The 288358-nt window shown below is 40.3% G+C and overlaps 1 protein-coding gene across 6 annotated transcripts; it reads left to right on the forward strand.

The window, feature by feature from the left end:
* The first annotated feature begins 1875 nt into the window (after positions 1 to 1875).
* On the forward strand, positions 1876 to 226213 carry LDB2 (LIM domain binding 2). Of its 6 annotated transcripts, none has more exons than XM_082315579.1 (9): positions 1876 to 2010; positions 2119 to 2194; positions 79718 to 79820; positions 171695 to 171867; positions 177030 to 177152; positions 178773 to 178856; positions 214552 to 214675; positions 215828 to 215979; positions 225015 to 226213. In XM_082315579.1, the coding sequence occupies exons 2-9, from the start codon at positions 2135 to 2137 to the stop codon at positions 225243 to 225245; spliced, it is 1050 nt and encodes a 349-aa protein (XP_082171705.1). In that variant the 5' UTR covers positions 1876 to 2010; positions 2119 to 2134; the 3' UTR covers positions 225246 to 226213. The 6 variants fall into 6 exon arrangements, with proteins under 6 accessions (XP_082171705.1, XP_082171706.1, XP_082171707.1 ...); XM_082315580.1 differs by adding an exon at positions 222159 to 222301 and having other exon boundaries at positions 1966 to 2194; positions 225015 to 225146; XM_082315581.1 differs by adding an exon at positions 222159 to 222301 and having other exon boundaries at positions 1966 to 2194; positions 215828 to 215973; positions 225015 to 225146.
* The last annotated feature ends 62145 nt before the right edge of the window (positions 226214 to 288358 follow it).

The raw sequence follows: 288358 nt of genomic DNA on the forward strand, positions 1-288358 counted from the left end.
GTCACTGTCATTGCAGCACTGTTCAGCCAAACGTTGTACATGGTATTTATTAAGCTCAGCGCCTCCTGTGATGGTACTGGAGCAACTGCGTAGCGTTGCTACATGGCCGGGGAGCATTAGATGAGAGAAGTGAAATACCCTACGTATTATCTGTTGGCTCTCTGTTTAGTGACAGAAGCTGTGGGAAGTCTATAAAACAGCTCAATACGTCACTTCTTACGGAAACTGTTATTCCACGAGAGCGTACAGAAATAGTTTTGCTAAACAGCGACTGGTACGTCAAAGATAAATTGTGATCCAGATCAGTGGTCACTAGGATAAAGCCATGAACTTTTGTATTTTATCCTGAAAAGAGAACTCAGATTTTGCAGATTTAACCAAATGCCAGTGAAAACTGGAATTTCTCAAATATATCGTAAAATATTCCTACATTCAGTTGGATTCGAATTAATTTTTTGGCAGTGGGTGAAGCCGTATCACGCTCAAGTATTTTTCGGGATTATTACATAAATGTAGAAAATGTAAGGGTGTGTGCCTTGATTTCCCCATCTGTGAAATGGGCGACCCTGCAGCGTTCCTGCGAAGCGCCCCGGCTGAGAACCGCTGTGACTGCAGCTGATTGTTATTCTCTTAATCATATTAGTTAACTAAATCTGTTCCTAGAGTGGTTCCATTTGCTTGAATGAATTTACATGAGAGATTAATTCAGCGCTGTTTATTCTTGTTTTTACATTTATTCAGTACTGTAAATAATGCCTGATACTTTACAGCTGTGTATAAAGACACACTGTGCTTCAAGGGCTTTTTTGTGCAGGTAATTTGAAGGCTCCCCTCTTAAACCTTGCACTTTCCCGTGGAGCGGATGAGCCCATTTTGTTTCCTCTATATTTTGAGGACTTTTCATTCACGTGGTGTCTGCTCCCAGCACTTTCCTGCCAGTATGATTCCCCAGATGAAGTTCATCCTTCACCTCCGAAGGGTGATTACCTCCCCTTTGCCTCGCCTAACCCCCTCGGATCCCCCCCCCCCCTCCCAGTTTTGGATATCTTTCATTTGCAATGTACTCTAACCGCTCCTGGGTTTGTGCACAGGAATGATCCTGAAAATAGGGACCAGTCTCCTACCTAGCGGCCGCCACCTTGAAGTCGGATAGCCGCTTTTAAACCGGCCCACGTTTGTTGGTGACCCCGCCGAAGGGGGCTGCCGGCAGGTTTGCGGGGGTCCGGCTCTCCCACCCGGCTCTTTGTGCTTTTCCGTTTCTCCGGGAGGTTTCTGGGGTTAGCGCTGGACTGCTCTCCATTGTGCCAAGCGGGCTCTGCGGGGTTACTGCTTCGTGCCGGCTCCCAGGCCGTCCCGCCGCCGGGGCGCCTGCAAGGCCGCCCTCCCTCTCGTCCCCCCAGACCGCTGGTGCGAGGTGCCCCCCCCGCCCCGCCAGCCACCGCCGGGCTGGCGAGGGCTGCGGCAGCCGGGCTAGCCCGGCACGAGCGCGGCGAGCGGGCAGAGCCGCGCGGAGGGGAAGCGGCTCGGCGCGGGTGAATCGCCAGCCGCCGGCGGCGGGGATGGTCGTGGCCTGTGTTTATGTATTTTGTAGTAATCACATTTCTGACATTACCCAAGCGTGCTCCTCGCCGAGGGTGATTGGCTCAGGCAGCTTTTAAACCACCTATATGCTAACAAGCCTTGCTGCCAGGTTCCTGAGGGGTCCTGGCTGGGAAAAATTAAACCCAAACCTTAGACCTCTGTCAGGCGGAGGGGAAAATTATATTTTTGAACTAGTCTGCGGCGCGGACAGGAAATGACCCCTCCAGAAACTGCTGCTTTAAAAGCGAGCGGTGGTGCCTGAAGCTATCCAGCCTCCCTCGCTCTCCGGAGCCTGTGCGCTCCCGCTCCCCCCGCCTCCCGCTGCCGAGGGCTCCCACAGCAGCTCCCAGCCAGTGCGTGCAGCCTGGATGTGTGTGTGTGTGCGCGCTGCTACTTTGTACTGTGAAGAACACACAGCCCATGTGCTCTGTATGGATGTTGATGATACTCTGTGTAGCTTGAATCTCTGCAAGCAGGCAAGATGTCCAGCACACCACATGACCCTTTCTATTCTTCTCCTTTTGGCCCATTTTATAGGAGACACACACCATACATGGTGCAACCAGAGTACCGAATATATGAAATGAACAAGAGGCTGCAGTCGCGGACGGAGGTAAGTCCCTCAGCCTTGTTTTCCTGTGCATGGACCGTGGTAGGTTTCAGCCCGAATTCCAGCTGAAGCGTCCCACTAGACAGTATAGTATATGCAGGCACAAACCCTAATTAATTTAGTAGTTTAATTGGGTAATCCCTCATTATGTTTCCACGCAGAGCAACTCTTTGAGGAGATACCAGCTTAGGCTGAAATCTTGAAATTACAGTACAGCACTTCAGGATTGATTATAATGCTGGTCTCAGGAAATTTCTTTGCCTTAGTGTGTTGTTTGCTCAGGATCTGTCCTGCTGGCATTTGCAGCTATAATATTGAAAGGTATCGCTTGAGCTTTTGCACAAAACTAATTCAGAAATGTTGCAGGTTGAGGGGGAGAGACGAACCTTTCGCTGGTTTGGTTTGGTAAACTCGTTAAAATTAAAAATGAATGATAACAGAAAACAGGAGCGGAGTTCTAAAAACTTATTCCTAGGCTGCACTTAAGGAACACATGTTCAGGACGACCGACAAGAGAAATTCATGTTTACATTGAGAATGCAGTTGCTTTTAGCGGGAGAGATGATCGGTTCATGACTTTATCATATAGCTGTCAAAAGTACCCAATTAATGTAAACTACATTCTGCTGGTTATGCTTTGTATAATCTGTTAGTGGTTTATACACCCTGGCTTCTACACCCAGATCAGCCACCACAAAGAATATGCTGAATGGGAAGGGGAAATACTTTTGTCACTTACAGACAAAAAATAGTGGAGGCTGCATCTTGTTATTTACGTCGTTAAATAAAGCACACTTTTTAGTCTGTTGAAGTGAAAACTGCGTGGACTGAATCAGGCTGCATTTCTGCCCATGTGTCTGTGTTTGTGCAGCAAACATTCTTGGTGCTGTAATGTTTCATAGTAGTTTACTAGTGGTGCCCTGAAAACACTTTTAAAAAGTATTCATCTTTTATAGCGAATGGCTTTATACAGAGGCAAATACCTGCCAAATTCGTGCCATGAAGCATGGTAAAGGATCTCGGATTGATCTGTTTGCTGTATTGTAATTCTTTAAGAGAACACGAGGTTATCATAAAATAAAACACACATGCCTGAATTGTCAGCTAAGCCACGGAGAATCTGTGACGTTTAATGTATGTGATACAGCTAACGAGATGTGACCTGCTTTCTGATTGGGTAGCCGCTACGGGGTAACTGCTTTTCTAACACTGTTATCACTGCTAGTCTTAAAACATTGCTGTGGAGTAATTGGTAAATACACTTCGTGCTGGCTAAAAACTCCAAGCAGCTCATTGCTCCCAAAATCATGGCAACTGTTTGTCAGTTTTGCCCCAAATTATTGGTTGCGGAGGGTCACTGCCGTTTAGATAGAATGAGGGGGCTTGGGGGCTTTATTTGCTAGTGTTTGCTGGTCAGTGTCTTGCAACTATGTTCCTTAAGTTCCTGTACGCATTAATGTAATAATTTCTAGAGTTTTTCAAGTGAAAAGAAGAAATATGTATCATTAAGTGATTGCTTCAGGGTTTTATATACAAGCTGTTCTGAAAAGCTGTCAGTGCTAATTTAGTCTTTTTACATATTATTTTAGTGGTACTTCTAATAATTGACCGCTTTCTGATTGCAGCTCCTTTACAAATGTTACACTAGAAAAGTTTTTGAGGGACTTGTGAAACAACTCCCCCCTCCTGCGTTGCTGAGGTGTGCTGAGTTAGACTTCAGCGCATTTAGTTGCAGTTTTTGCTGTGCACGTTCACATGGGTTGTTGTGGGCAAAAAGCGGTAGCCTACTCTGCCTGGCTAGTACTGCCATAGGTTTCAGCAGCATGTTACTTTGACAGACAGTGCTTGCTTAATGAAGGCCTTATGCTCCAGCATTTCTTTTATTTGCTCAGAGTAGAACTACTTTTGCCTTGTGATTGTTCAGTGTTTACATTCTGGTTCTCTGTTTTTTAATTTCTGAGCTCCGTGCTGTAAGCATTGCTGTTTGTTGAAATGCATTTTCTGGCTAGCTTCAGCTCATCTCATTCATCCTCCAATTAAAACTCCTTCCTTAATAAAAAAAACATTAAATTATTTTCCTGGGACACTTACAGTGACTAGGTGTGGACAGCCTGTAAAGAATCATGCTGGCTTCTGAGGCAGGTTGGGAGTGGAAGTTTCACATTAATTTTATGCACTTCCAAGCATGTTTGGGATTGGTAGCTGAAGGCTTCTGGAGCATGTATAACTAGCTCTGAATTTTTTGAATCCAGACCGATGGAGCCCTGTATGTCATGGAAGGAATGTGCTTGTGCTGTGGGTGATACAGGCTTACTGCATGAACGTTTCTCTTCAGGCAGTCTCTGGAATAATGTAGGCACTGGTCTCTGAAGGAGGCTGCTTGTACTCTGTGAGCCCCAGGGGGTAGGTGAGCACAAGCAAAGCAGCTTAAGGGGAAAGGAATTACAAAGAAACTCTCCAAAAGACTGGGGGTAGCAAGCTGGCAGATTCCGCTTGGACCCAACTTCTGGAGAGAGCCAGTGGCAAGTGAGGATGCGTTAAAAAATGGGAACCTACAGCTCTTATCCCAGATATATCCTTGGCAAGCCTTTGGGATTTTCCTGCTTTCCTACAAAATAAAAACGTTCTTAATAATCCTTTAGTCAGATTCTCTGCTGTCCCTTGCAGTGGTGGAAGTTCCAAGGCAGAGCAAAATGTACATAATTTGATAAAGTTGTACAGAGGATGGATAGAGAGCCTATGAAAGGAGTATCTGTATGTCATGTCTATCTGTTTTCTCCCCTCCATCTGTAGAGCCCACCTTTGTAGTGAATTCCTGTAGCTGCTCTCCAGAGCTTGCAGGTAGGTGAGAAGTTATTCCAAGAAAGCAGTGGGCTGGTAGAGACACCGTTAGGGAATCCACCGGTAAATGGCATTTCGACTCCTGCTCTCCCAGCAGCAGGGTCTACGGTATATTGGGGGAGGTGGAAGTGTCCTCAAAGTGGCTCTGCGCTTGGGGACCCTCCCTGAGAAATCCCCTGCTTCCACGCCGGTTTGTGTCGGCATCGGGTGGAAGGGAATAATAGTTGGTGTGAAGGATGTGCTCAGTGTATTAAGCAGACAAAGTACAGTGATAAATAAAGGTCATTTAGATGCAGCATGGCTATCTTTGTTGTTCTTGTTTTCTTTAGGAAGAAATGGTAGTCATGAAAGTGAAGAATTAGCAACTCTAGCCTGTGCAAACTTTTGCTCTCCAAACTTCTTACAACTTTATGGGCTCCTCAGGCAGAACCTGCAACTGCCTTTTTAAATTCAGGGTCAGTCTTAGGCGAAGAATTCCAATCACACCCAGGCAGGGGGTGGTTTTATGATGTAAGTACTGGCAAAAGTCCACCACCTAGCTAATTCTTACATGATCTAAAGTAAATTAGGGAGTCTGAGTTACTAACTAGTGTACAGGAACACCTTACCTTCCTTAAAAGTTGTTCAAAGAAATCTAATCTGGTAATACTTTTTTCTAAATGGAAATTAATATGTGCTTTCTTAATAATACTTTGGGAGGGTCTAGTGCCATTTTGTAATGCATCAACAATCCTGATTTAAAGAAGTCAAATGAATATTTAAATGTTTAATAATCTCTGGCAGATATAAAGATAAATCTTATTTACTTCTATCGTAGTTGATTAACTTTCTGGTTAACCAAAATGCAGCTGTTTCCTTGCTCTGTGTGTGGTTTTAAGGATTTCATTACCATTCACTCAAACTCAGTTTATCTTCATATTTTTGTATCTGTGTTAGTTTAACATTTCAAGAAAGCAATCCTGTTGTGGCATAATCAGCAGTTTCTTAAGTTCTAGGTAGCAATATACAACACAGATAAATTAGCTTAAATATTATTTTCTCTGTTTTTCATAAAACTCACTGTTTAAAAAAAAAAAAGGCCTCTTTTCCTCTTTGATGTTGTAAATCCTTTTCTGTTCTAATTTTTAATCATTTGAAATTGCTCACACTTAAAAGAAAAGGTGATTATATCTTGTATATAATTATTTTTCAGTAACATTACAGTGCGCTGTGGATAGATCACTTAAAGTTGCTGACAGTTTAAAGTTTGAGGCGCTGCTTTATTGGCAATAATCAAAGAAACGTATCAAGCCTCTCACTTGTTTATTTAGTCCCCTGTCTTGTTAAAACTTTTGCGTATCACAATATATTAAATTCACCTGTATCTCTCTCTATCACTACAAGAGGGTATGCTTTGCATCACCATTATATGCAAAACCCAGCTTTCCTTCTGGCTAAGAGAGCAGTGTTTTAAGGGTGACTAGAGAACTTGATTAGTAGCATATTTGTTTTAAAGACAATAAGCTTAATCAAATCATATTAAACTCCTATTAAACTGTATAGTGAATTTAACAAAAGTAGAGATTTCACGATGGAAGAAAATGTAAAGAAAATTAAAAGGAAAATAAAGGCGGATGTTATGATTATTTAAAAGCTACTAAATGGACTGGAAGCTTACACAGACATTCATATTCAACCAAATATTTAAAGCGAATCAAAGCAAAACAAAATTTCTGCAGTTTAATGGAAGTCTCTTCTTTTACTTCCTCACATTGCTATCTGATGAAATAATCTTTTCTTCTTCTTCCTGATGCATTTTTAATAGATTAGTCATAAAAATCTATGTTGTGACATCACATTTGTTCACATAGCAACTTAGTATCGCAAACAGATCTCTCATATTGTGTACATAAGTCTGAGTTTGTCCAATGAGTTTGTTTTGTTGAGGAGAAAACACATAAACTTCTGTCTCAAAGTATTTTTCAGGCAATATTCTTTCACCCGCAAATATACTAATACTTAGCAATTCTAGGAACACAAGTAAAGTATTTTAAGAGTACTTATAAACCATGCTTTGCTGAAACTAAAAAGTCAGTTTTAAAAGAAAACCCTTGAACTCCTTTAGGCAGACACTGACTTCAGAATGGATTCAAGGCTCTTTTTACTGATGATTGTCTTTTATTTCATATAGTTTTTTCATCCCTTTTAAAAATTTCAGTTGCAGCTGTTTTCAATTAAAATTGTTACAAACTAACAATTCTTATGAGGCTGGGGGAGAAAAAAAAAGACTCTACTTCCTTTCCATGCTGATCCTTAGCTTACAATCAGGGATGTCTTACTGCTTTTTTTTTTTCCCCTGAAGTTATAATATAGACTGTAAACTGCACGCGTAGGGAACAGGGGGCTTTTGGGGGCAGGGGCTGGTGAGGGGGGAGAGACAGTCAGTGTGAAAGTGTAAAAATGGATGTCCTCTGCAAATCACTCTGATGCTTACTAGATCATTTTCTATAAAGAAACCTTTTCAACCCTCCCTTTTCTCTTTTTCGTTCCTTACTCTTTAAACCATAAATCCACTTAGAAAAAACTTAAACTCGGTCTTTCCCTGATGTAAACAAGATTTACTATGCAGATCCAGTCTCAAAAATAGAAGCCTCTGGATGGTGAGAAGGAACAAAATAGAGATCATAGCAAGGCCCCAGTCCTGCGCTTTTACTTAAGCTGGAGTTTTGCCTGCAGTAGGATTGCAAGATCAGATAAAAAAAAATCATTTGTTTTTGGAATATATACTTTCTTTGTTTACAGAAAAAGGGTACGGGTAGAATGCTGAACTCATTGCAATATTTTTAGCTGGACTCCTCACTTCAAATGGTATTTTTTTGTATCTTTTTGCCAAAAGTTGCGTATCTGCTGTAAACAGGCATTCCAACCCTGCCGATACTTACTTTGGTTGCTTCCTCCCCAAGAAGAGCTTTCTTTCCTGCACTGTACTGTGTAAACAGGCCAGCATATATCCTCAGGGTTGCTGGGTGGTCTTTTCCAAAAGTTGTTTCTGGGCTACTTGAAGCCTCAGAGGGGTGATCCTGGCAGGGACAAGGTTGCCCCAAAGTGGCTGATGATTAGTCTCCAAAAAAGACTGTGGTAGGGCAGGGCCTGTTGGCCAGGTCTCAATGGTTGTATTTATTAGGCAAAAATAGTAGTGAAAGAAATGTCCCAGAACCCCTGGCTGAAATCTTCTCCCTAGGCTTGTGTCTTTCTTTTCCCCAGTACATTCTTTCTGTGTTTGGTTACTGTTAGAATTTCAGAAAGCACTTTATGATCAGAATGCCGTTTCCATTTCTGTTCCATTGTGGTGCGCAGCCATGCCCTTCTAAACTAAAGGCTGTAAATTACTGATCTAAGCTGAGTACACTTGGTACTCCTGAGGTAACTGGGGATCAACTAGAACCACCTGCGGACCATAAACCTCTGTATGGGAACAGTTGATGCTTCTGGAGACAACTCTGGCACTTTCGTGCCTGATGGGGCTAGTGAAAAATCACCGACCTGGAAAAACGGGACCTTTGCAGAGCTAAACATGAACTAGGACTTGGTGGCTTTCTAAGCCTATCACCTCTTCAGGACTCAAGAGTGTTGGTAGAGTCTTTGCAAAGGCCATAATTTTACAGGAGCAGGCTGTCCTCTCCGTGAGACTTAGGTTGCCTTGGCACCACCTTGCTGTTCATACGCCATTGTCAAAACGACATACTCATGATGGAGCTCCTGGCCAGGGTGGTGTTCCCGTCTGCATCATACAGGCTTGAAGTAGGAGACGTGAGCATGGCAGATTTCTTCTTTATTAATAAATCTGATAACTACAGCCAAATATAAGTATCAAACTAGAACTTCTCCCTAAGGTCTTTCTGTATTCTGACAATATTCATGTCCAGGTACTTGGCCAGGGCAGAGTCACAAACTTGTAACTGACACAGTAAAGCCATAACTTTACGTAGGTTTCTAAATGTACTTAAAATCTACTGCCTGGTTACCTGCAAACTAAATGGTTAGATCTTTACATCCTTCCAAGCAACTAATAAATTAGAACATTGCTGTATTATCTGTCACACGTGATCTGCAATACCTGCTGATATCCATCTTTCCTGATTCTAAGCCGCAGAGTCAACTTGCCAAGCCTAGTTAGCTGAGCAGAAACATTCAAATCTGTATGAAAAAGGGAAGGGGGAAATGTAATCTCTGGATATAGTTTTGCCATCAGATTACTTGTGTGCAGCAGATTCAATATCTGTCCAGATCCCGTCTGTTTTACACAACTGCTAACTGCAGACTAGAGCATCCTTCATGACCCAGAAGAATTGCACAGGCTAGTTGGATGACCCTATCCGTTGCATTCAGAGAGGAAATGAAACATTATGTGTATATAAAAGTGATCATATTTGGAAACCCCTGATTAAGGCAGACCCAAGAATAGACGTAATTATAGATCTGCTGGGCTCATTCTTCAAACACTAAATACCTGGAAAAAACAACTGTCCCTGCTTGAGTATTATTACGTGCAGTCTTACATCACCTGTGCAGTGGACTATTTTTACTTTTCTTTCGGACTTTTAAACATTTGTTTTTTCTAACTACATTTTTTATTAGGTTATTTTCTAAAGTAGTAAATTGAGAAAATTATGACTTCCAGTACATTGCACATTTAAAGTATTTCACGTACCTTATTTTGATTCTTGTTCCAGTTGTGTAGGTTTTGCCTCAGCCATTAGCAGAAGATTGTATCAGAGAAAGAGTTGCCATCTGGCCTAGAGCAGGTTACAAAGAGATTTCTGAAATATTAGCGACCGCATTATACAAAAAGAAATATTCTAAATCTTTAAATACAGTATTCACATGGAGCAAGGAAAATGCTCAGAAAACAAGAAAGTAAATAGAGTGAAACATTTAGTTTTATTATTGTTTAAGCTGAAGCATCCTCACCATACCCCATCCCTCAGGAAGGCAGTCAGCAGCACCAGCATTCCTAACCATCTCCTCTTCTACGGACTAGAGATCCTCCAGGGTGCGATTGGCAAGGCAGGCATGAAACCTGCTTTGCCGCTAGGTTTGCGACCAGGATAGTATTTTACAGTTGGAAAAAGGGAACATGAAATGCCTCGCACCTCTGTTTTCTTCATGCAGTTTACAGAAGTCTCACATGTGGGTTATGCGGCAGTGGAAGAAGGCCTACAACTCTCTGTTGTACCCCATCCCCCATATCCTGATAGTAACTTGCCTTTTCAGGTCAGTGTCACTGTCTTCCATAATTCTTGTATCCACTTTAAGTACCAGAAATGTTTCCATGTTACTCCATTTCGCATCACAAGAATGTTATTGTGACTACAAAGGAAAAGCTGCTGTAAAATAATTCCTTTAGAGCAAATGAAAATTCTTCGCGTTGAAGTTGTTCAACATCTTGCAGGAGGAACCTTCCTTCCTTTCGGTACTCGGCCAGCATTTCTCCACCTTTCTGCTTCGCCATAGCAAGATGTTAAAAACATTGACAGACTATAGATTCTATATGTGCATTTGCAACCATACCACTTGCTGTGGTGGATGAAGGCAATACAACAGCTCTATCACTTCTACCTAGACTTAATCACTGGAGTATCAGTTAACCCTTAGGGTAATTAGGTAATAATGTTGTTGATGTGATTTGAAGTATCATTTTAAGCAATTAGAAGTTCAGATATAATGTGCTGCAATTGTGCATTATATAGCGCATCTATCCATTTTACAGAGCAAAAAATTACCATATGTTTTGTGGGAAGCTTGGCATTTTGCGCTGACTGGAGTTCTGCTTGTATTTACGAACAGCATGCCTGTAAACTATGGTAATAACTCTTTGAAGGCCACACCTATGCACATTGCTGATCATGTTAAAAAGCATAGGCCCATTTTAATGAATGTGTTGGCATGAATAATGGGACATGAAAAGCCAACACACTGGGTAAAGGTTCATTACCTGAGTGCAACAAATACTACATGCAAAATTTCCATGACTATTCACTTGAGTTTAACAGTGAATTTGCTTTGGCTATGCTTGTGTTCTTTATGCGTTTCTGTGAATGTTTGATCAATGGAGTTTTATTCTTATAAATAATTGCAGAATGCAAATTTCAATTTGTTAAGCATTCCAGACAGAAGTTGCTTATTTTATACAGGCTGAGCTGAGAGGCAGCGTTTCCTGTTTTGAGTTTCCAAAACCTCCCAGATAGAACCATGATACTTAGAAATTAAATACACCAGAAAAGGATCTCTGACTGCTTTGCAGTGAGGACTGACTGGTGTAAAGCAAATTAATGGCAATGACTGGTGGCAATGGGAAAATTACAGGTCAGTAAATATGATGTAAGTGCATATTTTTTTCATGGGGCAGGGCATTGCTTACCATGCAGTTACTTTAGAAAAATGTAATAAGAAAGAATTGGTGAAAAAATTCAAAGCTTCATGGCATTTTAAGCTCTAGCTCCATCTGTGCTCTTCCAGCCCAGGATGCGAAACAGTAACACACGATATATGACCAATCACGGCATATAGTCTTAGCAGAACATTACGTGCTTACAGCACACTGCTTGTTTTGAAAAATGAGCAAGAATATGTCTTAAATTTGAATAATTAATGCATTCAAATAAATTGTTATTAATTCCTAGCGACTCTGAGTAGAACGAAGTAGAATTTATAAAATTTGTTATTTGATGTGAATTATTAGCTCATCTCTTTTCAGTACCTCTTAACACTCTGTCAGGTTTAATAACGCAAAGTAAAAAGATCAGTCAAGATGCCAGCGCACCGAGTACACCTCTCCTCTGACGGTGCTGTAAGATTATTTAACACCCACATCAAGAGCATCCTGAAGCAACCGAGTTACACCTTGACTGATTGTTTCATCCAAAGGGCTGCACTTCTAAATAGGCAGCCTAGCACAGGCTTCCTCGTACAGAGGTACAGAGCGGTGTTAGCACTGGTATGTAACCTGAAGCCACAACCCGCGTGTCTAGACTGACAAGAATCCTACCAGTTGAGCCACTGTGACACCTTGTGGCTTATGAAGCAACACAAGCATCTTTTAGAAAACTAACAGGTAAAAACCAGAGGTTAATGGGTGTTGATAAATGCCCTCTCATACGACCATCAACAGAAATCTCTTTGCTGGGTTACTTGATGTTTTTGAGGTACAGTTAAATTAAGCAGTAGTGGGCTTGTTTCTGTTCGGGGTCCTTACATTATGTATTTTACTGTGAAGTGTCATAAGATGGGGCATCATTTCGCTAAGTCTGACCTGCTGCTATTATCTCCAGTGCTCTGGTGTTTGCTCATCATTCAGGTTACATAAAGAAACACTGTTTTGGCTGCAGTACAGAGTAAATATTTTATTTGTTTGCAACCATTAATTTGGTTAACTGAAAGAACGCTTGAAGGGAGTAAAGTACTTTTTGGTGTTGAGTATGTTAAAACAGTAGCAGAGTTAAAAGTAACTAAGATATAGTAAGCATTTGGCAATGGGCACGCAACTCTGTAAACCCTTGAATTTGGGGTTAAATAGGTCAGTGTTTCAGTTGTGGATAAATCATTAACTACCATGCAGCTGTATTTTGCTGAGAAATTCTCAATAAACTTCAAATTGGGCCAGTAATGCATGGAGCTGAGAAGGAACTGTGCATCTGTAAAGGCTCGGGACCTTACAGGACCTGACACTAGTCTCTTGACTGTCACTCGTTACACCGTCAAACAAGCGCATCCATGTTTTCTTCTATGATGATCCTGAGCATTGGAGAGGCCTTTCCTGTAAACTCATGCATTATGTCCCGTAACACTTTCCTTGGCTCTGACGCTTTCAAAAACTTGGCAACAACTGGGCTGAAATGGTTGTCTTCTGTTGCCAAATACCGACTTACTGCTGAATACGTTCCCTTACAATGGAAGGGGTCTGCATCCCTCTCTTGTCCCTTATCTTCAGGTATGTCCACAGTGCTGTCACTTAAGCATTACACGTAGAAGTATGTGGCCAAACTTGCATTTAACTTTCTGGTGTGGGAAGCAGTGGCAGCCCAGGGCTCAGGGCATGCAATCTACCTTATTCCATGCATCGGTATTTTGATCCCTTGCTGAGCTTTATGGTCTTAAAGATAGGTGGCTACTGATGCTCATACACAACCCTGTCTTCATGATGTGTACCATTATATTTATTCTAAGATTCTTGGGGCTGGGACCACCTTCTCTGTTCTTGTACAGCACTAGCACACTGGAGTTCTGGTCTGTATCTGCAGTTTGTTCTTAATGCTGTGCTATGCATCGTAACTAACTAAAGGCTAAAAGTAGGTAGTAGCGTTTAAAATACTTTCAAAACCAAATCTAAATATAACACATACATTTTAATTTCACAAATCAAAATGTTTTAATTGATATTACATGTAGTTATGCACTACAGAGAATTATCTGACTAGAAAATACTATAATACTGTAGGTTCTTGGAAAACGACTGTTTAATGTTATTAACACATTTCGTTATTTCTCAAATAATTCAGCACACCCGTGCAAACCTACTGGCTGTGCCAAGAAAGTACAAATATATTTTAGGGCAGCGTTCTGCTGGTTGATTTGTACATCTGATATTGTTATTAAACCTATTACTTTTTTAGTGTGGTTCTTCAGTAGTTTCACGTCAATCAGAGAAGCTCATTCCAAGTCCATTTTCTCTTAACAGTGGAAAGACTATCTTATCTTAAATTCCACAGGAAAAGCATATTCTTCTCGATGGGAACTGGTGCTGTGGAATATGTATCTTATTTCATGAGGATTTGGGGAGGGAATATTGTAAAGTCTTGTAATAAATAAGTTCTTGTAATAAATAAGTAGAGATGAACCAGAGAGGTTTTTCTGGGGAAGAAGGGCAACACTTATTTTTTTTCTTTTATTGTTTGCACTCTACTGATTTAATTAGCCAGTGAGAACAGACCCACTTTGAATATTAAAAAGACAAAATCGGCTCCCCCCTCCCCCGTCCCCACATCTGTTGCCTTTTGGAGACTACTTACAGTACCAAAACTACCCCGTGTCTGATGGATTTTGCTTTTTAACAGACATTACCTGTATTTGCTTGCAAATAAATGAGGTAGTTATAAATATTTTATTCTGGTCGTGAGGGAAAGGCGCTGTTTAAATTGTCATTTTGAAAGAAACTGGGCTACCTTAAGCAAAACTAAAACATTTTTGGTGTTACACAAATGAAGGTAGTCACAGCCTTGATACATTTCTGAAAGGTGATCTAATAGCAATATCTTAATGATTACCATATTATAGAAACTTAAATCGTTCCTGAGACTGCTTGAAGTTGGAAGGAGTGGAGTCCTGCGCGGGGTTATACATTGGTCGGGAGCAGGAGAGCACAGATGGCTAAAACTACTGAAATGATCTCTGCTCTATTTCATTACGCTACTGCCTTCTGCAGTATCAATTAGATGGACTGAATTTCAATAAGGAAGGGAAGCAGTTCGCTGCACCTCTGCTGGGTGAGGCCCACCCCTGCACAGGAGCTAGACCTTTCTTTCTAATCGCAGTCTAGAATATGAATATTAATGCCTCATCCTGATCACAGTATTGCAGGACCAAGGGATCCTTGTCCTGCTCAGTGCCCATCCTATTTTGGGACCTTTCATCATCTGTGGACCCCAGAATTCCCTTAGCTTCATTTAACGCTGCGTCTAAAGACAGCATCAAAAAAGGGTGGATTTCTTCAATAGTTTTTTCTCACCATTTTTATAGGCATATACTATCTACTTTATTAAAATATTTTTCCTGTTGAGAGGAAAGAACTCTCCCAATTTTGCTGAAGGTGGCTTTTTAGAAACACAATTACCTGTATAATTTCCCAGATAATTATTAGGAAATATATGAAACTATTAGGACCATGGGAACTTGGATAAACCCACCTGGTGTGCAAATTTTGTTACCCGAATAGCTGCACTAAGCTTGAGAACACTGAGTGTGATTATAAGAGTCAACTGAGAAACATAAATTGAGAGCTCAGCCCAGCAGTCTTTCCCTTCCTTAGAGATTGATGGCACACAGATGCACGATTGCAAATAACATAGTTTGTGGGCCAATGGTGCTGTTGTGATTTAAAAAAAAAAAAAAAAAGAAAAAAATCTTTATCACAAGCTTCCTAGATTTGTTTCAGCCTGATCTTGTAACTGCAGCTCCTCATCCCATGCAAAGCTTTCCTCTTTACGTCAATGAAATGAGCATTCGGCCCTGTATACAAGGGTGTTAGAAGAAGGTGCAGAAGCTGGTTTGGCAAAAATTTGTTTTGTAGAACCTACCTATTCTAATGGCTTTAGCAATTTTAGGTGACTTAGTTCTTACAGATGAATTTGAGGCAACTTAAAAGGACTAGAAGGGCATATTCAGCTTTTAAGTGTTGTCCATAGTTGGCTATGTGATAAAACCATATGTTCAGGGGTTTAGATTATGTTTGCACTTATAATTTCACAAATGCCAAAGGTACACTAGAAAGCATGGTTAAGAACAAGCAGCACTTGCTATTAAGCAAGCAGCACGCTATTAAGGAATATTGTGTAGCAAAACAAATAACAGAAAGGGGGTGAAGTTTTTCTCCATCAGAAATTTAACTAGAGTGAAATGTATTGCCCATAAATTAGCAGAATAGTAGGTTGATCTGGCAGTCTGTATGAAGTACATCATTTAGCTGAGCTTATCCACACAACCCTTGAAAGTGGACTCTGAAGCCTACATTGTTAGCTGTATTAATAAATAATGAATTTTGTAAGATTTGTTAGGTTCATTCTTCATTTGTTTGATTTTAATACCAATCAAAACCAAATCCTGGACATTCATAGTTAATATTTTTCAATGTATTTCTCCAGCAGCTACTAGCCTCTACTGCTTTACCGGGAAGGGGAAAGGAGACGATTAAAATGAAATTCATAGCCTCTTAGTGTCTGCTCAGCCTGCGACTGGCAGCATGTGGGGTTTGTGGCTGCTGACCTGGCAGACTTACAGCATTTTTATGACGTCAGGTGCAGACATCATGGGTCTGTGCAAGCTAAATATGGGCTTCAAACCCCTCCTCCCTGGTTGCTTTCATTTAGGAGACTAAGGACTTCTCGCAGTAAAAATCAGAGCGAAAGAATCGAGCCGCTCATTACAGTTGCGAACTTGTGTGCTTGGCAGCATGGCCTTGGTTACTGGGCCCAGCAGCTTTTTTTTGTAGATGCGCTTTCTGTATAGTGCCTTATTTGTTTGGTATAGTAAATGGTAACTTGCTGCTGTAATAAGTGAAAAATGGGTGCAGCTAGCAAATCTGAGTTCTGCTGAAATAAATAGCAAATTCTTCATTAGCTTGAACAGCACCAGCACCATATATCTACCTTAAAGTATGGATTCCTTTAGTTTGTTATTTGTATGAACCTTTGGAGGTCTTTTGCTAAGAAAATGAGATTGAAATAATTTTCTCTGCAAGGTTTTATATATGTTGACAAAATGTTACTGTCTGTTTCACACTCAGTGGCATTTAAAACCTGTGGGTGCATTCCAGGCCATAAAATGTTTACAAAATAACAGCCACTTGCATTCATAGTTATCTCCCTTGCATCTCCTTAGTGATTTATTTATTTCTAGGAATTGCATTTGAAATTCCCAGACATCTAAACCTTTTTCAGCATCGAACTGACCACTCATCTTAAGAAATCATTTACATCAGCACCAACTCAATCATTGACAAGGGCTGGAGGAAATGAAACATCTGGGATCTATTAAGATTTTTATTTATGCTTTTAAATATTGAAATATGTATTGCTGCTTGCCTTTTACACTTTGAGCATGAATCCATTAAAGAAAGCTCTCACAACACAAACAGTTGCATGGTAAAGTGATTGGGGCTAGGAAGCTGGGACTCCACCATGTAATTGCAGAGGAATCGCAAGGAAAGCGATGACTCTGGTGAATGTTGGTTTATTTATTTATTGTGGCGATAGAAGGACTTTGGGAAGAACCTGGTAAAGATAACAGACTCTTCAATTCTCCTGTGGCTTCTCACAGAAAATGCTTCGCTGTTGCGTTTATCTGCTTTCTATGCACCGTGCCTTTGAGGTGCAACCTCGTTGGAGTCTTCAGTGAAAGTGTGATGGCCTGAAATTTTCTCACTACCACGCTTTCAAATAATCCCCTACTTGCACCCTCATCAAAGGGCATTGGTTTTTATTATTAGTTTGCCTTTATAATCAAGTAATATTTTTGGAGGGGGGAGGAGGCTGTTAGGCCAGTAGCCCAGGCCTGATCAGAAGTCGGCCGAGTTTCCACAAACTCTGCTAATTCTCTTCATCGCCCCTGGGCTCCTCCGGAGCCTGTGGAGGGAGCGGGGCGCGGGATGAGGGATTAAAGCCTCTGAGGTGCTCTGTCACCACAGTACCAGGCAGATTGTAAATATATTGTTACAGACGGACATTTGGGCACCAGGCAGTGCTGCTTCTGGGCTTTTTCAGAGCTCGGTTAAGGGAAGGTCTGAGCTCGAGTGCTGTCAGGTTTTCCGCAAGGCAGCCCCGCACCTAGAAGGGAACGGCCATGTCTGAATGAGGCAACTGTTGTGTTGGGGCCTAACTTTTCCAGACTGCAGGCTTGTGTTGTCGCTTTGTAAATACACTTCTCTGCCTTGCTCCTCTTTCAGCCAATACATTTAGTTTCTAAACTAAGGAATCACGTAGGCTGGTCTTTTTAATCAAGTACTTGCAGACGGCCCTTAGGGAAGGAGAAGACCCGGAGGGGTCCCTGCTGGAGGAGCCTCCAGCAGAGCGCGTGCAGTATGGCAGCGCTGCCGGCGCGCAGACGCCTGGGTCGGCAGCACACACAGCGCCTGGGATTCTCCGCATCAAAAGCAACAGCTGAAGGAGTGGCTCGAGTTAACTATCAGTAAGTAACAGTATCCTATTCTCACTGGGACCAGTCACTAGAGGGGGTGAGATCTCATATATTAACCTAGAGTATTACAGGTATTTTGGAGGAAGATTGTAAATCCTATTTATAGTGGCTGGTGGAAAGAGGAGCTCATTATCAGGTAGCAGTCCTTCAGCTGAGGCCGAGTCCCTTCCATCCCACAGAAACCCTCTTGTAAAATATATTTGGGATTTTGTCTATGGCTTGCTGATTTTACTGGAGACTCTGAACACAGTATCTGGAAAGAATTAATTGGAAACCATGTCATTTTGGGAGAAGAGGAAGGAAAAGGATTCACACTTGCAGATAATTGGTGCATTCAAGGTATGCTTCCCATAGTGAGTTTTACCAGAATTTTCCATTCTTTCCTTTTGGATTCAGGAAAGTAGGAGAATAGTACAGTAAATGGTGAAAGTTAGCTTTAGGAAGGGAAGGGTTTTCAGAAGCAACTTGCCAGCAAATATACCAGTCTGACTGACCATGAACAAAACAAATGTTTAAATACCATTTTTATAGACAGTTCTAACCCAAAGGGAACAGTAAAAGCAGAAGGGTTTGCTGGTGCAGCATACAGTGTCTTTAAAAGGGCATTTTGAAGTTTGTTGTGACCTGACATGAAAGTGCAAGATTGGATAATATCCTGTAGTGAAGACAGTTTCCTTAGTTAACTTCTAGTACCTTGATGAGCTCAGTGAAAAGCTAATATATTATTTATCAACAAATGTTCACTAGATTACAAAGATTTGAATATCCTTCGGGATTTCCCTTTGGGTGTTGCCACAATGTATACATGAAAATGTTAGACATGTCAGCATACAAACTTAAAGAATAGTGAAATAGTTGAAGTTTCACCCAGAACCTCCATTGCTGATACAGGGAACTGCAATGAATACAGATGCTTCCCCACTGATTATAATTCAAAATACCAATGCTGTGGGTTTTTCCTTTTAAGTGACATTGTAAGAGATATTTTTTTTTTTTTTTACAAGTTTAAATTGGCATTTCTTGTTCATTTAGAGAGGTGCACAATGTTGTAATAGCTGATGACCTAAACTTATGCTATGAATGAAAGAGCACATTTACAAAATCTTGGAACTAGATCGTAGTGTGGCAATTTTGTGAAAGACTGTTCGCTCAATGATTAGTTGCAGCACTCTTACTAAATGTGTTTCAATTCAGTTTTTATCACTGAGAAATAGAGAAATAGGTAGCTTATTAAAGGCGACCACATCCTTTTATGCAAATTTAATGCACTTGGCAGGTTTATCATGATAAATGGTGAGGATGAGATCGTTCATGATACATGTCTAATCTCTTCTGTGAAGATGTTCATGTCTTGCAGGAAGTAGCCCCTTGAGAGCTCAGACCTTTAGAAGTATGTGGCAGATGGTGATGTCTGCAGAGTCTCTCAGATTGCTTTGAAGTTCCTCCAAACGATGCCTTCAGTTACTGTGTCTGAGGTTTTGCAAGCTCTCTTGCTTCATCTCTCCTTGGGTGCCCTCTTCCCTCCTCCATCACGTTGTGTCCCCAAGTTGTTTCTCATACTGGGAAAACGCACCACATCCTTACAGAGTACATCTCAACTTGCTCCCCAGTCCTGTCATATCTTTGCCTGTAAAGTTGTGCTTCCATTAGGCATCTTGCATATTTTAAGTGCAGTGGTTCACAACAGGAAAACAATAAACCAGAACAAATGTCTTAGAGAAGCCTATCTATCATTCATGCTTTGTGTTCAGTGTTTGAGTAAATCTTTGGAGCCCACATCAGCACCAGTGTCATATTAACTAATTCATAAATTTTAATCAATTACCAATATTAATTAGGCCAACTTCTCTTTAGATTAGTAACAAGAAATGGTTACGTTTTAATGCTGCTGCAGGGAGTCTGAAGGAACCCACAAAATCAAAAAATGCTGCAAAGCTTTTTAAAATCAAAACCTAATTTACTGGAATACAGCTAATGAAATAGATACAATAGAAAAGCATAAAATAATACAGGTTGCAGATCTGAACAACTGTGTATTTTCAGAGCTGAATATTTTCACATTTTTTCAGTTGGCCTTGGTTGATCTCAGTTTGGATGGGCTTTTTTTCTGAAATCAAGTACCAAATTTCATGTAAATTTTTATACCTGTCATATTTGCTTTGTAAGTTCACATTTTGGAATCACTCTTCTTAAGTATTTCTGTTACCATCTTCACTATACATAATCTTTTGTGTAACAATTGGTAATATTTAGTTAGGTATACATAAATTTTTAGTGTCTAGGATTTTTTTGGCATTACTTCTCTCAAATGCAATTCCTACAACTTGATCACTTTTAAATATCTGTATTTGCAATGGTTTTTCAATCATGGCCTTCCGAGTCCACTAAAACCACAAAAAAATCACATATTAATATTTCCAGTAGTACTTTAATAATTATTGTGCTATTCCTTAGTCTGCTGTATGCTGTGTAACAAAGCTTAGCTTCTGTTAAGACTAAGACCTAAATATTTCTGTTTGCATTACACTTTTACTGTTTAAACCACCCTCGAAGTCTTTTTTTCTTCTTATATATGTAGGAGCCATGGCTAACTATGCTGTGATACCCAGTTGCTTTTAAAATGAAGAGGGCCAATGAGCTGTGTATTATTGAGATGTGATTTCAGGAAAATTCAGGGAAGTCATTAACTTCTGTGATTAGTCCAGTTTAAAAATTCTTGATTTTGAGGTTGTACTTGCAACTGTCAATCTATGAGATTAAGTAACCTCTCCTTGGACTGTTGGCGTTTTTTATGAGGTGTCAGTAATTAAATTTTGAAGGCACATTAGTACGTCTTCATCAAAATATGTTTTAGGTCCTTGTTACTATGATTTGCAAAACATTATAGTTTCATATCACAATGTAGTTGATTTAAAAAAAAAAAAAAAAAAAAAAAAAAAAAAAAAAAAAAGCCCTGAAAAAAAGTTCCACAGACCTGACTCAGCTGTCTGTGATCTAGAAAGGGGTATGAAAAAATTGTAAAATCTCCTTGTTAAAATTCTGCTTGTGAGTTAAGGAAAAGACCGTGGTGACTTTTCTGTCTCTGACATTCCCTTTGTTTCTGGTTATTGCTATAGCATGTCATCCCAAGGTGATTTATGGAATCACTTGGAATGATTCTAGATTTATAAGAATTCATTTGCAGAGCAAAGAGGGTTTTTTGCTTTTGGAATGGAAAAGAAAGTCCAAAATGATAGTTACGATCTTTAATTTTTTTATATATATATATACACACACACACACACACACACACACACACACACACATATATACACACGCATATATTCTCCTATCTAATTGGTACTTTACAGTCTAAGTCTACAAGGCCTATCAAAAGACTTCTTTCCCTTCCATAAATAATTCTTGCAGTTCTAATCCAGACCCAATGAACGCTTTAATAATGATGTATCTTGCACTATATTTTAAAAAATTAAGTGACTGAATGCAAAGTTACATTAACCCCCACTCAGAATACCTGGCTGAAATGTCGACCTTTGCATTTCTTCCCCCGTGTTGAACTGGCAAACCAGTTGTATATGCAAATGAAATAATAAATATTTATCTGCTTACTGCCCTTCCTGTGAATGCAGATTTTTCTGGAGGAATGTGGGACAGACCTGGCAGTTGATTCAGTCCATTCTGAAACCTTTGGCCCATGCCAGGGCGACTGAATCAGTACCTGTGACTTGCTGTGCTCTACCACAGATTATATTAAAGCTTAATGGACAAGACCGTTGGAGGCAATCTGGCCATGATCAGAAGATTCATTTGTTCAAATTTCACCTAGTTTTCTGATTCAGCTGTTAAAAATATGTCTGGGCCGTCTGTGTCCCTCTCAGTTGCTGTCCTTTTTGTATGAGCCATGCTGCTTGTCTTTCATTTGTTGAGCAGCATCCTTTCTTTCTCAGCCTGCTTTCAGGCCCAGAGCTAGACCTCCTCTGACCTAACTCTTCTTGTCCTCTGGCCCTGGAAAGATTGTTAATAATACAGTCCTACGTTTTTGCTAGTGAAGTTCAGTAATGAATATTGTACTTCTCTGGATCATTTCTTAGGCTTTCTGGAGCAGCACCCAAAAGACCAATATATTCACAATTCTGAATTTTCCAACTTTGATGTTAATTTAGTTGTAGATTTTTTTAATAATACCAAAATAAAGTATTTTCAGTATTATTCTGAAAATCATCATAATCATCATACATCCATGTTGCAGATGAATATGCTGTACAGTGGTATCAGTCAAGAACGTCCTGAATAGTACATACATTGCACACATTGTGAATCATAACCCGAATCTTTTATCTAGGGCATCTTTTGACTGTGCTTATGAGTGGATTGCTATCTGGCGATCTAGTGATCTTCAGAGAAGAAAAGCTGCTTAACTGGAGAGGGAAAAAAAACAGGAAAAGGGGGAAAAAAAAAAAGATAATGCCATCAAGACTAAATACTTCACCAATAGCTAATATCTGTGTCCACACAACTGATGCGACTTTTTAATCAATAATATGCACTGATAAGAAGGAGGTTATGTGTTCCAGTGTGGAAAACCCAAAATATTTACTCAACCGTCTGGTTGCTTTTATAATAGCTACCAATCTAGACAATTTTAATTGCAAACTGTGAACAAAGAGGAAACACTAAAATAGCTGTGAAGTTTCCTTTTTTCTTTTCTTTTTCTTTTTTTCTTTTTGGAAATCCTTTGCACAATTGTTGGTTTAGTAAATGAACACATTTTTAAACTTTAGACATCATACATGATAGCTGTATAAACTAGCCAGAATCATTTCACTTACAGGAATGCCAGCAAAGCTCTGAGAACTAAAGCAGACCCTAAAGCTAGCTTTAATTGTCCTGGCTGTGTGGGCACAAACATGGAGATACACTGCCATCTCTTCTGCATTGCTTGGCCAGCCTGCCTAGAAAGAGAGATCAGGAAAGGACAGACTGGCATAAACCCTCATGCTCGGTTCCTGGGAACACCATGAAAAAACAGATTCAAACTCAATAATGCTGTGGGCCAGCTAGCAGAGTGAGGAAAATATTGGCAAAGTAACAGCTTTGGTTTTAGAACAGCCCTGAGGCTTTTATTTTTGTTAGGCAGTAAGAGTAAAGATAGTTGATAGATGCTATTTAGATTAGTCAGCTTTGATGCTCTCTTTCTAATACTAAGGATTGCTTTAAGTAAATATTTTTATTTTTTATTTTTCCATAGAGGAACCTTCCTCAGGACTTAACAGATGGGTCAGGAAGGGTCACTTGGTGATGATCAAAAGAGTAACGCTTGTTTTGTCAGGAACATAATTTAGTGATGAGTGTGTACAATTGGCCTGTGTGACCATTGTGTTTATACAAAGGCCAAAACTGATACATGGCTTGAAATAGGTTACTTGACCATTTTCCATGAGCTCTAATACAGAGAGGAGAAGCTGAAGGACAAAATCTAGAAATATATCTGATATCTTATAGCTGTAAAAGGAGACGATATTGCAGGACTCCCCTCTGCCCCCCCAGTATATAAGAAAATAATATATGTATGAAAGAAGGCAAAACGTTGTAAGCTTCTAGGATGGTCTGCAGCCAAAAAGTGGCAATTCTACTTACTGAAATAGAATAGGCAGTGTGTTCTCAACAGGAGGATATTGCCAAAAGGAGCAACTGAATACATATTCTATAAAAAGTATGGGTTTCGGTCCTGTGAATTTCTCGTAGTTGAATCCAATATCACTTAGGAGAGTGCAGAGCCCTCGAAAATGCACAAAACCAAAAGCCTAGAAAATTCTGTTGTCGCTTTTCCATCCACACTCCCCACCTGATTTTGTCTAAGAATCATGTTTGAAATTTTAGTTAAAAATAATACTGCCAGCTATATAAAAATAAAAAAGCAAGAAACCAGAATTCCTTGACAGTAGCGCTATAAATAAAAGGATTTTTTTTTTTTTTTAAAAAAAAAAAGGTCTGATATACCTAGCACTGCTTATTATGTTGTGTTCAAATTTGCATAGTGTTTTCTACCTGGTAGTGAAAATATATTAATACTTTTTTTTTTAAATCTGATTGTGGTGGACTTCTGGGAGGGATTTTCTGGGACTGGTTGACCTGCAGGACTACTTCTAAGGACTTCGTAAAATGTTACTAGGAAGAGCAAACTCCCTGTTGGCAGCCTTTTATTTGCCTTACAGGGGTTGGCATATCTTATGTTTAAAATTTGGAGGTGTCTGCATATCAAAAAAAAAAAAAAAGAAAAATGGTGCATTGTTTGGTTTCATTGTCAAATTTTAAACACTAACTCCATTGTGCAGTGTCTGGATTACAAATAAACTGATTCATTGTCCTCTACTTCTGTCCTAATGTGCAGGCTCAGAGACCTCAACATCCACTGAAGTTCATTAGCTCTGACTGTAGCTTCCAAGTCTGTTTGCTAATTGATAAAAATACTAAACAAAGCCTTAAAAAGGTCATCATCACCCCCACCAAAAAAAACAAACAAAAAAAAAAAAAACAAAAAAAAAAGGAAAGAAAGAAAAGGAAAAAAGGCCTGGATGCCTGAGTTGAACTGCCAGACATTATCTGTTTAAATTCTCAAAGACAGCGAGATCTGCATGAAAACTCAGAAAGAGCATCTTTAGGCTGAACACATTCTCACATGTCAGTGCTCTCACAGGCTGGCATGTCAGAAGAGGCTTTGCAGTTTTGTTTTTTAGGGTGTCACAAGTTAGCACAAGCATGCAAGCCTTCTACATTGCATGAAATTTTAAGAAAAACTGATCTCCTCAGATAAAAGTATGAAGGAAGTGGGTAAACTGGTGTTTTCCTTCCATCTACCCTCCATCTTGCTCTCATTCAGAAGGTTACATTTATATGGAAAATTTAGACCTCAAACATTCTCTACTGCATAAAAATTTTTGAAAGATCAGTTTGGGATGGGGTTGCATCTTATGTTCTCGTAGACCTTCACCTATGAAGTGATCTACCATTGAGAAGCTCTGCACTCACATACAAGTCTCTTTTGGTGCCTGACTTAATTGTAAATCTGGGGCCTAAATGGGGTTTTTCAGCACAGGTTGCTGCAGCGAAGATAACGTTTGGTATAGTTTTTATTGTACTTGAGCTTTTAGATGCCTTTGCCTTTTCTGTGCCTCATGTTCACACAACAATTCATTGTTTCAGCTGCGATCAGCAAAAATAAGCATTAAGTTGGATGACTGGATGAATGGAAGGAGTGAAGCTTTCAAAGCTAGCAGTGAATCTTTAACATATGAATTACATGCTTCTTCCTTCAGCCTGTCCAACTATTGTGGTGCCCCTGACAAGAGCTCATTGATGGGTTGGCATATCTCTTACAGTGAAACAATTTTTGGAGAATGTCCTAATCTGCCTGTCTAGGATCTTGTATTAACACTCATTGCCATTGTATCTGAACACTTCCCAAGTGTCAGAACAACAATGATATCTCTCTCTTCCTTCCCCGCCAGGGATGGAAACAGTTAGTTTGTTCTTTCCTCGTAAGGGAACTTCAATGGGGTCAGAGAGCCAGGATGGTTAACAATATGGGTTTGTAACTCAGCTGGATGGGTGGATTTCATACCCATTGTTGCTTTCTTCCTGCTGTGTGGTGGCTGCAGACTCGCTTGCCAGCTTCCCTTCCTGGCCATTGGCACAACTCAAAAGAGGAAAGGAAGGCTCTAAGTGGCTGGTTGCAGAAGCGAGGCTGGGAAGAGGTGAGATGTTGCGTGAAGCCGACTGATAAGGAAGAGGCTTGATGACATGGTCAGATAGGGGAGCTTTAAAAGGCTAATGTCAGATCTGCTGAGAAGGATTTATTGCAGCACCAAGAGGTCATGTATTTTTCTCTTATGAAGCCCCATAGGAATGGGCTGTAGTGCAGAGAACTATGTGCAAAGCCTAATAGCAAGGAAGGGGAGTTAGTTTTCTCTCATAAACCAGTGGAGAGAGAGTCATACACTGAACTGTATGGGCAAATGTGCATGGTGGAGGTCATATAGCTGCGGGCAGGCCCCTGCTTTTGCTGCAGTTGGGTGCTGTCTAGTAACTTCTCCCAAAGGCAGCAACTTTAGCAGGGTCCTTCTGGTAGGCAGGTCATGCTGCCAGAAAGTGACTCTAAAAATATTTGCGGGGAAAGAAAATTTAAAAATCCACTGCTGAGAATTATGCCAAACGTTTTATTTATTTAGCTCAAAAACATTTTAGCAGTGTCCATGTACCCTTTGCATGAGAGCTCTGAGAGACTTCATCCTTTACTCCCCTGAGATGGGCTTGATGGCACAAGGGAAGTAGCAGAGGAAAGACAGGGTGGTGCTGAGAGACTCGGAGCTGGAGGAGTGCAGGGCGTGGGATGGATTTACCTCGCTAAGGCAGGATCCAACATTGGCTCGACCATGTCAGACGTGCTGGTCGCATGGTCAGATCGGAGGAACGCCACCCCCTCAAGCATTACGTTTTGTTAGGCTTTTCAGAGTGTGTGAAATGCAGGGGGCTTGCATTTCTTCTTTGAGAAGATAATATTTCCGTGCACTGTGTGTCCACCCCGACCCTCCATACAAACAGCAAGAGTGGCACGACTAAGCATAACAACGCAGCATTAGGCATGATGTTTCCACTGTGGTCAGTAATTCTGTAGGATTCTTAATGCAGTGAGTATTTACAGTATGAATTGCTGCCAGAACTACAGGCACGTTGTTGCTAGAACAGCAAACAGCAGAGCTAAAAATATCAAGGGCCAAAATTTACTATTGGGTTAAATCTGAGCGTTAGTGTTTGAGGGGCTCCCTCAGGCATAACCAAGTTAACCAGCATATGCTGCTTGATGTCTGGCCATATGAGCCCTTTGCTTTCCCAGTTTTTGCAGTAAAGGATTCCTCCAGATCTACCTTATTTGCCTGGCCTTTGAGACCTCTTTCTTTCCCTCTTGTTTCTCCATTTATTTTTTAATCCTTCCTTGGTTTGTCTCACCTTTGGTTCACAAAAGCTGATGTCCTTAGTAGCTGTCAATGCACAGGATGCCCTAGCGCTAGCTGGTGATTGATAGGTCCTTTACCGAACCCATGTTGCCTTTCTACATCCCCTTCCCTTTCCGTGTTTCATTTCCTTTCCCCTTGACTACATAGTGGTTTCTAAACTGGATGTCTTTGGCACTGCTTTGGCTTTAAAAATACTGCAAATTTACATGCTTTGGGAATTCTGGAAAGGAAAAGAGGATGGTTGAGGGCTTTTGTGTTCCTCTTATTTTCTGCTAGAGTTTGAATTTCCTTGAATTCCCGTGGGAAAGAGAACAACTTTCACAAGGAACATCCTTGCCAGACTGACCAGGAGTTAAATCCTGGGAACTTGCACAACTATTCACCTGTACTATGAATGCAGCAGTCAGAATATCTCCTATAATCTCTGTCATCTTGCAAGGCAGAGATTTTATTTCAGACTGCAAAAAATGTTTAGCTCAATATCAAAAGAAATGAGAAAATATAGGTATTCACTTCTTACTATGCTTCTAAAGCTGCCAGAGAATGAAAAGCCTTCCTTCTTGCAGCTGCCCATGCAGCGGTGTCATCTCTCACCTTTGCTGAGATTTGCGCTATTCTGGAGAGCTCTGCCCAGCGTGTATTAGAGTTATTTTTCTGTAGGTATCTTCTGTCTCAGTTTTGCTAGCTAGACTCAACTCCATTCTCCCATTTTTCTTTTGACTTTGGATTTGGTTCATATATTTGTTCTTCCATAAAGTGTACCCAGAATATCAGAGGCAATTCTTTCCACATCATTCCCTGTGATAGTCTCCCCCCAATGACTGTAACAGCCTGGTTGGCTGGCAAACCCCCTCATCTCACAATCATTTGCAATTGTTTAATTTATGTTGTTGCAACTCTCTAAACGGTTTCCACACACCCAAACTGGGTATATTTTCTACATTTTCTGTGGAACTCCGCACTGTTCAAACTTGAAAGTCCCTGATGCCAATGAGACACCCCTGCGAATGGAGAGTTTTTAAGCCAGCCCTTCTCCACCTCCGTAACTCTAAGTGATAGCATGAAAGAAACGGAAAGCTGATTTATACAGCTCGAGAATGATTTATCTTTGTATAGAAATCTGTGTGTGGCTGTGATATCAGCGAATTCTTACAGGAGTGTGAACTAACCTGTGCAGTATTTTGGGCAAAACGGCTGATGGCAGAGAGAAGTAGTGTCTCCTGAGCACTCTGTTTTCATGTGGTGGAAAACAACATTGGCCATTTCTTGTTGACTAAGGTGCTGCCTTGATCCTTTTGGCCTTGGAGACCAAGAATAGAAGTACCAAGAACTTAACATGACTCAGTTACAGGCAGTTACTTGCTACACTGAATAACACAATCTAGACAGTTTTTTCTTCCTATCTACTTATTAGCTTTGGCTTAATATAAGTTCAGGAGGATGATCCAGAAAATAACTCTCATGCTTTAGTAATTTCAGCAAATGTTTATTTATGTTCACAGAGTTGAGTGCAGACTGAAGCTCACTCAAATAATAAATATAATTCCTTCACACATGCATGCATGTTTTCTACAGTCATTGTATTTATTAGCATGTGTATTTAAAATAACACTACACAGAAATGCTAGTCTAAGCTTTTTTTCTTGGGCATAATCCAGCTTAACCCTTCTCGCTGTGGTGGGCTTTTCCTACAAACCGTTCCCACAGGACTTTCCTCTCTTGAGAGCTGTTGTAATCTCTGTAAATATTAGGGTAAACTAGCCCGATCGCTAATCATCACTCAGCATTTTCCAGGTGGAACAACACCTGTTCGTTTGGATGTGGGGAATACATGGCAAAACCATTCTCGCTAGCCTGTGACAATAAATAATGCTTTGTTGGTTTTAAAATTAGTCTTCTAAAACATACAAAGAACTGAGGAAAATTCTGGGTGTATGGCTATTAAACACGCTTGTCTTAGTCTGCATCAAAAGAGTTGATAAATGCTGATGCTATGCTTGTATGATTAAATAGGGAATACATAGCTGACCGATTGAAACAAGAAAAGGACCTGCCACACAGGAGCATTTTGAATTCCGCTTCCTCCTTTAGGACTGAATGGCAGTTTTAGCAGACAGAGCTTAGACAAGCTCACGACTAACCCTGCATACTCCTGACCTGCACAACATAGAATAAAATACATCGGCTTAAATGTTTTGTGTTAGCAGTTTCCCTAATGTGCCGTACCTTGAATTTGTGGTAGACTAACAGCACGCACCCAGTCAGTTATTGTCTGACTGATGTACAGACACACACTAGCTGGTGGTAACTGGTTGTCTGGGTCTGAACCCCAGGTAATGTAGCAAGAATGGCCTGTGTTTAGAGGACTGAGTTTGAAAACAGGGCTCCTTAAAGGTATTTCTTACAGGCACTTCTGCTGTAAGAGCCCTCTAAGATGAAGGTTCCCTAGCACTATGATGAACAGAGGTTAGTTGACAAAAAATAAGAAAACATCTTTACGAAGAGGTAACAATCCATTAGATAAAAAGCACTGCTTTGGAACCTGGAGAAAGAATAAATATACCTGATAACCCTTCTTGTTCTCATGGCCCTATTTTTCACTCTTAAGATTCAGTCTGAGATTTCCAGACCATAACTGATTTTTCCAAGTCTAACTAATATCTCCCCAAGTACATATCACATATGTTATATATAAATACATACAGTAAGAGCATATTTTATTCTAACTTTGTCTGATTTTGTTGTTACCCTCCCTTCAGATGCGAGAACATGGGGGAGATGACATAGCATCGCCTATGTAATCCTATCATGATCCTTCATTAAGCAATCCAGAATGCCAAAGAAAAAGCAGGAGGAAACTGTATTTTATAGAAATTTTATCCCAGTGGTCACTGTCAGACACCTCTACTTAAGTATGCAGCCTGTTGATGAGCGTTGGAGATCTGTTGCTCTACATGCCTCTTGGCTTCTGCTCTCCTCCTCTAGGCCACCTCTGGATCATGTTAATTGATTTTGTTAGTGTTCTGTTGTGTTTGGGTTTTTTTGTTTGTTTGTTTTTAATCAGGCTACTTTCATTTAAAGTGTCTAATTCAGATTTAGTAATGTAAGTATCAGCAGTCAGATTTAAATATCTTGGCCATAATGTTCATACTGCACTGAAATATTGAATCTGTTCTCACTAACAAGGCAGTTTTTCACACATTAAAAGAATATGTCGAATGTTGGATCTGTTATATTCTTGAAGTGTTGGATCTCTCCCCTACTCAGAGCAGCAGTCCTTGTCATATATTGCAATTCAACAGCGAAATATTGAAACACTATTGAATCACATGGATTCTTCCCATGCTTCGGTCCTATAAAACAAGAAACAGGCCCCTGGAGCCTGAGACAGTAATTCATCAACACTATTAAAAGAGAATGTGTCTTAAAGTGCTAACATAATTTTTTAGCTTTATATGTCCTCCACAAATAATTGAGTGGAAAAAAAAAACACCCCCACCCAAAATAAGTGTGTATAACACACAGTGCCTATTCCTTCCCTGTATCTTCTCAGGTTTAGTGCATGGCACCGTCTATGTCTCTGCTCAGAGCTTGCTCAAAACCAGTACGCCTATTAGGTTTCCGTAAACTCTGTTTATACAGTCTCCTGGATAAATACCTCAGCTCTTTTCTAGTTAAATGATAGAATTCTGTGCTTCAGTAACACTGAGGTAATAACATACATCTGGACTAAAAAGTGGAAGAGTTGGTACTTTCAGATACTATTGAGAAAAAATAAAACTATATAAAATAGAATTTCTAGTGAAATAGTAGGCAATGCTGTACCAGAAGTATCTTTTAAAAGAAACATTACTGGGTGATTAGACTTTGTTTTTTAGAGTTAACAGTACTGAGTTGCACGTGTATATTGATGCAGTTTTCAAAGTCAATAAATAGTGCATCGGCTCCTGTATGGAAAGAGGATGTTGCAGAAATAATTATGACATGATGCGATAACGCCTTCTTAAAAAAAATATTAAAAAAAGAAAGGAAAAAAGCAAAGCAGAACAATACTGTAGTGTTTGGCCATCAGGAAACCACGACAATGCTCCCACCTTTTTCCTGTGACTTACCCAGAGTTCCTTCCAGGCGACACAGATAACTGATAATGCTGTGGACTGGATCCTGTGCCAAATCAAAATAGAGTAATTTTTTTGTTAAATTTATATCTGATTAAAAATGGATCTTAACAACACCCTTTCCACGCAGCTTTACAGCTCTTCTAGATAAAATACTTCTTTGTAACCTTAAACACTGCAGTGGAGTTGTTTAAGTGCAAGTGTTACTTCAGCAGAGGACAAGCACAAAAAATTACTTTACTTTGTAAATTCATATCACAGAAGCTAACTGTGATTGAATAACAAGGTTGTTCATCACTGTTTCTACTGAAGAAAAAAAATCTTTGGGGTTAGATTTTATGATTCTCTGGGACTTCAGTACTCCTGAAAGAGCTAGATTTACCGATAATGCTTTTCAAAGTGCATGTGACTTTGGGAAACAATCCGATCTCATAGTATTTGAAATGCAGATGTAGTCCTCTACATGTGACCGTTTGGGGTTGTATACGTGTCTTTATGGGCACTCCCCTATTCTCCGTGCATCCGTGGATGTGTGTTTCACTGTCTCGCTCTGGGCACGGTGGAATCGGGGCAGCTCTCCAGCCGAGGCTGCAGCAGTGCATGGGTTTTAGCCTTAGAGGTCCTTGGTGCCTCACCCAAAATATGGCCACTGTTTTATCTGTTTAGGATGGTGTGTAGGTGAAATCCCCCCATCAATGCAGGGCTCTGGAAGCTTGTCTTCAGGGAGGGCAGCGTGGATTGGGAGTTGGCTGCGCCATCAAGGTGCAAAGAAACTCTTTGCCTCCTGCTTGCTGGGCGAGAAGGGGCCTCTCTGGTGCGGGTGAGTCATGCAGGGGTCCGTGGGGACTCGCTGTGGCTCCCATCAGCACACACCCACACTTATCTCATGCTCTCCTTACAGGTTGGGAACTCTTTATAGTCCCTTGTTTTTAGCTCTGCTCACTCAGTTAATTTCCTCAGGCATTTTGCAGGGTTATTTATGCTTCAGCCTGTACTTAGCAGCCAAGTTATTTTTTTCTGACTGGCTACTAATGAAGAATAAGTCAATTTATCCTCATCAGTTAAATTATAAATACAGAGAAAACAGAGTAAAAATGTCACCACATGGAGATGGCTTTGCTTTTTTCCATTCCCTAAATCCTCGTTTATGTAAACTGAGATAAATATTTATAAAAAATGCTGGGCACAGTAACCCTCTTTTTTAAACTATTTGGATAAGCTTGTGAGATGTAACTATTGATAACACAGTTTGGTACCTTTGTAAATAGATTTACTCTGTACAGCTATGTCTTCCACTAGGTTTTAAAACAAATGTTGTGTTTTATTTGAGCTGTGTAAGAAAGGAACTTGTGAACCACCAAAAAAATAGAAGATGTCAGAAGAAGGTTAATTTTCATAATCTACATTGTGATTAAAAAAAAAGAAAATGCCTTACTTAGAGGCCAAAACTTGGCCTCAGACCGAAGGGGATTAAAGGGGGACAGACAGGAGGGACTTCCATGGACTGTGTGGAGGTCTTCAGCGCACCCAAAACACCTGCAGGATGCAAACGGGCGTCAACGCAGGTGTGCCGGTCTCCCCGCTCCTCGGCACGTGGGGCTGTGGGGAATGAGGCAGCCGGCTGGCTCAGTCAGAGCCTTCCTCAGAGGGGCTGGTCCTGCGCCCGTTGAAATCAATGCCAGGGCTTCCCTGTATTTCAAAGGAACAGGGTTAAACCCCCTGTTACATGCCCTGGAGGTTGTCCTCTGGTGTGACGACCTTCTACCATCCCTACCACACAATTACTACTTCTGCTGTAATAAGCGTGCAAGCCAGAGGAGTGCGTATATTTTTTTTCCCCTAAAAAGTACAGTGAGGGATTTCGGCATTTTATGACTTTTTAATAATTAATTGTCAAAAAACAGAACAAAAATAGATGGAGCATTAAAGCAAATTTGCAAGCCATTGAAGTAAAGAGCTGCAAATAGAAGCAATGCCTGTATTCTACCTTCAGCTATCAGTATAAAACTCATCAAAGTAAACCAGTTTTATTTAGACATCTGGAAAATGTACTTTGACAAACATCCACTTGATGACTGTCAGTGTCTTATAAAGAGACTTTGATATCAAAGATCCTCAGAAACTGTCAGAATAAATCGTTTGGTGTTGGTGTTTTTTTTTTGTTTTTTTGTTTTTTTGTTTTTTTTTTTTAATGACAGAAGGATGTTTCCTAGCCAGGATTTGTATTGTCTGGTTGATATGTTTTTAGTATCTTAATAAAAAGGATTATTTTTACAAATGTTTTTATATCTACTTGTGCAAAATGATGTGACATTAAGAAGATATTTTCAGAAGTTAAGTAAACTAGAAAATCAGAATCTGTATTCTTGCTCCTTCCAGCATTCTTAATTGTTCTGTCCCCGAGGTTAATGGATAGCATCTTTAAGACTTTGTATTTTTGATAGAGTCACAGAGTTTAGGTAACCTATCAAAAATTCTTTTCAAGCAGATGAAGAGAATACGCTAATCATGTACTTCGAATGATATTGTTTCTGTGCATTTATGCTACTGAAATATATAGGAACAGGACAAAATACAGTTAATTCTGTTACACGTTTTAGCCTTTCTACAAATGGCTTTTCATCAGCCATATCCAGCATACCTCACCTTAGATACAAAGAAGATAATTAGGCACTGAACTGTTCGAGGCTGTAGGTACGACTGCAGATGTCCAAAAGCATTTTTTTCCTCTTGGCTTTTTTTTTTTTTTTTTAAATCCAGAAAGGAGGTGTTGCCTTGCAGTGTTACTGGAGATGCTGAATACATTAAAATAGGAAGATGAGAGGAATGCCTTGTGGGGACTTCTTGTAAACATGCAGCATGACTGCTTTTTACTGGAGAAGGCATTTCTGCAATGTTCTGTGCAGTGCTGTAGTGCCATAGATATGTTGAAAATGCTATGAAAGCCTTAACTATTTAATTCTTGTAATCCATCTGTGAGCACTAAGTGATTAGTTGCAGTTTATCCCAGTGTGGAAGCTGGTCTTGGTACTTGCATAAGCCTGCCCTGCAAGGTGCTGCTGGAGATGGCAATGCCCACGCCAAGTGTGGCTGGCAAAACTGCTTGAGGAGAGATGGCGAGGTGGTCCTGGGTAAACAGAAAACTCTGCAAGAGACGAGCAGTTTAAACTAGTTGGAGGAATAGCAGTATAGTGGCTTGATGGCTACAAGGGTGCTCATGCTGCTTAATTTTAAGCACCAAATTTAGGAGTATAGTTCCCTGTTTTGTCAATAGAAAACAGAGGTTCCTCACATAGGGGAATCAGAGCAAGAGAAAAACTAAATTTTAGGTTTATATATACATCTCTAGGCTCTCCTTTTCAGCCTCACTTGGATAGTCTGGTATTTGCTTAAATGTAGGTTTCTGCACGTACCTTTTTCTGGTACCAAAGAAATGCCATGGTGTATTTCAGTGTCCCTGCCTTGGGAGAGTACATTGTTTGCAGAAAGGCATTTTATAGGCAGATAAAAGAAATCCCAAGAATCTTGAAACAGTTTGTTTTAGGGAAGCAGGCTGCCTTGGGGTGGATATCCTGTATGGGGTCAGGAAGGTATAGGAGGCGACAGGAGATGCTGTGCTTGCAGTGGCTGTAGATCTGGAAATGGCTAACAAAGGGGCAGGGGGGAAGTTAGTTGTTCTCTCACTCTTTCTCTCTCACACATGGGCTATTTTTGCCTAACAAATATCAATTCATCAGCATTATAAAGCAGTCCTGCTAAGGAAATACCCTATTTTCAAGTTTTTGTTTGCTGCAGAGTTTCAGAAAGTTCAGCCAACTTATCTCAAAATGAAGTGACTGAATTATTTCATGATTTACCTTCAGGATAGCTAAACAAGGATTCAGTTCACTTGTAAAACACTATTTCAGAGCAATTGCTTGTGATACAGGTAATTGCATGATACAATTCCCTCATTTAAGGATGGCTGTTCAGGGAATCACAGGTATCAGCCTACTGGGACACAACTAGCTTTGGCTGCAGCCTGAACATTGGACTAAGCGAGTTAGAAGGGGGCTATTTCTACCGTTTGAAATCTGTTTGTCTTAGATAGTTTTTTGAGTGTCCTTCCATGTTTTGGGTCAAGATAAGATAGTGCTCCAGGAGAACCAACTTCAGCTCTCAGTCTGAACTGAAGGGCAGCTGGAGTCTGCTTTTTCCTGGAGGCTAAAAGATCATATGCTCCGTTGTCTCTGCTATTACTTAATGTATACAGACTGTTACAGGTGTGCACAATGCTTAGTCTAGAATTGCTTAAGGAAATGAAAAGGAATCATCAGTAACTTAAATTTAACTGGAACCAGGCAAAGCTCATTTAGGAAGGGGCTAGGAATCACTGGAAATAAGCGTATGCTGCTAAACTTCATCCTGCAAGGCAAGACTATGAGCTGTTTTGACTGGTAGAAAAGTTTTTAAAGCTGTAGGTAAGGTTCTGCAAAAATAGTTTGTATCTTTGTGATAGTTGTGTCCTGAATTATATTCCCCAGTTTCTTTCCATGACCATAAGTGTTCGAGATCACCACCTTGTATTTCTAGCAAGGAGCTCCTTTCAGCTGATTTGGGTAGGTTATTTTGCTTGACCTAGGGATGGTGTTCTTCCTCCCTACCTGCACAAGTCTTTCTTAAGGGAAGTGGCTTCCTCTGCTGGTGATTTTATTTTTTCTTCAAATATGGGAGACAGAGAACTAGTGTTGTCATTTCCTTTTTTTTTTTTTTTTTTTTGTCCCCAGAAATGATCGTCAGTTGTTTGTTTTGGCAAATGATTTCTGAGAAAGGATCCGTGAGAGCGATTGCTACTATTATATTAGCTTCCTCTAACTCATTTCTAGCCCCACCCCCAAGTCACCTCCTCTCCCTGCTTTTCCTCTTGACTATTCCCCCCCTGGTTTCCTTTGGGGTTGTTTTTGTTGCCTGTTCATATCTTTTTGTCGTCCTTTCCATTATGATTTTTCATCCATCAACTCACTTCTTTTCTAAGCCAAGCCAAGAAACTGCAATAGTTTGCACCTACACTCATCTAGCTACACAGAGATTTAAATCTTCAAGCTTCCGACTGTATTTTGTCAGCCAGTTCTCACCTTCCTTTCCCTCTGTATGAACAGCCTGTGTCTTTCCAAATTCCGATTTTGGGATACTGGTTTTTTTCCCCCTTATGTTTAATTCCTAGGAGGTAGGCTGAATTAGGCAGAATAAAATGCTGGCTCCACTGCATGCTCTTTGCTACAGAGCAGTGCCCACACTTTTCATCTCTGTGACTCATAACGTACAAAATTAGTGCCTGCGAAGCTCGAAGAGCAGGGAGAAGCTGCAGTTCCCAAGGAACACTGTTAGCAGGCATAAGCCACTGCTGTCACTGAAGATGGTGACTTTCTTCTTTGGGCTTATCCCTGTTGCCCACCCTGCCTTTCTTTCCTTATGCCAGAAGAAGCATTTGTGTAACTTTCCAGATCAGGGAAAGATTTCAGGTAAAGCAACTGGGGAAAATAGAAGGCTAATTTGATTTTTTTGTGTCAAACGCAAAGATTTTTTGAGTTGATTTCTTCCTCCTTTTTAAGGAATTTCCATTACTTGTTTTTCATTTTTCTTGTCATGGATTCTGTGATGATAGAGAATACTTAAATCCTGTGTTCACTCAGAGAAAATGTGCAAAATTTTGCATTATGAATCTGTCCAGGTTTTCCTGTGGTAGCCAGAGACCTGCGAAAACATATAGATTCCCTGGGAATTTCCCAGGCCTCCACTGAAATCTCACATCAGCTATAAATTTGTAAAAAAAGAAAAAAAAAAAAATTATTGCTTTTACCACACCATTTAAGAAACAAAAGTTACTATCCCAGAGAAGGATTCTCAATTGGAAACTATTTCAGTCTTAAGTGGAAGATGAGAAACTTGGTGTACTCAGAGGGTTATATCAGCAACTGTAGCTAACAATGTAGTTTTAAAAATATTTTAAAACAGAGAATAAAAGTTACCATGGTTGTTTACATCTAAATCCAAACTAGTCTCCTTATTTGAGTAAACTTTCAAAACTGTTATGCTTTCTAATAATGGTGTATCTGATATGAGTTTGTGCATTAAGTGTTTAATTGTCATCCAGAAAATTGAAGCTTTACACTTGGTACAACTAAAAATATTTAGGAGTCCAAAGAGTTAAATTTTCAGTTTTTGATTGAGCAATATATATACATATGCATGTATGTATATATATGTATATATGCATATGTATACACCCTTTCATAAATATAGCTAACAATATGTTTTTCTGCTAGATAAAAAAAAATAACAGTAGAGCAGAGTGTAAGTAGTCTGTAATAATCCAAAATAAATCATCCAAGAAAGCTGAGGCGACCATATTTCATTCAAAGCTGCATAATTCTGCCCATTTCAGAATTATGGCACAACAGAAATTTATATTTATCAGCACAGTTTTTTAATTCAAACGTATTTTTTAACATTTGAAACAGCACGTAATATTCTTCTCTGTTTAGGGATGCTTTCCTGAAAATTTAAGTCTGCTCCTAAATGCTAATGCAAGAGCTAGTTATAGTTCAGTTGAATTTTTACAAGTGTATGGATGGCACGTTTCTGTGAAATAAAAATTCAGTGTAACTTTCCAGGGTGCTTGCTCTGCCAAAAAGTATGTAATTTCCCATGCTAACTGTATGTAATCATTGGAGGATATCTTGTGGTTTCTAGTGGTAAAGATGGAAAAATATGCCAAAATTGGTCAGGCTAGGTAATGTTATTTTGAGCTCAATCCTACATAGCACTGAGCATCTCCATCACTCCTTCCTCCTTGCGGGAGACAGCTGGGAGGGAGGGCAGTGGTGCCCAGTTTTCTTCTGTCCCACTTGGGACTGGAGCTGCGGATCCAGAGCAAATGGATCACGCTTTAACCCCAGCTGGAGGTTATGCCCATTTAACTCTCTGTTTGCTCTCTAACCCCCCTCTGCGAAACCATTACCTCTTAAAAAAAGGACGGCTTTTGGTTTTAACTGGAATTGGTTCACAGAACTGGGTTAGAAAGTGGCCGGGCAAACAGTTCAGCCAGCTGTAATGGTTGTGCAGTGTCCCTGCAGTGCTGAGTGGGGAGAGAGGGGGGGATGCGAAGGGACGAGGGAGGGCTGAATGATGGTGCTGACTCGGGTCTGCTCCCAGCCAGGTTGTTTGGTCAATGGCCTCTTCAGCTGGTGGTTCTTGTCAAGCTGGTCTCCCTCCAGCCGCGCCCTCTCTTGTAGTTGCAAAGGCACATCTTTAACCCCTCCACAAATTGATTTGGCTTGCTAAAGAAACAGAAAGCTACCTCAGACAAACCAGGTGTTTTGCCAGGTGAATGATCTGACCTGGCCCACAGAGGAGTCAGATGAGCTAAAACACAGGAGGTGGAGGGCCTGCAGAGCCAGGAGAGGACAAGGTAGGATGGGAAGGAGGCCAAGAGGCTGCTCATTTTGACGCGAGGAGCTGTTGGACAGGCTCAGCTGTGCTGCTTAACCACACTCCCAAAACGGGATTTGCAGCAGCCAGAACACTCTGTAGGGAACCCACCAGCCCAGCCACCAGGTAATGCAGGAGAAAAAACAGGAGCTGTAAATCCTGCCTTCACTTTTGTCTGCAGGGAAGGACTAGCTTCTGTTTGGGACTTGCAGATCAACTCCTTCCTGGAGCAGCCACGTATCCCTTTCCAGCCCCAATTTACTCACTCATCTTTGCATAAGGTGCTGGTGATGAAGAGGTTCCTCAGCTCTCTTGTTTATGGTGGGCAAATGGGCCCAGAGAGTCATATCCGTGCTTACCAGGCAGGATAGGTTGGAGAAGGGACTTGAGACCACATGTTAGGGAATGGGTCACTCACTTGGAAGCAGGAAAATCTGGGATCCAGCCCTGCTCCCAGCACACTGGCCACAGTTCTGATTATGTGCAGAAGAGGAGACTTCTGCAAACATGAGGGATGGGATTCACCCGACCAAATGTGCATGGCTACCTCTGAGGCACATTTCTAGACTCCATTTATAATCACTGGAGAGAAACGTGTTTGCACAGGAAACAATTTGTCTCCTTCCAAGGTGGACATTTAAAATAGATCAGATGGATTGCAGCCTCAGAGCATCTCTCTCTCTCCACCGACTACAGGGAATTTAGAGAAGCAGCTCATATGTAGATGGCTACACTGAAGGAGCCTGGTGGAGATATATCTTACAAAAGGTAACTGAGGAATTCTGGGGTATTTTGAGAACAACACTTTACAGTTCTATTGCCTGAATTTTCCTATTGGCGTCTAAGTCATTTAGTGGATCTGGGTCACATTACCTTACAGGATAGGACCTTTGTTTCCCAGAGTATAATGATTTTCATGTCCAAAAGTGCACTTCATGTTGCACATTCTGATGGAATTTATAGCAAAAAGCCTAGCATGGAGGAGACATAAAACATCCGAGAATAATCGTGTACTGACTTAAACAGTGAGCAGAATTTGTTTTGCGCAACTCTGCCAACCTGAGCCTTTTTCATATCATTAAGATGCATACATTATTTAGATTGGGAAAAAAAAGGCATATTGAACAATAGTCTGGTAGCCACAAAGCTGGGAAAATATTTGCAACATTTATCAAGTAATTTCCTTTGAAATATTGCAGCTTGATCCTGCCAATCACAAACTGATTTTATTTCCAGGCTGGGAAGATAATGGCTGACTATAGTACACAAGCCTTTCCGCCAACAGAAAGGTGGCCATAGCACACTGGGAGCAAGTTCTTCTCCTCCAGGCTGATGTGTTACTGCATACTGGGTCATATACCTGTGTGCACAGAGCGAAAAAAAAAAACCAGAAGGAAAGAGAGAAAGAATAACTCCCAGCTGTCCAAAGGACTTCCCTGTATCTCTAAAAGTAAAGGTGTAGTGAAGCGACGTTATTGTGCCATTTTCTTAAATAGTATCTGAATTTACTTCTGGTTTTATTAGACCTCTTACGGAAATTATGAGAGAATTAGAATACTGAAAAAGTGAGCTTGGGAGAAAAAAGTAACATTGCTGATTGTAGCACAGCTCTGTTACCCTTATCTGGCTGTGCTGCTGCTCCCTTCCTGTATGGAAGCCACCAAATTTCAAACTGTAAGCATCAGGACACTTGTTTTTCTAAAATTTGTGAAGTGACATGACTCTTGAAAGTCTGTGAAGGTTTCTTTTCACTGGAACAGATCTAATAAATGCTAATTCGTCTGCAGAAAGAAATAAACATTTCCCTCTGTTAAAAACATATCCATATCCATATAACAGGTGTGGTCATGATCCAAAAGGGTTGGTGTCAGGGATTGTCGCATATGAATAAAGTCTACACAGGGCCAAACAGGACTGGCAAGTAAAGACCCCTCTCTCCTCCACAGATTATGCTCCATAGGCAGTGACATCTGCTGTGACACGTGGTGGCATTGCTGTGATATATTCCCATCAATGTCATTCTCAAATTCAGAATTTAGGTCTAAAATCAACATTTTTTATTTTTCATTGAAACAGTAATAGCTCAGTAAAAATGGGCTGGCAGTTTTAAGAAAGACAGATATCCATTATTACAAGCACCTGAATAAAATGAATTCATGAAGAACTAATCAAATTTCAGTATTCTGTATTTATATATCACAGTGTCATGGACTGCAGTCCCCTTCAATCAAAAGACAGTTGCGTTATAGTGACTACAGTATTAATCATAATGAAGCAACAGGTGGAAAACACAGTAATTTAATTAATTAAATCTCAAGCATTAATTTTCCCCGCATTTGAGTCATAGTTTTGGGAAAGAATAACAGAAAAGTTATGTTTGTTATTGGAAGTTGCTCCTGCATAGCAGCTTTGTTTTATCTATTTTTTTATTTTCTAAGCTTCACAGAGTGGTTTGATTCTGATTTAGTTAATGTTCAGCCTATTCAGAAGGGTAAAATTACTGGGGTGAGCTTTATTGCTGTAATGGAGGTCTTGAGAAATTTAAATTGAGAAGTGTTCTAATGCATCTCTGTAGAATATTATCTGCTTCGCTTCTGAATGCTTTGCTACCGTGTGCAGAACATGGCACATAAGTGGCTTTTGGGGCTCGATGCATTTATGCAAGTGTTTTTCCTTGCCGTCTCCTAGCACAACAAAAAGACACTTGAAGCCTCTTCTTGAGGCTTATTTTTATTGCTAACTTAAATGTAAAGAGACTAAAGTCCACCACAATGTGCTTGTAGGCTTTTTTCTCAAATGTAGACATTGTGATGATTTTCAATGAAAAATTCTGTTGCTAAGGAATTGTTGAAGTGATGGTTTGTAAAAATCTATTGTTGAAAATGGAGCCAGGATTAAATTAAACAAAATTATTTTGCAACTTGTTGTAGATGGAAATTGTTTATAAGCCTATATTAGCCGGTCAGGGAACATAAACTTTATCCTGTGCTTTAGCCAGCCAGTTCTACAGTGCAAATGTTGAACTGCATCTAATGAATTATCTAAGGAATATGCTCTGTGAACAGTTGCAAACATTATATGCCGAGATGTGTTCGATACAGTGTTCATTGAGCAACTCTGAAGAGTAATAGTAATAATAATAATAGGAGCCTATTTGCAGACAGTTGCAAGCAGGAGAAATGGCTAAATGCTTCAGTTAGATTATTCCTTATTTGCCTTGTCATACTATGTGGTAACAGTTAATAATATAATGCATTTTAGTAATGGGTTGGGTTGGGTTTTTTTTCTGTATTACTTCCTCTGGCCAGATTATTCTCTTCCATTAGCCCATTCTCAGTGGTTTATTTGTTTGTGAAGTCCATCCAATGATCATAGGCTGAATTCAAACTCGGCTTTCCTACTATGTCCAAGCGATGAAATAATGTCTTTTTGTGGACGCTTTTCCAGCAGATCTACTAGTGGAGGGTTTTGTTGCTATTTTATTGAAATTCTTCCTGGAGGCTTGGTAATAGCTGTGCTGAGTATCAAAGCTGGAGATGGATATGTATCTCCTTTACACATTTTTCAGAGAATTTCTAACCCTGTTTTCTGACCTTTAATACTGTAAGATACTTTAACAAATATTATGATTGAGACTTTCAAACAATTAGACTTAGGATGGTATTAAGTCAGTTTAAAATTACATCAGTTTTGTAGTTCAAATATGAGACTTTACACCTCACTAAGCTTTCCTATTTGTATTTAACTCATCTATTACTTTCTGCAGAGGAAAGTATTTAAGCTTGTAGAAAACTGTGTCTTCTCTTAGCTGTTTATAACAAGCTGATTCATGTAATATATTACAAATAATGTGGTGTTCAGGGTTTTTTTAAACTAAATCAGTTTATGTCAGACTTTACAAAAATGCTAAAGACACAAAGTATATTCAGATATATCCATCTAAAAGCAGAGGAACATTGTGCATTAGAGGGAAGCAAGAGGAATTTTAGTGTATGCAATGGATATTGCCACTTGCATAACAATTCACCTCCCTCCGTTGCTAGTGAATATTCATATTCCCATAGTAGGGCTCTTTGTATTTACTGTTCTGCCGAAGTGTGAGATGGCATCCAAGCCCTCTAGCGTTTTATCGGAGTAGACACGTCATTCGCTATGTTATTCTAAGCCTTCCTAGATAGAAGAAGCTGAGATGAATACTCTTGTATACCTGTCCTGAAACTCCTTAAAATGTAAATGTAACGTGACATTGACTCCTATATAACTTCCTCATTTTGTAAAATCACCTATACTGGCTTGACTTGGAATAGGAAGCGAAGGGGGGAGAAGGGAGAGAGAGTGGTTCTCCGCACCCTGAGCAGAACGTATTTGTAGTCCAGAAAGCAAACTCCAAGAATCACTTGCATTGAAGAAATAGTTTCTGGTATAACAGCATACAGGAGAGAATTATTGCACAGAAAACAAATCATATGAGTTATAGGTGATTTCATTCAAGGGTTCTATTTACTGTATAGCTGGAGTACAAACTTTCCAGTAGCCATCATTGCCTGCCTGTAGAAGCACAGCCTGTAACTATGAACTACAGACTGCTTATAAAATAAGTAATCAGCATGATTCCTGGCAGTCTCCCTGCTCTGGCTACCCTTGCCTTCATGGCCCTTCCCTTGCCCCTTATACCATCCTTCCCACCTGTGCTTCCCTCGGGCCTTTTCTTCCTGCTCTTACGCACTTTTCATGTGCTGCATTCTTCAGGGTTCAGTGCTGGAGCTGCTCAAACCATCCACTCTGGCAGCTACATCGTTTCCAGGAGGGCAGCCCTCACCCCCTGCTCTAACAGCCCCTTTCCCTGGGCGGTATCGGGTGTTCGCCTCCCTTTCCTCCCTCTCCTCTGCTGCCTTCCCACTCCAGCAGCTCATTACCTCAGCAGGTTAAATAACACCCAAGAGTTACATGCAAATTTTAGTACGCTTTATTTACAGCTGCATTGGCTACGTTTCGCTAAGGGAATGTCCCCAGAGCAATCTGAAGCCAAACTGGGACAGCGCTAGGTGCTCCCTGGCTTTCAGGGGGCTGTTCTCTCTCTGGGGCGGAGGGGCTGCTCTCTGAGGAGTCTGGGGCCCAGCTGAGTTTCATGCAAAGCCTGAAATCTGGACTCTCCAAGTTAGACTCAGACATGAGGCAAGTATACAGCACAGCCTCAGATGCCACATTTCAAAACAGATGTAAATAACAACATCTGTCTTGAAAGGGATTCAAACCCACCTGCATAGCCACTCTTATCAGCTAACTTCTCAGACAGTTAGTTTCTACAATGTTTGTGTGCAAACAGTGCTTTAAAGTGATCAGGCAGTGTAATTAAGCAAAACTGTACTTTAGAAGCACCAAGCGAGTTTCCTCTTCATGTTGGTGGGAAAAGAGGGAACAGCCATCAGGCCTCCCACTTCAGCACACCAGAGTCGTACAACTCCTGTTGCTGCTCTTCAGTGCCTCTCTAATCAAGGTGCTTCTTTCCAGATCACAGTTAATGCTTTGGCAAACCCTTATCAGCCTCCAGTGCACTGCAAGGACTGGGAACGCAAACACAGAAATAACAACCTGTTGTTCTGATGTGTTGTCGTGTGCTGTGCTGACAGCGTACCTGCAGGAGCAGGTCTGGCGAATGTATGAAATCAGAGACGGGTACTGGAAAGTTCATTTTTAACGGTGCTGGAAAGGGCTGAACCTTCGGTGTGTTTGAGCAGGAGATGCTCGATCCCTGGCAGCAGCTCCGCAGCTGAGGGGCTGCCAGCCCAGCTTCATGGTGCAGCCCTGCAAACTGCTGAGGGCTTCTCCGCACGCCTCGGGACAGGGATTCAAAGCCTCGCAGACAGACCCCGCTAGGTAGCGTAAGGAAACTACTTGGCTGCTTTTACCTACTGTCCTTATTATACATTAATATTCCCAAACACACAAAGGTAGAGGTTTTGTTCTTAGATTATAATGTGACTTTTGTGCACTATCTGTATTCTGTAGAAATACACCGTCAGCATGCTCTGGCCCCAGCCTGCCATTACAGGAAGGCTGTATTTATCCAGGTGGTTATCCAGTGCCTGTTCCCTAACGAAAACCTCATTGCCACAAGTTTCTGTCGGGGCAGGAGACATTCAGAGCAACAAATGGGAACCGGGTGTCTCATTCCAGTTGGATTTCTTTGGCTTTTGTGTATTGCAACTGTGGTCCTGTTGGGTGTCCTTTTTGTTAGTGTAGTTGTCATACGAGGTTTAAAGGACTGATTTTATTTAGCGAATGTTGTTCTCAATAAAGATAATTTTAATCATCCTCTTTCTGTAATCTTCTAGTTTTTCAGCATGACAGGGTTATATTTGCTATTTGATTTTATTGCAGTCTCTGTTAATTTGAATCTGATTTTTGTTGCTTTATTACAGTATCCAGCAGCCACTGTATTTTATAAATGACTTATGACTTGAAATACTTGAGTGGGACATTATAACTTGTCATTTTGTATTTCGGAAAACAGATGTTCATTTTTCATCAGGCAAACTTTAAGCTAAAATGCCCCTACCAGTAAATGAACAGCATGACTTACCTTGGCTGGGAGATCTAAAGTAATTTGAGTGAGCAAATTGCAATGCTTGCTTTGTGCATCTTACACAGGCGACTCTTCCATCAAAAATAATGATTCTTAGAACCACCTTTTCATGGGGGTTTTTCTTTGCCCTCAACACATCAGCAGATACAAGAACTCATTTTACAGACATATATGCCTGTGTAGATATGGTGTAAGGATGGGGTATGTTTCAGATGGCACCAGCTGCCTCTGATGCAAGAGGAGGGGAATGCAATTACTTCTGTGGAAGTCTGTACATATTTGCCAGAATTTATAAATGTTTACAAGTAACTGGTCTTCACATAAGCAGGGCCCTCAGGGAGTGCTAGGCCCCCATCTGCTGGAGAGTTTTATGTCAATTCTGGTGATTTTTAGGTTATTTTCCCTGCATTTTTCTCTAAGAATTATCATCACTTGGCTTTCTTACTTAAACGTTGATAGTGCCTGGAGGGGCAAAGGCCTGATTGTTCGGAGTATTCTACATACATATGGTGAGAGACAGTTCCTCTCCCAACAAGTTTTCTAACTAAACAAACAAGGTTAATAGGGCTGGGAAGAAGCAGTAACTCCCCATTTCACGGAGGAAGCACCAGAAAGTGAGACGAGCTGAGCACTGAGCCCCAATCCTGACAGGCACCGAAACGCTTGCTCCTGGCAAGGGCAGAGGTTTTTGGAAAATATTTTCAAGTTGAAAACAGTTGGAAACGTACTTCAAGAAAAATAAACATTGCAGTCTGCTTGGATAGCTAAGGAGGAATGGCACAGAACTTGGCATCCCAGAGGTTGTGGGGATTAATGGCTTTCAGCTACTTTTATGCCCTTTTGTGGATATTCTGTGGCCTCCTGAGTAAGTTTGGTAGCTTAATTTGCAGCTCTTCCCTGTTGTAGTGCTGCCTAGAACTGTGCCTTTGACTGGAGTCTCTCGACTGTACTTACACAGCGAAACTCTTGATGTGACTGAACCCTGACTGTGAAGTGATCCCTTCCTCGGTGGTTTCAAGGAGAAGGTAGCGGAGATGTCTGCCTCGGCATTTGCAGGGAAGGCTTGCTCAAGGAGCTTCTCGTGTGGCTGGCAGCGAAACAAATGGGGACTCTTTCTAGGATGCGACTTGTCTTCTATGCACTGTTAGTTGGGATGTAGGAAGATGACATAAGAGGATGTAACCAAGACACTGAGAACAGTCAGGCTTGTATAGAAATTCCCTCCTTTGCCCCATCTTTCCCCCAGCGTGGCCACCGCAGAAAGCAGCGGTGAGAGTGCTCCTGGGACCTGCCTTACAGCTCCTGCCAGCCGCCTCATGGCAGCGTGTTCCAGTGGCTGGCCTAAGATGAATTGCACACTTGAATTTCGCGCACATCTTTAAGGGCACCTCTAATTATGAATGCATTACAGGTTACAGTTAAAAATTCTTAAAAACATGGAAAAAAATTGATACTTGAAATTGTAACATTGGGAGTGTTTAAAAACAGACATTTATCATCAGCAGGGAAGTATTTAAGAAGGTGAATCATATATTATCATTTCCCTCTTCTCCCAGGTAAGAATAGGAGTAGATGAAGAGGGAAGGTTCTGTAGAGGAAAAGCCCCTCTGTCCAGTGGAGACAGCATTCCCAGGGGAAAGCATCCAGGTTTTGAGATTCTTTGGGAAATCTGCTGTTTCTCCTCTACGAGGTCTAACAAAACCTTCACAGACTTGCCCAAAGAAACTAGCATGAAGCTGGGCCGAAGTTGTGCCAGCAAAGAGTAGTTACACTTCATCACACAGTGTAGTTTGAGGAGACCATCAGGGCTATAAATACTGCTGCCTGGTTATAACATTGAACTGATTTGCAGGGGAAATGAATTGTATTTAGGTAGAATCCCATTTATTGCTGCAAATTAAATTTGAAAGTGACTGGATTCACCTGATTCCTCTGAAGTCCTGCTTTCATTCTGTGACCCGATGTGGTGTAGAAAGGATCAAACAATCTCTATATTAAAAAAAAAAGAAATAAAAAGAGAGAGAGAGAGAGAAACTGTATTCAAACCATAAAAAGGTTTTTGGTTTCTTGAAAAGAAGAAAGGCAGTCTTGCCATAAGTTCAGTAAACTGCATTTATAGTGCTTATGCCCACAGATTTAGCTTGTAACAGGGAAATGTGCTATGTTTAAATACCCAGAAGGAGTCTGGAAGACAGATTTGTCCTGATAGCTTGTCATTTACCAAAATGGGTAGTGATAATTGGACACAGGAGACACTTGCAGATCAGCCTTTAGTGACAGTGCTGATAGTTACTGAAAACATAAAATATCTCATGGTGGAGCTTCAGTGCCTTTTCTCTGATCAGCCCGGGCGATGTCCCCAGCAAACACCATATGCACCATTGCCAACTGCGTTTTATCAATATATTCTCAGTTCAATCCCTTTCCCATTCTTCAAAATATTGTACAACTGTGCATATTAAAATGTACAGAATATTAATGACATTGGAGAAGTTTAAGATAGGGATGGATAAAGCCATCCTTCTGAGGTTGCCTTTGGCTCTGATGGCTCAAGCCTGGAGTGCAGCAGGCATATTAATTACCTGCCAGGTTTAAACCTGTTTTCCAAATGTTGCTACCCTTGATCAGCATTATACCACTAATCTTCACCTTTTAGCCACCCTTTTGATATTCTGTGCCATAGGGCTGAACACCGCTCTGGTGGAGTGGAACAAGATGAAGAAGAAAAATTACTTCTTCTAAGAGTGAAAAATTACAATTAACGGAGAATTCAGGTATCAAAGAGCCTCCCAGTCTTTTGAGTTAGAAGCTTTTCTTTTGCATTGCTTGTAGGTATCACTTGCTGCAACTTCCTTTTTATTTAGTTTATGTTTTTTAAAAAATGTGTTATTTTTTTGTAGGGCACTGTACACAACTATGATATAATGGTAGAAGTCTCAGGAAAAGCTTGTGTATCATTCTGACTTCTCTGACTACACTTCTGCCTGTCAAGCAACTTATAAGAACTGTGGGGTTTTTTACTGTTTTTTACATGCTTGGGTGCCACATCTTAGATGCAGGATACTTACCTCCTTGCTGTGTACTGCCTTTCCTGCACTTTTAACAAGTCCCTTTCCTGCTTCTCGCAGAGGATACACAACACTGCCTGCAATGGGTTGTAACATTTGGCTGTCTAAGGAGCTGCTGAAAATTATATTCAGATGAAGCTAAATTGCCAGCTAAATATTGAATTGAGCAGTAGATGATGAAGATGATGAAGTCCCATGTGGTATTTTATTATTAATCTCATCAGGAGGTTGTAAAGAACAATACCAATAATTAGTCAGCCTTCTAACCCCGCAAAACAGAATCTATTAGTTATATTACCCTTCATAGTGTATTTTATTAATAACTTCCTATTGTCCTCATCATATATTACGACGTGAGAAGGATTGCTGGGTCTTAATGAAGGTATTATATGAATTAAATAATACCATTTGACTGAACAGGTTAAAAAATTATTTATTCAGATCTAAACCAGGGCTCGGTAGGTTTGTGTGTGTGATATAAAAGGTAACTTTTTGTTTCTGAAATAAGACCATGGATTAATGAATGCTGGAAAGATTTAAGAACTTACTTGGCTGCCCTTCTGCTTATTTTGTTACCCGGGATCTAAGATAGTCAGGTTGTATGTTATATTCCTATCCTCTGCTTCTGAGACAGATGACCTGAATGTAGCAGAAAGATAATTTTATATTATAATGGTAAGAATTTATAAGGATAAGAAATGAGGCCAGTAGCTAGCCTATAATGAAGGGGTTTTTTTGAGGAAAGGATCCCTGTACAGGAGGCCTGTTAAGATCTGCTAAAGTAAATGGGATTCAGGCATATACATAAAGTTAAACACATACCTCAGTGTTATTATTAATCAGGATCAGAAAGTGTGTTGAAGTTTGTAATTGAGTCAAGAGAAAATGTTTGAGTATGTTTCCCTTGACTTGTTATGGCTTCAGTAAACTGTGCGCCACAATCACATTATTTTACCCAAAAGTTATTGGGAATAAAAGATCCAAGGGAGTTCAGTAACACAGACTGGCTCAAGTTCTTAAGAGAGCACAAACACTACATACATTTATAGATTTAACTTTAAAGCATTTTCCTAAAAATTATTTAATTTAAAATTTGTTGCTGTGTGCTAGAAATGATTTCTCTGACCGTGCATTCCATGTATGTGCGAGTACCAGGTTGGCTTCATGCTTTGAACTGCTAAATATTTACTTAGAAAGCTGTTGGTTTTTTCTCTAGTTATTAAGGTAGTGACTGGCTAGTATAGGTCTGGTGTGAAGAGAAATGCCATCTCAAGCAGCCCTCCTTAAAGTAGGCTAGACACCGAGACTGTCCTGCTGTCCCCTCAAACGTTCGCCACAAGCCACAAATTGCCCTTTTAGAAAAGCAGAGAAAACTGAAGGCAACGGTAATCAGCAGTGCCTAGGCAAAAGCACTTTTTAAAGGGGCTTGCAAACATTGCTGTAGAAACACACAAAGGCAATTAAAGCTTCAAATAAAGAAAAAAAAAAAAAACAAAACCCAAAGAAGGTAATGTTGAATGTCCGGTATGATCTGTCAGTATTTGAACATAAGGTTGAAATCCCATCCCTAGCTTTTCTTCTACAGATTGGTTTGGATAAATATATATAAGAGAAAACCCTGCTTTTGCTCTGATGTATCTTCAGTTTTTAATTTATTCTTCTGTCCTTGGCCCAAATTAATCCAACTCTGATAGGCTTAATGTGATCATCTTTTTTTCAAACTTCTGAGGAGAAAGGGGTGTACTGAAGACCAATTTTCAAGCTTTAGAGCTTGCTTTCTTTTTGTTTTGTTTTGGGGTGTTGGGTTTTTTTATGGGAGGGGTTTTTTTTTCATGTGTCTAAGATGCTGAGAGCCAGGCTAGTGGGTCTCTGAGGTATCTGATAGACATTCAAAAACATTCTAAACTGTATTTATTACTCTGTGTAAGATGCAAGGCTAATGGAATGAATCGATAATGCTCTGCATACGCATGCTGTGTTTACCTAGTTCTGCATAAGTAGAATGGAAATTTTACTTATTGTTTATCTAATGATTAATTAACCAGCTATGTTAGTTCTGGGTATTGATTTTACACTATCAGTAAATTTGATAAATCTTTTTACGACTATTTAATTGTTGGGGTTTTTTTGTTTGTAGATAATAAAATTAAAAGTCATGGCTGAGGCGTTCAGCTGCCAGGAATGAGCACATACCTACGCAAACTCAAGAATTCTTTTCTCCCGAAATTCTTTGCAGACATCAAATCGGAGTCTGATCTATGTACTCAGTGTATCTGAATGTTGAATTCTTTAAAAGTTGAAAATAATAAACCTCTAATAGTACAGGCAGGTGTCTGAATTTGGAGTAAGATGCCCACTTAGAGGTCCTAATAGGAATAATCCAGGTGAAAGTTACAGCCACAATTAACTAATTGCCTTGTGACTATTTTAAATTGAGTTATAGATCCTTAAAGGTGCATGGAACCACCACAGGGTAGAGAACAGGGATCTGAACACCAAGAGCCTACGCAGTCTTCACCTAAAGTTAGTAAGTCGGAGTCCTGACGTATACTTCTGCGAGTAAGCATTGTTCCTGGGGGGGGGGAAATGGTGAAGAAAAGCATGTTTGGAGCAGTGCTGGTTAGGAATGATGTCCTGCTGCTCATTTAGATCATGAACTGTTCATCAATACTAACAATTAGTGGGCTAAAGATTCCATTGACCACATGACAAGAATCAATATACACAGTACTTGTTAGTTATTTACCACAGAGTGTATTAAAGCCTATAGATTCACCATAAATCCTTTAAAGCTATCCTGCTATGATCCTTGCCACAACATGCATTGACACATCAATAAATCCTTTTGACAAGGGCGATATGTGAAAATCAATACCAGTTTATCAGCTATTTCCATGTAGTCTTTTCTACAAAGGTTTAAAGATCTTTTCCCAAAGCTGTATAACTGACACAGCGTAGGGACAGATCTTCTATCAAATAGTGACCTTGATTAATGCCGTTCACTCAAAGAATTTTGTAAATCCCATACAAGGGACATAAACCGGTTTCTGATGAGGTTCACTGTTTGGAAAGTGATTTTCAAAGCTTTTACTGAAACTATTTTTTTTTTTTTGTGAAAGTGGATGAACTTTCTGTATGCACACAGAATGAGTTAGGCTTTTTTTCTCAAAGAAAAATAAGTTTCTTCTGCTGATACAAAATTGCCAGGTGTTTCTTTTTCACTAAGCTGTTTTCTACAATGTAAGGGCCATCACCAAAGGCTATGATGTGTACTTACTCTGCTATACAAACTTTACTGCATTATAAAAACAGATTTAAATATATATGTATAATGGAAAAGTATACCATTTAGGCAGAGTAGACTTTTTTTTTAGCTGGTTCTTATTTAATGCTTGAGGAACTTTGAGCTGATTCCATCTGATTTCAAGTGTCAAGCAGTCTTTTAGAAATCTAGGCTCCTTAGGCTTCCAGTGGTTGGTTATCTTTCATGTCTAAGTAACAGATTCTTTAGATTTTTACAGTGATTCCTTCTACGCACAGTTTCCTCCAAATGAATGCAGTAGTTTTATCCTGGAGTTGTATACATTATTTGTTTTACCAGCAAGTTCTAATTGTCCTGGAGGATGTAATCGACTTGGGGACTAATGGAAAAAAAGAAATCTCCCTAAAAACAGAAACACATCTGAACCAAAACTTAAACAGAAAATAATAGCTACGTTAATAAGATTAATTGTTATTCTTTTCAGATTAAACTCCCCCCCCCCCCCCCCCCACCCTTGCACAACAAATGAACAGTTTGAATTCCAAAGTAGGCAAAATATTTAATTAGTTCTATATCTTGCATTCAGGGGCATGTAAGTCATGCAGCAGCTTAAAAACCATCTCAAACCCCACAGAGAGGAAAGGATAAGGAAGCCTATTACATGGCTCTTTGGGAGTACCTCTGCCAAAGTCAGCTTTGATAGAAGCAAATCCAACTCCCACTTCAGTCAACAGGAGCTGGCGTTGCTAATGGTAGGGTTCAATTCTGCCCCTCTCATATATTTTTTCCCGTGAAAGCTGAATGTATTGCGTGTTACAACTCAGTGCAAATGTTTCCTGTAAAGTGTTCTACAGATACTGACCCTAAAGGAAGGAGTAAGAAAGCTTTGGCATACCTTGCAATGGTTTTAAATGAACTGATGCAAAAGATAACTGTAGCATTCATGATGGGAGGTTCTGGTCTCTCAGTCTCCCCCTGCCCCATGCTAGACAACACTTTACTATAAAAATCTTACCTAAAACGTGCACTCTAAAATCCCAATTATTCTGCTATGCATATGATATAATATTACATATTGTGTTATCTCCCCTTCTTTCTCCCCTTTATTTTCCTCACTTCTCCTTCATTTCTCCTTTATGTTGCTCCCTCTGATGAATCTCTAAGTACTGATAAATGTAATGTATTAAATGGCAGTAAAATACAGGGAAAAGTGTGTATTGTTTAACTGTCTTGTTTATGGTGATAAAGATATTTAGATGGCATCCCCTCCTCGATTTAGATTACATGAGCTATCCTTAAAACTAATTAGTGAATTTTTCACTTTTCACAAAGGATTTGTTAAATACCTTCTCTCTGCCTCTCTCTCTCTCCTTTAAAGAGGAAAACTCTATTTTCACTCAGAGCTGCTCTTTCCCATTAGAGTAGTCTGGATTTCTCAGTGCACAGCCAGGATGGGCTTCTGGTATGTGCTGTAGGGACTGCAAGCTGAAAAGGGAGGAAAACATGAAGAAAAGGGTGGAATAAAATCCACATAAACAACCGAAGAACAACGATCTCTGAATGAAAAACAAGGTAGAGTAGCCTCGGGCAACAGATAACCCAAGCTCCAGCTGACCTTGGCAGCGTAACAGGGTCTTTATAAGGACAGAATCCTCCAGCAATTTCATCAGTTTTGCCCCAGTGTCAACCTTGCATCTATTGTTATTTTATGTCTTCTGTTCTTTTTTTTTTGTCTGCGCAAATGTATTTATTGCTCAAGTGTATTTATTATGGCTAACAGAAGGAAGCTCTCTAAGTACGCTTGAGCTCTCATGAGTCTCTAAGACTCCAGAGGACTGATGAAATTCAGGACCGTTGGTTTTTTTGTTTCAAAACTCTTGAGCCAGGGAAAATTAGACACTAGTTCTGCACTGGCAGGGTTGTATTTTGGGCATAAGAGCGGTCTTGCTTTTCATTTTGGCATAGCTGTAGACTATATCTTTTGCCCTTTCTGCTGTGAATGTGCAGTTAAACTAACAGCAGAGGATGGAAAGGCAGCCGTTTCGAGCACGTCAGTTGGCAGAGACAAGAACTTAAGCATGAACAGATTTGTTGAGGCAGCTTTCCCAGCCTATTCAGTAAAGGCAACTAATTCTGAGCCTTGTGTACTATGAGCTGATGAGGTCTATTAAATATCCTCACATAAAACACGCCAGGGGCCAGTGTAAGGGAAAGAAAGGAGTATTCATTTAGAGACCTAGGTTCAAAACTGTCAACAGTTCTGTCTCACCAAGGCTACTTGTTTGACTATTCGTATGCAAAGGTTGTGTGAATGCATCTTACTTTAAAATTGTAAAGTCTACATGAATTTTATATCGTCTAGTAATTTTGACATTTCTTTGGCTATAACAAATGATCATGCTGCTGCACCCACAGCTGGTATATATGGATGAAACTCTGGACAGCTGACAGAGGAAGATTGCTTGGTGGTGGTTTTGTTGCAGCCACCATTTACCCCATGCACCTGTGTTGTTGCATGAGAAGAACTTTTAAAAGGGACAAGAGTCAAATGCTTGTGAACTAAGCTGTACAGGATAAAAATGTGTTACCATGGTGTTTTGATGTTTTAGAAGTTTTAAATGTTAATATCACTTAAGAGAGTGAATTGCAGGTTTTAACTGATGATTGCAAAAGGTTCATTTCTACTCTTTGAAGCATTTTGTGTATCTCTTCATTTAAGACTGATCAACTAATTTCTGGTGTGTTTATCTTTAAAAGAATGAGTCCTATACCTTCAAAGAGCACACGAGTAAAAATACAGTTAATTTGTAATGCTGCTGAAAATAAAGGGGTCTTCTGGTTGCATAGTTAAAAAAGAGACTGTTGTCGTATGACTAAACTGATAAATTATTACATGGAGCATTGTTTGCTGTTTTCAAAAGCAGAGAGAAATTTTGTCAGTCATCTGCTGATTGCACCCATCTTGATCAGGTTTTGCTGCAGAGGAGGTGCAGTGGTAGAAATCTGTGCAAAAATACCTTCTAGGAAGTACTGCTGCACGTAGTTATGCAGGGAACCACGAGGTCTCTTCAGAACATGATTATCCCTATAGTTGACAATTTGGGTTAGGAACAAAGTTAGAAGTTGGAACAAACAAACAAATGGCAGGGAGCAAGAGAGAGGATTTCAGAGGCAGGGATTTGTTTGGTAGTCAGGAAGATGGTTTTATTCTTGCCCTCCAATCTGGCCTACTTTCTTTGCTTTAGTTGTTTCATTGTTTTACATGAACAGTGATGTAGCATGTGTGTTAAATAAGTAGCTGTGTTCTGGCAAGTAGAGGTTATATTTCATGGAAAGACTATATGAATTGCTTTAGAGAGTTTGTAAATCCACCAGTAGAGATACTTCAAGTCTGTCAATACTGCATAGATATTTAACTGAATTAACGATAAGGTGTAAAAGCATACCAGAGTCTGTTAGATGGGGAGGCAACATGCACAGTTTGGTTTCACCTTCAGATGTTGTGTGACTAAACTAAATCACCCATTTTTCAATGTGTACCTTGCACAGGGGAGATGATGGAATATTTTACTTCTTTCCAAGTATACGATGGTAGCGTGCTAAAATACGCAAAGCTTTTTTCTTCTAGAAATAATATTTCCTCAGCTTCTAGGATCATAAAGAGAACAGAATTTAAAAAAAAAAAAACAAACCCCACACACCAAAAATCTTGGGGAAGCCTAGGCTGTGTAGTCAGTCCACCCATTATATGAGGGTTGTTCCTGGGAATTTCTCAATTCCTGGGATTCAGACATCCTTTCCGTACTCTGACTGAGACCAGGGTCTGTGCTGGAGACAAGTTGGAAGGGGAAGGGTTTGCTTTTAAAGATGTTGCAGCGTGAATTTTGGCTGACATCCTCTCAGGAGTCCTAAAGGAATTTGGCAGGTGAAATGCAGCGGTCCTTTGCAAAGATGTTTCCTCATGTTTGAACGGCTCTGATGGCTGGTGCTGAGGAGGGACAACTGCCAATCACTCCTAAACTCTTCCCAGCCCTTTTTGGGAGAAACCGATGTCATGATTCATCTTCGCATGAGGCAGTGCTCATGTTTCCCTGCTGTTTTATGCCTCGGCACAGGAGGAGGTTCTTTGTTTTCTCTCCCCTTGCGCTCACTCCTTGCAGTCCCATGCAGGGCTAAATACAATCTGGCCCATGGTAGAGATTTGGAATCCATTTGCTTGCTCTTCTACAGCTTTCAAGGCTTGCCAGCAATACTGTGGGAAGCCTGGAAAAAATTAAAGCGTTATTCTATCCTGAAACTTGTCTCTGCAAAAATGCTATTCTAGGCTCCCATGTTTATTGTTTCTCCATGATTCTCTGTATGAAATTTGATCAGTTTAAAAAGGGGGACCAAAAAAGCAAAAAAAAAAAAAGAAATAAAATCCCTGATTACCTGCCCAGCAGACTCCTTCTGTGAGCAGCCAACCTGAATTCTCTCTCCTCGATCTGAGAAAAAAAGATTCTTCAAATGGGATTTAGCGCTGGTGGTACGCACCATTGGTAAAAGGAGTCAAACCCAGCTGAGAACAGCTCTGCTGTGTTTGAGCTTAAAATTCTTTTCAGCTGAAAAAACTGAAGCTACTTGACAGCAAATTCACTATGCAAGGCTGTTTTTAAAGGTTAGTATATTGACCGGTTCATAGGGAAAACTGAGGACTGTAAACTGGGTCAGGAGATGGGGTTTCCTCTGTGTAGTAGTTTCGTCACATGTATTCCAGTGTCATTTGTTCAGCCTGCAGAGTAACTTCTCATGTTTCAAATGCAAATCACAGACCAGTTCTCCACTGAGCCCTCTTACGGCAGCCCGTATCACCCCGTACTTAGTTCAACTGGAGTAAACCTCTGAAGAATTGCATATTTTATCTCTATAAAATTCATTCAAGTTCATTGCGAACTTTCCATTAGAAGCTTTATGTATACTCGGAGGAAAAGCACATGGCACATAGCTTGGCTTTACCTTTAGGCTAGTGGTGGAGAAGTTGTGCTCTACGGCAAGGGTCCCTGTGCCATAAATACACGGAGGTACATCACAGGTCCTGAGGTGAAGAAGATCTGCAAGATTTCTGGATTAAAACCAGTGTGTTTATCAATGGTCAGATCTTGTAAACTGGTGAGTAGCTTTTCGCATCTCTGGAAACTGTTCTCTTTCTGTTTACATACAGAAAGCAAAAAAGTGAGCTCAATCAAATCTTCTTGATCTGTGAAAAATAAAGCTCTTCTGGCCTACAGAGCCATAAAGAAGACACTTGAAGTGCTCTCCAGGGAGCTAAGAGTTGACCATTATTGGAAATGTGCTTGGGAGTGTACTTATCTCCTTAAATATAATTAATAAAGAAGATCAAGCTTAATGGACCACTACTTATTTAAGCATAGAAAAGCCAGGAAACTCAGAAGTCACATATGCAAATCGATCTTTTATTCTTTTGGTTATTCCTATACAGCATCTCTTGATAGTCACGTATGACAGGCCAGAGAAAAGGGAGGGACTTTGTACACGGCCTTGCAGCTGGCATACCCTCGGACCTGGCCTCACATCCTGGCCTCCGAGGGGCTGCTGAGTCCCAGTGCCTCGAGTGGCATGTGTCCTGCTTCGCCTCCGCGGTGCCAGCGCTGAGCGGTGCGGGCAGCCTGGCACCAAAGGCTGAAAGCTGGTGCTCGGTGCCCGTCGCCAGGAAGGTGAAGCCGGGCTTCACTGCGCTCAGTGGGGTAAATTACTGCCTGAAGCCTGAGTCTTAGCTGCGTATCCCTTCACTTAGCTGCATTTAAAACTGTCTCTTACAGTTAGTAAGACGCATTTTAAAAACGGCTGTTTTCCCATTTTTGAAAATCAATCATAATATAGCCATTAAAAAAAAATTGTGGATACTTGCAAACAAAGAGAATTGCAGGGCATTATTTGTTGCAGTCATTGCCAGGGCTGATGTTCTCATTACTTCTAGTTTTAAAAGTCCTTTTGGCCCATGACAAAAAGGATTTTTTCAATTTGATGACATCTTGCAAAATAAAATAATGCACTTGTAAAATAATGTGCAGTGATAAGATTGCCAAAATCTATCACAGAAGGCTATGCTTTCATTATATCAGAAGCATCAGTAATCACATGTTTTATACTATGTTTTGTGCTCTTTGGTGGTGTAATAGATGAGGTTTTACTAAGATTGCCTAGTGTTCTCCATGATAACTCCCTGTTTGCAGTTGCTGATAACTTCGCCAGACTTTAACCATTTGGCATCTCTGTGCGGCAAAGCTTTCCATGCTGGGTTTCTTCTTAGTTGAATTTGTTTTGGAAAATTCAGCAAAAATTATTCAAACATTTCCAAGCATTAGGCAAGTGGAAAATATATTTGTTTTGACCACACTGAAAAGTCCTGGCAAACCTTGCTCTCAATAGCTGTAGCTTCCCCACCCTCCCTCCATCCCCCATCCTATTGTTTTGGAATAAGGATCTGAAATTTGGCAGGAAGGTGATCTTTGTCTTACAACACTTTTATGAAAGGCACTGCATTGGGTGAAGTTATAAATCTTTGAGAAACTTTAATGAAGGCAGGTGGGAGAATGGAATTAGCTGAGAAAAGAAATAGCGCTACCTCTGGTTAGTGCCATTAGGAAGTAATGGGGGAAAGCAAGGGGGAAAGGGATATGAACAGAGAAACAGTTAATTAGGGATGGGACACTGATATGAAGCTGGAAACCAAAGGGAGCTACAGGATTTGGTATTTTCTGCACAAAAGATTGGGCCTTGGAATCAGCCTTTGCAGAAGAAAAGATTTACAGGGAAGAGGGGTCAGACGTCCATTATCCTGCCACCAGCAGCAGATGGCTTGGGAAAGTGTAAGTGAGCGAAACTGGGAAAAGACCAAACACTTTTTAGTGATATATCAGCTCATCCCAAACGTGAGGTTGCGCCTGGAGCACTGCATTCAGGAATTGCCAAGGCATTCTGCCTCCACTAATACACCTGATGTGTTTTAAAATTTGTTTATGCTTGTGACTTCTACAAAGCCCGGCAGCAATGAATTCTGCAGCTTGTGCATTGTATGAAAAATTACTTCCTCTTACTGGGTTTAAAACTGTGAGCTAATTTTATTAGGTGTCCCCAGATTTTTTTTTGTAATTTATTTATTACGGTGATGATTATTAGAATGAATAATCATTCCCTAATCACCAACAAGAAAGTCTAGAACTTTTATGACTTGCAAACCTCTCTTGTACCCATCCCCAGTTGCCTCCTTTCTGAGCTGAAAGCATGTGGTTGGCCTTTTTTATCACTACATATCATTAAACCAATATTTCCGTGGAATTATCCATAATGGTTCCGAGATTTTTGTGCCGAGTGATAATAGCTAAGGTCCGTTGTGGTTTAGATCTAATTAGGATTGTTTTCCCTCATATGCATTGCTTTGCATTCATCAATACCCTCTGCTGTTTTATTGTTGTTTAGTATTTTAAGCCTCCCACAACTGGGTTGCATTCAGATCAGCTAGCCAGAGTGACTCTCCATGCCTAGTAAACTTTTTCATGATGTTATCCATCTTCTTTTCAAAGTCATACAGGTCTATACCTAACATCGCAGGTCCTTGGGAGATGCGCTGGTAGGTTTCCTCTTTTGTGAAAGCTCACCAGTTATTTCTACCCTTTGCTCTCTTGTAATGATTTATTAACCAAGTCTTTGGTTTTCCATTATTAAAACTTAGAATAAGATACAAATTGTCTGACTTTCATAAAAAACTTTAGTGCCACCACTTGGAGGTGCAGGAATTCAATTTGCCTATGAAACTTTAACGGGCATTTTTTAGCTTATAATAAATTCTCTAATTAACTGATCACACAGTATCTTATCACCTGATTCCTGCATTCTTCAGTGCACAGCACGGCCCTGTAATAGGAACGAGTCAGGATAACATCGAGGAAGAGACTGTTGTCTGGAGAATATTTGTTCCAGAACTTGGCAACTGTACTGTGAGTAAAACAAGGGAAAAAATGTCCCCCGGTTAAGGTGCTTAAACATTAAGCTGAACAACTGGTTGCATTTTCACATCTTACTTCAAGGTACTCACGCGTGCATATGACACATAGGTTCTCAGAGGCACCGATGCCTTTGCCTGGCTATTTACAGCAGGCTACAATAATTTTACAAGAGATTGGGGCAGTGAATGTTGTGGCATTCTCTAAGAAGAAGACACTCACGCACAGATATATGGACAGATAGATTCAGGCATGTAAGATCCTTCTTCTAAGTGTAATTCGGAATTACATTATTAGTATTATTTTTAGAAAATATCTTTGTCTCCAGGCAGCAGAAGAACCACTGTCCACTATGGTACAGAACAATTGCTAGCAAATGATTAGGCTTAAATGTTGGCAAAATAATATCTAAACTCTCAAGACAACTCTGGTGTTTATAAATCAACACCAGCTGTTCCTGTTTATGCAATACTTTGTAAAAATAAAAGAATAAAATAGAATCTGATATGACAGCTCATATACCAAGATTCAGCTTTTTGCAAAAACAAACCAGGCCATTAAAAAATGTAGGGTTTATTTCAGATATCCTAACAGAGCCAACTGGTCTCATGATAATAAATGTAACCACGTTTCTCTAATGCCTTTAGGCATATGGCAGGTACTTGGCAAAGAGACTCCTAAAGCTAAGCCGTCAGAGAGGTTTTCTTGCTCTCCCCCTGGAAGGAACGAAGAGGAGGACCCTCTCACAGGCAGCACCTGTCAAGCATTTCTGAGCCATGTCAGGCTCAAATTTGCCCAAAGTGCCAAATTCTGATTTCTGTCACACAGATTCTGTCACAGAAAGTGAAGGGATTCTCTGAAGTCGGTGGGGCTTGCTTTAGCGTAATTGCCCTTAGAATATAGCCCCAGATCTCCTATGAGCTGGGTGTGTAGTACTGTTGGAGTATGAATCCTTGCATAATTAAAAGCTCTTGGGTTGCTTATTTTGGTGATTATTTCCCACATGCAGAGTGGCCTAGCTGACACAGTTAGCTAAAACCAGTTAAGTGGGGAAAAAAGTAAGATTTAGTCATCTCACAGCTAGGTGCCTGGCCCCCAGAATGGAATAAAACCATAGGCTGATTCCATGTAAAGCACAGGGTGAAAGCCAGGCACCTTGGAGCAGTTTGGAACAAGCCATTTGCTAAGCTCAGCACTAAGCTCATGGTGGGGTGGTCTTTAGAGGGGGGGGATTATTTATTGGTTGGTTGTGAAAGATCAGCACCTCTCCAGAGCTGGGATTCACCCAGACATAGTTGCCCACCCAAATCCCTGAGGATAGGAACCTAAAATTTTCTTGTCAAAAACTGGGTGCAGAAATGAGCGCTATTTTTCCTCTTAAATGTGTCTGGAAAAGGTAATAGGGGCTGCATCTTGACCTCTGCTAGTGTTTTTGTTTGTTCTTGGATTGCTGCTTTTGAAGCAGATTACCTGAATGTCTCCACTTACTGCATGCTGGGTCACGTTGCAAAGCAGTCTTGGCATGTGTGAACTGGACCTTAAGGTCTCTGACTGCTCCTCAGCATTCAGCCCGTGAGGTTAGTCTCAAGCTCACTGAAATTAAACCCTTCTCTCCTCCTCCCTCGCCCCGCAAAATCCATGTATTGTGGGCATTGGATCATCAGCACAAGCTGTTGTGCTCTTATTGCAGCTTGCTAATGCAGATGTGAGCAGAGACTAGAGACAAGAAAAGCTACTGATTAGTCTCCAGAAATACAAGATCTGTATCTCCAAGTGGTGCTCAGTTCCCATAGCTCCAGAGTAGAGTTCCTTCTTGCTTAATCCCTTCTTGGCCCCGAAAATTTGTGTTCCTTTCTAAAAACAGTGACAGAGCCTCAAAAGAGTGGCTAAAAAGGGATGAACGGTGCCTCTTTTGGGCTCTCTTGGAAATTAGAGCACTGCCTGGGTGCTAGAGAAGGCAGTTTTGAATCTCTGCAGGCTGCAGAGAGACTTGAATTTGGACCTTCTTGGTAAATACTTTACTGACGAGGTGGTTGTGTAGGAATTTTCTCGTCTTTACCCACACTGGCCCAGCCCGTCAGGGGCTTAGGTGCTGTCTGGCACATGCCAAACCATGTTGCGGCTGTTCGGGGAGGAGAAGTCATGGGCAGGATGGAGCTGAAATCCAGCTGACTTAGGATGTCTCAGTGTAGACATGACAGTGTTTTCAGAAAGGGAGAGATTGCCTTGTGGAGGCTTTTTTATTAAAAACATGGATGGGGGTGGACTTCAGTTGACCTAGTCTGTTTTAGGTGGTAAAGCAATTCTTTGGTTCTGGCTTCCTGTTCTTTCTAGATGGCATATCCATAAGTTTTTCATTCATGAAATGTTCAAAAGCAGACCATAAATTTTTTTACTGCTTTTGGAAATTGTTCAGATAAGTGTTATATCTCACTATTTATTGTTCATGAACTGTTAGTAAAAAATTTCCTATCTCTATTCAGATTTGCTGCTCTTGCTTTATGGTTGGTCACCTTTACTCATCACTTCCTAGCATTTTTTTAAAGCAAACAGAACTCCCGTCATGTGGCAGACTAACTAGTAGCAATAGTAGGTTGTCATGCTGTTTTTTCTATTCTCTAATTCTGCAACTCATTTTAAATAAGCTACCTCTGTCTCCACTGGAAATGAATTTAATTTAATCACAAAATTATTTTTCTTTTGATGACTGCATTCATCTTGGCAACCTGCCCCTAAATTCATTCTTCACAAACATTTGTATGAACTAAACTTTGGTTGCAAAAATCTACATAAACAAATCAAATTGAGATCAGATTTGTAATTTGAAAAATTCCCTACAAAAAGATTTTTACATAATTCAGTGACTTCTTCTATTGACTGTTACACTACAAACAACTGCCTGTAGATTATTCAGCAGCGAAGTGGTAGAACAAGGCATTAAATTGAATACTTGAGAAGTGGGATGTACTTTCTCTGGCTGAATTTTATGGGCCTTGCCTTGATAGAATTGTTCTCAGAATATTTACTGTTCAAAAGCCACTTTTATTTCTAATAGTATATAGCAATAACTGTATAGAAAAGAGCGCCATAATTTTTTGAGGGCGGGGTTCAGGTGATGTTTGTCACAGTGATTTAAAGCTAATCAAAAGGGCTGGATAAAATAAAAAATGCAGTCCTGTTAACAGAAGCTTGGCTCCAGAGTGGAGCAGAAATGCTCAGCTGGGAAGGGAGTTGTTACGTCTTGCTCTGCAACCAAATACTATGATCAGTGCTTACCAGAAGCCCGTGAACTTCAGGGTGTCTGTCATAGATTCATAGAATCATAGAATGCTTTGGGTTGGAAGGGACCTTTAAAGGCCATCTAGTCCAACCCCCCTGCAATGAGCAGGGACATCTTCAACTCGATCAGGTTGCTCAGAGCCCCATCCAACCTGACCTCGAATGTTTCCAAGGGTGAGGCATCTACCACCTCTCTGGGCAGCCTGTTCCAGTGTTTCACCACTGTCATCATAAAAAAATTTCTTCCTTATATCTGGTCTAAATCTACCCTCTTTTAGTTTAAAACCGTTACCCCTTGTCCTATCGCAACAGGCCCTGCTAAAAAGTCTGTCCTCATCTTTCTTATAAGCCCCCTGTAAGTACCGAAAGGCTGCAATAAGGTCACCCCGCAGCCTTCTCTTCTCCAGGCTGAACAACCCCACCTCTTTCAGCCTTTCCTCATAGCAGAGGTGTTCCATCCCTCTGATCATTTTTGTGGCCCTCCTCTGGACCTGCTCCAACAGGTCCATGTCCTTCCTATGCTGAGGACCCCAGAGCTGGACGCAGTACTGCAGGTGGGGTCTCACCAGAGCGGAGTAGAGGGGCAGAATCACCTCCCTCAGCCTGCTGGCCGCGCTTCTTTTGATGCAGCCCAGGATACGGTTGGCTTTCTGGGGTGCGAGTGCACATTGCTGGCTCATGTCCAGCTTTTCATCTGTCAGTACCCCCAAGTCCTTCTCAGCAGGGCTGCTCTCAATCCCTTCATCCCCCAGCCTGTATTGATAACAGGGGCTGCCCCGACCCAGGTGCAGGACCCTGCACTTGGCCTTGTTGAACCTTATGAGGTTCACACAGTCCCATTTCTCCAGCTTGTCTAGGTCCCTCTGGATGGCATCCCATCCCTCAGGCGTGTCAACTGCACCACTCAGCTTGGTGTCATCTGCAGACTTGCTGAGGGTGCACTTGATCCCACTGTCTATGCCATTGATGAAGATATTAAACAGTACTGGTCCCGGTATGGACCCCTGAGGGACACCACTTGTCAGTGAAGAGACGTATAGATGGCCTTCCTATTTACCAAGTTTTGTGCAACATCTGGAAAGTAAAGACATGAAACTCTGAGATCTTAACTTTCCTGTTTGGAGATTTTCTGGGACATGACATTTTATTCACAGAATCTGCTAAATAGAACACATTATTTTGGAACTCTATTTTTAGCTTATTTATTTACGACTTGGCAGACTCCTAGTCAGGAGGGGATAACCCTGGCCCTAGTGATAAGTTTTAACAACTGCATGTTTATGCACCGGTAGGTATCAGGAGGTCAGTCATAAAAACCTGTCAGTTTGTATTACTTCTCTGTTGACTTTCTATCAAAGCATGAAGGAAGGGGAGCTGCCATCTTTCTCTTCCTACCAGTGGGTAGTATGTCATGAATTAGATCAAATAAGCTGATTTTTTCTTATATTGGTGCTAAATGCTCTCCCTTTGAGAACTGGAGAAAAAAAATTAAATTTCCATGTATTTATTCTGTCACTGAAGCAGAGATACCACTTTTGCAGGGGAAAGCAGTGGAAATAATGTACAAGACATGCTTCTTCTGGGTCTTTTTAAAAACGCATTGGCAGTGCTCTCAGATGCTTGTGATATCCAGTGTTGAATTCTGATCAGGTCTCCCCAAAGCAGATCTGTTTCGATATTAATGAACCGTTAATTTTTAAGTCATATGCAACAGGGAATAGTGAAACTTGCATCGTCTTTAATATGTTCAGGTCACTTTCTTTTGATACCAACACTCAAATCAAAGAGGCTGAATGAGAAAAGATAATATCAACGATGATCGCAGTTTCTTCTGCTCCAAATGAGAAATTTGCACTCTGTTTAACACCCTGCCCCCAAGTGAGCTTCCAGTTATCTGACATTGATGGCCATGAGAATGAACATACGCAATTAAAATAGGCAGAGCCAGGCGCTGAAGGATCATGCAATTGGCTTAAATGTCATCCTATTGAAGAAGAAAAAGACTTTGGAATTCCCTTTATTCCCTTGCTAATGTTTAAATGCATTTTGTCACACTCAGGCTTCTCTCTGCAACCATGGCTACCATCAGGATAGGCTTCTGTTCTTAAGAAAAAGAACATACTTTAATATCTATCTAGAGGACCTGAGAGCTTTGATTTCAAGTTAATTTTTTGATAGGACAAGCTACAGAGTGCACAGTCTACAGCAGAAGAATAGAGGACGTAGTTATTCTAAGCTTGTAGTAAGAAAGTAGATACTAAAGACTGACTATTTCAAATGTTAAGCTACAAGGTCTATCTGTTTGCTCCCAGCACTACACCATGCAGAACAGACACTGCTGCATCTCATGTAGGGTCGACCTGTAGATCAGGAAGATATCCAGAATTATTTTGATCATTATCTGGGTGGGAAATAATTTTCTTTTATATTGAAACATGATGTATAGTAGTTTCCTTAGAGGTATTTATGGTAGCAGCAGTCAAAGTGAGTAAATTGTATACCTGCTTCTCTTTATTTCACCATGGGATAAGTTGCTTTTGGGTTTTTTTCTCAAAATCCAATAGATGGCCACCTTGGAAGTACAAAAGTACTTGATTAAATCTAAGAAGTACACCTGGCAAGTGGACATTTTCTAGGAATGAAAAGGGAATGTAGTCTTTCAAGTAGGAAACATCAATTCTTAGAGCTACCATTCCTTCATACAGCACCACCTTTTCACCTTATATTTCTTAGGAGACATTTATTATGCCTGACTGCTGTGATTATTATCATAGGAACATGTCTTCTTTAATGTTTGCAAGGCACTGCTGCTGGTGGTCCGGTAGGTTAGATATTTCCATACAACATTCTTGATTGTGAGACTCATCCTATACAACATAGAGGACACTTCTGTTTCCACGTCCCATCCTGACCACTGGGTTCAGTTGGTATATATCAACTGACAACCCATAGGATCGTATGCCTGCAGCACACTGTATAATACAGTTCCAAATATTCAGTATCTCTGCAGTTTCTAGGCCATTTCCCCTGGGCAGTTTGGTATCACCGCCTTGGTTGCTACTAATGAGTGCTTGGAATATTGGCAGAGGGATGAGGAGAATACTGACAGCATCATCCTGCTTGTGGTCCCTTCAGATCACGGCGTGTGAGTATTTTCAGGGAGATAGCTGGAAGCTGCTTTGATTCTGTACTTGTTCTGTGAGTCCATCGAGACTTTAGGATGCGAAGGCCTGCGATTGTCAGCTGTACTGGAGAGTGTTGAATCAAGTCAGAAGGAAGTCAGCCCAGATCTGACCCCTGCCAGATGTTGAGCCTTACTGAACTAGAACACTCACAGGAGTCTGAACAAGAAGCTTCTTGCTTAATACAAATCATATTTGATCTTCAATACACTCCTTTGTCCTTACTGATACGCTGCTAGATACATGGTGGGCTCTGTGCTGACCTGGCAGTTTCTGATGGGCCTCTTGCAGCTTTCAGACCTCACATGTTGTTGAGGTTATAAAAAGTTCACATTCATTCTAGTGTGCCTCAGACCAGGGATAACTTAATAGGTTATTTTAAAAGGCAGATGACCTGGTCCAGTAGGCACTACTACAGGAGCTGAGAATATCAACAACAAGTGAGTGTATGCACATCTGTATCAGTGCATTTGCTTGGAGAAAAAACTCTTCCAAATCAGAAAATGGAACTGAGAAAGCAAGAGGGAGAGAAAAGAACAGAAGTCATTTGTTCTAGAGCAGAGAGGTGATCCTTCAGTGTGGCATATAGAAATCAGGTGTGAAAGTCAAGCTGATTGTGGAGGAACTCACTTGGAGAAGGAGAATCCTAAGATGTTTGAACAGTCAGCATCTGCACCCAGCACCCTCAGAAGAGGATCTGTAAGATTTTGATACAGTCTGTATTTGAGGACCTGGAGAGAGATCCAGCTATGATCAGTTTTGTAGGCTCTGATGAAACATAGTGCATAGAAATATGGTAACATCTCACAGTGGTTGTCACTGCATTGGGAGAAACCAAGCTGCTTGGTGTGGATCCATATATTCTGGGCTGAGCTTGACATAAGCTTCCCCTAGTCTAAGAAGACATTAGCAATGAATCTTCTGATTTTCTGTCTCACTCTCAGATGACAGCTCCTCTGGCAGCTACACAGTCCCAGAAATGGGACCATGTAGTTGCTTGGCTTTGTCAAGGCTACTGCTGCCTTCTCAGGCTCTTCAGTAGTCTGAACACAAATCTTCCAGAAGAGCTCTGAAACTGTAGATGTTCTGGGTTTATGGCACTCTTGAGGAACACATAGTACTGAAAAAAAAATTTTAGGGTTCTGAACATGATTATTGCTAATTTTAGTTAGAAATGCACAGCTGTAGCAAAACAAACATAAAAACCCCAAGCCCTCACACTATATGCTTTTGTTAAGACATGAGGATTTAGATCTTTGAAAATAGGGCTGAGCTCCCTGAGAAGTGGATTCCTGTACATAGCTTCTTTAAGTTATTTCACTCTCCTCTGCAGCAATTCTGTGCATGATGCACTATGTTATGCAAAAATGTTTTGTCGTAAAATAGTTTTCTGTGTATTTGAGCTTTCTCCCAGACTTCATGTTCTTTGTGGTTTTAAAAGGCTGTATCAACACTTTTGTTTAGGCTAAACATTTTTGTTTAGGCTATAGATATGCACCATGTCTCTAGATCTGGTTCCTTAAAGAAGTTGGGGAGGAAGGGAACTGCTTTTTCCAAGGCTTTGCTTGCTCTTTGTCAGAAGATGCTTTCACCTGGAAGGCAACGAGGTTAAAAAGCTACATCAGCAGTCCTAGGTGTCACTCACTCGGCTCTCAGACTAATGTGAAAGTTAAAAATCAGAAAGACCATTAGTCACTTCTCACAGTGCAGCTTGTCGGCTGGCATGACCACACCAAGAAACTCCATAGTTTCCAAGCAAATTTCACAAGCTTTCCATAAGCAAGTTTGCCAAATTGTAACATGCATACAGTCCTTTTTTATACTGCTTTACGTCCTACAACTTTATACAGAGAAATTTTGAAAGCATTAGAAAGTAGGGATGGCCAAATACCATCTATCGAAAGCCAAGAAATCTCAAGTGAATCAGTTTTACTGCTGATCTAACAGGTCCACAGAGTCTGAAGTGACAGGTTGTAGTTCATAGGAGGCTACTGCTATGATGAGAAGATGTTTAAAATTTCATTAGATGTTTATGGACCCAGAGGTGAGGCCCCAGTGGATTATCATATACGACATAAAGATTTTTTTTTTTTTTTTTTTTAAAAGGATTAAATGGTGACCTGTTACGATCTTTTGACTAGATCATATCAGGTCTCAGCTACAAGGATGACCTTAGTGGGTGATTTCCCTGACATATGTAGTTCACACTTGGCCTTGCTTACTTTGTTTAAATTTAGATTTATACATTTTTCATGTTTAAGCAGTAGGGTAGCTAGTAACTAGACATTTTTAGTAAATAATTGCTCATGTTCCTACTAGTTGACTGACAGCAAATGAAATCCTACAAGGATTTTTATACATTTTGGTGGTAGTGATACAGCTAAGTGGCCACTTGGTAGGTGAGAGCTTTGTTTGTCTAGGGTTTTAGCATAATCATTAAATCACAGCTTTCCCTAATTGCTTCAGTCGCAGCCAAACTCAGTTGGATGGGATTCTGTAGCAAATGGAATTCTGTCACATTCAATATCGGTGTTTGCTTTATTAAATAGCATTTCTCTGGGGACCCACATAGACTTTTGGAGTTTTTAATTTGTTACAGTATGTAATAGCTGGCTTCTGTGAAGGAATTGTTCACCAAACGGCATTCTTATTACTACTACTGATGCCGTTTTACTTTAAATGAGGTTGACAAGATAAGATAGGCCATTTAGAAGAAAGCTGTACTTACTTTGCTCAGTGCAGACAGAGTTTTGAAAGGGAGCACTTCTTGGCATGCATAAATTCTCCCATTTCTTTGAAGTGAAAATTTAAAGTTAATAATTAAAACAAACACACAAAACCACTCTGTTATTACAACCTCTGGGTTTCCCAATGTGTGCTTCATTCTCTCTCTATTTCTTTTGGTGCCTTTCAGGACAGGAACTAAATATCCTTTGATTTAGCAACCTTAACACCCTTGTCAGTGATCTGTTACACTGTTATACAATATTATAGCAGCAATAACAGTAAAAGTTTTGGTTCTAAGTAGTTTTTTTTCATTGTAAGCAGGTGATTCAGGCATCTCAAGTTGAACCAGAGTTTTAATTTGTAAATGCAAATGCCAGTTTAAAAAGTTCACTGCCCTGTGCTAATACTGCTTTTCACCATCCAAACTTGTAAACCATGGCGTATACAGAGAATCTGTGAGTGTCTGAAGCACAACCCACCCTTGCTTTTCGGAGCAACCCGGACTCCTGATTATTGTTCCTACGTTAATCAGACTTGGCTGTCACGTGCCTGTTAGTGAGCGTTACGTGCTTGAGAAGGATAGTGCTGCGTGACGGAAACGGGGAGCGACTAAGTGATCTGATGGTAGCAGAATAATACAATAAGAAATGGTAATATTTGATATGTGTTGCCTTGACTTAGGATTTCCTTATATTTCAGATTTCTGAGGATGTAGGAAGATACATAAGAACAATTCTGCCTCTAGTTTAATCGTATTTTGTACAGGAATTTGTATCCAAATACAGAGTGAGATAAAATACAGGACCTGAGGGCCTTTATTGGAAACTATGGCCAGACGGGGAGTGAAGGAAGCCAGGCAAATAATCACATCTTCTTCATTTAAAACATTTCATACTGGCAGAAATCTTTAACCAGTGCTCCAACTTCTGTCTGCCACTCGGAGCTTTTTATATGAAACAGCAGGAACCTGGCAGCCTGGCAATCTTTGAGCGTTGCGAGCAAAAAACTTGAACATCATTTATAGCTTTTCCTGCCAAGGCTGTAAAAATCTAGACAAAGTAGATATGGTTGTTTCACCCAGCTTTTCACTTATGTTTGTCCTTCACTATGTAAGCTCCCAAAACCTCAGCCAGTTTTATTCCTGAATTTTAAATTCTTGGTAGGTACATAGAGTAGGATCTTACTTACCTTTATCCCTATAAAAGTTACATGGCTAGACTGAACTATTCTCTAGGCTCCCTCTACAGTCAGTGAAGAGACAGATATCTCCAGGAGGCTTTTTATCTCATATGAATTTAGACAACTGTCTTGGGGGTAAAATGAGTCCCAGCCCTGTTGTCACCCTCCAGCTTTGATTCAGCAAATGTAACAAGTTCCATTTCCATGCTGGGATTTGGAGCCTTGCACAGAATATTCCAACATCTGGTTTCCACTGAATTTAATGGAAAATGAATGCGTAAGTCTTTTAAGTAGCTTTGAAAATCTCAGCCTTAATATTTGATTAAGTTTGAATGCACATGTGTTTGTATATCAAAAATTACAAGCAATAAATGTGGCTATATTATTTTCAAAAACCTGAGCATCTGACAACTTCAGCTGATTAGTGGCCCAAATGGCTGATATGAATGATACTAATTATGCTGTAGTGTTGAAAACTGGACCAAGTAAGTAGAGTCTAAAATATGAACTTAATAACTTAATACCTCAGTGTTACCTTTTTTCTTTTCTCTCTCTTAAGTAGAGTTTAGATTCTGAAACACACGTTTAGCGCAGATAATATTGGTGGATAGAGTGGCATTGCCAGTTGACAAAAATGGCTGTGATTACTAATCCTAATAAGTACAGAATGTATACAGGACTTAACTTGAAATGTACTTTTGCTATACTAAAGAAGTAATCCTTTAAAAAAATCACAGGAGTGGGGCTTCTGAGATGAGTTGAATAAAAAATGTCAATGAACTTTTAAGGGACATAATTTGCAGATGACTGTATCTCTCTTATGAAATTATTTGTTAATTCCCACAGTGTTTTTTTGCTTAAAGAATATGCACTGTTTATGAAGAAAAGATACAGTATTTTTTTAAATTAATAATACATAACAAAGAACTCAGTTTTGTGCTTTACCATTGCTTCTTACCAGAATTTCTGTAAACTGACGTGATGTTTGCTTCTCTGCACTATCTGGAATTATATAGTGCTCTTACAATTTCTTTGGGTGATACCTGACCACTCAGAACCACAGTTACATTATTAAGCACTTAAATGCAGCCAAAAAAATATAATTTAAAGTCTAAATATGCTTGTAAATAGTAACAAAAGGGAGGGATTTCTTAAATACTTCCCTCTTTTTCTGACTAGTTATTACTGAATTAAGCTTTTGTGCATGAGATTACCTGTCCTCTAAAGGAGGTGGGACATACGATACACTGGATCTTTTCCACTTCATGCACCTTCCCAAGAAGTAACAGCTTTTTGGTTAGGCAGAGCTGTCCAACATTGTGATATGCTCTTACTTGGTTTGCAAAGCTTCATCGGAAGTCTTAATCTCTAATTAATTTGACTTGCAGGCTAACAAATGCATACTTGGATCCCAGTCCAGCAAAGCATTTAAGCATATCCTTAATTTTAAAAGTCTTTTGCTGAGTCTTAGCAAGAGTTTTCTCAAAATCCTGTAGGGTAGAGGGTGTGTAGAGATATATCTCCTCACCTATATGTCTTTTCAACCCATATAAGCTTCGTTTATGATAAAATCAACTCTTCATTGCTGCATTACTTAGCCCTGTCACCATTTGATACTTCCCCAAGAAGCTGGGATGTAGGTAGAAGCATAGTTTGTCTTATCTGGGTTTCGCCTCCCTACCTGGGCCACTAGACTTGCACAAGAAGGCGGCACAAGAGATAAAAGCAGTATGTTTTCTTAACTCAGCTGAAGAGCTATTTCTTACCTCTCAAAATACAGTCTGTTAGATCACAGTTTAGATTGTAGTTGTTCAGAGGCAGGGACCTCTGAAGGTCCCAGCTTTGTGCCTGTCTCTAATATGCGTGGTGCTCTCATGAGACTTCAGCGAACAAAGAAGTGGTGAGAGTCCAGCGTGAAACGGAGGTGTCAGGGACTGTCTTCATCATGTTCCCATTGTGGTATTTAAATGTTGTCAGTAATAATTTTACTTTCACTGTAATAACTGATCAAGGCAATTGTGTTCACTAAATCTTAGAGCCTTTGGAGTTGGTGCAGTTGGGTGGCTAGACCCAGAGAGACTCATTTACTAATGTTGCTGGGAATACGACTTTTTTTCTGTGCCCTAGTGACATATGATGTTTGATGCTCTGTATTCACTGATGGCAATACTAGTTATTGCCTTTTCATTGGGATAGATGGCATAGTAGCTTCCATTTACTCATATAGATGGAAGTAAACAAGGTAAAAAAGAAACCAGGTCAAAATGTCAGAATAAAATAAGAACATTCATATGGCTGATGGTAGTACAATAGATAATAGACACACTTAATATTCCATCTCTATAAACCATTCTCAAAGGCTGAGGCTGTGGGGTATTCTGTAGCAGAATAGAGAAGTGTAACTGTGGTTCATTTTTGATAAACACAAGACTCAAGCCTGTGATTTTTCTGTAATGATCATGGAGGGAGAATAAGGAAATCCATTACTGTTCCCAGCCAGCTAGAGACATCCCCATGCCTATTGAAAAGGGCTCAAATTTAAAGCAACTTTGAATATGGATTTAGCATGCACCCTGTATATACCAAAAGTCCAAACAGATACTATACTGTGGGTAGAAGTGTCTATTTCTGTTAACAACTGCACATGATTTAGTTGTTAATGCCCAGTCTTTTTGCTCACACAGCCAGAATATAGGTCTTATCCATTGAGACCAAGTGCAGTCTTATCCCATATAGTTAAAAAGGACAAAAGAGCATCTTTTGCTAGTTGTTGATAATATTGCTGTGAAATATCAAGGATGATGCCGTGGCGGCTATAAGGAATTGGCAGTGGAATATGTCTTGAGCCCAGCTTCACTGCTCTTTTTCCCTCTTTTTTTCTGCTATCCATTCTTGTGCACAAGTTCCAGGAGTGGAAATAATGAATTCAAATTAAAGAAGCAGGTGAAACGACACGTTTCATAAATTAACCCCTTCTGCTCTGTACTGCTTACAATGCAGTATTAAACTCTGCAATCTGTGTCTCTTTGCTGTAGGTGAATAGCGAAACATGCACAGAGTGAATATTCAAGGATTCATTTCTCTTTTGTCCACAAGCTGCAGTAAAATTTAAACAATGACAAATAATAGGTTTGAGACCAGGCATTCTTCTTGGATTCTGTTATTAGACTGAACCAGGTAGCTCTCCGTCTTATCCTTTCCTGACAACTTAAGTTAGAAAATCTCCGTAATTTTAAGGACTCCAATTTTAAAAGGATATCCAACTTGATATACATGAAGCATCTGTGTAGATGGAAACACTGGGTGGCTTAGATGTAATGTAATAATTATACTTTTATAGCTGTGCATAGACTGGTCTTGCTATTTGCCAGCCTAGCGAGCACTTGCCACAACTAATCTTAACAAAAAGTCTCAAATTTGGGCATATGCTAGTGGCCAAATAACAAGGAAGAGGTCAACCATCCTTCTAAATACAAGAAAAATATTTCTCTTCCTCATATCAGTGTCAGCATGTTTCAGTTAATCTGAACCCCTCGTATAATTGCCCAGTGTGGACTTGCTGCTTGAGAATCTAAGTGACGCTGTCGCAAAGCAGTGTACCTGCAAGGCTGAGGTGTATGGCCAGTATCATTACGGCATAATTGTTCTGCTGTAGTGATGCTGATTCACACATCCCCGGGTTCAGAATACAGCAAGAAAATGGCACGAATCAATTTGCATATTTTGCATAGCCTCTCTTTTTTTTTTTTTTGTTTCTCCCATTTTTATCTGAAATCAAATAATTAATGTTTTATTTTCACAGTTGCCCATTCAGAAAATGAGCTGTAACTGCTTCCCCCCCGCCTCGTCCCATATTTTGTTGCCTTATAGCGTAGTGGTTTATAGGCAATAAAAGTAGGATCCTTGATATATTAAGAATTTCCAGTAAATCTGTAAGTGTAGCTTTCCGTTATGAGCTTTTCCCTGTAATTCCATTGGGTTCTTCAAGTTACCCCAGATTTACATGAGAAGCAGAGCCATTGCCCCCATTTTGCACCTGAGTCAGCCTCTGAGGCGGTATTGCTGTGGGGATTTGTTACATGACTCTATTCTGCCTTTTCAATAGAACAGAAACTTGGTGCTGTTTCTTTACTGTACAAACGAAGATAAGTTCCAAAGTGGAATGTAAACAATAATTTAATTAATTATTAAGTAAGCTGAAGAAACTGATATGTTTTGGGCATTGAGCAGAGTTTTGGCAAGAAATTGCAAGTATATAATGGAATAGAAAACTACTTATGACCAAAGCCAAGTCTTAAAATCTTTCTGCCAGTTTTACTACACATTGTTTGAGAGATGGCATCCAGCCACACTAGTAAGTGAAATAAAAGCAAGCAACACCATTAAAACTGTGAATATGTGTGAAATAACAAATGGAAGGAATAGAGTCGGGCATTCCTGGCAGGGGGAGGGGAGCTGGAGATTCTGTAAGATACCACCAGCTGCAAGATTAAAGGCATGTTTAATGCTATGTAAAACATGCTTTATGTTTAAGATAAAATAAATGAGATGATAGAATAACAAATGCAAAAGCAATGGGAGTGGTCCTTACAACCCAGCCCTGGGCAACCAGATTGGTCCTCTTTTTCAGGTGCTTTTAATAACTGTACAAGGTACCACGTATTGCTAGCAAAGATGCTCTGAACGTAAGATAGGTGTGCATTTTCTTGTACCTGTATGATAACAGACAGCCATTTGACTGTATGGGTTTCTCACCTACATTCTATATATGAATATTCCACTCTTTCACTCTGTTCATCCTGTTTCCAAGAAAATCAATTTAAGACTCAGAATATCAGGATTCCATAGAGAATATATATAAATAGCAAAAAAACCCCTATGCCAGATCATAAAAAACATTGTGCATTGCAGGGCCAGACCTATAGATCAGTACTCAAATGTCCAAATGTATAAAATTAAGATATATGGATCCCTGTTAATTTGTTACTCCTGTGAAATTTATATCAGAACCTTAAATATATCGGGTAGACTCAAGCTGGGTCTAATTTAAAGCTAATGGGGAAAGTTATTGGTTTCTTGTATTCCAGCATTTTATTTTTAATGGTCTGTCAGTGTGCTCTGAGTATAAACATTAGTGTCAGAATTTTTTTTATGATACTTATCTTGTGAGTTTCATAATTTGTAATGGCTGTGCAGTTTTTACAGGTGCATTTAATGGCAAAATCTTATCTTGAACTGCATTTTAAAAGCTCAAGTGTAGTTTGATTTTCTGGGAACAGGAGGAGAGGAGGAATACCATTCTCTCCTTGGGGAGACAGCAGTTTCCTCGCGCAGCATTAACTTGAAAGAATATGAGAAGTGCGTACGTTGCCAACAGGAGTGTGGATGTATAGAGTTCTGAAAATAGTAAGTGTCAATAGGGAAGGGTTGCAGGTGCCAGAAGAAAAATGTAAGCTCCCAAGGGCACTATCTCTTTTTATTTTTGCCTTGTCCAATGCCAAGCCACATAGGTTGATGTTTAAAATTCAGTTCTTCCCTGAAAAGTGATTATATAAAAAAAAGGTCCCATTTCAGAACAGATGTGTTTCCTGTGTGTATTCAGAATCACATCTATTTGTTTCCATGACTCTCTTTTTAATATACTATTTACGCCTGTTATATGTATGCAGCCAAAAGCGATGCGAGGGAGAAAACAAAAATCCACTTCTCACCAGGTAGGAGCCACGGAGGTGCCGCAATGGGGCAGCTCTGCCCAGGGCTTGTAGGCAGTGGGACCTCTGCATCCACTCTTCTTGGGAGCAGAGTAGCCGTGCTCTGCGGCTCTTTCCCTTCTGCAAAACACTAGCCTAGAAATCTGTAACAGGATTAAACCACTTAACCTGCGATGGCAGCAAACTGAGCCGATTATTCGTTCTTCTATCCTTGTTAGCCACCGAGGACAAGTCATCGCTCTTCTTCATAGCAATCTTCATATGGTTGAAGACTGTCATTATGTTCCCTGTGAGCTTCTTCTGTCTTATACTAAACACAGCTAGGTCCTTCTGCCTTGCTTCCTATGAAGCAAGGGTTAGTTGGGGTTAGTTGGTTTGTTTGCTTGTGTCTTTAAGCTCAATGATTCCTGTTGTTCTCAGCTAAATTCTTTAAGAGTGGGTGGCCCAGACCTGGCCACAGTACTCCAGAAGTGGACAGACTATTCCAGTTGAAGTCTTTCCAGAGATGTGTTTGCTGGACCGGAAGGGAATTCTATGGAAGACATTTCCCTTATTTGCAAGAGCAACAGATTGCTGATATATTTCCTTTATAATCTGGACCATTTTCTACAGTACTGCTTAACCAGTTATTCCCCATTTTGTATTTGTGCTTTTGTCACTTTACTTTATTGAATTTCATCTTCATTTGAGATCATTTCTGCAATCTATCAAAATCATTTTGAATTCCAATTCTGTCCTGCAAGGTATCTGCATCCTCTCTTGAGCATGGTTTCATGTACTGACTTTTTACATGAACTCCATTCTGCCTTCCAAGTCATTAAACAAAAATAAAGGAATTTGGAGAAAATGCCATAGGTTCAATTGGCCTTATATTCCAGTTGCAAGATCTATTTTGGTTCAGCAATCACCATCACAGGCAAGTAGAAAAGCCTCATTTGGCTTGCAGACTCTTAATCATGTAAGTGTGTAAGGTGTAAGGAAGAACCCAGCTTGACTCTCAGATCATACAGTGAACATGTGGGACTATTAGATGGAGGGGGAAAAAGAACATCATTGTACTTAAAATCTGATTACATTTGCCAAAGAAATCAGAGTCAGGAAAAAATATTGAAACCCTAGGATTCCATTTACTTGGAGACCCTATTCAGAGTAGAGCCATGCTTCAAATTACAAATAATACCGGGGGTGGAGGGGATCAGAGGGAACAATGACAGTTGTGGCAGAAGACGTTTTGCTGCTTGGGTAGCTGGCTACAGCAGCATGGCATCTTCACTTCTGACCCAGCTCGCTGGCTGTCTCTGCCCTCTTCTCTCCTTTGACCCATTCCTTAAGTTTATTTTAATACAAAATATTTTTAAAGTATTAATTTTTTTTTGTTATGTTTAGGCCATTATTTCAATGTTTGAGCGTGTGAGTGCACTACGTGAAAGGGAGGTTGCCATGGTAATTTCTCATTATTGTTGAATAGAAAAATAATTACTCTGGCAAAATCCCCCGTAACCTGTCAGAGCATAAGTTAAAGATGCCTGGGGGCAGCCTTGCCTTCACCATCCCCTTTTTGCAAGAAAAAGGGGGTGATTTTATTATTATTCTTTTTTTTCATAACAACTGGATCCTTTTTAAGCTTGGCTAGGGGACACCTCATTTGGTTTTGTTCACCATTTGGCTGTGAGAGTAGTTGGGCCCACCTGTGACAAGGGTGGAGCAGAGAATTAATCAGCAGAGCGTATCCAAGCTTGACAGAGGATTTATATATTCTATTAAGGTTTGGGGTTTTTTTGTGGGTGGGGGCGGGGTGTTGCATTTTCTGTTTCTCCTTCTTTCTGACATGAAATATGCAAAAGCGTAAGATAAAGTCCTTGGACAGTATTCAAACTGTGACAGAGTCTGGATATTTCATCTATCCAGGGAGGGAATCCACAGTAATTCCGTCTCCACATTTTCCTTGCCTTCAGACTTCTTGGAAGCAAGAGTGAGTGCAAATATGTGTGGTTTTGAGGTGAGGCCCTGCACTTTCCTTGCTCTTCTCTGTCTTTCCTGTGTGCATTTGCATCCCAACTATGTGATGCTCCCCTTCTGCCTCCCGTGTCATTGGGTGCTGCACGAGTAGCTCCAGTGATACTCAACTACTGAGTTAACAAGTGCTGCGAATGTGGTATGTGACATTGCTTAAACCCTTCCCTCCTCTCTTCCTTCCCTATAATAAGTATGTCTGAAAGATCCCAGTTAAATGATACCGCAGCCTCTCTTTTGGCAAATGGCAGAGTGGTAGCTCATAATTACTTGTTGGACAATACACTCTTGTATGGGCTTATAATGTCACCCACCAGGCTGTCCCGAGTGAAGGGCTCATGCAGAGAGGTGTGTTGCTAGAAGCTGGATTCTGGGCTTCTGTTGGACACCTATATATATATATATATATATATATATATATATATCCTGTACTTACCATTGTGGCTACACAATGTGTCAATGCAGCGGTGTTTGCATGTGGAAATACTCATCAGGTTTACACCAGCAAAGAGGAAAGAGCAGCAGCTCTTTGTGACAACAGATTTCTAAGTTGTGGGGACAGTTTTGATACCTCTTTGTGTGACTGAATTTTGAGCAGGTACCACAGGGCCATACTGCTCACTGTCCTGCCACGGCCGGGTGGCATGAGCCTTGGCAAGGAAGGTGAATTACAGGCTCTGACCCAGCCAAGAAGTCTCTCGAGGGTCTCTGGTAGGAGCTGGAATGCTAAAACCTCTCCTTACCATTTCTCCATTGGATGGTTGGCAAAAATCAAAGTAAAGTTGTGAGGCAGGAAAGATACCCTGCTCAGCAGTTTGGAGTGAAATCCAGTGGTAATGTCTTCAGGAAAAACAGGAGCAGATCTAAAAACCTAAAAAGAGAGTTATTTCTCTGCATGTGTACATATAATGGGTATGATAGATACATGTTTCATCTTAAATTGGTGTTTTATCTCAGGGTTTTTTTCCTGTGAAGGTAACAAATGTTTTCTGGCTTAGTTACATATTGCTCAGGCATTAAGAGGTACTCAGTGCTCACTGCGCTGAATGAACCTGGCCTTGCACGCTGGGAAGGCAGCTGCTGTGAGTGGGATAGAGTGGCTCTGAGGAGCGCAACTGGGGCATCTTCGGAAGTGTATTTCCAGCTTTGCTGCTGATCCTGTGTGCTGCAAGTGATTTAAATCTCAGGGTCTCAAAGGAGCAGAAGAGACTGCACCAAACATTTCAAATCCAGCTATTAAATATATCCATAGCTTTTAAATGAAACGGTGGCTTCTGTTGTTGCCTGACTTCTGTGAAAACCCTTGCAAGCTGGACCACTTGCACAGGTGCTAGACATCAAGGTTTGGGTGCCTCTTGTTGACACCCAGGTCTGAAAATGCCTGGTTCAGTTGTCAAAGCCAACAGACCACCTGTAGTGGTGTATAAGGATATGCTTTACATTGTACACTATATTAATAATTGCTATGTTCCAGCTATGTGTATTAGTGTAAGTCTAAGTATAGACGGGTCAACTTAAAATATTGTTTTCACTTCATGTATCACATTGAAAAGTAAAGATTTCTCACAACAATTACATTTAAGTGACTAGCTGGTATTTAATTAACCTGCAGTAGCATTGTGTTTATATCAAATGCATTGGAGTGGAATGGCTATTATATTTAGTTTCTAAATAACTTTCTTGTCAACTCATGCTGATAATCAGGTTATGTAGCATTATAGAATTAAGTACTGAGTTTTTTTTCATTATTGGAACTAAGCATTTGAGATAGCCCAGAAAAGGGGGGGAAAGTCATAATCGCTTTATTTGCAACTGATTTATAAAACCATTTTTAACATTTGAAGAAAAACATGTATTTATGAGAATGAAAGTTTTTACATATTTAGTGTGCTCAATAAAATGAAAGACAGTTTATTGTATAATAAACTAAACATTTTAGCTGTTTTTCTTAAATTAGAACTAGAACTTTATCTAGGAAAATTAGTTTGAAATATCATATAGACATCTACACCCCAAAATCATAGGTGAAGAAGTGCAAACTATGTGTGATCCTGTCAAATTTCTTTTACAAAGGATGAACATACTTTCATTTTGCCTCCTGTTAAGTGAATGATCTGTTGCTTCCTAGGATAGTGACAACCTCTGGTGGGATGCATTTGCAACTGAATTTTTTGAAGATGATGCAACCTTAACCCTTTCGTTTTGTTTGGAAGATGGACCAAAGCGATACAGTAAGAGATATATTTTTTGTTCTAATTTTAAGCCTGAGTTTCCAAACACAGTTTACCTGTAAAAGACAGATGCAACCGTGGCAATGACACAGTCACTTGTTTGTAGTCAGTGACCATCAAGTTCCATTAAAGAATTGCATGGGTTGGGAATCTGTTTTTTTTGTGGAATTCCTCTGCATTTTATTACATGAAAATACATTATTTCCTAGTGGAGTAGGGCACATAATACAATATAATCTTTGGAATTTTTTAATTAATTTGCTTTGGCTGCGCTTGCACTCTTCGTTAATTTGGTTTCCGCAAACATTTGAGCATTGAGTCTTGTGGGCAAAATTGTTCACAGAAAGGGAACTTTGTAGCAAATTTCAGTATTGTTGCTGGAACAGCTTCCAGATTTATACAGGGATCAGAAAAAAAATACCACAAGCTATATCCTTGCTGGTTTAGATAATCATTATTCCATCAGCTGCATGGGTCTATGCTGTTTGCACACATTAAGGACCTGCCCTGGATATTGTCTGAACAGCAGTGGAAGTCTAGAATACTCTCAATCAAGCACTAAATGAAAGCTCGAATAAAAGTGAAGCAGTGAATAAATCTGATGGCATTGATATCCATTGCCTGCATACACTGAGCAGGAAAAAGTGGTAAAATTCATCGAACAAATTGTTTGAAGTGAATAATTCACTCAGCTTTAGCACTAAGCAACAGAGAGATAAGTAAACACTGAAAAACTGCATTGCCAATTGTTTCACTCCATTCAGAGTGACCCCTGCTTCACGGTGACAGCTTGTGCTCTCCGCTTAATGTTCCGAATCTTGCGAGGTGGTTCTTTTTTGTGAGAGTGACTGGTTGTCAGCGTATCGCTCACATACTTCTAATTCCTTTTATCAATTATCTCAGGTATTTATTTGACAAGTGTTACCTTCTCCTGGAGAAAAAATAACAGCTACTTTAAACACACGTTCTGGGATTAGTGTTGACAGAATTACAGTTTCTTGCCTTTCAAAGCAAGTGATAACTCTGTAAAGGTCCTCAAATTACAGCCTATAGCAACGTTGGTAACAGCTGATCTGTCCTGATTAGGTTGAGTCAACTTGTCAGATATCAGATTTGTTAGTTGTGTTATCAGTCCAGAAGGCACAGATACATCAGCAAAAAAGCAATTAATGTCCAGTTAGATCAGAGGGAGTTGCGTTTCTGGAAAACAGTGCTGCATATGAAAGAATTTGTCAAAGAGTAAAATATTCCTGTTGTCACAAATGCTTGATAATGGTTGTACTATCTGTAGCTGGGACAGTTTGGTACAGGGCAATACCGTGATTCTTAGCCTTGTTGCTGATAAGCATGATTGAAAGATCAAATTACTGTGGGCATGTTTTTAAAAGCCACTAGTACACAGGATTTTTCCTCTGGCTTTAATTTCTGACCTCTGCACAAACTGTTGTTGCTTTTGGTGTTGTTATTCTCAGCATCTGGAATTAAAGCTCAGCATATAGGGCTCTTTCTGTTCATTCACCCTTCCTTTCCTTTGTTAGTAAATATTTACGTATTTCTGAACTACGGTATTAATGATTCTTTCTGACATGAGCAGTATTCCTGTTTAGTGATACTCTAAAGTGCATGCTTGAGCTGTTCTGGCCTGGGACTTCCATTGCCATCTGAGCAGCCTTTGAGAGCAGCCCTGAGGGTGCCAGGTTGTCCAAGTCCCTGCTCGGGGACACCTCCAGCGTTGCCTGGGGAGGGCGCAGAATGGAGGTTGTGTGTTAGGAGCAACCCTCTCTTCCTACCAGGGAAGTTTGTGTCCAAAAACATGTCCAGGAGTTGAGAACAGAGCAGTCTGCTCCCCTTTGGGCGCAAACATCAGCAGAAAATCGCTTCTACCTGTAGCAGGTCCTCGCTGAGCGCAGAGACCTGATTGAGGTCTCCGTTTTGCCCGCCCTAGCTGCACGTGTGCACCATTACGACTGTGGAGGCTCTTGGCATCTCCCAAAGACCATAATGTCACCCACTACCTTTATTCCAAGTAACCGATGAAATCTCTGGCCAGTGGGCTGGGGCTCCTGTTAGACAAGCCAGGGTATGCGGAGTGGCGGCAGCACCACCCAGGGAGTTTTGGAAGAGATGAAACAAAAGTGCCTGGTCTCCATCCTCACCGTCCCCAGTGAGACACCTGCCTCCTCGCCCCGTGTTCACGCTCTTTAGTACGTAGTGGGTATTAAAAACATTGGAGCTGGCTGAGAGGGAAGAGAAAAGACAAATTGTTCTTACTCTTGTAGGTACAAACGGTAATGGAGGGAACCAAGATTAGGCCCTAGAAAAGAGATATAGGCATCCGTTGAGAAGTCATTTATAGACTTGAAAGTGATGAAGGATGCCAACCTCTTGCCCTTGCTCCAGGATTCAGCTCAAAATTGCCTGCCTTTGTCTTGCTTCAGCCTGTGAGAGATTTGCTTACGTCTCTGACACTGGTTGTGGCTGCCACCTCATTTTCTTTCCTTTGGGCGATTGTTTCCCTCTTTTGGGAACTAAAATATTCTCTTCTGAAGCAAACAACTTCCAGAAAAAATCTTGTGGTGGGGTGTGTGTGGGGAAGGACAAATAGTTTTTCCTTGTCCACGGCCACAATTCTTCTCTGGGTTATGGTGATTCCAAGCCCCTTTCCCTCCTTGTTCTCAGGGACTATCCGGATCTTGCCTTCAGCTGCCAGAGATGAGGAGGAGCACAGTGTTTTGCCCCAGGTTCCTTCTTCAAAGCCCCCAAGAGTCTTGTGGGAGGCTGCTGGGAACTTGCATATTCTCTTCTGCTCTTCTCTAATCTTGACTGCAGTCCCCAAACTCCTCTGGGGCCTTCTTTTCCCTGCTTGCTTTAAAGTTTCCCTTGCCATGGGAAAAGTTTCCTGTCGCAGCCTTTTTCTCAGCTGGCTCTTTCTGCCCTCTGCTCTTACCTGGACAGCCCAGTCCCACAGGCAATCCCAATGTTCAGAGCATGTGAATGAGGCCTGTAAATAATTGTTTGTGTAAGTGTTACAAGATTTTAAAAAAATACTACTTTTACTTGCCTCCTGTTTCTTTTAAATTTTAATATACAGTTCTGTCCAAAAAACTGTAAGAGTTGTAAACTCACTTTTTTTTGTCTCAGAAAACTAAGCTGCTTATTTAATTTCATGGCCCCAAACTGAAGCTTTATGGAAAACACCAAATATTTTTAGGCCTGCCTTTCACATTATCATGTTTTACAGCACACCTCTCTATACTGAGGAAAGTGGTTTTCTTCCCTTTGCTACTCTCACTGTTGGGTCTGCAAGGTTCCTCCTTGACTATCAGCTCTGAGATTCTTTAATTTGTAGGGAAAAATAGATATGGGTCAGAGTGGGGGTTTTAAGTCACTGGGTTATGTTTACTTTACTCGGCATGAGACAGCATTATGTACTGATACTCAAGCTAGTTTTAAATGTGCCTGTATATCTGTATGGCACAGCATGTAAAGGTACTTACTTATGCCCTGGGAAGAGTAGAGGTCTGTTAGTTCAGTGATCCACTACTGCTAATTAATTTGATTGCCAGGTTTGTCAGACCTAGACCAGTTATCTTTGCAGAACATTATTCTGCCTCGGAAAGATGTGCATTTGAAAGCCCAGCTCAACTTTCCATGCAGAGATTCCGTGTCAGACCTGAAATCGCTGCTGTGCCCATCTTTGCAGCTCTTTTTGTCTTTCTTCAGCATTTTATTTCTGGAGATGAGAGAACTTTACCTTCTGCCATTCTTCCTCCCCAGTACAGCATTCCAGAAAGAAGATACTGTCTTCTTTCAAACATTCACTGAAAATGTATGTTTTTGTCCTGCTTGCTTATACCCCTCAGCTATTCTTTTGGTCTGCTATTATCTGTGAACCATGCTCATGCTGTTAAATTCTATGTTGAAATTGAGTTTTAATGAGAAACACTACAGAAATAAAGATATATTTTAACGCAACAACGTGTTTTCTCTAGTCTGGCTTTTTGGCTACAGTGAGACGAAGAGAAAGATCACACATTCCAATGCCTAAAGACAGGGAAAGATTCCCAAAACCAAAGAGATGCTACCTGTTTTAAACTGCAGTGGATTATATTCAACAGAAACTTAAGAAGTAAACCCATGAAATTTATTATACAGTGAGAGCAAAAAGAAATTTGCTTTAATTTATTATGCCCTGATTTATTGGGTCAAAAAGTAAATAGGATTTAAACAAAATCAAAAAAAGAAAATACGCCTAATGGAGCAGATTTTTTTTTCCTGGTTGTGGATAAAACATTCGTTTTCTGTGAAGAGCCTTCTCTCCTTGTAAAAGAGTAAATACTAGACTCTGATCCATTGTTGCCCAGGTTCTTTGTTTCTTAGAGACAAAATATTTCCCGAACAGATAAGAGAAACAAGTTTGATTGACAGCTCTTAGCAGAGTCTCATCAGCTGCTGTGCTGACAGCCTGGTGATGCGCACTGTGCTGATGTGGTAGGGACTGACAGGTGATTGACAGCCCAAGACTGTGGAGACAGGAAAGATGAAGCATGCTCAGTAAGAATAATGTGCAGTGTTTATGCAGCACTGCAGAGAATAGGAGCTAGAAAGTTAACTCTTTCAGAGCAAAGTGACAGTGTAACGCATAATGGATGCAGTTGCCACTGTACAGAAAATTAGAGCTTGTCTACATTTCTGTTCACTAAATGCTTTCTGTTCACGGAGGAGCTATATACTGTGAGGAGGCAAAAGCATGAGCTATCACATTTGTAGCTGTAAAAAAAATTCATGTGTGGTAGGTATGATGGAGTCCTCAAAATAGATTTATTTAAGCCTATAGATTTAGAATGTATTGAGAATTTCAGGCACTTTTTATGGGCTTCCATCACCCAATTTTATATGGCATTGCATAAAGTTACACAGCAGAAATTTCAGAAGGAACCATTTGAGCTCTTTTGCTCTGTGTATCCCTAGAAAAATACAGTGATTTCAGTTTTATTGTTGCTCTGAATCTGTAGCTGATAATTGAATATGCGTTTTGTGTTAAAATTGCTACTGCAGTTTGTGTTTGGAATGTACAATATAACTATACCATGCTTTGCATTTTATGCACTTATTGATCATTTTTTTCTGTTTGGTGCATGAACCCTTCTTGATTTTTCTTCATTTCTTGATTTTTTGATAACTAGAAAGTTAGAGGTAGAGTTTTCTGAGCAATAGTTTCAGAGTACAGTGAACTTTGGGCCAAATGGTAAAAATCATCAGCTTTAAAGTGCTTACCTAAGTTTCTCGTGTGCCTTTAGAATATATTGCGTAGGTGTATCTGAGACTTTACTACAATTCATTTAGTGAATACACAATGAGTGAGCTGCAACAGATTCATTCTACCTTTGTCCCTGTTCATAACCTGTGCGATACAGGTAACATTACAGCCTTTTGTGGGATAACTTCTGCAGGGGTTAATGGTGGAAAGCTACATCTAGCGGGCATTTCTTGCAAGCGGGGAACATAGTCTGGGAATAAACAGGGAAAGTTTGCCGCACATTACCCACTTGCTTAACTGTTGTCAAAAAGATGGTTTCGAGAGGCTAGCACACTACATTATCACCCCAGGTTTCTATAAAACTGTCGTCTGGCTTCTCTCACATAACTCTTACAGAGAAAATTAAATTTGCCAAGAGAAACAGATTGTAGTATTTCCAGGAACATGCTCTTTCTTTTTCCTTTTATTTTTTTTCCCTGAGAAATCCCAGTCATTAAACATGATTTGAGCATTCAGGTACAACACAGTAAATTGGCCTAGCTTAGTAAGTGAAACAGATTATTCTGTGCAACTGCCTGGTCTTCATCTTTCTATACCACTCTTCCAGTTTTGGTTTTTTTTCAAGGTTTCTTGGCAATACTTTTGAGTTTAGTTTCAGAATAAAGATGAAAATTTTGTTAAAATCAGGTCTAACAGGTCCACAAGTGCCTGTGGATCACCACTAGCAACTCCACCCCACAGTTAATGATTTCTAATTGATAATTACTTCTTAAAATTGGTGTTTTAAGGCGTTCTCAATCCATTTTACATATGCTCTATTAAAACTGTATATTAATAGTTTTTAGTAAGAATATAAGCAATGCACTAGTAAGTCAAATGCATTACAGGTGTCTAAGTGTATTACACCTATGCACTTGTCTCTATCACCCAAACTTCTGTAAGCTCATCAAAGAATAAAATGAGATTTGTTTGACAAGACCTATTTTACATAAGCCCATGTTGACTGGCATTAATTACATCCCTTTCACTTCAATCTTCGTCAGTTAAATCCTGTATAATTTTTTCACTATTTTGTCTGGATTGATATCAAGCAAGTGTATTATGTTATACAGTTACCTGACTGTATAGTGTCCCTTCTTAAATATCAGCACAACAGTAGTGTTTTTTTTAATTCCCTCAGTAGTTCTTTTTTTTTAATTATTGTTTTATAACACCAGATATAAATGTGCAAAAGAAACTCTTAGAACTGCTAATTTTAAAACATTTACTCCTAATAGATGCTATTTAAGATCCTTCTTAGCTGCTGATGGACTAGGAAGCACTTTTCATCTCAAGATCAACATTGTTTCCAAAAGTAGAACAAAAAAAGCTTTTTATTATTGACGTTAACAAATTTTCTGTTTCCAAATTAAATTAAGTTTTGAATAAAATTCAAGGTCTTTCTTATTTTCTCTAGCCCATACAGTCATGGATTTTTCACTGCCACCTTCAGCATCTCATTCTAATGTTTTACATTTCGTAATGTGCTTTTACAGAATGCTTCCCCCTTTTTCCTCTTTGCTTTTACATTCTATATTCATTGTAATTATCAGGGGTTTTTTTCCTTCTAATTATTGCCTTAATTTTTATACTAACTTTTTTGCCAAAGCTGTTTTCTTTCTCACAGTATAGTTGTGGCTTTTGGATATCTTATCAAATCTGTTTAACAGATTCTTAATTTTCATGCATAGTTTTTATCTGTATTTTGTCCCAGTCAGTTGAGCTTTGGCGAATCCAGTAGTTTGAAACACCAGCTGTATCTCTCCTACTGATTGGGATTGCCTTTTCTTTGTCTGTACTGAATGCATGTTTTGGGTGGCATTTGTACAGAAACATGTGGCCTGATTGGAGAGTATCCAGAAGAAAGCAAAAGTCTTGAAAATAAGACTTACTAAGAAAAAATAAAAGAATTTGAGTTGGTCAGTCTACAGAAGAAGAGACGTGGCGAAAAGGAGAGGGGAAAATGGGACATAATAACAAGATCTGTCAAGGAAAGGCATGTGATCTGTTTCCATATCCATGATGAGTAGGAGAAGAGACGCTAGCCTTAAATTGCATAGAAAAAGTATACTGAGGGGTTAGTTCCTACAAATAAGAAAAATGAGGTGCTGGAACAGGTTCCCTGGGGAGGCTGTGGAGCCTCCGTCAGCCAGGGGCTGTGTCTGACCTGCATCTCTGATTCCCTGGAGTCGCTGGTGCCAAAGCAAGGGCCAGCTTTCAGCCCCCTGTTCAGTTCAGTCTCAGCCATCATAACAAGTTCTGGAATGATTTTCTCATCTTGGATGCTAAACTTCTTGTGATTAAAAACATCCTACTATTTCTCATTTTTAGCAATATGAATAATGTTTTTCTAATACTGCTGGCTATGCAAGACTTCCCACGCGAATCTTCCACCGATTTCCTTCAGAACATGCATTTTTCTTTTTCTCCATATTACTGACAGGAGCTGAAGGAATAATTCCTTCTGGTTCCTGATTTGTGATTAGCAGATCTGAATTAGACCTTCACCTCTGCCTGCTGCAGGCTTGTTAGTTGGCATAATATTCCTGCACTTCTGAGTTATCAATACCTTTAAAATACAAAAGGGCTTCTTCGCTGTAAAGTGCCAGCCATGTGCAACATGTGTGTGCATGCACATATGTCCACACACAAACCTCGGTTAGGTACTCCATGGAAAGGTTTATCATTAAAACTGTTCTATGGACCTCTTTTTCAAATATCTTACAAATAAATACAAGATTTCAGATATCTTACAAATGGATATCTCAGATCTCTTCTGCTTGTTATTAAGAATGTGATACAAATCAATGTCAGAGACCCTATGTCTGTAAAGTGGCACCTGGAAAGGAACTATTAAACTCCTAATGTGAATATTGAACAATTGTATATAGCCTCTGATTGGAATGGCACACTGAAATCCCAGTCAATCAGATTGATACTGCTGCTGTATATACAGATTAAGCGATAAGCCCTCTTTGGGAGAAATCATAATATAATAGGACATGATACAGTATAGGAGTCTAGGGTCCATTCAGAGAGCAGGAGGAATAAAGGCAAAATTAACATGAGAGAATCACAGTGATTTATGGGCTTTTACCCTGCCCAATACAAATAATCCCTTTGTTGTGGTTGGCTTTTGTTCACCCATTTGGTCCAAACTATGTAGCATTCAGTTCTTTCTCTCTGCTGGAGACAATGTTAATAAAATGCTGGAAATCCATGCAAAATAATGGAAATCAATAGCTTTTTACACCAAAATGTTAAACAACTTTTCACTATTACAAACTCAGGGTAAATAACTTCTTTCTTTGCATAGTGTGGTGGCAGTTGTGAAGAACTGGTCTGTTTTACTGAATCACAGAATTGTAGAACAGTTTAGGCTGGAAGAGACCTTTAAAGGCCATCTAGTCCAGCCCCCCTGCAATTGGCAGGGACATCTACAATGAGATCAGGTTGCTCAGAGGCCCGTCCAACCTGACTTCGAATGTTTCCAAGGATGAGGCATCTACCACCTCTCTGGGCAGCCCGTTCCACTGTTTCACTACCCTCACTGTAAAAAATTTGTTCCTTATATCTAGTCTGAATCTACCCTCTTTTAGTTTAAAACCCATTACCCCTTGTCCTATCGCAACAGGCCCTGCTAAAAAGTTTGTCCCCGTCTTTCTTATAAGCCCCCTGTAAGTACCGAAAGGCTGCAATAAGGTCACCCCGCAGCCTTCTCTTCTCCAGGCTGAACAACCCCACCTCTTTCAGCCTTTCCTCATAGCAGAGGTGTTCCATCCCTCTGATCATTTTTGTGGCCCTCCTCTGGACCTGCTCCAACAGGTCCATGTCCTTCCTATGCTGAGGACCCCAGAGCTGGACGCAGTACTGCAGGTGGGGTCTCACCAGAGCGGAGTAGAGGGGGCAGAATCACCTCCCTCAGCCTGCTGGCCGCGCTTCTTTTGGTGCAGCCCAGGATACGGTTGGCTTTCTGGGGTGCGAGTGCACATTGCTGGCTCATGTCCAGCTTTTCATCTGTCAGTACCCCCAAGTCCTTCTCAGCAGGGCTGCTCTCAATCCCTTCATCCCCCAGCCTGTATTGATAACAGGGGCTGCCCCGACCCAGGTGCAGGACCCTGCACTTGGCCTTGTTGAACCTTATGAGGTTCACACAGTCCCATTTCTCCAGCTTGTCCAGATCCCTCTGGATGGCATCCCATCCCTCAGGTGCGTCAACCGCGCCACAGAGCTTGGTGTCATCTGCAGACTTGCTGAGGGTGCACTTGATCCCACTGTCTATGCCATTGATGAAGATATTAAACAGTACTGGTCCCAGTATGGACCCCTGAGGGACACCACTTGTCACCAATCTCTACCTGGACATCGAGCTCTTAGCTACTACCCTCTGGATGCGACCATCCAACCAGTTCCTCATCCACCGAACAGCCCATCCATCAAATCCGTATCTCTCCGATTTAGAGAGAAGGATGTTGTGGGGGAGCGTGTCAAAGGCCTTACAGAAGTCCAGATAGATGACATCCGTAGCTCTTCCCTTGTCCACTGACGTACTTACTCCGTCATAGAAGGCCAATAACTGGCAGGCAGATCAGTGTTTGTCTTCACGTGGCATCTGTACATTAAATATATATTGTTAAGTTTTTTTAAAAATTGAGAAATAAAAATGTTGCTATACTAAGGTATTTTAAAATATTTTTGATATGAAATTGAAAATATTTGGTTGTTATTACTTCAGCTTTTAAAATTATCAGGTGATTTTTAAGATGTTATGTTATGTTATGTTATGTTATGTTATGTTATGTTATGTTATGTCATGTTATGTTATGTTCTTGCAGAAAAATGTTCTAACATACTTCCAGAGTCCCCGTAAGAAACAAGACTCAGTCTGAATATTCATCCAAATCTAGAATTATATATATCTTTCCCTCAGCAGTCAGGAAATATTTTTCTTCTGCATTTTTTGTTTTATTTCTTTTCTTTTGTTACACTTACGTTGTTTCTTTTTCAGAAGTGAAACACCCCACTCTATGAATGACTTAAGCAATACCATAAAAAACTGGAAACTTTGTGGCAGAGCATATTTTCATATTGTCATCTCATTTAACTAAGTATAGTAGTTTTACCCACAACCAGCATAAACTATAATACTTTGGAGCATATGGATTGCCTGAAGGTATTAGAAACAAATTTCCTTTTATAGAGCACTAAATAACTAAACAGTGGACCGTCAGACTTTTTTCTTCCCTGTTTGAATCCTGAGGTGCAGGTGAATCAGAGTATCAGTCCTAATGGGTCTGCGAGCTTTATGTATCTTATGATAACTTTATAAGAATTTGAAAATTCTCTGTTGTGCATATACACTTAACACTGCAGGAAGTGGTGGTGCAGACCTCACGGCTCTAGGACACTGGCAGGACAAGGCTTGTAGCTGCAGACAATCTTTTTTAAGTTCGGATAATAAAAAATTCACTGCGAAATATGACCTCTACCTACAAATTTAATCTCACAGACATGTATGCACACACAAATAGAACACAGTCAAATATGCAAACGTGCATCCTAATATAGTGTTAGGTTTATTACGCAAATGTACATGTTTGTGTTTACTGTACAAATAAAACTTTAATAAAACTTTCACATTGTATTTCAGTGATGCAATAGTGCTGTTCCACATGATGCACCTTATTTTTAGGCACTAGGTATTTACTGTAGTGCAATATTTTTAAATGGCTTAGGAGAATACAATATGCAACATCACCAAAAATTATGGAATCTTTATAGAAATACATTTCAACTGGGTCAGCTGCAGCACCATGATTAGTAGAAATAGAGCCAAAAGCTGACTCTGGACACTGAGATACTGTTCCCAATTCCATATTGGAAGTTTCCTTGAATTAATATAGTAATGAATTTTTTTTTTAAAGTCTGCTGTGTATGAGAAGGCTGAGATATTATACAGTGGCTATCGTTCTTTATCATATTGAATTCTGCACTCCAAATTATATTACCTTTAAAATGTTGCTGACATTTTGCTGTTCCACTATTCTGACCCATACAGGTTTTATACCATAGTATTTTAAGCTCATTCTGGTTCATATAGCAGTGTAAGCAGTACCTTGCATTTCTTGTTTCTTCTCTCCTTGTTTTCTCAGAGAAGTGGGTTCTGTGGAGTATTTGTTTAGGTTTTTTCAAGAGAAACGCAGCCAATACATAGATACTATTAAAAGTTTACATCAGAGAGGACAGTTTATAGGAATATGTATTGGATTTGGAAGAGAATGATTGAGATTTGTGATATTCCTTTGGTTTTGTGGAGTTGAAGCCACTCTTCTACTGAACTACTGGGAAAGTCCTGTCTCCTGAGGACGTTGCTCAGTGCCCAGCTCTGCCTGCACAGGAGGAAATGCTAAGCCAGGTCCAGTATTCCAGAGCTGCTCTTTTTGAAGGATCTTGGCTCGAAGTCATTGAAAGTTGAGTGCTGGTACCTTGATTTTATATTGTATGGGAAAGCCAAGAGAAGTAGCATGGGCTAGCTCTGATGCACTAGACATGGCCTGGGCCACTGAGGAGATAACGCTGCAGCACGTGGAGTTACCTGCAACCTTGTGGTTTCATTGCTGTCACCCAGCCAAGACATGTGGATCATCATTCACTGGCTGAGAAAAGTTTATTGCTCAAGGGCGCTATCACATGCAGCTTAGCACTGGAAAAGAGTCGAGGTGACGTCTCTTCCATACCTCTACTCCAGAATGAACTGCCCACTTGTAAGAGTGTTCCTTCAGCCAAAGGGTCTTGCGCCTTGACTACAGTGTCTTGAAAGTGCTATTCCTTCATTATCAGTGTTGCCTTTTTCATACCATTCAGCTTGAAACAGCTGCTTTTCATCTGTGACCTGGGCTAATCTTAGAAGTTTACCACTTTGGATATAGTGAAGGAGTGTGTGCAGAGAAGCACCAGTGGACGGCTCTCGGTTCAGCAGCAGCTTGGGAGTCCACATCATCTGTGCAGTTCACTGGGTGCCTGAAAGTAGATGTTGACCATTTTGTTGTATCTTTTAAAAATCCATTACTGCTCTCATCTCCATTTGGCTATGAAAAAGACTTTGATATACAATTTTATCTAGTCCAGAAATATTAGAATACTGTGTAATTCAATTTTATTTTTGTCTTTAATGTCTGGACCTGAATTAATAGGACATTACTTTTCATCCTGATATCAAATTTCTTTCTTTCATTCAGATCCAAATTCCTTTGTAGTTCATGATTTAATTCACTAAAATGAGGTAAAATGAAACCCTGGTCCAGGGAGCATTAAACTAACATATTTTTGGTGGCACATGTGATAGCAGCAGCCTGCTGTATAACTGTTTGTGTTTCCCTCCCCTCTTTTAGTTGCTCAGAGACTTCAAAACTTTTTTCACTCTCAAGAACCGATATTACCTGTATTTGTTCCTCCCTGCCCCACCCCCGCCCGCCGCCTTTCAGCCTTAAGGAAAATCAGTTCATCCATTATTAAATGATGTTAGAGAGATTAAAAATACACTTTTCTTTTATAAAATCAAGTCCCTATGATTTTTTTAAAGCAATCCTGAACTCAAACTAGCTCGGTATTCCCTAACTGAGGATCAGTGCTTTCTTTTGTGGCAAATTAGCTTTGATTTGACAGCTATTTTTGTTTCAAGATTGTATGCACACCAGCTTTTCTGCTGAGGCTTGGCTCTTAGGGACAGTTGCACATGCATGGCTGGCTATGCATCAAATTCTGTAATCCAAAGGGATGCTCCAGGTCATGGTTATTTAAAAAAAAAAAAAAAAAAAAGAAAAGAAAAAAGTCCAGGCAAGGAGATGTTGAACTAGAACGTGGCCTTGCACCAAGAAAATGTTTATCAAGTTGGAAAACAAAAGAGTATCTGCCCTTTCGAGACTGTTTCTATTCAATATTCTGCTTTTCTTCATCATGCATGCACAACTAAATTGATTGAACTGGTTAGTAGTTTTAGAATGAAAATGAAACAGAGGATATCTTATAGTGAGAGAAGGGTTTGACTTTGCTTCATAAAATGCGCACAACCTGTAATGCAAATTTGTGTACAACTTGAGAACTGTATTATGGTAGGAATAAGGTGCTCGAGTAAATAGGAAGGAAAAGTCTGGACTATACATTCCAACTTGGTGATCCAGCATCTCCAACCACCTCCAGATAGATAGAGTTTGTACTATTAGCACTCTCAGGGGCAGCTTGTTGGTTTAAGGTTGTCTGTTGTGCTTGTAGCTGGAGGCTACACTGACATTAGTAAGTAGTGCAGTGCAGGAGGAGAGGATGTGAAGAGCAAAACAGCTGGTGTTGAGGACATGATGTCCACGCCGAACATGTTTTGCAGAGGTTTACTTTGGACTAGGTCTAGTGAACTAAATGTCTGTTAATGGCTGGAGCACATTAGGTGCATTCCTGGAGTCCACCTGATTCCTCTCTTGTGAAGGGAATCCAGTTTGTGAGCTTGGAGACCTCTCCACAGTGCAGACCAAAGCAGGGTGATATGGCCACTGACTTCGGAAAAGCAGTCCTTAACTGAGCTAAAAAGTGATCGTGACTTTAGCTCTGGAGAAGGAACCCCTTTGTCATAATGCCTTCATGAGGCATCCTGCCAGGTGCCTTGTCTGCCATCCTGGGTAAAAAAGTTGGTTTAACTTTACTTTTGATATAATTTATAGCATAGAGGGAATAACCCTCTGCTCTTTTCCCTTGCTTCCAAAAAAAGCATGTTAGTCCTGGAGGAGTCTATCCTACATCTCCAGCACTGGTCATGTTCCTATGATAGTGCTCTTCTCTGGTCTGATGGCAATTCCGCTTCCCCAAACACTTGCTTGATTTTTTTCTTCTAGAGATGTGGAGAAGGTAGACTATTCAGCATGCCGCCTCCCACCCTTTTCGCTTATTTTAGTGTTTGTGAGGTCTGCAGCCTTGCTCCTCAGCTATGTCTCTGCCCCTCCGGTGCTGCTGACCTCCCTCGGGTTAAGCCGGTGGCCAGGCTTGGCAGCAGCTGGCTTTCTCTGCTCCAGCCTCACTTCCCCCATGTTGGGACAAGCAGTTAGCCCCAGCTGACAGCCCTGGAGTGCTGTATGGAAACCCCACTGCTCAGGGAATGGGGTCATGCGTGTTCTTGGCATACTTTGAAAGCCAGTCTTACATCCCAAAATGCATTCTTCTGAAGCTTCTTTCCCCCCATCAGTTCTCTTTAATAATAACAAAGATAAAAGACCTATTTAGAATCTGATGGTGTGATTCTACACTGTAGAGCTCAGATATAATAAATATAACTTTAGCTGCTCCTAGCAATAACTTTTTCAAAAGAATGTAACCAATATGTCAGTAGAAATATTGCGGACTGCCATGACTTCAAATTAGTATTAATATACCTTGATACGTCTCTTGATTTTAGAAAGGTGCACACATAGATCTAGATTGTAGTAAATTTGTATACTATTAAATTCATTTGTGCAAATATGTGTGATCATGTAATTACAGTCTGCATTATTGCAATACAGATGAGCAGGGAAGCAGGATTAAGATTGTGCTGTCAGCTTCGATTTGAACATCCCCTGGCATCTGAGCACACTGCAATGCAACATTAGCTTTTGGTGAAGCTTTTGCTGCAGCTGCTAGAATTAGGATCAACGTCTGCTTCTCTTTGGCAAGTCACTGCTATCCTAAATCCAGGTATGTGGACTTGGTCATTCTGATCAGAGCGGTGGTTACCCACAGCACACAAAAGAAGTATTAGGAATGGAAGTAATGTCCATGGGGAATGTTAGCTAGTACAGAAAATGGCAGTGTAGCTTCTCGGCAGAAGTGGTCAGTGAGAGCTGTGACACAAGTACATAGGGCAGAGCGTCCTCTGGACCTGGCCACCTTTAGTGCGTCTTGCTACAAGAAAAAATGAACTAAAGTGTCCGCGAGACAGTGAGCACGGACCAGCTCTCTCCTTGCCTTTGTCATCACAGAACTGCAACTTCTGGAGAAGAAGGACTGATCCAGCATTTAGACCTCCTTCTAGAAAGGAGGAGAATGTCAGTATTTGATTTTTGCTTATTTGGCCAATGTATCATGAGGTAGTCATTCAATTCTGTTTGAGTTGAATGATTGTTTAAAGACATTTTAGTATCTACTGAAAGTGCTAGTTAATATGCAGAGACAATAAACAAAAAATGTTATTTATAGAGAGCATGTTAAAGCCATTTTTAAGCAAGACTTTAATGAGATAATATTGGCATGTGAGAATTTTCTGGCTTGCACATCTTTCTAATTGAGTATTCCACTTCTGTCACTTCTTTTCTAAAGTAAGGGTTATTGCAATTGCACAGCATTTATAATTTGTCCTTATGAAACTGATATATCTACTCACCAGACCGTGACACATTTCTCTAGACCTGTTGATAAGATCTAAACCATACTTCTTCTGTGTGCTTTGAATTTGCAAGCAACAGTCAGCAGGATTGAAAGGGACAACTATGAGTCCTTTACCATGAAATTTTGAAACAGTTCTAATATTAGAGAAAAAGAGCTGGGAGCCTGGATCAGACAGCTGTGTTACGATAGCATGTACAGCTTTTCATGTACACATTACCATCCGATTTTCATTTTCACTGAGGAACATTATAGATTTCTTTTGGCAAGCTTTCCAAGTGCCTATGTCTTTCTCTTTTCCTTATTTATACAATCATAGTTATACTCTGATTTTTGTCACTGTTTTACTTTATGCAAGTTGCTATTTGACATGTCTAGCTAGCTTAGTTATAAAGGAAGGTAGCAACGAGAAAATAGCATCCTAATATACTCATTATATTCAAGTCCCAGTGCTTGGGAAAACAGTGCTTTTGGTTTAGACTCACATGCCTTACCTATGCAATGATGAGGCAAAGGGGCAAATACCAGAATTTTCAGAGGCAGAGAATGCTTACAGGCATTTTTACAAGTGTTCATGTAAACTTGTCATTAATATATCCGTGACTGACATTATATACAGCCATTTGAGGAAAAGAAAAATCGCTATTAAAAACATCATTATATGTATTTAGAGTCTCACCAGCATTTATGAAACTTATTCATGAAACTTAAACTTTTGCTTTTTCATAAAATAATTATTAGTTTTCCCAGGTTTCTGGCACAAACGACTTGGTAAAATGTCATGCATATATAGCTTTCCTATTTGAAAAGCAGTCTAGGAAAGATAATATTTGATTGATTACATATGAGTAAACCTACTATTTCAGACAATGTAGCTGTACTTATTTTATGCAAAAATATTAAAATGTGTGGTTCTTCTAAAACAAAGATAGGCCAAAACATCAGTAATTATAAGAGTCTTTATGCAGGTTCACAGCAGTACAGCAGTTCTCTTTCATTTGATAATTACCTTGTTAAGCTAGTGTCCAGCTAGCTCTGTATCTTTTAAAGAAAAATAATCTGCTCATTAATTCATGGCAGAACTCCAGCACTCTTCATCAAAATATTCGTCTGGAAATTTAACTGAGTTTTAGATTTTCTGGACTGAAGTAAGCAGCTCCTTCTCAGATTCCCTCTGGATCATTTGCCACTCTCTTTTTGCATTTCTTATCTCTAGTATTATACTTCAAATTGTGCTGTACTCAGTTGCCTGTGTTTGGATGAGTTCTGCCCCGTGCTACATAAATGGCAAGAACTCCCTGTCTCGGTACAAACCAAAGAGTATGTGGGGTTTTTTTGCCTGTCCATTTCCCCTCTAACGTTGCTTGTTGAAATTAAAAGAAGAACAATGTATACCACATTTTTAACTCCTCACGTATTTTTCAGACTAGAGAGACATGGTTCATGTTGCAGGGATGGCAGATAACACAAGAATCCTTTAACAAAACATGTAAAAGTTTCCTTGGATGATGTGAGAAAGGCTACAAATCCTGAAAGCGAAGTTTCTTCCGTGCTTTGGTATTTCAGATGTGGCTCAGACTTGTTTGGTGGGATTGCTGAGAGCTGTTGACAGACTTAGATCAGTGCAAAGCTTTCTTAAAAGTTACATTTTCTTCTTTTTCTTCCTCCAGAAGAAACCTAACTTCCTGTTTCACATCGTAGGTGCCTCGTGCTCGCTGAGAATAGCAACAACCAGGTTTATCCTGTTGCTGAACTAGCTTAAATACAGACATCTATAAAGACAGCAATAATGAATCTCAGCTAATATCCTCTTTATTCTTACAGAGCTTTTGTATAGATTCCTTTGCTGTCACTGAAGATGCTTTTATGATTTCTGTAATGTATTTCTCTTCCAAAACAGCAGAGAAGCTTTCCTCTGTCTGCCATCATTACTGTTTACAATTGCAGTGGCACTAAAGATGATCTTCCTCAAGTTTCCAATCCACAGTATTTTCTCAGGCACTTCAAAACTGCCAGAAGTTATTTCAGGGATAATACATTTAATATAGACTATTAAATCTGATGCCTTGAATTCCTCAAGACATGTCAGGAGTGACTAAAGCTCTTATTTGTTTTCCCACGGACCACATGAGAGCATCCTTTTATTTGAAATCAACCCAATTTTACCCATTGCCAAAAGTGCAATGAAAGTTAGTTCAGGGTGGCTGAAAGGTCATAAGATGCTTTGCTAAAGGTATATTTCATCAGAGTTCTCCACCCAGTGCTCTAGACATGTTGCAGAGTACGAAAGTCCAATTTTCTACTTAAAGAAAAAAAAAAAAGGCATGGGGCGGGGGGTGGGTGGTGGTGTTTCAAAGTCCTCCTTTGCTTTTACTTAACATGACATCTTAAGTAGTCCATTCTTTTTTGACTTTGTATGGCAGCTGAGTGCCCCGTTCCCTCATACGCTTTCACATCCTGACCTTTTGCATAATCTGAGAACATGAAAGTGGGAGAGGGCAGGAAGGGGCTCTGGCCTGTTGGATCCCCCCTGTGAAGGACTCATTACCCTTACCAGCTCCTAAGCTGTCAGTGCATAGTACTGTGCTATGTGACATCCAGAAGTGCCTCTCTGCAGCCTCTGGGACTACCGTAATTCCCATGTGGATGGAAGCTGAATTGGCTCTAGCAACTGCTCCCTGCCTCTTGGTAGGAAGAACCAGCCGTTTGTCCTGTTCAGGGACATTTACAGGCATGCGTTGAGCCTCCCTTTCCCTCACTGTGCACTTCTATGGTTATAGTTCCAAGGATCCCTGAAATGCTTTGGAAATACCACTTTACTCATTCATTCCACCCAGCTGAGCCACCTGTTAGAAGGTATCTGGATTTGTCTGGTTTTGGGTTTTGGTATCTTTTTTCTAATTTTGTTCAAAGTAAGAAATCTTGTCCAAGATTCAGTCCGGACCTTCCTTCCCCGTTCAAATAGCAATGTGTTGCTATGCAGAATTCTACTGAAGACCACCTGCCTTTTGTTTGAAGTTTGGTCAGACTGTGCTATTTCAAGTTTAATGGGACACGGGCGTTCATCAGTGCTATGTCTCTGTAGACAGAAAAGTGTCTTTTGGAATTAGAAGCATGCCACACTTTAGAATCTCAGAAAGTGTCATGGTCTACAAATTTGACACAGTTGGGAATGGTTTTCCTATTCTTGTTTCTGCAGTATTTGGAGATCTGAGCTCCTCCAAGCTCCCTGTTACCTGCCTCTTCATCCCCTCATCTCCAGTGGATGACAAGAGTCAGCGGGGGCCCTACCACCGGAGCAAATTCTACTTCTAGCTGGAGATAGAGGGTCACTGCTGGGGCTGGCCAGGGAAACGGGACCTGAGACCCTGAGGGGCACTTGGTATGGGGGAGAGTGAAGGACTATAAGAGTTTGTAGTGTCTGCCAGCGGGGTAAACACTGGAGAAGGAGGTAGGAGAAGAACAGATCCCAAATATTTATTTTTGTGTGTTCATTTCTAAGACGTACTTGATGCTCGTGCAGGGAAACCTAGCACCTGAAAAACACAGTGATCCTCCCCAGACTGTTGTGGGGTTTTTTAAGTAAACATCAAGATGGATTTTTTCCTTAATATCATTCTTGAGTGTTCTGAGGTCTTATCTCTTGTGAAAGGCAACACAGTGAGCTGGAAAAGTAGTGTTCTAAAAATTCTGAAAATAATGAGTCCAAGATGAATTGTCTTTTGCTAGTTATATATATATATATGCTACGAAGAAAACACAAATCCTCTGAGTTATAATTCCTGAACTTTCACTACAAAATCAGATTTTTTTCTTTAGACCACCCTTCCTAAAGCTTTGGACAAGATGCTGCCTAGTTAGAAAATTATTTCTGTAGTTAACCTCTTCTTTTACTATTATTTATTTCACTTATTTTTCTGCTGTTGCCACCTTTGCCACATTTTGCCTCATTTTGGGGAGAAGGAACTGAAATAGCATGGGAATCGCTGTTTTCACAGGATACGGAAAATTGCCAAATACCATGCTAAGTTACTTAGCATTCTAAGAGATCCAATCTGATTTTAAGATCAGAGTCAATGAGGTCTAGCTATGTAACCAAAAGTTTGAAAGCCTGCGTGATCTAAACTGGACCTCTTGTGAATTGTATATCACCATAAAACGCAAAGCAGGTATTTTTCTTTTGCTCTAAGTGTTGCTTGAGGTCTGAGAAGAATTCATGGAACTTGCACAGGAAAAAATCTCTCTTCCACATTGGCATCATTAATCCTGCATTTTCTACAGCAAAATACAAATTAATTTTATGTAGCGCAGAGCTAAAAATCAAAGGCAATAAAACCTTGCAGGTTACTTCTAATCTTCTACGGTGTGTCTGACTGCATCACATTATCAATGGAGAAAAGACAGTTTCCATTTCAGCACACAGTCTTTTTCAGCTTTTTATCATATAACCTCTTGTTTTTATGAGGAAAATTACCATGGTCTCATTTATTTTGTCTCTGCCACTTTTATCATCCCGGAGGTGAAAAATTCTGTACCCAGCGATTTCTGTACAGTAGCTGTTCTGAGAATTTGTGCTTTTGCATACTTTTTTAGTGAGATTTTTCTTCTTTAATTCATAACCAAAAGCTACTGTAGATAATACTGTGCAAACAATGTATTTTATGCACTAAATAAAGCTGCTGCCTTCTGCTATGATTTGTGACTGAAGTTGCACCTCAACAAGTGGAGAAGGTCTAAGGGATGCAGCTAGCAAAGGATCAAAATCTTGTCTACTCAGATTGTGACAGTTAATTCAGGTAAGATTTGTTCTGTTGGACAAGTTCAGATGCCTTCTTTGATTGCCTGTCCTAACCCTGCCACACATGGGAGGTGGGTATCTGACAGGTCAAACTGCCTTTCCACGTGCACAGGTCCTGGGAGCTCCCAGGCTCATCAGAGAGTTGGTTTCTGGACAAATCAACTGTAAAGACTTTCTAGTTGACCCTCTTGCAAACGGAAGTCCATCCACATCTTAGATGGAATTAGATGGTGTGAATTTTGGTCATCATGTTTGCAATGAAGAGTTTGTCTTTACTTGCAACACCAGTCCTACTTAACATTTGTTCTGTTTCTTGTATCTGGATTCCTTATTACAGAAGCAGAGCTTTAGTGTTAGACTGTGAGGATGATGAACATGGACAAGAGCTTTCAACAACAGGGTCTTGGAATATGTTCTAGAACATGTATTTAAGGCCTTAAAAAATCACCCTCATTTTCAAAATTCTGAAGCACCTAATTTTCCACGAAGTCAGTGAAAGTTACTTGCATGGTTGAGGGGAGGATTGTCATAGGCACACAGAGGAGAGAAATGCCGCATGCACGTGACAAGCCAGTGTGAGGTTAGGTGGCTGACACCACTAGTGCAGTTGAAAATGCAGACTTGAATATCAAGGCACATTTTAAGAGCAAATCTGTGCCATGGCAAAAGCTTGTCATGCAAATAGCCAGCATTTTCACTCATTAAGTTTTTAGCATCCAGGATACCTCTTGTCTATATTTCTAAGTTTCTTATAGGTGAGAAAGCCTCTTAGAGGCAGAAGATAAATGCTGGTGTCTCTCTCCATTATTAAATGTCTGATAGAAAAGGACAATGGTTGTTCAATCACATGGCAGCTGTGCATTGGATTTGTGAGGCTAAACTGTTAGCGATTCATAGCTGTCTCATTTTGGATAGGAGAGGTAACCTGTTACGTCCTTGTGAAAGACTGAGCCTCTTCCATACCACTTCTTCATTTATATCTTGTTGGGTAGTAGTGACAGTCTGTGTAGACTGCATCAGCTTGTCTATGTCTATCATTTGCCTTGTAACTGTTAGGTATCCATGTAAATATATGGCTAAGGAAATATAATTGAATGAATTATACAATAATTTTATTAGCTGACACAAAAATAATCTTTTACACTTTTTTCCCTTAGAGAAATACCATGACATTTGTGTAGATGTGAATTAAAAATGCCATATAGATAGAGCCTGGACTTCTGAACTCTGTTGAAAATGGAATATATATAGCTGTCAAAAACAGTAACAAAAAACTAGGCAGTGAGGAGGCAGATCTGTCATTCAGACTGATTGGGCTTACATACATTCACCACTTTCTGTATCTTGCACTATGCAGTATTTGATGGTCCAGACGGCTTTTATCAACTGTTCAACTGACAGAAGTCCATTGAAAATTGCCCTAACGGTGTGTGAATTACCTTGCTATGATTCCTCAGGCACCCGAGGGCGGCTGTTAAAGGCTGAATCTGATTCACCTCTGTGCTCATGTCAGACTAAGGAGGTGTTACTTCTGTTTTTATTCGTTTTATCTGATTATTCATTTAACAGAAATTGCCAAATAAAAAACCCTGACAACTTCTTTTAGCTAAAGAGAGGAGAATTTGCTGGAATGCAGTGTTTACTCCTTCCCTAATGTCAGTTTTGTTTCCATTCCTTTAAAATACATATCCATGTTCAATTAAGTTTAGTTTTCTCAAACAGCTAGTTGTCTGTGCTGCTTCCGAAGCAAGCCAGGCTTGAGTCTTTGCTTTATGAATTCTAATGTCCAAAAAAAGACAAAAAGGATCAGAGAAAATTGAAATGGAAGAACCTTATTTACAGGAGAAGGTTCTATAGATATAAATGGCTTCAATCGAGTAGATTTTATTTTGATATTTCATAATTCCCAAACTTCTGTGGCTACTTCTAAAGTGCTGTTCCTGCTGTTTACCAGCACTTAAAAATTTACAAAGAGCAAAGACTTTTTGCATTAGTAGATTCATCTCCGTTTCTTCGCCCTTCCCTGTTTTCAAGATCAGCCACTGCCTGGCAGGGAGCATGCTGTTATCTCACCCCGCTCCCTACTATGCGAACTGCGTACTGCCTTCATGTAAAAGGTGAGGCTCTTAATACGCGGTTGAATGGATAGAAACTACGTAGCATAGTGCACGTGGTGTGTTACACAAGTTAAAAATCACACACGACATGAAATGCACACCGTGTTTGACACAGGAACCACAGCTATGAATGTAAGGCTCACTGTGCTCAAGCCCACATTGAAGAAGAACCTTTTTCATTCTGCAGCAGTCAGAAATCTGTGTATTAAGTGCTGTATTTCTGTTCCTTATTCTTTGCGTGTGTATGTGTATATTTTCAGGAGTCTAAACTCTTAACTCATGTCTGCAGTTTTATTTATAAAGCAAAGTCTTTGAATGGACAAAATTTTAATGTGCACAACGTAAAGAGGGACACTTAAACCTTGCAGCACTGCTTAAGCTGTAAGTCAAACTTTCTAGTCTTTGCCTTAAGTCTGTAACAAATCAGGCTGAAATCAGGGAATGCAATGGCTGATAATTTACTCTTTTGAGAGGAATTTCATCCTATGGCGAAACGTTCCCATTTGAAAGACTTAATTGTAGGAGGTGGGACCTGAATCTGATCTCACATCCGTTTCCCAGTGCTGTCACTCATTGGCTTGGGGCAAGTTGCAAGACTAGATTTACACCCATGTGAAATGATTATTAGTCCTTTCATGCCTGAATCTAAGCTTTATTGTCTAGAGTGGATTTAGACATATCATTTGGATATGTCTCAATTAGAGAATAAAAATTGTTTTGTTTTCCTGGCACAATTGGCAAGGAACTGGAACTGGAGAGCATCTCAGTCGATACCTCGAATCCCAAGCAAATGCCAGTGCCTGCTAGGAGAGCAGGAGAGAGCTCAGGCATAAGTTTAGCATCTGTGACCACTTCTCCTGTTCTGGGTTACACACGGGGACTTGGGTTATCTACAAAGAAATGGCAAAAGCATCCACATGCTATCAAACCAGGTACTGTAGTTCATCTTGTGAAGGTCTCTGAAATAGATTATGTGAGTGCAAATATTTGTCAGAACTGGTCTTGGCTATTCACTGATTTTAAACAATTGGATAACTGTCGTACTGTTTCCCTAGGTGCTAAAAATCAATGATAATGCCAGACTACTTGGTTCATTGTTATTTTAGAAAATCCCTAATCAAAACAAGTATAAGTGCTGATGTGTGCTCAGTGGTGGAGTTTTGTGTGTTCCTTGGAAAGATGATATTCCCTGGAGAGAGAGGAAAGGATTAGAAATGATAACCACTTTTTAAATACATCAGCTTGCTCATGTGTGTGTAGTTTTTTATCAGCTTTACAGCAAAAGCTTCATTTGATTTGTGCAGGGATGTGGATAATAAGGAGAGAGGCCAGCAAGCTGGTTTTTATAGTCTGTTTGTAGCTTAAACAAAGATCTGGGATTTTGCGGATAAAGACCAACTGAAATACAGCAGATTATGCAGCTTTGGTTTTTTTTTTTCAAAGATTTGTTAATTTTTCCCCCACACAGCCTGATTTTCATGTGTCCACTCCACATGAAAACAGGGAGTTTTAAAACAGAATTTGTGGCAGAACTTCATCAAATCCTGCTCCTTGACTGTGGCTGATTCTTTGTATTCAGGAATGCGCCACGCTTAGGCATTGCTGCATTTGTGAGAAACGGGGTTTGAACTTAGACCACCATGGTATTAGCAGGCACAGTTCTCACTGCTAAAATGCCACTGTTCTGGATAAAATCCTTGGAGTCAAACGAGGTGGAGCAAGCTGCCATCTTCACTGGAGGGTGAATATAAGTCAGTGGCATGGCTCCAGTTTTTCTGTGACACAGTTAGAAAGCTTGATGAAAACTCTACTCTCTTGCCTCCTGTACAGAAGTGAAACGCACAGCCCTGCCAACAGATTTCTCAGTGCAGGCAGTAGTATTTTCCCTCATTTCATTTAATTTCTTGTGCGCATTGTATACTTTATGCTTAAGTTAGGATCACGTGAATGCAAAGTGGCTTCTGGATGCCGAGAGCTAAGTGAGAATTGCTGTTAAAGTCCAGCGCTGCAGCTCCTGCACAGACTCTGCAGTTCACAGCTTGCTTTCTTGCAAAGCTGAACAAGATGCCTTCACAACAGAGCTGGGACCTCCTGCATTGGACGTTAGCTGGAAGTGCAAAGAACCAGATAAATAAAAAGCATCACAGAGATGCTCTGTGTGAAAGTATTTGCGTTATTTTTAAATGCATAGCAGAAAGACAGGCAAGCGCAAGGCAGAGCGGCAGGACACCACCACATCATTTTAGCAGTACTGCTCGTTTTCTTATGATGAAGTTTTTTTGTCCAGTGTTGGAAGAAATGGATGTTTTTAAAATCAATTTTTAGCTTGGTCTAGAACTTAGCTTCTTTCAGAACCTGAGATAGAGATGTTGGTCACATTTATTTTTAAATTCCAAAGGAAACAAATATAGGAATAAAACCATGTTTCCCTGCAGCACTTGGAAAGCAACTACTATTTCATCCACCAGGTACATGACCACCTGGAAATTCAGTTGACTAAAAATTGACTAAACAAAGCTGAATCTGCAGGGAATATTTCCATTGCAGAGAAAGCTGCAAGGAGTAACTCAGCAGCATTCTTGCAGGCAGTGTGATATAGTGGCAGAGCTGTGGCACAGCTCTGGGGGGAGCATGAGGAGACATCAGTCTCAACTCTTGTAATTTGTAAAACAAGTAAAGCAATGCTTTTGACTTATGTGTTTTAATTTTTCTGATACATGATTTATATACTTTACATTTTCAATGAGCCTTCCTTTTTTTCCCCCCTTTAAGCAGGAAATAGCAAATTGAAAGAGGTGGTACAGGCAGAACTAAGCATTCTTAAATAAACTAGAGCTACTTGTAAGAAGATTGAACCAGCTGTCAGTGAGTTAGAACAGCCAAGGGAAGGGAGCTGATTTTGCTCTTAATAGCTAGACTGTCCCTCGTTTTAGAAGACTGCTAGATATTTTCAGCTTATGTTTGCAAATTTGCCATCTTTGCTGTAGTCTTATCATATCTCATGTCTAACTGACACCCTGATGAGAGATTTCTGAGGACGGCTCAGCCTGAGTGATCAATTACTGCATATTCAATCTGTAAAGCACTTTGTGTTCTTAGTGAGGTTAAGATGCTGTCTGAGTTTTCTAGTACTAAGGGTCAGGCTCTGATGCTAGCCCTCATATTAGCTAGTACCTAATCCTGTATCAACTTCAGTGGGGATGTGTGTTGAATGCAATGTTGTTAAACACGAGCTAAGGTAGCTGATGTAATCCTCAAAAGAATACGTATCAGTATATAATAGATATGGTTAAAAAACCAATGCCTTTTATAAAACCATTTGCTATACATGAAGAGGAAAATCTCAGAAAATAATATTCAGAAAAACAACTATGAAGACCTTCACTTCCAAATTATCAATAAGCGTGTTGAATTTTGTGGTGTGCTTTTAAATGGTATCAGGCTGTGAGTTTCGATCACGTTCAATTCTCTTGCAAGTGTCTGGCCACAAAGCACAATCCTGAATGACCTGCTTTTTATTTTGCTGATTTTGAAAGGACTGAAGTAGTGGGGCTGCTGTTGAGGGACTGCCAGCCAACTGCCATCCTCAATTATATCTGGCCTTCTTCAGCTTCAGTAGGGTGAAGTCACAAAGTCCCTTTAAAAGCCTTTTTTACTCTACAGGAAATGTCATGTTTAAGGTACAGTAGTGCATCTATCATGAAGTGTTCAGTTATGGGGCAAAACATTGCTAAGGGAGGTAAATTTGGTCTCTGGGAAGCAGATGAAATAGAAAACAAGCTAAGAATCTCCGACACAAATGAAAGAATTAGCATCAAAAGGATAATTGTGATTGTGTGAGACAAACCCTGCATTGCTCTGACTGTCATACAGCTCACTATTGAAATTCAGTGTCAGCTTGTGCTGGATACATAAAGGCGTATTTTGAGGACTTGATCCAGAGGGAAAAGCTTCCAGTGGGACTGGCTCCATCAGGACAGGCTGCAGCCCCAGACTAGACAGGGTTTTGGTATGGCCACATTCATACCGTAGGACCTGAAGCGGAGGCGTGTTGCCCAGCTCAGTGTTTCCTTTCCTGTTTGTATGAGAATTGGCCAGTGCAGGCTTTTACACTGCCCCCGCCACGCAGGGTGAGGAACCCCCTGCTCCCGGCAAGGACGTCCTCCCCGTGACACAAAGTCTTTAGGTCAACACCAGGGGGATTAATTACAGGAGGTTTAGCCTTGCTGCTAGCCAGAAGGTTCCCATGTAGCTATGTCCCATTTTTTAAGAAGTGGGTTATCTCAGCTTAGCTCAGCACGTTGACTTCATTAGGGGCCTTTGAAGGTACCTGCGTGCTTGCTCCTGCCAGTGGGATAGGCACTCTGCGTCTCCAGCTCCGCTTTGTCGCATGCCAGAAGCAGAGAATGCCCCGAAGTTGGGTAGCGGTGGCAATCCTCAATCCTCTGCCTTTCCCAAGTGCTGCTTCCAAGAGTGCCGGTCAGCAGGAAATCATTTCGGTGCCTTACTGTTTTGTTTTGTGCGTTCCATTGATCGACTCAGCACTTCAGAAATGGTAGAAACATGACCTTTCCCATGAATTTTTAACTTAAGGACCCTTATCTTGCAAACTCGTCTGCCTCGGCACACCCTAGAGAACTAAAGTCAGAGCAGCTTGATAGGGCAGCAACATTTGTTAGCACAGATCATCCTGAATCTGGCAGAACTGAAGCCTAAACACTTCCTGATTCTTTTAGAAATGTCCAACAATTTTAGGATTTTTCTGTTTTAAATGTATTAAGCAGAATCAAATTTTAACCTGTGCTTTAAATTAACTTTCTGACCATATAGCAGTAATTTCAACCTGTCTTTCTTAGTGTATAAAATTAATTTTTAATGCTTCAGTTTACAACTTGGAATAAGATTTTATGACATTCTATTACTGTGCATCAATTTGACAAGATTCAGCTATTAAAGTTAAATGTTTTAACACACATTTATAGTTGGAAACAATCTCTGTTATTGTGAGATTGTTTAGCAATAAATACAAGCTCAAGTAAGTAAATTTTATCTGTTGTGAAAATAGTCTGTCATTGTTAAACAGAAGTTCTATTATACACATATTATTTACTACTATTTGAATTAAAAAGAACAATTTATTTACATTACAAACCGTAAATTTAATTTACTGTTAAACAGTTAAATTACAGCATTTGTGAAGCTAAGCTACCAGTAATTTGACCATAAATGTATGTGATTTTTTCCCCGAGTGCTTTACACAAAACATTATGAAAATGCATACAAGAATCCAGAGAGTGAGTGCAATTCAAGCTCTCCTAATTTTTATGTGAAAATCTATCCATTTTCAGCATTAGAAAGTAAGATGCAATAATGTATTCAGAGTGATAGAACAAGGGATTCTGATGGCTTTCAGCATCTAACACCCTTTTTAATGCTTCTAGGTTTTGATCCTTTAAGATATCATCTTGAAAATCATTGTGAAGGAAAGCTACTATAATGTATGTGATACAATGCGTCTGGTATCTGCTTTCGTGCATTTTTTTTTTTAACTGCCCTTTTTTCAAGTGCTTTAAACTCGTAAGTATTTTTGAACTGGTTTCCATAGTCAACAGTTACTACTGACAACAGTTTGCATATAATTCACCAAGGTCTGGGTTCTACAAGGTGTTGACTGCTCTGGTGCTGGTCTCACAAGGGTTACCTCAGCTTTACCCTGAGCACGCATCTCTGTTCCCTACTGACTTCGTGCAGTGCTAGCAGAAGGGCTCACATCTGGCTGCTGGATTTGGGGATGGAGCAGCAAAATACGAGACCTGTCTGAGACTTGGCATCAACAGCGTATGAGCCCTGAAAATGAAGGTCTGAGTAGAGTCTCTAACCCTTCCCTGCTGTCCGTTCTGACTTCCAAACTGGAGGCCTTCTGTTCAAATTCTTGCTGGTGTATGCTTCTGGATCGCAGAAGGTGCTGTCATGTATGTCTTCTGCCACATAAGCGTTAGCTCTGGTGGCATACAGAAAAGTAACATACGGTAAGACGAGCCAGTCCACTGACGGGACTAGTCAGGTGGCAACCTCGGTTTTTGAAGGGTTAGTAAGAATTTGTAAGTTATTAGTGGGACATTGCTGCTGTTGGATGTTTCCTTCATCTGTTTTCTGCTACTGTGGAATGTATGGAACATGCACAGATCATCAGCCACTCTGACACTTAATTTAAGCAGAGACCTTAAAAGATGCCTATGGCTATTAGTTAATTTGGCAGAGACTATACGGACCTCCTTTAAGTGATGAATTTGTCCCTTCTCAAGCCTAGGCACTTAAAAGTTGCATTTTCTTGTCTTAGCTGTGCATTCTAGATCTGGCCTTTAGTTTTTCTGCTACTGGTTGGACCCTTGTGTTTAATTCTGTCCCTACATAGGGACTATGTCTCCTCTTCTGTATCTGTACTGTCATGCTCTTGCTTCATCTTCTTTGGAACAGAAGAGTCACAATTTGTCTTATATGTAACTGGCCAAACAAGAAAATATTTTGTAATTTGATAATAGACAACAAAGAGAATTTTATCATCAATAAATGAAAAGCTTAATTGCTTGTGCAAACACAGTTGAACTGATTACAATTGCACCATCTTTTCACTACTTCAGCTACTCTGCCCACCCTCCTACTCCATCAAAACTCTCTGATGAAAATCTCATCCTGGCTTTCCATTTCTTTTAAGGTCTGCTTCTGTACCCATCACCTCTTATATTGTTGCACACTTGACAAACCAGAACAGCATATGTCTTTACTCTACCATCACATGCAAGCAGCAAATTAAAGTGTTTTGTGAATCTCACTGCTAGTTTCATTTCTACATGATGTGGTAGAGTGTGTTTGCACAAGCTGTGCTGACAGATAGGATGGAGAACGTATACCTACCTTGAACAATTATAGTCTTATCAAGCGTTAGTTGGCTATGATTTTGAGTTAGATCTTCTCCTGAAGAGAGAGACTGAGTCAGTGATAACCGTACTACATGTGTTCTTCATACCTCTTTTGCGAAAATTTCCATTCAGAGCAGAATGGTATTAGAGAGGCACCAACTTGGCCAGATGGTCATTGGCATGGCTCTGGCTGTATGTTCCTCACATGCACCACGGCCCCATCCTCTAGCTGCCTCTGGTTTATTTGTAGTCAGCAGATTCACACGGCAGGTCTTTGTGAGTACCGGCATGGGCAGCTGGCATGAAGCAGTTGTTCGAGATGAGCAAACTCCTTTCTACAGTCTGTGAAAAGACATTACTTGGAGCAGTAAGAGGTCAGCACGTATCTTTTTTAACACCAGGAAAGCCTCTCATTTGAGTCATGCAAGCAAATCTGCTTGGTGCTTCTTGTTCTCTTGCTCTGTTATTGAGTTGCACGTATTGAGTTCCTTGCCTCACAGTAGCGTGCCATGGGTACGTCTGTAAAAGGTCAGTATATAATGATATAGCAGTTTGCACTTGATGACATTTTTCACACTGGATTTTTTATCCCGAACATTTCTGAAAAATATCACACAGTTTTTAAGCACTTCTGAGCTGAATTTGAACCAGCTGCCATTAGGAATTCGCCATCGCGCTGCTCACCCATCCCTAACCTTGAAATGTTTAAAAATAAATAAATAAACGGATTAGCATAAAATAATATAGTAACCCACCGAATTTATTTAGTTTAATTTATGCTAATCATGGCATATTGGTGCTCTGGCAGATAAAATAAAGCTGGTGGAGAAGATTGCGTCGAGGAAGCTATGACAATTAACCCTAGAAATTATCACTCTGAAAGTGGGTTCAGCTTTGCCATTGAAAAGAACCAGTCCAGCAAATTCTGTTAACTGTCAGTAATAAGATGGATTTATTATTTTTAGGGGTGTGTAAATTTAATTTTTTATTTATATATATACACGTATATACACGTATTTTCTTAGGGATGTGTATATTCCTGTTAGATATTAGAAGATAAAAATATTTTAAAAGATGAAAATACAGCTTAATCCAGGAGTGAATTCAGGTTATTTTCTATAGGCTTTTAATTATTTCTGGCTTATAATTCCAATTATATTTTTTTCAGGTTATATAATATACCGTTTTAGGAATAACTGTACATAATACGGAATTTAATATTAGTTTAGGCTTTCAGTAACATCAGAAGTAATAAAAATGACCAAGCAGAAAAGGTTGTAATCATCTTCACTGCTGTTTGATCAGAGAAAGATAGATGGACTGTATCAGGTTGCATCTGTTATAATTGTGCCTTGGCTCTGACTACCAGAGGAAGCATACAGCCCACAAAAATAAATAAAATTATCATAAACAAACAACTGTCTCAGGGCTTCTCATGTGCTCTAGTTCCTGTGTGTGCCGCTTTGCTTTTAGATGTAAATTAACTCCTTTGATTTCTGACTTACAAATTTGTATAGCACTCAATGGAAACAGAATTTTAGCTGTAACTTTTTTCCACACAAAATGAAAGTCTGAAATTGGGGGGAGGGGAGGAAAAAAATGTTCCTTTCTTCACCTTAGACCACATTGCATAAGATAAATGTCAAACAGGATTTAAGTGCAAGCAGTATTTGAAAAGGCAAGATATTTTTACTTTTTCCTAGGTTGGGGTTAGGATTTTTGTTGTTTTGATTTGCTTTTTAAGGAGTAGAACCACAGGCTTAAAGGAGATGGCAAGGATTTTCCAAGAAAGATGCCTCAATTAGATTTTAATTTTTTTTAGGGCATAAGTAGGTGGCCTGATTTTCAATACTGCGGAGGAAGCAATGGCAATCCAAGGCCCACGGGGACTGCAGGGTGCCCACCATTTTTAGAAGCCATCCATTTGTTTTGCTGCTGCTTTTTGTGGCTTTAAATCATATTATACTGAACCTTAAAACAGTTCTCTCCTCCTGGTTACTGCCTGCAATGTCTGAACAAATCGTGGGAGCTGAGCAAGTAGATGCCTCTGCACAGGGAAGAGTAAAACTGATGATGTGCAACTTCTGCCACGTACGCAAAACAAACATGAAAACAAAGCTCATTTTCTCAAATGCCTTTTGTTTGCTATTATTATTTGAAGCAAGGGTCACTAGCAAATTTTCAGGCGCAATTACAATCTCTTACGGATTGCATTACGTGTTGAATTTGCATAATAGTTTTAATTTGAACTTCTTGTTTTCAGTCACTTACAAGTTGCCAGAGTGTTCACTTGGGGGTTAAAAATGCTCCCGCTGCATGCCTGCCTGGAAATCCCGTTTGCCAGTCTGAACAAGGTTTGAGCCATTTTCTAATACGGACCCAGAGAAAACATACTTTTCCACTTTTACAGGGAATATTTGTGGACTCTGACAGCTTGTTCGGCTGTAGGTAGAAACTTGAAATTTGGCATGGAAATAGCTCTCATGAAGGAGAAGTGCTGTTGCTTTTTCTAGAGAAAATTGCTTTTGATTTGACTGAGCTGTAAGCCTTTGAGCAAGTGGAAAAAAAATTTCTTCTCTGAGCTTACAGGGTGTGCAGCGGAGGAAAGACTCTGTGCATATGGTTAATTTAGTGAAAGTGCGGAGTATAGTGCAATATGGTTCTGAAAATGGGTGGAGGCACCTGAGGCTGGGACTTTATAAGGTATGAGGGACACATTGAAAGAACTGTCAATTTTTAGGGACTAAGCCAAAGGCTTCCTCCTCTCCTCAGCTCCTAGAGATCTCCTAAATGATGCTCATAACACAAGAAAGTGTTTTCCTACACACACATAGTCACGTAGCTCAGCCCCAGAGAAACTAAAGAAGGAAAAGACTTTGTACAAACGTTTTTAACCTCTTGTGGAGTTGAAATGACGTTATGGTTGTGCTACAGAAAATGCAACAGCCCTATCATGCTATATACACCATGATCCAGGTAGCAGGGTCTGTATCCAGTCTATTGCTTGCCATGTCTGCTGCCTCAGTTTCTTCACTCCTAGCTAATATCAATCCCACATGTAAATCTTTTCAAATAAGTCTTCAGTTGCATTGTATATTTACAGTTTCCTTCAAATTGGTGTTTTCCAGCCATCTTTCCAAGGCCAACATATTCCACCCCATCCTTTAGCAAAGCTTCATTTTTTTAAAATTTTTTTTTTTTTGTAGACTTCCCATAGGGTCTTTACAGTCTTGTCTTCCCTAAAGCTCAAACTGCTCCTCTGGGCTCGATGGCACAGGGCAGTGGCATGTTCCTTCCAGAACAGCTTTTGTTCCTGGGCAGATGGCAGCTCTCCTGAGCTCTGGCAGCTTCTGCCCCTGCTCCAGCTCCCCTGCACCTCCCTGCTGACTGAGCCCTGAGCTTCCTTTCATGTGCAGCTGTGTCACCTAGCTGCCACTTCACGAGGAGATCTTCAATTCCATCACCCATGAAGCAGACAAAATTGTTGAACCCAATACACACTTAAAAGGCCAGCTCCGCAACAGACCCCAGCGCCTTACACTGTGCAATTTTACTAGCTAAAGCACTACCCAATTATAACTCCTCTGACAGGTACTGATCGAGGCCCCCCTGCAACAGGGTCAGATCCTGTCTCCCAAAAACACCCCTTCATCAACCCCCGCTTGACTCCCTGCCTGCAAACACGGGTACTAAAATCAGGCTGGTGCTCAGGGGGCAAAGCAATTTCTCACTTGTGTGCAGTGAGGTGAACAAAACCTCCCTGCAGGACCTTCCTTCACCAGAGCTTCCTCGCCAAGGGCTGTGGGTGGAGATTGGAGTGCCAGACCAGGGGTAGATCCATCATAGATCTACCTAGGTCCATCATAGATCTACCCATCGTAGAAGGATATCATTATGATTTTCATATTTCCCTTGTCTTTATTACAAAGCTGTTTTCTTCAGAAAAGCTGCCAAATAGACACATCATTCACGCTTGCTCAGGCTTGCCTGTTGGCCTGTCCCGCTCCGTCAGAGCCAGTAACGTTCCTGACCCCATCGGACTTGGTCCCTGTGGAGATTTCAGAGAAGGGATGCTTTTCTTCCTTAGGCCTCCAGCTGCCAGGCTTCCCCAGTATAAACCGACACAATAGCAAAGCCAACTTATTCACTGCTAAATTAATTATGTTGTTAATTGGTTAACCTAGGGCAGATCATATGGAAAAAAATGCTTAATATGTGTTTGTTGGCAAGAGTGGATGGAGCTGGGCAATGGAGATGCACAGATTATGACAGTGGGACGTTTTCATTGTAAAACATTGGAAGATGATGTACAGTTGAATGTTGTAAAATGTTGCTAATATTATTTGAAAATATGATGTCCTCTGGAATTAAATCATAGACACATGAGGACTGAGCGTAGGTAATTTTGGTATCCCCTCACTTTTTCATGCTTAACTGGTATGATCTGGCCATTCTCCTAGCTGCCTGGTGTACAGAAGACAGCATGGCACAAAATGGTAACGGGGTGGTGCCAGCTGAAATGGTGAGCTGCAACAGCTGGATCCTGGGCCTTGAGTCCAGGCAAAAGGACGGGATGCCACCATGAGCATTAAAGAAAGAAAGAAAACTAGAAAAATCTCCAAATGTAAAACATCTCCAGCAATGTGCTGCAAGGAAAAAAGCCTAACTAAATTGCCCAAATCATTTTAGCCCCAGAGCTTGAAAGTGTCAGTAAATAATTGGTTATGCAAAGATTACTCTTTTCTGCTAATAGACCATAGGAGAGAAGAAGCAAAGTCACTAGGGGTTCCTTGTTTGATCCATAGCAGGTAGTAAAAACACAGACAATACCACCAAAATGAAAAAAAAAAAACAAACCAAAACCAAAAGACATTTCCTTTCATAGCTGTCAGTCCTCTCCTTGCTTTGGAAGGGAGGAGAGCAGGTTATCACTCGTGCATGTGTGAAATCCAGCTTTGTTTGCAGTATGATTGTATAAATGGCACTTTATTAAAAGCTAACTGATATTCGCAGACTTTAAACTTAAACACAGGCAAGTTCAGGGACAGATATAAAATCAATATAACTCTTCAAGTATTGCAGACCACATTTTGAAAGGCAACTATTAAGAGTGTAGCAAGTGATTTACTGATAAGGTTGTTCTGCTGATCCTTTTGTTGCTGATTTGCTATACCTTGTCCAGTAACATGACTGCAAAACGGGACTGAGAGCTTGGTTTGATTCTGCTGTAGGACTTTTATTGCATCCTCTGAAAAAATTGAAAGCAGTGTATCTGAAAGTTTGTACAAGAGAACTCCTAATGCCTAATGTGAAGACACAATGTGTTTTTATACAAAACGTGCTGTGCATTTTGGATGATTTTTTAAAATAATGAACTGTGCTAAACATCTTGATTTATTTTGGAATGATTTGGTGCATACAAAACTCTAGTAGTGTGTAAGCAGAGGTAATGAAATGCTGGGTTACTTACTATGCCTTTAACTACTTCTTGCTGTCTTTATATGAATTTTGATGAAATTATATATGAATTCTGCAGTATTAATAGTATTTTCCTTGTATTAGTAGCCATGAAACAGAGTGCCAGTGTTTCCTCGATGGCCCCACCTTACTACATTAGTTTTCTAGCTTATCTGGTTCTGAGTCCCATCTAGTAGGTGAATGTCATTCATCTCAGCGACATTAGTTTGATGTCAAATGTGACTTAGGCTTTGAGGTTGATGGGATGATAAGTAGCCCACCGTTTCCCCCTGTGGGAGATAATGTCTGCACCAGCCTGCCTTTTTACATTCAGAGGTCATGTCCAGTTGAGAGAGCAACATGTACAAATGGGATTTTAGGTACAAATTACCTTTTGCCCCTGAAAGTGCAGGGGGGGTTGTGACACAATAAATATGCAGGTTTTTCTTCAATCATCTTACCTGTTCCTATGACTATTCAAGCAATTAAAAAAAATGTACACAGCTTTAGCTTAGATATGCTTGTCTCTTTAATTAGATCCTTCCCCCAAAAAAGTCAGCTTTTCAAAGCACAAGTCACTCAAAAGAAGAAAAAAAACCTGCAAGCATAGACTGGACAAGTGTCTTTATATATATAGTCACTGTGATGAGCATGGTAGAAGAACTCCTATATAGTTTGAGGACAACAGATGGAAGTGCTTTAGAAAATTTTTTTCTGAAGAGCTTTTTAAGTGAATTCAACGATGATATATTTTTGCCCATAATTTATATTTAGTATTTTAGGTGTCTCATTTTACTACCTACTCTAGAGATCTGAAAAAATAAACTAAAATATGAAAAGAGGACATGTAAATACATACTGATATAGTGCTGAAAATGCAGTGGAAAAGCTTCTTACCACTTTCCAGTCTGTATTGTGAAAATATTTTTTTAGTTGTTGTATTTGATGCATAGGCACCATATTTTGGACCAACATGAGTTTTAACAGGTGAGGCATCATTTTGCCTAAGGAAATATGGAGTTCACGGCAGTATCACTGCCAGATCTCTAAGTACCGTGACACTTTATAGTGACACTAGTGACCACCACTGTTATGGGTGTAAATTCTCAATGCACTGAGCTTTTATACACAAGTTGAAGGGTGAGGGAGAGAGGAGGAAGAGGAGACAAGGCTGTACAATGCTTCATGACTGGCTTAAGGGATATTAAATCAACCTTAAATCCTTGCCAACCGGCTAGATGGATAGCTCACTGTTTCTAAAATTTGCAAGTCAAAGGGAGACAGGCCTAAATTCTTTCCGCTATGAAACCCCCACAGTCCTCTGCCTTTCAGGCACAAGCAAAGAGGAATGGAAAATTCCAAACTAACGAGCGCTTCATTTTTTTTTTCTGCAGTGCTGTGCTTAGAAAAATTGCACTCTTTTTTTTCTAAGGCAAAGAAGTAAAATTAAAGTTGTATGACTGTTATAAATATTACATGTTCAGGGTATCAAGAGTACCTGTAGTTCTCTGGTTTCTGAGGGTGTTTTTGAATTAACCCTTTTATAGATACCGGGTGTTGGGAGGAAAGGGTATCATTCACGCTTAGTCAAATTTTACACTGTTAAGAAGAAAGTATCCTATGTTAAAGGTGCACTCATTGGCGTAATAATTTGTGGTATTTGTATGTACACTTGTTTCCATGTCTGTTTTGTAGAAGTGGACTGTAGAGTATTGAGAGAAATAATGACTTGGCCAAGTTTGCCTGACAAGTCAGAGATGGAGCACGAAACAGAACCCAATGTCTTCAGTCCAGATTCTGTGATGCTTCATAATTCCTTCAGTTTTACCGAATCTTAGAGATTAGTCAATGCAGACGTTGGTTCCATATTAAATACATATGTACTCAGCAGCAGAAGGATCCAGGCTTCAGGAAATGGTGAACTTTTACTGAATTTCTCAAAGTCTGAGACAACTATGCTGTCCTGTTTCATTGACATGGTTCAGAAGATCTTCTGACTGGTCCTTTGGGAGGAGTAATGTAAGACGGAAGAAAGTTGGAGCTGCCAAATTCCTTGGCTGAGACGTCCTAAATCTGAAGGACCCATACAAGCGGGAATGGAGCATGCAAGAAAGCTGGCTCTCCTGCTGATCCGGGCAAGAAATGTGCACTGTGCGGTGCGCTGACATTCAGGCAGTAGATGTTGCCTGGAATTCACTTTGTCATGAACTTCACTTTAGCTGAGCACTGCTCTTGCAGGGAATGAGATGCTCCCAGATATGCTTCCTACATGGTTAAAGCTCATGTGTAGCTTTCTGCTGGGTCTTGTATAAGCAGCAGAGAGACTCTCAATGTCCTCATTTCACATATTCGCAACATCTTCCTACATAAAATCTATCTGTAATTTAACCCATACTGTCCAGATCACAATGCTTAAGAAGAACTTCCATCCTAAGCCAAAGTCAGAAAGAATTCTGTCCAATTTGTTGTCTTTTTTCTTGTGATACCGTGGATAATTTTTTAAAGCTGCTTTACCCCTGCTTCTCCATTGACTCCAGTGAATTTACTCCTTGGATCAAATTTTGCCTTTCCCTTTCATCATAATACCCCAACCACACACCCTAGCATCTCTCTGCCTGCCTCCAGTCTTCATTTTGCAAGCTGCTCACAGCCAGTAATAAAAATGTCCTTTCATTTTCTCCATAATCTTTAGCTGTCTTTGGGCTGGTTGATGTTCCCATAATTTAGGTAAATGCTACCCTATTTAAATAAATAAACACATTAAGTAGATTGTCAGGTATTAACGTAGACAAGACATCCCTAACGTAATTATTGTTCTGGGCATTAGTGCTTCAGGAGTGGATCTTTTCTGTGTATGGCATTATAAGACTGTTTTTGGGGAAATGAATACCAACTCTTAAATCCACTACTCTCTTTACTGCAGAAGGAATCGGTGATCTTTGAGAAAATGTACCATTTTGGATAAACATAAATAGCTTTACTAATTGTGTCACAGGCAAGAACAACAATTTGAAAAGATGTTAAATTTTGTATTTAATTTATGCGGCAGTTCTTAAACATCCCCCAACATGTCTGTCTCTTTAAAGTATTCACTTGCTTCAAAGCTATTTTTGCCTCTGACCACTATCTGATGAGAAATTCACATGTGCTAAATATACCCATGATAATAATCTTATTTTCAGTCCTCCACTAAAAATGCTGATGGCCTGAAAGGGATTTGAGTCCTCAGTGTAGCTTCCCTGCCATTAGTTTTCCAGTGGATTTCAGCAGAAAGAAAGGGTTGGAATGCTAAACAATAAATATTGCTGTAATGTTGTTTACCAATCATTTTGTCAATATAATATAACAATAATATAACAATAACAATATGTCAATATAACAATAACAGTATATATAATAATAACAATGATGTTTGTCTCACAAAGGACTCTTAGTGAATAAGTGACTAGAGAAAGGGGTTGAGAGAGATTAATTCCTCACACATATAATTCAGTGCCAGGTGTGAGTAGTATAATTCCACCTATGTGATAAATTTGGGACAGAAAGGAGTGTTGCAAAATCGCTGAGTTGTTCAACCAAACTTCAGTTTGATTTTCAGGTCTCTGGGCTACAGCTTGAAATACAGACCATGGCAAACCTCTCTGATCATTATACATGCATCATTCTTAGCTTGAAGTCAGTGAGGCTATTGCAAATTCACCTCAGAAAGAGCGGGCGTTGGAATCCAGGTTTCTTCTGGAACAGATCTAAATGCCACTTTTCACTGATTATTAGGGCAATTGAGGTGTGCCTGTATGGTTATGTGCCATGTTTTGGTAGCTAGACTACAGCTTGCTTAGAACTCTTCTGTGGTTTCTGTGTTAGTCCTTTAGCTGAAGAAGTAGAAATTTTAGTTCTTGCATCCAGCAGTTCCTGATTTAGCTCAGGTAGATGAGAGATAGGCTTAGGTACAACTACGCTGTTGGTAAGCACTGAGCCTCTCTGCTGTAATGCCTTGCAGAAAGAAGAGGGCACCCTGGTACGTGGTGCATTGCTGCCTTAGAACTATGTATGGAGCCTACAGGTAGCAATGTCTGTATTTTTCTCTCTCTCTGCCTGAGCTGGTCTACACAGAAGGCGGCAGCATCCTTGGTGTCCACCAGACATTTCTGTGAGCTGAAACAAGAAAGCTGTAATGAGATTCTGAAGGCTATTGATGCAAAACTTTCAGATTACCAATGAAAGATTAAAACAGACAAACAAACAAAATTCCCAAACAACAACAACAACAACAAAAAATGACCAAATACAAACCCCCAAGATTTAAGAATCTGGCCATTATTGTTGGAAATAGGTGGAGGGGAATTGTTGGAAAAGGTGGAGGAATTGTTGGAAAAAGGTGGAGGGCCACTGGTAAGAAAAAAAAAAAAGGGTTATTGTCATAGGCAACTCCCTTCTGAAGGGAACAGAGGGCCCAATATGCCGACCGGACCCATCCCATAAGGAAGTCTGCTGCCTCCCTGGGGCAAGGATAAGAGACGTTACTAGGAAGCTCCCTAGGCTGGTAAAATCGTCTGATTATTATCCACTGTTGGTTGTTCAGGTTGGTAGGGATGAGGTAGCTGATAGAGGCACAAAGACGATCAAAAGGCACCTTAGAGAACTGGGGGGATTACTTGAAGGATCAGGAGCGCAGGTAGTGTTTTCCTCCATCCCGTCAGTAGCCGGGAGGCATACGGAAAGGAACAGGAAGACCCATCTCATGCACGCGTGGCTCAGAGGTTGGTGCCAGAGTTGGAATTTCGGGTTTTTCAATCATGGGGCAGTTTACATGGCACCAGGCCTGCTGGAGACAGATGGGGTTCACCTGTCGCAAAAGGGGAAAAGGATCCTGGCTTAGCAGTTAGCAGGCCTCGTTGAGAGAGCTTTAAACTAGATTTGAAGGGGGAAGGGGATAAAACCAGGCTTGCTAGGGATGAGCCTAGGGGTGGCATGCCTGTGTTGGAGAAGAGATCAATAGCCCAACTGAAGTGCATTTACACTAATGCACACAGCACGGGCAATAAACAGGAGGAGCTGGAAGCCATTGCGTCGCAGGAAAACTATGATGTGGTCGCCATCACGGACGCATGGTGGGATGACTCACACAACTAGTGCCGAGTCCTGCACTTGGCTCACAACAACCCCATGCAACGCTACAGGCTGGGGGAGGAGTGGCTGGAGAGCTGCCTGGCAGAAAAGGACCTGGGGGTGTTGGTTGACAGCCGCCTGAACACGAGCCAGCAGTGTGCTCAGGTGGCCAAGAGGGTCAATGGCATCCTGGCTTGTATCAGGAATAGTGTGGCCAGCAGGACCAGGGAGGTGATAGTGCCCCTGTACTCGGCACTGGTGAGGCCGCACCTCGAGTGCTGTGTTCAGTTTTGGGCCCCTCACTGCAAGAAGGACATCGAGGTGCTGGAGTGTGTCCAAAGAAGGGCAACGAAGCTGGTGAAGGGTCTGCAGCACAAGTCTTATGAGGAGCGGCCGAGGGAGCTGGGGTTGTTTAGTCTGGAGAAGAGGAGGCTGAGGGGAGACCTTATTGCTCTCTACAACTACCTGAAAGAAGGTTGTAGTGAGGTGGGGGTCAGTCTCTTCTCCCTAGTAACAAGTGATAGGACGAGAGGAAACGGCCTCAAGCTGCGCCAGGGGAAGTTTAGGTTGGATATTAGGAAAAACTTCTTCACTGAAAGGCTAGTCAGGCATTGGAACAGGCTGCCCAGGGAAGTGGCTGAGTCCCCATCCCTGGAGGTATTTAAAAGACGGGCAGACGTGGTGCTCGAGGACATGGTTTAGTGGTGGACTTGGCAGTGCTAGGTTAAAACGGTTGGACTCGATGATCTTAAGGGTCTTTTCCAACCTTAACGATTCTATGATTCTATGATTCTATGAAATGTGGGTGTTATACCAACAGTGGTTTTATTCCTGTATTGTTTTTGTGATTAACGCAATCTGGCAGAGTGGGATTATTTTTGAGAGTGAGAGAATAGGGAAGATCTCGGCCAGTGTCTAGAGAATACAAGATGCTGTTTTTGTGAGCTCCAAAAAAGTTAGGAATTGATGTAATGAATTTACTTTTCCAGAAAACAGTTTCATTCTCAAATGTTTAACTAGCATGGGCAAAACTAACTGCTTATAAGTGGTAGATAACTCTCCAAAATAGCATAAGCTTTAAAGAACATAATATTTTTAAATTTTTTCACTTGATTTCAAATGTTTTGGGTGTGTGCTGGTTCAGTTTTGGTTTTCTTCTGCAACCACTAATTCTCTAAGGATTTTCTTTTTATCACATGAAGGCTGATTCTTATTCCGGGACCTGTTATTTAAGAAAGTCATTGACTATCATTAGACTTTCAGTAAAATTATCAGCTAATTGTTTATAGTAGACTGCATTCTTCAGGGCATTATCAATGACCCACAGAGATGCTCTCACCCACAGGCCACTGTTTCTGACTCCCATGGGATGAAGGCTGATACAGTCATGCAGAGCATGAATTTTACTAGAAATCTGAAATAGCAAAGCTACTTGCTGCATACATATCAGAGTGAGGTGGAGAAAATTAAAATCAAAACAATGATCAGGACCTAAACTCTTAATTTAATTTAATTTAATTTAGTTTTAGATTTGAGCTCAGACGTAAGCATTTGTAACTTTGAGGCTTAATAAAGATAATGCCTATAGGATCTTTTTCTACCATGGTTAATTTTGAGGTTTGTGAGCAGTTCCTACACTTCATCTGTGAGGGTCTCCATTTTTGCATGCTTATCCATGGTGGTAGTTCTCCTTGAAGATTTGGATGAAGTTAGGGTGATATTTGCAAATTCCTGTCCATCAAAACGATTCCAACAGTAGTAGAAGTTACATAATGAAGAGCTTTATCTGAATATTTAGCCCTGAAATTAAATAATAATTCCAATTATAAATTATAATTATTTTACTTAATTACTTATCATGTCAGAAGATACAGATAGGTAAATGAGTCTTTCTGGTAACACTCTGAATAAAAGCATAATTTTAGTGAGTAGGTGAGCATTTTCTTCTGTCTACAATCAAACTGACAGAAAACTACAACGCAAATGTATTCTCATAATTTGAAAACACATTCCTTCAACAAATATTTGACTTGGGTTAAGAAGTGAGGAAGATTATAGCTGTCTCTTGGTGTTTTATACTCAAGTGATGTTAGTTATCTAACAGGAAAAATTAGGAATGTGGCAAAAAGAACTGCACAGAATTCTGTGTTATGGAAGTACATTTTATTTAGTAAATCTTATTCTCTTTTGTATATGTTGGGTGAAAACAAATAACATTTATCTTTGGTTTCTTTATGGTACACTTCACTACCTCACATGAAGGTTTGTCTCAATTTAGCAGTACCAATAAATGTTTGAGCACATCTTATTTTAAGAAATTAATCTTTAGCCTAAACTAATGCTAGGTTTTCTTAATTTGGAAGTTGCTTTCATGTTTAAATGGAATTTGGTTATTTATAGAAATAAATGCTGATTATTTGATTCATGGACATACAAAAATCACTGTGTCAATTCTTGGGGGCTAATTTAGCCTCCTAGTGTGGTGTGAAGCTTCAAATGTGATGGGGTTATAATACTTGTGCTTCATTTACTAGTTCAGTTCACAAACTCTGAGGATTGCCATCCTTAGGTAGGGGAAAATGGACATAGGTTTACTGCCCTTTTAAATCAAAAATTAGTCAGTCAAGTGAATCATAGAATATTTAGGTTGCTAGGGTTGTCTGAAGGCCATCTGGTCCAAACTGTGTCTCAAAGCAGGGCTAACATCAAAGCTAGAAGGTATTCTGAAAGATCTAAGTCTAGGATCTGATCAGTGACAAAATAACCTATTCATTATTAATTTTATTTTAAAAAATTATTTACTTTAATTTTCCTTTGTAGAAGAAAATAAGTGACAGTTCTTCCAGAAATGAAAGAGTGGGTCTTTAAAGCATAGGTTTCTGTATTGTGTAACATGGTCTGGATTATCTCAGTCTTAGCTCAGTGAAATCCCATAATTTTTTATGTATTATTTGCTAGACTGATGGTATGATTAATACTTCAGCTTGCTAAACATGCTAAAAGATCTAGAAGGAAAACAAACCATTCCTTTTAATTTTACAAATAAATAATCCAAAAGGTTGCCCGAGATCTCTCCAGGCAAAGACAGGAATCGAGCTGATAGATCCAACTTTTATCCACTTGTTTGGAAAAGCCATGTTCTTTCTGCTTGCGATCCTGCCCGTACACACTGAAGTACATGCTTCTCACATAGCTAGAAATATAATCTCAGCTTTCTGTTCCCTTCACTACTGTCTAGTAACTGGTAATAGCAAGTAATTAGTTATTTTTCCATCTAGCTCTTAGTTCATGTAAAAGCTATATAACTTGTTTGGGCATTAGAAGTCCGTGGTCAGAAATTGAGAGCACGTGTAAGAAACAAGATGACCAAGTTTTTGACAGGACAAGACAGGGCTGGAAAAGAAATCAAATTGAGTTTACTGATTTGACAGCATGAACAAATCTTCTGCAATGGACACCAATGTTTTGCAGTAAAGTTTTATCTTAATCTTTCAATTGAAATCATACAATTGAATAAGAGTATTTTACATTTCAGCTACTTCTCACACTTGAATCGTGTGTGTTTCTCCTCAGTGGCGTTGTAGATTGGAAGCTGTGAATGCAGTTATTCATATCTTTTGGCCTCAGTGGTCACTTTGCATTGCTTTATGTTGGTTAACTTTTGCAGAGCAATCCTAAGAAAGCAAGGGAGATAGAGAGTCCACGGTGGTGATCTAAGCACACACAAATTATGGATCTCAGGGCCTTTGGGCCCTGGAGACCAGCTGTGTTAACTCTACACTGACTGCTTCTCCTCTTTCTCTTCTGCCTCTGATGGTGCCACACGTTTCTGTAGAACTGAGCTCCAGTTCATTGCCATCAGATCTTCAAAAACACTGGAGTGAGTCTTCCCCTTCCCTCAATATTGAAGACGAATGGGAGCATAATATGGACAGTGGGCTTTGGCAGCTGAGGCCTTTCCCAAACGCATGCGAAAAGTCAAACACATTTATATCAATCATGTGGAATGTTTTATTACTATTGATAGATACAACCCTCCTCTCTTTCCCCTCCACAAGAAAGAACTTCAGGCTTCACTGAACCCCTAGAGGATTCACCGTCTGAAAAAGGAGGAAAGCACAGATAACAGAAAAAGAACTGAAACAGGGAAGAGGAAAAAACAAACCAGAGATGTTCCCAAAGCAGTGTATAAGCCCTTCCAAAATGTCACTAAGTTATTCTCATAAAGCAGCTTAGCTCTAGGTTTTGGCACTCTTCATCCAGTGTTTTTGTGCGAGAGTGCAAGGCAGAGACTCTGATGAGACTGGTCATTTTGGGTTCTTTGGTCATTCCTTATCTAATGTTTGGAATATTCATCTGCCTCTTTCCACAATTAATTAAACTTGGTGATGCCTTTCATCAGCCTCACCAGAGACCTGGGAAGGAGCGTTTCATTCCCTCAATTCCCTCAACCCAGTCTCAGTTGGGAACACCTCTACTTCTCTGTCTGTGTCTCTTTGTTCAACTTGGTGTGTACGTATCTTCGAGCATGTTTTTAAGGCCAGGAAGCTCAGCAAGGGGAGAATCACGTCTGCGCTTGTACCCACAGCTTAAAGGAATTATAGCACAGAATGATTTACAGATATTTTCTAAAAGGCAGTATTTTTGAGGCATGCATAGTCCTTTTTTTTTTTTAAAGAACAAGCAAAGAGCTGTAGTAATTACCTTCAGTCAGCGTAACCCTCAGCGTTCATTGCTGTCACAGAATAGAAAAATATTTCTTCTTTGTATTTCTGGATGCAATGTTTTCCACTTTTAACTGCAGTATAAAAGGACAATGATTTTCTTCTCCACCCCCAGAAGAGTGAGAGATGAATGTTTAATTAGAGCCAGAATTTGTAATGTTCACAGAACAATTTTTTCCCCATAAGTGTCTCCGCTGATATGGATACCGTTTGTAGCTCATCTCCATACGTCCTTACTATCTGCTAACAACAGAGCCCTGCTGCAGTTGCTGCATAAGCAGTTTTTGCTTTTTTAATAAGGAGAAGGGAAGTCTTGTGGTTCATCCCAGTGGTGCAGTTTAAGAGAGAAACAAGAAATGAGGCAAACAAGGGCAAAGACAAGGTTCTTTTAACCCTCTGATTGCTTTTGCCATGTTGCTTAATTTACATTGGTGACTGAAATTTCGGCAGAGTGTGCCTGGTGCACCTCATTCCCCCTTGCTGCTGAGAAATATCAACTGGATGCTGCCAAATGACTTTTACCTGGCCATTTTTTCTTGCATTATTTGTCATAGCTCGTTATCTGTTTCAACTATTGGCTCCCTCAGGTTGCTGCAGCACGTCAAAAAGGAGGAGGGGAAATAGCAAACTGTGCAAATGGGATCTGCTCAGTGGGGCCCTGGTTAGAGAAAACCTGCTGAAGCAAAACGGAAAAGTTGTGGGGCAAGCAGGGAAGAATGAAGGCCAGGACACCAGCCGCCTCCTATTTCAAACTTTCTGTAGAAATTAGCAATTGTTTTCCTTAACTTTTGCCCATGTAAAGCAATTATAACAGAAATGATCCCATTGTTTGTAAAGGAGCTCTTTCCTGCAGCTTGTCCATGAAGCGCTTTTCCATAGTCTCCTGAACCTTTCAGAAATGGGTGGGACTCTCAGGGCTGTGTTTTTAAGGCGGGTTTGCCTCGCAGATGCTGCACTGACCTGCACACTTTGCATCCTAATAGCCAATTTAATTGCTCTTCTCTGATTCCAATGAAACGACTTACAGAAAGGCAGTGCAACTGCAACGTTGCCAGGCATAAAATCCAAACCCCCCAGAGGGGTGAGGTATAGGAAAAGGTATGATGTTCATGTTAATCACTAATTCCAGTAAAAATGAAATATTGGGGAGGGAGGGTTATGTGATCGCAAACATATTGCTGGAGTGGAGCTGCTGTAGTATCTCTCTCATTTATGGAGCAGTGAAATGTAGGAATGATAATAGCTCGAGTTTATATAGCACCTTTCATCACAAAGGATCCAGAGGTGATTTACAAACTTAAACTGTTACACAGGTGACACTTATAAAACAGAACACAATTGCTGTTTTCTGAGTAATGGTCTAAAACACTACAGATTGCATTAGTGCTACTGAAATGATTTGGGCCATTATTGGAGAATAGGTAGGATTTTTTATTTTTGTAGAATAAAAACTGGATCACAGTGGCCAGCTCGTGAGAGAGCTGTGACAGCTGTTTAAGTGTGCTCAGAAAAGCAGCATAATGCAGGAACCAGCACATCTGGGGAAAGAAGGTGTCTCTTGACACAGAAACTTCAGGAGTGGTTCAGTGAAAGCAGTAGCATCACCATCCCATGGAAAAATCTGTGTATAAGGGCTCCTGAGCTCTACAGAGCGGCACGAGCCTTTCAAGAAGCCTTGGCTTTTACATTTCCTGCAGAAGTATGTCCAGCAGCTTGATGGCCCAAAGCACTGCAGGAGGAAAACAGGACTGCAGTCCAGGCTCCTGGGGAGGAGCAGCTGCCGCTGAATTTGCAGTCTCACTTGTGCTGCCTTTAGGTTCCCTTCCAGGTTTCCAGCCCAGATGCTGGTGCTGCCTGTGATGTTTAAACATGATTTATGGGAAAACTTGCTGAGGGTGTGCTATATGAAAAGTTAATACAGGTGAATCTGACACCTGTAGGAGCTATCATCTTTTTTTGTCACTCGTTACCCCTCAGATTGTGATTTCAGAAGTGGTCTGTGCTGGCCCAGCTAGAAGGCGGCAGGTAGGAGCAACTGCTGTACAAACTGCAGCTCTTTTGCCTGCCTCCCATGATGCGAAGCATTATCCCAAGTGCCCATTACTGCCTGTTACAGGTGAAGTTACAGCACAGCTCTTGCCAGCATGAATGTATGTAGTGACTCATCTGCTTATAAACTGAGCTGAAACACTCTTCAACATTTTTTCTGCAGAAAGAAGTTGGTGTCGTGGTTAAAACTGAAAATCTTCATTTGGTACAGACTGAAAGCAGATGTAGGTGAAAAGGGGTTCAAATGACTACTAATCCTTGACTACTAATTCCATACTAATCATGAGGAGGTGGTGCTGACCCTCGTGCAAACTGCTTCTGCACTGTGCCTGCGTTCCTGCACAGTTATCACCACACAGTATTAAATGGAGGTTGCTTTCATCAGAGCTTTCAACAAGACTTGCATTTCACAGTCTGTAGGAACTGTATAAAATACCCACTGTAAACTGTTACCATGAAGTGTTTGGAAATATTTCAGAGAGGGGCAGAGGAGCTGTGTGCTTTTTGTTTCAGCAACAGATTTAGTCCAACAAGCTGTTGGGGGGCTGCATCCTTTTGTTTGTTTGTTTGTTTTCCTGTTATCCTGATTCATTGCGGACCCATCTACTCCATGCAGTTTATTTTGACCTAAACAAAAAAGTTCCAAATGTAATGTATTCTAAGCACTTAGAATTGAAGGAATGTGTCTTGCTGGCTATATGGAGTACTAACAAAGTAGGTATTAAAAAAAAAATGTGAAAAAATTCAACTGAAAGATGTGAGATCAGCTTGACGCTAAGCATAAGTTAAGTATTGGCCAATTTCTGTGTGGTTTTGTAGCTATGTGACTCCTGTGCGATTTACTCTGGAAAATGCAAACTTTGTGTAGCTATCTGAAAATATTTGTGTCTGTTCTGTGCTTATTCCAGTACAATGTGAAGGGTAATTCTAAATGCAACTACAGTAATACAAACTGATCTACATAATGGGATTTGTAGATTAAAGCCTAATTAGGGCAAGTAGCTCATGCAAGCCTCCTCCAAAGTGCAGCTGCTCTCCCAAAAAAATGCACCATAGAGGAACTTGTAACAGTCTTTTACCAAACGCTTCTGTATTTGTAGCTAAGTAGACTAAATATCAAAAAGAGCATTGGTCCTGAATTTATACCTTCGTTCTGTTAAAACTGGAGTAAAGAACCACTGACGGAGGTGAATGCTGTGGGGTTGGTTTTTGGTGAGAAATGGGAAACTTGCTCAGGAACATAAAAGTTAAAATAATCAACTATATGTAATCGTTCTTTACAAATGCCTGTACAAAAGTCAAAACTATTCTTAAATCTTCCCCAGGAGATCAAATACTCTGCCCTGGACAGGTTGCTTTTTGAGCTAGCTAGAATATCAGGAGACCATGCTTCTATTCTATTTTACTTTAGCTTATAGTCTTATGTACTCTATTATTATTATTCATGTTTTAATATGTTTATTTCTTATATATGAGATACAAGTTGATGAGACAAAATAGGACAATTATATACTTTCATGTATTCAAGTTTTATCAATTCTGGATCAGTACACCAGTTCAACAAAGAGATGCTTAAGTTTAAGCCTGTGGATGATTACTTTGCAAAAATGTGATCATACTGTTCTTGTTCATTTTTTGTTCACTACTTCAGTAACACTGTTGTTGATGTCAGTGGACATTCTGCCTCAGAAAGAATTCACTAGAACACAAAGGAAATTTGAAGGTATGACCCAACCTATAAAGGGTTGGATTTGCTTGCACCAGAACTGCCGGCACAGGAAGCAGCTCTTACACAAATGATGGTAATCGTGTGCAGCTCCAGCCAGCTGAAATTACAAGGGAAGGTTACAAAGACATAATGTGACAACCCAAATTAGATTTTGGCAAACTGGGCAAAACTAGCACTTTACCCTCATTTTTTTTTTACAAGATTTCCAATGTTCCCAGTGGTTAGGACCTTAGATTTATTTCTTGTAAGAAGACTGACGTGTCCAGGAGCAATACATGTGATTTAGAAGAAGAAAACAGGGTGAAAATAAGTCAAACAGAAAAAAACCCAAACAAACACAAAATAAAAAAAAAACCCTAGAAACACTTTTATTTATATGAGGAGAGGATAAAGGTGTGTGCCTAGAAAACTAAATCAAATTCTTTGTGCAGATCTGAGAAATATTCTGCTGTTTTATGAAAATTCAGTGTTGATCAAAGAGAGGGAATCAAGCAGTTAGCTGCTTTGAATGAATGCTAAAATGTGTCTTTTATTAGGGTTTCTGGTACTTTTCAGCTGTATGAATGCCATCCCTCTTAGCTAAGCTTGCTGGGACTCCCGGGAGGGAAGGTCCCGTGCAGGACCGTGTGCTGCTGCGGCCGAGGGGGCCCGGTGAGCTCCCGCTGCTGTAGCGCTTCAGCGCAAATGTTTCTTTTCAGCAGGCCTCTCAGCAGAGAGTGCTGATTTAAAGCAAAAAAATTGTTGATGTCTGTTTCGCTGATGGCCAGTTTTTGTGGGAAGGCAGGGCCCCTTGGAGACCGCACACCAGGCTGTGCTGTTACCTGCTCATGCTTAGTTAGCAGCAGACTGAGGCAGAGCTGGGAGAAAGCTCAGCCTTTGCCAGGAGTGGTTGTAGGGGAAAAGAATCTGTTCACTGACGCAGAAAGTCTTTTCTTGTGCGAAGTCCCCCCAGCTCATTCAGTCTTGTTTCCCGAACTGACTGTAGGCTCTTCTGAGGCAGTTTGGGCACCGCCGGGGAGGGTGCTGCGTGGCTCTGCATCGCCTGGCTGCAACTCCCGGCGCAGTGTGCCCGTGGCAGGCACGGCCCAGGGGATACAGCCTCCCTCCGTGGGCCTTCGCTGGAGCTCAGCACTCCCCTGGCCGCCGGCACTGCTGGCACCGCCGCCTGCCGTGACACCCACCCCTGGCAGCGCCGCGCAGCACGACCCTGCTGCTTTCCAGCCATGCCGCGCTCCTGTCTCTCCACAAAAGGCGATCCACTTATGTGGGTGGCCTCAGTCCCCTCACTTGGACGATGCAGGGATTAGAGTACGAGCGTGTTTCTTCTTCCTTTCTCTCTGCCTGGTTGTACAACCCGCTACTGTGGACAGGCAGCGGCTGCCAAATTGCATCCTACATCTGTTCATTTCCAAACGCGCCTTTGTTAGGTGCAAACGAAGGCCTCATTATTGGCTGTAAGTATGTAGTCACTTAGGAAAATAAGCCGATAAGTAAACATCTGAGTGAACAAATTGGTGATTTGCATCTACTTGTTCCCTGAATGCGTTCACAAGTGGTAAGAAAAAGAGCCAGTGTCTCCAAATACATCCACGTGGCATTTCCCCACAATATACTTTTTCAAATGGACTGTCTGGCTTTTGCAGCCAAGCGATATGCAGCAAAGTCTGGAGAGAAGAGAGATAAATGTGTTGGATTTAGTAATGTAGAGGACCATGGTAAAGGCACAAAGATTACTCTCCTTCTGGAATACTTCTGATTTACTCGTAAACACAAAGTTGACCATATGGAGAACTTTTTATGTCTGAAGCAGCTCACTAATTCAGGTCTGCGAGGGGAACTTCTGCTTCTTATGACAGTAAATCGCTGGACTCTCCGTTCCTACAAACTTGCCATTTTTCTGTTAAGTAGGTTGAAGTTTAGATTCAGGAACAGTATAGAATTAGAGGCGAATAAACTGTTAGAGAAACTCTTAAGTCATATTGACTTAAGTGATGAGATCATGCCAAGAAAGTCAATACAGGCAGCTCTAGGGGAATGCTGATCAACTGATTTATTCACCTCTGTTCTAAGCAAAAACATATGTCTAAGGAGGCTTTCAAAGCAGAACAAAAAGCTAAAAAAACACAAGTTTCCTTTAAACCCTTGTTGTCTTCACTCCCTTCACTATATATTTTTCATATAGAGATAAAACAGTATGAAGACATGAACACACACCATAAATGCCTTTTAAAGTATCTTTTCAATAATGCATTGACATTTATTAAAAAATAACCTTGGATTCTAGGTTGTGTGGTCCCACATCAGTGGGGCAGAAGGGGGGTGGGGGGGCATATGTTTCTGCTTGCCTTGGTCGCTGCTGATCTCCCTCGCCCACTTCGGTTATGCTAGCAGCCACTGCCTGTGGTTTTATTAGAAATTATTTTCTGCAATTTATGCTTGCTTGTAAGGTTGTACAAAGATAACTTGACAGCCTAAGATCGAAAGTGAGTTTAGGCTTTTTCAAACTGTTGATGCACATTGCCCGCACAGGCACACAGTCCCATGTTAAAAGGCTGAATTTTTTTTGTTAGTCGTCTCCCGTATGGAATCCAGTCTCACCCTGACATGCAGATTTGCTGAGAGTCTGTTAGTGTTATAAAGACACGGGATCCAATTTTCATGCTTCAAAAAGCTCTCAGAAATGGAACAAAGCAAAAATTCCAGACAAATGTGCATGACACATAAGCATACTAGGAACACTTAGAAATATCTTCTGTTTCTAGACTATAACCTTTCCCAAAAGTTAATAAATATACAACGTCTACAACAAATCTGTGCTCTGGACTGATTCAGTGTGGACTTTAATCAGTTAGTCATCCATCAGTATGAACTATAAAGCATTTACATCAAGGCACTGAAGAAGCTTTTAAATATTGCATTTTTAATATATTTAATAAGGACTTGTAAGTTTAGTTGTGATTGACTATCAAGCAAATAATGTACATCTCACATGCAAATATACAGCTCTGAGGACTGGCTGTGTAAATTAAACTCATTTGTGTAACTGTACTTTTGCATTCGTCTGCCTGTTCCTGTGATAGATGAAGATATTACCACATCACCAACGGAAACCCCCACCCATGAGAGAGTTCACATCTCTGTTCATTCGGCTGTCTGTGGCCAGAGTTTTCAGTCTTTTCTCGTAAGAATCCTTTGCATGTGTCTGGCTTTATTTATGCCTTTGCTTGCATAAGAATTTAAAGGCTTCCTTCTGCTTCCGTATGTAACCATAAAGAAACACTTCTAGCCGTATGCACACATGCTATTCTCTCCAAGATCGTATTTTCTTCTTAGATGTTGAAATGATTAGATGTTAGATTGTCATAGTGTTGAGAGATGTTGTGTCTTTGCCCCAAAATTCATTACCACAACTGTTTGCCACAGCAAAACCATAAAGGGATCCCTGACAAAGCAGGAACCGGCTTCTGGGACACTTTGCGAGAACCTTGTAATTGAGTGGCCGTGGACCAGCTACTGTTGCTTGAAAGGGCAAGTCCAGTTGTTTGAAAGGGAGACAATTGATGAGCATGGTCTGGACAAGCACTGCAGGCAACAGTGAAAAAGAGAAGGTTTAGAGTAAATGTTATGGGAGAACATCACATGGGCCCTAGAGTGCTCTCCAGTGAGAAGTGGTTAAATTAAACAGTTGCATTGGATTAAAAAAGTAAGTAAATAAGAGGTTGGGAAAAGTCACAGAAGTGTACCTCAGGGAATGATTTTACATGGTTTCAGGAAATGACCAAATGATACATTCATTCTTATCTCAGTGATTCATCTTAGTATGAGCCAAAAGCTCTTCAAGTCTCTGAAGAGGCACATGGCTCATCATTCTTCAGTGTATATAGGTGACAGAAATGAAATCCCATATTCTTTCTTTCTTTCTCTCCAGCTGAGGCACTCACTGTTAAACCTGATACACTCTGAAGAAAAGGCTTTCCCCATTAGGCACATAAATCCTAGTGAACATAAAGATTCCCCAGTTGCTGCGTGATGGAGAATTTGGATGTAGCCAGAATCAAAGTTACCTTTGAATTCCTAAAGCAAAGATGCTGGTTCATTAGCCCAGGAAATACTGCTCAGTACAGGGCGTTCTGATGAACCAAGAGTTAACTGATTATCTACAAAGCATTTGTTGCGTATGCAACTAGTGATCATGAGCTTGTTATATCTGTGAATAGAAATTATGGTACCAGCCAATAATGTCTACATTTAATACTTTTAAAAGATCCACGTTATTACCAAAGCTGAAATCTCTCCTGGCATAAATGATGGCAATATTGTATTTAAAATTGGAATTGTAAATCTTTGGTATTGTTGAAAGAGATTGTACTGGTTGATCCAAAAGCCGTGACTGTAAAAATGTGAAAAAAGTTCTGAAAAGTCCCTGATAGAAGACATGTAGAATCATCTTTGAAAAATAAATGCAAGTAAATATAGAAATAATGGGAAAATGTGAAAGTAGACGCAGTGAATTTAAATTACAGGTTAAAAATGCATGCAGTGGATAAGAGAAGCTAAAGAAATCAATGAGATATAAGTAGAAATAGAATTAAAATAGTAAGAAAGATTTTAAAGGATATTAGGAATAAAAATCACCTTAATCCTAGACTAGGTCCATTGCAATATGCAGAATGTAAAATCAAATAATACGGAAAAGTCAGAAATGTTCAATTAATAATTCTGTTCAATGTTTGAAGAGAAGTAGAAGATGATACAGTGGATGAAATGAGAAGTTTACCATCTGCAGTGAAAGAGAATGTGCAACAGTATCTGCTGTAATTAAATGCTATAGAAACAAAACGCCTGGAGAACGTACAATTAGAAGTCTTACAGGAATTATCCAAGAAGCCGAAAGAGCTGAATCACTTGATGACTGAGACACAACTTTAGGACTGGACATGGATAATTACCCATGGAAGGCGGGCTTGATGGAAGCTTAGATGTCACAAACAAAAGCACATAAGGGTCCAGTGGGTAAAAGTTGAACTTAGACAAATTCAGCCTTGAAGGAGACAGATTTTCCTTGTATTAAGGTAATTTAGCATGGGAGCAGCTCACCAGGGAAGGTGGCAGACGCGTCAGTTGGAGACTGAAATGAAATGAGATTACTCTTAAAACAGCTGCATCTCAGAAAAATTCTGTTCTGTGTATAGACGAGGTCAGACTAGATGATCAGAGCAGTCCCTTTTGGCCACAGAGTGTATAAATTATAAATTAAACTCATACTAATTTGGAAAATGATGTTTCAACCCAAACTAGAAACTAATTTACTGCCTCCTGCATTAGACTCTTCCCTCTTACGATGTCTCCAGCATAACTGTCATTGATTTTTGTTAATTAATGGCACATGTTTCTAATGTGGTCTGTTTTGTGGCCAGTTAGTACTTGGGTTCCTGTTGTGTTGCTGCTGTATATGCACATGTAATGAATGATACGTAAAAAAGGACTGTAAAAGAACTTACACTCAAAAGATAACACGAGAGACAACAGGTGGGCACAGCAGCCACATGGAAGGGGGCTGAGGGGTGGTACAATACCAGGTAGAGCTGAAGTGTTCCTATTGAATATAATAAGGATGCCATCTGTCTAGACATGCCTGAATGTACTGTGGGGGCTTTTCATCGAGACTGGTTGCTCTAGCAATAGGCTCAGAAGTAGCATTAAAAATAACAAGGAGAAAATTCTATTTAATTGTCAAAGAACCAGACTCAACAGAGAAAGGTACCACAATCCTGTGAATACAGAGAGCACATGCACAGAATCCATGCCTCCATAAGTACAAATATTTTCAATGTCTTTATTTTAGAGGATGTTGAATGTAAGGACCTCTAAGGATCTCGAAGGAATCCTTAGAGAAGCTGAACCGTGTCATTAAAGTTACTCCTTGAAAACCCTACCTAGAAATATATACTTCTATTCTGTAAGAGATACTTCCAAAAATATCTGAGCAGTAATCAATGTTCTATCATCAGCTCCAAGAGAAGATGGGGTACCTCTCCTACCATTTAAAATTAAGTTTAGAATGGGTATGCAGTGAGAATGGTTGCTTGTACCAAGTGAGCTTTTAGATTGAGAAGAGTTGTATTGCTTCCTTCCCAATCACTTAGAAGGGCAGAGTGTATCTAAACCCTGTGAAAGATGCCCTGCTTTCAAATTCTCAGTGGCATCCTGTGCTTTTCTGGGTACTTTTCACATGTTCAGACACTGTTCTACAAGAGTCTGGTTAAGTATTTGTAAAGGATAAAGACAAGAAAAGACAAAATGAGCCAGATAAGCATCCCCCAAAACAACTTGTAATACTTGGAATATAATGGGTTTCATATATAGTATTTGTTTACTTATTTGTTTATTTCTGTAGCTAGCTCAACCAGCTATGCTAGATAACCTACAACGATTCCAGTATTTCTGGGAAAGCATCTTTGATGGACTGGGGAAAATAATCTTAGACTACATGCAGTGGTATGCATGTTGATACCTTTGTCTATAGCTGTATGTGGGACGGGTGTATAAAAGGTGATAGAGAGCTCCAAACCTTTACGTGTCATCTCTATCTCGGATGGCATTTAACGTGCACTGTATACGGTGCTCTTATCTGTAGCTCTTCCTAGAGCTTGTTAAGAAGCAGAGGCAGGGGTTTGCTAATATGCTCATATATACGGGTACCGTGCAGAAGTACACAGTGCAAACTGAAATGTGGATCATTTGAAAAGTGGAATTTGTCCAGTGATTTCAGTGGGCAACAGATCAGGCCCGTACCATTTGTCATCATTCCTGTTTAAAATCCCAACAGCGGCTTCTGAAGAGTTTTACAAACAGCAGCAGCAGAAAATCTGTATTTCCCAGCAACTAAAGTCATGAAGTATTGCGGCTGTCTGAGGGAGAGCAAAGGTCCTCGTGGTGCAGTAAGGCAAGACAGGCACCAGTGGGGATTTTCCCTGCACCAAAACCCCAAGTCTGGGCCAGCAGTGTAGTTTTTTTGGAGGCTGCATAAGTCAGTTTGTATTAACATCATGGCTCATGGTCCTTGGCGCAGGAAGAAGGATTAAAAAAAAAAGATTCTTAATACATTTCTCAGGGCCTGTTGGTTTTTGCATTATCATCTGTACACCTGCCTGCCTCTCTGGGTGTCTAGTTATCAGCCGTAGTGTGGCCTTCCTAGAATGCTGTGTGTATTTATCATTTGAGCTACTTTTTCAGTCTGCTTTTTTTCTGTAGAAATGTAATGAATGTATAGTTGAGGTGTTTCTAATATCCCCATAATTTGGGATTCAGGTTCATTAAGAGAAATTGGTGATGCTATTCCTTGCCCAGTCAGTTACTTACCTGGAGTCGTTTTATTTTTCCTAAAAATTGAAAAGTTGCAATCCCAATACAAATGTTACATAGTTTTAATATATCATTACTTATGAAAGCAGAAGTATTGATTGCAAAACATAAGTGACTGCAGATAGCTTCTTTTGTTTCTTACTGTGTTTGGCCTCACCATCTCAATTCTTAGACGGCAACTCTTCTTCTATACAAGGCACATTTCATATTGTATTACTGAAATGTACAGCTGTGTTTAGTAGCTCCATCCTCACACATTTAAGAATAGCTGTGCCTGATTTTTTTGAGATTGTGCCAATATTCCAAATGGCTTCTCTTTTGTTTTTGAGAAGTTAAAGCTTAATTTTGGCATTTATCAGTTCTGAAGTTATGTTTGGTTTCAACAGCTTTTTTTCTAAGATTCATCATCTGAAATAACCCGCAGTAATTACAAGAATTTGTCAGGATGTTGCTGATCACCTCCTGCACGTGCTGCCTTTGGGCGAGGCGCGGGGCAGGCCGCGAGGAAGCGTGCGCGCGCGCGCGAGCCCTGCCCGGGGAGCGCTCCCGGCGGCCGCCCGCGCCGGGCGGCGTCAGCAGCGAGCCACCTCCACGCCTTCCTGATCTTCCATCAGTCTTCATGGCCCCTAGTCGCTTGTTGTTCAAGCTGTGTGTCACAGCCAGTCACAACAGTTACTTCAAGCAAATTTTCACACTCTTTGGCTCAAACTGCTGGCAGCATTCCTAAAGACTCTGAGGAAATAATTCCACAAAGTGGCATAAATTAATGTGACTAATTAACATGATGTTAATTATTTGTAAATTGTATGTTTGGATACACATTACTTGAGAGGCATATGTTACATTCAATGTTTACTGAAACAAGTGACTGCTAATCGCATCTCCTGAGTGTTCCTTTCACAACAGTCAGCAAATAGAGGCTTCTCTAAAAATAAAAATTGTGTCCTAAGGGAATGCATGAACTATAGCACGCAGTGAAATGAGGAACTGGAGTAGAGAGTTACCTTCGTGTCGGCCTGAGAAACGCATTGGAATGAGTTTCGTAGGTAGTAACTACTTTCACCTCACATGTAGTCAGGACGTATGTAGCATATTATCAGAATGTTTTTAAATGATCCTTTTACGAGCCTGTAGAAAAAATAAATGGAGCTCATGTAATTAAAAGTTACACACAAGGACAAGACCTCAATTTAGGGTTGAAAAAGCAACAGTAACATGGTTGTTTCTAACTTTTGAGCTTCTGATGCGACGCTGAAAGGGTCCTCCTGCATCATTAGCAGTAGATGCACGGCACTTCAGTGGTAAGTGCAAGGAGGGCATAAACACAACACGCTCAGTAACCTGCGACTTTCTCAGCACGAGAGCCTCCTGTGGTGGGTTACAAGCTGTCTACAGACAACTGCTCCAACCGCACCTGGTAACAGACTGACGTACACGTTATACTGAGCCCACACAGGTTCTCACCTGCTGTGGAGGGCACCGACAGATCGCGCTGGTGCCCATCGTTGCACGCTGCTTTTGTGAACAGGGAGTTTGGTTTTGAATGACAGTACTAGAGGGGTGTAACAGAGAAATGCAGTAAGTCCAGTGGTGTGGCACCACAAGCCACCACGTCATATAATCCCTTTATTAAATTGGTCAAGCTCCATTATTTAGGATTGTTTTCTCATTACTGCTGCTGGAAAGTTATTTTACAATGCAGGGCGGTAATGCTTAGAAACTCTTTTGTAATTTCTAGATTACATTTCTCCATGATTGCTTAGAGCTATTTTTTTGTCACATCAACACTCTCTTTTAGATTAAATAGTTCTTTTACCTCTCCCATGTTTCCCCCCAATTTCATTTACATCCCATCTTTCAAAGTGCAGGTCCATGGAAGCTTAATTACTTTAAATGCTGGGTTATTTTCCTGCCACCGCAGCTCTCTGAACTCGCTCACCACCTGACTGCACATGCACTAGTGGTGGTGCAAAGGAGAGGGAGGGACCATGTGGCTGGAATAGAAAGACAGAGGGAGAAATATAGATATATAGAAAAAAGGACAGGCATATGGTAGCTGTGAATTACATCAGTTTAAGCTGCCATGGTACAACACCTTCAGGCTTCACTTCTCTGTACTGAAAACATTAGCTCTTACTTACTCTCTTCTCACGAAACGAGCTCTGAACCCTTCCAATCAAACCCTTCTCTTCATCTTTTCTAGTTCATGTGTTGTGAAGAGCTGTGACACTGTGGGTTGCTTTCAGTTACAGAGCGTGGATGGCCAGAGCCATTCAAAGCGCCCTCTCATTGCCCGCCTTGGCCTCCGGTCTTCCCAAGGCCTGTGGCGTTTGTGCCAGCCCATGGGGATGTCTCAGAGACCCTACAGCGTCTCAGGTGGCACCAGACATTTAACATTGGCCGTCTCAGTCAAGCCCTGCGTGAGTGACAGTTTTAGATGTAAAATTTCATCTCCTACCATGAGATTTATGTTATTTCTGAGCCAGCAGCCTTGATGTTACTGAAATATTCTTGAATTAAAAAAAAAAAAAAATCCCATTTTCTATAGTTTAAGACCAAACACACACTGTCTTGAGAATTATTGGAATCTTTTGCTGCACAGAATAACTCTCCATTTCTTGAACTATGCAGTTGGCAGCTACAGAAAACTCTGTCTCTAAGAGATGTACTTTAGCAGCCAGATCCGAAGGGGAGAGCATGGTCAGTACAGACAGAACATTTGGTGACTGAGGTGACTGATCTAACGGCCTCTGATGTATTTTATTGTGTGAAAAGTACAGATTTTTCAGAAGTGGATTTTCAATCACAGTAACAACCATATCCTGGATACTAGGGAAAACCTTGCATTTTACCCTTTCTCTTCATCCTACCACACTTCCTATTCTTGCTTCAATGCATCGAGCATTCGAGCTTCCCAGTAAAGAAAAAGGGTTTGACTTTTTTTTTTTTTTTTTTTTTTTAACACAGGCAAATAACATGTTTCCCTAACCTCCTTTTTCTTTTGGAATGACAGAAACTGCTTTTGTTGCAAGTCAAAAAATAAAATTTCATCTGAGACAAACATCTAGCCTGGAAAATTTCAGCTAAATAATTACAGCTTGGCAAAGACATAAGCAACTGAAACCAACGTATTATATTAAAAAATATTAAGCAAACTTAACTGGAGCTCTTGTCTATAATAAAAATGTACACAGGCATACATATGTATATACTGTGCTATTTTCTTATATATGTAATGAATAATGCAGTTCATTATTTTTGGAACTGTGTCATTTGCAGTACTCTTTCAAGCCAGCTCCTGAATTCAATGGGGCTCATTGTATATGTAAAGTTTAATACATGCATAAGTCTTCTACAGGATCATATTCTACAATATTAATGCAGTATTCACATTATGAATTTACCTGCCTGAAAATCCAGAATATTTTAAAATACACATACTGGCAATTAAATTACAAACCCTAGCATTTTACATTTTCATGCTTTCTTTGTGTAAGCCAGTTGTATTATATTGAAAAAAGGCAACATGTAACTCCTTTTTTTTTCCAAGAAGAAGTTATTGTGGCTTTTTAGTCTCTTTTTTTTTTCCTTCTCCTGGAAGAGGGAGGGAAGGGAAGATATATTCAAACACAGATTTTACATTTCACTTGTTTAGGGAGTATTTCGACAGCTCAGTGTGTGAATCCTCTACTGGCAAGGGTGGGATGGAAGCCCCAGTTGCTGTTGCGCTGAGGTACAGATGTTCAGCAGGCTGGTTTGGTCATTTGTTAACTTAGCTCTACTTGAATAAAGAGCCTTCCACAAGCAAGTACTCTGAAAGTCTGTTTTGTGACCAGGAGTCTGATCTGTTTAAACTCTCATGACTGTTAAGTTAAAGGGAAAACTCAACTCTGTGCATGGATGGGCAGCTGAGACTGGGATTTGGTGCTGAAGTCATACAGAACACACTAGCGAAGTTATTTTCAGGAAGTTACAACTTCCAGCCACATTTCAAAAGAAACTTAGAAGAGCGTTATTATTCCACAGTTCATAGTGACTCAGAATTCTTCGTACAATGCATTTTTAGATAAATGGAAATAGGTGACTACTGGGAAAAGTTCTTGTTCTATAAAAACAAAAATGCAATTTTTGAGGTTTTGCAGTCATGGTGAAATCATGTTAATGTTCTTGAAAAGAGAAACAAGATGGTAGGTAAAGAATTATCTAAAAATGACTAACAGCAGGTCTTAAGTCTGTTTGAAATAGAAATGTTTATATATCTCTTCCTCAGTTGAAATATTTTTCTTAGCATTTAGGTGTTTCCTACATGTTTCTGACATTGGTCAGACAACAACAAAAACCCTAGGATAACTCAAAATGTTTTCTACAAGAAAATTACTAATTTTTTGAAAATTAAAAAATAATTATGATTTCTTGCTCATATATCCCTTTCAGCCAGAGAATTGCTAGCTGACTCAGATAGCAATTGAATCAATTACACTGGCTAGGCCACCCTTAAAAAGGTGAGAAAATGTGCTGGCAGGTCCTGTCTCGTGTGGCTGTGCTCAGTCATGTGAAACAGAGCCGCTACTTGCAATAAAACAAAACAAAACAAAGTTAGGATAGGACAGGAGGTAAATAACAGAAATTGCAGAGAAGAAATTGCAACCTGCAGGCAGAATTAATCATCAGAGCTGGTGTTGGGAGATACCAGGGAAGTATGCCTGGAGGAGTACCATTTCACTCAGCACACATGCTAAGGACTCCTGGTTTGGGGACCTGCTCTCCCCGGTGGCATAGTCCTTCAAGACCGAAACCTTGCCCAGGCAGTAGGACAGCTGAAAGGAAAGCTTTGGTTTGTTTGAAGGCCTCTCCATCTTGCAGACATTTCAGGCACAACCCAGCCCTGATTAGTTTGAGGAGAGGATGGGCTCAGACCTTGTAGAACCAGCCGACCTGACACAGACCCCAAAGATTGGGCAGGGAAAACTGACTTCCATTCAACTACTTAACTATTTGTAGTTTTCTTTTGTCCGGTGACAATATTCCCTGTGCTGAACAGCCCATGCGAACTGTTGTGAAGTCCCCGTTGTGAAGACCCGTGATGTAAGGCTGACAGCCAGTACTTGCTAATCCCACAGATTTCGCTGGGAGTTCGACCAGAGCCCAAACACCAAGGCACCACAGGAACCCATTTTTTTTCTGAATTCCTCCAATTGCCAAGTGATATTTTGAAATATCCCTAAAGAAAGTAATTTGAGAACTGCAAGAATCCTACGTATATCATGAAAACTGTAACCAAAGCTATTGCAACCCCAGACTGCACTAGGGAGAGTTGGTATCAAATGTCTCTGAACTATTTTGCAGTGTTGAAATCATTTCAGACACATAACTTCTGCAGCGTTTTCTAGGGAGTAATTTAAGTTTCAAAACTGTGCTTTCTGATTTTGTTTTACTTTCCTTGATATTTTATGTTATTTTAAACTTTTATATTGTTTTTAGCTTCTTATATTCTTTGGAATTTTTCAGAAATTTTCAGCCTCATAGCAACAGCAGCTATAAATTCATCGCATATGTACAGTTGCATTCTAGCTGTAAGGTTTATGATGATGCAAATCCCTCCAAAAATTCAAGAATTGGATTTCTAGAAAAAATGGGTTACAACTATATACCAAGGAAAGCCATCAAAACTTAGCGGTAGTGACTTTCAATGTATATTTTAATGTGTTCCAAAAATTGATCTGCCTTCTGGAATCACTGCTGCCATCTCAAGTCCAAAAGGTGTTCTCTGAAATGAAAAACTATAGCACTAGATTTACAAGAGTCTCCTTAGGGTGTGGGCAGAAGGTTGCCTGCAGGTAAAGCCACTGAGAATAGACCCCACGATAACAAGAAGCAATGGGGCAAGGAGAAACTTCACGAGGGCTGGTTGCTTTTTTTTACTTACAGGTCGATTTTGTTTGTGGGATGGGAATGGAAGAATCGCCGACAGGATTTGGGGAACCAAAGGGTCAGATTAGGCCCCTAAAATTATCAGTACCTCCCTGGCTGGGCCAAGTGAACAACTGCTGCCTGTTACGGAGTTTAAAATTCAAGTCAGCACCCTGGGTTACATATTAATTTCCTACTGTCAAGTTAAGGCGAGTTATTTTTAATGTGTTCCACCTATTGGCAAAAGTTGTGGCAATGTATTAGATGTTTTTAACTTGAGCATATAGTCATTCACAAAAATAACCAACTAAGGTGAAGTTAAACTGCAGGCATATAAATTTTTTGTCTATGCATCAACTTTCTTTTAGGAGTGTTTCTGTTGCAGGTTATATCCTTGGGAATATGCATGTCCCTTCACACAAAACTAGAAAAGCTTTTCTTGCTGCATCCATGAAGGACATATTCTTGTTCCTCACTTCTCTGCCTGGAGTGTGGGACACAGGGCAGAATATACCCACCAGCCTCTCTGGTTTCATGTGACAAGACGCACGTCCAGGTGCTGTTAGGACACCTATTGGCACTGTGCATCTCAAAGATGAGGAGTTTCAGACCTCTCCAGAACGAAAAACCACCCCACCCGCTCCACATGAAAATTATACTCGTTCGAAAAGTCACATGAATGTGAAGTTCAGATCTTAGCTGTATACTTAAAAAATATGATGACATTCAGTGATCCATTTTAAGGATTTCATTATAATATTGTCCTAATTTGCCTATCCATAACTTAGACATCTCTAATGGAGAGATGTCATTTAAAAGTGCAACAGCGATGTTGCTTGCTTGATTTATAGTCCTTTCTTCTCCCCCAGCTTTCTGGCCTGCAGTGGGATTTCTGTTGTTGTCTGTTGTTAAATCCCAGCATAATGGATACCACAGCTGCAGTGGACAGCTGTAATTTTTCCTGACTTCTGTCTTGGTGTGTGACTCAGCTATGCAGTTCAGTGCTCAGCCCATGTGTTTTGAAAATGGATTTCAATAACGTAAGTGTATATATTGTTTAATTAACAATAGGCAATGTTTATTCTTTTGAACTTCACACTGTTGAAAGAGAAACAGAACATGTGTTTGCTTTGAATTTAATATTGGTATTCCCTGTGTGCTTAATGAGGGAATGTATAGGACAGCTGTTTTGGATGTATACAGAATGTAAACCCTCGGCAAAGTGTTTAACTTTTTGAAACTACATTTAATTTTAAAGTCTCATGAAAGGTAAAATAGTCACAAAACACTGAAGGAGTCATATGATCTTATTACAAAGACAGCAGGAGTATGGTATCTATTAGCCAGGATCCTTAGTACCTAACACCATGTTTTCATGTTTGAAGAAGAGTTTCTTGCCATCATTTACTAACTCCTTTCTTTTCCCTGCACAAAAGCCTTGGAAAGTACCTTCATCATCCCTGAGCTGAAATTGAATTGATATACCAGCTTTTCACTAGAATATCCCACCACATTCAACTTGCCATGTTGTATGTTGGATCTTGTCCATTGAATGACACCTGATACCTCATATAATTGAGCAAGAATTGTATGCTGCTATTGTTGGGATTTGTACTTAATAACAGGTAACACACGCTTACATGTAACTTGCTCAAAAAGCTGAATATTTTCCTCCAAATAACTTTTACCATGAGAACATCTGTAAACACACACTATCCTCATGTCTCTTCTCTATGGAACAAAAGAATAGGGAAGACGATATATGTCCACACACTGAAATGTACTCAGAAAGCATCCCAAATTTAGCTACATGCACAAAACCTCCTGAGAAGTAAGAACCATCCCTGAGAAGTAAGACAAAGATGTCACCCAACAATTTGGCCTCTCTGTTTTGTACCTGATATGCCAGTGAACATCCCATAATCTCATAAAGCAAATCTAGATTACTGAATGGTTTGCAGGTTGAAAGCCCAGTGCTAACGGCAGTTTAAATATTTAAATAATAAGTCTTCCATTGCATTAGGTACAAATCTGTTTTCTGTCAACATTCAGGCACTCCAACCTAGGATTTTAAAAAGAAATATCAGTTAATCATGAAGCTATGTCCAGGCTGTATGAGCCTCTCTAATGTGTAATTTCAGGAAAATTGCCACAGGACTAATGTGTATCCAGCACTGAAGCATGTAGCACCCTCCATGAGATTCAGTGTGATGGAAAAGTGGAAATAAAACCTTCAGTCTCTCCAGGAGGCGGTACATTAGTGTAGTGGTTGGCCATTTTTAATATCATTTGATATCTCGTAAATGCATAAGAGTACTGAGAATTAGCAGTTTGTTTTTCTTGTGTTGCAACAGGAGGGCAGGTGGTTTTCCAGCTCTTTTCCAGGTGAAAGCCAGTTTTGCTGGGAGCGGTGGTATTTTAAGAGAGGAAATAGTGTTGGTATTTCCACATTTTTCTCTGATCACAGTAGCTGTTTAACAAGATTCTTTACACCCTCAGTCAGGAAGGATGCTAGCTACAATCTGTTAATTAAAACTGGAAGGGTTTGGGTTTCCTGGGAAGAATTTTGGTCACCTGTGAAGTGAGTGGTTGGTAGGGACACAGGATACTTATGGCAATATTCAGCTTCTAACTATCAAATTCTGTATTGGATTGATAAAATTAAGAGTGTAAGGCTGTAGAATACAATGTAGTAATAAAATTCGTTACCTTTGATATCTGGAAAATTATGATAGCCAAGAACATTTTGAATATATACAATTAAAAATTTTTGGCTTTGGAAAACAAGATTTGCTGCTATGGATCAGCCTATGCTTTACTGTTCCATTTGAAGCAGTTTGATTTTTAGCTGGTTTAATTCAGAGACTATCATTGTATTGAAAAAAACCCAACTTGTTCTAAAAAACCTTTTCACCTAGTTATGATTTACATGACTAATGTAATTAATGTAATAACACAGGTATTGTTTCTTACAAATATCCCAGGAATGGTATTATCCATTTATTTCTTTTTTTTATATTTACTCTTTGCATCTGTGTGCTGTTGATTTTTCCTGTTAATAGTTTATTTAATTTTGTACTCTCTTGTAGAATAACTTTCCATTACAAGAAATACCTTGCATACAAGATCAAATGTGGTGCTATGTAGTCCACTCATTAAAGACTCAGTAAGCTGTTTTCTGTATTATAAGTAGCTTGTTCAAAGTGGGAGCTTGCAAAAGTAATAGTAAGACATCTCCAGTCTGTTTTTTTCTGTTTCCCTGGATGTGAAAGGAGCAGCTGGATAGAATCTGTCTGCCGTATTAAATAACATCCCAGTAGGAACAGCTTCTCTCTAAGAGAAAAGTCTAACACTGAAAGACTTACCAAAATGTGCAGACTGTGGATTCTACTTTAGCTTTTACTTTAATTCATCCTGGAAGTTATGTACAGGTATATGTTTCTACTTTTCTACATATGATTTTTAAAGAATGTATTTTTGAGTATTTAAATTAAAACTAATAAATGGAAGGGAACACTAGATTTTTCAAAGGAAGGATGTAAAACTCAAGTCCTGAATTCTGAGTTTTAAACTCCTCTGGGAAGGGTGAAAACCCTATAAAAATATTATTGGTGGTGGTTACAATACGCATGTTCACACATTATGTATGAAGGTAAAAGCAGTGCATAAGAATTTTCCAAAGAGCTCTCTGCATGATGAATCTGCAAATTAGATACAAGTTAATTATTTTGTTTAAATTGTATAGCCATTTGTCACATAGCTTGGAAAAAAGCTGTAAGTTAGAAAGGGTATGTTGAATTTTACACGGCTTAAAATATCTGAAGAGCATTCTGTTTAGGTGACATCTTCAACTATTAAGTACAAGGTACTCGTCGTCTGAGTGCCAAATATAAAATGTTAAGACAGCTATTTGGCACGTTGGCCTGTTATATGTACTTTTTCCAAAATTTATGTGATAATACTTGTTAGGTTTTTCAAGGTTTTCCTTTGTTTTATAATCAAGATTTGTTGGTGATTGTATTTGAAATATGTTTGTGTAGGTGTACACAGACACACCCCCTTAGACATATATATAAAATAATGAGGTAACAGTTTATACAATAGTGAGCTATTTATGCTTAAATGTTGGTTACAGATTCATTATGCTGTTTGACATCATTATATTTGTATGTTTAAACCATGAATAATTCTTCTTCCATAGCAAACTAAGACTATATTATTAAAAGAATTAAACAGTGGAAAAATAGAAGTAGTAGTTAACCAGAAGTTCACCTTGGTGAGTTAAATTCTCCTATTTAACTCACATCCACTTGACTGTCAGGGGATATGAATGGACTTCGTGCAAACCTTTTCCTGCACTGTACCTGCAGGAAAGCAGTTGTTGCTGTTATGGGTTTCAGCTAATCTAAGGGTAGGAACTTGTCCAGTCGATTATATGGCATCTGTGCATAATTGTCATACCAGGGGCTGCTCTTAGAAGCTGCCCCAGGAGACCAGACACCACCAAGGGGACCCCTTGGAAATTGATAGAGGTGCAGAGCCTGGTCCGGCAGACGTGAGCCGTGTTATGTTGAGGCCAGCTGAGGTGCGGCATCAGGAACTGGGTCAATGGTATCTTGTGCCGCGTTGCCTTGCTCTGGCATGGAGGCGTGTACATCCCATGAAGAGAAACCCTCCAGTCGCTGAGGAAGGGCCAGGGGGAAGACTCCCTCATGAAATCATAGAAATGAAGGGAACTTGTTACAGAACTGATTCCCTTTTCATTCTGGGCCTTTCTTAATATCATTGTACGGTATTTTACTCCCCCCTGTTTGCTTTATTTTTCTTTTGGAAAGGAATTTTCAAAAGGAGTCAGCAAACACATACTACCTTCTGTGAGGGAGATCAGTAAAATGCATGTGCAAGTTCCAGTGATATTCCCTGTACAGCAAATGAGGAATTATTCTGGCACTGGCAGTTCCTGTAGTAAGAGAAGAAGCTCATGCAGTAATGAACTGTTATTTTTATTTATTTTTATTGTTACCATCCATAATGAAAAATATTGGGGCCTGTCCCCATTTGCTTTCCTGCTCAGGGTACTGTAGTTCAGTGCAAGAGTGCTGCTCAAAAGCATATGGAGAAGTTTAATCCCACAGTCATGCAAGTTACTGCTCTAGAAAATGATGTATAGTCTAGTTCATCACAAAGGAAAACCAGGAGTTAGTCTTACATTCAACAGTGTCTGGGATGGATACTGTGTATTGCTATTGATTTATAACATTTTAACAGAAAGTAAGAGAAGCTATTGTGATAATCTAGGAAACGGCTAATTTTCCTCAATTTTTTTCAGCTGTTCCTTACCAATGTACTTGGCATTGAACCTTAAAACTTTCACTTCTGATACAGAAAGTGTAGGGAAAAATGGAATCTGCCTGATAGTCTGGCTGATAGCTTCATTCAGAAAACAATAGTTTTCATCTTTTAATTAATGAATCATCTGATTCATTCTCCAGACCATATATTCTTTTTCATTTTGCTGTTCTTGTTGTCTGTAATCAATTGCTTGATTTTTTCTTCTTGGAAAAAGTGTGTGGCTAGGTTATTTTTTCCCACCATTCCTCCTGTTAACTTTGCCTTCATGCATGTTACAGTGTGTCCCAGAAGGTCTTGCCAATAACTAAATAATCTGTGAGGTGGCAGCAGCATTTCTTAGTGTTCTGTAATGATTCTGAGAAAGAAGATTAAATTTAGTGCAATGACGATGTAGGAACCCATTCGCTGTCATGAATAGATCATATTTAAATTGTAGAAACATTTTACATTACAGGTTTACATTAGCAAAGTCCAGAGCAAAGAAAATAAATTCAAAACCTGCTCTTCAAGCCTGAAAGCGTGTGTCTCAGCCTTACCTGAGGAGAGAAGGAAGCTGCTGCAGAACCTAACTTTATTCATGTGAGAGAGAGTGACATTGCACCAGAGGAAAAGGGTCATCACTCCTGAGCTTTAAACAGTCTTTTAAACATCCTACAGCCAGATCTTTAAGTGATTTGGAGCTAAGGCTGCAGAACTGACCTTAATGTAATATTCTGGAGGGAACTGGCATAGCTAGTGGTGATAGATTTGACATATTCTTGGCAGTATTTCCAACCTTCTGGCTGGAGAAGCCTATAGAGGCCCTTTGGGAAGTGTTTGGTGGCCCCCTGTCCTGTTGTCTGACTACAAATGTGGTTGTCCTGTGATCCAGGTAAAGCAGGAATCAACCATACGGCAGCCACACGCCTGTCATATATGCCTCCTGAGCCATAATGGGACATGTAGGCAGCCTCCATCATGTCATGAAGGGCATGCGCACTCCCAGCGTGTGATGGACAGGAGGCCATGGAGCTCCAGAAAGCAGGAGAAGGCAGCAAGGGAATCCCAGGAGGCACAGCTGGCCTCTGGGCTGGGCCTGGGCAGCCTTCTGGTCAGAGCATCCCTTCAAATTAGACAGCATACTGCCATATTCGCTACTTGTGGTTTCTTTCAATGTGATCTTTAAAGCTCAGGCAAACTGCAGTGTTACAGTCCGGTCAGACGTTTCTTTCAGCTGCAGACAGGCATGTTAATTGAGTTACATGCTCTCAGAAACGTCCTTGTTTATCAGTTCATAGTGGTTGCCTCCTGGGTGAGTATATTTCCCCGGTAAAGATCTAAAAAGCTCCAGGAAAAACTGGGTCCAGTGGCGCAGAACATCTTCCAAAACTCTTTCCACAGCCACATACTAACTACTGAATTTAGGCTAACAGCTACAGATCTTCCAACGATGTTGACTCACTTTCTAGCAATAGCAAGCTCAATAACCCTGCTAGAGCACAATGCTAATCAGTCTCTAATCAAGTCTCTAACTAGCCTGGAAAATGTGTTATCTGTTTGAAGAGCAGAAATTCCTGTATTTGTCATTTTTTATTTTTCTACCTGGCACTTATAATAGCTTTTTCTTGCTATGCTCCATCTTCTATGAGAAGCCTGCTATATTCTCACAGATCTGTGCTTTTCCACTTCTTTTCCTGTATTGTGAAGATGCATGGATGCTTAGTTTGTTAATAGATATAGGAAGATAGTTATGTTTAAACACAAGTTCATATAAGAATGTTTATTTCTTGCAACGCATTGTATTCTAAGGCTCTATGCCAAATCTACATGATAAGTTGTCCTGTTTCTTACAACCATTTTAGATCACTGCTGGTTAATAGCTGATCTTTTAGTGCTTCAGTTAATTTCTTGCATATAAGTCGTCTTTATTTCACGAGTTGCTCTGAAATAAAATTTCTTTAACGACAATTTTCTTAAGAGGTAATTTACTACTATCTCATTTTGTTTGACCTTTAAATTAGTTTTAAGCTACCACAATATTAGAACATTCAAACAAATGCAACATAGATTTATCAAAGTTATTATCCCAGACTACCCTGATACCTAGATACAGGCAAGGTGGTAGATCTGATATTATTTGGAGTTCAGCGTTTGATACAGGATCACACATGGGAAATTATTAGTCCAGTTCACCAAGGTGGATGTTAGTAGTGGTACTGCAGAACGGAATGGAGCTGAATAAAAAAGAGATGACAACAGGTTATGTTAAATGGAGAAGTGTCACACTGGAAGGAAGATATCAGCAGAATTTTTCAAGGATCAATCTGGAGGACTTGACTTACTTAACATTTTAATTAATGATGTTGGCACAAAATGTAGAAGTAGAGGAATGGAATTTGGTGGTAGCAAAATATTGTGAGGCATCATTAATATAAAGGATGATCAGAATATTACACAGGAAAAATGTTCTGACCTTGAGGACTCAAGTAATAGAAATGAGATGAAATTTAAGAGTACGGATGGCACTTAAGGGCTGCTAAAAAGAATTTCTGCTAGAGACTTATCAGTTGAAAATGACAGAGGAGGCAAAAGACCTGTGTGTAACAATCAGTCATAGAATAACTATGAGTCACCGATGTGATACAGCTGTGAAGAAAGCAGTGTGATCCTAGAAAGTATCAAATGAGATATTTCCTGCAGAGACATGGAAATGTTAATGTTGTAGCAGCACTGGAGAGCTCCCTTTTGAAAAACTGGACACCCATTTTTAAGAAAGATGAAATCCAAGAGGAGCAAGCGCTAGTAAGGGTTATAGGGGTGATTAGAATGATACAGAAGCTTACGTTGTGCACACAAAGGAAAAGGTTGTGGCTTGTTTAGTCCAGTAATATAAGGTTGAGAGGAGACTGGACTGCTGTCCACATGCGTTTTGGGGGGGAAAGAGCAGTGTGGGAGAGAAGTGGCATTTGGCACTAGAACAAAAGAATATGAGCGAATATAGGCTGGAAATTAGAACAACATTTCTAGTCATCAGATCAATGGGGTCTGAATCAGTAGTAGCAGTGGAGGAAGAAATGGACCGGTTTTAAGGCAGAGCTCAGTAAGCTTGTGAAAAAGATTATATGATGTGATTTGCTGAGTCAGTAGGGGACTAAATCTGCAGATTTATGAGGTCTTATGTTCTTCATTGCTGTTAATCACCTATGAATGCATCATATATGGCACACCTTGCTTAGACCATGCTAGTTTATTTATCCTCAAATTGATACTGAACAACAAGATGCAACCTTTCCTTGAGAGGTATCCTCATTCATACCTAAAACATTGCTCAGAAGTACTCAGATATCCTCATTCATACCTAAAACGTTGCTCAGAAGTACTCAGACTCAGAAGATTTATGTATTTATTAGAGGTTTTAGATTGTACAAAAGCTGGATTGTATTCTAAAAAAATTATGGAATTATTTATGTTAAGGCTACCTTACATAATTTTGGCAAAGGAAACACAAAATGGGTGTAAATAAAACTGCCGGGCTGCTAAGAGGACATAAACCACCTTTAATACCAGTAAAACTCAGGTCTTCTTTGCTGACACGAGTGCAAACCTTAAAAAATATGAAAAACATAGTGTGTGCTCTACCCATTGTAAGTTCACTTCCACAACTAATTCACTGGAACAGTGTGGTAGTAAGTTTTACTGAAGTAAGAGGTTGAATTTGGCTCAGAATATAAAAGGAACTTCTTGGAGGTTATGATTCTTGCAATGTGGATTCCACCAGTAGAAATTCAAAGGCACATAATTTCTAGCAGGATAATAAATGTGAAGGTTCTGGGCAGCTAAAAATGTTCATCTTTAGATGCCTGTCAGTAACAATTAACTATACAGGAAAGTTTTCCTATTAAAAATATTTGTAATGGGCTAAATTATTTTCTGACTTTAGGAAATAAAAATAATTTTAAAATATATGCAAGAAAAGAAAGGGGCTCTGGTGAACAAAGCAAGTCCAGGTTATCTAATTTCAGCTGTGAAGTGGTTCTTCACATTACTCCCCTACAGTAATGGATTTTGTTGGGGGGGTATGTCTTGATAGAGCACTTTAAATGACAAGAGTTGTTATTAAAAGAAAGTAGAAGAAAATTCTTAGGGGGGAGCATCTTGGGTTTGCCTGGCTCACACTGCTGGAGAATGCTTGTTTGAGAAATATTTTAGTATTACAACTACAGAACCCTCAGGGCTCTCTTCGGTGCAAAGTATCTGCTGCTTTACCATTACGGACATTGCAGAAGGTTGTGCATGGGGTTCTGCAAAAAAACCAGTTCTTCCAGTATAAACATCCGTTTTGCAGAAAGTTGAAACAAAAAAAGGCAGTACGCTGACATGTTGCATGTCGAGAACCATCTATGTCTTTTGTATTACTACACTTCCTTTCCTCACACCTTCATCACACAAGCTGTTAAGATTCTTATGTACCCATAATATGGAGCGAAAAAGACACAGAAGCTACTTTTTCCTCCATTTCTTCTCCATTTCCTTTTTTAAAGATCTAGTGTTAAAGACAGGTCCCTGGTGGGTCTAAGCTGGTTGAGACATTACTAGTTTCAGGTCAGTCCAGGGCTTTAGGCGTTTTCGGTGTAGCTGATTAATTCATTAGTTGATGGGCATTGTGCTGAAGTCTTTTGGGCCTGGGTTATTCTCAGAAATGAAAGGAAAATCTCACCAAAAGGGAGAATGTTAACCTTAGAAATAAAATTGGCCTCTCTAGACCCTGAGCAGGTCAGCAGTATTCTGCTGCTTTGCTTTGGCTGGGGTAGTTAAGACCTGCAAAATGGTGACTGCCAGAAAAAAAAGAGGTAGTTCGAAAACATTACCAAGCAGGACTTTTGAGATGGCTTGCACTGACCATTAATTTATGTTGCTGACCACGTCTCTTATTCACTGAAGTAGGTGTAGTTGCTTCCTAGCAAGTTTTCACTCAAAAAGCATTAAGGTCTCCCCCTTGCTCTCCTGCAAACATTTATTTGTGTGAGTAGTTTCAGTGACATGTATTTGTAAAGTGTCTTGTATTAAAGACCTTTTGCTAATTGATTATAATTTTTGCAAGGATGTATTTTATGGTAATCACAGTCCATGGTTTTAAAAGCATTTATTTACTGTGAAACTATCACAGAGCACTTTCAGGACACACTGTCTTCCTGATAACAAATGTCTCCTGAAATGAGAAAGAGCTTTTCTTAATTTAAAATTTCAGTATTGGGATTATTTTTTATTATTACAGCTATTTAATAATCTCTTCCAAGTAGTTTCGTATTTTCAAGGTCAAGATTTTTTAAAAGGACTAATGGGACCTAAATTTCTTTTCACTTCTATCAGACCAACTGTGATGAAGTGATAGTGTTCTGCAAGCTGGCATTGGAACAACAAATTATACATCAGCCAGGATTCATCAGCCAGGGCACATGCCTTTTTCCCTGTGTGCCCTATGACTGTATGACTAATAAAATGCCTATTTTTATTGTGTGTGGTCCAGCTTCAGAATAATAATCATCCTTGAAGATTAAATTAATGAAAAATCAATTTAGCAATCAAATATTTCAGCCATACTGGGTGGCTGAGTTAAGAAAGTATTATAAGCAGAATATAATTTGTTCAGCGATATAGGCAGCTGTTGAATTTCTTATTCAGCCATCAATTACTACAAAACGGTTAGTTGAAATTACAATTAAATAATGGTTGGAAACCACACTGTTAGAGCACAGTCACACATGGAAACAGCTGTAGTTATTTTAAAAGTGACCATTCTTGCTCCATGCTACTGCTCTTCCTCTGGAGGTGACTGACCTCAGAGGGGGGCTTTTGTCACGGGCTGCCTTGCCAAGTCATCTTCAGCCACCACCAAGCCCTCGTTTGGAGTAGGAGCCATCACGAGGGCCATTGTGGTGTCTCCCCGTGGGCTTGTAACTCCCAGCAGGATGACAGCAAGCAGCTAAGGCTGGTCACGTCTTGCATTGCTCCCGCTCTGCCTACTGCATGGGTCTGCCTGTGAGCGTGGGCCTTTGCTCACATGAAGTTGTCCTTAACCCCTTTCATGGTGATACATTTATAACGGCATGCGTCATGCCTGTATGCAAAGAGGGATAAGCTTTACCTGAATAATACCCGTTTGCCTGCTACTACCGTGACCATTCTTGGAATGTTGCTGCTATAAGTATTTCAATGATATTTACTGTCCTACAATTATACTTCTATCAAGCTGTGTGTAGATTAGGAACTAGGCTGTAAGAACAGTGTTTTCAGTGAAAGTATTTGCAGTAAGCTTTCTGTTTCAGTTTCGCACGTGTTCAGCACCCATCTTTATGACATGAGTGAAAATAATTAATTGCTTCGTGATGAAATAATTGCCCCCAGTTTACTGTGCGCCATAGGACATTAGAGAAGACACGGGAGAGACTTTGAAATTTGCTCTCAAGATTTTCAAGGGAAAATGATGATAAATTAAAGAAGACTCCGGGGCTCATCATAAGCTTGTGATTCCACTTCAGGGCTCAACTTCTCACAGAAAAGCAGTGACATAATAATGTGGGCCAAGTCTTTCCTTTTTATTCATGGTACAAGGGTTTTTTAGTACTTACCGTCTCTCTCTCAGAGCATTATATGCTCGCTTACATATTCAGGGGGAAAGGTTGTTCTCTGCAAGCTTATCTGTTGCAATATTTCCAGCTATCCTGTTTTAAAACATCTGCTAGTAGGCATACGTATGCAATGCACCATTAACAAATGCCCCAAAAAATCTCATAAAAACTTATTTTGTGTATTGAAAGAGGATGTGGGTTCAGATGTGCTCCAACACTGCACCATTACTGTGTCTTTTTAGTAGTTTTACACGTAGGCGTTTGCTATTAGGTGTTTGCTATTGTTAAAAGTGACAGCTACATCCCCCTCTTTAGGCAAGGCTTTTAAAAATAAGTGTGATTTACATATGGTTTGCATATTTTAATTCATAATTTGCATATGCTAATCGACAGTGCATTGCAGCGACAAATGGTATTGCATGTAGTCAGCCTAAATTGTAAGGAGTTACAGGAAAGTTTGTCTGCTCAAAGGCAGGGTCCCTTCTGTATCTCAGCAAAGACTGACTGCTGCTGACTGTCCCCAGTGATGCTCAGGAGGGGTTCTGTATTGCACATTTCATTTCAAAAGCGTAGGTAAATAAACACAATGGTCTGTTTTCCTATTTTCAAAATATATCTTGCAAATCTGGAAGAGAATCAGCCCTTGCTATGAGTGTCTTTCATGACAGTAACTGTGCCAGATCATGTAGAGATTTGCTTTTAAAATGAGCCTACATTTCTGAAGCTTTTTCAGGTAGTGCGGATCTTAACTTTACCAGTGAAACCATATATGAAGTAAATGTCTTGTAACCATTCAGAGGAGTCGGGAAGTAGAACTGTGGTGTAGAGTGAACCAGATGAACACACCGCTTTGTAGCATGGACTGTCGAAAACAGCCCTCGAAAACAGCAATGCTGCAACATGAGATTCATTTCTACAGATCGCCAGGGTGTTTTCCAAGAAAAAGCAAGATCAGTGGGATACTCAAAAATATGTATTGGAGGAAACATCCAAGTTTTTGCTCAAAAAGGTGTTAGATACAAAAGGACACAGTAGGGAATAACTCCTTTAATGATATTTAGGTTGCTGAATATTGCAACAGTTGACCCATACTGGAATAATCTTATAAAGGGAGCCCACTGGGATCCTTCTGCTCTGTAGCAGACACACTGGCATCAGTTTATATATTTTCTAGGCCACTACGTTTCAAACAAGAGCAGATTCGTATTACTACTGTCAGTGATGCATTGAGAAAAAATACTGAAAAAGACAAAAAGAAAACCTGTATAATTTTCCATTACAGTGACACCAATGTGGTATCAATAATATGGATCATCCATCTTGCAGTAGCGTATTCCTGTGGTTAGCAGATATGCAAGTGGTTGATGACTCTTTGCTTCAACATACCTAATGTTGCCGGCAGACCAGTTTTTATTCAACATTTCAGCAAAACTCCTGCTTAGTATCACATTTAATAAAGACAATGTAGTAATTCCTGTTAAATCTAGGAGAATGATTCATAAACGGGTAGGTAGTTGGAAGAATCTCTCATAATTGTCATCTCACAGTGCCCATTAAGAAACACCCATTGGCAGTCACCGTCTTGGGACTAGTTTGCAAACTTGGCAAGGGAGCGCTGCAACATTTGCCTAAGATGTGTCATCCCAACGTACGTGGTCAGTATAGTGAGTATAGCATCTGGGAAGGAGTTGATTACTCCACATCAGTCAGCTAGTTGTATAAAGGTTAGGTATTTCAAATAAAATGCTATAGAATATACCAAAATATTCTTCATTTCTGGGATCACTGGAGAGACAAAAAAGACACGCACAACATAGATATTGTAATTTTGTTCATGATACTGGAGTGTAAACATAGAAGTTTCTCTGAAAAAAGTAAGAATTTTTCTTGGTTTCTGATAGCATTTGGGTTAAAATTTACTCCTTATAAAGTAAACACCACTGTTTCTTGACACTGTTAAGAATGTCATTCCTCAAGTGTAACTTGTAGCTCTGATGCAGTAAACAAAAATGTTGTTTTGTTAGTACTACCATTTGCTCTTAAATCTTCTCACAGTTGCATGAAAACCTGTGTTCTGAAATTCAACCATTCCCATCACCTTTCTTGAGATTCTTCAGTTTTGGGTGCATTTATCACGACTCAGAACATACGGAGCATCGATAACTTAACAAACAAGTGGCAAACACAAATTCTTCAATGGAAAGGCTTTGGGTGACCTTCTTGTGAGTGACTTCCATGCGAGTACCCCTTTGAAGGACATTGAATGGAGCAGACAGCTTACGACATGGGAGAATAAAATGTGAATGGGATGACATAAAAGTGATGAAACTCGGGGGAAAAAAGCAGGTGGAAATAGCAGAGGAGGAGCAAAAGTTCAGCTCCCCTATGCAGCATCTCCACGCAAAGCGAAGGCTTCCTGTGAAGTTGCCTCTTTGGGGGTGTAGCCTGCCATCTGCCTCAGAAGTGGCGGATTTTTAGGAGAAATTAAAGGTGAGAAATGTCACTCAGAGCCACTGCTTGTGACTACGCTGCACACCACCTCATGGGAATAGCTCTGGGAAAGCAAACTCATGCTGCTTTGCTGGCACAGTGTGCGTACGGTTAGAAGCTCCTGTTCCACCCCAGTAGGATATTGCGTGAGTGTGTAGGCATAAAGGATTAGCCTGAAGAATTTCAAAGTCACTTTGCTAAATGTTTATTGCTCCTGGAGTGGGCACGTTATGTAGACACAAAGAACATACTGTAAGAGAGGGTTGATATTTTCTACTTTCAGAAGTATAGGTCCCTATATACTGATACGAGTTTCATCTGCAGTAACAGGTGAGATTTGGTTGCACGGTTTGGCAAAACCAAACCACCCCATGAATCTTTTCTGCAGTTATGTGACATGCGTTGTGTTACATTCTGCAGTCAGTGTGGGCACCTACTGGGTACGAAGCCCAGGGGAGAAGAGTCGTTAGTATCACGTTGGTTGCTGGTGAATTGTTTTCTATGTTAACTTGCATACATTCAAATATTTCATGAGTTATTTATAAGTTCCAAGCCATAGCTCAGACCATCAAAGTAATTTCACTCTTTTCCAATGGCAAGGAAAACAGCCACCCCTTTTTAAGAACCACGTGCCTCCAAAGTTCTTGCAAATGCAGGAAACAACAAGAATTTCAGGCTCAAAAGCCTGTGAGAATAAACTCCCTCATATGGTTTTTAGCACTTCCTAACTCTAACCAGATGTGAGGTATGCAAGAATAACCTTTTAATTTATATTTCTAGCTGTGCTGATTCTAGGAACGGGAGGATAGGAGAGATGTGGATAAAGTACTGTATAAAATACAAGAGTGCTGATCCAAAAAAAATTTTAAATGTCATGTTCAGTCCAAGGTTTGTGCAGAGGTCTGGGAACAGCTCTTATTTGTCTAAATCGCTTTCCTTATGCCTCACTGTGGGTGATTTTTCCTCCTTTTCTATTTTTTGTAGCAAAACGACATTTTAGTTTTGAATTATTCCACAATTTTTCTGAAAAAAACCATACAGAATTCAGTTTGTATTAGCAAGTAGTTGTAGAGCAAAGCCCATGTTTCCTGAGGTTTTTCAAGTTGCACACAGTGTGCTTTACTGACGTGATCCAGACACATAGGGAGGAAAAAGAGTGCAGCTACCTGTCCTGCATCAGAGTACGGCACTCCTCCTCTGCCCGTGCCCCTCGGATGACTAACTTCACAAAAATGAAGATAACTTTCTTCAGTTCTTCTTATTGTTATGCAAACAAAATTCCTGCTGTTTAAGTGGAGATCCATGAGGGACCAGGATTTGTCCTTGAATAATGTCTGAAGTAAGATCAGGATTAACGGGGGGATAAATAATTTGAAAATTTTCATGTATGAGTGTAGTGAAGGAAGACTGACTTTAGGCAGAGATATTTTTCTGTGGTTATGGTGAAAAAATGACTTTGTTGGAGTGTTACTTTCTGTTACTCTTCTGTGTAATGGATGCCCACAACATAACAATTTTGGACTGGCATTTTAGGCATTTTATTCCAGCACCTTTTTTGTTTGTCTTATAACAGAAGTATGAATTGGTTCCTATCAAACTTACTGTTATATGGTGTTAGGCTTTGTAAACAAGTAAGTCAGCTAACTATTCACTGCAGCAATCGCCACGCAAATTTGTTTCCAGATCCGGAGTTGTTTGCAATGCTGCTGTTAAAAAAGATATTCTTAGTTGTGAAATATGTACAAATTATTAGAAAGCCAGGGGGGTATTTCAAATGTGTATGTATACAGCACCATATTTGCATGTTTACATTGCAAGGTGAAGTATCTTTTTTTTTTTTTTTATTCAGAGTCCTGTTTGACCATAACGAATGTGAAAGATACTACATTAAATTGGTCTTCCCACATTAGGTGATTTCTGTACATTTTTCAAATTTGGTAGATTTTTCAAAAAATAATTTGTCAAAGACGTATTTCGAATTAGATGATAGTCATATTCATGTTCACATATCAGAACATAGAGTTATCAGTCTGGGTCATTCTCCCTGATGTCAACAGGGATGCTTATTGGCATAGGGTTACCCCTGTAACCCTATCAACACTGCTGAAAGATGTTATTCCTAAACCTTTAGAGAAGAAGTTCCCACCTTGAATTTCTTCAGTTCTGTAAGAAAATATGTTCCAAGAGAAATTTTTTTATATGTTTCCAGTATGGGATCATAATGATTGTATATATTTTTCTGTAATTAAATTAAGAGTTGTTAGGTTGATATTTGGAGCATGGGGCTTCCCTGTGGTCTCATTGTACTTGGATGTTAATAGCTATTAGTAGCCGTGACTCCCATGTGTAATTGAACGCAATCATCACCTTTGTAGCTTTCCACCTGGTCATTTTTGGAAGCAGGTGTGATGGACCAGGGCAAGGATCATGTCACACTTGTCCTTTTTTTTTCCATTTTTTCCTTAGGTTTTTAGTTTGGCTGTTGTCAGGCCCAGGTGTTGGTCTGGGTGGGCATTCGGGTTGATCCTGTGTGGTGGTTGTTATGCCTCGTGGTCAGGGGGTCCCTGGAGCTGTCCTGACAGTGGTAGTTCAGCATTGTCATGGGAACGGCATCTTACCTGTAGTGGTTCCAGAAATCACAGTAAGTCGTTGTAGCAAAAATATATCAAGAGGATGATATAATGACTTTTGGTGAAATGTGAAAAAAGGTATCATAGAGCGAAAAGGACAGAAAACATAGGAAGAGGCTATTTCAACTTCCGCACAGATTTGTTACAGCACTTATTACTGGTGTTACCTTTTTCAAGTTAAGAGCATTCTGCATTACTTGCTGCATAAAATTTTATTAAAAGCTACGTATAATGTGCGTTCTGACTGAAGCTTATAAACCTGTTACATTACTTGCCCTTTTCTGAAAGTGGTTCTTTATTATTTGACATTATTTTGTCAGACATCTGCTTTGTATAGCTGAACACAGGGCACTTGCCTTCATTTTAAGGGTAATAAACAAGCTGCACTTTTAAAACCAACAAAACATTTTTAAATGGTAGAATATTTTGCTAATTATTTTGTCTAGTGTGTTGAATACCTTTTTACTTTCTCTGCAGTTAGCTTCCATGAACTTGAAAGAGAAAGAGAAAGAGAGTGGGAAAGCAAGCTTTGCTGCAGAAAAAAAGAAATCAAAGCCAACCACCAACGGCTTTTTGAAAAAGAGTGTTCTGGTTGTTATAAAACATGTATATAACCGACAACTGATATTATCCACTGGTGAGATATTGTTCATACGTCTACAGCATAAAATTACCAGAAAAATCATGCTGGTTATCAATCCACATGTGCTCAATGCAGTTTGAGGATTTTGAGAATGCCGTGTGTATCTTTTATCGTATCGCCGTAACCCCTCACCTCCCACCAGTTCTCCAGACACACTCCCCACTACGTTATGTGCCTTCTGATGCACATATCAACACATTGCACCTCTGATGTTTTTCACCTGAATGTGGACCGTGCTGTGATGCTTGACTGACAGTGCTTGAGCACGAAGTCCTGTGTTCGGGGAAGGGACTTCTTCTTCACATTGCCTACTCGTGGGCTTCAGTCTTGCCATGAAAAGAAGTCTTCCAGTGCTGAGGAGGTCAGCTATGCCTTTATGGCAAATGCCTGTATGAGCCCGTTCTGCCCATGTGCTGAGCTGACCAGATGCTTTGTGGCCATTTTCACCTGGCTCGGAGCCCAAACAAATATATCCTGCCTCTTCACAGGGTTTACTTGCTCAGACGTGATGCCAGGCTATGCAAACATGTAGATTTTGGGTTACTTGGAGTGTTAGCAGAGCAAGTTGGTGTCTGCCTACAATATGTTTTATAGACACATTCATGGCTATGTTTACACTGTACTAACCACAGCGAAGGAGTAGGTTTAACTAACTTAAACTAGCTGCTATAAGTACTGTTAGTAGCTGTCTCTCAGCAGAAGGGAGCTTGTGGAGAGCTGCGGAAAGTATCCAAGAAAGGTAATTTCTGCCTGAGCTGAGCCCTGTGAGGTTCTGGCAGCCTGTGCTTGTCCTCAGGCTTCTCATCAGGCATGGTGGTGGTGGTGTGAGGTGCTATTCTGGCAGATACAAACTGGACTGAAACCAAAACCAGGATTTATCAGAGTCGCAGCTAATGAAAGGTATATGTTGCTGCTAATTTTGCCTGGATGTAAATCAGGAACTTTGGAAGTGAATCCACTAGACATGGTACTCTGTCTCAGTCACTCACAGCTTCTCTTTTAATGTTTTAAGGGTGAAAGGGACCTATGCATTATTCAGATCAGTACTTTGTCAGTTGTTTATTCTTCCCTCATATAGGCTGTAAATGTTTAATAGTATGTCTAGAATACATGTAAGATCTTTTTTTTTTTTTTTTCTCTGCCTTAGCTTCCCATCTCAACATGGTTCAGAGGAGAGAGTGGAGATCAGAAACTGGTAGAATTACATTTGTAGACATCTGTCTTCAGAACAACTTTGCACCAGCAAATATAGCACAACAAATCTTCCTACGCACTTCCGTAGCAATAGCTTGAATATTTATACAATCTGGTGGGGGAAAGATCCCCAGCATAATGGCCAAATTCTTTGCAGGTGGTCATTGGTGTGGTTGCTGTGACTTGCTTAATTTTCATGGAAATGTTTGGATTCAGATCAACAAGAGATTAATCGAGTCGGTTGCTGTGAAATGTGTGCGTTGGTCAGGTAACCCACCACTAGCATGAACATGCCACAGAAAGGCAGACACCCATTTTCTGCAGCAACTAAGCTTTGGTTTTGAGCTCTCTGTCTAGGTTCTGCCCCAGACCAGCTTGGGTACCTGCATAAAAGAATTGTGGCAGTATGTGAGGGTATGGCCAATATGCCTTTATCTTAATGTCATTTTGCTTGTGCTTTTACATAATTTTTTGTTTCATGCCATGTTTAGTATTCTGCTAGGTCAGATGAAGTCAGGGGTCAGGGGTGTGCTTGATTTAATACAACTGGATGGTTTGCCTGTTTTTTGTCTCTTCCTTTTGGTGTCCTGTCATTTGAATTTTATGTTTTTGCCTTTATTTCTTGAGGTGACTTTTCTGGGTATCATTTTCTGTGCTGTGTTGGTCCTTTATGCTGGTACAGATTGCATTTGTTCATCTAAAATGCCTGTCCTGCACAATTTCCATCATTTTTACGGTCTTACATTTTGTCATTTTCTGCTTGAGTTTGGTTGTGGTTTGTTATGTTTTGACAGTGGTTTGTCATACAGCTGTGAATAACCTCTTTGGCTTGCCTTTAAAACTTTCTTCTTTGCAGTTGTTGAACAAAGTTAACTGAAATACTCTTTCTTCAAACAGAATGATTAGCACAGACAGAAGTGTGAGTGGCTGTATAATGCAACCAGGCAAACCATTTGTTCTGGCTTTATTCGCACTCAGAGTGCAGATTTTTTATGCAAATACAAATATTCTCTTTGGTAAAATATTCATGTAGAGATCTTTGCTGGGGAGTGATGGTTTTTGATTTATAAGATGTGAAACTTTTACAGTTAAAACTGAAGCTTCCTCATCTAGGGTATGTCTTTTGTCTGTGGAAAAAGAATATGGGTAACCCCCTCAAACACTTCTACCCTCCAGTCTAAAAATCAGCTTAGACCATAGGCTTCCCAGAAATGTGCCTGCCGTGAGAAATTCTGAATTTTTCAATGTGGGGGAAGGATCTGGCCTGCTCTGTACTACTAGAAACCTAATTCAGCTGTTTAAACAACAAACTGTATGGGCTCTGAGTTTTCCTTTTATGATCAGTTAGCAGACTCCCTGAGTTCTTAGAGTGTTGTCACTGGATACAGAGTGAAAACGTAAAGCTTGAAGCTGGTACAAAACTGTGCAGGGCCGGTGCTCTGCTGTTTGTGCTTGAATTTGAGGTGCTGGTTACGAGACCTGCAGGAAAGGAGCTGAGAGTTCAAGTTGACTGTGAGCCAGCAATGTGCCATTGCAGCAAAGAAGCCAACAGCTTCCTTGGCTGCATTAGGGAGAGTTTGAAGGAGGTGATCTTTCCCTCGGTGCTGGTGAGACACATCTGGAGTAGGATATTCAGTTTGGGCTCACCATTTAGACGAAAGACGTGGTTGTACTGGAGCGAGTCCAGAGAAGAGCCATGATTACGATTAAGGGCTTGGAGGACCTTCCATACGAGGAGAGGCTGAGAGAGCTGAGACTGCGCAGCCTGGAGAAGGGGCATCTTATCAATGTGTGTAAATATATGGTGAGGACGGAGTACAGAGGACAGAGCCAGGCTCTTCTCAGTGTTGCCCAGTGAAATGCAAGAGGCACCGGGCACAACATAAACCACAGAAAATTCCATTTAAACGTAAGAAAAAGCATTTTCCTCAAAGGATGGTCAAACACTGGCACAGGTTGCCCAGAGAGGTCATGAAGGCTCCATCCTTGGAGATATTCAAAACCCAACTGGACACAGTCCTAGGCAACCCGCTGCGGGTGACCCTGCTCTGAGCGGGGCGTTGGACCAGACGATCCCCAGAGGTGCCCTCCAAGCCCAGCTGCCATCCCGTGAAAGGGATCTTGGGCTCTGCCGCTTGCTCTCCACATCCCCTGGTCCACAGTGTCTTAGCCTGAGGCTGAAATACTCTAGATCTGAAGACTCTGAATTTTGTAGTGAGCAATTCTTTAAAGACTGGTAGTGTGCTGCCAGTATAATAAGGAAAGGGTTGGGAGGAAATTTTATTGTAATAGGTCGGCTCGCTGAGCCTTAATGAAAAACTATGCTGATGGAAGTTTAGCTTTGTACTGAGACACATAGAGCTTTTCATAGTTGTTTTCTGACTATTTTTACCAAAATGAATTATAGTAAACTATTGTCTCTCTTCAGAGAGATGATGGATTTAAGGCTGAGTTGCAGATTATGTGTCTATGCGAATAAGGGTCATAAGGGTGGGGAGATTAGCTGAGGTCTCATTGTCATGAAGTTTCTGTTACTTGTTCTTGACTCAAGTGTGTTTTAGAGGATTGAAGTGCTAGTTACAGACTTTCGAGAAAAGGAAATACTCTGTCAACTGAATCAAAATTATACAGGCAAATCCTCACCAGGGTAAAATGTTGTTAGAAAATAATTACTGGAGAAAAGGCAGAGTCAAACCTAAAACAATGTTTGAATTACGCAGGATAGAAGGAACTGGAGAGGGAAACCTAGACATTTAAAATTTAATAAGCTTTAGTATTTTGGGTTATAGCTTTTAACTGTAGGCAATATTACTGACATAAAATAAATAAGATATTGCAGATACCATGAAAACATGGATCAAAAACCATGGATCAAAACAAAAACACCCCAAAACATTGGGTTCTGGATGTGGGAAGGATTCAAGTCACTCAGTCACAGTGCTGAATCCATGTTACTCCTCCCACTTTGCAGTTTTGCTACAAAATTGAGAACAAAGGCAAAATGGTTGGAAAGCTTAGATTTCCCCAATTTCTATGAAGTGCTACGTAGATCATTAAAGATAAAAACAAAATTATAAGGACATGGGAAGAATGTATACACGGCTAATTTTACTCCTCAAAAAGCTGTGCTTTATTAGCAATATGGAGGTAGTACTTCCACTGTCTTCCGAACTTCATGGAGTTTAAAATCTGTAGTGTCTGTAGATTATACAAATGTTTTCTGAATGTCTAAATACAACATAGTATATTACTAGTATACTACTATTAATAGTATATTAGTATACTGCAGTATATTATTATTATTACTACTGTTGTAATAGATTTTAAATCATACATTTCATTTTACTTAGTATTTAATTTGTATAAATAACTAGACATTTCCTGTAAGTGGAAATTAATCGTATATTATAATTTTTGTTCTATAAGCAGTCTAAATGATAGGAGCCCAATCTTACCCACTAGACAGGGAGGAAAAAAGGACAGGTCTGTGTGTGCCAGATTCTGCCTCGGATACATGTGGGTGGTTTAATCAACATGGCCCACACGTCTCTGAGACAGAATTTGGACTTATTAGACTGTCTTTTCACTGCCTTTCGTGCCATACTGTCAAATCTAACAGTAGCTTTTCCCGGGAATTGACAGATTCATGCTGTTTGGGTTTGAATCCACTCACCAGATAAGGTCTTATAAAGGTAGAGAGGCGTTCCCACGAGCAGCCTGCCTTGCAGCTCTTCCAGAGAGCAGGTCACAGTACTGAAAACTGGAGCTTTACTGTTGTCCAGCTTCATGGAGGGATCCCTCCCTCCACGTCCCAGCCAGCCAGACAGACTGTGTCTGGCTGGGAAGGAAAACACCTGATGTGCTATTTCACTGGGATGAATTTGGGCAAATAGAACTATATGCAGAATGACAGCAATGACATCACTATGTAACTCCATGAAGTTTTGCTTTGTGTGTACCGATTTGTTTATTTCAGTTAAAAAAAATATGTAAATGAACATGCCAAGCTCTGGCCCACACAGATGTCAATTAGCCATGCCCAGAGATGTCAATTAACAATTAACAGAAAGCTCAGGCTTTCTTCTGGGGTGCTCGGGAAAGCTCATTTGCAATCAATGGGAAGTCATCTCCTGGCTTCCCTAGCCCTTATGTCTGGCCGAAGGAGAGTTAGTTGTAGCATCTCCATTTAATTACTGAGATCCAACTGTGATAATCTCTCAAGCAAGAGACTTTCATGGTCTGCCTAGCGCTTTACAGGGCAGCTCAAAATTTTGTGTTGGGAGCCAAAAAAACCCACAGCCCCAACCAGTGGAGTTCCTCAAGCCCATCTGTAGCATGTTGAGGAGATAATCAGCTGCAGGCTGCACCAGAGCTTCCAGACAGAGCTCCTTTAAGCTGTAGGCACAGGGTGGTTTTTTCATTCTGTTGCTGATTCTGTGGAACTTTTAAAGGCTTTTTATATTTTATGTTTTTATATTGGTGTCTGTTTTATTACTTATTTTATATCCTACCTCTAATTGAAGACATAGGACTTGACAGGATTCAGAGCTGCAAAAACCAGCCTGGAAGCAATAAAACCAATATTTTTATTTCACTGATTAACACTTCCATTGTTTCACTTCTATACCAACTTGGCAGTTGTCTTACATGGTGTATATGTATATGCTAAATCCAAGTCTCTGCCCCTGAGAGCTTCTACTGTAAAGGCAACACATGAGCAGTTCAGTGAGCAAGGAGGGCTTTGCTATCAAGCCCTGCTTCTGCAAAGAGGCCATGAACCTTCATTCTGTAGAGAGGGCATTGAGATTTTGACAGCCTGTCTTTGGGACACAAAGGGAGGAAGCGTTCTTCTGTTCCTAGCCCACAAATAATACGAGTTTCCTGTGAACTAGAAAAACATGTTTACTTTCTACTTTATTCAAATCTTCCTTGGGAAAAAAAAAAAAAGCCAACAGTACCTTCACCACCACATGGTGTGTGGTGGTACCACAATTATGTTACAAACTATTTTTTTAACTGGCTTTCTGCCCATAGCTAGTCTGAGGCTTATGAAAACCTTGAACTTCACAAATCGTGGCCATTCCCACCTAGAGATCATTGGACTTTTTGGTTCAATTTGGGATGGAAAAATAATTTTAGACTTAAACATATTCCTGAGAGAATAAAGTATTTTACACTCAGGCAAACATATTTAAAAGGGGAAATAAATGAAAGGACGGCATCGAAATAATGTTTGCTAGGATCAGGATGACAGAGGGGTACCCTAATCATTATCGTTGCATGCCCCGGCCAAAAAGCAGAGGTGTGACCTAAGTGCCTCCCTCCCCGAGAGGCAGGCCTTGGGCCATTTATCAGATGGTTTCATTCTTTTCTTTAGAATTCCCCAGGAATGATACTTAAGAAATTACATATAATATAACTGATACTGACCTATAAAGCTTCTTGCCTATGTTCATAGATTGAATTAATTGATTTCTGGACCGCTCATATTTGGGGGAGTGTCACAAATCTACCTGTCTTACTTCAATTCTAAAATTGTATTTAGGTCTCTGATCCACTGGAAAGGTATACAAAATCACATGTAGCCAAACCATTACACCACTGAATATGCTAAAGGTATGTCATTCCAGCAGATGACAGCATTATATTTTGTGCAAAATAGTCACTTCAGATATGTCTTTCTTACAGACATTTTCATATAAATAACTATTATGTTGCTAAATCCAGCTGATCTTTGTCAGTTTGCTTTGCTATCTGGGGATTTGCTAGCACAAATGAAGCAAACGTTAAGGGGCAGTGCCCGCTTCTCGTGGGAAATAGTGCATCCTCAGATACTCAGCTAGGGATGAAGGATGCTGCCCAGGACGAAATGGCAATTTAAGGCAGCATTCTAGTGATCTGGAATTAATGCCTGAACGCTGAGGGGCAGGTGAATTTTTCTTCTAGTATATCTAGTATCTTACAATGCAGGGTGTCACATTTCACACTATAAAAAGGTCTTTTCTGGGTAACGTGACTGTGAGAGCCTGTTAGTATTTGTATAGATGCAGGTGTGAACCTGCGTCTGCTTTCCTAAGCCTGAGTATTGGGCTCAGAGCCTCAGCATCTGCAGTCATGGCTATTCCAATGTATTCTTGCAGGCAGATGATATAGCATCTCTTATTAATATTATTTGATATGTCCCATTAAAAGGACTTCTTTCTACTTATTTATAATTTTGCCAAACTTGACCCAATTAAGATGAAATTGTTTTTGCTTTTAGCTAGTTCTTTTTCATTTGAGCCAAAAAAGATTTCTTCTTTCCCTCCAAAATGGAAAATATTGTTTTGTCAGTGTAACAGAAGTCTTCCAACTTTGTTTTTTAAATGCCCAGGAATCTGTATGCTCTGGAGTAGGGTTGCTCACCTTTGTGGCAGGAGTTTCCCTTTTGTCCTCATTGTGGAAATCTGACTGGATTTAGCAAATTTATAAATCTTTGGGGGAAAAAAGTGCCTATTCTCAAGTACTCAGTGCAGGCTTTTCTAAAGTTTGACAGCTAAAATTTCCCAGGACTCCCTTTCCCAGGAACATAGTAAGGCTCCTCACAGGAGCCCAATGGGGCTATCCACATGCCAACTGCAAAGAGTAACTAGACATGTTGCAGCCACAGGGCTATGTGGACTTGTGGACATTTCCACTGCAAAGCTCAAGGGGAAGGCTCAGCCAGTGCTGCATGCAAGAGCAGGAGGCCCTTCCTTCTCCTGTGCTCCCGGCGGATGCACCTGGGATCCAGGTGGCCCTGCAGAGGAAGCAACTTGACCTGAATGTAGAGGAAAGAAGAGGGAAGAGGAGGAAAGAAAAGAGAAGGGAATAAATCAGTGCAAGATGACATTGATGCAGGAGAGGGGAGAGGAATAGTAGCTGGGAGGTGAAAGGAGAAGATGGAGGGTGATTAAGTAAGGGAGAGTTGGAAGTCAATGAGAAAAACATGGGGAAGAGGGAGATGTTTGGCTGGGTCGGAGGCACAGAGGGAAGAGGTCCTCTTGCCTGGTCCCTGGCTGGATGAGAAGGTGAAGGAAGGAAGGGGAGATGGGTTTCATTTGGAGAAAGAATGTGCTGTTAGGAGGAGGCAGAGTGGGGAAAAGAGCAGGGAGAGAATCTTGGGGGAAAAAAACCCACAAAATTGAGATCCAGAAGGAGGGCTTGGAATGCTGAGACAGGGAGCCTGGGACAAGGAGCTGGGGCAGCCTGGCTGGGTAGGAAGGGCACTGAGAAAGTGGGCATGAAGCTGGTGTGTTGGGGAGAGTGGAGAACAGGGAGACTGAGACTAGATAGCTGGTCCTGCTTAAGTGAGGATAGTGAGGAATTCAGGTGGGTTTGGGAAACGTTAGTGAGCCTCCCCGAGCAAGAGAAAAAGTGGCAGCACGTGAGGAGGGGAAGAGAAGACAGGGAGATACTGGGAGTTGAACATTGAACTTGGAAGGTAACCGATGTGAAGCAACCAACCATAAGGTGAGATAACAGAGGATTGGACCATGGGGGTAGGTGAGCAACGAGACTGGAGAAAGAATAAAGAACAACAGTTGGATAGGAGACGGGACTGGAAGGAGATCCAGTTGCAGGGAGCTCCATGAGGATGTAGGCAGAAAGCCTTGCAGTAGCTGGGTAAGGATTCCCCCGAGAAGCCAGAAAGAAAATCTGCCTGGCAGTCCAACCTCAGAGCAGGGTGCTCTCAGGGTGCTCTCAGGGCCCTGACACCAGGGAAGGAAATTACAAGAGCCTCCCCATACTCAAACTGCTGCTGCAAACTCTCAGAGCTCCTGTGGCAAACATCTGTGCGCTGGCTCTGAGGGTGTCCATGTGATGCTCCTTTAGGGAGTGTGGTGTGGGAGGGAGGAGCACTACAAAACCATGCACAGAGACACATTCTTAAAAATGTATTCTGTGGACTAAAAGCCAAGCTCTAAAACATGAAGAAATTCCAATGGCAGTAGCGTATAAGGCTTCGTTCAGCCCTGTTGGTGTGATGAGATGTTACACCATATGCTACTTAGACTATACTTGCCATTATTATCTGTGACTGCCTCTGGGGAATTGCAAACCCAAGACCAAGCTAGCCTGCAGCTTGCGCTGTATTCTGCAAGGTGTGAGTTCACATTTCTGGTGCAAGGATGGCTAAACTACACCCTGAAGTGGCCACGGGTTGTCCCACACTCCTGCCTTCACATTACTTGGAGCCCTCCTGGGAAGGAGCCTTCAGATGACTCTGGCAGAAGATACGTGGTGTTGCTAAAATCCTGTTGAGATGTACAGTGGCGGACACGGGTGAAGTGTGTACATGCACACCTGAGCATGTCCATCTACTGCAAGAAGGGAAGGAAAAGCACGTTTGCCATGTTCGTATTCCTATGCCCAGGAAAGGATTGTATGTATGCATGCAGCAGAGCTGAGGGTGCGCACACATATAATACACAATTAGGTTTTGGAGGAGAAAACATCAAGGAGAAGTCCTTCGCACTTAAAATGTGCAAAGTTTGTGATGATCCCTAGGCTTTATAAGATCTGTTCCACAGCCTTCTGTTGTTCTTGGAAATACCGTCTCCTGCACAAATAAGCTTTAGAGAGTTTCGTGTTTATCTTAGAAATGAAATGATCTTTTAAAGCCATTGAGTGCTTCAGGAAGAGAACCAAAACCTTGAAACTGCTTCAGTCTTCTGTGGCAAGGCAACTTGATGAGCTGAGGACAGGTCTGCTTATTAATACGGGTTTCCATGAATGTTTCTTCTGGAGGTGAATATCAGCTGTAATCGTTTGTGCTGGACATTTGCATTAGCCATTTTCAATTTTACAGACAGACAGGGTCTGCATGTGCATCTGTCATTGAAAATCAGGTTCCATGGGGGTATATCCTTGTGTGCTCCTCTATTCCTCCTCAGCCTTTTGGTTCCTCACTTTGTTGTTCACAGTAGCATATCCCTGTGGCAAACACAGATAATGCTTACTAAGAAAAGTAATAAGTATAAGGTATTTAATGTATTTCTAGCCTTCTTTAATGTGTTGTAGCTGTGAATACAAGGCAAAAAGCAACACCATATGACCATGCTACTTTGGGAATGGTCTATAAACTGCAGTTAAAATAGTTTCAAGATATTTATGCAGTGCATAAGTCACGTGAATAGAGGTTTATCACAATCAGTAGGAATGCTGGATTTTCATATCACACATTTGCTGCTTAGGATGATTAGCAGGAAATTTAATTTGCACTAATTAGCCTTAGGGGAGCAAGAAATTAACTCGATGGGTAAATTTCACGTTTTACTATATACCGTACGAACATGGAAAAAATTGAGTTAAAGCCTGAATTGAGTCCTATGCTGATACACCGGACTTCAGTTTTTCTAAATTAAATTAAAAGACTGTAGAAAACTAATATATGCATGGTGCGTGGGTGGGATTTTTTAGGAGCTAGAGTCGTAGAATAGTCATTCAACGTATTCATTGAATTGTCAGCCACTTCCAGAGGGTGTGGTATGTTTTTGTGCATTAAATTACATTAATATCTAATATTACAGCAAAAGCTTTAACAAGTCCTAATTTTCTATATTTGTATATTACCATTATATAATGTGCGTTATGACTGCACATGCAATATTCCACACTGTGATGCACAGAGCAGAAACAGTTTTCACAGAACTACTGTGAAAACGCCATACTTTTTAATTTGCAACACCCACTTGCAAATACATTTTTAGGGTCAGGAGCCTTTGTTCGTATGCTGGCAAAATTCCTATGAAAATAATTTTTTTAGAAATTACTCTCAAAAGTCTACAGCAAATGGGGGAGGCATGAGTCACTGCATAGTCCTAATAGACAAATAAGAATTAGGAACTAATAAATTCTAATCTTGCCTGTTGATGGGGACTTTTCTATCTCATTCTTCCAAAACACAGTTTAGATCACTTGGTTTTTCCGTCTGTAAAATGGAGGCAATTTTTGTGTATCCACCACTCAGAATTACTGTGGATTGATTAATGCATGCAAAGCAATGAGTCATTTGGTATGGAAGTATCGGTCTATTATAAACTGAAGTGTTCTGTCATACCAGGCTTGTGGTTGCATCCAAATTTATCTGTAAAAAAGGAGATGGAAAACATCAGTTGCATACAAGATAATTGCCTTTGATGTCAGTGCTTCTGCTAGTTTGTGCATCTGAAATACACTCAGAAGCTCACTATTACTATTAGGTATTTGGAATTAGACCTTGTAGTGCTTACCTGAAACTGCTATTGAAGTGAGAGGTGTGACTTCACTGAGAGTTTTGGCTGAGTAAATATTGCAGAATTGGGTACCTTGAGTCCATAGTTTGGGGTTTAAGTGGTGCATATAAGCTAGTTGAGGCATCTGCTCAGACTTTCTAGCCTATGACATAAGTATTTCTGGTCTAAAGAGAGATCTCAGATAGACCTGTGAGTAGTCATATATCGTGTAGCATATATCGTATTGCATTCTCAGGTCCTTCTTCAGTCCCCAGGACTCTGATTTCTCAGCAGTAGCCCTCCTATTCAATCAAGCACGTGTGTGCATGTGTATGTGTATGTGTGGGTGGGTATATATAAATACACACGTGCCCACACACAGACAAACATATATGTGTACACAACCCCCCTATATAAATGTGCTTTGCCTTTTTGGGTGTATGAGTGTATTTCTGTAAATGCTCACCACTTGTATTTTTTGTACATTTATGAGTAATATCCAACTTTCAGTCATAATTGACACCATGTGGCTTTCTGTATAATAATTACTTTGGGACAAAAAACCTTGCAGATGGTTTCAAGAGTGACTCTAACTCGCCATCAATGTAAAAAGATTAAATAAGATGAGCCCACTCCCTCTGAATGGAGTAAGCCGTTTTCATTGATTTCAATGGGAGCAGGCACAACTTCATTTCTACAGCAGACAGAGAACATGTATTATATTCATTAAATGAAAGTTTGATTTCATTGCGCTTAAAATTATTCATGTTCTGTTAGCAAATGGTTTGAGATTTTATAACCTAGAGCATTTGCTGAATTCTGCTTTGTATTTTCCTCACAGCAATTGGAAGGACCCTCATTCCTCGTTATTTTAGCACTGTCTTTGAAGGAGGTGTAACAGACCTGTATTACATTCTCAAGCACTCAAAAGAGTCATACCACAACTCATCCATCACAGTGGACTGTGATCAATGCACCATGGTCACTCAGCATGGAAAACCCATGTTTACCAAGGTAACAGGGAAGACTCAATAAAGCATGTTGTTGGTTTGGTTTTTTTGTTGTTTTTTTTTTTTTTCTTTTTCAGCGTATATAAGGGTTCAAAATATTGGCTGTTGCATTTTTCTGGTAGACTGAGATTATTTCTAATACTGAAAACCCTTGAAGCCATTTAATTACTATTTTCTATATTCATTACGTGACTGGAAAATTCTGTGGGCATCCTCTGCAATTCTCCCAGAAAGATTGCAAGAGAAGCACATAATGCCAGGTTGCCAGAACCATCAGCTGTAGATGAATTAAATTCAACCTGCCCATCTCCTTTTCTCTGGGCTTGATTTTAAAGCAACAATGAGATTTCACATTGCTGGTACCTACCATTTGGGATGGTATGCTTTACATTTGATACTTACCCAATCCAAGGTCTATAAATCTCTAGGAAAATAGTGATTTAATACAGTAGGATGCCGGTCCAAAGGGCAGTGAAGTCAATGGAAGGAGTCAATTGATTTAAACGTGCTCTGGATCAGGCAGTTAGTGAATATTCAATATTTGTAATTGATAGTGAATTACCTTCATGCATTGGCCACTTCTAGTCCTGTAATTAAACTGAGTGCCAGATATTTATAAAAAACAGTACCAAAGAGGTGGAAAATACAAATTAAAACACAAATTTTCTTATATTAAAAAAATCAGTAAACTGATTTTCAAAATTGAAATGTACCCTTTCGTAAATTAACAAGAAATGATGATTTTCCATCTTGTACCTGTTCCTCTCTATGAATTTTAACCTTTGCATGGAGAAAAACACAAAAGCAGAAGGGGCAGCAGGAGGACATAACCCGTCCGTGTTGCCCGTGGCCTGCAGTGGAGTCAAAAAACGCACCAGCTGTTGGCAGCATCATGACCGGGGCCCACAAGGCGTGTGCTGTTTTAGCATATATGTGAGTCCCATCCCTTCGTAGTGTCTTCCCTGACATCTTCATGGCCCTTGGAGTGGGGCTCAAAGAAGAGGGAGAGGACGCCACTGGTGTGCGGAGCACTGGTGAGCTGGGAGGTGTGCGTTTAATGGTGTCGTTGTTCCAGCTCTCCCACTCCAGCCCCCTGTGACTTACATAAACACAAACAGAGAGAGAGAGAGATGCAAAGAGACCAGATATTCCTAGGTAGCACTTCTTTGCCACGACGAGTTGTGCATGCTGGCCATGTGCAGAGGACGTGATGAGGGTATACAGTAGCTGCTGCTTTGCGTAGCTCCCTAAAATGATTTCTGTCATTTCCCTTTGTGTTAGCTTTAATGCAATAGCAAATAAAGGGGTTTTTTTGTTTAATCAGTAAACAAAACACGCTTTTCTTGATTCAATTAGTTTATTTTACTTATCATAAAAGCACATTACAGTGGTGTTACTTTGGAAGGGAGACTAGTATCCAGCAAGTCAAAGACAGGCTAGGAGCCGGGACGGGGCTGGGTGCACACCTCGCGTGAGGGCGGCCACGGTCGCCTCCCGCCGCACCACCCTCTTGTGTGCGGTGAGAGCCTCCCGGAGCGCCGCAGCCCTGGCAGTGCGCGGCCTGCTTCAGCCCTGACGTTTCTGTTCCCCATCCCAATACAAACCTCTGTATCCCAGCCGTTCAGGTGCGGATGTGATTTGGATTCTAGGAGAAAAATTAGGAGGTGTTAATGGCTGTATGTTTAAAATCTGACTGTGTTAGTAAGAGCAAATTTGAAACAAAACACGGTAGTTGGTGGAACAAGGGAGAAAAGAATATATTACTCTCTCAGAAAGTTAGAGCCAAATGTTGTCTCAGCTGTGTGTGTGTAACTTCTAGCAGAGATACTGAGGGCACAGATCTTGTACCCCAAGGTAAACGTCTAACTCTCACAGCATCGGTGGTGGAACAAAGCAGACCTCCTGTAATAAGCAGCACTCCAATGGACTGCGTAGCTCCTTAGATCATGTCTGAATTTGACCCAGTGAAGCTACCACGAAGAGTTTTTTTAATGCAAAAATACAAACTAACTATATTTGTTAATAGCTGTTTCAGTTTCACAACTTGTAAGCTACAAATTCACTGACTTCTAATATAATGGGCTGAAACAGTTCTCATCACGTATTGAATCAGGAATCCACAGCTGCATTTCATTCATTTCGACATTTTCCTAGTTAGAGCAACTCACTGCGTACTGCAGTGTTGGACGAATATATAAAATGGCATTTCCAATTTTTTTTTTTCAAACAAGTATGGCTAGAACATGCCTAACAGTAACAGTATGAACAGTCCAGCTTGTCTTTAGAGGGCAAGAGGTCCTTGTAAAGTGTCACACACTTTAAAATTGTTTTATTGAGGTATAAATAAATACTATAAAGAATTTAATACAGTTCAGTGGCATGAATTAAATGTGGTAAAAGAAGAGACTGAAGCCCAAACTACCATGTTTGTTTACCTGGCAGATGCTTCATTTTTTTCTCCAGGTAAAGGAAAGCTTTAGAAATCCTCCTAAGTCTCTGTTTTCACTGTGTTTACCAACACTCCAACTTTATGTGTAGGCAAACTGTTTTTCTGCAGTTAGCGATGTTTATTTATATTTCCCGATAGATTGGCAGAGGCAAGCTTTGCCTTCACCACTGAGCAGTGAGCAACCCGTGTTCACACCGTTCTCTTCCTGCGCCCGACAGTGCGGCCATCAGCTGGATTTTATAGGTGAAGCCCTTGAAACTCAGTGATTTTAGTCCTTACGAACAATCTTAGGCATTTCCCAGATTTGTACAAGCTTTAGGTTTCTTTTCAAGCACAGAGGCAGGTTTGAGAAATGGTCGTTAATAAAAAGGGAAGAGTTTTAAAAGATGCCCGGTGTTCGGAGAGTGAGACTCTCAGCAGTAAGGCACAGGACCAAAGTTGGTTTTCATAGGTGCAAGCAGTTGAAATTCCTACAATTAATAAGTGCAGTGAAGGGGTTAAAAAGCTATTGGTTAGTTTGAGAAATGTTCTTTTTTAGTTTTTTCCTGGCCTAGTCTAGAGCAACCACGTGATATACTGAATGCCTGCCAGCCTCTTTCTTGTTGATCCTCCGGAGACCATCTGTGCTGGGGGCATTGATTAGAGTGTGTCTGCTGGGATTACATCTTTTCTGTTGCCATGCCAACTAATCAGCTGATTTTGGTTACCACAGAAACAAAATGTCAGAGCTCACAGTACGGTAACATGAATTCAGCACAACAGAAAATGTTTTCTTAATTGGAGACCCTTTTGATTTTTTGGATTCTATGTAAAAGGCAGCTTTAAAAAAAAATAAGAGAGGCCCATTTAAAATAAGAACTGCGCCAATTTTATTGATTAAAAGCAATGCGTAAAATTCTGCTCTACATAAGGAAATTAAATTCCTTTATAAGATGTATAAATTTTTACCACTGTGATATGAGGTATGTGTTTCAGTTTTTCTATTAAAATTTGTTAATGCCAGTACATAAAATAAATCTGTTAAGAGCTGTGGGGTTTTGAGCTTAACAGAAGAAACATTTGAGAAGCCACAGGTATTATTACAAAAAAATATTTTAAACCTGAAATATTTTCATGTTAACTGCTCAGTAATCGGGATCTTTGGCCTCAACACAGTAACATTAATATAAAATGTTTTTCTTCTTGTATGAATCCTTAAGTGTGTGCATGTGTACCCCTGTGTAATTTCTTATCATAGTGCAACTGATGAGAAAATCAAAATCAGGGTCAAATGACAAAATAAGTCCCATTAAAAATTTGAAGGCATCACTAAGGTATGTTGAAAAGGGCAGATGAGAACCTGTTGCAAGATTCTCCTTCATAGGTCTACAGTAATTTGTCTATATAGTATGTCTGTTTAAAATTACCTACGTGTTTTTGCAGAAACAACCAGGAGGAAAAACTATGATGACGTTAAGTGAACTGTTAACCAGAAAAGCCACACATTGCCCAAGTGGGAACTAGCCAAGTCTGAGTTGGGGCTTGTAAAAAGGCTCAACAGACTCAACTGAATCTAGGATGGCTAGTTGTTCAATCAAATATTAGCTGTATTAAAAATACAGTTGCAGGAACCTTTTCTTTTGAAAGCCATTACACCCTGTTTCCACCATATCTCTGGACCCTGCACTTGCAAGTTTACTTTGAATAGGAGTTGTAAGTCTGAACATCCAATTTAAAGAAAAAAATCAACAACAGAGGGAGTTAATTTTCAGATCATGCATCATTTAAAGTACTCCAGTCAGGATACCATGCTGGGCATGTATTTTGCACCTTAAAGACCACCACAGCCACAGCGTTTTTTCCACATACAGTTGTGGACAGTTGTTTAAAAGTCCTCAGTAATTTATTTTACTTTTCATTTCCAGGTGGTACCCACTTACTGCAGTTATTCCTCCCATATTTTCTCTCCTTTCTCAGACAAGGCCCCTCACAAAGCTGCGTGAGCCACTTTCTGTGGAAGCAGCTCCGCTGTCCACGACTGCAACCTCGTCTCTGCTCCCCTGGCTCTCAAACCTGCCGTGGCAGTGCAGCTCATACAGCCCGATGGCATACACCCCATCTGGCTTTCCTTGGATGGGCAGGGTTAATAAAAGTAGATAAGAAATGAAAAGTAAAAATGGGATAAAATGCCTGGAAAAGACAAGAACGCTTGGAAAAGACAAGAAGGAAAAAAATAGGAACAAAATCAGGTTTGGCCACAGGCATTCAGGGCTCTGTACTCCAACTGGACATGAAAGGAAGGTTTATATGCCAAGCTATTGTAAGGAAAAGGCAACATAAAACTGGTTTGGGAATGACTGGTTCAGCAACTTGACATCAAGTGCGCGCAGTTGCACCACAGCCACCTCCACTGCGAAGTTCAGTCATTAATTAGCAGTAGCGAACCGCGAGGGAAAGAGAATTGATGCAATAAATAAGATTTAGCGCACGCAATATTCTATGTTTGTAAAATGCTATAAAATCTATAGTATTATAAGTTACTGTCTCTGCAGTAAGGCCTATGAAGTCATTTTCCCATATTCGTTTTTTCTCCCCAAGAGAAAAAAAAAACAATTAATCTAGCAGAGATGAACAATAGAATACTGCTCTGATATTTTTGAATGTTGTTTAATCGATGATACAATACCATTGCAAACAAAATTCCTGGGAATTTATTTCATGCATTTTATGTATTCTAGGTATGCACAGAAGGACGTCTTATCTTGGAGTTTACTTTTGATGATCTTATGAGAATAAAAACATGGCACTTTACTATTAGACAGTACAGAGAATTAGTCCCACGCAGCATTCTAGCCATGCATGTAAGTAATCCTTTTTTCACTTGACCTAATGCAAAGAGATGAGATTAGGTTTATGAAGAATTCCAGCAAATTTCACACCCAAGGCAATTAACTATAAATATTTTGTTTTGCCTGCAACCGCATCCATTTACAAGTTCTTTCATCGCTCCCTTGTTTCTCAGTGCTTTATTGTTGCCACTGTTGCTATGTTTTCATTTTGTTTTAGCACATAGTTTTCCTTTTAATCCCATTTGGTGGTCTGTATGATTTGGGCCCATAATCTGTTCTTATTGGTATGAACTACACTAAATTTAGTGAATTTTCATCATTGTAGGTATGAATTATATTTAGTCTTTAAATTAAGCATTGTTACCCTTGTATGAGACAGAAAAGAAGCAATTACCATGTATTTACTTGGAAACCCTTAGAATTTTAATCGAGATCTTCTTTTTTCACATTTCAAGACTTTTTTTTTTTTTAATTGTATGAAAACACACACAATGGAATATTAAAATATTAAATACTCTACAGGTTGAAGTCAAACTGTTATAAAGTAAATCGTTGGGAAGAAACAAAAGACAGAGTCTTATTGCGACTTCCAGTTCTGCACTGTAGGATCGTTCAGATTAGCAGTGCTCCATATGCAAAATTATTTGCAGGACTGGTTTTATAGAACGTAAGAACACAGGCCCAAATACATGCCCATATTTTGACATCAAGTTACTTAGATATCCATGGATAAAGATACATTCTTCGTGAGGAGTTTTAAATAACTTAAGCAGCCTGGACTCTTCTGAAAATGCTATTACAGGCCTGAAGAAAATACCTTTGAAAATCTGCCCCACCATTTCTCTCTCTGAGTTATTTTAGAGGGCTGATCTTCTGAACTCTTCAACAGTATCCCGTTAAAGGACAACGAGGATGGCCATGAGCAACAATATGTATTTAGAGGGCTGCAATTCAAAGAGAGTAGGCCAGGTTAGGCAGCAACCACCAGGTATTAATTTTAGTAATGAGATTGATCTCATTTTAAAGAGGAGGCTGGTCTCACAGGTAAAGCTCCTGGCTAGGGTCAGAGAAAGACAGTGCTTGCATTTTTCCTGTTTAATTCTGGGAAAATAACTTAGACCAGAAGGGTTCTCCAGCCTGTGCTTAATGCCACTTACGTGATCAGCTCTGCTGAAGGTGCCTTGATGAGTTCTCTCTGCTTCAGTTTCTTATCCACAAAAAGAAAATGACATCTTTATTCCTGCCTTTATCTGCTTAGTCTGCTGGGACTCCCAGCCAACAAATGGAAGGCTCAAAGTGTACCGTGATTCCTCAGGAAGCTCTTTGGTGGGGCCCTGCTTGCTTGCCACCCCGGTGCATGACCAGACCTCCTAGGTCTCTCTCTTGAATGGGTAGGGACAGAAAGAACATATTGGAAAACGGTCTTTATTCTGCTCCAATTTCATAAGGTTTTGCATTTTGCTGTGCAAACAGAACTCTGTAGCTTATGACATAAATGTAGTATCAATGTGTATTTTTTCCATAGGAATGGCATCTCTCTTCAGAGAACCCTCCCTGCACTCCACTAAGCACATAGAGAAAAACAAATAGACAAAAAGCAAAGTGAAAATTCTTTTTTCCTCTGTTGTTTAGGCACAAGACCCTCAGGTGCTGGAGCAGCTGTCCAAAAACATCACTCGAATGGGTCTGACAAACTTCACCCTCAACTACCTCAGGGTAAGCATACTATAGCTGCTGATTATTGTGAGCATTTTTTAAAAGTTACTGTTAGCTTTGAGTCAAGGTAATGAGAGCAGAGCCTGTGTCAGTCAGGTAAGAAATGGACCTTACTCTTCATGCGGATGAAGGAGGAACACAGAGACTGTAATAAAGATGTAGCTGCTAACAATGCGCCATTAAAAAGGATAAGAATTTTATCACGGAGTTGAAGCAATGTGTGAGTAGCCAATGCTTTTAAAGGTCTTTCTTCTAATTTTTGAATAATGGCTTCATTTTTTGTAAGCAAGAAGTTTTCCACCATTTTTCCTCTCTGCTTCACTGTTCCTGAGAAAATGGCAGCTCGTTCTTGTTAAGAGCTGCCTGTCTTTTCCAGCTCTTCGACCTCCCCACCTCTCCCAGGCAGAGGCAGGGCTGAGGGAAGGCTCAGCTCCAGTCCTGTTTGCAGCAGTCCCTCAGAGCAGTCCTCGCTTCACTTGCCTCTTGGAGCCTAAGCTCCCTCCTCAGCCTTGCACTGAATCAAGTGTGTTTTTTATGATTAAATAATGCATTTGTTCCCATTGCTTTTTGACCCTTAAAGTGCATTCAAAGTTTGGAAGTTTATTTTTATTTTTGAAAGTATTCCCTGGTGTGGGCTTACAGTGTATACACTGAAATACGGGTTTGTAGAGTTCATATTTCAAGGTTAAAATTCAGCTTTTTCTTATTTCTAGACATGCCATTAGTAGATAAAATGAGGCAAATTACTCAGTGATACACCAAACTAACTTGGCCAAGAATATCTGATTTTATTCCTTTGAATTGTGTGAGTAATTATTCAAGATGCTTTTTTAAGATAACAAGAACACTAGAAAATGCAGTTATTTGCAGCCTAATGTAGAGCTGTACCTGATTGATAGTCTATATTTTAGTTGCACTTCATTCAGGTCTGTGATCTTTGTTACACCTTCCCTCTGGATGGAGTCCTGCCCCCAGAGCATTTTGAACTCTAAGGGGGACAGTGTGCAGACTGAGATGTGCGGTGAGATTTCTCTCACTGTATCCCGGCAGCTTATAAACAGCCTGCAGTTGTCCTTACTCTCCCAATATGATAAGCCATTGCTGATTGTTGCTTATGTGGTGTTAGCATAAAAGTTACTGCTCAAATTACAGTCTGAGTTATGCAGGGCAGGGCTGCTGTAGTGTAACTGAAAGAAGAATATGGCATAAAACCTCAGAGGAATAATACATTGCATTAGAATTTTTCCATGTATAAATACAAGAATAATAGGCGTACGTTGTGCATATTGTATTCTCACAGTTAGTTTACTCTCTGGTTTGGTACAGAGAGCGACCATTGAGCTTTGGCAACATCCCTATAGCCGCACTGTTGTTGTCTCGTGATGAGGCATCCTAGAGCACATTCTCCAGAAATCCCCACTGGGGATTCCCCCTCAGTCACACCAAGTTTTGCATTACACCCTCGTGGCAAACTGGGCAGCAAGCAGCTGGCTTAGATAGGCTATTTCCATATTTTCTTTCTAAATTCTCCTGTGGCACAAGGCATTGGCCTTCTTTTGAGGTCTTCATCCCCTTAGCACGACCAGGCACACTGGCAAGCACTTGGGCTGCTGGAGCGTGTCCAAAGAAGGGCAATGAAGCTGGTGAAGGGTCTGCAGCACAAGTCTTATGAGGAGCGGCTGAGGGAGCTGGGGTTGTTTAGCCTGGAGAAGAGGAGGCTGAGGGGAGACCTTATTGCTCTCTACAACTACCTGAAAGGAGGGTGTAGTGAGGTGGGGGTCGGTCTCTTCTCCCTAGTAACAAGTGATAGGACGAGAGGAAATGGCCTCAAGCTGCACCAGGTGAAGTTTAGATTGGGTATTAGGAAAAACTTCTTCACTGAAAGGGTAGTCAGGCATTGGAACAGGCTGCCCAGGGAAGTGGTTAAGTCTCCATCCCTGGAGGTATTTAAAAGAAGGGTAGACATGGTGCTTGAGGACATGGTTTAGTGGTGGACTTGGCAGTGCCAGGTTAACGGTTGGACTCAATGATCTTAAGGGTCTTTTCCAACCTTAACAATTCTATGATTCTATGACACCAGCCGCAGTACTCAGTACCTGTCCTCCGCAAGGCTCAGAGGGCCATGCTGAATTTGCAGTGCTTTCTCTGTCACCGACCCCTTCCAGGTCCTTTGTGGCATATTCGGTAATTGCTGAATGTGACAATGCAAATGAGAAAGACAGGGTCCCTGTTAGGATGCAGCTGGCGTCAGGCACCCATGCTGCTCCCCCTGTCAGCATCAAAAAAAAAAAAAAAGAAAGGAAGGACGGGGGGGAGGGAGGAAAAAAATCCTTAGAAAAAGAAAACTGGGATCAAGATAAGCACTAGGGAGATGAGCAGTGAAGTGGAAGGGGATGAAAAGATGAAGTCTTACTTTTTTTTCTTCTTCCAGACTAGTTTTGTTAGCTTAACAGACAACATTAGGTCTCTGGGTGCAAAGCTTCCTCTGGCTCCCGCTGTGGTGATTCCAAAAGGAAATCTTCTTTTTTCCCAAGCCAATCTTTGCGTCTCTCTTTCTTGTGGTGAGGAATTGATCATACTGCTCTTTTTTCAGATGTTCAGCTCATCATGGGAGCTCGTATTAGATGATATATTTCCATTTTGATTTACTTCTTTCCCAATTACTTTCTTCTGTTAATTTTAACATGAAAATCTTTTCTGAACTTGGGATTGTAAAATCATGCACTAAAAAAATGTGGTAAATGCATTTAGGTTTAAGGTGTTTTGTTTTGTGGCTGTTTTTTTTTTAAGTCAGCATTTTATGATATTTTATCCAGTCTTCCCCGTGTTTAGTAATTAGCACTGTTACATGGTTTTGAATAAGGATTTGAAACTAAGCATAAAAATGATTTTCATTTTTTTTCTGCTGCACACAGCAAAGGCTTCTGATACTCATAAGCGAAAACTTCACTGATGGGCAGAATTAATCATTTTTATTCTCCAACGTGCACACAGCAGCAAGCTGTGCTGCAGTCTCTTTAAGGGCAGAATTTAAACCTCGATTTCAGATGGTTGTGATATAAAGGTACAGCCTGGATTTTTTTACATTCTAGACATCACAGAATGCTAAATCATTGCTAGTTGGGATAATTGCAGTTGCTGGCATGTAAACCTCCATTCCAGAGTGCCACATGCCTGTAGAGCCACTGCTTTGGATGCATGCCCTGGTTTGTCTTCATTCCCTCCAAGTAAAGCTGTCCAGCATAGAAGAACATTGATTTTGTAAATCATATTTAATACAAATTTAAAATATATCTTCTTGGAACCTGGAAATGAAATGTTTTGTCCTGTGTCATTTGCCAAATGCTCTTTCTCCCTGCTTTCTCTGGCTCTGTACAAAACCATAGGCTTCCTGTCTTTCTAGTTACCAGTTTGTTTTGTTCCAGCATAATTGATTACCTCATCAATGGGGTCAGCATACTTTGCTGTAGCTGCTGACTAGGAGTTGAATAGGCTGTCTCAGAAATAATGAGCAAAACCTTGTAGGTTTTAAATTAATATCAAGGTTTTTAAAATGTAATTTCTCATCAAGTCATCAAGTAGTAGATATTACAAACTATCAGATAATAAGGCCAAGACCTGTATCCTAGTCTCAGTCGGTACGAGTCCAGGAACAATCAGAAATCCTGTACGGAGTTTGAAGATGGAGATAACGCTTAAAGAACAGTTTCCACCAAGCTACAATAATTTCATCCCCACACATTACCTTCTTTTTTTTTCCCCCTATGTAATTTTCTAGTTGCTCAGGTATTTTATTTAGATTTTCAGTGGATTTGAATGTACTCTAAAAACAGTAGCTTTATACCAGCAGCCCTATTCACAATTTGGAGCTCAAATGTTTCTTCCTGCCTTCTAAAAAATTATTTATTCTCTCAAAATTTCTGAAATTATAAAAAAGCCAGCCTTTACTGTCAATTAGGCAGGACTACCTGGCCTTACCCTCAAAATGTAGTTTTATCTTGCCCAGCAGGTTTTCAAAATTTGTCTCGGCTTTCTTGCACTGGTTGGGTTGGAGCGATTTCTTAGTGCTCTTCCCCAGGTGTAGCTATTGCCTCATCCCCACGCTGTGGGAGGGCTCTGGGAGCCAGTTCATTGGTGTTAATGGAGCCAAATCTGCATCTGTCCTTTGCAAAGTGAGAGTCAGCGTGGCAGAGCCCTCCCGCTCTGCGTCGGGAAGGGTATCTAGGCAGGGGAATGCACACTCCCATTTCCCCTTACATCCTGTATGCCTATATTAACCAAGGCTTCTCTGAGCTACAAATTATCCAATTTATTTGTTTTCTGTATAAACCAATAATGAAGTGTTACTATTGCAACACAGAGGACAATATTTTCTGAATCCCCACTTTTACTAATTTAGTTCTTCACTAGACACTTTAGGATTTCTTCTGCTAGGAGGATAACACGAATTATTTAATGGGATGCAATTTTCTGAAGGCAGTACTTACATTGCAATCAAAAGCCATTGGTCTGTATACCCATTGTTTATGCAAAATTTTCTTTTGCACATGCAAAATAGGCACGCATGCAACAGCTTCCTTTAATGTGCAGGGAAATTTGCTTCTCTGAGTACCGTTTCATGCATGGAAAGGATATGAACTCAAATCATTTGGGAGCTAGTTTGCTCCTAGTATGTAACAGTTTGTGGCAGCTATCTGGTCAATATTTTACAGCTGTTTGTGTATCTTCAGTGAAGAAGGAGAAAGGTTACATGCAAGAGTGTTAAGGATGCAAAGTCTGGCACTGGGAGAAAAGAAATGCTATATTTAGTCACCCATGCAACATGGATTTGTTTCGCTTTGTGAGTTACATTATATCATCATCTTCTAACTACATCATCATGCATTGCATTTCCCACAGGTTCCCCGACACATGCAATGCGCGGCATGACTAGCACTCTCAGCAGCGAGTGGTCCAGTGCTACTCATTTCCTTGTAGGCTTTTCTGCAGTGTCATGCTAGTATCTCAGCTGCGAATGTCAATGGCTGCGTAGCACCGACCAGCTGAAGAGGCCTTGTCATTCCCGGCGTGCGCGTCTGGCATTGAGGCGCAGAGACGAGCACCGGGGCACGCAGAGGGGTCAGCCAAGGGGAGGGGGCCATTTCGAGAAAGCAAGGGCCTGGTTTTGCAGAGCACTTGGAATTTCGTCTCGTCCCATATACTAATAACAAAACTATTGCCGTTAGATGCAGTCTGTTGTCTCAGGCTAGCAGTATAGTTGAAAAAGGTGTTTCTGGGAACACACTAGGGAAAATGCTTTTTCCATTACTTAGTACCGCAGTAGAGCTCGGGGGCAGGGGCAGTTTGTTAAAGCAGCATTGGGTTACTCTAAGCTCAAACTTTCTTGCTCTGCAGTTCCCTGCTTCATGCTTCTGCCACGTTTCCATGTTTTCAGTAGATACGAATGAAGTCCTATACACAGCAACTTCGTTTACTTTGTGCTGTGCACTGAATGGGGGGGTGTTAGAGAAACAGAGTATGTGATCGTGTAGCGAGATGCTGTATCCTAATGGATATGAATAAGAAATTCTATTAAGGGTTCACAAGCACTCCAAGGAAGGGGGTTGGATCATTTAATCATTCTGGAGCTTTTCCTATGAAAGCTGTCAAAATTTTAAAGAATCCTCAGAACTGGAGATGCTGAAAGCAGACGCAACATTTTGTAGACTTTATTCCTATAAATGATGGAATTTTTCAACCTAAAATCAGCTTGGGGCAGCTCTCCCCAGAAAAATGCAGTCAAAATCAGAGGGTTCTCACAGAAGGATTCAGATGACTCTAGCTGGCTATCCGTACTCTGTGCCAACTATAATTAGCTGATTCTTCCAAGGTTTTCTGGTAATGTAATTTCTTAGCATTTATTTTAGTAATGATCACAGTGGTTTCTGTTCCTCTCTTTTATGCATCTAATGCTTTACAGACAGTGTTATATGTTACTTTCAGAATAATAAATGAGAAGAAATGTATTCTTTGCAACAGCTCATTCAGTCAAATGTTAGCTTTTCACTTTTTTAATAAAGACACATCACAAAATACTTATATTGAGAGTTATTCCTTCATAAGCAGGAAAGATCAGAGAAAACAATACAGCAGAATGTTTAAAAAAGAACTAATCAGGATGGAGTGGGTGGGACAGGGGGGCAGGGATGGGAGAGCTGCAGAGGGTGGGACAGGTAGAGAACGAAGCACCAACTTAGAAATGTTCTGAAGAGAAGATGGAATCTGAAGCGATCTCTGGACAGGACATGAGTTGGAAAGATAACTTTCATATTGTTAACAATAATAGTGGTATGCTTTTCATCCATTGATATCTAAGCATTTTATTAAAACAAATGAAGTGTTTTATAGATGGGAAAATTGTGGCACATGAGAAGCAAACAATGGTGGAGTGAACCTGATAGCATTTAAAAAAATCAGATGGCAATTTTAAACCAGACTTTGGAGAGTACAGTGAGCTGGTGCAGTCATGACCACTTCTGCTTCTCATGGCTCAGAAACAGATTTTAGTGTCTGTGGACAGCAGGAATTTCAGAAGGCAGTGAAAAATGGGGAATGGAAACAGAGTGCAAGTGATTAGAGAACAAATTGGGATTTTAGCAGAAATGGCAAATTTTACCGGTGGTCTGGAGATGGTAATGGCCAGTCTTCACACAAAGGGCACTACTAGGCTCGTGAGTATCTGTTAAGAAGAAAGATATATTGTGTATGAACACAAGCCAGCTACCATGCCCACTGGACATACAGACCATATGACCTTTGAAATAAAATTAAGGTCTGGACTAATGAGAATGGAAGGATGATAATCAGCGATGTGAGTCCTTGAAGCATCCATGAGTAAGAAATCAGAATGAAGTTAGGTTGGAGCAGTTTAAAAATAAAAAAGTCAGAAAGGTAAAAGAGAGACAAAGACAATGCACTAGCCATATAAAAACAAGCTACAAGATTTGAACTAATAATGTTATTCCAAAGAAAAAAAAAAGATGAAGGAAAAAAGTCCAAGAACACAGCCACAGGCTCTCTTTTTAGAAGACCAAATTAAAGCTTGGACTAGTATGCAGTGCAGTCATAAATAATAATAACTATTAATTAAGTTTAGGAATGAGAGCTGCAGAGGTACGATTTGTATGAAGACCTGAAAACGCCAAAACTAGTTTCTTGTTCAAAGCAATGAAAACAGCAAAAATTTTAATTAGTTGTTTAATATTGAATATCCATGGGTGTTTGGTGCAAATTGTTATGCAGGGAGGGGTCGGTGCTCAGAAGAGGTCAAGAAATAGGCTTTAAAGCAAAGCTGGTCGTTCAGATCTTTGTTCTTGGAAGCAGTTATTTTAGAACCTGAAGTATTCATTGTAGAAAGCTTATGGCAGCCCTGTGGTCTCTTGATTTGGAAAGTGAATCCTATACGCCCCCACCTCTTGTTTTTAATCTCCAGAAAGATTATTTCATGAATCTGTTTATTGTGATATCACAAGCAACTCGGTCATATAATGTTTTTAAATAATTTTCTGTACGTAGTTAACTTTACTGGTTGGCCTGCTTGTTCCTTCCCCTTCCTCTGCCACTCTTTCTATAGGTAAAATGGCATTACCACTTACCCATCTCTGCTGGAGAGATCTTCTTTGATGCATCACAAGATCAAATTTGGCTTTTCCACGTCTACATATGTTGGAGTTTTGCTTTGGACTCTTGAGTTTGATCCTATTTCTAGGATGTTCCCAAAAAGAACATCTTTTTTGTGTGATGATCTTCAACATTCTCATCTTTCTTGTGTGATCCCCTGATGCTTGTCTGTATGGAGGATGCCTCCCCACTTTGTCATTCAGTCTGTCCGTATAGTCCCACTTTTTCTGCTGTAATCTCACCATTTTATATTCACAACAGAAACCCTAAAACCTAAAACCTGACTCTAAACAGTAAAATAGACTGAGCATTTCAAAAGTGAATAATGGTCCTGGGTTTCTTTGGGTTTTAGAGACTGGCACACACAAAGCTAAATTTGTCTTCCAGTCACCTCCCTTGGACTGGTGCAAGCACTGTCAGGAGACTGATCTGATGAAAAAACTAATCTAGTCCTTTCTACCCAAATGATGACCATCCTTAATAGCTCCCTGAGTGCTACTTGTGCTGGGCAGGGAAGAGAGCAGCAGTATGGATTCATATCAGCTGTCATCTGTCTTGAAGTTGGACCTCATCTCCAAATTTGCCAGCACTGAAAGGAAAAGACAAGAAAGTGCTGGGGAATCCTACAGATCCTAAGCTGTAAATTTCCTTTTCTTACTTCTGGATCTGAGAACATCATAGCAGTTGTGTCTGACCTATTATGGCCTCACACTGCTATAAATTTATTCACTTCAGTAGAGTGACTACTGTCTTTCAGCGGTACAATTTAGAGAAGACTCTTGCTCGTACCAGATTACCATAATTTACAAAACTTGAATTGAAAACAAAATAAGCAGAAAGAGAAAAGGTTGATTTATTGCACTGGTTTTGGGTGAAAAACAAAATTCTATCTGTATATATGTGCATATGGATATAAATGGAACACACACTTTCGTTGGTTCCCTATGAACCATACTGTTTAGTAATTTACTGATTAATTGCAAATATTCTTCATTTGTACTAACCTATTAGAAAAATTCGGTAAACTTTTTCACTGCTGTATGTACACATACATGAATATCAGTGTCTATCTAGTGGTCATTAATGAGCAAATCTGTGCATTGCTTTTGATTTCTAAGGATACTTTCTGTTCATGTTAAAGGAAGTATCAACAGGCGTATCAAATTAATAAACAGAAGCCCATGATTTTGTGTTTACCTTACCTAAGGTAGACCCATAGGATGTAACATGGAGAATCTACAGGCAGCGCTGATGAGCAGAGGTGCTGAACCAGACTTGTACTGATGCATACATGAGGCTTGTGAGCGGAGTGGAGGCAGGAGACATTATTAAAATGATAGCACAGGTTTCCATCTGAATTGTGTCATTTCTGGTACGGTGTTCTGCACAGCTAGAAAACTGTGCTATATGGAGTGTTCCTCCCTACCCCAAATCTCTTCCGTAAACCTGTGCCTTGTTACGTTTTCCAGTTGGTGTTGCTGCCTCACCGTTACTTCATAAGGCAGTTTGTTAATCAAAGATCCAGTTCAACATCCACTAAAGTCAATGGGTATATCTCCTTTGATCCAAATGTCATCTCATAGTTTTTCATTTATTCAGAGGTCTTTTATTCCCATAAAATCCAATTTATTGAAATTAATTTCTCCATTCCCCTGGGCAATTTTAGCCATGAAAATGCCATGCTTCATGAACAACAACAACAACTGGTTATTTTTATTGCTTGTTTTTTTGTTGTTTTGTTTTGGGGTTTTGTGACAAAAGAAAATTAACTTGATTTAGCCACAGATTATAGTTCTTAGGTGAGCCCAAAGGAACAAATATCAACCTCGGGATCTGATTTGAAGAAGCGGTTTAGGAATAGAAAAGAATGAAGGAATACAAAAGAATAGTGCTTCCATAGCAAGACAGAGAATTTTTTCATTTTATTAATCATTCAGGCAAAACTTAGAGCTGATTTAATTGAAGGACGGTGCAACATTTCTATGCAAGATAAGGTGCTTTTACTAAAGTAAGTATGAATCACATGAAAAAAAGCCCACAGCCGTATTCCCTAGCCTAGATTTCATAGCATCTCATTTATAAAGCAGGATTGGACCCAGCTATGCTGGATCAAAACCTCCAGGGAAAACACAAGCACTGTTTAAACAAAATGGTGTTGGTGACTAGGCAGAGATCACGGTACTCTCCAGAGCAGACCTTGACTCACTCTGGTGCTTCGCCGCACCAGCTTCATCAGGAGTATTACCACTCTGTATACCACAATGTAACGTAGATCCCAAGTCTACAAGAAGGCAGAGGTTTCTGCAATGAGGAAAAGTAATGAAATATAAAATGGAATAATCTTCTGATAGTGATATGCAGAGGAAGGAAGTAAAGTTTCAATCTTCTAAACACTACATTGGACCTTTCCACTGATTAGCTTTTGACAAGATGTATTTGAGCTATGGTGTCTTTTGAAATACGGTAGTCTATTTAATAGCAAGTCTCTGTCTTTTATAACTCTCCTAATATCGTGGTGGCATTCCAATGTATCCTTGGATGCCTTACTGATTTTCTTTCCCAGTGTGTGAGATGAAATGTTCAGCCATACAAAGGAGAGAATATCATATATTCTATTGCTAAGTGCCCTTGAACAATGTAATTTTAAAAATGAATTAATTTTATGAAAATAATTGCAATAAGAAACAGAACATGAAATACAGCTTGCTCATTATGATAGCTAACAGTGTAAGGAGAATGAAAAATGATTCAGAACAAAATGTATATTCTTGGAGTCTTTCAATGTTATCACCAAAATCATATTCATGACACTTTTTGTTTCTTTTGTCCACCTTCTTGGTGGCTAATTGTATCTTGAAGACCATCTGGTCTCTTTGTTTCTCAGCTTCTTCAAATCCTTTTTAGTTTAGTGTAAGGATAGGTTGGTTCCTATAGTCTTATTTTAATATTCATATTCCTACTGTGGGCCACTTTTTGCTACCTAAAGTAAGCTTCCTGTTGCTATAATAAATGGTAAGGAAAAATTCTGCTTTCAATTACACAAGTATGCAAACTGGAATAACATCTCAGAAAGCAGTGGCCCTTCTCCAGAGTGATGTAAGTGGGTGCAAAGCTTCTCCTGTGGTATTTATGTATGTCATTACCTTTAGAAATACAAGGTACGAACACTATCAGATTAATCAGCGACCTTCACAGCAGCAAAGGACATGTGGACACTGTCATACCCTGACCTCCAAGGCTTGCTCCCAAGCTTCTGCCAGTTGGCCCGGTTCTGCTGAGACCACAGGGAGCAGCCATGCACTGCTCAAGGCGCTTCTGAGTACGAACCCAGTTCAGAGGGAAAAGGCTGCCTCCCTTCTAGACCAAAAAAAGCTTCAAGATCTTTCTTTTTCTTTTTCACTGACTACTGCAGCAGGGATTAGAAATACATGAAGCAAGAGGAAAAGCAGCAGAAACAAAATCTACCCACATTCCAAAGCACTGTAGCCCCCCAGGGGGCTTGAGAAGGATGCTGTCTATGAAGATGCTCTCAATTCTCTGCTTACGCTGTCCTCCCACATTTCTTGCACCACATTCTGCTAAAGACCATTTCCTTGAAGAGGATAGAAAACCAGAGAAATCATAGGAAGGGTCAAAATATAAAACAAAATACTTTTTTTAACGCTGATTGGTTTGGATTGATATTTTAGGCTTTTTTCTCTCCATTTCCTTTAAGTGAAATTAAAGCAGAAAGCAGCCTTTTTTGACACCTGCTATGAAGGCAGTTATTGGTCCTTGATAATGCCTTTGTTTAAATGGAAGTTGTGGCTGATTAGTTCTTCTTGAGATGGATGTATCATGCCAGCTTTTACCCCTAATTTATATTCTCACACAAACCTAAAGGGAGCTTGCATTTTTAACTTCCAGTGTTTGATTTCATTGTTCAAAGTTTTGTTCTTTTATAGTTTCTTTTTGGACAAGAATTAGATTAGAAAGAACTTCAGAGGGTATCAGCTGCAAGAGGGTTGTTGATTTTGGTGGAATTATACTGAGTTATAAAAAAATCGGGCTAAAACGGGAAAGAAAACTTAGAGGAAAAGTACATGCATTTAATATTCTTCGAGCTTGCTTTGACAAAGTTTTTAAAAGGTGAGCTGCTGAAATTTTGCTCACACTCGTTTCTTTTAGGCACACAAACATATGCTTTCCCAAACAATGAATATAGTTCATCTTTGCTCAGCTTCCTACTAGTAAGGCTGGAATCAAGTTCTTGAGACAGTGTCTGAGGCTAGTTATGGACACAGTCCAAAAAGCTATTCATCTATATGTGTAATCATGGAAGATGATGTATATAAAAGTGAAAACAACCATTTGTCATCGCGTCTAGCTTGAAGATGATATGTGCCTTGGGAATAAGGCAATATGGACAGTTTTTCTTCTCATTAGCTACTTTATTCGTATCTGCAGGGGCTGTCAGAAACATGCATTTAATAACACTCAACTCCCTGTGTTTTAATAAATAAAGCTGTATGAATCTATAGAATATCATAGAAATGGTGATTGTGCAGAAAACGCCTTTGGTGATGAACAATTCAACCTCCCTCTTGGGAGCGCTCAAAAAAATTAAACAAAACCCAGAAGGGATTAATCTATGATGACTTTTTTGTTTTTTGCTTATCACATTGGTATTTTTATATGAATATAAAATTCTGTGTTTTCCCCAGTTTTAGTTGAAAAAAAAAACCCTGTATTAGTTGGCCATTTTAGGCAGTGTGTTATTGAGGCAATGGGAAAGTCCAGGGAGTGCATCTGTCGTTGGTTATCAGTATTAAACACCTTGAATGAATTGCATAGCATCAGGAAAACCAGATGACTTCAGCCATCCAAAAAGTACAAGAAAATGCATTGCCTGCAGGCTCTTGTGGCTATTATAAAATAGAAATAATTATGAAGAGGGGAAAAAAGTTCATCCACATACATTTACTAAAGTGTATGTCCATGACATCATTGAAAACATACCTGAAAGTTCTAGCATAGTAAAGCGATTTCCTATAATGAATTTTGTTATGCCTTCTCATATTTTCTGTGGACTCTGAAAATCTAGATCTAACCGCACTCCCATCATCATAGTATCTGATCTTTTTGCAATTTTTTTATTTTTTATTCTAGCGGCATTGTTATAAAAGCCATTATACCCCTTGCACAGGTGAGGCGCTTTAGGATGCTCAGAAGGACATAAAGCCACAGTCAGACTTAGGGGCCTCACTGCAGCCTTCAGCTAGAGGCTTATCTTTGACTGGAGTTCCATTGCTTGGGACACCACAGGCATGTGTGGCATGCTGGTTTCAGCCAGCCATTCTTTTGTTTATTTTTACAGCACAGGACTGGAGGTGGTAAGTGATGCCTGGCTTTATCTGGTGTTCCAGAGCCCTTGCCCAGAAATCTTGACACATGGGTCAATGCCCTCCTGAACCTGAGGGAGTTCAAAGCCTCATGTGCCGATGCACCGTGAACAGGCTAAAAAAGTAGCGTGTGCAGTGAGCAACCCGTTGAAGCTGGGCCACAATGCAGCCAGGAGGGCCTGGCTCCCTGGGCCAGAAAGGAGAGTACAAAAAGCAGCCAGATTGTCTCAGCTGATAGGGAGCGTGGCTGACTAAGAATGAGGACTTCTATGCTCCAGTCTTTGGTCTCAGGATTCATTTTTTTGTTGAAGAGCCACTGAACAGCAGATTGGAGTGAAGGTGCCGTTGGTTGCTCTTCTGTGTACTCAACTTGTACTTCTATGTACTTAAGCCATCCAGGTCTGTCAGACTTCGAGCTCATTCGTCTATTCAAACCCTCAGGTTACGTCCATCTTTGTATACTAAACAGCATCTAGCGATGTTCTTAGGTACCTGAACGCAATGTCTGTCCTCTTTTAGAGCTGTCCCTGGCCTGCTTTGCTGACTCTCACATAATTCCTGGGCACAGTTCAGGAGTTGGCATGATACAGAGTCCATTGCTGGAAGGCAGTTTGTATGTGGTCTCCTGTCTCGGTGCATGAGAAGGCTTAGCATTATGAAGGTGGGACGTTCCCTGCCAGTTGGCCTCACTGCCAGAGAACAGCACTGGCACATTTAGTTTACTAGGGTTGCTATGCCTTCAGGGGGCTTAAGCACCCTATTTTGTGAATTCTGAACTGTTTGAGTATGTGCCAGGCTCACCTCAACCAAGGCAGCTGAAACACAGGTGCCTCAGCAGGACTTTTATGGCTCATACTCTTGGAGCTGAATGCTTAAATGTAGGTAGTTTCAGATCTGTTTTTTTTCTGATGTTGGGTTTAGTGGTACGCCCGTGGTCACAGACAAAGAATGAGCTTGAAGACTAGCTCTCCTAATCTTTTGCCTGATATCATTACCGCTGTTTCATTCCTTTTTTTCTGTATTAACAGAAACGCGTGCTTGTTTGTACTTATTCTTTCTGTCACAGGAAAATGCTACTATTGTTCTCCTGCATACTGGGATCACAGTTGGTAATAACAACTTGGTCTGTCAGCTAGCAGGAGAAATGGCAGTCTCTTTTTACTCCTCTCCCATACACACTTCTAGTAGTGACAGAAATACCTTTACTTGCCTCTCTGGAAGAGGCCAGCTGCCTAGACTGGAGGCAGGCGTGTAACAGCCAAGCATCAAAGTGCCCAACTGGTACATAACACAACATGTTCTGGGACGTGAGGACAGCTCCTGTATGCCACAGAGAACCTGTAACACTTGGAAGTGTGTGTCTGGGTCCACAAAATGGGGCTAAAATCTGAAAAAAATGCCAGCTCCTTCTTGAATACCTCTGGTCCTTGTGTGCCTGTCTGAGTAAAGTAAGAATTTACTCTTTGATTTCTTTTGTTAGTGCTGCAAAGTCATGCAGCTTGCAAAGATTAGAGGGGTTTCTCCTTTCTGAGTTGCACTTTACAACAGAATTGTTAAGCGCTGAGTGCGGTGTTTTATTGTGGTGATATATGAGATGGAAGGAACACAGCTTGACTTTCAAATTCCAGGCAAGAGTTTGCAGTGCTAGCAATTAGGAAAAAGATAGTTGTACATGTAAACTGCAGGTCTTATGTAGAAATCACTGTGAGATAATAATCTTGGGACCTTATGACGTTATTTTACCAAGACACAAATGAAGTATAACAGCAGCTTAAGGACCTTGTTGTGCAAAACTTTGCACAAATCTAGTAATAGATCAGCTGGTCTGTTTTTAAAAGGAGGGAAGGAAGACTATTTATTTCCCCCCAAAGGAACTGCTACAAAGCTATTTTCCTTATCAGAAGAACACCTTTTTCCTGAATGTTATCTCTTTGACATTTGTTCTGTATAACCTAATGAGGGCAGGTGGAACACCATGGGAATAAGTTATTGTTGATTTGATATAATTTTAACTTTTGTTTCAAGCCTGCACATGGAGTTGGTATTTTGAGCCTACATTTTGCTTATTGGTGACCTTGGGCTATTTTATAGTCAATAGAAGGAAAAAAAGTAGTGCTTCTTTTTAGTGCTAGGCTGTTAGGTGGCTCAAAGTCTTATCTAGAGACCATGACAGAGTTTCAGTGTATTTTTTCTTCTGTGAGCAGCAGAGAGTGTGGCCTGATCTTCCCACATAAAATGGTAGGGAGCATTCGTGATTTAGATTCTTCCCTGAATGTTTGATTTAGACCTCTTGCACATCTCGTAACAAACACACAGTGGTATTCCTGGCTAAGGGACCCTGCTGTGCTGGCAGGGTGAAGCAGCACACCGTGGCCCTGCCTGCTGCCCCCATTACTCAACGGAGATGACAGTCCGCTGGGTGCTGCCCGCCCTGGCAGCCAGACACAAGCTGACCTTTCTGCATGAGAGAAGGTTCCAGGAATCCCCCCCAAAATGATCTTTTGACATGGTCATGCCCAGAAGATGGGCTTTCCTCTGCCAGATGTAAAGGGCTATGCAAACCTGTTACTCCCCTGGTATCAGCAGTATTGGCACAGGGGTTTGATCCTCCTCAGAGTCGATGCAGCATTGTGCGTGCAGTAAAACCCAGTGATCGGGAGAGGAGCTTGTGCATCCTCAGCTACGCCCACGCTCCTCCTGTGGCCAGCCTGTTTTAATTTGCCTTCTTGGCACTAAACAAGTATGGGGGAGACCTGAGGGTTACAAATGATCACCATGGAAAGTAAGCCATGGAAACTAAAGATTTAACCTTATCTGTGCCCAGGTACAGCCACTTCCCATCCTGGAATGAACCCAGAGGTGTGTTAAACTCTGGATCAGACAGAATATGAGGTAGTAGAGTATCAAGGTTCAGGGAATACTTTGAGACAGTCTCTTGAATCTCAAATGGCTGAACATCCATGGTCTGTTTACATGTCCCTAATACTTTACATGGTACTGTAATACCAAACCCTGGCTGAACGTGAATTCCCAGTGCTGCTACTCTGCCAGGATCAGGGGACAGCTTCTGTCACAATAAGAAGAAAAACTGCTTTAGCTCAGCCTGCCAGATAAATGACCATTCTTTGAAATTCCATCAGGAAAGCAGTTCTTCTAAAAACCATTTTCTCCTCTTCACTGTACTTGGCTACTGGAAAAACTAGAAGAGTCATACACAGATTGAAAAAAAAAAATGTAAATGCAATATAGAACTAAATGTAGTTTTTTATGTTGTCGTCTATCCTGGCTTCTGGCCAAAGAGATTTGGTCTGCAGCTGTGATGTCATCTTACTTATGCCTCCCAGCCATAGTGGAGTAAGGGTGATCCCCAAGAGCTCTTCTGAGTCTGGATCTGAGAGCCACAAGCCTCCACGATACCATCAGTCTCCACTCCAGAATGACCCTTTCTGGGGAGCTGAGATGATCAGCAGTAATTAGAGCTAAAGTAAGATAGCTTTCCTTAAGCAAGCCAGCAAGGATCTGGCTCAGAACACAGTCCTAAAAATGCCTTTGTCTATCACCAAGCAGAAAACCTTCTCCAATTGCTTTCAGAAACCGACACATGGATTGGCTGGCTGTACCAGTTTCAGCCACACATTTGTCCCACATCACCAGTTTCAGCCACACATTTCTGCCCACATGCTGCCTATTCCTTTGGTTATTGTTTGGACAGATCTGTTCCCCCAGCTGGTTTGCTGTACAGCACACAACTAGCTGGGCTCGCACAGCAGTGGGGACAGCATGGTGCTGCTTAAGCTGGCATTGCCACCTAAGAAACAGCAGCCTTAGTGTAGTGTCCTTTGGATCCTGTCCCTTCCTAAAGCTTCTACATGATTTCTTCTGGCCTTGCTTTCTGGGAGAGGGGGAGAAGGGAGAGAAGGCAGTCAATTAGTACTAACGTCTCTGAAACAAGATTTTTCCTAAGTAGCAGCGTATTCGATATTTGATGGATTATTCAATCACAGGTTATACAGCTGGATACAAATACTTGCAGTCTTTTTGCTTCTCAACAAGAGAAGAGTTTAACTCATTTCTCCTGCAGATTATTGAAGCCACAGATTACTGAAGGGTTGGGGAAACTGGAGCATACATATTGAATATAAAAGTATTGCCAGCATTTCTCATGTTCTCCACACCCTAAATGTTCACTTCGTGGTGCACATACCATATTGCTTCCCAGAACACCAAGACTAGGGTTCTTTTGCAGTCTGCAAAACTAGTTAAAAGCTTAAAAACAAGGGGTCTGAAAGAGCATATTCCTGCTAAAGCTTTGCTGGTCAGTGGTGTCTGCAGACTAATTTATCCTCGTGTCTTGATCAATTGACTCATGCCATAATGATCTCATACTTTTCCCATTCAATCTCAGAATATTTTTAATGATTGGAAATCTCTGGCTCTGGCTGTGCTTTATACCTTGTGTCATCTCTTAGACTTCAGGATATTTCTTCACAAGAGTTTCCACCTTTCGGTGGAGCTAACGAAAGGGCTCTCCAAGCTGTACGATTCTTCATCATCAACTCCCAGAATGGACCCGCTCAGGAAGAACAAGATAAATCAAACATAGGCAAGGATATAATGCAGACAATTCACAATAAGAAAGTAGCTGCATTAGTCTCAAAACAGCAATTCAAAGGAGCATAGGATTAAGCAAATACTGTATATGCCAGTTCATTTGCACCATCTGCTGAACCAAGTATCAGAAGGGGAAAGGATAGTAGACACATGGGACTGTGTGTTGAAATACATTTGGAAAAAGAAAATTGTTTCAGAAAGCTATGAAAACAAAAATCTGGGTGCTTACAGGTCTGCAGCCGGGAGAGGGAAGGAAGAATGATGTCATTTCATAGACCTCAGAGATCTGATTTTTTTCACCATTTTTAGGAGTGGGGAAGGTTGTGGAGCTTAATATTATCTACTCTGGAGTCTAGTTCAGACTCAGATAGGAATAGCTGTTTAACTACAGGAAACACAAGTGTGGACATTATTATGCACAGAATAAGAAGCACAGGTTTTTCAAACATGCTTGGATGCTGTGGGTGAGTACATGCAAAGTCTGGGCTTGGACACAGTCACCAGGATACGGCCACAGACTGACTGTGGTTCAGGTGGTTTAGACAGTGCAGCTGTTTGCTAAGAATGTGTTGTATTGATCAAAGTGGGTGATAGGCATTTGGATCTTTTCAGCTGATCTTTGGATCAATAGTGTTGCTGAGGATGCTTTCCTATAAAACATGATTGAAGGCTGAGAAACTTGGTTGTTCAGATACTATTGTGAAATATGTGTGTTAGTCAAGAGATGATCTTGGACTTCTGTGTTGTCAAACGTAGGAATGGGAATATAGGGAAAAAAGATCCCAATATTCCTGTAGTCTGGGAAGTGCTGGTGCATCTCTGAAGTGTCATAGGGTATATTAGCATATACCAACCCATTTCAACCACTGAAAATATGTATTTATTTCTCTTCATCAAGACGGCTTAAATATTGGAAGTTGCAGTTTTTCCCTTGTAATATAAATTGCTATAAGAAACATAATTGAATTATTACTTATTTAATTGGTAATAATTACACTTAACAATCTGTGCCACAAAAGGTAATGGCTGTGGAAGTCACAAGGCATTTGCACAGAAGTTTAACTTGGTGATAAATGGCTTCCTCTGTGAGATGACACACAAGAGCTGCAAATACTGTCCCATCTTTAAAGACTTGAAAAATTCTGGTTTAGCTGCAGGAAAAAAAAAGGGGGAAAAGAATTTCCTATGTATGTCCTTTCCTTTGGTGTTGAATAGGACAATATTTGGGAACGTGACTGTAAAAACTAAAAGGGTCCCTTAAACAAACACAGTAAAAAGTAGTAACTGTTTAGGTAGTTTAATTTTCAGTTCTTACAGTATCAGAACACCTCAAAATTACTGATAAAAGCATCATTGATTCATAGATAGATGATATTAAAGGACATAAGGCATCAGCAGAGAATCCAGTCTGACTTTGTGTATATCATAGGCTGTTACATTTTACTGAATTACTGCCAAACTGAGCCCAGTGGCTCCCATTTCACTGAGACATAACTGGTGTTTGGCAAGAGGAGAAAGTATCCTCACAGTACCCATTTCGAATTATGGAATTATTAGTTTCCTTATTATATAGATGGGACGTAGAGTAGTTCAGGGAACCATTGGAAGGTCTTTCTGGATGCTGCAGGCTCTACCAGGAGGCTATTTTCTCAAGGAAAGCAAAAAAAGAAAATACCACAGGAATCTTAAGGTCTCAGTAAGTCCTTCCCCATAAAACTGACTTCTCCTGACACTAGTGGTGATAATGAGAATTTGACGATTGTTCTGCGACTTGTGTGATATTTTCAGTCCTGGCTGGAACACATTAAAAAGCTGTTTTGAAGATAGAGGATACATTACTGTGATCACACTAGCAGAAAAGTTCAAAATCTGTCCTTGCTCTCTAAAAGCACTGAACTGCCTGAAGAAAACTGATGTGTTAGCATAGGCAAAATTACCCAAACTCTGTGCCAGAAGTAAGATTCACATTGCCTTGCTCATGTAAGAAGATGCAAATTGTAAATATTTTTTATAAAGAAAGTATAAAAAGCCAAATCATAATTGTTGCTGTGGTCAGAGTTTCCAGAGGCAAACCCTGTGTCCTGTCAGCTTCTGGGGGCATTGTGGCCACTCTGGAAATAACAGCCGCACTGTCCCCAGCAGCACCAGGACCACTGCGTACTGTCTGCATGCATCAGTAATGTACGGATAGTGCTGTCTGCAAGCGATGGCAGATTTTGGCTTCCCGATCCAGAAACGTAGCTCTGTCCAATTAGTCCTGTTCCTCTTCACCATGGAAAACAAGTACGACATCGGAGATACCAGACCTGCAGCTGTCATTAGGTAGATGATGTTCTTGGCATGAGTCTCTCTGGCTGCATTCCTGCTGGTAAACCAAAGAGAGCTACGGCACTGAGTCGAGAGCTGGTGTATAAATATCCACCCAGGTGAGCTGTTGGCATGTTTTCTCAGACAACTTATCCCCTGCCACCTCGCTCTCTCCCAGATCGCATCTTGGTACTGTTCTCTGAGCAGCCTAGGCGAGGGAGGGTTTCCAGTAAGCAGAGTGGCTGGGGCCACCCTCCGCTGGCAGCAGGCAGAGTTTAGCTGTGTGCACGTAAGTGCTGCTCTGTCACACACCCTGAAGGCTGGAGAATGGGCCTCACCCATTTTATTTGGGAGCATAAATGTACCCTTAAGTCTGTGGTTCCATACCCATTAGTACTGGTTCCTTGTGCACTGGATCACCAAGCCATATAAACTTAGCCTGGATCAGACAGGAGCAAATTACATTTCTGTTATGTTAACAGAGCATCTGTTGTGGAATTTAGACTGACTTTGTGCTGGGCAGTACCTGATCTGATGCTGGAATGGAATTGGCAGGTGATTCCTTGTATGGCCTGAAGTGTGCTGATACAAAAGTAATCTGTCAAGTATTTTTGAAAAAATTTGAAGCGGTCAAATTAATTTCTACAAGCACAGCTCTCTGCACCACTGGTACCCAGGAGCTTTAACGCCAGGGTTGCTGTGCTGCTGAAGCACGACATTAGTTGCGCAGTTAACGGCATTGAGAGCAGTGCTGCAGTGCAGTTGGTAGCACTGATACACTAACAGAAGACCTTTTTCAATATTGCTGCTACTGAGAACTTCAAATGAATGGATGCATTTGAAAGACTTCCCAGAAAATACATTTCCTTTTCAGCTGGCAGCTCAGTTATTCATCTAAGTAGTCTGTGGATTAAGTAATTTGACAACCATTGAAAGGCTTCTTTTTGTGAAACAATTGTATGTTATTGCTCTCTCCTTTTTCTGTTTCACCTGTACAACTAACCCGGATATTCAGCACAGACATATCAAGACACACACCGAGACCTGTGGTGGGTTGACCCTGGCTGGACGCCAGGTGCCCACCAAAGCCGCTCTGTCACTTCTCTCCTCAGCTGAACAGGGGAAAGAAGATATAATGAAAGGCTCAGGGGTCGAGGTAAGGACAGGGAGAGATCATTCACCAACTACCGTCACAGGCAAAACAAGAATCGACTTGGAGAAATTAGTTTATTACCAATCAAATCAGAGTAGGATAATGAGAAATAAAAGCAAATCTTAAAAACACCTCCCCCCCACCCCTCCCTTCTTCCCAGGCTCAACTTCATTCCCGATTTTCTCCACCTCCTCCCCACCAGCGGCACAGGGGGACAGGGAATGGGGGTGCGGTCAGTTCATCACACACTGTCTTGGCTGCTCCTTCCTCCTCAGGGGGAGGACTGCTCACACTCTTCCCCTGCTCCAGCTTGGGCTCCTCTCTCCATGGGACCACAGGTCCTGCTGGGAGCCTGCTCCAGCGCGGGCTTCCCGCAGGGTCACAGCCTCCTTTGGGCATCCACCTGCTCCGGCCTGGGGTCCTCCACGGGCTGCAGGTGGATCTCTGCTCCAGCGTTAACCTCCACGGGCTGCAGGGGGACAGCCTGCCTCACCGTGGGCTTCACCAGGGGCTGCAGGGGAATCTCTGCTCCGGCGCCTGGAGCACCTCCTCCCCCTCCTTCTTCGCTGACCTTGCTGTCTGCAGGGTTGTGCCTCTCACATTTTCTCATTCCTCTCTCCCACTGCAATTGCACGGGTTTTTTTTTTTCCCCCTTCTTAAATACGTTATCCCAGAGGCACTACCACCATTGCTGATGGGCTCGGCCTTGGCCAGCAGCGGGTCTGTCTTGGAGCCGGCTGGCATTTGCTCTATACGACACAGGGGAAGCTTCTAGCAGCTTCACACAGAAGCCACCCCTGCAGCCCCCTGCTACCAAAACCTTGCCATGCAAACCCAATACAAGACCAGACAGCAGCCACACCTAGTAGCGTGTGATGATGCTGGTATATCTCAGGAACTACCACAGGATGGGCTTGTAAAAGACTGGGGAGGGAAAAAGAGAAGCAGGGAAAGGGTTAAGAAAATTGTTTTTTCCTATTTGCTTTGTAGCTCTCTTCTTTACATACATGGGGAAGGAGGGAGCACTGATCTTAGTCATTTCACATCACAGAAGATTAGTGCAGGGGAGGTCAAGTCGAGGTACAGCATCATGTGTTATAAGGCAGTGGAATGATCCAGTATCTAATTTATTAAGAAACCAGGCAGATTGGGCAATCTGATTTTTCTAAGTGTCTAGCGACTGTCAGTTTGGTTGGTACTTCTCCATCTTTCTGTCTATGCTGTGCTGCAGTGGGGGGAGGTGGGTGGGAAGAGGTTGGATTGTCCCCATCTGGCCATGTCCGCACGTCGTGGCACGTTCCCTCTCGGGGGACGTTAGATGAGTTTCCCCGGGGACTACCTCTGCAGCACCGACAGACCACCGAGCACTTGTGGGAGCAGGTGGGCTGAGGCGGTGCCATTGCCACACGCGATTCCCCCATGGCGCTGCGAGATGCAGTCGTTCTGGGAAGCGGGGGCCGCGCGTACCGGTGTGTTATACCTCCACCTGACCATCAGATCCACCCACCTTAAATCCCATCTCTGTTTTTTGTATAGATCCTGACAGAACAGCTCGAGTACACTGTGTACAGTCAGAGGAAAAGTATTGATTTTGCTGTACCTGAATAGAATTCTTAACAGAAAAACAAACCTAATGTTGGTGTTTTGGTTTTTTTCTCTTTTGACTTTTGTGCGTGGGTTTCTGTACTCGCCATATAGTATTGGATCCATGTGAAGTGCAGAGTTAGAGCTTGATTTTTAAGATGAGGATGACCCAGGCTCTGATCTGTGCAGGCACGCTTTCAGAACCCATAGATAATTTTGCCTATGTTTTATTGCCTGTATTTAATTGAAGTGCAAGGCAATAATTTCCTTCCTACCTACAAATCAGAGAATCAGATGGGCAGTTATTACATTTTTCTGGGGCAATTATCAGGAACCATACCCTACTACATCAGCATTACTAAAAAGATTCAAAATGTAGCTTATCTGCCGTTCACTGTGCCAAGGGACAACTAGCCTGATCCGAGGTGTATCCTTATTTATTTTGAGGATGTTGCTGTGAATTAAGTTTATTCAAACATTATTTTAATAATAGGTATAGTATACATTAGTTGTGTTACTAATTATATTGTTATGAAAACAGTTTAAGCATTATTAACGCGCACACACTATCAATACTTAAAAGCATTGTTGCCTGATGGTGATAATACAGCTTCACTAGTGGATGATCTATGACTGCAAGCATTAAATACTCTCTACGTTAAAGTCATTAATCCCTGCTTTCTTCGAATGTGTTTAATTAAAAAGTTCCATTTTCCAGTAATTGCTGTTTTTATATAACCCCGAAATGGAATTTTATTGAGGCGCAAGGTCTTTTATATAAACATCCATCTGTCCACAGTGTAACAGTGCTGGGACAAGTTTTGTGGATTGGGCGAGAAGTGGAGAGATTACAGAAGACTCTGTGTCCCTATAAGAACTGTGAACTTTTGTCCCCTGTGTAACAGCTCTGGAGGATTTTTGCTTTCATAATTTTGGTACCAAACAAGGGAATTGCAGAGTCAATAGGAGAAAAAAATCATGAAACAGTGGGTTTAGTGTCTAGTGGAGTTGCTTTATTAGTTTATAAAGAAAAGCTCCTTCCTTATTCCTTTTTTCCTATGTCAAGCTCTGCACTGTGAAGTATCATCTGCTTCTTATATTGTTCCTTTCTATTTGAACACAGAATTAAGCAAACCGCAATTGCATATATAAAAATACATATACATATATATATCTCTATGCTTCAGGCTGAGAGATATCACTAATAAAATAGAAAATATGTTGGTATTAATAAGGTTGGCATTCAAAAAGTATGAAATAAATGCATGGAAGTTTGTCAGCTTATTAATCATTCCATTATAAGTGGTGTTTTTACTTTCATTGCTCTAACATCTAACCACAGTTCATTGGCTAAAGGCCAAGCTCGCTTTTGCATTGGCACATTACCATGCGGTGTAGTTCTGTACTTCTCTTCCATTTATTAATGCTGCAGCCTTCCTACAATTCAGGCTAAAAATAGAACTGGTTATGTGAAAAACACTGCATTTGTGCTTGAGCTGCAGTATAGAAACAAGAGGATTTTATATGGACGGGGGAAGAGATTCATGACACAGAAGAGCTAGCTGCTTATACTCTGGAAAAAGCTTTCTTTTTGCATGGTTGTAAATAAGATTAGAGTTGCTATGTACACGTTAGTCTGAAGGATGAATCATAGTTGGGGTATTGCCTCAGTATGTATGAATCTTCATGTGGATCTCTTGTATGAAGGAAAGCTGATTTCTTGTACAAGGAAACCTGAAAATGGTGCAATGTACAAAAGCGAATTTATAAAATCATAGGCAAAGGGGATGTTTTGGTTTTCAGTATAAAGAGTGTCTTCATCTGTGGCACATATTTTGAAGTATCCTCAAAAAATTATACACTAAACTAAAAATTCAGCCGCACCACTATATTTTTAGACTTGCATTTTGGCCAGTCATAGCCTCTCCTATTGTTCTGCTTTCAGTATCTTTAAGGCAGCATTTGCCATCTCCAGACCACTTCACCATGAAAACATTCCTAAACTTATTTCCAAGTTGTAACACAGCTGCACAGTAAAAATTGTCAGCATTCAAATGCAGTCCCTACACTCTTGATCTTTTTTATAATGCTGTGATTTGTTTTGGATCAGCAGTAGTTTGAACAAGACAAACAACATACCGGATTCCATCTGAACCTGAGGGAGCTGCCAGGGACACAGGTGAAGAGTGATAGTGGATGCATTTCATAGTCAAAATGAAAAGCGGCAAAACCGATAAGGTCTCATTGTTGCACAAATAGAAAAAGCTAACAGTTTGCATATCAGAAATATCAGGTGTTAGGATTTGACTCAGAACTGCTGAATAGTAGCTTGTTTGCCTCTGGAGAAATAGAGAGGAAGGAAATGTCATGCAGCAACATCACACGTGATAGTGATGGGAGATGGCAAACAGGGAAATAGACCTTTCCGATGCTGTTTCCTAAAGATACTGTTTGGACTGGCTGTGATGGTGGATTATTAAGGAATTCTGATCATTAAATATCTGCACTTGGCAAAGAATAAGAGAGGAATGAACCTTTTTTGAAGTGCACAACAGTCTCCAAAGTCACCCTTGTTTTGTTCTTAACTCAGCACTGTGTAACAAATACAATTGGCGATTGTGTTAGGAGCAGAGGCAATAATCATGAAATGAGAATAAATTGTAAGCTGTATAATTTTTGAACTATCTATCTAGAGAAAATGAAATTAAGAAAGCTTTCAAATGTCATGTGCTTTGCACCAGGCCACTGAAACAGAGTGAGGTAAAACAACAGCTATTGGGTTTCTGTGTCAATTCACAACCTATAATTGGATGTAAAAGAGGAGAGATTAGTTCACAGGACCAGGCTCAAGTAAAAAATATTTGGTCCAAAGTGCTTAGTTCCTCCTCTTAATTACTACGGACCAGCCTTAACTCCCACATAATGGTGGAACTCCGTCCAAATCCAGTATAGGCTGAAATCAATAGATCTGTTCCGATTTACATTAAAATTAAATTTTGTCCTGACAAGCTCTCCGAAATTGATACTCAGCGCAATACCAAGTGCAGTATAAAGGATCATATTATGCAGTCAACATGATGCACTTTGCAATATAATTTAACACTAATGTTAAATTAAATTACAAAGATAAATTTTATGGTCTCTCTTAAAATCATTTAAGACCTTAATTCTGATCTGAGATGTGTAAGACACAAATCTTGCCTATTGATCATTGAATATACAGATAGTTGTGAGAGAAGAATCACACAATATGATGGGCTGTACAAGACTTTTTGTTCTGATACAGGCTTGTGATTTGATGTAATGATCCTTTTCTGCAGTTAGGATCTCTGCTCAAGGAGAAGGCTCAAGCAGTTCAACCTCGTTGCAGAAAACACCAAACAATCTATATACTTTGGATGAGGCCAGATTGCACCAGGAGGTCCATAAGGAAGAGTTAGGTGGTGAATTATTCAGATTCTGGGTTTTCACAGCCTTCGGAACTAAGCCCATCAGGAAGAAGAAGAAACTTCTCCTGCAAGTCCTTTTATTTTGATTAGCTGAAAATACATACAGCAACTGGATGCAATTTGCCTCTGCCATTGGGATTCCAGGAAAATCTACTTGTATTATTGAAACCAACTGCCCTTACTTTACCTGATTTGTCAACAGGAGAAAAGGAAAGGAACCAGAGAACCTTCACTGTTCACTTTGGTGTAGGAAGTAGTAAAAGGCACAAGCCCAGCTGGTGCAAACAGTGCTAAAAGCTCATAAGACTTTTGTGATGCCATTGAAGGAAGGGTTTTTCAAAACATCTCCCCATTGTGCAGAGGGTGAGTAGGAAAAAGAGCATTTACTGAAAGGACATTCTTTTAATGGCTGGGTAATGAGAGGAAAAGTTAATAATTTAAAGTTGGAAAGTTCTTGCAAAGAGTCCAAAAAATATAAACCTGTTAAAAAACAGTATTAAAACTTCAGAGAGAGAAGCAAAAATACAAACAATAGAGCTCCTTTCTAAACCCATAAACTATAGATCTAAATAGAAAGATTAAGCAAAATTACAAGGAAAGTAAAAAAAGCGACTTTATCAAAAAGTCTGAGGGGAGAGGGTTACCAAATAGTTACAGCAATGACTGAGAGGCCTAAAACATTTTTTTAATGCTTAAAGAGTATTGTGAAACAGAATTCGTTCCAGCACATGCTGTAACGATGTGCATACTGCCAAAGTGATAACCGAATAAGGCAGATGTCAGACTCGTCTCCACGAATGCAACTCCAGCATGAGTTCTTCCCCTCAGACGGGGAAAGGAGAGCACATCTGTCCAGTTCAGCATTCATTACATGGCATCTCAAAGGTGCTTCACACCATTCATTACATATAAACTGAAGATGTCACGAAGACTGCTCATGTCCAGCGTAAGAAATGCTTAGGTTGGTACAAAATGAATGCTAAGGAGGCCCTCAAACAAGGTTCTCCTCAGGGGGAGTGTGCTCAGCTGTCTGCAAAGCATTTCAGCAGCAGTTCTGCAAGAACAAGGACGTTTACAGGGATGCTTTTCTGGTTACAGAAGAGTTCAACATGGAGCCCTTTCGCTAGTATGGGCATACTGCAGGGAGCGAGGAACCTGAAGGCCCGGGTGGGATGCAGGGAAGGAGGGAGAAGCTTTTTGAATTGTAAAGGAGGTTGGGTTCCTTGCTGACCAGGCACACAGTTTTGATGCTGTCACTGGTGCCACCACACAAAAGGGCAGAATTAATGGCCATGAGAGCTAGCAAAGTTTCCATAATCACCTGCATTGCTCCGGAGTGCGTGGAGGAGAGGGCACTGGTGGAAGCTGTTAGCTAGCTGATACATTATAAAAAAACAAAAGGAGGGAAGGGGAGAAAGAAAGAAATTAAATTGGGGTCCAACACACTAACGAGAATTAGCTGCAGTGCTGGTGATAGCTGTACTGTGTTAAGAACTTTCTGTTTCCTACCCACTCATAGTATTTGCCTGGAAAAACACATTTTTTTTAAGCTTAGCCTTACCTGAAATGAATGCTGCTTCTTTCCATTCTCACTGTTGCTGGGAATTGAAATGGCTGCAGATACAGAGCAGTGTAAAAACATGATGAGCTATGTAGCTTGGGAGCAATTGAGCAGCTGAATACTGCATTATTGAGAAATCATTTGCTACCTCTGGGTGTTAGTGAGAAACTGGAGAGTCCTAGACTGGCAGCCAGGGCAGAGCATAGGATGAATAAACATTACGGAGTGCTGAGTATTTACTAGTGAATCCAGCATGGAGCTTCAGTAGTTGCATGTCATCCCACTGCACCTTGCAGGGTTGGCAATGCACAGGAAAGAGAGAATGAATTCCAGGAGCCTTGTGGCAGAATTGATCTTATATTGTTTCCTAAATAACCAAAATATCAATGAAATGAATGACATTTTGCTTAATGTGCGGCAGGCAATCTGCATAGCAAAACAGCCATATTTTCAAGAGACAACAGGTGAGAACCGCTTAAATATATATCAGTAGTCCTCAAGGGACTTGTAGATAGCTACATGAAATTGTTGTTTTCATGTGCATACTTTACTGTTGCCAAATTACTCCTGGCTTAGTATTTTCCCTCTTATCTAGTTGAGATAGGAATCTCTTCAGAACAAGGGGCTCAGTAGTTTGTAAAATATCCGTGTATATCTCTGGCATTGTATAAATAATAAATAATAAGTTGTAGATGCTAATGATCATTAATATTGCAAGTGTTAAGCTGGAAATTCTAAATCCTAGGTGATTGCAAGTATAAATATTTCTTGAGTTAGCATGGTGAGTAGTCACAAAACATGGAACCTTCTCCAGTGGGGAATGATGGCTATTAAGTATATCCCAGACCCAGTAAATCTCAGGTTATGGAATTTGTCCTAGAATCTACTCTTGCTATGGTATTGCGCTGCAGAACGAGCTTCTGCATTTTTTTAAAGCTAACACAAAATATCCACTCCATATGGTTTTGGAGTCGTACTTAAAATACGAGCCAAGTTCAAGCTGATGCAGCGCTGTCTTGCTGAGCCCTGAACTAGTCTAAAACAATTTCTTTGAAAGGTGCAATCCCATTCATCTCAATGAGATTTTAAGTCAAAGCCCAAAGAAAGAAATTTCAGTGACGGTTTTTAAACCTTTTCATTACTATCTGTTTAAAGCAAATGTATTTAATTTAGGATTAAATACAGTAAATGTGCCTATACCATATTTCCAAGCAGTTTCCCACCTCCTTCTGGATACCAAAAGCTCATATTGTTCCCTACCTATGTAGCAAAACCAAGGACTTCAATCTGCTTATACACTGCCAATTTAAAAATCTTTGGCACAGAAGGAATTGGAAATACGGAGAGAATAGTAGTCACGGTAAACAAGTCAGGGATTACTCTATGGTATTGGACTACTTAAGCTATTGGGGTTAAGAGCTGCCTTTTCATTCTGTCCCTAGATCATCTAAGGTTTCACTAAAATAAATGAGCCTGTGCAGACTGGATTTTGAATAGTCAGGTTAAAATAACTACTTTTATAATTTAAATCAAAGTGGTTACTGAATTTGCTGCTTGCTACACTATGTACTGCAAAATTGCAAAACTGATCATTTATTTATTCCATGGATATCGTTACATGGGATGTACAATGAACATTTCTTAGTGTCCACATCTCAGCAGGAGTGTACAGTGGCTCTTCAAAAAGTGAAAGCAGGTATCAGGCTAGTACGTTGAGTGACGGGAATCTCAAAACCACTTATTTTGGCTTAAAGTTCATCATGCAGGGAAGGAGCATGGATATAGTTGATCCACTGAAACGCACTGATGGAAGAGACTTATATTTGACTTGACATATTGGGCAAGAGCTTAGAACAAAGCAAAAGCAATCCCCTCCAGAAAAACAAGTATGTAAAAAAAACCTCATTTCTTTTGGTTCATAAAAAAACCAAAACATTTCTCTTTTATATCTCTATGTTTTTAACGGAAAACAAAGATGGTTTTTAAGATGAAAATGTTCTGTATTCACATGCGATTCTTAAAAAACACAAGCTATTTTCAGCAGTGAATTGCAAGCCGGCCAGTGAAAGAAGCAGCAATATGTTCCTAGGAAATTTTCATTCCTCCCTCTGTTCTGCATCTCCCTCTTACATTAATTTTGAAAAACAAGCACGAGCAGAGAAATTTAAACTCAGCTATGTCTTCTCTATTTCTAACACCAAAGAATGAGGACTGCATTTGAGGACTGCAGCAAAGCATTACTGTTTCAGTGCCATACTGCTGGGAGTGCAGGGCACTTGTACAGGGCTTTGAACCCACTCCTGGAAGTCAGACTTGCAGGTATAGCTCTTTGCAGGGGCTGAAAAAATGTCCATAATGCGTCCCCTTCCTCATCACAGATATATCAGTAACATATCATGGACCTCTGGAAATATATATCTGTAGATGTCTACGAAACAGTGCGCAGACGTTTCGGTTCTTTGCAGAAATCCTGCCCCACTGAAGTCAATGGGGCCTTTCCCAGGGAAACCCATTGGGGCCAGAATTTCACTGGCAGTGTTAACTGGAGCCGTTCTCTCTGGAGCACGTATAGGGCATGGAGAGGGAGGACTGCATTTCAACATAGAAATAAAATGTCATTGTGTCCAGATTTGTTAGTTAATAACTCAAAATCTTTGTGAGGGATAAAAAATGAGCTCTAAAAGAAAGCACTGAACCCCTTCAAGGCTGCACAGTGTATTCCAGGTATACCTTCACTGTCAATATCCTACCTGAACATTAGACAGTGACTAATACTCCCATTCAAATGTTTTTTGTCCCTTTTAGGAAGGGTTGTAAATCTCTGTGAGCTCTGACTATGCAACAGTTCCTATAGTTTTCAAGTGATTAATACAGGCATTCAACCAGGAGAAGTTTCAAGCATGAAAGAGTGAAAACTAAATTTCAGTAAAACTTCAGGGAACACTCTCATCGCTGTCAGGGTCCTTGCTGGTTTCATTCAGAAAAACTGATGTTACGTTATACATTAACATTTGTAAGTGCCATCTACATGAAAATTTTAGATAATTCCATTTTTTTTAACTGTGGTTAGTGTAACTTTTGCTTATACAGACAAAACTGGCAACCACGGGAAGATACAGTTCTCACAACTTGCTTCTTTTGGTAGACTTTGGGACTCATTGGCTGCCCAGCACTTACTGGCCAGATAGGTTTCCTGCTTTAAAGAAGCTGGCTGGTGGTTATATCAGTCTCGACACCTAAGTATTGCAAGGCTCGAGTCCCACTGATTTCTCTTTAAAATGCAAAAGGCATTGAAAGACTGAAAGGCTGCAGTTCTTTTGTGCTCCTGGCATGGAAGCGGGGGAAGGCTGTTAGCTGGGCTAGCTCTGCCACCTGCAGCTCAGAGCCGGCAGGACCGCAGCGTCTTCAGCAACAGCGTAATAAACCTCCGCTACTGGAAATGTAAAAATTCTCCTGGAGACAAGAGGTTTCACTGAAGAGTGTAACTGCTAATTAAATTAGCAGTAGAATACATAAGCTTATAGTATGCAAAAGTAAGGTAAAAAGAGAGCTTTCACATTGGTCTGTCTGCTATTCACTGCTATCAGAATGCACGTGTTCTCAGAATAGAATAGAAACCCGGTGTTAGAACAAAAATCATAAGGCTAAAACCATTCTTGGTGTGACTGGAGTGATCTCAGAGCTGAATCTGACCCCTTACCTATGAAGGCTGATTTTGGCTCTGCTGATAACTGAAGTATTACAGGAAATTACGTGTGGATCCATATTCTCAGAACCCTCTAACTCCTGTCTGCAGTGCCTCCAGTATCTCCTCATATAACTCCCTTCTTAAAACACGCTGTTTTCTGAAACCTATAAATGCTAGTCTTCTCCTCTAAAAAAGAGTCATTAAAAAAATAAAATAAATCAAATCCTTCCAGATGTGTTTTACTAACACAAAAAACCATGTGCTTTATTATGTTCCCTACTTTCACTTCCCTGAGCCCCAAGAGTATAACATTAACATTTTCTCAAGTTGGATCCAAGCCCTGTGATTGATGAATTGTCCATAGGATCCATATGGAACTCTAGCAAAATCACTGACACTCTATACAGCACCAAAATGTGTGCATGTGTCCCAGTGTGTACTGGGCACCCACAAATATAAACTTTTCATGCCAATGGTTTTTCTCGCTGTAAAGCACTGTGTTCGTCTCTAGCAATGGCTCCAACTCACACACAGCTACGACACAGTGAAACAGCAATGGTTCTGCAGTAATGGTCAGACATCATTGTGATGAGTTCAAAGAAGAAAACATGACTGGAAACTAATTCTAATAATACTGGGTTACTAAGCATCACGTGGAGTTCTTTCAGTAGGTTTTAGTACTGCAGAGGGAAAGTATATAATCTATTACGATACATGTTCTTCCAAATATGTCTTAAAAGCTAAAAGAAGCATAATTTTTCTTTTAACTTTGGGCTTCGTTCAATTGCCCACACACTTAAGACACCTTCTTGAGCCTGAAACATCCACATGGAGCTTTGTGTCCTCCTGGGACAGCAAGAGAGATCAGATGGATCAGACCCAGGATAACCTAGGGCATTTCAGCTGGCTCTAGACACCTGTGTGCAGACAAATGAGTCCCATCTTTTGAGTTGCCTAAATGTGGGGCTTGGAAATGTCTAACTGTGTCTTGTCAAGCATTGCCATTAAAGGTTCTGGGTCCCTAGAAATATAGAAATTATTTCTGTGATGATACATCATCACTGCACTAAAGTCTTTAAGTCTTTAAGGTATTTTCCTGGGTGACTGATTCTGAGCCGTGCAGAAAATGCTTGGAGGAGAGATCGGTTTTGTTGGTGTTCCAAATATTATTATTATAGCACTACAGTAGAGACTTGTACATTTTAATATTATCCAATGCTTGAAAAAATGTTAAAATAGATGTTTTGAAAAGGAATCTCACAGAGTGAGATTAGGTGATCTGTGGGGAATAGGCAGTCGAAGCCTCAGGCTTCTTGTATATGCCAATGAATGTAGGAGCATGTAAAACATTTCGTTAGCTTTGTTTTAAGAAGTCACTTTGTAAAATGATGCAGTCAAACCAGCCTGCCAGTTACCCTGCTCACTAGCCGTTAAAGACGGCAGGTGGTTTTGCCCAACCTAGCTCTTAAATGCATGTTGTCCCCACATTTTTAATCTAGCTCTTTGCAAAAACCAAGCTACTGATTGTCAGTGGCAGGTTCCTCAGACTTCAGATAATTGGACCACAATTTTTTCCTCTTTCAGGGATTTGGTTTTGAGTTACTTTAGATTTCAAGTAGGTCTCAAAGGTCACTGAAAAAGACTGTGATATTTAATATCAATCATCGTTAATCCAGTTCGTTTTACATTTGTGCCCAATTCACATAAGCTAGATGCATTTAAAATGGCCTTGTCACTACAGAGTGCAATGCTCTCCTATTACTCAGGCATCCAAAGCTGACCTTACAATTTGCAGACATTAGAGGGAGAAAACGATTGAGAATTCCCCAGTCCCAGAACCAGAAGAATTCACACAAGTCCATATGGCTCCCAAATATCCTGGAGATGATACTGTCCCATGTCCCAGTGTAGGGGCCCCGGCGCTTGTCATTTTGAGTCCATGCATGGGAGAACAGTCAGGCATTGCTACGTTTTGGGTCTGTATCGGATTTTCATCTTGTGTGTGAAGTGAAAGAGATTATAGACAGGATTAGCAGTCAAGATATCTACAGGCAGCAGGGACCGCATAGTTCTCCTCAGTGCACATTACGTTTAGTGCACAATAGGAAACATCTTTGGCAGATGATAAAGAAGAAACATTCTCTTTGTTGCCAACAATAAATATATACGGAGGAGTAAATGTGTCATGAATAAAGTGTCCCTAAGGAAATCTTGGAAGACCCTACATGTATATTTACATACTTTTAGTCCCAGCAGCAGTAGAGCTATGTGAATGTAGTGCTCTGCCCAGGCTAACTAGTTTGTTAAGAATTATCACAGGTATCTTTTTCATGCTAGTTACTATCTGCTCATAATGAGACAATTTAGGCAGCCCTGCCAGAAACCCAGGCTTTTGAGAACCAAAGCAATGGTGTCAATTATGATCATGAATCTCTCTCACACAAACACACACAAAACCTGAGCAAGTGCCTGCAGGTTTCAGAATAAATTGCATAAGAACTCAAAATACAACACCTCTTTCACAGCATAAACTGGATCCTGCACATACTTTAGGACGTGATGCTCTTAATTTTTGGTAGAATATTGAACCAGAGGAAAATCTGAGCCCAAAGTGCACAATCTGATAGCAACTTTCTGTCTATTAGATTACCTTGCAGATATTTATCTACAAAAATATATGTAAAAAGTCTATGTAAGAAAAAGATCAATGAGGCAACTGCAGATTCAATTTCTGCAGTTGGGAAAAAAATAATTCCTCATACTGAAGCTCTTCATTCTCCCTGCTGCTTTATGTTATCTCAGTTTTAACTGCTGTTAATGAAAGGCTCATCAAAAGGCAGTGCCAATACACAATAATATTTAAATGCTGAATTAATCTCTTAGTCCTCATGGCACCTCCCTTTCAGCTAGTTGCCCTGCATACTTGGCATCTCCATTTATATGAATGAGAGTGGGGTGCACATGGGGAGAATGGAGCAAACATTGATCAGCTGTGCAGCCCAGAGAGAAGCATTTGCCTCATGTCTTATATATTTGTTAAAGCACGGAAGGAAAACATTGCCTGCTGAAGTAAATCCAAGCAAGACCTGCTAAAATTAAGTAAATAACTCAAAACAAGACCCGGCTTAAGTTATGCCTTTCTGCAGTTGCCATTCTAACTTCTAATAATTTGACCGACTTGTTGCCTTACTTCTGTTGGTAAAAAAAAGACAAATCTTCCCCTGCTTCTAAATGCAGTTCTGCTTTGAAAAGTGACTAAATATGGCGTGCAGGCTCCACGTTTATTCTGTGTCAGCTATTTCCTTATCAAATGTGCTCAGTTAGCAAGTAAGGAACCTTTTCCTCCTATGCATCAGCCCTGCAAATTTCAGGTGGAACGTAGGGGTCAACCTGGATTTTTTCTTATCATGTAGGATGACCAAAAAAACAAGGATCTTGCAAGAGAGAGTAAGCCCTCAATCACACGTGTGTAATTCTGTAGTCTTCTGTGGCTTTGCATAAGGTTTAACTGACTGGAAATGATTCTGTGGTGATAAACAGGAGGGAACAGAAACCAGCTCACTGTGTTCTTTATGCTAGATCTGCTGTGCTAACAGGAGCAAAAAACGGTGAACAGTGATTTTCATTACTAAGTGAACATACAGAAAATATGTAAGACTCTATTTAAAGAAAAGGTTTGCTTGAAATGCCATGTTTTCAGAAATCTCCAGCGTCAACATAATAGAGCATTCAAGCTCACGAGGAAAATAAAATAATTCTTTTTCTTGGACACATCATTCATGTGATGGGAAGAGAATGTATAGTCCTCATAACAAGAAAGGAGCAGAAGTATTTGAATTATTTTGCATGCAATAGCAAGATAAAATATCATGTTTACAACCTTCATTTATGAGAAGTCTTCATTGTGGAGTGCAGCAGGTCAGAAGAGCACCGTGTGTACATTTTGCTATACGGGAATGATAACCCACTATGGGCATTTTATTATTTATTAATTCATCTTTGCAGCTTTGGCAATCAAGCATAAAATTTTCTACTCTTCTGAAATCTCTGTAGTCTGGAAGACCAGAGTTGAAGTTTATCTGATTTTTTTTAAAAATACTTAAGATAGCAAATACCGAGCAAAAGTTTTCTCAATTCAGAGTTTTGATCCTGCAATCCCAGTGCAGATTAAACTGAGCTGTACAAGGCATACTCTGTTAGCAAAGGTAAAAAAAATCCAGGAATATACTTTCCAGCTATGTAAATACTGATCAGCTGAGTCTTTGCTTGGATGAAATCATTCTATTCTGACTTTTCTTCCAGTTGTGTGTAATACTGGAGCCAATGCAGGAACTGATGTCAAGACATAAAACTTACAATCTAAGTCCCCGAGACTGCTTGAAGACTTGCTTGTTTCAAAAATGGCAGAGAATGGTGGCCCCACCAGGTATGTTTCATTTCCAGTATTTTACTTATTTTATGGTTAAATTAATATAGAAACAATGGGAAAATTTACTGCAAATTTACTTACAAAGGAAAGTAGTAAGAATTAGCACTGTTCCAAAAGTAAGCCTGAAAATGATTCTGTTGTTTTATGATTTCAGTCTGACCCAACTGATTTATAGATGTGCACATTCAGATGGTTTCACTATGACTAGGATATAATTTAGTACAAAAATATGTGTAGATGGAATGCAAAATGCCTACTGGCTCCATTAGAATTCATCGTTTGTGTAATTCAGCTTCCTGCTGTGACTCTGAAATTACAGCTACAATTCATAATTAATTGTCTTTGAGACTAATATAGTGTTATTTACAGGCCTGGACCTAATCTCCTTCCTCTTACTCCTCAAAATAATAATTCTCTCTTTTTTCAGATTATTAAAGATTTGTGTATCTAAGACTATTCACATGGGTGCCCAGGCCAAATTCTGAAAAGTACAATTGCCCCTCTGTTCTTTTCCAATTTAAGAAAAGTTGTGTAATTGTCCTAATTCGGCCTGAGTTTGGAAGACTCACAGAAAAATGGCACTCAGTAGTCTCTAACGTGTTCCCTTGGGAGTGGCAGTTTTAAAGATGAAGCCCACATCAGAGGCAGAAGGAACTGAAATGGTAGTTGCTCGTTTGCTGTATCGGTGGCAGCAGCAGGGTAGAAAGCTACCTTTAGCCTTTGCCTCTGGCTGAGTCAGTTGAGGCTGTACCCTACATCAGAATAAGACCCGGAGTTTTGTTTAGCACTAACTGTTACTTGCTGTGTGACCTTCAGCAAGTTACATGGTCAGTTTGAACATCGTGATAGACATCGTGATACTCCCACTGATAAAATGCTTTCAAATATCTTTATAGATAATGCTGGGAGAATAAACTTCATTAGTCCATTACACAAAATTGAAAGCAGATTCCATTGGTTTGGGTCCAAATATTATCCTATGGTTCATATGTTAAATCTAATACTACTACTACTACTAGTACCTATACTAGTAAACATAGGAATTTAAAAATAAATGAAAAAATATTTCAGCACTTCTGCTTGTGGATCATTTTAGTACACTCTTTACAATATCTGCCATTTGCTTTCCTTCTTACCATTTCATTGCAGCAGAACCCACAAGACAACCGACAACCAAACGGAGAAAAAGGAAAAACTCTACCAGCAGCACTTCCAACAGCAGTGCTGGGAACAATGCAAATAGTACCAGCAGCAAGAAAAAGTCAGCTGCTGCAAACCTGAGTCTATCAAGTCAGGTACCTGTAAGTCTCACTTTCCTTTTAGGCCTGAATCGCTTACGGTGCTTTAATTCTTTCCTTACATTGTAAAGAAGGTGCATTCTTGAGCCTAAACTATCACAAGCAAAAGGCGATCTTGCACAGTGTGCTGTGGAAGCTGGGGAATTAGTGGAGAGATGTGAAGAAGCCATTCTGCAGTGCAGCTTTAATGAATGACCCTCAAGCAGGGGTATCCTGAGGACCAGATGTTATTTTTTTAAGGCCTGGGCCAACTCCCCTTCTTGTCAGTGGGAGTCCTTCCACTGGCGGTGGGACTCAGATTGGGTCTCGTGTTTTTAGATATAGCATGAGTCTTGCAGACTTCCCGGTGCTAAGTGAGGATGAGTCCCTGTGGAACAGGACAGCCGTCCCTGAGCAGACTGCTGGTCTCTCTGCGTTAGTACCTTACCTCTAGTCGGTGTCGGGTTCAGATGCTTCAGTGGGACAGGTTACGAATTAATTTACCTGCAGAGGTTATCTCTTTTTCCAACCACTCCACTTGCAGAGCATAGATCCCCTGGAATATGGGTCTCAGCTTATCCACCCTGCTAGCTGTAACTGTTGACATCCTAATTATACAGGGAAACACCAAGTCATTTCCAGAACTGTACTAGCACTTTCATAATCACATTTATTGCCTTATTCACAATATAGGGGTAATCAGACCCCAAATTGTGACAAAGTGTGCCTTAGTCAATAAGGAGATAGCTTCTGCATTTTAAAGCTGGGGAAATTAATTTGATATTATAGGAGCTGTAAAGTGGTATCTTGGGAATAACATGCAGGGATTTTTATTGGATTTCTGATCAGCAGATAGGAAAGGGCTAGGTCTCTTCTGAAGCCTGACAAAGAATGCAGGCCTTTTGTTAGCACAAAGAAGGCACTTCCTAGGAAGCTTGAATACCCAGATAAAAAAGAGGAGTAGACTAACACCAGTGAAATGAAATGAAGATTCTTGTTTAGCAACTGATTCAGCAATCCACTAGCTTACAGAAGCTTTGGGCTTCAGTACATTAAACTCATATATTCTCCTTGTCATATTAAAATTTTCACGTGGCTCGCATCCCCGGAGTCAGGTTCTTTCCCTAACATAGGCATGTTTTTTTCTGGCAGCACAAAGCAGTCTGAAGGCCAGCTGCCTGATCCCCTGGTGGCAGGGGCCACTCTTGCCTCGCTGACTAGGTCTGCCAAGAAACCCCTTGGATCAATAATCAACCATATTTAAGAAAAAAACAGCAATTAGGTGTAAAACTGAGCAACCAGATAGTTCCCTGCTGTCTCCAAGTTTAAAAGACAGTAAAATCACTTTATCTCGGCTACTCCCTGCCCTGAGTTCAGTTCAGTAGGACCACAATCTGACCCTCTGCCTCTCTTCAGCCTACTCGTCCCTGAGAGACGACTTTTGTTGGCTTCGGTGGTAGCCATGTGTGCTCATATGTTCGAGTGTAATTGAGCCCTCTGATACTTACCTGTCACTCCCACTGATATTCAGGCTGACTTCAGGTACTGAAAGGCTAGTCTTGACAGATGAAGTAGTCAAGCTTACTCTTCCCGATGGAGATGATAGTTGAGCATCTGAGACATAATGGTGAAGCTTATCATGGTATGAAGGATGGATTTTTAGTCTTCATTGACTTTCAGGATGCTGCATAGTCAATATTTTTCAATATTGTTTGCTCTCTGTACCAGAGTAGCAAGATGGTCCAAACTCTTTTGTATGGAGGATCAGGTTCCATTTTTAGGACTCTTCTCCTTTCCCTCTGCACAGTGGAAAATGCTTAGCTGTTTGGTTTGACATACTAACAGCTCTTCCCATCTTCCCCACAGCAAACACAGTAAACCAGATGGAACTGATGGTTGGGCCACCCTGCAGAGTAGACAGAACTCAAAATAATTTTAGCAGTAGGATATTTTAGTGTAAAACTATTCAACACTTTTCAGTTAAATAGAGAGATATTACCATGTCTCTTCAAAATTATGCATTCTTTGAAGTGGGCCTTATTACAGGCATGCCACTGCTTTCTGAAGTTAGTTGCAGGTAGCAGTAGCTTGCTTTTTGTCTCCTTCTCTTAACTTTACCTTAAGCGAATCATTCAGTAGTTAATGTTTGATTTTCCTTATATGCAATAGAAAACAAGATATCCTCAAACACAATTTGACATTTTTCTGCTAACTATAAGTTTCATTTGGCCGTAGGACTTTCTGTGAATGGGACTTTCCTGCTCAGTAGAAAAAACACTATTGAAATAATTCATTTTCAGTGTTAAAAGCATTTTCCCCCTCATTATTAGAGAAGAGGAATAAAATCATTGCATCTTCTGTCCAGATGACTCACATAAGCAGAGCTAGTTTCAGTTCTACTTTTCCCATCATCCTCGCTGGAGAACCCCAACAGTGAGCTCATACCCATACCAAACTTGGATTAATATGAAGTCATGTACTCCAGCTTTCTCTTTTTCTCCAGTGATTTCTTCCCAGCTAGCAAAAACAGTCTCTTCACCATAATAGAATCTAACTCCTAATTTCCTGTCACTTTTATGCTCCTATGTTGGTTTCTCTTTGATAGTAAGTTAATCCTGGTTAGAGAATATTTCCTTAGCCTCTATTCTATGTAATGTTTCTTGGTTTAGGACATCAGTAATTATTCAGTTTTGCTCCTACAGTAGTGCTGTGTACACTATGGCAAATGTGTTAACTTACCATATCCCTCATCCACATTTCTCACCCACACCAAAGAAACTTCTGTTTCTTTGATGAGGTCATCATGTCTGGAGAGGCAAATGTTCCATGTTCAGGACAGTGACTGGAAAGCAGCTGGAGTACCATCAGCTATGACAAAGCTTGAAACTTCAGAGAGATTTGTCATTTTCCCCATAGCCCCTTCCAGATCTTCAGATAAATACCTGGGGCTGAGCAAACCTTGATCAATGAGATGGACCATTTTTTGTCACACACCTGAGAAACAGGACGTTGTGCCAGTTCCTCTACCTGTGTTATTTTCTGATCAGTTCTTCAGGCAGGGACAGTGCTGACAATACAGAGCCAAGCCCAGAAAGTGAAATGATGATAGGTCACGTTGGCACTGCACCCTGAAGTTCAGTTGCTGCAGCCTAATCAATCAGTATCATTTCTGCCCTTTCTGTTGCCTTAAATTCATGAGCACTTTGACTGTGTTGACACATTCTGATACATCTTTAACAACGCAGTCTTCAAAAGCATCTTAAGGGTCTCTGCCAATGGGTGGGCATGCGTGCATCTTCCCTCTCATCAGTAATTTGAAAAGGGTCAGTTGCAGTCTGTCCTCATATCTCTATTTTTTATACTTTCTCAGCCCTGCTAAATAGATTACAAAGTTTTGCCCTTTTGACAGTCACTTGCACTCTATTACACTCATTTTCCTCTATAATGTGGTTTCTGTGATTCTGTTAGTTCTCATGCTACGGGTTGCAGACCTTCAGCATCTCCTTGTGTCAATATGACTCTTCCTGCCCAAGTCCCTTGTTTAACACCTTTCCTACATACTACGTATTTCCTGCATTCTTAAAACAAATGTAGTTAGCCAGTGCACTACATGATTGCACTGCACAACTCATGCCTAGGTTGGCCTATTACTTGGCCAGTGATTCTTTTGACTTGAATCTGTAAGTGCTGAGGCAACACACTGTAGTGTGTTGGAAGCAGAACCAAGTGCCATTGAAGTCTCTCCAATAGCACAAATACAAAAACATTTTTCTCACCAGGAGTTTTCTTCTCCCAGGCTCCCATTGGTGCAGGCTCAGTACTTCCAGTGATTTCCACAGATGCACTGGCTTTTTTTCGTGCATAAAGAAAGTTGACAGAACAGGGACCCAGCAATTGTAGTCCACTCAGCTGTTTTAGTCTCAGCAGATACCAGTCATTTGAACTGTTCTCAGTTTTGTTCATGTTCTCCATCACGTCTGATTTTTGGAAGAAACGTTAACCCATTGTGGAGAAACTGGAATTACCAATTTCCTCTTTCCTCCAAACAAAGAGCAAAGGTGGGTAAGACTCCTTCTGCAAGGTTCATAGAAAACCTGCCTTTCTAATCTTAGCTTTCCTATGCTTTTAAAGAAATTAGTTATCTAATTTGGGTGTGTCACTGCCTTATCACTTACACAGTACTATTTCCTTTAATATTTGAAGCTAGCTGCAGTGTTTTCCCAAGTCTTTGCTCAGTTTTCAAGCCTCTTTACTGGCTGAAATTGTATTCCTTTGCATTTTTCATATTCTTCTGTTTCAAATAAAACTTTCTTGCAAGTGCAGGCCCTTGTACGTAGAGCAGTGACTTGTACACTGTGATCTGTGGATTACAGGTATATGCAAGATCATCAGAAGAAGTCCATACAGCCATATCACTTTCTGTTAAGTTTAATAAAAAATGTGCACATTGATCCATTTTCATCTGTTTGAATTTGGAAATTTGACAGCAATGCACAACTCTCACAAACTCTAAGACCCATTGCTCTAGGCTGCTCCCGGTCAGAACCACAGAAATTAATAGGTGGATTTTGCTTTCATTTACTAATGAAGATCCTGTTGAGTGTAATACTGTAACCATGAACCCAGTAAAATATCATTTGTGTTGGAAACCATAAAGCATAACTACATGCCACTAAGTAAATCAAATGTTCTTTGCTACATCCGGAGTCTTAATTAGAGCCTCCTTGCACTCTTTAAGCGAGTTACATACCTCAGTTATCTCTTTCTCTTTGTAGTTCTCTGTAAGCTCCTCAAAAGCCAAATCCATAAATAAACCTGCTAATGTGGAAGGGAGCAATACAATCTCTTACATGTTTCAGAAACGGGGGGTAGGTTTAGGCGGTTTGTAATGGGTGTAGTAGTACCAGAGCTACAGTTCCAGGGCCAGAAAATTAGTGTCAGAAATTATCCCATGTCTCAGAATTGTGCAGTTCAGAATCTGAGGTTTAGCCGCAAGGAGATGAGAGTGAACAAATTGGTTTCCAGTTGTTGCACTTCAGAAAAAATATTCCAAACAAGACCAGAATGTCAAGTTAACAGAGAGGACTATGATGAGATGTGAAAGATAACCATTTTCCTCTAGAAAGTGTTTACTCTGAAACCTAATTAAAATGTCAGTTCTGTTTCTATAGATCATTTCAACACTAACGTCAGTCCGATGTTTTTGTCTTGGAGGCAGTGACCATTATGGGTGTGGGCAGCAATGGGGCTCTCAGTCATTAATAATTTTTGTGGCAAGGAGCTAAGAAGTCAATTATTAAAATAATCACCACTAACACAATTCTGAAGGAAGGAAGGAAAGCAGGAGGAGGTACCCTTCTTCTTTTGGCTTAGCACTTAAGAGGTATGCTGGCTGCTAAAACTAGTGCAACCTTCAATCCTTGGAGTATCAGACTTGCGTGAACAATTTACTTGATAGTTTCAGGCGTTTTTAATTATCTCAGGCTTGTGAAGCACTGTTCTTCTCCTTCTGGGGACTGTGACACCTGAGCTACGAACTAATCACGGTAACACACTGAGCAGGGCTGCATATTAACAGCAGCAAAGATGGCAGGCATAGGGATGGGGAATTTTACATGGCCCACCACACATTTTTACCTCCAGACTCCAGTAAGACATTGTTTAGCCATCGGATGATCTTTAAAATCCCAAGTTAAAAAGTTTCATTACATAATTGGGCATAGCAGAGCTAAACTTCGAGGCTAGTGTAAAAAAGATGAAGCTTGAGAAATGACCGGTCTGTTAAAGAGAAGTGCTTGCATTTGAGTTGTGTATGAAGTGATCTCTGTGTATAGTTTATATGCATCAATTTAAGTTTGGATGGCAATTAGGGTTATTTCAGGATGAAAGGTATGATATACATGAAAGCTGCTTTTGTGGTTATATTATTAAATAATACATTTCTATCACATAATGTAAAACATCCACTGCTTTATTTACAGTGCTTCACTGCAACCATATTTTACTATCATGAGACATTCCTTGACCAAAAATGTTGTTTCTAATCACAGAGTAAATTAATAAGATTGAGTGACTACAGTCTAAATCTTTTTTAAACTAATCTAGTCAAATATGTGCTACCATAACTAGGCCATAGCAGTGTGTGCTGCCGTGCAAGAGACTAGGGTTTAATTCTTGGATTCTGCTTCTCACTCCATGAGCAGGAGCTAGGAGCACTCCAGAGCTGCAGCCTCAACCCTGGGAGGGATGGAGCCTTGTGTCATTCAACAGCAGTGACCCCCACTGGCCAATTTAAGGAGAAGCATTGAGGGGCTCTAAAAGGAGTCACTTCCAGTCCTCCTCAGAGGTTGGTGGTCATTGCACGGGATCTAGTGAGTGGAGGTTCAATGGGGTGCACTCGGTGGGGTCTTCAGCTTTCAGTCTGAGGAGCAGAATCCTCTCCGGGGAGGAACCAGCATGTGCGCTTCCTGAGACACTATTTTTGCCTGACATAACTATAAGTGGCAGGATTGTCAAGAATATATATATAATTTTTTTTAAATGTCCTGTAACTAATGCCGTGATATCTATCTTTTAAATAGAATGAGGGAAAACTCCACTAACCTCAATATAATTGTAGTTTAATTCCCAGAGAGAGAGAGAGAGATTCAATAGCATGGAGAGAAATATAAGTGCAAACTGTCCTCTCAGTAGGTGTCATTATATTAAAGGAATAATATTTGGAAAGAGTCTGAGAAATTAGAGATGGAAATACTTACGAGGTCATTGAGCATCTCCCCACTGATGCACGAATGTTTCCTACCACCGATTGAGATTTTTCCCAGCCCAGCGTTAGGTGACCTGAGCAGCAAAGCTAGCACTGTTCCAGTGGGGTCATTAATCCTCAGTCAGTGGTTCTCAGTAACAGGAGTATTGTCTTAGCAGTGGGGGTTACATTTTCGTTTACTTAATGTCATCTTAGTACCCTAGTTTACATCTCATCAGATTGGCCTAAAGTGATCCTCTTCCTTTCAGCACTTGCAGCTGTTAAGCATATTTACCCCTCCCAGTCATTCGGTGGATGTAATACATACTTAATTCTTTCATGTGGCCTCCCCAGCCAGCTGTTCCAGCTCCATAGTTATTTTTGATGCGCTTCTCCAAGTCTCATCCAAGTTGCCGACCTCTTGCTGGTATGGCAACAGGGAGAACTTGAGGTCCACGCTCAAGAGCGTTGAAGGAAGAGGAGCTGTTGCCACCTCGGTCTGTGATTCTGTATTTCAGCCACTGTGGTCCTTTTTGCCTGCCGTATCACACTGCACGCTCAAACCCAACTTGCTGTCCTCTGCCAGGTCTCTCTTGTCATTAATGCTCTCGCAATACAATGGGGTCAGGTCTGGTTCAGCAGTGCACACCTTACATTGTCTGTTGTTTAGAGGGATGAAATAAATTAGGATAAACTTTTGGTTACAAACACCTTTGTCTTTTTAAACTTCTATGTTGCAAAGCTGTGTGTGAGTTTTATTTAACCAAATATTTTATGGATATATGAAGTAACAAAATATAGACAATGTAAAGAAGAAATCATGTAACAGTTTCCATCTACTCACAATTTTTTCCACATAGCACAGGCTGAAAATGTGATGTAAACATTCTTCTGTAGCATGTCAGCCTTTGCCGAGGGATATCGAGAAACAGTGTACATACTTACAGGCGATAATTTGTATTGTTTCATGGTGAAGGAAGTACATATCTGATTAAAAAGAAACCTTATTGAATGCAAACATTTGTCTTCTGTTTGCTTTTTACAAATGCTTTTACATTCATAAGGAGGAACAGATCCTTTAAAATATGAATCTGTTGTTTGCTAGGATTCTTGGAAGGGCTTGTTAAATCAGCAGGTACGAAGCTAGACATCTGGAATTACTGCACTTTTAGCAAACGCTAGCTGATGCCCTGCCACCTGAGCTGCATGAAAAGATGCATCCCACATATTTCTTTAGCGGTTAGCACAGCAGCCTGATTCTCCATTGAACAGAGAGAATAAGCGAGCTCTCTGGCTTTGCACCTTTGCTTTCCAATCTCAAGTTTGCACCTTTCTATCCCATGCTGGTTAGGTTTTTTGCAGCAAATCTGTGATGCACTGGAGTACAGTAGGCGGTTTACTTGTTTTCGTGGAAGGACAATTTGTACTTAAAGCAGTGATTAGATGAATTCTTTCTTTCTTGCATGCTTCAGTTTTTGATGACTACTAGCTTCATCAGTGTAATTATAATTAGCACTCTTCATCTTCCTTTTACGGTACCAGCTGGACAGATTGGTCCTCTTACTGCACAGATTGGCGGCAGGGTTGCCTACATGGAGTTAGGTGACAGGCACCATGAAATAACAGATGGTAAATTCAGGGCTTGTTGGCAATCAGCAGGTTTTTGCTAATGACTTAATTAGCTATGCAAATTGTCAAATCAGTGTGAACATTGTTTTTATCGAAAACTTTACCTAAATTAATTACCATAATTAAGTAGCAGAATGTCAAGTATATTGGATGCGTAAAAGGGCTTGGCTGGCTATGGATAAGAGAGTTACCATCTTTATTAGAGTGCCGTGCTCCACATTTGAGAAGTCTGAGGATAAGAATTGCGGTTTCTTTTAAACTACTTTTAAAATACGCATATCACCGAGCTGCAACTGAGACGCACCCTGGTGCCTTTCCGAATAAAAAGGCTCAGGAAAGAATTGCTGGATAAAGGCTAAATATTTCAAGCAGGAGTTCAAGGCAGTTTAATAGCCTGCTTATTTGCTTAAAATCATGAGCAGTTTTCAGTCTACCTGCTTTTCAGTTCTGGGGTTTCTGAGATCCAGAGCCATGAGCATGCGGCTAGAGAAATGTGTTATAGTTTTTCATTTAAATTAGAAATAAAGTCTCAGCCTGTCTCCTGGTTCCTACTATGCAGGAACTTTTAACGCTGTTGTTCAAATATCACAAAGTTAAGAGATGCAAATTCTCTAACATAATTTTTTTAAGTTGATTTTTTCTCTCTCAAGGTTTCCATATAACAAATATTGGGTGCTGTTCACAGGATGTGATGGTGGTAGGAGAACCAACTCTGATGGGAGGCGAATTTGGGGATGAAGACGAAAGGCTTATCACTAGATTAGAGAATACACAGTATGATGCAGCAAATGGCATGGATGATGAAGAAGATTTCAACAATTCACCTGCACTGGGAAATAACAGCCCGTGGAACAGCAAACCTCCTGCTAACCAGGAGACTAAATCTGAAAACCCCACACCACAAGCTTCCCAATAGGTTGTTCCGCAGCAGTACCCACTGCAATGTGTGTCAGTGGGTTATTAATTACTGTTTCACAGCATTCTTCAAAACAAAATTAAAAAACCCTACCTTTCAACGGATACAGTATCTATTTCTAAACTAAAGCTATCTGATTTTTTTTTAATTAGGGAAAAATCTTGTAGAAGCTTCCATATACATTTCTTGGAGGCATTCACATACAACGTGATACTGGCACTGACCTCAGTTAAAATAATTGAAAATTGACTAGCATCTCATGGCAAATTTCTGACAATGCATTTTATTGGAAGGGGTTGTTTATTTCCTCATCAAACAATGGCCATATTTTAACAAGTCATCAGTGCTCAGGATCTCATTAACGTAACTATGTAAAACTTTTTACAATTGTAATATATTTTCTCCTTTTCAACTTGCACCTGAAATTTCTTGTTTCAGAAAAAATCAGCTTTTAAGGAAAAGTAATTTAAAGTAACTTTTGTTCTTTCTTTAACTTTCATCAGTTAATCATTTAAAGGATCCAGCATTTTTAATTTGCATTTAGCTGATGCCAGTAGATACTCTTTCCATCATTTAATAAAAATGCTGAAACAAGAAATGTCTTTTTTTCATCAAAGACATGAGAAATATTTTTATGTGGAAAAAGACACTCAGTCCTATGAGAGTTTATGCTTTGTAAAATTGCTGTCGATCCAGATATTTTAAAGCCATGTAATCCATTAACTTTGTGGACAGCTTAATAAATCTAAAACTTTTGTGTTTTTATTATTGTATCTGAGTTGGCTTTGTTGTTATTTCTTTTCATAGTATATTTCTTGTATAATATTTTTGTAAAGCCCTCAAACCATTTTTTGTTCTACTTTTTTTTTTTTTTTTTAATCCGGTGTATTTATGTGAAACTTTATAAAAGAAACTAATTTTTTCATTTACATATTAATATGTTCAACTCATCATGTAAAGACACAGTGAGTCAGTGTGTTATATAATACAACTGTATTTTATGTATGCTTTGCCAATAAGTGTGCCAATAAACTGTGTTAACTAATGTGCTCTTACATAGTGCATTTACAGTTCCTTGCATGCAAAAGACACAGGCCCACGGGCAGGATCGGGCACCAGGAATTCTTGGAATTAATGTTTCACTGAATTACAATCTTTTTCCAGCTAAAAGGAAAGCCTGTAGTTCAGGTGTGAATCACGTGCAGCCCAATTTGGTTAGATGCCCGTTTTTAACATTAATGATGTGTAACAGCACAGGTCAGTGACAGCAGCGAGAGCCACGCGTGAGGGAGTGCAGGGCATCCAGCAAGCGCACCTCCGTCCTGAACTTCGCACCCCTCGCCTTCCAGGGCCGGGGCTTATCAGAGCAGGGATTTCCACTCTGCTGAATTCTGTCTGATAGTTTTATGATGAGTCCCTCAACTGGGGCTGAGAGGATTTAAAAAATCCCCCTTCTTTCTTCCCTTTGCTATCAAATCAATTGTTCACGGGAGCAAGCAGAACTTGTGGACTGGTGCAGCCGCTCTGAATACAGCCCGGTGTGTAAAGGCCCTCGGCTGAGCCGGGAGGCAGAGGCACACGCCTGCACCCCGAGGCAGCCGAGAAGCCCTGCAGGGTGCACCCCGCGGGTGGCAAATACTTACAGGGAGAGCTACCGACACAGAGATGCTGAATCTACGCGGTCCTGCCTTTTGTGCAGGGGAGTGATGTTTTGCTCTTGACTGAAACTGTACTTTTAATATTACTGACATTATAAAAGCACCTGAAGAACTCTTGGTTTTTATCTGAGTGACTCTACGTATACCCAGAAGCCACTCTAGGGAAATGTGTCTCCCAAGCGTATGTGCATATTTTTAAGCATGCTTTTGGTGGATGTGATTTGGCCAAATAGTTTTGAAACCACCATTGCAGAAGAAATACAGGGCAAAGGACCCTGCGTGGCCGCTTGGTTCTGCAGCGGGAGAGAGCTCCCTCCCTGCCCGAGAACGAACCTCAGCCTCCGCAATGGGCCCCATCCTCCTGCAAGCAAAATCCTCGTCAGTGGATTTTGGCAGCCATGGCAGGCCTTACAGGAAGATAGCCTAAGAGACACCAAAGCACATCTGCTGTAGGGTAGAGTTTGAAACAAACTAAATAACAAAGGCGGACTGAGTGTATCCACATAGCTAGCAACGCTGCTCCTTCGTAACACTTGCAGGGCGTAGGAAACGGTAGGTCTATCATTCAGTGACTATATCAGCCCCGATTTTTCCATGTAAATAATTAAATTCACAATGTATTCCATTAGGGGATCACTGGCTCCTCTACAGCTGCTATAACATTACAATTATACACTGTAATTCTAATGTTCAAAAACACTAATCATTCATATTACATTTCCATGAGCACACTCTAAAAGGCGTTCCTTATTATTAATCTTTCAAGACTGGCACTACTATTTCAATTTTTAAAAGATTTATGATGTCATGTTACTCCTGTTGTTTCAGTAAATAAACATAGGAACGCTTGAAAAATGGGTAACAGACTCCTTAGAGTGCTGTCCTTGAATTATCTGGAAGGACACTTTCTCCATATCTCCTCAAAAACCCCATCTACAAGCTATTAATCCACCCTATTGTGGTTAGGGTGAATAACAGATGGAGCTAGCTGATTTTATTTATTCGCTTATTTATTCATAAAAGAAAGTGTCCAAACGGGTCGTCTCAATGAAGCGGTTTGAGATGTACAGCAGCTGACCACGCAGTCTCGTCGCTGCCGCTTCCTTCGGCCCCACGCCCTGGGCTGCTGCATGGGCTTTTCCTACCGTTTTTCAAAAGACGCAGTAAGCTCACCAAGACAGAGCCTGTGACCCTGTGTCTTCACGTGCCCTGTCCTCGGGAACGCTCCCTACAGGTAGGGAATTAAGGTACAGCGATGACATTAACTACTGGATTTTATGCCTTTTGGTTGTGGGTTGCAGCTTTTGCGGGCGCCATGACCGTCGGATGCAGAGAAGTGGGAAAGGTGAATAAAGATCACAGGTGAGCTGAAGTAACGCGTTCATGAGAGCTGAGGTTTCTGCCCGAAGAATGAAAGCTTGAAACCAACAATTAATTTTACTGTAATCTAATCTCACCACCTACAAGAACATTGTATCTCTCTTAGAATTTGGAAGGAAATAATGTTGTTGACACTTTCCTCTGGAGAGCCCTGCCATTATTAAAAGGAGGAAGGAAACTTATCTCATGATGCTGAAATACTTTCAAAGAGAAAGCTCTTGTTTGTTTTAGCTAAATGGAGGGAAATACTGGCCCTGAGAAGCACCCTCGCAAATCAGAGGGAGGAAATTCCAGGAGTTCACTTAGAAAAGCAGAATCATGTAATTAGTAAAGTGACTGAGTAAGAACACTGATAACTAGGCCGGTTGCTGTTACAAAGGACTTGGAACATGCAAGAATTGTAAGCACTGGTGGGTTTTGGTTATTCTTTGAATTGCTTTGTTTGGGGATTTTTTTTTTTGTCTTGGGTCGGCAAAGTCCCCTTCCAAGGGAGCTTCCAAGTCACATGAATCACCAGCGGGTCGCACCAGCGGCCCCGCGTGAGAACATGTCAGTTCTCAAAGCTCCTTCTTTCTCCCTTTTCACAACAAGCAAAAAGAAGCAATACTTGCAGCTTTGTAGTCTTTTCAGAAAGAAGGTGTCCTCGGGTCTCATCATCTTTGCATCAGTATGTATGAATGTAATAACATTGTAGGGTAATTCAATTTGGAAGGGACCTCGGGAGGCACAGCTAGCATTTGTATGCTCGCAGCATCATAGGGCTCTGTGAAAGTCATAAGCAACTAATTTTTAACCTTGGTCCTGGAGAAGGTACGACTGGCACACTGGGGAAGTGTGACCGACTTGCCCCCTTGGGGAACAGAGCAAAAGTACCCATTGCCAGAGAGCTGCCAAGGAGAATCGGTCCTGAAGTGTGCGGAAAGAGATGGGGGGAGAGGGGAAGGAATCTGCCAAATGGAAAGGCAAAATACTGAGCATTACTGGCTGTTCTCTAACACCAGGGTGGAGAGAGGTTCCTTGCCCAGCCTTTGCTGCGGAACACCATGAAAGGAGCCTACATGATAGAACCAGCCATAAGAACAGACTAAATTTTGCAATTTCATGGCCTCCATGAAAATCCCATTTTAGCAAAGACAGGATGAAAGAGAAAACATGAATGATTGATATTGAAGGAAACCCAGTTTGTGCCTAATATATCCTGGAGAAACTGCTAATGGAAATTGAATAGTCCTGAAAATATTTCCTGAGACTGCAACTCTGATCAAGTAGCCCTATGGTGATATATTGCACGTCCAAATTAAAGCTGCCCTGGGGCACAAGTAACCCCAGCAGCTGGTTTTACTGTGTAGGACTGGATGATTTGTCTGTTTTTTCTAGCTTTTTGACAGCATATTTTTATACAAGGCTAAGGCCTGAATCTTCTACTATGTAAGAGGAGCTACTGAATATTTAACATCCCATAGAACTGATGTTACTCTAGCATATCATTATGCTTCTATTAGGAAGCCTGCTGGTACCCCAGCATTGCAGAATGGCAGATGGTACCTTTAGATAAAGAGTTGCTTATGGAGGTCTCTAAATTTATGGACCATGCTGCTATGTTTCATGAGAAGATACGAATTTCCACTGAATGTTCACAGTATTAAAATCTGTTCTAATATAGCGTGTTATTTTGACAGCGACTAGTTCTTTCAAAGGGAAAGGCTTTATTAGGGTCAGCGATGGAGCAATCTAACTGTGGCAGCATTTCTTCCATGACCCTGTGAGTCACTTCTGAAATAAAAGAACTATATCCCTTACATCAAGAAATAATTTTAATGGGTGTATGGGCAGTCTTAATCCATAAGCACATTTTCAACCATTATGCTCTAAAGATGACATCAGAGAATGATACACTTGTGCCTACAGAATCAAAAACTTTATAAAACGCATCCAGCCACAACAGAGCACAAACACTCCAGTTGCCCAAGAAACTCCTGATTGTGCTTCCATCAGCTTCACAGGGAGCGGGATGAGAGCAATAAGCCTGGGTGTGGGTAAGTTACTAAATGTATCCTGATAACTCAGGTGCTGATGTTTACTGCACATTAGCAGGGGAATGTGCTTCAGCTGAACCCAGATAAATGCCCACCGAGCATGCCTCCATTCCTGTTGGACACCCAAATTTAGGGTCCTGTAGGTCTGAGCTCATAGCTGGAGTCCAAAATTCTTCAGGTTGTTTTTATCTTCTTTCTGTGTGTGGTTGTGGGGATTTTATGAGGGTTTTTTTGCTGGTGTTTGGGCTTTTTTTTTTTAATTGGTACAATGCTCTATGGTATAAATGCTTCTCAGGTGTCCAGGATCTTGCTAGTTGGAAGGTGGCATGAAGAGGGCAGGGCAGGGCAAGGCAAGGCAAGGCAAGGCAAGGCAAGGGGGAAGCTGTATTTTATATTATGTTAAAAGGAATTCTATCTGATCTCTGGAGATCCTCAAGTTGTGTATTGCCCTAGTTTAATTAATAGCTCTGTCTCAACAACTCTGAATTCATCTGAGATGGTATGTACAATTTTGTATTGAGCAGCTATAACGTATGAGGCTAGCGTCTCCTTTGCAAGTGCATTAGGAGATGTTTTAGCAAATGCTTGATATGAAGCAGGCATTTAACCCTCCTTATCGTGTTTGACTGCAACTCTCATTTCATCACATAAAGTTTTATCCTCCCTGAGTGATCTCTTGGGGGGTCTGAGTACTGGAAAAGCTTTTAAGAACTGTGTTTGGTGCTTTCAGATGCTGGGTTGAGGGTTTTTTTTCCATTCAATTTTCTTTCATCTCTCTTTGATAGCTTATGAAAATTTGTTTGCTGTTTTGCCCCAAGTTTTTAACTTTCCACCTTGTTCTGGGTATGTGTAAAACAAAATGCAGGACTCGCTTGTACTCCACACAGACAAACCCATCAAAACCAAGGTGGATGGCTCCTGGGTTGCCAAGAGAGATCAAATTCAGCAGACAGAAGGTGTGAAATCTAGGGACTGCGATGGATACTGGGGCTTGTGTCTGTCTTTGACTGTAAACTCCATTTTGAGAGGGAATTTTTGGCTGTTTTCTTTGAAATCTCCCCTCCGGGTTAAACTTGTGTTCCAAAGGGTGATAACAAAAGGTGAGCAACTGAGACAGCTATCTTTTCATACAGGTTTTCCAGCAGCTCTATGACTGTCTCTGTGTGTAAATCACCAGCTCCTCCGCTGTGAATCAGGTGTGAAGTGCTACAGAAGTTCAATTTATAGGAGCTGGGCTCATAGCTAAGGTGTCCCTGGACAGTGATCAAGAACCTTTATTGTGGTTCCTGAGCTTTTGTAGGAGCAATGCTATTTCATTTTTGCATATCACAGCTATCTCCTCTGCTTGCCTTTGTGTCAACAGGGACAGGGAGTTTCAAGTTGGCTTTGTTTAGCAAATTTCCAACTTTGGCTGTTATTTCAGCCTAATGCCTCAGAAAAACATAACCTAAATCAGCCTTCTTTCCCTCAGAAAACGTATTATTTTTAAATACCCCCCCCTTTTTTTAAAATCAGAACTCCCTTGAGAAGGGCCTAACTCACAAATTTCGCACAGCAGGATTTGACTTTACTGTAGATGCCAGCTGCATTCCTGTGAAGGGGGAAAAAATAATACTAATGACCAGTTTATAATGAGTGATTGAACAGTGGCACTCCACAGGGAGGCAACATTTTTAAGCTCAAGACCATGTAATAGTGGGATGTGGGCTTTTAAAATGGAAACAGACTTGTCAAGTCCTATGATTTTATTGAGACCCACGGCATAGCCAGTTCTCAAGTAGGGAGGGGAACTGTTGGGGAAGGAGGGAGTGGTCTGTATAGTAATTGCCTTTGAACAGTCTGACACTTCAGCAAGTGGCAATCTACAAGACCGCGGTTTCCAAGAAAAGCCCATATAGCAGGGAACAAAATTGCAATCAGTAATGAAGGAAACCTTCCAGAGATGGGCCTCATGCAGGCACCGCCAGGTACCAGGGCGGGCACGTAGCTGCAAGGTCAAGACTTGAAAGGGAAATGGAAAACTGATTTTACTTTATTTTTTTATTCCTTTATTTTTTAATAATCTGTGATAATGCAGGTCAGTGTCAAAACTGCTCTGGTTTCTTAACTGCAACAATCGTCTTTAACTGATTAACAGATGGATTAATTTGAAATAACCTTTGAGGTAAAAAAACCAAAACACATGGACAGTCCAACCTTGAAACCAGTAGAGTGGTTTTGTGACATCAAAGGCCTGGCTGCAGTCACAGCTTTTCCGGGACTGTTCAGCCCGTCCACCTACGCCTCGCCCTCCCCCCAAGTCCCTTGCGATCTCCTCCAGGCCAGCGCCTCCCTGGTGGGAAGGTTTGTGATCGTTTGACTTTCCCTGCAAAATGCCTGCCTATGTGACTGCAGGCTGCTGTGAAGCACCTAGAATAGGTGTACAGAAATAATGATCCTCAAACTCATGATTTTTAAAATTTTATTTTCTTAAACCAGAACTTTTTTGTTTGGTTTGAATGCACTTTTTCTTTCAGTTCCTTCCAGGTATTGAAATTTTAACTTATACTTCGATAATTGTTTTCCCAGATTTTATTTTCATGCAGCTACAAGCACTACAAATTTGGTTGTGATTTAAAACAAACAGTTAATAAAATGCTGGATCTAAAAGTCAAATATCAGATACAAGCACCTCTGATCTAGCCAGGGGTGGGCTGATGAGGTTCTCTTCTCAAGGCTCCTGACTAAGCCCTGATGCTGCAGAGTGAATTACACAGATCATGTCCTGCCCAGCTCTCTACAGAAATATGCTTGTAAACATTGCAGAGAGGTAGCTTGAAGGACATACGAATTATATAGATCACCCAAAGTATCAGATATTCCATCTTTCTCCTCTCCTCCCTTCCCCAATTCCCTTCAGTATTTGAAAATAGACTAATCCAGGAGAGTCGCAATAAATAAAAAAAATCATAAAGAGTTGTCAGCTCTGCCTTTCCAGTTACAAGCGCACATCTTGGGATGCTCTTCTGGCAGCTGGTGCTTTAGATGTGACCAGAAGTGAACAACCCTGACTGTACACGGCTGTTGTGCACCTGCGTGGCTCTATGGCGTTTTCTGTGTATGCAGTGCAGCAAGCAGGACTGAGTCCTTCTTCCTTTTTGTTATTCCTAAAAAACCACCCCAGTTTCCTAAAATTCCCACAGAAGGCCTATGTTCAGGACCCCACTTTCTGTACAAAGATGGAAAGCTTCAGAGCTAGCCGGTCTCGTGGCAGGCCTGTGGCTCCTCGTGGGAAGCCCACAGTGCCCTGGTGAGGAGCATGGTGCACGCAGCCCCTGCAGCGCGGGGCTGCCCGTCTCCTTAGCTGCCCCCGTCCCATCCTTCGTCAGCCGGTACCACCCCCTCCACCTGAGCATCCCCAGTTCTGCGCTGAAGCCACTCAGCCTTTTACGTGACCCAAGACACTTGTATGTCTTAACATTAGTGAGTCTTGAGTGGAGCTGTGCCAATTTGGGTCCCTTTATTAGCAGTATTAAATTCCATTGTGCAGGTATTTCCACAGCTGTGAGTTATTCAACATAAACTCCTACTGAAGGAGAGAATAGGCTGCAAATAACCCACCAGGGAACAATTTCTTAAGTGCTAGTCATCCAGCAAATTCCTTTATTCTCAGTTTTTATAGCAGGATTATTCGATGTAGAGGATATGTCCAGGTTATAATGTATTTGATTATTTATAGCAGATATCTTGTGGCGTGAGCTCCATTTTAAAATGGACAAGGATTATTGGAACTAGACAGATGTGATGTTAATTTCCAAAACTAACCCCATTTTCAGTGGAGCCTGTGCTATTGCTGGCACTCTTGAGAATATCACTTTTCTGGTAATTTTTCAAACCCCCAGTTGTTTTCCTAGTAAGCCTACTTCAGCCTGTGATTTCTCTGTTTCTCATATATTTTCTTGATGATTATTCCTATTTCCTAGTGAAACATTTCCCTCCCTGTACCACCAAATGGATCCCCCCGTACAGGGAATAGAAAAAAAGCTCTCTTTCTGTTCCGCTCTTCATCATCCCTTGAGATATGTTTTGGGTTCTAGGGAAGCCCCAAAAGCAGGTGCTGCCTGATTCAAACCCCTCATTAAAACACCTCATACCCCACTGAATGGAAACTCCCCCTTCTGCCCTGCCACCTGCCCGAGCCACCAGCCTGCCCTTTTGCACTGGAAAATGCATTTAGAGGCAATACACCCTTTTTCTAATGCTACTGCATTAGCCTAAGGACAGGTAGACCCTTACACAATTCTTCTTGCTGATGTCTCCAAACCACGCTATTGGCACAGCATAGTTCAGTCCCTTTTTGAAGCCATCATTACTCTCTGCCTCTTCACCCCGTTTGCTATTTAAAATACTTTGAACCGACCCGGTAGCTTCGTCGAGGGCCCCTACATCTTGTACTGAGGGGGTCGTTGAACAACTGCTCCACATTCAGCTTCTCTGCCACCTTCCTGCTTTCACAAAAGTGATCCCCTTACCCGGCCTTTCTGCCTGCAGATTTCAGAGAAGCACGTCAGCGCAAGGCTGGCTTCGGTCCCAGCGTGTAACAGGCTCAGGAGGGATGGTAGGTGAGCTAGAGCAGTGGCCAGGCAGCGATGTCTTAGCAGACGCTGTGCCTCTCTATCTGCAGCTCTGTCTGCCCCCTTCCTCCATGTGATAGAGAGACCAGCTCTGGAATGTATATTCATGAGGTTATTCCATACTGAGCTGAGCCATTAAAGTGCATTGCCTACAACTAAGAGCCTTTTATTTATTTATTTATTTTAAAAATCCCATGCATTTATGGAGGCACACTGGTGTGGTTTCAAAGTGCTGTGCACGGTTTTTATTTGTGTGACTTCCATTGAATTTTTTTTATTTTTTTTAATAGAAACTTTGTAGCAAAATCTTCCAAGTGCCGCTTAACAGTGCTGGGATTTCATTCCTATCATCCCTATCCTTTTTTTGCAGACTATTCAGCCAGCAATATTCAGGGCTTTTCTTAATGCCTTCCATCTCCTCTGCACTGCTGGGAAGGGGCCAGCCATCAGCCAAACAGCAAGGAAATAGACTGCATGCATTTAGTGTAGTGACGGGCACATATGTTTTTAGTGAAGAGTTTATTTGCCAGAAGAAAAGTAGTTTGAGAATTCAGGTCAACTTTTGGTGAATCACTTTGAACTAATAAATATAAGAGGTGAGGACAGAAAGATTTCAGAAGTGCAGAAAAAGTTCGTATCGATTTTTCTGACACAAATCAGCTCTGTTTAGTTGGGCCAGGCTACTCCTGTTGCCAGCAGCAAAAAAAAAAAAAAAAAAAACAAACCAAAAAACCAAAAAAACAAAAAAAAACGGGAGGGAAGAGGAAAAGGGGCAGGAGATCCTCTTGCCCCAAACCCAACGTCTAAGTCAAAGGTGTTTAATAAATGCATTTCCTTTGGTGCCCACCGCTCTCCTGCCCCAGCCCTTGCCCCAGCTCTCCCCCTCTCCTGTGCCACAGCTCCTATTTCCAAACCCATCCATTACAATCCTCCACACCCCTTCTCATGAACATGCCCAGGTCCCAGCTGGAGAACTCCCAGCCGCTGCCATCCCACACCTCTCTTTCTAAAGCTTTGCACGAAACTCTCCTTGTCCAAACCCACCCAGAGCTCCCCAACCTCGGGCACCTCCACAAAACCTCCCCAAGCCCCCTTCTTGCTTCAGACATTCACGTCAGAGCAGATGCTTGGCTCCTCCCTGTTGGCTGCTGCAGCCCACTGTGCCCATCTTCACCTCCTGAAAAAGCCTCTGACTGTGCTCCAGCAGCGAGCGAAGGATCCCAGAGGGATGCTGCACTCACCAGTAGTACAGAGTCCTGTCCTAACAGGTCTCCAAGGACAGCAAAGGAGAATTATGATGGGGGAAAATCTGATGTACAGAACATCTTTTTTCAGGTTGCATTCACAAGAGACTGAAATGTCAATTGTATCTTGGCAAAAATGTTGCCCTTAACACTCGCTTAAGATGTAAAAGAGCTGGATTTGGTCCTCAGCCTCCCATGTTACATGAGGGTTACACTGGAGGGAGGGTGATCTCATCTCCTGTTGAAGGGCAAAGATGATCTCAGTAGTACCTGGGCCAGAGGAAAGCAAGTAGCTCCAGAGGATTCTGACTCTCTCTGAAGAAACTTAGTCCATGTCTTTCCTCCAAATCAGTCACAGCAGGGATCTGAGCTTGGGTTTTGTACCATACAGAAAACACTATCCTGTTGGCTATGCAGGTGCCACAGGGATCACGCTCCCTTCCATCTACTGTCCCCTGCCAATCTCAAGTTTGTTTTTTGGTAAAGTGAATAAAGAAGGAAGTCCCAGTGAACTGAGCATGATTCTTTCAAGCACGCTAAGAAATTTTTGTTGAAAGCTGACTCAAAAACATATTACTTAATTTAACTTCTTTTTCATTTAGTGAATTAGGAAGCACCGCTACTGAGAGAGCTCCAGCCATGTGTCCCTGCCATGGAAGGACAAGGTCATTTTTGTTCCGGCCACGCAGAGAGAAGAGAGTCCAAGGTACCCTGTAATGGTAATGGTTTCCCACTGGGGCAGGTAATTCCACTGATTTTGGTGAAACGAAAAGCTGTGAGGCTCAAAGATCCTGATGTTAACCTGTTACCACCCCGCTAAACCCTTGTTCTGGCTTTTCGAGTTCAGTGAGTTCAGCCCATGCAGCCCCTGGCAGCAACCACCGGTGCAGGTATTTCAGCATAATGGTCCGTCTTCACAGGCATGGCAAACGGAGCTCTGAAGAGATTTATGGATGAACGTATCGAATAGCATTGCATACTTGAAGATGATAGAGACAAATATCCATGTAATGGACCACAGCCTGATTTTACAGTGTCGGTTAGGATACCTCTTCCTACAGAGGTACGGTCTATGTCTGCCTTGCCTCCCACCCAACTGTGCGCTTTCCAGGCCAGCTAGAAAGCTCCAGTCCTTGCCCCCGCCAGCCGGGCGTCCCCAACTTGAGCATACCCCATTGTTCAAATCTCATCTCTGACTGACAAAATGAACACACCTGTAGTCTAACTGCTGGTCATTTAGCAAACGACCTCATTTAGATACTAACCCCCTCAGTCCAATTATCCCTCTTCTTCAGCCACATTTCCTTATGTAGCAGCATTGCTCATTTATATGCTAATTTTACTAAGTCTACTTCAAAGGGGAGAATTGTTTGTTAAAAATCTTACACTCCAGCCTCAGTTCAGACCATCTCATTATTTACCTGCAAATTTAGGGAGATATGGGTAAAAGCTCTGTTCTTTTATGATCTATTGTCTAGGTGATCAAAGGAAACCATTCAATATGAAGATCAAAAAGAGTCTGGCTCCCAGCAGCCCAGCAGCTGGCTCTGCCAACTCCCAAAGTCCGCAACCTCTGTTATAAGTAAAGACTGATTTTACTATTAAATAACTTTTGATTGCAAATTGGAGGGAAAAAATACCCTTCACAATCATAGTCTCTTTACTAAGGTGTTAATGAAACTAGGCTTCATATCGATATTATCTCAATTATTAGTCAACGAATAATCACTATGTATGTAGTGTCTCTATTAATAATCCTCACATAATGAAAAATATCCCACAGACATAACTAATACTGCTTGATAAATTGCTGGTGGCCCACAGCTAACCCAGATTTTCTTTTTTATATAGATATACTGCTCAAAGGATTTTTAAAACAGGAACTCAGACACAAAAGTGTTTACTATTTAGAGAAGGCGAAACCAGTGACTGGAAGTTGAAGTATCAAACTGGGACACCTCATGTCCCAGTCTGTTAGGGAATTATGTCAACAGAGTAACACAATGTGAATAATGAACCCATGCTTTTCAGGGCTGACATAATTCCTCAGCCTAAGGAATTTCAAGAACTGTGATTTGTAGAAATCCTACTCTTCTAGAAAAGATAACCCACAGAATTTTTCATCTTCACCTCAAATAAACGTTAAATAGTATACAGCTTTCTTTAGAAAAATAATGTGAGAAGTGAAAAAGTGTAGACTTTCAGGCTTTAATCTTCTCTTTAAAGTCAACACACAGTTATTCACTATAGTGTGTCTCTCTTCCACGCTACAAATGGCAATAAACAAGAGGCTGAGCACTGAAGTATATTTGGGGGCTCTGCAAGGGGAGCACGAGGATATTTTTACTTCCAAGATAATGAAATATGTTGTTTTTTTTTACCAAGTCACTCGATGCGTTTCTGAAAATACACTGAATTGTCCTAAAAATATTAAGCTACCTCTAGAGAAGAAAAGCTTCTAGTGCTGCTAGGAAAGGTATTTTTCTTGTTGTGCTATAGCAGGTTTGCGTGATTCAGTATGTTGTACCCTTTCCTGTCAGTCAGTAGCAAATGAATACCTCAGCAGGTCTTAGATGACTTTTAGTGCTGTTCTCGTTTCAAGCAGATCTAAAGCTGATGTTTTGACCAGTTGTTAGTATTAAAGGTCCGATGGCACTTTACAGGAGGGCTGGGGTGTAAGTTTTGGTGTCCTGGCCAAATTCCAACATGGGTAATTAAATTCTGTCCATCTAAACTTCCCCCTGTGGCTGTAGTTGGCTCAGGTATCCTTAATTTCCTGTCTTAAAATGTTCCATAGTGTTGCAGCGGTGCCATTAAATAGTTGCCAGGTTTCACCTCGGCAATGTGTGAGATGATTCATACCTTACAGATTTGCAGATAGCTGCACGTCAGTACAGCCTATGAGAGCTGGAGGAAAGGCAGAGTAGAAATGACAAGATGTCATAATGACTGTTTCCTCCATTCATTTTCTCATTTTGTGACACTTCAGAAAAAAATTTAAAATCTCTCCATTTATTAATGAAATAAATTCCTCTCCCCCTCAAGCCTTCCATTCCTTGCATGCCCAGGAGAGAAGAGAGCAGCTGAACAGAGGTGTGCGGGGCTAAATGAAAACCCAGATCCCTGACTATGCCAGGACGTGCAGAAAACTGAGGTCTACATTTGAACTGCTCTCCTTCCTCACATCCAGAACAGGCAGAAGCACATTTTTCACTTCACATACTCCAAACCTTTGAGAAGTTTCACTTCCAAATCTAAGCTTTATGCCCTGAAATCATTCTTAGGGTAGTTTTCTTAAAATGTAGCAACAAAGCACCAAAACAGTGCTGAAGGTGAGATGAGCCCAAGTCGAACGTGTACTTGAAGTTGCTCCCTGATTTGTCCTTTCACTGGCAGTTTAAAAGTTAAATGAAGTCTAGATTACACACACACACCATAAAAATAAAATACAGCCTCCAGAAAGTCTGCGTTCGGTACACTATACACAAGCCTGTTATTTGACTCTCCTTCATCGTTATCTGCCCCGTTTCCTCCCTTAGTTTGCTTCAGCATTGCAAAACTTCTGAACCCAGTCTGGATGTGGGGGAAGAGCTTCAAGTATTCAGTCTCTCACCAAAAATAAGATAGGAGGCGAAGCTGTCTTCGTTAGGCAGGAGACAGTGGCTTTTCTATTAGCTGATTCAGCCCACACAAAAACCTAAGGAGCCCCCCCCAGAGATGGCTACCTGAATCCATTGCTCAGGTAAGAAGTGGAAAATGAGGCTTTTAACTTAAGCACCTCAGTTTGCTGCCGAAGGTGGGAGGAATATCCCTGCCATTTTAACGCAAACAACATGTAACATGTCTGCCCTGTGGTACGGCCCATGCATTTATCATGAGGTAGCAAAACTAGGATAGTAATAAATTGGTGAGATTTCGTTCTCGTACAAATTTCTGAAAGCCCTCAATAGCTATAAAAGTCGCTAGGAGCCCCGCAAATGCCCACTACTGTCTTCTGCAGTGTCCAGTATAAGAACAATCTCTTTTGCAACAGTAGGGGAAGAAGCTGCAATGCCTAACAGCTCAATACTCCAGTTTTTATGGCTTTCCCCCGCAAGCCTTGCTTCAGAAATGGATACCAGCATAGCTCACAGTGAGGGCTTTGTCTGACTTGTCTGCTCAGGAGCTCGGTGAGTTACTGGCTGGATTACAATCGCTTGGCTGCCCGGTCTGCAACTCCGTGCTAGTGAGGGGTAACGGGCGGACTTTTAAACTTTTTTAAATAAGGAAAAAAGCTCTTTCAGAAAGAGAAAGCAAATATATGCCAGGTTTTGTTAATGACAAACACAGAACAGTAAAAAGGGGGGAAAACATTAATGTTGCTTTGCAATAGAAGAGTCTTGAAGAGGCACATCTTTAACTGATCAGGAAGCTCTGGAGGGTGGGCCTAATCTTTTTGGTCTAAGCAACAAAATCTATGCATCTCATTTTCTGGCAGAAAGCCAGTTTTTCTAGTCTCAAGATTTCCTGAAATGAGATCAATTAGGGCCTGATCCTGGAAACCTGGAAGGGGTTGAGTTCCCAGGAACCACTGTGTAGTACGCTGAAAAAAAACAAAAAAGAGTTTTTCTGCCACCCTGAATGAAAACAAAGTCAAGCACTTTCTTAATTAGGATAATCATTGGCTATATAAAGGCAAAAAGTGATGAAAAACGTGGTGTAGGACGTCCCAGTAAGTGAAGCTTTGTTTGAAAGTCAGGAGTTTTCACTTTGTCCTCCATGAATGCAGGCAGGGATCATTTTCTTGAACTGCTCTGATCCTGCTGCCCTTAAACATATAAAACTCCCTCTTCAATCAATGGGAGCTGTGCATACTTAAGAGCTACCGGGTCGGGCTCATAAATGTCTGTCACTGATTGTACGACACATCGGCACTCTTATGGCTGATTAAAGGAACAGACATGTCAACAGCAGATGAGACCTTTGCACAAATAGGATAACGACACCATGTCAATATTTTCCTAATGTGTGAATAAGTGCTGTAAGGGACAGGGCACACAATATTCAAGACACTGAAGTGTGGGAGATGATTGAGAAAGCTTGCTGAATTCTTATCTAAACACAAAAAGGAAATATTAAATATTAAATCAAATTATTAATATTAGAATATAATATGTTAACATGACACTTCACCTTCTCTAAAGTAGCCTGTTACCACTTGCCCTTGATATATAATCATGCCCTAAACAAATGATTTTGTGTTATTGGCTTCCAGTATGGAATAAATGGGGTGAAAAGCTTTCTTTTTGTCAGAGAGAGAAATTTCCAGACAAGATTGCATGATGTGGTTACTGGAGGTGGCAGTAGCAGAAGTACGTACGGAGGGCTTGGCCTTTGCAGCATGTGGGGATAGAGGTATGAAATGGTGTTAAGCCACCCTGAAGCCCTCCAGTCCCTCGGGCTCTCCAGCTCCAGGACAAGTCCTGTGCAAGAAGCAAAGCGGTGCTATTTTTCTTCTGTCTTATGCCTTGTTAAATATGGCTCAGAAACAGCTAATTGTGTAAGCACAATTCTGCATTTCTAATTGATCTAATTGATTTAGTATATTTATTTACTTACTTCAAGCTTAAACAGAAGCGTCACCATTTAGGTGTATGAATGCTTCTGAAGAGGCTTGTCTAGTGTCTGGGACCACCTGGAGATCTTACAAACACTTTATCCTTGTCCTTCCAGTAGCAAAGTCAGTGTTAGAGGTTAGAGAAGCAATTCAGAGGAGACGGAAGAAGGGAGACAGTGGTCAGCCATGTACACAGACAAGGACTTCCCTTCTCAGGAAAAGCTTCTCCTTGCCAGCTGTCTTGACTTAAGGCTGCTTTGTGGCACCTCTCAGGGCAGGAGATCTTGCCTGCTCTCTCACTAACAAAAATGTTCCATGTTTATTAACTTTTTCTGCTATTGCCATTTTACTGAGGGGTAGGTTTCCATTTTTCTCCAGTCCAACACAGTGAGAGTGGCCCTTGTTTACCTTATTTTTCCCCTTTGCTTGAGATGGAAACACAATGTAGGAATATGAATTCATCACCAACTCAGTGTTGCTATTTGTCTTTCCTCCCCACCAGCCCTGAGTCCTCACAGTCTTTTTTTTGATGCCTCTTGTGTAAGCCATTCTCAGAGTATACAGGCTCTCTAAAGACATATCTGGACAGCAGTCCCAGTTACCCGCTTTCTTGGTTATGACCGTGGGAGATGCTAGTCCATTTCTGTCCACAAGAAGTCTTTAAGGAGTCTTTCTATAAAAAATGTATTAGCAACCAAAAAATGGAAGTAGACAAAGTGGACAAAGCTAGTATTTAAGTCAGGCTTCCAGGAAAAATAGAAGGTAAGACTTATGGTTGGACCCACTCTGAGCAGGGCCTGGACCAGGGGGCCTTCAGAGGTCCTGTCCAACCTGCCAGAGTCTGAGTGTGGAAGGAGGAATGGAGTGAAAATTCATCAACAAGCTTTTGCAATGGACAGGCCCAGCTCAGATCTTGGCTAGTCATAAAGAAAAGGAATGAGAGGCTTCGTGATTCAGAAAAGGACCCCAGACCTCCCAGAAGACCAGGTACTGCTTGGCAGACTTGGATGAGCTGCATTAGTTTCGGGACAGAAGCACATAGGATCAATCATTAAGTGAAAATGCAGGAGGCCTTCAAAGTGCTTGAAGTGAGCACCTGATGTCTTAAACTCAGGGCCAAGATGCTCTGGGGAATCTGGAAGTCCCCAGCAGTCAGGCAGGGGGAGCTCAGTCATTCCCATGCCAAATTAGGGATGATTTCTGACAATTTCTGGGTCCTATGAGAAAACTGGTCACGTGTCAGCAGTGTCTATAACAACAGGACTTTCACATCCATGTTTTTACAGTAGAGTTTGTAGTTCTGTAAAGTACTTCAGTGCTTGTGAAACCCATCGCATGAATTAATAAATAATAATAGCTTGGAAACTGCAAGACATTCTGCTTCAAATCTAAGAGGACTCTAATCCTTTCATGCTATGAGGACATCTTTTCTATATTCCCTTTCTTGGGATGTCAAAGATATATTTTTCCAAAGCATTTGAACAATTTGACTGGGACCCAAGGGGAAATTCTGGATGCTTTGTGGTGGAGTAATGAGTCAGAAAGTTTTCTTGCCAGAGATTGAGAAACGCCTGACCTCATTTCTGAGAACACTGCATGCAAGGGAAAGATTTTGCCCTTAGTGGAATTCTAAATGTTTAGTATAGACCTCTGAGCATAAGGCCACGGCATCTCTGTTCAAAAGAAAAATAAAGAATTTGTGATTAACTTTATATTTACTTATAGGGAAATGCATGTTTTAGGTCAAATTAAAAACCTGAACAGTACAATTAAAATCTTTGTTTTGGACTAATTTCACGTGTCAAAAGAATATAACAGTGAAGAGTTTCTGATTGTTGTTTATTGAATATATAGCTTTGACCTAAGCTGTAGCTTTGAACGCATAGCTTTGTCTTTTAAATCATAAGTCTGGGAAAGCTGCTGGGGGTCCAGCCATTTGCATCAAGGCAGGATTAGCCATATCTATCGCTTTTCTGACAAATATTTATCTAATTCCTTCTTACAGACCTCCAGCATTGAAGATGCCTGAGGCAGTCTATTCCCAATGTCTAATCTGAGTTGTCCTTGCTCCAAATGTAAACCCAATGTCTCTCAGCTGCTGTGCTATACTTGTAGAGAACAGCAAGCAAATATTAGCCCTGTGGCTATATGGAACAAGTTTTACTGAACCGCTGGCGATTAAAATTTGGGGCATTTTTGGTTTGGTTTTACAGTCCCTAGGTCTGTAATCAAAATACAGGTTCCATAAGAAGAATTACCACTGGACCTAAGTAAAATTATATATACAGTTGCCAATTTTGTATCATTTTCTTCTGCAAAGGAGGCCTAATTCTTCAGGTGCACAGCAAAGGCCCTGTGGCTGGCAGCTATTCTTTGGGTGGCAGGCTGGATGAAATCCCTGTGGATACATGCAGCTCTCTGCTTTGCTTTTTTGTTTTGCTTTGCTTTGCTTTAAGGTTTACCTCAGTAAATCCATAAACAATATTATTCACTGAATTCCATTTATTTACCACAAAACTGTTTGAATTGAGTACATCAGGATTTGACTGCCACTTTATCTTGGTGTGGGATCATCAGACAAACACACACAAGTGTGTATAAAAATCTACGGAAAAGTTACCGAAGCTGATAGCTTACAAAGGTTTTTTTATGGTAATTGTTCCAACTTGTGATATTCTACAGAGGAAGCTCCTAAATCCACTTCTTTTTTTTTTTTTTTTTTTTTTTTTTTTCAAAGGCAGTGGATGCCACTGTCTTTAATGAAAATCAGTGTTTTTATCCTGGAGACTAATATAACTCCTGGCCCTGGAGTTTGAACCCTGTCTCCCTAGACTGCCAGAGCATTCTCATTTTTCATCCCCGCTGAGAACACAGCTACAGCACATTTCCTAATTTCTATCATATGTTAGTGTGTTTCATGAAATGCAATTCTCTTTTTTTAAATAAAAATAATCAAATAAACCGCACTGCAATGAATAGATGTTTTCCACTTTTCTACCTTACTTGATCAACTCATTTGAGAAGCCAGTAGTTATTTTCACTAGAGCTAGAATTTGTAAGACTTCAGTCAAAAATGTGACTTTTTTATATCTTATTAAATTTCATGTGGGTTATGCAGAAAATATATTACATGCAACTGTACTACATAAGTACCATTGCTGTATTTTTTTTTCACTGAGCAATTTCTGAAAGCAGTATAAATCATAGGCTAAATTCTGCTGCCCTTCCTCCAGCCTCGCTGAGCCAAAATCCCATTAAAGTTAACTTTGAGATTTGGCCCCATGACTGGATGAGTATGGGAAAGTCTGTAATTTATAAGGCCATATCCAGTCTATTATACTTCTGGAAAATGTGCAGAAATATATTGTTAAGAGACTTTTCTCTCCAAGTTCCTAAAAAAGCCTAAGTAATTTCAGGGAGGCAATCTGATAGACAGATTTGTATGAATATTTATATAACTAATAACAGAGCCAATACTTCTAAATATTTTCTAAGAATATTCAGTCAAGTAAAACAGTGAATGCGTCTTGGCTGTTTGTCTTCTTTCTATTTACTTTCTTTGAATATTCCTGCAGATGAGTTCACAGGCAGGAGTGTTAAAGAATTATGACGCTATTCACAAAGTGGATTTAAACTTGTAGCTTGGAGCAGTTTCATCAGAAATCTCTCCTAACTTGTGAATAGAAATAATGATACGTGGCAAGTGATGTTCAGAAAGATCTTACATTTTTAATTTTGAATGGTGAGTCTTTCAAATGTAAACAATCTACAGGTGATCTTCAGAGAACCTATTGAAAGAGTAATTTCAACTAATCCAAGAAAATGATAAAGTATCTTCAGAAAATATGCAAACAGAGAAAGGTTAAATCAATTAAGTAGGTTATTTACTACAAAATACTCATTCAGCCGTGCAAACTAACCCCGAACAGATGTACACTGCTCTGATGTACACTTGTAGTCTATTTGAAGATAAATTAAAATGCTTCTCTTAATGTCAAATAAATACTCTTCAAAATGCTTATTCAGATCTTCAGTCATTACCACGAACATGTGCAGTGCAGAATTAAACACTGCAAATATATGCATCTTAAAGGTCAGGACCTGAATAGAGAAGTCTGTATTTCCACCATAGGTATTAATAAATTCCCACATATCCTATATACCTGAGCTCAAGCTCTTCATTAAATAGCTTGAATTTTGGTGACTAGGATGAAAACAGCTCAATACAAATTTGAGAACTGCCCTGGAAGCTATTTCAATTGTAGCCAGGGTCCCTGCTCCGAAGTCCTGCCTGGCTGTTCTCCAGAAGGACATCTTACATCTGGTTGAGTCCCCACTGGTAGGCAGACACTAAACAGGTGAGGGTCCCCAGTTTACCTCCACCTTACAGTTTTGAGTAAGTAATGAAAGAAAATCCAGGGAAATGTATCAGTTAGGTCCATTTTTCTCCCTACTTACTGCCCACCAGGGGAAGAGACTAAAGCTTTTCTCTCTGAACGGGCAGTGTGGACACATTTATAGGACATGCAGAAAAGCTGGCATTGATTATAAGAGTCTCTTGGATCCATTAACAATAAAATACAGTATAGATTTTAGAAATCATAGGCTGTTCAAACGATGGACATTTACAAGCCTAACTACTTTATTCATGGAGGTTTTACATTCTTATATGTTTAAACTGCTTGCACGTGTATGTGTAAACCATATACTTAAATGTGCACACAGTCTGCAATTGTTTCAATACCCATAACTCGTCAGACATAGCTGGTTATTATATTTTACAAACACTAATATGTTTGATTGATGTTGATATGTTCTGATTAAATTTACTGCTGATTAGTTGATCATCACTTTGAACAACAAGAAATTATATTTCACTGGTTTTATCACACTGATTGGCATTCAGTTTATCAACCATGGCACCAATGGGAATTACCAGAGCTAATTGATTTCTAATGAGGATATATTAATTACATAGATGTAAGGAAAATCAACCATTTTTATTCTGTTTTATTTTAAGACAAGCAAACATGAGACTATGAAAAGGAAACATCCAGATCCTACAGTAATCCTTAAATTCTACACAAGTGCATTGACCTTATACTTTAGATTGATCTGCCTGTATAATGGATCTTTACTTCTGAGGGCTTTTCTTCTGATTCTGACTGAAGATTTGAAGAACAGTATCTTTTTTCTTTTAAGTTTAACATACTGCTTTTTTCATCAAAAAATAATTCCTAATGGGAGAAATAATTGTTTTGGTTTTATGTTGTACAGCTTCATATCTTCTGGGGTAAGAAAAAATGATTTTAAATAACACTCTTATTAGTTTTAAATACATGAGTAAAAAGGAATCAAGGACATAAAATACAAAAGAAAAAAAAAAATTAAAGCAATTAAAAACCTCTTCAGAGTCCTTACTTAAAATCCCATATATCTGCCTTCCCCTGCCTGTGGGTGCCAAGATGAAACGTTCAACTAATTTTGTAGTTTTTAATACTAGCTTACTGGGTTTTGGTTCATGAGTCTATTACACCCCTGCTATCTGGTTCTCACATACTGATATCATCAGTGCCACTGGCCCTAATTCAACAAAGCACTTACGTATGCGTGTAAATCCCACTGACATCCGTAGAGGGTTGCACTTTGTTGAAATGGGGGCTGCTGTCATCACAAAATTAAACATGGCAAAAAAAAAAAAACCCTAGTCAAGACTTCCATATGTAACCTGAAAACTAGCAGCCGTACGTGTAGACTTCTGCTTGCATTTTCCACGATACTCTCCCAGCTAGCCTGCAGGTCTCTGCCGCACGCTTAAGCGTAATACTTGATCTGAAGTATGGGGAAGCAGCATCCTCGCACCGATGAACTTTCCTGCCTTTGCTTCACACGTTCATTCTCCCTCTCTCTTTCTCTTTCTCAGATGAATTTGGTGTTTTGCAAGCCACAGTCTCAATCCTCCTGTAGTGTTTTCTGAAAGCTGCTCGTTGCAGGCTCAGGATCATACCTAACTTGTGTGCCAGTATTTTCTTTAATGCTCTTGCTCACTTCTAGCCCTGCTAATGAAGGCTGAAGTGTTTCTATTTAATATACTCAGAAGGATCTTTTTGAATGCACTCTAGTTTGAGAATAAGTTCAGGGTTTCTTATGCGAACATGCTCCAAGAAGAAAGCACAAATACTCCATCTTTAGGGAATTGCTGGCTGTCTTAACATCTCTCCAGCATGACTCATGCTAAAGCACTCAGGAATATCAGTCTGTCCATGTGTTGTTCACCAGCTTCCCCAGCCTGTGCAGGAGCAGCAGGAGCGGCCTATCGGTATGAATAATTTACGGCTGGGGGTAAAGCATTTTTACATCTTCATATGTTCACCCATTAAGTGCAATTCAAAACCCACAGGAATGTACAGAATGTGGGGACTTCACCCGGCTGCAAGAGCCTTAAAGGAAAAGAAACTTATCCTCATGTGCCAACGTTGCAAGTAAAAATAACTTAGGAAAACTCTGTTTCTAATGCAGCATTTCAAATGGAAGATCTTAAGACACTTAATATTTCTTAATTATTTTAGCGCCACAGTGCTGACCATAAGATAGATGCCAAACTGACAGCACAGTTATTATCTGAATGCTAAAGTTCAGTTTTACAGATGGATGTGCTTGCAGCATGCACTCATTAAAGCATACATTTCCAAACATATTTTATTTCAGATTCTCCTCTTTATAGTATTACAAGACTCATTATGAAGAAAATTAGTTTATTATACATTGATAAGATGCTTATAAAGTACAGGGTAACATTTATTTTTATTAATCCTTACCTCAACTCATAAAGGTTTGTTTATCTTTACAGTAAAATAGGAACTTGACTGTCCTATTTTCAAATGTGTACAGTTTATTAAAACACTCAAATTCCATATTTAAATATGCTCCTGGGTTTTTATGGTTGAAATTCAAGTAATAGTATTTAGCCATCAGCAAATACTACATAAGTGATGGTAAAAGGTAAAAATACTCTCCCAGTATGCTGATGGGGCCTGTGACACGTTTCCGGATGGACTGTGCTGTTCCACAGTACGGGGAAGGGTAGGCACTCATATGCTTAACCTGGATATATTAAAAGTGACTAGCCAGAGCTTAAGCATCAAGTAAACAAATCCAAAACTAACCATAAATTCAAGAGGAAGGTTCAGAGTTGACAGTCCTCATCAAACTACTGGAAGATGCACAACTGCTATAGACCAAGAGGTCTTTCAGAAGTGGCATGTTGCTGCTATCGAAAGGGCCGGTATTCTCTCTGGGCAAATGCTTTGAACAGAGCTGCAGCGTTGCTGGGAAGTCTGAGCAGCCCATAGCTAACATATTTTGGTTATCATGCTGGGGGATGGCCCAGGCACAGAACAGCCTAACTGGCAGACAGGAGCTGTAAGAAGATGGAGCCTGCTCAGTTTAGATGAAATCTTCTGACAATTAGCCACAAAACTCTGATGCATCTCAACAGGACAAGAAGAAAACACAGATGAATTTTCTTGAGCTTGAAAAAAAGGAATGTCATTGACACCAAACCAGCCCCCTTGACCAGATTTCAAATTCTGCTATGAGCATGATAGACACTCTTTTAAAAAGCAGTGTTTTAACTCCAGAAAAAATAATTTCTTTCTGAGTCTTAACCCTGGAAAAGCCAGAAATCTGTCTTAACTCTGGAAAAGCCATCTGAAATACTGATTCCCAAGCTCTCCAAAAAGTATCACCCTGGGGCAGAAACGTAGCACAGAAAATTTCAGCCTAGCTGCTTTATATTTGGAAAAGTCGTAAGATCTCACAATGGGCGTAGCTGAATAAATCACCAACGACGATGGAGACAAGCCTGAAGAACTCACGGTTGCAAAGCCAAACACTGAGCAGTCAGAAAACTCTGGAATTAGTGTTAGATGATGAACTTTAATTTGCTGTATGTGGTCTTTAAACATCTTATGACGTGCTTCTCTTGCTCCCTCCTGTTGAACAACTGCCTTGTCCAGTGCCCAGAATGAGTGGGGTTCAATTAATGAGCACGTCTTCTCCGGGAAAATGTGAGTCCAATGTGAGAAAGAGAAGTTTTCCCCTTGCCTTGTCCTTAGAAAGGGTGTACTTGTGTTCACTGACATAAAAAAGAAGTTTTTAAAATGTTCTACTTAGCCAGACATCAATGATAACAAACTGGTAAGGTACAGCAATCTTAAAGGCATCAAGAAGCAGTATTAAATAGGAAAATCTGAGGAACTATAACAGCAGTGAAATTAGTATTAAAAAAGAAAATGCTTTTAAAAATCATCTGAAAAACAGAAGCCTACTTATTAAGAAGTACACACGCACTTTCTGACTTGCAGATTTGTTGGTGGTAAAGGCGGCTTTTCTTACTGTTTTAATAGTCACATGAAATACCTCTATAGCTAAAAATAACATTTTGCGAACACTTTCTGTTTTAAAAAGCAGAAAAACATTTTTCATAAAACAAAACATGACAATGTCAGCAATTTTTCAGACAATATTTTGGTTTTAAAAAGAAAGAAAATTGGTTGAGAATTTTTCAACAGCTTCTTGAAACCCATTAGCCTCAGCTGCCATTCTTAAAGGAAGTGTACAAGAAAATTCATGTATTTAGAGAGGTATAGATCAGTAGTCAAATCTGGTACTTTGCGAGGTTAATGACCATACACAGTATGTCAATAGAATGGATATTACCATGTTACCTTCTGACTTTATTGAAAGAAATACACTGGAGAATGCGTTTGAAGGTAGGCAGCCCTTACTACTGAAAGGGGAATATACATCTTGGAAGATACACTTTGCATCAAAACAGCTTTATGAACAAAAGCTGTTTCCCTGCAGAGGTATTTCTGATCCCGGATGTTTTATTGTGAAGGTCTTTGTTCCTCTATCATGACACTGAAATGGTTAACAGCAAACTTTTGAAATCAGATTTGAAAAGCATGATGAAAGAGCCTGATGTTTTGCCTGATTTTTCCTTTCTTTTCCTCTGCGGACAAAGGCCTTGAATGCTGAAGGCTGAAAAGCCTATTATCACCAGAAAGAAATGTAAGTAAACAAGGCATTACAATAATGAATTCTACAGTACATGACACGAAGGCAAGAACCAGCTCTGTGCAGCAAGCAGTGAAAGATTTGGCTGTATCTTGGCAATTTTTCAAAAATGATAACAATAAGAGGTTTTGTCGCTTCAGACATGTAAATCAAACGGATATTTCAGCACTAAAAATGATACTGAGAGTTTCTAACCATTGACCTCAAACCAGCATTCAAAAATAGACATTAAAACTAAGAAGCTATAATACTACAAGCCATGCACAATCAAACCTAAAGAGCTAAAAAGATTGAACTTTTAAAGTCCATTCGAAATTAGGTTGGCAATAACTACCCTTATCCACAGGAGAAGGAGTTCTGATATTCAGAGTTAAGATGTGCTAAAAAGGAATAATCCAAAAATTATAGCAAGAGTATATTTCAAAGCCAGCATATGAAATTGTCTGAAATTCCCCAATCATGTTCCTAAATAAACAGCAAATACAGAGGCCACGCGCACGGGTAGTCTGGACTATAAGGACTCTGAGAATTTTATTTGTAGGAAGTGGAAGTGTGTATAAGTAAGTGAAACGTGAAGATGGTGAAATTTGATATTTAGGCTTTTTATAGTGCATTAACAAACAGTGCAAATGTGCCTAAAAGCAAATAAAACCAACAGCTTGGCCAAACCGATGCAGTAGAGATTTGGCAGAGCAGAAGGGATCCATTCAAAACCTCATCTACTGATAAAACTTAAAGCTGCTTGTTACAACTCCCAAAGCAGGAGAGAGTGCTCGTATATGTAAGCAACACCTTACAAACTCTAAATGAACACAGAAATGAAAGCATAGTAAAGTAACCTGTTAATGGTGAATTGTGTCTTTTGCACTGTCTGCCTCATCTGTGAGGGAGGACACGAGCCCTTGCTGCGTCGGCGAGGCGTAGCTCTTAATGCCACTGACAGCAGAGTATTGCTGACTTATCTGGGGCATCCTATGGGAATGAGCAGTGTCGCTTCAAAAGACATATCCAAATAGCAGGCAGGATTGGACTGGGCACTTGTTCCTTTCCTTACCTAAGCCCTAACTACACACTCATACAAAAAAAAAGCAAACAGAGGAGCAAAAGAGGGATGTAAACAAGACATACTCAGGTGAAGTGAAATTCCACCACAGACTGGGTGCAGGTTGAATTCCTGTATTATCACCGACCTAACTGTGCCTGTGCCTGGCAATCCCCAGTGCTGCAACACTACGGCCCCTTTTCTCCCACATTAAACTGAACAAGGGTGACAGATTCTCAGCCACTGAACGACCTCCCCTTTGGGATTTGCCCCTTGAGAAGTTTGGCAGAGCCGGGCTCGCAGAGCGGGAGCACAGGAAGTTCAGGCAGCAAAGACACCACAAATCTCCGTTCCTGACTTTGTATTCTTCTGCACCAAACTGCCCCATGAAGACAAGCCCAAAAGATTCCTCTTGACAAGCCCAGTGCCTGAAAAGGCAGTACGGAAAAGACAGAACTGCCTCTGAGGTGGTTTTAGGGTATGACCTAGAAAGGGAAGAGTAGCTAAGATGATTTGCCTTGGGTGAAGACGACCTTCAGGGTAGAGCGCAATACAGGGTGTGAGAGGGGTCAGTAACACTTTTCTAATGAGGAGCAGAAAGCAGTACCACTCCACGTGGAGGCAAGAAAAACGTCTTTCTTGTATAGACTGTCACCAAAGGGTCAGCACCCAGGCTGTGATGTGAAGTAGGCAACGTTAAAGAAAGGATCTGGGGCATGGGAAAAACTTTCCCTCTCGGCAGGATCAGATCGGGCTTTGATCCAGGCTTGGATTGATCCCAGGCTACAAGCATTTCTGCACAGCTCAGCTGAGTTCAGCGCAAATAACCCCCAAAGCAGCGACAGTCCAAGCCTGCTCCAGGACCAGAAGCAGTAATAACACATTACAAACACAATCGTAAGTCCCACCACAAGTTCACAAATTTCTGTATGGTGTTGCATGACATAAAATGGCATGCTCTTATACAGCTATGGGTAGGTTTGAATAGAGCAGAACAGTCTGAATGTGTTCTGGATTAGTGCTTAGCGTTATTCCCTAAAGAGCCAAGACCTTTCAGTAACAGGAGCACCTACAGAGCAAAAAAAGAAAAAAACCCCAAACCTCCCTTGACCCCTTTAAGATCTACAGTAATCATATAAATTTATACAAATCATGACGTTAGTAAACTGTGAGACCTTTGTTAAGGCTTCTACAAATGGGCCAGAGTGGAGCTGGAACCTGGACTCTCCAGGGAAATCTTCACTTTCCTAAAGGTCTGCACCGGCTTCAACGTGTGGCGCTGAACAACTGAAAAAGCAGCTCTCAGTTTCAGCTAGCACCAAAATTGGAATCAAGATCAAAGATTTGGTTCATGATCTGTCCCTGCTAGCCCAGTTCCACTGAAGGCAACAAAAGTTAGTTTCAGTTAAAGCTCTGGCTCTGGGTATATAAATGAACTAAATAAACTGTCAGAAACTACAGTCTTTTGCAGTGATAAACAGTCCACTTTGGGATTTTTTTACTGATTCCATTTTATAAATCATTTTAATGTGCATGTGAGGTAATACTTTCATGCCATTTTGAGTTGCTTGGTGCTGACTACTCTAACGCATATATGTACAGAAATGAGGAAGAACTATGAAGTCAAGTCGAATGGTATAAACATTTGCACTGTGAAACAAAACTTGATTATTTGATATAACATGTAATTAGGTATTAATACTTCATAACATGTAAACATTTATCCGAAAATCAGCACATAATAGTTCTCCCATTATTATAATAGAGACTTAATCATATACCCCTTTCACAGGCAAAAATTACTGCCGTGGATGTGTATACTCTTGTTTAAATATATGTGCCAGAGATAAAAAACATAATTCTCCACATGGACTTGTTTATTCACAAGTATTCAGTACCCAATACACTTACTGGAAGCAGTGGGACTACAGGTGATCAAGCAACTTTCAGCAGTATAAGTTACTAAACTTTCTGCTTTATCAGCATATCTCATGCAAGCAGAAAATTTATTGCTGTTATATTACAAAAGTTGTTGCATTAGCCATTGGGCTGGTATAATTTTTCTCAACATTAAATAGTTCCTCTAGAGTTTGCTACTTTCCACATATATAATTAATTCCCAGTGGATTTAAGTGATTTTAGTAACACATTGACGACATCAAAATACTTTATGTATCTAGAAGTTGAACTCAATATTTTTATTAAATTACTGCATTTGGATTAAAATATAGGTAGTGAACTACAGCTCCCAGACACATTCCACAGTGTTCATGCTTAGTAGGTCACGAAACCATTGAAGTGTTATTGTAAAACTCGGGAAGGCTGGGGGGTGGGGAGGGTGGCGGGGAATGGTACAAACCAGAGTGAGAACAACCAGACCAACCTAGACAAATTACACTAAATTCCATAAGCTGTACAGACTTACTACATGTTATTTATCCAAAGAAGACGATGTTACACAGGAATGAGGAATAACACAGTATGATATGAAGAGGAATTGCATGGCCAGTTCATTTACTTCTTGTGAAAGGGAAGGAGGCTGTAAAAAGTCATCATTGGACAATATAGTCCTAATAGGAGAGGGTAGGTTTTAGGCTCAGTATTACATGCGCCAGGTTGATTATCTGTAGAAGATATTGAGTGTGTTGCAGAGAGGAAAGCATTAAATATCTGTAACTTTTGTGTTTTGGTGGCCATAATTGTACCCTTTAATTTCCAGCCTGGTAACAGACACATGAAACATGGGAGCTTTGTTGAACATTATGCCCAAATTAACAAATCATAATGATTTTTTTTCACTATAAACCTGTCCCTAGAAATATTTTCCCATTGTGGGAACCCCTTTTGGCTCACAGTGAACACTCCCCTTCTGACAGAAGCTTCATCTGATGCTGTGTAGGTACCACCCAGGGCTCTGAGCTTCCTGGCACTGTCAGGATATATTTCATGCTCCCTGTTCACCACATGTCCAGCGCCTGGTCTAATGGCCAATTCTGACTACCTCAGATGGTAGCGGTGTTTTTTTCACTTTTGCTCAGCTTCTCTTTTCATTTCTCATTGGCCACGGCCTTAAATGACACCTGTCTATTTCATATATCCTACTGGGTTACTGCTCTGTGCAGCTGCATCTGAGGGACCAAAACCCTATTAGACTAGGTGCTGTACAAATATCAGTTTAAAAAAAAAAAAGACTGATCCTGACATAAAGAATAAGGCAGAAATGGAGAAAGAGTATGCCTGAGATGTAGTAATGCTAATAGATGTTTGTACATTTTATAAGACCTCCTCATAGAGTGTTTTAGAAAGTAAGTCTCTTTGCCAAAGTTAGGTCAGAAGAAGGAAAGAAAAAAAATCAAGATGAAAAAAAAAGGAACGAACTAATGCAGATAGGACTGACCGCAGAATGAGATCAGGCCAGTTTAGCTAATCCAAGAATACACACTAATGCACTTAGATCTAGTCTGCCTGGGAATACATCCACTTGCGTTATTTGTAACAATGCAGCCTGTATTAATGTTTGGATAATAAGGTATTAATGATTAGATAATAAAGATCTACACACCCTACAGCAGCAGTCCTCTGCAGTTGAACATCTGTGAGTGTCAAGGTCCTCACCTGCAGGGCAGAAAGGTCCTCACTTTCTCATACCTTAACAGCAAAAGCTTGGACAAGATTTAGCACTAATTGGCCAGCCATCTATTAATGGGGTTTATGTCCTTTAAGAATAATTTTGGTGTTAGATTTCTTTCTGCCACATTTATAAAATTATGCTGCTCTTTTATCTTTTATTCAGTATTTTTGTTACACAAATTGATTTACAGCAGTCCATTATTAATATTTTCAGTTAACTACTTCTAAAATCAGTACTTTGCAATACTTTATTTTTTCAGGCACTGGTTCCTGGAAAGCCATCTGTGATTCCCAGCTCAGGTCTGGAAGTCTTCTGGGAATATGTATTTAGTGTCTGACTCTTCCAGTTCATAATCCTGTACCTCGGGTCTCTGAGATGGCAGGGTGGCAAGGTTAGGCGCTGCAACCTTCAGCAGTACAGTATTGAAGGTCTCGCCATGTAAACACCAACTAACCACAGCAAAGGTCCTTGAATGAGTCTCACTACCCAGGCAAGCTGGAATAGCTGAGGGTCTCCCTGAAGACTGGCTGTCAGATAACTCAAACACCAGGGGACCTTTGGTTCTACATCACAATAGCGTAACAAATTCTGCCTTTTTTGCCCTCCTATTCCTCAGGCTTACTCAAAAATTCTCTGCAGACATTCTTACTTATATAATCAATTTATGGGTCAAATTCATCAAGAAATAAAGAATAGGTATCGTATCAACAATTCACTATTGCAGTAAATTACATTTGTTAAAATTAGAAACTTGTTGAATAAGGCCTTGATGATAATTGCTAAAGTTGAGTATTTATGGTAAAGTGACACAGACTTAGTCATTAGAAAAGCAAAATTCAGCATTTTCTAAGTGCTGGTTTTCACTGACTATTGAAATTCAATATGCTATCCCTGGAATTATTTATTGATCTATTTAACAGTTTTACAGACCATAGCCACATACTTGTTAACATTTGAAAAGCAAACCCAAACCAGCTATCTTTTATGTTCAGTCCATCTTGTACTATGACACATTTCCTGGATGAACTATAAGCAATAAATTCCATGTTTGCTACGTGTTTTTGCAAAACTATAAAATCTATGGAGGCATCAAAAATAAAATTTAATAACACAGATGATGCCCAGACATTCCTTTCCCATTGAAACTCCTAAGGGCTGACTTGCAGAGGAATCTAGATGTGCGTTTCCCACCGATTTCAGTAAAAGCTATGAATAAATCCTCAAAGAAATATCTTACTCTCAGATGACTGCCATCTAATACCACCTCCATTCCTGATTTAGGAGCCTGTGGGAGCAGAGAGCACTTCTGGAAGAAGAGAGAGCTGCTTTACCAGATACAATTACAGTTCAGAGGAGAGGACAAGCCCCAGGACCCAAAGTGGCTGACCCATCTGGATTTGGGCACCTAACTCTGATCAGCTGTACACCTCCAGCAGGATCCTGCAACCATGCTCTGCTCTCGTTCCCAGCAAGAACTTTAACCAACATTTCCCATCCCCTTGGGCATTTTAGGATGAAACTTTCAATCTGTCCCACTGGTGCTGTTCGACTTCATATAATTACCACAGGAACAAAAAGAGGCAGAACATACAGAATACTGGTTAATGAAGACAGACAGAAAGAACTTTTTTATCCATGCTCCAAGGGGTATCTTTTATTTCTTCATAATAGAGTATCTCTAAGAAGAGACATTTGGAAAGGACAGAGTAACCAAATAATTTGGCCAGTGGGCGTCTGGTAGAGCCGAGTTTAAGCAAATTTCTCAGATTATCCAGAAGAAGAATTTCAGTCTTGGTCCTTCATCTCCCTAACAGATGCTCTAGCTATTTAACTCCTCTGGACATATGCACACAGCCTCTCCCCTGCTCACTCCGTCTCCCTCCATTTCCCAAAATGTTTCTGGTTCGTGCTTAGAGCCCACCCACTGGCTGGCCTGCTGGTTCTTTGCACAGATTGAGATGTTGGCTTTGGCTCTGGGCAGCAGTAATAGCAAACTGTATGTAAGTTTCTCTATGCTAAAGAATGGAAACATTTTCTTCTTAGTGTTCCTGGTTCAAGAAGGAAAGAAATCAGAATGCATGGAATATAGCTCTGTGATACTATTTGCACCCCAATACTACTAATATTCGAGTCTAGTCCTAAAAACTGTAGCAATTTAATCAAATACAATTCTGTTATTTCTAAAATAATTGCTAGAGTTTCCCCATAATATTTTTGCAAATCTTAATAGAAACACTAAAAAAAAAAAAAAAAGTTGAAAGACATGGATGCAACTGAAAATGTTTGGAGAAGTAAAATGAAGTTTTATAGTCCAGTACCTAAATTCAGCTAAGACTTACTTGGACTGGGACAATTAAATTGCCACACTTTGTCTGACTTTAAAAAAAGTTGTTCTTCAGGACAAAAGCTAGGAGAAGTGGAAAAGGAAAGCTTTATGTTTAGAACTATAAATTTTGGAACAAAAGGACACAGTTTCATTTGCTTAGTTTTTCATACTTACTCAACCAGATATTTTATCAAAGGTGTGATACCATGTAAAAATAACTGTTCATGTACAGTATCTACATATATATCTCCATTGTAATATTGAATTACCATATTTGGGAAAAAAAAAAAAAGAGTTTGTATGTAAAAAATGTCCTTTTACCACCCTCGCTAGTGGTGGATAACACACCATCAGTATTAGACTTGCTTGGAATTGAAGAACAAGATCTTCAGACATGTATAAAAGAGAGGTTAAGTATTTCACCTTTAAATCTGGTACTAAAAGCTAAGGAGAAAATCTTGCATAAGAAAATGAGAGATGAGTCACTGTTATCCATGTGGGCGGATTTTCACCATCATCTGCTTTTCCTTCAGTCCTGTTCCTCAGTGAGGACCAGGAAAGCAAGACGAGCAGCACTTGCATTCACTTGTGGGGCTTTATGTTGGGACTGTGCTTAGCAGCTGTGCCGGGCAAAACAGTCAGCTAGGCTACGGTCAAAGTAGCTTACCCTGAAATCTGAAGCAGGAACAGCCAGGTACGTGCCAAGCCGTCCTCTAAACCTGAAAACACATGACCATTTTTGACAGCCTCCAGGGAAGTATGGATATAAGCAGCTATATGATCTTCTACTTGCAACACTGGACAATCTTTTGGTAACCTTGTAAGTGTGCCAGCTCCTCACTGTTTTTCTGTCAGTATGCCTAGCTACAAACTGACCAGAACTTAGTCCTCAGTATTTTAAGCCATCATGGTTAACGGCAAATCTTTTCCAATAACAGGAAAAAACATTTTCACCCTTCGGTCAATAAACATTTTCAAGTGCTGCAAAAGCTAAACAAGAGAGCTCTAAAGGTTTGGGAACACAAAGCCCTGATTGATTAGTATTAATCATTTATAATGAAGGAAGCAATTGCTTCATTCATGCCTCAGAATCTTGCAGGATTTCATGAGGTATTTGAGGGATGCAGGTTTTAAATGAAAATATTACATTTTAAAATGTAAAATTCAACATAGTAGTTGCAGCTAAGAAGTCTGAATTAGCCGAGCAGGCATTCGCACTTTCTGTCACTTTATTTGTAAAGCTATATTCCCTTTGGTGGGTCAGGTTTTGTGTTAATGCGTTTCAATATTGTGGTACATCACAAATATTGTAAGACTGGGCTTAACTGCTAGAATGGAAGAGTGTTGATTTTATGCCATGCCTTGCGATAGATGTGCCTTTGTGTAAAGCAGTAAAAATTGGTAGAGATAGGATACAAGTAGCAGTAAAAAGAAAAATGTTGAGACTCTTTCTTTTAAAATACATCCTGCAGTTTAGCTATAAAGCTCCTTATTTTTAGAAAACCAGCAGAATTGTTCAGGCTCTGCCCCTGCAGTTTCAATAGCAGTCTAGTGCTTTAAAACCCTGACCTTGAAAAGAAAGCGTTTACATTGTAAATGTACTGGCAGTATGTAGACTATTCTATGACTGAGTATCCAACTGCGGCAAAAAGTTCAGAAGCGAGTTTTCTTTATTCTGAAAGGCCTAATCCATGGGGCTTTTTTAGTGGTAAAAGCACTTGGCACTAATTGTGACTTAGTTCTAGCAGTGAACGTGTATAATTCTCAAATTTCGCACAGCCAATTAATTCCCATGAATACCAGGAATCACAGACTCTGATAGGTGTTGATAGGCAGCATTTTTTGATGCTCAGATTTTCTGCAAATATAGGGGACCTCTCAAAGCTGGTTCTTGTGTCTAAAATGCAGTATGGTTTCATAGCTTGGGATTGTACGCGAGTTTACAAGGACCAGAGTACTTAAAGGATAAGCAGAAAACAATCTGTGCGGGTAACACAGGGACGAAGCGTGGCACTAGAGGGATGCGCAGCCGCTCCTGCCCTTGGGGCTGCCTGTCGGAGGCAGTATGGTGGAGAAGGGGCAAAGCACAACTGCAGGGACACCCTGCATCGGGTCCAACTCACAGCATACCGTTTGTAAAAAGTCTCACCTTAGAGAATCTCTTTGAAAAAGTCTCACTTCCCCCACCTCACCACAAAATTATCAGGTTCTCTCTTCTGGTATGGAGGCCCCGGTCACAACCCTACAGCTTAGGGAGACTTCTCTCTTGCTTCTAAAGCAGAGATTCACCATTTTTATTATGCAGGAAAAATGATCACACCTTCTCCAAACTTACAGTTCTCATCTTTTAAAAACAGTATGAGCGTTCTGAGCATTAATAAACAAATCTGTTAATTTGTGCTAAAATTAAACTGGTCATTTAAAGAAATTTAGCATCTGTTCTTTGTCCTGAATAAGCTTAAAACAACAGACTCTCTCAACTCTCCATGTAGTTAAAATTAATTGAAAAGTTGTGCACAAGCTGTACTTTATAAAAATAGGTTGTAATTAAGATAAGTTACTAATTATTGTTTTATCTAATTGTTGTAATTATACAGGATCCAAAGAGAGTCAGGTCAATAGTTCAGTTAACTCTGAAGTGGAGCTACATCAGAGATGCAGCCGGTCACCATCCTCCTCTGTGGCTGTCTTCCCCAAATAAGTCTGCTAGATATGACAGTGATTCAGAGGTAGGAGGTAGACTGGGCATGTCAAGAGTCCCCAGTATTAGTATATTTTTTGGCACAAGTATCACTGGCTGAAGCTGGCATAAATGACTGAAAGGTCTCCTCATGTCATTGTTGCCTCAACTCAACAGCATACTGAAAAAGCCCTATCAGGGAAACTGAGGCACCAGTACAAGGAGATCCCTTCAGTTGCACTGGCACCATGACTGTGTTAAAGAAGACTAATGAAGGCCGTTGGTGGGCAAGATCTAGAAATTTTATTAGCTGATCATACCCTGCTACACTGAATGAAATAGCTGATGAAAATATTTAATAAAATAAAATAAAGAAAAACCCTCCAATTGTGGGCATGTTCCATTAATTTGCACTAAAGCTGACATATCTGATCTGAATTCTCTCAGCGCCAGGAGGCACACAAGGCGTGAACATCGTTCTTCCACTTCGATCGGTCCGCTGCTGCGTGCTCTGGAGTCAAGGGCCACAGCGCAGTCTTCCGTTGGTTTCCCCCTCAGGACACGACCGATCCAGCTCCATCTCCTCCTCCTCACTTCGTTACCGATTTTCTCCATCCCCGCCATTTCTGATGCTCGTCATTTCTGCAACTTTTTTTTTTTTCTTTTTTTTTTTTTTCTGGGAGGAAGTAGTTGGCCTCCTGCCCAAAAGCTGACATAAACATGACCTTTTAGAGCACTCTTGTGAAAATTTGAGATTGGGACACCTTCAGAAAGGCTATGGAGGCAGCAGTTACTGCTATACGGGCTCTCACATCTTTCAAACATCCTCAGCACTGTGTGTTATGCTTCTTAAGTAAATAATTGCTGCAGTCTCCACATCACAGCTGGACAGTTTAATACAGAGCTGGTTATACTCCGGTGTCAATGGCAGCTTGATAGTTATGTGCAGGGACTCCATTTGACAAGATAAATAATCAAGTCACTGTACACTGTTTGTTACACATTCGATTGAATCCCACCTGCAAGAATTCATCAAATGGAGCCAACAAGAAAATGTCTTTCTAGCATTTGATATCCTGAAGTAAAATGGTGTCAACTCAAATGTCCTGGTTCTTCTTCAGCATACCCATCAAACAATCAATGAAGACCTCAAATAAATGATCATAGAAGGTCACAGCCCTGCCAAATATAACCACTTTGTTAACAGGGAAAGCACAAAAACACTATACATTTTTAGGGTTTTATAAATAAACCAAGGTAGTCCGTTTGGGAGTTAGTTTTAATTAAAAAGGCTGTCTTGAATAAAAGTAGCACTCTGTTCCTCTGATTATGTGATCTTAGTAAAATAGGTGATCCTTTACACTCTTCAAGTAGTTAAAACTATGGAAGTCTTTGTGTCCTACACTTTAAGACAGTATTGTAAGATTAACAACTATTTCCCCACTTAAATGTTGTTATTTTTAAAAGTTCCTCTGCAGAAAATCTCATGGAGAGTGTGGGAAACTTGTCTTTCAAAATGGTTACTTTCTCCTAAGTAGAAGCGAGGTCCCAATACGATGCTGCATCTACACTCTGCTTGAATAAGTGGCCATATAAGCAGGATATAGCCCACCACGCTCTCTGACCTGGCTCTCTGAGGACATATTTATGGAGACAGGATGATTACAACTGAGCTCCCAGTGTCCACAGTATGCAAAACTCAGGCTGCCCATCAGTCCCAGTCCCCTTGTAGCATATGGTATGAGATACGGAATGAGTGCCCTTCTAGGAAAGATGCCAAGAAATCTGGTTTACAGGCTGTCGGCCAGACCATGGCACCAGCATGGCAAAAGCAATGCAGAACGCCAGCCTAGTCATCCTGCAGCTCAACCTGCGGACACCGCCAGCGCACACCCAGCCTGCGCCAAGTGACGGCGGTACCCAGAAATCCAGTCTGACCCTGCTCTTCCCTGGATGCTTTGAGGCTTGCGGTGCTGGTGTGAAGACAGTTCATGATGAAAAAGCAGAGCAGAAGCAGCCTATATCCACAGGGGCATTTTGAGAAGAACAGCATGTTTCCATTGTTCTTCCTGCAGCTGAGATCACAGGCTTCTCTTAACGAAAGTAGCTGCTGGCTATATTGTTAATGGGAACACTATGATGACACAAGGAGGAAAAAAAAAAAATTCTATTTTTAGGCAAACATTTGAATCTGGAACTAGAAATGCAAAAATGCCCCTCATTGGAATAATTTTATTTGGTAATGATGTTGTTATACAGCAGATCTGAGGTTCCTTGGATGCCGTTTCTGAGCATTTCTCATGCTATCTTCTATGTATTTTCTTAAAATTTCACCTTCCTTTGGAAATTTAGATATTATTTGTTTGATTTTGGCTAATTACATGATTCCTACAAATTTCTTGTTTAGCTACAGGCTAAGTTGAACTTTATTTCAACACAGTTGGTCTTTTTCTTTATTTTGACACAGAATATTTTCTGCATTTAAGCACCTATAGCTAGTCTCACACAAGTCCTAGAAAACGGAGTAAATAGGTCATCTCGTCTATTCCTCTGCCTCAAGGGAGAACCAACTACACCTATGTCATCCCTGACAGATATTTGTCCAACTTGTTCTAAACAGCTCTAATGATCGAATTTCCACGTTCTCCTTGCCTATTCCAGTGCTTAAATATATTTTCAAAATTGAAATAATTACGAGATTATTAAGAATGAAACTATGCTGCCACATTTTGCAGTGGAGTTCTTTAAATTAATGTGAAATGACATCTTAATGTAAAAATGAACAACTGTGTCTAGCAGTTTGTTCAAGATGGGTTCCCTCCCACTCACACAATAAGACATAAAGAACGATCACTAACCTTCCAGCTCTACGAGCAATTGCAAATCCCTTCTCTTCATTTCAGTTTTCCTAATTCTAGGAGCAGACATTGCATATCTGAACTACCCACATGTCTTTTGAGGTACTTCAGAAGGTCTTTACTGGAGAGATGTTAGGTGTTTATGCGGGAGACAATCTGGTACTATGATTATAATTACACTGTAAGCATCTAGATAGTGTATCATGAACAAAGATCTTCCAATTCTATGTACTTGCTGTTTCAATCATGTTCTCTAACTGAGCTATAGTTGAGATTTGAGACCTTAGCAGTAATCTTTTGTGTCTGGGACTCACTCCGCTATTGCATGCAGTATATAGCTTATAAGAGAGGGACAGCTGTCCATAGACTGACTTTGTCTGCTTTTTGCCATCTTTCCTGTATGACCACACTCTGGCTGTGAGCTCCTAGAGAAAAACTGTCTTCTCGTCATGTGTTGGTATGCCTTATTGAGCAACGCCTTGATCCTTTCACAGTGCCGGCAATAAATACTAACAAAGCATAACTAAATTCAAAATAATGACAGTGTATCATCAAAAGCTGTTTCAGTAATAATAGTAACAAACAGTGGTAGGTATTTCATGTAAATAGGTAATCTCTTAAATTAAAGTGCTCTTCAGAAAACATATTGCATTTCTTTAGAGATTCACAAAACAGTGTTTCCATTTAAGAAATCTCTGGTCCATAACATATAGGTTTCTGAGGAAATTTCAATGTAGACATATCAAAGTTTCACCACTGTTGTTTTTTTCCACAACAGGGGCAATAGCTGGCATGGTCCCTTCATTCATCCTCCTGCCAGCTGCTTTATTAGCCTTTTTAACTGTCGCGGCACAGGACAAACAAGCCACCAGAGAGACTGGTTGAAGGGTAGGTTAAGCAGCTGAATGAAAGGGGCTGGAAGAACAGGGGAGCGTAAAGCAAATACCTAAAAAAAAATATTTTAAGCATTTTGCTCTGCTTTTCTTTAAAGTAAAAAATACTGTGGGAATTACTGGGGCACTTGTTCTTTTTCCTGAAGTGCAGAACTCCGATTTTCTGAAAGGCTGGAGACCGATGAAATCACCTGCACTTGTAGCCTGAGCAAAGACTGCCCCTGTCCTAGGAATATTTTTCTCTACAAGTTTTAACAACCAAAGCTTGTATAGGCTTGTTATTATTGTGCAGGAACAAAGTAACTGAAAGGAGGAGTCAAAATAAGAGATCTGTTCCTGGTTCCATTACTGCTGGCTGCTGGGTCACCTTCTCCAGCCCCTTGCAACACAGTGCTGGGTTTGCAGCACTCCCCGGCTCCAGCCAGCGCTGCCTGGGGTCCTGCGTTGGGGTTCCCTGGGCACCCCTGGAACCGCTGCAGCTCTGCACTGCTAAAATCCCTGCGGTCTCTCCTTGCAGAGCACAGTGAGAAGTCCAAAGGGACTTCTGCTGCTTCAGAAAAAGGGCCCAATCCTTTACGGGGTACATCAAGCCAAGTGCCCCAACTGGCAGTGAAACCCACTTCATAAAGAGAGGCTTCAGAAAAGCGGACTCAGGTCTCCGAAGGACAAGTCCTGTTAGAGTTCTCCCGAATCTCCGAGGCAGTGAGGCACCTCCTCGTCCCAGCAGAGCGGCTCAGAGGCAGACTACCCTGCTGCTGCACTCGCACAGCCGAGCACGGCTCCAACATATGTTCTCTGTTTTTTTGGCCGAAGTTACGGTTCTCTTTCCTTTCCTCTCTTTCCCGCCCCCCCCCCCCCCCCCCGACTCACCCTCGCTCTGACTCTCACAGGAGCAATAAATGCCAGCAGTAAATATTCTCAGCCTTACAAGGATTTCAGTAAATTAAGGTTCACATCCAAGCTTTGGGCAACTTCCTGTATTCTAAATGGGATCCAAATGAAGGTTTTCCAAAGTCTATACAGTATAATAATAATAAAAAACACATCTAAATCATTAAAATGAGCGACAGCATTCCCTATACCAGTTCTGGGCTCCATAAATAATGTACAAAACCAATCTGCATTATATTAGCAAAAGATAAAAATTAGAAAAAAGGGTGAGAGAAAAAACGTTTTATTTTTCAATAACACAAAGAAAATCCTCCCTGCTCCTGAGCTGAGTGCTCCATCTTGTGGGTGACGGTGGATGCGGAGTTGCTTTCTGCTTATCGCAATATTTTTTTTTTTAAATTTTTACTCATTTAAAAAAACATTAAGAGAATATAAGCTCTTTATTGACAAATAACAGCAAACCCAAAGAGGTAAAGCAAACCAGCACCACCCTCTGCAGCCCCTCTGATGCTCTGCTTCATCTCATGTTTTCTCCCAAATTGTCATTAGAGATGGGCTAGTAATTTGTTTTCCTCACTTACGGTGATTATAGACTAAATAATTCATGTACACTGGCATCCGCGATCTGCTTTGCGTCCCCGCTCATGAGCCACGCGTTGCCCACCGTGCATGCCAGGGTCAGCGCGTGGTGCCTCCCCTGCCCTCGCTGCCGCTGGCGTGATGCCCATGGAAGCAGTGACAGGCTCCCACGGAGCCAGCTGGGCTTTGGGCCAAGTGCTTCATGGAGACATCTGGGCCAAACCCTGTTCTTGGTCCTGCCCCAGGGGTTTTTTTCACCAGTGTGAGGTGGAGCCTTGTAATAGCTTTTCGGTTCAGCTCATCTTTACAGGGGTCAGGGCTTCCATGACACTGACCCTCCATGGCACACGGCCTGACCTGCTCCGGGGTGGCAGAGGGCTGTGTGGGAGGCAGCGCTGTGCCGGCTGGGGCGAGGGTGCCGCTCAGCCTGCCCTTCCACCCTACCCTCCCTGCCCAGCCAGCCCATACCCGGCAGATCTCGCTGGTAGGAATCCTCCCCCCAAAATGTTTGCAATCGCTATTGCATTTATGAACATTTGGAATGTACTTCCAGGATGAAAGACTACTTATTCGGTCAGCATTATTGCCTAATTTCATTCCATTATGCCTCGTTATACACCCTTTGATGCCAGGAGTTCCTGTAGGGCAGCACTATCTCTTCAAGCCATCCTTCAAACATTTGTGAATACATCCCTTATTCTCTTACCAAGAGAGGTGAGATAAAGCATTAAAAACCCTAGCTTTTCTTGTGGTTGGCTTTTTCTTTGTTTTTTCTTAACGCACTCTTCAGAATTCAAGATGCTTTAAATTTAACCATTGTTTTCTAGACACCATTAACCAACAAAGAGTGCTTTGTTACAGGCAATGGTGAATAGCATGGTACAGTTTACAAAGCAATATCCTCCTAAACGCTACCAAACACAGCAATCTGCTGCACTGTCATAAGCTTGTGATTAATAGAAATTTGGACATAGCCTTGGCTTTTCAAAGTTGCAGACCAGAGCACAGAGGGGGCCTAAGGAATGAGATAACATCGAGAAAGGGAGGACAGAGATACTTCATCAAAAATGGGCAGAATTCCCCTGGAGAGCAGACCGCAACAGAAAACCCACAGAGAGTGAGCACATTCGTGACGTGTGCGGGTTTCCATAGCTGCCATGTCACCGCAGGTACAGGCCAGTAGAGAGCCACCTCCCACCACACGCTGGTGAGACTGGAGCCTGATGCTTTGGGACTCAAGACTCCCACCTTGTTTGTAAGGGAGGGGCTGAGGAGGGGCCTCTCTTTGACCCCCAGGTGTTTCTAATTGGTAACTCAAGCTGAGTATCTCACCTCTTAGGCATCTGCGAAAGAACAAAATGCAAATCTACTCCTCTTCCTTTTCCTTCCAAAGGAACTATGTGGAGTAGAGTTTGGCCATACTGGGGACTCATGCACTAAAGCATCTGCATCAAATCTCAAAACTCCAGGTTTCATGTGAAACTCATGGGATGAGAGGAAAGCTACTGAGAGAAGAAGGAAAACAGGCTTGCAGACCGTGCTATTTCTTGCTCAGCTGGGACAGGAGTTCACCTTGATAGTGCTGGAAGGTAGAAGTGTGCCGATCCTGCTCCAGCAAAGTCCAGACTTGTAAGCAAGGTGGTGAGCTGGCGGTCTGAGATCAGCAATGCATTTTGTGGCGGGGGAGGAAAGAGTGAGACACAAAAATTAGACCAGAAAGGTGAAAATGAAAGAGCTTACAAAATTAACCTCGTATATATTAGATGGAATATAATGTTGGTGTTCTGTAACGTTTATACTCAAGGCAGAAGGAAGTACAAAATACTGTTTGGTGGATTGCTGCAGTTCAATGGCCATCAGCTGTTCATAAATCAAGTACACAGACGGACTGCAAACTGCCTTGCTGCCATGACAAAGACACAGTGATTAATGCTTCCGTTATGGATTAGGGAGGCACTGAGGTAATATTATATTTAAGTCTAAGATGCTACCTTTTTTTTTACTTCTCAGCTGAAAGCCAAGAAAAGTTTAGTCAATATTACTCAGAATTAAACTGCTAAGAGAGTGCTGTGTGTTTTATTTTATAACATACATATGTGTGTCCTTGCAAGTGGCTTTTTGAATTTTTTTGTAAATTCAATAACTATTATGCAGTAACATTGTCAGTATTTTCTTACACTTATTTCCCTATTTTGTGCTATGTCAGTTTCTGTAAAGGCTGTATTTTAGCATATAGGTATATGTAATTCTTTTTCCTTTGCTGAGGCAGTTTTTCAGACTGCAGTGTGGCATTAATCCAGTATCTACAAATCATCTAGTCTCCTCAGCCTGGAAAAGAAAGGAATCGCTAGAAATTCCGCAAATTCCTCAGGGAGAACAAGAAAAAGAGAGTCCGAAGACTCACAGCAGGAAGAATCGCGGTGCCCCGGTCTTCACGGAGCCAGACCCTACCACGGCCAGGAGGATCAGGAGGGATCTGGGACACGGTGGGTACTGCACACACGGTTGTCCCGCATCGCCTGTCCCCTCCAGACCATAAGGCTATCTGCTCTCATATTCCTCTCGTATTCAAACTCCTGCTAGTAAACTCAGCTTAGCTCAGTTCTTGGACGAGGAATATGTGGGTGTAGCTGGACTGTTTTTCCATGCTAGATATGTTCTGAAAAACTTCAAGGAACTGTGAGGTCTGTAAGAAACCCTCCTCTCCAATGCCTTTCTATGCTCCCTGATATTTTCTCTGCCTATGTGCAAAGACTCAGAGGATTCATTAATGGGATTTCCTAATCTCATTAACTGACCAAGTGTGGGGGAAAAAAAAAAGTCACAGACAATGATAAAGCTAATATGTGACTCTGGATTCCCACATTTGAAATCAGACCTATGTTTTTGGTTTTCTTATACAGCTGATCTGCAGCGCTGGCTATTCTGTTGCTACCCATAGCATCTGTCTAACACTCATGCTTGTGTGCTTTTAGTGTTTTTAGCTGAATGCACTGTCTGATGGATGGCAGTATTCTAACCTAAATTGAAATATATTTGTTGGAATCACTGTTAGGAAAAATATCTAACTCTAAATTAAAAAATATACTCCTCTATGGTTTCATTTGCTGATGAAAGAAATAAGTGAAATGAAATGAGCCAAAATGCAAAACACATCCCTACATTCATAGAAAAAGTCATTTGCTGCTATTTTAGCAAAATGCTCATGAACAGAACTCATACAACACATTTCCTCAGTTTCTTGTTATTATAGGGCAGTAGTTCCATGTTTATCAAAAGACTTAGAGAAACATAATGTTCTTGTCTGAGAAAAGCGTAATGTTAGTGGACAAACTGTTCACTTGATTTTATTTGGCTTCACAAAACAGGCAGCTGTTGTATTTTGATTAACCAAAGATACCCGCCATGTTTCCAATATATTGCTGTATGCACATCTCGCTATTTGCCTGCTTAATCCTGTCAGTAGATATTTTATGAAGGGTACAGACTCGTGCAAAGGACACATCACCAAATACTCTGACATTTATTCACCCCTTTCTTTTCACCATTATTCATTAAGAATGCACAGACACTTGTCTTCCAAATCTTTTACTAAACTTTCATAGTTCAGATTTTATGAAGCACACAGGTTCGATGAGAAAGGCTCGTCAGTCATTCATATTCTATATTTATTTGCATTGATCAATCATCAATTTAAATGTAGGAAATTCTTCTTCATGTTCGTCTATTATCCATTTCTCCCTTATACAATGGACTAGTCTTTTTGTTTAACCTTCCAAGGCAAAACCAAGACTGTTCATAATCTTACAGAGGCTCAGAATTAAAAACAACATTAATGATTCTGGTTTTTTCCCCCAGTAAAATATTAAAAGAGATATTTTATTCACATTGATCTTCCTTTGCATACATTTTCTGGTTCAGTAGATTTCAGCTATTTTCCTTTTGATTCTAAACAAAGCTTTTCAGTACAAATATTTCTTTCAGACTATTCAAATCTTTCAGCATGATAAACAGGCATTGCAATTTGACTGAATCGCTATATAGGTAAACAGTTCTTTATTCCACAAAAATTACAGAAAGTGTTGTGACAAGTATTTTCATTCTTCATATACAGTTCTAGCTCTTTCAGACATTCAGAAAAAGTATTTATACTAAATGCCTTGCAGTTAAGTCATAGTAAAGGCTCTTTACTAGGCATGAGTCTCATTTCAGAATGTCTCTCATTTGGGAATAACTCTGTCATCTTACATTAGTTAATCGGATAGGTCTGATTTCAAGTAACTTCAGAGTCTGAGAAGACAAAACATTCAGGTTTTGCACTGACCATGGATGTGTGACAATCTGCCTCAGACTTCTCATGTGACCTTGAAGGACCTGTGCATGGCCTGCAGGGGTGCATGGAGGTGCAGGGTTCGGGAGTGTGCCTTAAACCCTGCTTTTCTGGATCTTAGCATTGTGTTTGGGATCCTTAAGCTCTAATTCCTACCTGAGAAATCCTGGTAATCAATGGTTCTGTCCTGTTTTCGATACACAGAAAGTGTCAGTATACATCTGCAGAGTGTGGATACAGCCAGCTGTTACCCACTGGCTCGTCGCTGCAGAGCTCGGAGGTCTGGCTGTGTGGCAGGGATTTAAATGGACACTCAGCTTTCCAAGGGTACGGGATTCTCTGCTTACATAGTAACGATCACTCAGTTCATCAAACCAGGCATAACAAGCACTAAATAGGGGTAGGACGGATGTGTTTTTGTTGTTCTCACCAACTAGTTTACTAGTGTTTTATTGCAAGGAGAATACACAGTAAATAAAAGTGGTTCCTAAAAAAGTGACGGATATGAATTAGCAAGTGCAGAAAAAAGAACAATAACATTTCTCAGTTGGCTTTTTCCAGGAGAAGAGGAGCTTCCCTTTGGAAGTTTCTTTTCCTGAATTAAAGGTAGTGCTCTGCTGGCTGGGATCTCACTGGCCTTCGCCTTTTGTAATTTTCCTTTGACAAAGATGTGCCCTTAACTCTATGGGTACTAATGTGAGAGGTGTGGACTATGGATCCTCTTCTTTCTTCAAGAGGAGGAACTTCTGATGTGGTTCAAAAATGCAAGTGTGAAAAATCCGACAAGAAAATTTTAGCAGCTACACGTTTTGATTATTGTGACTCAAAGTCTGGTGATATCTTACATCAAAGAATAAAGACAAAATTTACAAAGTCCCAGGTCTTTATGGTAATGATCAATGAATGATCAATAAATATAGAAAACAGTTCCCCGTGATGTAAAACAATGGCCCAGAGGAGACTGATAGTTTAGTGGCATTAAACTGCAGCTTTCCTCATTAGAGCTCTTGGTAAGGTGTGCCCTGTGATTAATGACAGATCATTTATACAGCATTACCAGCAGGCAAATAATTCTAATTACCAATAACATTAAATCATAATCACTATGCAAATAATTTACATAATGTAATGGAATATCTGTCATTACAGGGCAAACAATTCACAATATTAACTGAGGTTAGTCAGTTATCGCAGAGTAAATAACATTAGAAATTAAACAAAGCCAAGCTAATATCAGGTTTTATCCAGTTAATAACCAGTGAGCGTATCCCTAGCAAAACACATCAGACCATGTAAAGACGTTAAGTACTAACTTTGGTGTCTAATACAATACAAATTGGAGATAACATGTAAAAACATCCTATCAAGCAGGATGTTACTGGCTATCTGGAGGCGTGTGAATGAGTGGTTGGGGGAGATTCACGGTGAAGCTTACTGATCTTTATTGCTTCATAGATTATATTCTTCTGTCTTTGAAGGGTTAAGTCTTCAGAAGCTGACCACAGGATCCTGCTTACAATGTGGAGGACAAAGCACTGTGGCAGTCAAAACCAGCCCAGATGAGGCCAGTCTGCATTCACACACTTGAAAGATAGCTGTAGAAGTAGCATTATTCTAAATCTGGCATTAATCTAAATCTATTAACAGAGTTATTTGCGATCATGGAATCGGATAATGTTCTCATCCAGCACATGGGGCATGCAATGTGCCAGAAACATGGTGGGAAGGAAGAGAGCGAAACATACAGGAGGTAATAATATATCTCGGAAAAAAGCAAAAGGCAGCCCAGAGAATGCTGGATTACCACAACTATGAAAATATGGATGTGAGGACTGAGTTATATACTTGACTAAGGAGGTGAAAATATTAGATGTTGGGGAGAGGTAACAAGAACAGTTGTTTTTCAGCTTTTCATTTTCCTATTGAGAGGAAAGGATAAGAGGCAGATATTGTTGCTGCAAATAATGCCTGAAAGCTAACAGATGTATTTCTGAACTTTAATACTGACAATTTTTGACTGAAGAGAGATCACATTTTATTTGCTTGTTCTCATTTTCTTTTGTCTTCTGAAATCATAAAGCAGAAGAAGGTACTCGAGTTACAAAGCTGGACACTCAGGCACCATCAATAATTTTAGGGGCATTAAAGACTTTTTCACAAGTGACTAGTCTCTTCGTGATACTGAAGGACATTTGGACATCAGCAATGAATTCTACTTGAAATCGCCATCCATGGTAAAAAAATCAGAGACAAACCCTTGATTTGGACTCTATCCTTACTTGGTGTTGCTCTCGTGACTCATTTTTGTTTCCCAGTGTCTCAGATAACTCCATGTTAGGCCATGGACAGATGTCCTCCTCAAGATCCCAAGTGCCTGTTCAACCATTCCACCCCCAGCTGTTTGCACAGCCAGCAGCTGGAAGCTGTCCCCACAGCTCTGCTCCTGGAAGGGATCTTGGATGGATTTGCTAAAACGCTTCAGGCAAAGTTAGCTCCGCTAGCACAAACCACTTTCATCAGTTGTTCAAATTAACCCAACTGTGGTTGTCTGAAGCAGATTAGCAAATGCTGACAAGATTCCTCCTGGGGACAGTAATCTCTAGCATAAGCAAGTAGCATACAGCTGGGGAAGGGAGAGTATTTCCAATGGGCATAGTGGTGTGAATGTCCATCCCTGATCTTGGGTGGCTGCAATGAACAGCTGGACAGTAACTGAGTGTATTGAAAGCAGGTTAGCCAAACTGAGGTCAGTCAAAGGGACAGGAAGTGTGAGACACAGTTTTGGGTTTTGGCATGTTCAAGTACCTACATTAAGAGCCTGTTTTTCATATATGCTGCCTGGTTTCTGCTCCTATGGAAGTTAAGGTTAGTGGCAGATGCTCAGCACCAATGTATTCAGGCACCTCACTCTTTATTAAAGTGCCAACTTTAGTCTTAGCTTTGGAAGTTTTTGTCCTGTACATAGACCTTCTGGGGTTTTAATAAATTCTCTTTAAAGGAATCCTAATCTCAGTTCCTTCAGTTCTTATCTTACCAGGAACAATATTTAGAGTAAAGCATGAAACTAGTCTCACGCATTGTGACTATGCAGTACAGATATGTGTTTGCCAGTCAACTGTTTTGCCTGTGTATGCACAAAAAGGAATTCTTTAAGTGACACGAGGAATTGTTGAAGCCTTTGTAAATCCAGACATAATAAGAAAAGTGAGTACAGTGGTACTAAATGAACTATTTTGATATTAAGACTGTAGAACATTACAGTGTGATAGGGCTTGAATTGGGAGAAGGGCAATAAATTAGTCTTATCCTATTTGAAATGCTAAAATTAGATACAATAGTAGATAATACAGAGATTTAAAATGTAGTTGTGCAGTGATGAGTTCTGCCCATGTTTAGTATATCGGGAGTTAGATAGAATGTATTGCTGAAGAGTGAGTTATGAGAGTCACCTTCAACTTGTTAGCCCTAATCAGGGATGCACGTGTGACCCTTCCAGCTTAGAAAGACAAGGAATATCAAGGCAAGAGGCATGAGATCCAGGCAAGCAATGCTGTAATTGCCCCCAAATTACTCTATGAACCAGCAAAGCTCTGGATTGGGAGCGTGGCCCATCCTTGCCTGCCACGGGGCTGCAGGTTCCTGCAGGAGGCTGCTTCCCACTGTAGTTCTGGTGAATTCAAAGTCCTTAGCTTGGGCTTTTTTACTTCTAATGCTTACTTCTGCCCTGTTCTTCACCACGTGGCTCATTCTTTTCTAACTGTGTACCTACATCGGTTGCTAACTCTGCAGTGAATTACTTCAGTGAAACAATTGCGGCATCGGTTGTTCGTCCTTGATCATCATGGTTTAACAATCTCATTTTTTCAACAAGATTAATGAATCCAAGTTATCAAAGGCTCACAAACTTCTCAAAATATTTTTCATTGGTAGTGTAGTATCTCTTGATCACACTGATTTAACTTCTAATATGCCTAGCATCAGAGCCTGCGTGCACCAGCCGTTCATGCAAGGGGTTCAGATCCTGTGGCTCAGGTCAGCCCAGATGGGGCACAGCTGTGTACCTCTGGCTCAGGCTGCTGTGAAAACAGCTACCTGCGAGAATGAGCTGCAACAAGCCTTGCCTGGGATATCCCCCATGTACCCTCTGCCCATGGTCTGTCACCTGCATTTAAGCTTTGGGGCCCCTACCCTGCTGCCTGGCTGGTGCCTGCAGCCTCCCGAGCTCAAAGGCTTGCTGCTCCCTGATGCAGCAGAGTATCTGACAGTAACCTGCTACCAGCTCCAGGGCCAGATCAAGCAACTGGTACTGGATGTATTTTCAAAACACTTAGGTTATATCTAATTTTATTTGAAAGAATCGCTTCCTATTTCACTTGAAAGGGATTTTTAACCTTACATGCAGATTTATGTCCTTTCAGAGGAATAAAATGGTACTTGAGAGATGAGGTCTTTGCCTCTCAACTAGATGAGAAAATGAGAGCAAATCCTCCTGCTCTACCTGAGGGGAACAAATGAAACAGGGCTATTCAAGTTTGATACTTGTGCTTGGCCACACTGTTATATTAGAATTCATTATTTTTGATCACTCGGCATAGCAAAACCCTGCTCTGAGGCTAGATGGTCCTTCCTTAATTTGGGTTGTTAATAAAGCTAGAGGCATAGTAATTCTGGATTTACCTGAGTTTACTGAATATTCTGTTAGGTACATTAGCTGACTGGATTTAAACTCAACATCCTACATTAGTGCAGGCCATAATAGTGATAGGATGTAACATGCTGTTGTATGCAACAAAGTATTTCTCCATCTTTAGTCCATGTTCCAGCATCACCTAAAATGACAAAATATGTACGGTCCTTGGAGGCTTAGAGAATTTACCAAGTAGTTGACTGAGCCAAAACCTTCCTGGTGACATTCCCCCCTCTCTGAGTAGAGTGGGTACCTTGGTACAGTAATGAATTAGCCTCATTGCAGCTTCCTTTGACAAGATATGTTTCCCTTTGAACTGCTTGCATAGTGCTTGATTCTCTACCTACCTGCCTGTATCTTTGATGCAGAATAGGTTCATTCCCTTCTTCCTTTCTTCTCTAATTGAAAAATTAGGTTTTCTATAAAGTGCATTTCAGACACTTAGTCAACAGTGATGGATGGCTCACCTTTCCCACCTTCTCAGAGCAGACACGCTCAAATACTTTTTCTTTGGCCAGCTCTGAAAACCAGTCTCTTGACTGTGAGAATGAGTGGTCAGGTGCTGTTATGGTGCTATAGTGAGAAGGCTCTCTTCCTCACCTGTCGCTGGAGCACTGCCACTCCAACTAGATTTTTACTTCTGTTTAGATAGACTTGCCGACAGGTTCCATGCTGGCAACCCATTGCTATTTTCCTTCATTTCCACTTTTTTACCCTGGAAAATTGCTCTTCTCCGGGGTATTGTGAGTTGAACTCAAAAGCTGCCCTTGTCTGCTCTGGTTTCTTCATATAATTCCCACTGGCAAAACAAAAAGTCTCTCTCACTAGTGGTCCCAAGGAAAGATCACTTACAATGGGTGATGCAAAACTTTGTAACATGCTTGTCTTTTATCTTACACACATTGCAGGATAGGCACCACCTCTTGGAAATGATTTATGGAAACATTGCTGCATTATGTCTGATCTGCCTATGTTGTATTCAGGCAACATAATATGAACTGGGGAAGAACACTCTAATTCTGGGTGGATGAAAACACGTTCGTATAGTATTACTGCATCAACATGCTTACTATATGAGCATACTCAGTTGGTCATCTTCTCATGAGAGGAGAGTTCTTGGACTTCAATCATATGCACGTACTCTTCTTCTCAACCCTAATGTTGAGGGCATTACCTCTTTAGTTTTAATGAAAGTTGAGCAGAAGATGGAAATCTCACAAAAGGTATTTATTTGCTGACCTCCCTAAATCTGGGCAGAGGAGATAGTGTGTGATGGATTGTATGGAGTAAAAAAAATAACATTATTTGCCTCTTGCAAACTGATATGGCAAAGAGAACATAAATGAAGCAGCATCAAGGCACCAAAGGAGAAAGGACAGTGATAATTGACTTTAGAAAATTACTTTAGAAAGAGGAAAAAATATATAGACTGACTATACTTACAAAAAGGGGATGAAAGCTCTGAGCTATAGAGGAGGGAGCTGGAGTAAGAATTAATAGAAGACTTCAGGCAAACTTCAGGTTATGGAAGTAAGCTTTATGGAAAGACAAACACAAGCAGAAATGGAAACTCTTACCAAGTTTTTAACTTGGGAGAAGTACAAAAAGCAGAGCAGACTCTGCTAAATGTGCTGCTGATCAGTATTGCAAGCATTGCAAGCTTTCAGAAAACCTGAGAGAAAAGATAATTTTAACAAATGATACTCGTTTTGCGAAGTCAAGAGAATGGAAACAGTGGGACAGAAAAGACTGGATGACCCAATCACATAATTCTGATTCAATTCTCAGGTCTTTTAATAGAATGTTGTCAGCCTTAACTATGAGTATTTAACCAGCTATTAAGCAATATCATCAGTCTGTGGTCTTTAAAAACTGGAATAACCTTAACCACTCCACTCTAACAATAGATTGCAATACATTAGAAAACCCTCAATTTATTTGCAACCTCATGGCTCATAAAGGATATAATACTTCGCCATGGCTGCCCTGTTCTGGTGACTGAATTAGTCATAAAGTCCCACAGCCAAAAAACAGCCCTACATGATTTTATTTATATTTTTTAAAGCCAGCAGTTGCACTGAGTAAGTCAAACACAGGCCAGCTTTTCTACTGCAAGGTCAAGCTGTTATGGAAGTAGCAGAGGTAGAAGCTTCCCAGTTCTTCCAAGGTGTAGCACATCCAGCAACAGCACAGCCTTGTTTTGCCAAAGATGCAGGGAATTCCAGGGGCAGACGTAGAGAAGTTGGGATTTTGGAGATGGCTGCAACTTGCATGTCACCTTTCAGCACGACTGGACTCTTGATGTATCTACAAGGTGCAGAACAAAGGAGGTGTGCAGAGGTCCCTGGGAAATGGTGCAGGGTGAAGGAGAGGTTTTAGGACCATGAGTCCTTATTAAATGGCACCCAACCAGTTTTCTTACCACAATGTTTTGCCTTCTAACCATAAAGTAGGTTTAGAAAAGGATGTAGACGTAGATGGTATATGGGCCATGTATTTCACCGCTAGCTCGCTGCTGTTCAGAGAAAGCAAGTTACGCTGGCAGCATTTGTCAAAGCAAACCTTGAGAAAGCAGGAACATCATGGCACATACAGGTTCACGAGACTAATTTCCGATCTCTGACACCCCTCTGCAACCACCACCCTGCTGTTTTCTTTCTGAGCACCTGTAAATGGCAATGTATTTCTTTTTACTTTGCTACATCCAGTGGAATATTCAAAAGATTGGCTAAAAAATGCCATACCTTCCCTACACTAACCTTACATATTCCTGTGCTACAACTCAGTAATTTCAAAATCTCTGTTATTGCAACATCTGGCTCCTTTTAAAACTTTCCTCACCAGTCAGTCTCCAATGCAGTCTCCATCTCTGCCACTCACTTAACTAATTGCCACTGCATTCTTCAAGCTGTCTGAAAATACCTTTTAACATAAAATGAACTGCCGCTCTGTAAATGTACACTATGTGCACAGTATGTCGGCCTTCAGATACATCGTGAAATGTATCATTGCATCCATTGAATTTTATCAAATGTATGCATCATGAAATAGGGGTGATACATGCACCATCTGTGTACATAAACGATGCAGTTTATTCTGCACAGAGTGCAACACATCAAACCCGCTGCATGTGCTAAACAAACAGCTCCACCTAGTTTCTAAATAATGTTATTTCTTAATTTGCAGTGATCATGTACTCTGAACAAAACTGAAGGTGAACAACAAATTAGAATAGAAAATACTTCAAGCATTTCAATAATGTGGAGTAGTCTCAGGTGGAATTCTCACCTTTCCCTATGCAAATTTCCAAACTGGAACTACACACCGCAAATTGTTTTGACCATCAGTTCCTCCTCCTCACTACAGGGGCACTTCGCTGGGAAAGAGTGAATCTGCCAGGCTTCATCAGTGTTAGAGGTAAATTTAGGCACACTTAGGCCCAATTGTCTTGAACTGACCTTTGAATCTACCAGTTTCAGCTCAGCATGGGTAAAACTGAGATCTGTTTTCTATTCAGGTCTTCCATCCCATGTCTCTTCCATTTCCTTTCCTGATAGGAAGTAGTTTCCTCTCTGTGCATGTAACCCTATGTCCTTCAAGCTCTCCCCTATTCCAATTCAAGCTACCTCTAAATCTCTTAAGTTTTGGGGTTTTTTTTTGTGTTTGGTGGTGGTTTTTTTTACATTATTTTGTTAAGATACAGCACTTTCCCTTTGTTCACGTAACAAAAATTCTTACCCAAGCTTTCAAAAGTTGGTGTCTTGTTAACTGCAGCAACCACGGGACTGGACTGGAAGCAATATCTCCTGAATTCTGGCCAGCAACCTGTCTTAAAAACATTTTCAACAACTTTAACAAGATTCATCCTTTTACTAGCCAGGTTTCCTTTACTCTCCTACACGGCCATTTCAGAACCTCACTGATCTAGCGGTTAGCAACTTTTCTCTAAATTCTAGACTAAATTCATTCTTAGACAATTTATGCCCTTTACTGTATTGGTTGATATTTTCATAACAAATTAGTTCTTCCACCCTCAGATCTTTCTGAGTTATTGTTATTCAGTATGTCCTCCAGCTTTGAAAGTTGGTTTCTACACTATGGTGCATTGGAAGTGTTTGTTAGAGATGAGCATCTACTCTATCATCTACCTGTTGCTGTAAAGCTAGTGTGCCTTCATGTGCAAAACTTCATCCCGAGTAGCATCACCAAAATCTAAGGCTTTCCAGACTGGCTCTGCCTTGTGCTAGTGATACAGTGCATGGTATAGCCTATCTTACTGTGTGTTTAGCAGCTAAGAGCCACCTTCTCTACTGGCTCTCATTCGCTTATCTTCAATAGGCCCCTCAAAGCTAAGTTGTGGGAACAGCAGGATATAATGCTCTATAACATCTACTAACTCAACTTTGAATTTCATCCCAAGCTAAATGTCTGTTCCTTTATGTTACAGAGAGGAGAGGGAACTCACAGGCTGGCTGTTACTTCATATTGCTTTCCCATAGTGACAGAAAAGCTAACTTGGTATTTTCTCTAGGGAGTTTTGAAGAAGGGCTACCTGGTGGATCTGTTTACCCACAGGCAGGAATTGATTTAACGGATGCTTACAGAAGTTCCTTCTCAGAAATGTGCATGGACAATGACCTCACTGTGTAACCATCCTATTCACAATGGCCAAGCCTGGGCCTCCTCACTGATGACTGCATTAGCAGAATTATTGCCAAAGTATTGTCTCTGTTCTTTCCCTGCGATCAGTTCAATATGGACTGACTAGGTAAGAACAGAAAGAGTATTTCAATAAAATGTTCTCACCGAGCTGTACAGGTCGTATTTAAAGGGCTTGGTATTCTAGCTATTATATGCCAGCAGGTCACATTTACAGTCACAAGATGGCAGCATAGAATAACAGATTACTGATAGTTATATTTGTTGTTTCTGTGTATTAGTTGAATTTCAGTTTGATTCTATACTATAAATGTTGAGTTTAGTAGTGCCAAAACCATTTACCTTTGGTGCTAAATTTATTATGTATTTTCCAGAAGTATCGTCACCTTTTTATTTCACATTTTCTGACAGAATTCCAGGCCTTTCTTTAAAAATCTGGTTATCTTTGGATTTTCTTCCTAGTGAGCCTTTCAAAAAGAGAAATAGTACTTATAAGCAGGCAAGTGCAAACAATTTATATCCACATCAGAATTATAGCACAGAGCGTGATAATTCAGCTGCTGGCAAGGACTCTTCACTGGCAACTGTATAGATCTGGTAGAAGTCCACATTAAAAATAAAAATTACAGTGACGTGAAAGATGCATTTTTAAAAATCAAGAGCTTACTCATAAATACAAGCCTGGACACATCAGTAAGACAGAGTAGTGAACAGAGTTCTGATCTGAAGGTCCGTGAGGTCAACAGAGAGCTAAGAAATCCCATAATTAAAAAGGGTATATCCTACCGCAGGTATGTGCAGCCCCTGGAGTACACTGGCCTAGTCTAAATGTCTCCCATAACTTGTTCTGTCTGCTCACTGTCCCCCCCAGAACTTGCAGGAGCCAAGCCATAGGTGGGATGATAGACTACCCAGAGCATATTTTTCTCCTCCTCCAAATATTCACCCAAGAACACTTTGACACATCTTGCAGTGACCTCTGCAAGCAGTGGGCAGACTCGGTCTGTCAAGACGACTAGCTGCACCCAGGTATTTTGGGGAGCCTTTGGGTTTTGCCTTGCTGTGATTCTTTGTTAACCTAGCTGGGGCAAGTCTCTATAATACAGAACATATTTAATTGCTGATTGTTTCCACAGTTCACAATGCTTTGTATTATTACTAAAGAAGTTAATCACTTAATGTCAACATAGATTGTTGGCTTGTTATCATTACAGGTATGCAGATTCAATAGGCTACATCACCAATGTTTCTGAAATACCCATATAAAGAACGTAGACTTAATGAAATTTCTTCATCATAGAAGTCATCAGTCTCTGCACTTTTTTCTCCTCAAAACAGCATAAATTCAGAACTTACAAATTAGGAAGGGGTGAGTGGCTGTGTGAGAGACCCAGAAGTGAGAGACCCTTTCTGACTGCTGATGCAGAGAAAGCCACCGATACCACGTGGAAGCAGAAGTCCAGGTGAGGTCAGATGCCGCAGTACTACCTCCAGTTTGGTCCGGATTACGACAGCAGCGTGAGGTAGAGTCCGGTGTCTGCTGATGAGCGAGACATGAATGATATCTGTCAGCTTGAAATCCTTTTCTGCCAATTTTGTCAAACCTGCAAAAGGGGACGAAAGCAGAATATAGCAGGGGGCTGAGGCGTGCCAGAGCTAGTCCTCTACTTGACCTAGCTCATTCACGCAGTGCAAACATGGAAAGGCAGCACACAGCCACTTTGGGGCCCCTTTTGTGTTTAAGTGGAGCATTCTTCTCAGTTACTGGTAATTACTCATTGTGTGGTCCTTAAAAGATCTGTCATACTGGAATTCATAAAATCTATGCATGTTTTGGATAAACAGATATGCACGGCCACAGCTGATGAGACCTCTACTTACTATGAGGCAGTATCCCCTCTCCAGCATCCTATCTTCAACCCCGATTGATTTCGTAGGAGGAAAGAGCAAGAAATCCTGAAGCATACCAGGCTGGAATAAAAAGTGCTCCTATAGGCAGATTTTTCTAACTCCCATCAGTTAAAATTTGGTTCATATCCAAAAGAATGAAGATTAATCCTTACCACAGAACTGATCTTTACCAATGCAATTCTGAATATTATATCTTCATTTTCTATTTGAAGCCATTGTGTACATAGCTACACGCTGTTAGAAGACCTTTTCTTTACCTCTGTATTGACTGAATTTCAGTTGTGGAGACAGTCCCTATCCTTTTCAGCAGATTTTTTTTTAATATAGTTATTTCTAGCAGGCATGATTACACAAGCTCTAGAGGACAAGTGAACCCTTACTAGCTTATTTCTGAGTGTTTATCCAGCACTGATATGAATTATCTTAGATATCACTATTCTCTTTAATTAGAATAGGAATTAATGGTTCTTGCCAACTTATTGTAGCTATTTGTACAATTCTAGGAAAAACACAAAAATAAAATTTTTATCTGAGGCCTATATATTTTAAATCCAAGCTTGTGTTGATAAAAAGATTAAAAACTGCTATAATTTTCAAGAATAACTGAAAGTCATTGTGCTTTGGACAATTTAAATAATCCTACATTTACCTGTTACATCAGCAACATTCACATCCATACTGAGAAAGAAAACCTCCTTGCTTATAAAAAGCACCTTGTCCTTTCCCTTTGTTATTTGGATGAACTAACAAAATATGTATATAATAGTAACTGTTCTGTTACCTCTCACAACTATGTTCTTCATTCCCTTGTAGTTCATTCATTTTTCATTGTTAATCCTTTAATTTGTTATTATCTCCAGTTTAGACAGAAAAATTCTTGGAACAAAATCTTGTTGTGCCTTATTTGTAGGGGAGATGCTATGAATTTATATGACAGTACATAAACAACTGCAACAATCACGCAAAGGAAATCCAGATGTAAATCAAAGTTATGGTATTTGCCTTCCTGATGTATTTCCCATTTGAGAATTTCAGAGATACTGAAAGATGTTGCTGAATCAAGCATCACAGTTCTGTGAAAAGATGGCATATGTACTAGTATCCTCATTTTATACATAGGAAAAAAGTGCTATAGAAATAATGATTCTACTTCTGGAATAACAAAAGAAACATGTTGATTCCCCATGCTTTAATCATAAACTGTTCTATTCTGCTCGTGTTTTAAATGGTCATTTGTAAGTCGTCTACTACAGAGAAATCCCTTACTTAGCCCCTCTGGCTGAGAAGCAGCCATGCTCTTCATTTGTCCCAAATTGATCGAGATGGCTTTTTACTAAAATAGTCTACGTTTTGTTCTGTGCATTTCATTTCTCGTTGGATTCAAATGTCAACAAATTGATCCTTGGCAAACCAAGCTTTCCACTATGTAATGTCATTTCCTCATTGAGCTAATTACTTGACTGTATCAGTTGAAATATTGCTTTTAAAGTAATTGGGGACTTACATATCCATGTTCTTTATGCAAATTAAAATAAATAGCTATACTTAGTAAATGAGAAAACTGCCTAAGTGTTAGAGCTGTTCCCAACCTGGAAATCCATTTCCCACAAGAGAAATTCAGTTGTTAACCCACTCCTGAATTAAAGTTAAATTTTTTAAGCCTGTGTGTCTAAAATGACACTCCTCAACCCAGATCTAAAATTCTAAATACAAGTGGCTCCCTTACAAAACTGCCTGTCACCTCCAACTGCCTCTAGCCCAGTAAGACTTGTCAGTGCTCTTGCTTTCTCAGTGCCGAATTATCTGCTCAATTACTTCCTTCAAAGCCCACAGAAATCAGGCTTTGTTGCACAGAAAAAGCTGGCTCAGGATCAGTCTATTCCTTAACTTCCTAAAACAGGCGGCTTCTAGCATGACAGTGTTTGAGTGGGCATTGCAAACAAATGGGAGGGTGCTCCTCTCTCCCAGGACACCATTTATTTCCCAGAGTGAAACACTGAACTCCTGGCTGTGCCTTCAGGACACTGTGATGCTGATCGTGCGGCTGATTCAGCCAGGCATTACACCCACTCACTCAAGTTGGGCTAGAGGTCTAAAAGGTCAATAACAATATTCAGGCAAAGTTTTAAAAATTTGGCTACTGAGGACATGAGCCAAACACAGCTAAGGAGGTGAGAAGAAGATCTGTCATGGAGACACACTGCAGAAAAAAAGGGTGAATTGGCACCATGAGCAATCTTAACTCACAGCATCAGAAGCCAGGAACATGCTGTGAGTAGGAAAGAGTAAATCAGAAGACACATTAGTTCTGTGAACATTATTATCTTTTTTCTGTTAATTCTCAGTTATCGCTTTATTAGGCTTGCTTGTCCATATCGTGGACTCCAATTTAAATGTATGCTTGTGCTCTGCAGACACATCAGGGCATATAATTTAACCATCTCACTGGAAGGGTGAAATATTGCTATTAAACAAGGTGTGCTTTGTATATTACCATAAAGTATGCCGCTTGCAATTAAGATGATAGCTCTGCATTCATCCAAGGGGCAACACTCAGATATTCAACTGTTCTTATTTTAATTGATAATTCTCCTGATTTCATTTCAAACAATCTCACTTAAGGAAAGGGGAGAATAATTGCTATGGATTGTGAAATATAGGAGCACTGGGAGAGAACTGAATGTGCCAGCTGGGAATATACAAAGGAGGGAATGAGTCATGCAACTTCCAGTCATTCGGAAAGGGGTCGTCCTGACTGGGCAGGACTGCAATTAGTAAAATTTATGTATTAAGCATTTATTCCTGGGTTGAATGAATAAATGATCTGCTAGCAGATCATAATGATCATAAATGATCTGCTAGCAATGCTGTGATAAAGGTTCTGTCAGCAATTATATTATAGAGATTTATAATACAGAACTAAAGTAGTGCATCCTGGTCACTAAAATAACTCCAGAGTCAGACTTTGGATCAAGTTATCATAACCAAGCAGCTGACTAATGCCCACAAAAATATCTGTGTGCATGGGAGTCATCTTTATGCAAGCTGGTTGGGTAATTGCTTGTCTAGGATTCTCTTTGCTTATAAACATCTCTATAGAATGTATGGGTACCTGGTTACCTGAACGCCCATTTCTGTGTGCAGGTGCTCTAAACAAACACATGAACATCAATGCATACCTGTGCAGGTTTTTTAGGCCAAAACAAGCCATTAGATTGTAAAGAAGCATATATTCTTAAGGCTGTTAGAAGTTTATGTAGTACTCCACAGTAAATCCCGGTAACAGAAATGCTGACGGTACTTTAAACGCAATAGTGTTAAGAGACACCATTTACAGGACTTTTCTTAGTCAGCTGCCCATGCTTGAAAATGTGCTTTCACAAGATTTTCCAAAAGGGACTATATTTCATGTTGTTTCAATTAAATTGCTGGATTCTTTAACCAGTTGACGGTTTCCCCAATACCTATATTCTGATATTCCAAACGTGAACTCAGTGACTGACAGATGGAATCTCAGCTTTTACTCTTGATGTCCCTCTGTGAATTCTGTCAACTCTTAATGTGGCTTTGATGCACATAACTTGTTGTAAATTACAGGATCTCACAACAATAATAATTTGAAAATGGAAAGGAAAAACATGTTTAGTTAGTGCTCTGCTAGTTGATGCAAATGTAGGGCAGGTAAGGTTACTTTGCAGGAATATCAAGCATTTTCAGTGTAAGTGCCTTTCTTTACGATCTGCCAGGGCTGAAAGAGCAATCCCAAACACATTCCAGTGCATCCTGTTACTCATCAAGGTAGAGCAATCCTCCTGGAGTTCCAAATGGTAATTGGATTTGTATGGAGCCTGCCAAATTAAAATTGCCTGCTCCAAAATATAAAACTTGAGCAAAAAAAGGATGGGAAATTTTGAGTTCCAGTTGACAATGTATTCTTATCTCATCATGCTACTACAGAGGGTCTTTGGTGCATGACATAAGAAGTCACTCCCTTGATGCTGTAACTGTGCTATCGATAGAAACAATTTGATATATTGATAAACAGTTTGTGAATACATCAAAAATCTACGTCTGCACACTAACATATAAAAGATCATGCAGACTACGTTGGCGTTACTGAAATTAAATCAGAGTTGAATGTGATCCAAATGCTGCTGTCACATTTGAAAATTGAATTGTAGGAGTTAATAACAAAAACAACAACTAAAGCAAAAATCAATCTCAAGGGAAGACAATTATTAAAAAATGTAGCACTGAACCCTTGCCTGAAAGAGACTGGCTGATTTTAGAACATTTCTAATGTTAAAACAATACTTAGCTCCTAAAGTTGATCTTGATTTCAGTATTCTGTTGTCATGTATATGTAAATAAACATTTGCATGTGTTTATATATATAACAACAACATCTGTGTTCATGAAGAGCAGTTCTGCATAAGGTTTTTCACCTTCATTATATTGTGCACAGTGGATTAGGTGATCTGTATTTATTATAGCATTGTTAAATAGTAAATAACAATTAAATTAAACAATAAAACATTTCTTCTTTCAAACTTCAAATAACTCAAAATCAGTCCCAACCTCATGAAAACTGTATGAGTCCACTGAAGGTCGTGACTTTATTTTGACTTACAATGACCGAAGGTTTGGTCTCACGGCCATTAGTTATACATTTATAAGCAATATTTTTCCTTTTCTATGTATGCTATGGTTCATGTTTTTCATGTGCAACTATAATTACAAAATGAGCCATGATTTTCAGAAATAGGAATTTAAACTAGGTGTGACCCCTAGTTTAACCTCTTAAATGATTCAGTTGGTCCTACAGGAGGCTCAACGTTTTTGAACAAATTTTTACTGCCTAAAATCAGAAAAGCACTTACCCTTATGTTTAAATCTAACACATTTGAATTCTCTCCTGAGTGGAGATGCTTTCCAGAAGTGAGAGACTTAAGATCCTATCTAGAGATCTCACAATCTAATTTTAGGCACAAAACTTGTATGTATGTATATATCTGCATACTTTATCATAACAGAAATGCTCTTGCTGAGCTGAGATTTTCAACTTATTAAAATCAATAGGACTGTTTATAGCAACTCTGATTGCTAATGATTCTTATAGCAGAGATTTCCATCTCAACTTGGGTTTGGCGTGGCTGAAAACTGATATTGTAAATTCAGGCACAAAATCCACTCTAAATTTGGGATTTCACTTCTGCTCCCTGGACCTGAAAAATACGAAGAAACAGTAGACTGAAACTTATACATTAGGAAACCAGTTTTTAAAGGTAACTTACTTTCTGACACCTAAACAAAACACCAACCACTTTCTGTCTGATACTGGGAATTTTATTCTTAAGTACAGGAATCTCATGTTCAGGTGCTGAGACCCTCTTCCCCGGGCGCTTTTCTCTTCCCAGTTCATGACTTTTGGAGCTCTCATTACCATTTTTCCATCTGCATCTTCTCCACCGATTTCCTCCCACCTATTCCCCTCACACCTCATGTCTGGCTTAGCTCTGCTGAGGAAGCAGCTGAGGATGGAGTCAAAGGCAGCTGCACTCTTATTTCATAACACTTAAACCCATCTTGTCATGTGTAGAGCCATCTTGAAATGTTATGTAGTATAGCTACGGATATGTAACAAGAAAAAAAAAAGAGGAAAAAAGAGATTACAAAAAAACATTTTTTCCAGCACTTCAGGATGAAGATTGTGACAAAGTAACGTGGAATCAAAGAGATTTAGGAATCTCCCTGCTACTTCACTTTCAAATGTGTAAACCTTACAGGGAAATGCCCCATATATCACTGAGTTCAGTTACGTTGATGTTGAAAAGACCATTTGCTGCTTTTCTTACATAATAGGTGTCAGAGGTTCAGATATCTGCGTTCCAACAGAGGCAGCAGCTTAAGTATTAGTTGTGGCATTTTGCTCAAGATATAAATCCTGCAGAAATCTTGACAGTGAGAAATGGAGATCAGACCATGGGCAGGAAAAATCTGTCACTGACGGTCACAGAAAAAGTATTGCCTTCATAAAAACATTCAAGATATCTGACAGGGAAAGAGCTATAAAAATATTACACTAGGAAACTCCTAGAAGTCTTAAGAAAAATCAAAGAATATTGTAAAATTTATTTTTAAGACAACGTGAGCATGTTTCTAAAAACCTGTAATATTGAATTAACTTTTTGTACCTCTGCCCTTCAGTCCTCCTTGAACTACAGTCCCAGGATAAGATCCCACATAAAAGTATCTCAAAAGAATTATTTCTTCCAAAAATTTCAAAGATGGCAGATGTGGAAAATCAGGCTGTCACTGGAAAGCACCATTGATTTTAACTGTGCAGCAGCTCCTGTGCTATATAATACAGTATCCAAAGCAAACAAATAATGGAAATGTACCAGTGAGAAGTCAAACCCGACTTTCAGGTACTGTAGTATTGTGTAACATGATTTGTACTTGCATTATTCAAGGACATGCTGATGTTGAGTAATGCCCTTAGCTTACCTAGGAGCCAACCTAATCTTTAGTGAGCCTACACGTCAGGAAAAAATATGGTAAACTCTAGCATTGTAAATTTTATATTGAGATACAAAAAAAAATTAATAAGTGAAATACATAGGGTGCTAGTGTCTATACAACAATTTCTCATACTGGTTATTTTTCATATGTGAAGATTATCCTATGCAAAAATTCATGTGCTGCTTAGACATTGAACATAAAATGGAGGAAAGAATCTTTACATGATTTTTCTCCTGTGGGCGTAAACAGATATTTTTAACTTCAGCTACCAAACAGAACTGACTGAGACAGAATTAGATTATACTTCCAACCAATACTTTTGTACTTTGCAAATATATGACAGCTGCAATTCTGAAAGATTTAGAACTAAGTTTGTTAATATCAGTTGTTGCTAAGAGATGCATTGCCTTTAGTAGAAGAATGAATATGCACCCACATACTAAGTGGATCGATGAACTAGAAGTCACAAACCCAATACAAAATTACTTGTTTATAT

Source organism: Platalea leucorodia (assembly GCF_965183815.1).
Source record: "Platalea leucorodia genome assembly, chromosome: 6".
In the NCBI taxonomy this organism is placed as follows: Eukaryota; Metazoa; Chordata; class Aves; order Pelecaniformes; family Threskiornithidae; genus Platalea; species Platalea leucorodia.

Excerpts from the sequence above, each read along its gene's own strand:
- LDB2 (XM_082315576.1), top strand. The coding sequence starts at position 2,063 with ATGTCCAGCACACCACATGACCCTTTCTATTCTTCTCCTTTTGGCCCA. Across the intron at positions 79,821-171,694 it reads AGATGGACCAAAGCGATACA|CAATTGGAAGGACCCTCATT; the intron begins GTAAGAGATATA and ends TTTTCCTCACAG. Across the intron at positions 171,868-177,029 it reads GAAAACCCATGTTTACCAAG|GTATGCACAGAAGGACGTCT; the intron begins GTAACAGGGAAG and ends TATGTATTCTAG.